Source organism: Taudactylus pleione, unplaced genomic scaffold (genome assembly GCF_031769625.1).
Source record: "Taudactylus pleione unplaced genomic scaffold, aTauple2 ptg000201l, whole genome shotgun sequence".
NCBI lineage: Eukaryota > Metazoa > Chordata > Amphibia > Anura > Myobatrachidae > Taudactylus > Taudactylus pleione.
The window spans coordinates 54,651,315-54,939,672 of NW_028284603.1; the positions used below are offsets into that span (position 1 = coordinate 54,651,315).

At 43.5% G+C, this 288,358-nt stretch overlaps 1 protein-coding gene and 1 pseudogene across 1 annotated transcript; one reads left to right on the forward strand and one right to left on the reverse strand.

Annotated features, from left to right (window-relative positions):
• Nucleotides 1–54,233: 54,233 nt before the first annotated feature.
• On the reverse strand, nucleotides 54,234–223,854 carry MRPS5 (mitochondrial ribosomal protein S5). The gene is made up of 11 exons (XM_088477395.1): nucleotides 223,568–223,854; nucleotides 174,876–175,013; nucleotides 144,124–144,249; nucleotides 143,768–144,001; nucleotides 122,933–122,967; nucleotides 73,185–73,275; nucleotides 69,626–69,672; nucleotides 69,129–69,186; nucleotides 68,082–68,144; nucleotides 61,393–61,529; nucleotides 54,234–54,821 (listed from the first exon to the last, which is right to left on the reverse strand). Exons 1-11 carry the CDS (start codon nucleotides 223,614–223,616, stop codon nucleotides 54,597–54,599), a joined length of 1,203 nt encoding a protein of 400 aa, XP_088333521.1. The 5' UTR covers nucleotides 223,617–223,854; the 3' UTR covers nucleotides 54,234–54,596.
• A 6,936-nt stretch (nucleotides 223,855–230,790) lies between these two features.
• On the forward strand, nucleotides 230,791–230,909 carry LOC148518417 (5S ribosomal RNA; annotated as a pseudogene).
• Nucleotides 230,910–288,358: the final 57,449 nt, after the last annotated feature.

Here is a 288,358-nt window from a genome sequence, read left to right on the forward strand (position 1 = left end):
AAAAGATTGAATGTACTACATACCTATTTGTAAGGCTTTGTATAAAATAACATAAAATAATTTAAACTTTAGTAATAATTTAAATTTAACTAGTATCACAATTGGTGAGCTGCATATATACTGTAGCCCCAGATATGGGGCCTTGGAGCAGCTGTCCCCGCATCGGAGCAATGATGAATTGCTCCGGTGTCAGGTTTCCCCCGCTGCGAGTTGGAGTCTTAAGTATCCCTCGCAGCGAGATTACTTAATCATCGGGGCCATACGGCCTCCGATGATGAATAGGCCCCTATATTAGGTGGGATTTGCAACATCTAAGAATAATCCATTGCTTCACAAAGGGCTTTGTATCTGTAAATGTTCTTTTTTCTTTTTAGCTTGGTAGAATATAAGATGAAGCATTGCCAAAATGAGGAGATAATGATGCACTCAATATACAAAGTTATATGCCGTTATACATTAATTCAGTCAACTGTGGGATTGTGCTTTATATTTATTTTATACCCAGACTATCCCTGAGTCAGTACATAACTCAGTCAAAATAAAAAAAAGGGAAAGAAAAACAGTTGTAATCATAAAAGTAAAACAAACAAGTATTGTACTGTGAGTGTCAGCACATACACTGTTGCACAGATACAGTATTGAGTTAATGGTTTGTGCTTTATCTGCACAGCTGCAGAAGACTGGTAATAAGTTAATGCCCAGCCTGGGGGCAAGCTAAATAGGTTCAAGCATAGTAATTAACAAATCCCATTAACCTTTTTTGCCCTCTTGACTCCTTAGTTAATAATATACAAACTTTCTATGGAATTTAGCAGTAGTGTTATATTTCTGCATACAGTGTAAATACTGTACATTTGTATACTCATGTTAAGTGATTGTGTCATATTGGTTAGGTATTATTATCTTTTATTTATGTAGCATGCAATATATTATGCAGTACTTTACAGAGAATGTTAAGTCATCCACATCAGTACCATCAATTAGAACTTAGAGGTATATTTATTAAGAGTCGTGTCTGTCTGAGATTTAAATACACTGTGCATCTATACAGTATAGCGCTACATGACTGACAGGGAGCCCTCAAGGTTTCCTGCACAATAGCCATGATTGGCTAAGAGTCTGGCTCCTCTTAGCCAATCAGCAGTCGGACTCTTAGGGCCCATCTTCCTTGTCAAAGTTACATGTGTTATATATATTTTTCATCATTAGGCAGTACATAGTGACCCCTACAAACTTTTGCTATGGGGCCTTCAAATGCTTAGTTACACTCCTGGTGGAGATAATATTTATTCATGCACTTGCAGTTTTAGAGCACCTAACTGAAGAAGTTAAGTTACAGTTAGTAGCATTGCTGTATGTAATAACATTGGACTTACTTTTGGAATTTAAGGGAAGTACTGGTGAAGGTACTTTCATTGATGATGCTACCATCTATACACTGAGAAGATAACACAAGCTAGAAAAAAAGTTAGTTTTCTATATACAGTAAGGTGAGCTCAGGGAGGACAGAAACCTCCTGTGGAGCTGCTAAGTCACCAAATATTTTTTACTTGGTTAGTATTCAATAGTTTTAGTTTATTTTAGAGTGCAACTATGTTTGTGTTTCATAACCAAATGCACATTACAAGCAACGCATCTGATGCATACAGTAGATACATTTGCTGAAATGGGATCAATTTATTTACAAATTAGCCTTAAAGGAACCAGGGCTGAATTGTGACGCAAAGGCATTTGTTTGTTTCCTCTTTGGAATGCTGAAGAAATGCGTATACTGTACTGCTAGTTCTTGCAGAAAGTTTCATTTTCTTAAAAATCATGTTTTTTCTTGGGAAAATGCACCTTTACTTTCTTTGTTATTCTTGCCAAGGCTGATCACATTAGTGCATAGTTTAGCATCTATATAAGGATCTTTGCAAAGGGGGGCAGCCAACGCCAGTCACGGACTTCTGTCTTAGTGCCTGATGCTTAGTCTGATACTTTAACTATCAATGTACTAGGATTGGCTAGTAGGATCTCTGCTTATTCTACTCACCAAAGCTAATTATATTGGTTTTTAATAAATTTGTGATACTTTTTTCAAACTTGTTTCTGGCATTTTTATTTATTCTGTAACTCAAACTAGCAAAGGGTGCGTAATACTACCGGTGTCCTACCCAACTCATAAATCCTAGGATAGAAAGGTGGAAGGGCCATTTACTGATAAGCGCTGTATACATTCACTGCTGGTACACATATATTCTTACTAGATGTGTGCTTGTGATGTACTGGAACACTGGACCGTACAGAAGGTGGTGTTTATATGAATATAAAGAATTCACAGTTTAAGATTATTGGGTAAATGTAATAGTCTGTCAATTGCAGGCAGACATGAAATTGTGTTGATTTAGCCACTACAGTATATACTATTTTGATGCCACAGACATATTGATAAAAGTAGGTTTTTTGGGAAAATTATAATAACACAGATTCATTTTGAATATATTTTGGAATGCACATATACTTGTAAAGAGCCCCCCCCCCATCCCCCCCATTTTTCAAATAGGGATATAAGTTGAGTGCACCAATAAAGGGGACATTGCCTTATGGGGGACGACCAGGGAAGAGATAGGGGAGTAGGGGAGGCCAGGAGATGCTGGGGATAAAAGGTGAGGAAGCTACAAGTGAGAATTATAAGAAATTATAATAAACAGGAAAATTTACAGGCCCAAACAGCGCCCCCTCCCCTGCAGAGTCAGTCTCTCTCTCTCTCTCTCTCTCTCTCTCTTTTTTATTTCCTTTTCTTTCTTTTTCTCCTCTTGCTCCAAGGAAGTACTAATAATAATGTAATATATAAAAGCTACTTTAAATAAAGAAGAAAAGTAAACTATGTACAAGAAGAGAGTTAGCATGAAAATGTCATCTATAATTTGCACAAATCTTTTATAGAGTCTGCTCCCCAGTGGATGGATACAGCTACTTTTATTAGAGATCCAGATACTACTGTATGTACTGTATAGACAAAAGAAAACTGGCTCCTTGCAGATCGTGGCAAAGAGTAACTCTCAGTACAGGAGACTCCCAACCCATGTCTTTTGTCTTTAATTACTTTGTCCAGGAAATTTACTTTAAATAACTCAATTCATACATGGCTAAAATGTCCTCTTAAGATAATTCCTAATACAATATATTTAAAATTCTTATAGCAACATTATATAAATATAAAAAAAATCTAACTACACACATTAAAAATGCAAAAACAAAGCTAAACAAATGTTATTCTTTTTACACTGGGTATACATTAGCTCAACGGCACTTTGGGAATTTAACGTGGCCTGGATACAAATTAGCACAACATTGTCCATAGCTACAATGGAGTTAGGTGAAGCCACTGCAACATACAGAGTCACAATAATACAAGTGTTTTATGGCTCTGTATGTTTAAAAAAACGCTAGATATCAATAGCTGGAAATGATAATCCTTATGTGTTATTCATCAGATGACAAAGGGGCCACAATGGTGCGTGACTGTTGAAGTGTGTGTTAGGGCTTGTTATTTCCACCCCTAACACCGAGGGACACAAAATACACTTTGGGACTGTAATAACTGTACTAATTAATTACTGTTCTCTTCATTCTGATATCCTTACATCTGATATTGCGACAGCTGTCACCTTTCCATACAGTCTTATTAGATTTTTGCCTTGTACCACTACAAACGAAGACAGAGGGTCCCAGCTGTTACGCAAAATGCATCCCAACTAGAGCTCAGTGTGAGCTACACATGTGATTTCCTTGTTTGACGTACGCCACCCAGGTACTATACCTGTATCACATACTGTAATGACAAATTATGTCAAGTAACCTTATTTACTTAACTAAAGTGTGTTATACTGTACAGTACAGTGTATGTACAATTTAACCATTCAAGAATATCAAAGATAGTATACATCTCTAATCTCTATACATAGTCCCTGGTAGGTGTCTGTCTGTTTTTCGGGCTAAAACCAAGAACCTACTGTATACGGATTTTGATGCAGTTTTCACTATTCTATAGAGAATTTGTCAAGGAAGGTTTAGGTGTATGAAACATTAATGTATGACAAAAGGGAGCTGAGCAGTGACAATATATTGAAGCAAGTCATTGACCAAATGGACGTCCGGGTGCTTTCTTGGCTTATGCTGCCTAAACCGTTGAAGATATATCACAACAATGGACTTTATTTTATACCATGTAGAGCAGGCATGTCAAACATGCAGCCCACGGGCCACATTCGGCCCAAATACACATTTTATGCGGCTCAACTGTGTGGGCCAAAATACATATATTACGCGGCCCAGCCGGTCCCTGAGTAGCCACTCCCCCGCCTGTTCTGATCAGCCTGTCCTGGCTGCCGCGATCGGAGCTCAGCTTCGATCAGGAGGTATTACTGTAGTTAAAAACATGGCCAACAGGGGAGCTGCTGCGCATGCCCACCTGCAACAGCTCCCCCTATAAGCCTTTACGGTTCCACCTCCCACCCATAAGCAGCGCAGCCTGGCCCTTCCCTGCACACACAGCAGCAGCCTGACCTGCAGCGTGCACACCGACAGAAGTCAAGAAGAGGAGCCAGTACCGGCCGCCAATTCTGACTGTGTCATTAGTGAGACAGTCAGTAAACAAATTTATACATTAATAAATCTGTCTGCCAGACTAGTGTAAGAGGAAGGGGCGGAGGGGGCGGGCTGGAGCTGAAGACACGGCTGGGGAATCTAGGGAATAGTGAGGCTTAGAGATGGGCTGGGGAATGGTTGAGGCTGAGACACGGGGGGGCATAGTCTTGTTCAGTGCGCATGTGTGCGGTAGGTGAGCTGGGGGGGCTGGAGCATATATATAATTTTGTTGGGAGGGGGTCTGGGAAATATTTTTGGGGAGAGGGGGCTGGAGCATATTATTACTGGGGGAGTGGGGTTGGTGTTTGTGGAGCATATTATTACAAGGGGGGTCTGTAGCATATTATAATGTCATGCGAATGGGGTATTATTGAGGGTGGGGTGTCTGGAGCATATTATTATATTATGTCATGTGGTGATGGGGTCTGGAGCATATTATTGAGGGGGAGATCAGTAGCATATTATTATATTATTATGTCATGTGGGGATGGGGTCTGGAGCATATTATTGAGAGGGAGATCAGTAGCATATTATTATATTATTATGTCATGTGGGGATGGGGTCTGGAGTATATTATTGAGGGGGGGATCAGGAGCATATTATTATATTATTATGTCATGTGGGGATGGGGTCTGGAGTATATTATTGAGGGGGTGATCAGGAGCATATTATTATATTATTATGTCATGTGATTGTTATATGCACTTACTTTGCAACCTAACTTTGCCTGCAATTTTTGTAATGTTATATTGATTGAACCTTTCAAAATTGCATATAAGACTTATTTTTCTTGTGGCCCGCACAATCTTAAGCCGCGTATCCACTAGCCGATATAATGAAGAATTTGAATTATAATGATATCAATATCGCTCAATCATTCATTATATCATCCAGCGAGCGGCTCTGAATCAGGCCCAGTGTTCTCATGGACAACTTTGTGTGGCCCATTTGCGTGTCAAGTCAAAACTAAATCTTTTCATGTTGACGTCAGGATGAAAAATGACTAATGTCATCTACAAGGCAATCTTAAAAGACCTCAGACAAAATAAGACTATTGCCCTAAATTCAAAGAAGCCGGGGCGGGTCCCTAGTAGTACATAAAATTCAGTCAACAGACAAACTACACACTATAGTATAACAGTGTAATTTGCTACCTTATTCTGTTGCCAATTTTTTTTAGATTCTATTACTCCTCTCTATTGTGTACTGTGTATACATTCATGGTATGCACACGTACAGGGGCACCGAGAGGGGGGGAAGGCGGGTACAGATTATCCGGGCCCGGACATGTCAGGGGGCTCGGGCCGCCTGCAGTAAACTGTTTTATTTATTTTTTTCCCCCAACCTACTTTTTTATTGTACTTTACTATTATACTCGGCGGGCGCCGGGCGGCAGTTCGCAGTGGGGGGGAAGGGGCGTGGGTGTTCGGTCGGCCGCACTGTCACACTCACAGGTCAGGTAGTCAGGTGCGTGATGCGACGGTGTGTCACTCACTTGAAGTTGCAGCAGCAGCCATGCCGCTGCGGAGCGAATGCTCTTGCGAGATGATGACATCATCTCACGAGGCTCTCAGTCTCACAGCAGGCACGCCCTGGGAACCAAGCACCACCAGGCTCCGGGCATTGGATGGGGATTGGGAGGGAGGATCCGGGATGAAAGGCAGTCTGGGTGCCGTGTTTGTATGTGGCGCAGCAGAGAACAGCAGACTGTGGTGAGAGATAAGTCTGTGAGGGAAGGGAAGAGCCGAGCACGCCACTGATTCTGCCACTGTTTTAAATCTATGAGTTGGATGTCTATGAGAATATGATGAGTTGATGATGACACTATGGTGCCATGCTGCAACTGAACTGATACTGGCTACTGAAAGTTCTAAAAAAATATATGAATTCTATATAATTTATAAAAATGCATCCATCACTGTATATATTCGATATAATATATATATATATATATATATATATATATATATATATATATATATATATATATGTGTGTGTGTATATATGTATATATATATATATATACACACAGTATATATATATATATATATATATATATATGTGTGTATATTATTTTGCCTAATAGAAGCCTATGGGCTTCTTACCACATAATTCCCTCAGAGGGATCCAATAGGATTCCTCCCAGTGTCAAATGCACATGTGCAGAAGCAGGGCCAGCTCCAGGGGTTGGTGCACTCTCTGCTGGCCATTAATAATGCGTAACAAAATTTGGGGATGTGGCCTAATTACCATAGGCCACGCCCCCATGTGACATTATTTGGGTAAAGCCCAGCACTCAGTCACTGGCTGGGCTTCCCCAGCCCTCTACCGTCAGTGAATGGATGCCGCCCGCATGCGCGCGGCATCCATTCACACTCCGGGGGTCCATCACCGCCGCACAGCTGCGGCAGTGGGGGTCCCCAACCTCCCGATTTGACCACCCGCGGGCCACTTCGGCCTGCGGGTGGAACAGAGGGAGAGTACTGTCCCGCTGAAATCGGGATGCTGGGGAGGGGTGCACCCTCTACGGGTGGCGCCCCTGTGCGACCGCACAGGTCGAACACCCCTAGAGCTGGCCCTGAGCAGAAGGACTCCTGGGTCATAAACCTGGAAGTCCGCACATCAAAAAGGATAGCTCTTATCGGAAGAGCTGTCCATTGCATTTTTAATCACAATTGTTGATGCATTTGGCATTAGTAAATGCTGCTGTGCATGGGATCAGTGGCGGGATGTATCGCATCCAAAATGTGATGCTTGATGCTTCCCGACAATAGTACTGGACATTTAATGCTTCATCACTTGTTGTGAGGTTTATGTTTTATACAGTGTACAGAATGTGTGTTTTTATAATAAGTGTTTTTTTTATTGAATTGTCACCTACTTTATCCAGGGCCAGATTAACAGTGGGGCAGATGGAGCCAGGTCTCCACATAAAAACAGTCCCATTATTATTAGAGATGAGTGGCTCGGCTTTTCTAAAAACCAAACACACCCTAACTTTGGGGTTCCAAGTAGAACTGAGTCCTGATTCGAATCTTCTCACCAAGTTCGGAACTTAGCTCTCAAAAATGGATCTTGCATGATATATATACATATTTGAATCTCTCCCCCCCTCCTCGGTCCCTGCTTCCATATCACCCCTTCTCTCATCACCCCCTGTCATTCTCACTAACTGATTCCCTCACCCCTGACACCACTAACTGCCTGCTTCCCTCTGTCTGTCCCTCTCTCTCTATTCCCTATCTTACACCCTCCCCTCTAATTCCTTCTGGCTTGTCTCTCTGAGTAAGAGCTGACATGGAGCTGCTGCGTGACCATTGGGTCCTAGCAGTAGCAGCTCCTGCCTCCTCCTGCACTGCAGTTTACAGTCAGGACCGGCCGCCAGCCAATCCTGGCTCACGGACCGGCTCAGGCGGCCAATCAAAAAAAGGGGAGGCCATTTAAATCGGGCGCTGGCCGGAGACCAATGAGAGGCTTCTCATTGGCTGGCTGGCTGCCTGCGAGCTGCGATTGGCTGGGGGCTAGTGCTTTAGTGCAGCCGGGACCCGATGCCTTGTCCTGGCTATGTGCCGCCGCGGATCGAGATGTGTCCCCAGTGTGACAAATCTCTACACAATGCCACTACTGTTCCAGCGCTGCGATCCCATACATTCTCTTCTGCGGCTAAAATTAAGTGGCGACAGGAAGTGGCGGTATGTCATACCGCCATTTACCACCCCACTTCGACTGCTGTATATACATAAGTGGTTGTCAAACTCGGTCCTCAGGATCCCCCACCGTTCACATTTTCCAGGCCACCCAGGTGTACTCATTACTCACTGGCACATTTTAAGTTAACACACTTTTAAAAAATCCATTGGTGGAGCTAATTATTTCACTTGTGATTCTGTGAGGAAACCTGGAAAACAGTCACTGTTTGGGGTCCTGAGGACCGAGTTTGAGAAACGGTGATATATATATATATATATATATATATATATGACAATGGGCTTAGCGCCTACTGGTGATATTGTGTATATATAGATCGTTGATTATCACATAAAGGGTAAAAGGTGTCTAGTGTTGAACTCATAGGGGTATATTCAATTGGCCGCGAGGTTTTGCGAGGAAAAAACCTTGCGCCCCTCGCGGCCAATTTCGAAATCCCGCGAGTATGCGCGCTCCCGATACCCGCGGGATTCAATTAAAAAACAGTGGGCGCTGGGTTTTCATCACTGAAAACCACGCGCCGCGTAAATTTAAAAAAAAAAAAAAGTCACTTACCTGTCCGGGTCTCCGCGGCTCCCGGCGGCCTCCCCTCTCTCTTCTTACTGGAGAGGGGGCTGCTGGGAGTCCCGGGGGCTGATGGGAGGAGCAAGGGCTGCTGGGAGATGTAGTTCTCCCAGCGCCCATTCCGGGGGGGCCACACACACCACATCGGGTGTCACACACACACACTCATGCACTCATACACACACACACACACACACACCACACAGTCACTCATACACACTTACATACACCACACACACTGACATACTCACCGCTGCTGCAGAAGAGCCGGCTCCCGACGCTGGATGCAGAAGAAGATGAGAAGACAGCGCTTCGGAAGGTGAGTAATTAAGGACTAATTAAGCTAATTGGATACTTCCAATTGCTTAATTAGTCCTTTGGGGAGGGGGGGGGTTGTCAGAGCAAGTACACGTGATTTTTCCTAAGAACATTGATTTCTGGAAAAATCACGCTTGCTCAGGAGGTGCGCAAAAAAAAAACCTCCCGGCGCGAGTTTTTATAAAAAACACGCACCTAATAGAATAGCAAAAAACCCGCACCTGCAGGAAATACCTTGCAAGTGCGGGTTTTTGGCTTTTCTCGCGGCCAATTGAATATACCCCATAGAGTGTAAAATACCATATATAAATATCAGCTATTAATTTTCTCAAAATGTTGTACAGTGTCCATTATTTAAAATGCAATATCTTAAATTTCATAAATAAATAATAATTAATAATAAAAACAATATATGTAAAGTGCTAAGTGTGCTTGTATAAAAGAAAAAATCTATATATGACTGATATCTTAAAACATACACATTTATTAGAACCACTTTATTTATATACTATATATTAAAAGGACATTAATATATATATATATATATATAAAATACAAAAATACCAGGGTGCGCAATAAATAACCACTAAAAGTCTTTTTAGCAGTTCATAAAAGATGATTCAAAATGTCTTATATGGCTTTGCAGTCCAGATGATTTTTAGTCTCAATAGACTGGTTGGAGCCTTTAGTTCTTTAAAAGATGTATTATTTCAACCAAATGGACTTGATAACTTCATAGGTAGTCCAAACTACAATCCAAGGGAATCTGGATGGAACCCTTCACCAAATGTACACCCAAAAAACGGCCATATAGGCCAAATATTAATAAAAGGCCAATCAATTAATCATAGAATGTATTTAAAATGATTAGCAAAAATATTGCTTACAGTAAAAAAACAGTTTGATTCAAGACAGGACCTCGCCAACACCTCTTGGTGTTCAATCAATGGCAGGTCAAGGCCTTTATAGTACCGCCCAACGCATTTCATCCGTTAGGACTTCTTCACGGGCAATCTTATAAATACAAATATATATCTATCATAACAATATAATTCATTTTAAAATTATATAATTCATAAAAATATAAATATGCAATAATCCAAGGTGTACAATAAACTATGGGTTCAAATTACCTACCTAAAAAAGGTCCTCTATGAAGTTAGAATATTCCCAACAGATGATTTTATAAACCGACCTATATATTACAAACAATATTAAATCGGTACTAAACTGATATTACATATAACTTAATTTCGCCATTAAGAAACAAATATTATTACATAAAAATAACATACCATAAAAAAGGGATGATTCAGGTCTTATTTATAATCCACAACCAAGGATATCCAATATCTTAAAATATAAAGTGTTTTAATTTACTAACTAAATTTCCATAAACAACATTAAGTTCAATCCATAAAAACAAATAGTTTACTTACTGAATTCAAACAAATATCACAGCCCCTTTCATAGAACCTTCTTCAATGCTACCAGAATGGAGAATGAATCACTCTCTCACTTTCCTAACCTTTATACCAACCAGTGGTGACATCACTTCCTCCCAATGTTACTGAATGGTCAATCCAAAAAAGCTATTTATGCTGTCACCAATACATCTAGACAACAATTTTTAAAGCTGAAAATGACAAACAGATAATACCACTAAGTCTACATACATCCCAAAGTTCTGTAAAAGCTTTAATTAGTGGGAGACCGATAACCGCAGTTCAAGTCACATGACTATCTCTCTGGAAATGGTGAAATATGCGTTCCAATTAGTGGAACGTACCACCATACACAATACCCTTATCGCTCCCTGGATCTTCAGTCCGCACAGTAGATTAGGAAAATTCCAGACAAAATCAAACAAAATTAGTGCTCTCTGAAACACGTCAGTGTTCCCACCTTAATACACCGCTAACCTATACTAATTTATCCCTCCATGGCTCTGCGTCACCCATTACCAGGTGATCTAACAGTCACGTGTATCCTCATACCCCCATTAGTCGGGTTACCATAGTAACCATATAGCAAATACCGAAACAGAGTCATAAAATATTCAAATGACCTATATCTCATCAAGTTTAAGATGCATATTCCAACTTTAATCTGCGCAAATAAATCTTAAATATATAACAATGGAATATTGCTCTCTACAATACCGCCAGTGTTCCTACCTTATATCCCCTTTTAATTGTACTAATCTATCCCTCCATGTCACTATTCTACCCGTAGTTGTGGATTACAGTGCTAACCTCCAATCCCTACATTACAAATGACCATGATAACAATGTGACAATATATATATACTAAATGTTATTATATATACCTAATGTTTAAGGTGGGTATGCCCACCACTACATCTCAATGTGTTCATTAACTTCATTTATAATCTACAACTACTAAAACACTTATATCTTATGTGCTTAATATATACTAATATTGTACTATACTGAAATATGAATATATATTTATGTGTGCCCTTAATAAATATGTGATAAAAAAATGTGATAAAAAAAACACAATATGCCATTGATAAATCTCTTCGACTAGTCTAACAATAGGAAACTAACTTATCGTTTGGAATAATGATATAGAATGATCATAAAAAAGAAACAATATCAATACTCTCATTAAGACCATTAGGGGTCAGAGAGTTAAGGGTAAAACTCCAAAATGTTTCTCTCTTAGAGAGGAATGTTTCTCTATTACCACCTCGTGGATCATTCTTAGCACATTCAATTATGGTAAAAGTTAGATCCTTAACATCAGAATTATGAACTGATGCAAAATGTCTTGGTAAGCTATGGAACTGCGCTTTAGTTTTAATATTTCGCAGGTGTTCCTGCACTCGTATTTTAATGCATGTCTTTGTTTTCCCAACGTATATTAGGTTACAACTGCAAGTAATCTAGTAAACCACAAAGTCTGTATTACAGTACATGTCACAATTTCTTTAAGATTGTAAATAGTATTATCTTCAATGTCCACTTAAAACTTTTTTTATCCATATGTTTACAGCAAATACATCTGTTACAAGGGTAACGACCCACCCTTTTGTTCAAAAAAGTAGAAGAGACTGTAGGCTCCCTGTTAGATTATTCTTTTATAGACTTAAGTTTACTAGGAGTCAAAACACTCTTAAGGTTGTTGGATCTTCTGAACACTAAATTGGGTTTACTGGGTAAATGTGGACCCAAAATTGGGACTTTTCAAAGTATTCCCCAATGGCGATCAAGAACTTTTTTAATAAGATGGCTTTGTCAATTAAACTGAGTGTCAAATGGTCTGTTCTTATTTTTTCCCTCTTTATGTACCACAACCTCTTTATCTGAAAGGAGTTCATCTCTATTTTTTTCTGCAGCCCTACATATAGCCTCTTCAATATCAGACAGTTTATATCCCCTATCCATAAATCTATCCTTCAGGATATCAGATTGCTTCCAATAATCTTCCAAAATGCTACAGTTTTTTCTTACTCTTAAGAACTGTGCAAATGGGATGTTATTGATCAAAGGGAAAAAATGACAACTATTATGAGGGATATAACTGTTGGCGTTGATATCTTTAAAATGAGTATAAGTGACGATTGCTTCTCCCGGTTTGCTTTCTAGTACTAAATCCAAATAGTAAATTTTTAGAGCATCCCATTTAAAGGTAAACTTCAAATTAAAATCATTAGTTTGGAGGGTTTCTACAAACGTGACAATACTAGAACAAACCCCCTTCCAGATTAAGATCAAATCGTCAATATAACGTTATATATTTTCAAGTTCAAATACAGTGTTATAAATAAATGACTCCTCCCATTCCCCTATCAAAAGGTTCGCGTACGATGGGGCAAACTTAGTCCCCATCGCAGTTCCCTGCCGCTGGAGGAAGAATGTATCTTCAAACCGGAAAAAAATTACATTCAAGTATAAATTTGATACTCTTAATTATAAAATTAATTTCAGACTGTGTTTTGTTAGGATCCCTCTCAAGGACTTTCCTTACTGACTCAATACCCTTAGAATGTGGTACAGATGAATACAGTGCTTGAACATCTATCGTTACCCAATTAAGATCAGGTGTCCATATTAAATCCTTAATTTTCTTCAACAAACTAGAAGAATCTTTAAATAATGATCTAAGATCTTTCACATATGGTTGGAGTTTAATGTTGATGAAATGCGAGAGGTTCACAGTCAGCGAATCTATCCCCGCTATTATTGGTCTACCCGGGGGATTATTTCTGTCCTTGTGGACCTTAGGGATATGGTAGAAAATGGAAATCTTTGGATGTTTAACAAACAAATAATCAAATTCTTCCTTACATATTATGTTTTCATGTTTAGCTTCATTGAGTAGACTATACAATTCTCCTATATAGGCTTCTGTAGGATTTTGGGTTAGTTTCTCATATGTGGATGTATCCTCAAGTATTTTGTATGCTTCCTTCAAGTAACATTCTCTATTTTGTACAACCACGGCCCTTCCTTTATCTGCCATTTTGATGACTAGATTATAGTCATTTTTAAGAGATTTAATTGCCTGTTTTTCTACCGGATTTAAATTTGCATTACATTTATTACTACTAATTTTAATTTTATTCAAATCATCTTTAACTGATTCATAAAATATATGTAAATTACTCCCTCTAGACTCAACTGGATAAAACTTAGATGGAGGTGCCACTATTGGTTTTCGGGGAGGATTGTAAGAAACTTTTTGGATGGGGTTTTTAAGGAAATGTTTCTGAATTGTGAGTGTACATATATATTTGTTCAAATCAACAAACAAATTAAATTTGTTTAAATGCTGATCAGGAGCAAACTTCAATCCCTTACTTAAAACCGCATTCTGTGTGGCAGATAATTTTGAGAGTTGTTGATGATCCCAGTTTTGTGTTGTCTTGAGCTAACAATAGTGGTCTTCTTTGTTTGGGGATCTTACGTCCACCTCTCTTTCCTCTTCTTCATCCATTGTGGGGAATCTTGTCTTATATACATCTCTTCTTTTCTTAATGCTAATGGGGGGGGGCTGCCTCTTTCCTTCTTCTAAAAAACCCGGTGAGGGTGATCTTAAAACATCAAATCTATTTCTAAACTATGGATATCTATCTCTTTGTTGATAATTTCTAATGGGAAATCTATTTCTATTTACATGTTGGAATTGGTCCCTAGCCGGGGATGGCCCTCTTTGTCTAAAGTGTGGAGAGTAATTAAATGATTTTCCCCTCCGTTTATAACTAATTTGTTGCCATTCAGATCATTGATTAGTTTGGTTGGCCTGATTACTCCAATTATCATATCTTTTGTTCAAAGGGTAATAACGCACCTGTGAAGGTCCTCTCTCTACCCCCATATCGTTAGATGACCAATTGTGGATCCTCCCACTAGTATAGTCTTTTTTATCCCTAATACATAATCTTTGTTTCCTATCAATAATTTCATCCTCAAGAGTGTCCAACTTAAATTGTAAATCATTTATGTCTCTCTTAAATTCTTCACTATCCTCAAATTTGGATACTATAGTCTGGAACTTATTAAGTTCTTCCTCTAACCTCACAAGTTCCTTCTTTTTCTCCGTAACAATCAACTCAATTAGTTTACCAGAACACTCATCAAGGACTGCATTCCAATTTGTTAGAAAGGACTCACTTAATGTATTACCAGTGGGATTTTTTTGTATCCTGAGACCTCTCGGAATAATAATAATAATAATAATAATAAGCGGGTTGCGATGTTTAAGCATGAGCATTTGCCATCTGAAGAACGAATGCTCCTGCAGTCAAGCTCCGAAAATATAATATTTTCAGAGATTGATTAATTCTGTCCCCATACTAGTTTATAGGGACAGTGAGCCATTCCGCAAGAGGAAGGTAAGTAGGATATATCTGCGATACTAGTGTATGGGGACAGCGGACCATTCCACAAGAGGAAGGTAAGTAGGATATATCTGTGATACTAGTGTATGGGGACAGCGGGCCGTTCCACAAGAGGAAGGTAAGTAGGAGATATCAGTGATATCTCCTGCTTTACCATCTTGATGAATGGCCCGATAACTTAATTTTTACAATTGCAGGTGCTTGTTCATTTTCACCTGCTGTTATGAAAATTAAGTGATGTTGAATATGCCCCAAAGGCAGATAGGGAAGGAGAGCGCCGGCAACCCAACAGCCGGGATAATGACTACATCCCATTTAAACTAATAATAATAATAATAATAATAATAACAACAACATCAAGAGAGCAGTTACATAACTATAGAGGGTGCAAGAGGAGTGCTTGCTATAGGGCCCGGCGGCTTAGGGGGCCCAGCAAGCAACCCCCAGCACCCAGGGCCGGATTAACAATGGGGCGGGAGCAGGGTGAGATATTCCTCTTCCAATCTTCTCTGAGTGACAGCTGCTCGCATCGAATAGTAAGCCGCAGCTAGTCTGGCTGTGGTGGTCATGGTGGTGGCTTTGTGGCTGCGAGCGTGTTACAGTATGTACAAGGACCTCTGTATGTTGCACGTACATCCGATCGGTCACGTGAGGGACAGCGTGTACTGGCCACGTGCACTACTGACGCATAGAGGATCACGCGTAGCCTAATAGCGGCGGACTGTGGTTCATCACTGCCAAATGCAGCATGACCCCACTCCCCTTCCCCCGCCATTGTTCGTCGCTGTTCGGCATCGGCAAGTGTGTAAGCAGCTTAAGACAGTAATCCAGCAATAAATTGTTTCCAAGGAACACACCAAAAGCAGTAATACTTCAGTATATTATTAAAAAGGACATTATTAGTTATCTACTGTCTTCAACACAATGGATACCATTCTTCACTTTGCTCAAAGGAAAGAGATATTTAGAGACTTAGAACAGCTATTTATAATAATAAAACTGATTTATATAGATACTGAAGCTTACCTTGCAATTCTTCTTCACCATCGACAAAATATTATAAAGTCAGAAATCCACTACACTCGCCACTCCCAGATTTGGGCTGCAGACCTGCACTCGCCATTCCCAGGAATGGGGTGCAAGCAGGGGCGGGCTGTGCCGGGGGGCAGGGTGCCATATGCCCCCCGGGCCGGTACACTTTTTCTTCAGTGAGGGCCGGCGTCACACTGCACATGTATGACTGACGGCCGGTTGACAGGCAGAAAGTGCTCTGCAGTCGCTCTGACTCCTCCAAAATATTTGCAGTCGCTCTGACACCTCCAAATATTTTTCTAATGTAATAACATAATACCATCCTTTTAAATCTTTAACCGATAATTTTTCCATTGTATTCAAATAACCACCATAATCATCATTATTCTCATCAACAACTAATAATACATCCTCCTCTAAAAATATAGTCTTACATTTCTGAGACCTTCTAGTTCTATCCTTAAATAGAGGCATAATGTAATAGCAGCAGTTCCAGGCAACTAACAGAAAATAAAATACAAACAAGAAAAATGCCCTTCTTTGTGCTAACAATGTGCAGCACCACAAGGTGGGTCCTCTGTTAGAACGAACCCCAAAATTAACCTAAAATACAAAAATACCAGGGTGCGCAATAAATAAGTCTTTTTAGCAGTTCATAAACGATGATTCAAAATGTCTTATATGGCTTTGCAGTCCAGACGATTTTTAGCCTCAATAGACTGGTTGGAGCCTTAGTTTTTTAAAAGATGTATTCTTTCAACCAAATGGACTTTATAACTTCAGAGGTAGTCCAAACTAAAATCCAAGCGAATCTGGATGGAACCCTTCACCAAATGTACACCCAAAAAATGGCCATATAGGCCAAATATTAATAAAAGGCCAATCAATTAATCAACCTCTATGAAGTTAGAATATTCCCAACAGATGATCTTATAAACCGACCTATATATTACAAATAATATTAAATCGGTACTAAACTGATATTACATATAACTTAATTTCTCCATTAAGAAACAATTATTATTACATAAAAATAACATACCATAAAAAAGGGATGATTCATATCATATTTATAATCCACAGCCAAAGATATCCAATATCTTAAAATATAAAGTATTTTAAATTACTAACTAAATTTCCATAAACAACATTAAGTTCAATCCATAAAAACAAAGAGATTACTTTCTGAATTCAAACAAATATCACAGCTCCTTTCATAGAAACTTCTTCAATGCTACCAGACTGGAGAATGAACCACTCTCTCACTTTCCTAACCAGTGGTGACATCACCTCGCAATGTTACTGAATGGTCATTACAAAAAAGCTATTTATGCTGTCACCAAAAAATCCAGACAGCAATTTTTAAAGCTGAAAATGACAAACAGATAATACCACTAAGTCTACATACATCCCAAAGTTATGTAAAAGCTTTAATTTATATATAAATATATATATATATTTTTTTTAAATAGACAAATTTAAAATAAAAAATATGAAAAGTAAGCATAACATTTTTTTACAGGAGAACCTTAGAGAATATATATATATATAAGTATTATCTTGACATTTTAAGATAATAAATATACAATATGTTTAAAAATATTATCTTACTCTCATAAAGTTCATCATAGGCAGGTAAAGTTAACTCCCAACGTGTTTCGTCAAACTCTGGACTTCATCAAGGGGATTATGTGCTTTGGGACAGTTCAGACTTTATACCAAGACATATCAGAGCTAATTAAGAACCAATCATGATGTCACTTCCGGTTTCAATCTCTGCGTTGCATACTCCTGTAGAGTATCCATTCTAGCCATACTCTATGTATTTCCCAGACTCGTGTTCTTGTTATTGTGTCCATCTTTTGATTATTATATAATGTACATGGCTCTAAACAAGATGCCAGGGACCGTAGTTCCGGCTGCCAGGCCGAAACGCCACATCCGCCCCGCTTCCTGTGTCCGCTTGCCTGTATCGTGCATGCGTGGATGCCATCTTTATGTTCCACTTGATTGCTTCTGCATATATATTTCCAACACGGCTTGTCGGTGGCTGATCCCAGAAGTATGTATGGCTGGAACGCACTTGGACAGCAGCAGGTGCTTCCGGTATTTGGAACACGGAAGTCTCACTCCGATGTCCACAATCATCCATCTTTACTCGGTTTTGTAAATTATTACTTGACACAGCTGCCACCTTAATATAGTCTTTTCTCACTTTTTTCTCTGACTTTATGTCCCAAACATCTATCAATTACAGATATATCAACAAGCTAGCGCAGCAACCCTCACTCTTTTCACATCATATATATATATATATATATATATATATATAAAATGAAATTAGGTTTCATGCTTTCAATTTTCTTACTTTTTAAAATAGCCAATAACATTAGAGTTCTAGAACAGTATGCAAGACCACATCCTACAAGGCAGCAAATACATATTTCAGACCACATTAACTATTATTTTTTTTACCATGTAACAGTTTTCCAAATAAGTCATTTTTTTTCTCTGGCAGATACACTTCTAAAATTATGTATTCTAATTTTTAGGTTGGAATTCTAGAAGTGAAGGGTCAAATGCAGCTGGCAGGAGCTCTAGAATACTTGCACAGTCATTCACTGGTTCACAGGGACCTCAAATCAGACAACATACTTCTAATGGACTAAAAATGCCACCACATAAAACTGATTGACTTTAAGTTAACTCAGGCTGCAGGTTCCCTGGTACCAGTTATGCCACCCATCACACCATACATGTCACCATTACTCCGTCACCTGAAATATATTTCTTAAGATTATTTCCTAGTGTGGATGTCTGGGATTTTGGCATTCTTCTCTTTGTCACACTTACTGGAGTGTTTCCATGGAGAAGAGCTGTGTATGAAGACCCACTATTCCAGCAATTCCTCTAGTGGCAAAGTGCTGTCCAGCACATTCCACCTCCATCATGCTGGCAGAGATTCAGTAGGGCGACTCAACAAATTTTCCATACTTTGCTCTTCATAGATACTACCATGAGGAATAAAGTAAGTTCAAATGTTGTCATTCAGTGGCTGGTTGAAGAGATTCCTCAGGTTGATGTTGGAGAAGATACAACAGACTGTGAGGCCCCAGTCATTGTAACAGAAGAAGATGATGACTGTATAATTGTGGTAGACAGCGGTGACATGGATACTGACATGAGTGAATACGAGGAGCAAGTCAGCAATATAGAGGAAGACGGTGAATTTATTATTGTGGAAAACAGCAGTGATGAGCAATATACTGTATAAACATTTAGTCCACTACAGAAGAATCATTAACTACATCAAGTACATCAACACTAATGTGTTGGACAAACAACACCAGCCTCAATTTTGGGGATGAAGTCGATATTGCCTACGCCAGACCTGGCTCTCCATGTGTTTTCCACTTGATAGGCCTCATGATCAACAGCAGCAGAGAGCATACTGTAGTTCAAAGAATCTAGGCCAGCATGTGGATGATCACCATCACTTAAGAAACATTTCTGCAGAGACAGATAGTAAAGAGACAAAGGCAGAGGCAGATAGAAAAGAGACAAAGGCAGAGGCAGATAGGAAATAGACAAAAGTAGAGGCAGATAGGAAAGAGACAAAAGCAGAGGCAGATAGGAAAGAGATAAAGGCAGAGACAGATAGGAAAGAGACAAAGGCAGAGGCAGATAGGAAAGACACAAAGGCAGAGACAGATAGAAAAGAGATAAAGGCAGAGACAGATAGGAAAGAGACAAAGGCAGAGACAGATAGGAAAGAGAAAGGCAGAGGCAGATAATAGGAAAGAGACAAAGGCAGAGGCAGATAGGAAAGAGACAAAGGCAGATAGGAAAGAGACAAAGGCAGAGACAGATAGGAAAGAGACAAAGGCAGATAGGAAAGAGACAAAGGCAGAGGCAGATAGGAAAGAGACAAAGGCAAAGACAGCTAATTTTCAGAGCTACAGGTCACGCATGTGCACAAGAGCCCCGACATCCAGTGGAAGGAGGTGGACAGGGGCTGAGGGATCCAAAAGGAGCGGGTTGCGATGTTTAAGCATGAGCATTTGCCATCTGAAGAACGAATGCTCCTGCAGTCAAGCTCTGAAAATATAATATTTTCAGAGATTGATTAATTCTGTCCCCATACTAGTTTATAGGGACAGTGAGCCATTCCGCAAGAGGAAGGTAAGTAGGATATATCTGCGATACTAGTGTATGGGGACAGCGGACCATTCCACAAGAGGAAGGTAAGTAGGATATATCTGTGATACTAGTGTATGGGGACAGCGGGCCGTTCCACAAGAGGAAGGTAAGTAGGAGATATCAGTGATATCTCCTGCTTTACCATCTTGATGAATGGCCCGATAACTTAATTTTTACAATTGCAGGTGCTTGTTCATTTTCACCTGCTGTTATGAAAATTAAGTGATGTTGAATATGCCCCAAAGGCAGATAGGGAAGGAGAGCGCCGGCAACCCAACAGCCGGGATAATGACTACATCCCATTTAAACTAATAATAATAATAATAATAATAATAATAATAATAACAACAACATCAAGAGAGCAGTTACATAACTATAGAGGGTGCAAGGGGAGTGCTTGCTATAGGGCCCGGCGGCTTAGGGGGCCCAGCAAGCAACCCCCAGCACCCAGGGCCGGATTAACAATGGGGCGGGAGCAGGGTGAGATATTCCTCTTCCAATCTTCTCTGATTGACAGCTGCTCGCATCGAATAGTAAGCCGCAGCTAGTCTGGCTGTGGTGGTCATGGTGGTGGCTTTGTGGCTGCGAGCGTGTTACAGTATGTACAAGGACCTCTGTATGTTGCACGTACATCCGATCGGTCACGTGAGGGACAGCGTGTACTGGCCACGTGCACTACTGACGCATAGAGGATCACGCGTAGCCTAATAGCGGCGGACTGTGGTTCATCACTGCCAAATGCAGCATGACCCCACTCCCCTTCCCCCGCCATTGTTCGTCGCTGTTCGGCATCGGCAAGTGTGTAAGCAGCTTAAGACAGTAATCCAGCAATAAATTGTTTCCAAGGAACACACCAAAAGCAGTAATACTTCAGTATATTATTAAAAAGGACATTATTAGTTATCTACTGTCTTCAACACAAGGGATACCATTCTTCACTTTGCTCAAAGGAAAGAGATATTTAGAGACTTAGAACAGCTATTTATAATAATAAAACTGACTTATATAGATACTGAAGCTTACCTTGCAATTCTTCTTCACCATCGACAAAATATTATAAAGTCAGAAATCCACTACACTCGCCACTCCCAGATTTGGGCTGCAGACCTGCACTCGCCATTCCCAGGAATGGGGTGCAAGCAGGGGCGGGCTGTGCCGGGGGGCAGGGTGCCATATGCCCCCCGGGCCGGTACACTTTTTCTTCAGTGAGGGCCGGCGTCACACTGCACATGTATGACTGACGGCCGGTTGGCAGGCAGAAAGTGCTCTGCAGTCGCTCTGACTCCTCCAAAATATTTGCAGTCGCTCTGACACCTCCAAATATTTTTCTAATGTAATAACATAATACCATCCTTTTAAATCTTTAACCGATAATTTTTCCATTGTATTCAAATAACCACCATAATCATCATTATTCTCATCAACAACTAATAATACATCCTCCTCTAAAAATATAGTCTTACATTTCTGAGACCTTCTAGTTCTATCCTTAAATAGAGGCATAATGTAATAGCAGCAGTTCCAGGCAACTAACAGAAAATAAAATACAAACAAGAAAAATGCCCTTCTTTGTGCTAACAATGTGCAGCACCACAAGGTGGGTCCTCTGTTAGAACGAACCCCAAAATTAACCTAAAATACAAAAATACCAGGGTGCGCAATAAATAAGTCTTTTTAGCAGTTCATAAACGATGATTCAAAATGTCTTATATGGCTTTGCAGTCCAGACGATTTTTAGCCTCAATAGACTGGTTGGAGCCTTAGTTTTTTAAAAGATGTATTCTTTCAACCAAATGGACTTTATAACTTCAGAGGTAGTCCAAACTAAAATCCAAGCGAATCTGGATGGAACCCTTCACCAAATGTACACCCAAAAAATGGCCATATAGGCCAAATATTAATAAAAGGCCAATCAATTAATCAACCTCTATGAAGTTAGAATATTCCCAACAGATGATCTTATAAACCGACCTATATATTACAAATAATATTAAATTGGTACTAAACTGATATTACATATAACTTAATTTCTCCATTAAGAAACAATTATTATTACATAAAAATAACATACCATAAAAAAGGGATGATTCATATCATATTTATAATCCACAGCCAAAGATATCCAATATCTTAAAATATAAAGTATTTTAAATTACTAACTAAATTTCCATAAACAACATTAAGTTCAATCCATAAAAACAAAGAGATTACTTTCTGAATTCAAACAAATATCACAGCTCCTTTCATAGAAACTTCTTCAATGCTACCAGACTGGAGAATGAACCACTCTCTCACTTTCCTAACCAGTGGTGACATCACCTCGCAATGTTACTGAATGGTCATTACAAAAAAGCTATTTATGCTGTCACCAAAAAATCCAGACAGCAATTTTTAAAGCTGAAAATGACAAACAGATAATACCACTAAGTCTACATACATCCCAAAGTTATGTAAAAGCTTTAATTTATATATAAATATATATATATATATATATATATTTTTTTAAATAGACAAATTTAAAATAAAAAATATGAAAAGTAAGCATAACATTTTGTTACAGGAGAACCTTAGAGAATATATATATAAGTATTATCTTGACATTTTAAGATAATAAATATACAATATGTTTAAAAATATTATCTTAATCTCATAAAGTTCATCATAGGCAGGTAAAGTTAACTCCCAACGTGTTTCGTCAAACTCTGGACTTCATCAAGGGGATTATGTGCTTTGGGACAGTTCAGACTTTATACCAAGACATATCAGAGCTAATTAAGAACCAATCATGATGTAACTTCCGGTTTCAATCTCTGCGTTGCATACTCCTGTAGAGTATCCATTCTAGCCATACTCTATGTATTTCCCAGACTCGTGTTCTTGTTATTGTGTCCATCTTTTGATTATTATATAATGTACATGGCTCTAAACAAGATGCCAGGGACCGTAGTTCCGGCTGCCAGGCCGAAACGCCACATCCGCCCCGCTTCCTGTGTCCGCTTGCCTGTATCGTGCAAGCGTGGATGCCATCTTTATGTTCCACTTGATTGCTTCTGCATATATATTTCCAACACGGCTTGTCGGTGGCTGATCCCAGAAGTATGTATGGCTGGAACGCACTTGGACAGCAGCAGGTGCTTCCGGTATTTGGAACACGGAAGTCTCACTCCGATGTCCACAATCATCCATCTTTACTCGGTTTTGTAAATTATTACTTGACACAGCTGCCACCTTAATATAGTCTTTTCTCACTTTTTTCTCTGACTTTATGTCCCAAACATCTATCAATTACAGATATATCAACAAGCTAGCGCAGCAACCCTCACTCTTTTCACATCATATATATATATATATATATATATATATAAAATGAAATTAGGTTTCATGCTTTCAATTTTCTTACTTTTTAAAATAGCCAATAACATTAGAGTTCTAGAACAGTATGCAAGACCACATCCTACAAGGCAGCAAATACATATTTCAGACCACATTAACTATTATTTTTTTTACCATGTAACAGTTTTCCAAATAAGTCATTTTTTTTCTCTGGCAGATACACTTCTAAAATTATGTATTCTAATTTTTAGGTTGGAATTCTAGAAGTGAAGGGTCAAATGCAGCTGGCAGGAGCTCTAGAATACTTGCACAGTCATTCACTGGTTCACAGGGACCTCAAATCAGACAACATACTTCTAATGGACTAAAAATGCCACCACATAAAACTGATTGACTTTAAGTTAACTCAGGCTGCAGGTTCCCTGGTACCAGTTATGCCACCCATCACACCATACATGTCACCATTACTCCGTCACCTGAAATATATTTCTTAAGATTATTTCCTAGTGTGGATGTCTGGGATTTTGGCATTCTTCTCTTTGTCACACTTACTGGAGTGTTTCCATGGAGAAGAGCTGTGTATGAAGACCCACTATTCCAGCAATTCCTCTAGTGGCAAAGTGCTGTCCAGCACATTCCACCTCCATCATGCTGGCAGAGATTCAGTAGGGCGACTCAACAAATTTTCCATACTTTGCTCTTCATAGATACTACCATGAGGAATAAAGTAAGTTCAAATGTTGTCATTCAGTGGCTGGTTGAAGAGATTCCTCAGGTTGATGTTGGAGAAGATACAACAGACTGTGAGGCCCCAGTCATTGTAACAGAAGAAGATGATGACTGTATAATTGTGGTAGACAGCGGTGACATGGATACTGACATGAGTGAATACGAGGAGCAAGTCAGCAATATAGAGGAAGACGGTGAATTTATTATTGTGGAAAACAGCAGTGATGAGCAATATACTGTATAAACATCTAGTCCACTACAGAAGAATCATTAACTACATCAAGTACATCAACACTAATGTGTTGGACAAACAACACCAGCCTCAATTTTGGGGATGAAGTCGATATTGCCTACGCCAGACCTGACTCTCCATGTGTTTTCCACTTGATAGGCCTCATGATCAACAGCAGCAGAGAGCATACTGTAGTTCAAAGAATCTAGGCCAGCATGTGGATGATCACCATCACTTAAGAAACATTTCTGCAGAGACAGATAGTAAAGAGACAAAGGCAGAGGCAGATAGAAAAGAGACAAAGGCAGAGGCAGATAGGAAATAGACAAAAGTAGAGGCAGATAGGAAAGAGACAAAAGCAGAGGCAGATAGGAAAGAGATAAAGGCAGAGACAGATAGGAAAGAGACAAAGGCAGAGGCAGATAGGAAAGACACAAAGGCAGAGACAGATAGAAAAGAGATAAAGGCAGAGACAGATAGGAAAGAGACAAAGGCAGAGACAGATAGGAAAGAGAAAGGCAGAGGCAGATAATAGGAAAGAGACAAAGGCAGAGGCAGATAGGAAAGAGACAAAGGCAGATAGGAAAGAGACAAAGGCAGAGACAGATAGGAAAGAGACAAAGGCAGATAGGAAAGAGACAAAGGCAGAGGCAGATAGGAAAGAGACAAAGGCAAAGACAGCTAATTTTCAGAGCTACAGGTCACGCATGTGCACAAGAGCCCCGACATCCAGTGGAAGGAGGTGGACAGGGGCTGAGGGATCCAAAAGGAGCGGGTTGCGATGTTTAAGCATGAGCATTTGCCATCTGAAGAACGAATGCTCCTGCAGTCAAGCTCTGAAAATATAATATTTTCAGAGATTGATTAATTCTGTCCCCATACTAGTTTATAGGGACAGTGAGCCATTCCGCAAGAGGAAGGTAAGTAGGATATATCTGCGATACTAGTGTATGGGGACAGCGGACCATTCCACAAGAGGAAGGTAAGTAGGATATATCTGTGATACTAGTGTATGGGGACAGCGGGCCGTTCCACAAGAGGAAGGTAAGTAGGAGATATCAGTGATATCTCCTGCTTTACCATCTTGATGAATGGCCCGATAACTTAATTTTTACAATTGCAGGTGCTTGTTCATTTTCACCTGCTGTTATGAAAATTAAGTGATGTTGAATATGCCCCAAAGGCAGATAGGGAAGGAGAGCGCCGGCAACCCAACAGCCGGGATAATGACTACATCCCATTTAAACTAATAATAATAATAATAATAATAATAACAACAACATCAAGAGAGCAGTTACATAACTATAGAGGGTGCAAGGGGAGTGCTTGCTATAGGGCCCGGCGGCTTAGGGGGCCCAGCAAGCAACCCCCAGCACCCAGGGCCGGATTAACAATGGGGCGGGAGCAGGGTGAGATATTCCTCTTCCAATCTTCTCTGATTGACAGCTGCTCGCATCGAATAGTAAGCCGCAGCTAGTCTGGCTGTGGTGGTCATGGTGGTGGCTTTGTGGCTGCGAGCGTGTTACAGTATGTACAAGGACCTCTGTATGTTGCACGTACATCCGATCGGTCACGTGAGGGACAGCGTGTACTGGCCACGTGCACTACTGACGCATAGAGGATCACGCGTAGCCTAATAGCGGCGGACTGTGGTTCATCACTGCCAAATGCAGCATGACCCCACTCCCCTTCCCCCGCCATTGTTCGTCGCTGTTCGGCATCGGCAAGTGTGTAAGCAGCTTAAGACAGTAATCCAGCAATAAATTGTTTCCAAGGAACACACCAAAAGCAGTAATACTTCAGTATATTATTAAAAAGGACATTATTAGTTATCTACTGTCTTCAACACAAGGGATACCATTCTTCACTTTGCTCAAAGGAAAGAGATATTTAGAGACTTAGAACAGCTATTTATAATAATAAAACTGACTTATATAGATACTGAAGCTTACCTTGCAATTCTTCTTCACCATCGACAAAATATTATAAAGTCAGAAATCCACTACACTCGCCACTCCCAGATTTGGGCTGCAGACCTGCACTCGCCATTCCCAGGAATGGGGTGCAAGCAGGGGCGGGCTGTGCCGGGGGGCAGGGTGCCATATGCCCCCCGGGCCGGTACACTTTTTCTTCAGTGAGGGCCGGCGTCACACTGCACATGTATGACTGACGGCCGGTTGACAGGCAGAAAGTGCTCTGCAGTCGCTCTGACTCCTCCAAAATATTTGCAGTCGCTCTGACACCTCCAAATATTTTTCTAATGTAATAACATAATACCATCCTTTTAAATCTTTAACCGATAATTTTTCCATTGTATTCAAATAACCACCATAATCATCATTATTCTCATCAACAACTAATAATACATCCTCCTCTAAAAATATAGTCTTACATTTCTGAGACCTTCTAGTTCTATCCTTAAATAGAGGCATAATGTAATAGCAGCAGTTCCAGGCAACTAACAGAAAATAAAATACAAACAAGAAAAATGCCCTTCTTTGTGCTAACAATGTGCAGCACCACAAGGTGGGTCCTCTGTTAGAACGAACCCCAAAATTAACCTAAAATACAAAAATACCAGGGTGCGCAATAAATAAGTCTTTTTAGCAGTTCATAAACGATGATTCAAAATGTCTTATATGGCTTTGCAGTCCAGACGATTTTTAGCCTCAATAGACTGGTTGGAGCCTTAGTCTTTTAAAAGATGTATTCTTTCAACCAAATGGACTTTATAACTTCAGAGGTAGTCCAAATTAAAATCCAAGCGAATCTGGATGGAACCCTTCACCAAATGTACACCCAAAAAATGGCCATATAGGCCAAATATTAATAAAAGGCCAATCAATTAATCAACCTCTATGAAGTTAGAATATTCCCAACAGATGATCTTATAAACCGACCTATATATTACAAATAATATTAAATCGGTACTAAACTGATATTACATATAACTTAATTTCTCCATTAAGAAACAATTATTATTACATAAAAATAACATACCATAAAAAAGGGATGATTCATATCATATTTATAATCCACAGCCAAAGATATCCAATATCTTAAAATATAAAGTATTTTAAATTACTAACTAAATTTCCATAAACAACATTAAGTTCAATCCATAAAAACAAAGAGATTACTTTCTGAATTCAAACAAATATCACAGCTCCTTTCATAGAAACTTCTTCAATGCTACCAGACTGGAGAATGAACCACTCTCTCACTTTCCTAACCAGTGGTGACATCACCTCGCAATGTTACTGAATGGTCATTACAAAAAAGCTATTTATGCTGTCACCAAAAAATCCAGACAGCAATTTTTAAAGCTGAAAATGACAAACAGATAATACCACTAAGTCTACATACATCCCAAAGTTATGTAAAAGCTTTAATTTATATATAAATATATATATATTTTTTTTTTAAATAGACAAATTTAAAATAAAAAATATGAAAAGTAAGCATAACATTTTTTTACAGGAGAACCTTAGAGAATATATATATAAGTATTATCTTGACATTTTAAGATAATAAATATACAATATGTTTAAAAATATTATCTTAATCTCATAAAGTTCATCATAGGCAGGTAAAGTTAACTCCCAACGTGTTTCGTCAAACTCTGGACTTCATCAAGGGGATTATGTGCTTTGGGACAGTTCAGACTTTATACCAAGACATATCAGAGCTAATTAAGAACCAATCATGATGTCACTTCCGGTTTCAATCTCTGCGTTGCATACTCCTGTAGAGTATCCATTCTAGCCATACTCTATGTATTTCCCAGACTCGTGTTCTTGTTATTGTGTCCATCTTTTGATTATTATATAATGTACATGGCTCTAAACAAGATGCCAGGGACCGTAGTTCCGGCTGCCAGGCCGAAACGCCACATCCGCCCCGCTTCCTGTGTCCGCTTGCCTGTATCGTGCATGCGTGGATGCCATCTTTATGTTCCACTTGATTGCTTCTGCATATATATTTCCAAAACGGCTTGTCGGTGGCTGATCCCAGAAGTATGTATGGCTGGAACGCACTTGGACAGCAGCAGGTGCTTCCGGTATTTGGAACACGGAAGTCTCACTCCGATGTCCACAATCATCCATCTTTACTCGGTTTTGTAAATTATTACTTGACACAGCTGCCACCTTAATATAGTCTTTTCTCACTTTTTTCTCTGACTTTATGTCCCAAACATCTATCAATTACAGATATATCAACAAGCTAGCGCAGCAACCCTCACTCTTTTCACATCATATATATATATATATATATATATAAAATGAAATTAGGTTTCATGCTTTCAATTTTCTTACTTTTTAAAATAGCCAATAACATTAGAGTTCTAGAACAGTATGCAAGACCACATCCTACAAGGCAGCAAATACATATTTCAGACCACATTAACTATTATTTTTTTTACCATGTAACAGTTTTCCAAATAAGTCATTTTTTTTCTCTGGCAGATACTTAAATGTGCTATGCATAGAAAAAAGCAACAATCTAAAAGAATTGTTGACTTTACCACACAACTAGAGCAGCTGGACCTCTTCCACAAACATTCTCACTCCCCATCAGTGCTCAGGCAACTTCAGAGTGTCTGAGGCGAACTTCAGTCCGTATTGGCTGAACAGACAGAGAAGTCACTAAGGTGGGCAAACCAAAAATTTTACAAAAACTCTGTTAGCATCACAGTTGAGGGCTAAAAGAGCTTCTCAAACTATAGCAGCCCTACAAGACCATCAAGATACTATTAACTATAATCCTGTAGCTATTAACCGCTCTTTCTACGATTACTATAGAACATTATATAATCTTGATAGTCCCCACCAAATTTTACTTCCTCCCTCTTCGGTCGCTCAGGAGAATCTTGAGTCATGTAGACTCCCCAAACTTTCTGACTCTGCTAGAGCAAAATTGAATATGCCTGTCACCGGGGAGCAGTTGGAATTAGCCCTGAAATCACAGAAACCAGCTAAGGCTCCTGATGGGTTACTACAAAACATTCTCAGCCCTGTTGTCTCCTCACCTGGTTTCTGTATATAATAGGATTGTGGAGGGGGAACATTTCCACCCTGACTCTCTTAAATCTGTTATTATAGTTCTTCCCAAACTACAAAAAGACCCCACTTGTCAAACTAACTACAGCCGATCTCCTTGTTAAACGCTGACATTAAGCTGTTCGCAAAGGTTCTAGCTAATAGACTGAACTTATTTTTATTGCAGCTGATTAATGCCAACCAAGTCGGTTTTGCCCCTATGAGACAGGACTTGGACAATACCAGGCGGACGATTAACCTAATCTCCTATATCAATAAATGTAAGATACAGTACCAGCAGTGTTGTTGTCATTCGATGCAGAAAAGGCCTTTGATAGGCTATCTTAGCTTTTCATGCTTCAAGCCTTACAGACTTATGGCTACTGTGGCAGCTTTATGTCGGCTATTAAGGCTCTATACCATAATCGGTCGGCCATGGATTCGACTAATAGCCTATCCTTGTTTACCTTGTTACCTATCCTTGTTTACCCTGAGTAACGGTACAAGACAAGGAGACAAGGATGTCCTCTTTCGCCTTTGCTTTATTCCTTAAGCATAGAACCCCTCACCGCCCAAATTCAGGACAATCCTGATATCAAGGGTGTGTCACTGCAAGGGTCTCAATACAAAATCTCTGACCTATGACTAACCATAACATCACCCATGACTTCACTGCCTAATTTACAGGCTGCATTACCCGCTTATGGTGACTGCTCGAGGCATAAAGTAAATAGCACTAAATCAGAGGCTTTAGCATTCAACCTCCCTCCTCCCACACAGAAGCTTTTAAAGATCAATTTTGATTACACCTGGCGACCTATATCTTTTAAGTATTTATGGATTATCATTACAAAGGCATATGAACAACTATTTCAGGCTAATTATACCCCTCTATTTCAATTGATCAAAAAGGTTATATCCAGATGGGCTCCCCTGGATACATTTCATGGACAGGTCATGTTAACGCAGTTAAGATGAATATTCTTCGCAGGTTATTATACCTTTTCCAAACAATCCCAATTGTGGTCCCGGCCTCTTATCTTCATGAGGTTCAATCATTATGTGGCTCCTTTGTGTGGTCTGATAAAAAAAAACGAGACATTGCAGAGCCTGCTTGGCCAAGTCACCGAGTGGTGCTCTTCCCATTTTTGATAGATATTTTTCTGCAACACAATTGAGTCACATAACATCATGGCACTCAGAAGAGGGGAGTAGGAAATGGGTATTACTTAAAAATGGTTTGGTGGGCACCACTTAACTAGTTTTCTTCCATGGCTGCCTCCTAATATGAGACCAGCCTCGGCTCGGGATGTTCCCTGTGTAAGGGCTGTCTTGCAAGTATGTGCAAACTAAATAAAAGTTTAAAAATGGCACCCTACCCATCCCCCCTGACCCCTTCATGGCGCCATCCTCTTCTCCCACTAGGGTGCATGCACTCTTATATGCATCCTTGGATATCGGCTAGGATAACTAGAATCATGCATATACAGAGAGACTTTGCCCACCAAAATTTTGCAGATTTGTGCGAAAAACATGGTATGTCTTCTAACTACCAGTTTGCATATTTGCAAATTTGTAGTTTTATTCGCTTGCTCAGTAAACCCCACAAAATACGTCAACTTATTGCATTTGAACGTAGATGTATTTACAACCCTGGTTGCAAGGGATCCATTTCAATCTTGTACTCATTGTTAACCCCCCCCCCATCCTCTGACTTTAGGGAACCCTTTGAGAAGACTTGGGAACAAGACCTTGGGATTAATTTGGAGGAAGATGATTGGGTAGACATTAGGCAATGGGTGGCTAAGTCCTCCATAAATACCAATATTAAAGGAAACTCCTTCAAAGTGTACTCTCGATGGTACACGATTCCTACAAAACTGCATCAGATTTTCCCGGGGTCTTCGGACCTTTGTTGGAGGCAGTGTGGCCAAGTTGGTTCCTATTTACATGTGTGGCGGTATTGCCCCCTGATAGCAAAATATTGGGATGAAATCACATCTTTGGTTTTTAAGGTGCTCGGCGTTTCCCCCTCAAAAGACCCTCTACATATGCTTTTATGTAAACCCACTAGATCCCTCTCTAAACCTCAAAACAAACTATGTGGCCATATTTATAATGCGGCCAAACTGTTGATTGCTACAAATTGGAAGCAAATAGAGGCTCCGGCAATGACAGTGTTGTTTAATAAAATCTGGTATATAGCCTCCATGGAATATATCACTGAGCTCCTCCATGATACTGTAATAAAGTTCCATGCTACCTGGGACACCTGGTATTCTGCATTCCATGGACAACTACCCGGAATGGAATGAAGGCGTTTTTTTCTGGGTGCTGTACTGTGCTGTAGGTTGCCTACCCTACCCCTCACCCTTTTTTTTTTTTTCTCTGTTCTTTCTTTGTACCCATTTTTTTCTTGTTAAAAATTCAAAATTATTAGTTGCATATTAATAGTGATGTATACACTATGTTTGGAAATAATATTTTGTTTGTAATTACTTGTACACAATATGTGTTGGATAATCATGTTGTATTTTGTATCAACTATTATAAATAAAGAGATTTAAAAAAAGACCCATACTGTAGGCCCCCACAGGAAAATATTTGAAATAAATTTACTTCAAAAAATGTTTTATATTTTTAATTGAGAGGCTGACGGTGACTCGCACTCAATCACTGCCTGTTTTGGACAGGACTGTCACATACTGAGCTGGTGTTCTGCATGTGGGCTGTGGGGTCCACACATTCTCCATGTGGCTTGGTGGCTAGTGCAGTCAGAGTATACACTCAGACAATCATACAGTGCCAAATAGCTCCTCGAGCTAGCAGTTGTCGGAGGCAGAATAGTGCCGCGCCTCCTCTCCTCTTGACAGCCGCACAGAGCAAGGAGTCCATGTCAGCAGTAGGCGGTGTTGTATGTTGGCTACAACGGCCCAGCTACAAGGCCCTAGTGTTGTATGTAGATTACAAGGCCCAGCATGCTCTAGCAGATCCAGGACTGTAACTAAATGGAAGGTAAGCGAGCAGTGCAGTCAGTCAGAGTCCTGGGGACAACACTGTCTCTACCCTACGGCACCCACATTTCGCTTGAAGGGTGCCTGGAATGGCAGCCAGTAGCACTGCCTGGACCATTCTTTAGATGCATGCATGCCCCCACTACAAAAAAAAAATGGTAGCCAGCCCTAAACCTTGAAGCCTAGGCTTGTATAGCTAAAAATCAGGGCATGAGAAGGAAAGGACGCACACAAAGGCAGTCTGTAAGCAGCAGCACAGGGGAGTAGGAGGAGGGAGAGGGCGAGGGGAGGAGGAGGTGGAGTTGCAGGCCAGGCCGGCTCTATCATTAGGCAGGGTATGAGTACAGTAGAGCACCGGTAAGTCATGTGTTACTACTGTCTCACTCACTTGGATCCCCCAACCCCTCTCCCTGCGCTATCAGAAGGCACCACTCGGTAATGTGATGTGACATCATAACTCTTATAGTGTCCCAAGTTATTATTATTACTAGGGGTGAGCGGGTTCGGATTTCTGAAATCCGAACCCCCCCGAGCCCCCCCGATCCGAGTCCGCTCCGAGTCAGGCTCGACTTTTCCCGCCTGACTCGGATCTGAAATCGAGGCAAAACGTCATCATCCCGCCTTCCGAGTCTCGCGGGTTTTGGATCCTATATAAGGTACCCGCGTCGGCGCCATTTTCTCACTCGGCTGTGGACAGTGAAGAGGGAGGGTGGGAGTTAGGGCTGTGTAGTGTAGTGTAGTGTAGTGTAGTGCTGCTGTTGTCCACTACTTCAAAGTCCATAGGGGCTGGCTGTGTTGTGCTGTGCTGCTGTTGTTAATAGGGGCTGTGTCCACTACTTCAAAGTCCATAGGGGCTGGCTGGACTGTGTTGTGCAGTCAGTTCTCCATAGGGGCTGTGTCCACTCCAAAGTCCTGTGCAGTGTCCCAGTCCTAAAGGAGTGCTGCAGTGTTGTCCGGGGGTGCTCTGTCCATCAGGGGTGCTCCCCCCAAGTGCTAAAAAAATAATATATTTTCTGTGTTTGTGAATTGTGTGCGCAGTAGCCGCACGTGCATCAACAAAGTAGTGCCAAGCGTGCGCCTGTGTCATAAGTAAAGGGCCGGCTGGCTTGACCGTTAAAGGGTGCTGTAACCCCCGAAAGTACACTCCAGTCCAAGCCAAAAAAAAATTATTTTCTGTGTTTGTGAATTGTGTGCGCGGTAGCCGCACGTGCATCAACAAAGTAGTGCCAAGCGTGCGCCTGTGTCATAAGTAAATGGCCGGCTGGCTTGACTGTTAAGGGTGCTGTAACCCCCGAAAGTACACTCCAGTCCAAACCAAAAAAAAAATTATTTTCTGTGTTTGTGAATTGTGTGCGCAGTAGCCGCACGTGCATCAACAAAGTAGTGCCAAGCGTGCGCCTGTGTCATAAGTAAAGGGCCGGCTGGCTTGACCGTTAAGGGTGCTGTAACCCCCGAAAGTACACTCCAGTCCAAACCAAAAAAAAAATTATTTTCTGTGTTTGTGAATTGTGTGCGCAGTAGCCGCACGTGCATCAACAAAGTAGTGCCAAGCGTGCGCCTGTGTCATAAGTAAAGGGCCGGCTGGCTTGACCGTTAAGGGTGCTGTAACCCCCGAAAGTACACTCCAGTCCAAACCAAAAAAAAAATTATTTTCTGTGTTTGTGAATTGTGTGCGCAGTAGCCGCACGTGCATCAACAAAGTAGTGCCAAGCGTGCGCCTGTGTCATAAGTAAAGGGCCGGCTGGCTTGACCGTTAAAGGTGCTGTAACCCCCGAAAGTACACTCCAGTCCAAACCAAAAAAAAAATTATTTTCTGTGTTTGTGAATTGTGTGCGCAGTAGCCGCACGTGCATCAACAAAGTAGTGCCAAGCGTGCGCCTGTGTCATAAGTAAAGGGCCGGCTGGCTTGACCGTTAAGGGTGCTGTAACCCCCGAAAGTACACTCCAGTCCAAACCAAAAAAAAAATTATTTTCTGTGTTTGTGAATTGTGTGCGCAGTAGCCGCACGTGCATCAACAAAGTAGTGCCAAGCGTGCGCCTGTGTCATAAGTAAAGGGCCGGCTGGCTTGACCGTTAAGGGTGCTGTAACCCCCGAAAGTACACTCCAGTCCAAACCAAAAAAAAAATTATTTTCTGTGTTTGTGAATTGTGTGCGCAGTAGCCGCACGTGCATCAACAAAGTAGTGCCAAGCGTGCGCCTGTGTCATAAGTAAAGGGCCGGCTGGCTTGACCGTTAAGGGTGCTGTAACCCCCGAAAGTACACTACAGTCCAAACCAAAAAAAAAATAATTTTCTGTGTTTGTGAATTGTGTGCGCAGTAGCCGCACGTGCATCAACAAAGTAGTGCCAAGCGTGCGCCTGTGTCATAAGTAAAGGGCCGGCTGGCTTGACCGTTAAGGGTGCTGTAACCCCCGAAAGTACACTCCAGTCCAAACGAAAAAAAAAATTATTTTCTGTGTTTGTGAATTGTGTGCGCAGTAGCCGCACGTGCATCAACAAAGTAGTGCCAAGCGTGCGCCTGTGTCATAAGTAAAGGGCCGGCTGGCTTGACCGTTAAGGGTGCTGTAACCCCCGAAAGTACACTCCAGTCCAAACCAAAAAAAAAAAAATTTTCTGTGTTTGTGAATTGTGTGCGCAGTAGCCGCACGTACATCAACAAAGTAGTGCCAAGCGTGCGCCTGTGTCATAAGTAAAGGGCCGGCTGGCTTGACCGTTAAGGGTGCTGTAACCCCCGAAAGTACACTCCAGTCCAAACCAAAAAAAAAATTATTTTCTGTGTTTGTGAATTGTGTGCGCAGTAGCCGCACATGCATCAACAAAGTAGTGCCAAGCGTGCGCCTGTGTCATAAGTAAAGGGCCGGCTGGCTTGACCGTTAAGGGTGCTGTAACCCCCGAAAGTACACTCCAGTCCAAACCAAAAAAAAAATTATTTTCTGTGTTTGTGAATTGTGTGCACTGTGGCTGCACGTGCATCAACAAAGGAGCAGCGCCAAGCGTGCGCCTGTGTCCCATAAGTAAAGAGCCGGCTGGCTCATTTCTTAAAGGGTGGTGTAACCCACAAAGTGCACTACTCTCCAGCAAAAATAAAATAATATTTTCTGTGTTTGTGTGCGCTTTAGCCGCACGTATATATATCAATATAACATAAATGGAGGACCAAACTTTCTCCGATAAAAATAAAATAGGGAAAGATCAAGAACCACTTCCTCCTAGTGCTGTTGCTGCTGCTGGGAGTTGTTCATCATCCCAGAGAGGAAGTAGGAACATCACTACTTTTACTAAACAATTGACCCTCCAACAGTCCCTAGCGATGAGGATGAAGTACGACAGCAGTCATCCTGAAGCAAAACGTATAACTGAGGCCTTGACTGCTATGTTGGTGTTAGACGTGCGTCCGGTATCCGACATTAGTGCAGTGGGATTTAGACAATTGATGGAGGTAGTGTGTCCTCGGTTCCAAATCCCGTCTAGATTCCACCTGCATCCTCAAAGCAGCAGCGACAAGCGTGCGTCTGTCTGTTAAAGGGTGGTGACACCCTCAAAGTGTGCTACACAAACAATTAAAATATTGTTCTTTTTTTTCTGTCTTTGTGAATTGTGTGGGCTGTAGCCGCACCTGCATCCTTAAAGCAGCAGCAACAAGCGTGCGTCTGTCTGTTAAAGGGTGGTGACACCCTCAAAGTGTGCTACACAAACAATTAAAATATTGTTCTTTTTTTTTTGGTCTTTGTGAAATGTGTGGGCTGTAGCCGCACCTGCATCCTTAAAGCAGCAGCGACAAGCGTGCGTCTGTCTGTTAAAGGGTGGTGACACCCTCAAAGTGTGCTACACAAATAATTAAAATATTGTTCTTTTTTTTTCTGTCTTTGTGAATTGTGTGAGCTGTAGCCGCACCTGCATCCTTAAAGCAGCAGCGACAAGCGTGCGTCTGTCTGTTAAAGGGTGGTGACACCCTCAAAGTGTGCTACACAAACAATTAAAATATTGTTCTTTTTTTTTTGGTCTTGTGAAATGTGTGGGCTGTAGCCGCACCTGCATCCTTAAAGCAGCAGCGACAAGCGTGCGTCTGTCTGTTAAAGGGTGGTGACACCCTCAAAGTGTTCTACACAAACAATTAAAATATTGTTCTTTTTTTTTCGGTCTTTGTGAAATGTGTGGGCTGTAGCCGCACCTGCATCCTTAAAGCAGCAGCGACAAGCGTGCGTCTGTCTGTTAAAGGGTGGTGTAACTCTCAAAGTGCTCCAAAAAATAAAAAACTATTTTTTTAATGTGTTTGTGACTTGTGTGCGATGTAGCCGCACCTGCATCCTTAAAGCAGCAGCGACAAGCGTGCGTCTGTCTGTTAAAGGGTGGTGACACCCTCAAAGTGTGCTACACAAACAATTAAAATATTGTTCTTTTTTTTTCTGTCTATGTGAATTGTGTGGGCTGTAGCCGCACCTGCATCCTTAAAGCAGCAGCGACAAGCGTGCGTCTGTCTGTTAAAGGGTGGTGACACCTCAAAGTGTTCTACACAAACAATTAAAATATTGTTCTTTTTTTTTTGGTCTTTGTGAAATGTGTGGGCTGTAGCCGCACCTGCATCCTTAAAGCAGCAGCGACAAGCGTGCGTCTGTCTGTTAAAGGGTGGTGACACCTCAAAGTGTTCTACACAAACAATTAAAATATTCTTCTTCTTTTTTCTGTCTTTGTGAATTGTGTGGGCTGTAGCCGCACTTGCATCCTCAAAGCAGCAGCGACAAGCGTGCGTCTGTCTGTTAAAGGGTGGTGTAACCCTCAAAGTGTGCTCCACAAACAATAAAAATATTCTTTTTTTTTTCTGTCTTTGTGAATTGTGTGGGCTGTAGCCGCACTTGAATCCTCAAAGCAGCAGCGACAAGCGTGCGTCTGTCTGTTAAAGGATTACATCGGTGACAGCATCCAAGTAGGCATGTCAGACAGTCCGTACCTGTACTGGCAGGAAAAAGAAGCAATTTGGAGGTCCCTGTACAAACTGGCTCTATTTTACCTGAGTTGCCCCCCCTCCAGTGTGTACTCCGAAAGAGTGTTTAGTGCAGCCGGGAACCTTGTCAGCGAAAGGCGTAGGAGGTTGCTTCCACAAAATGTGGAGAAGATGATGTTCATAAAATTAATTATCAACTCTTCCAGGGAGACCAGCCTCCAGAACGTACAGAGGGACCTGTGGTTCCAGCAGGGACGAATTAATACTCTGTGAGGATGAGGATGTACACACTGAAGAGGGTGAGGAATCGGTGGATGAGGAGGATGAGGATGACATCTTGCCTCCGTAGAGCCAGTTTGTGCAGGGACAGATAAATTGCCAGCTTGTTTTGTGGGGGCCCAAACGAACCAATCATTTCAGCCACAGTTGTGTGGCAGACCCTGGCGCTGAAATGATTGGTTTGTTAAAGTGTGCATGTCCTGTTTATACAACATAAGGGTGGGTGGGAGGGCCCAAGGACAATTCCATCTTGCACCTCTTTTTTTTCTTTGCATTATGTACAGTTTGGGGCCTAGTTTTTCAATGCCATCCTGTCTGCCACTGCAGTTTCACGCCTAGATGGGTCACGTGTTTGTGCCGCCCACTCGTGTCGCTTAGCATAGTCATCCAGCTACCTCGGTGCAACCTTTTGGACATAAAAACACTATTGTGAGGTGTGAGGTATTCAGAATAGACTGGAAATGAGTGGAAATTAAGGTTATTGAGGTTAATAATAGCATAGGAGCAGAAAAACCTACAAATTCTGTGATTTTAGCTGTTTTTATGCTTTTTTTCAAAAAAATACAGATCCAAAACACAAAACCCAGAACCCAAAACACGGAAGGGTGGTTTTGGCAAAACCAATCCAGATCCAAAACACGAAGAAAGATCCAGATCCAAAACCAAAACACAAAACACGAAAAGTGGCCGGTGCACACCCCTAATTATTACCAAAACTAACAGGTTTTGGTAATAATAATAACTTGGGACACTATAAGAGGTCTGGACTATTATTCTCTTTTTCACCCTTGTGGAGGAGCGCTTGATAAATGTATTGTCTCTGCTAATTTATGGACGCCCAGAAAACAGTGTTTAAATGGTGCCGACACGACTGAGGAGCGACAGGGGCGGTTGTCTTGGGGCCCCCACACACAGAGGGGCCCCCACACAGGCAGATTATCCACAGATCCTTTGGGCCCGCCAGACACCACCACATGCATAACTATTTTTTTTAAATGTTCGGGAACCTATTTCGATATAATGCTAGGGGGTTAGATGGAGATCAGACATGGTGGGCAGGAATGGTTGGAGCCGAAACACCAAGCCCTGTCTGTATGCCGTTTTTTGTCTATTTCCTGCAATGGCGGCTAAGTTGACCTCATGCAAGGTGCGGTGACTGCCTGACATCACACAAGGGGTGGGCAGGGGGAGGCGCGGGAGAAAATGACTACTGAGTGAGGGACCTGACCAGTCAGTGACAAGTAGCCAGGTGATATGTGATGGAGGTGGTAATGATGACAGGCCACGGGGTGATAGGAGGGGGGGGGTGATGTGAGGAGGGCAATGACGGAGGGATGATGTGAGATAGGTAATGATGAGTGTGTGTTTGGGGAGGGTGATATGAGGAGGGCAATAATGAGAGGGCAATGTGAGGAGGGTGATGTGAGGATGGTAATGATGAAGGTAATGTGAGGAGGATAACAATGAAGGGGGAAGAGCTGGGATAATGATAAGGGAGGAGGGTGATGTGAGGAGGGTAATAAATAATGAGGGCAATGTGAGAAGGGTAATGATAAGGGGGTGATGTGAGGAGGATAATGATGAGGGGGTACTGATGAGGGGGGTAATGTTGAGGAGGTGTTATGATCTGGGTAATGATAAGGGAGGAGGGTAATGTGAGGAGGATAATTATAAGTGGGTGATATGAGGAGGGGGTGATGTGAGCAAGGTAATGACGAGGAGGTGTTTTTCATTGGGGCACTTGAGGAAATAAAATTAAAATATTTTTTATTAACAATTCTAAATATTGCCATAATAAAAGATGCAACAATGTGTTGAAGATAAAGGTATTAGGTTACAGATAAAGGTATCAGGTTAGTAATGATTGTGTCCCATTGAGTGTTTTTACTGTACGCATCTTATTGCTAATGTGGTGGATGCCTGGGTGGGGGTGAGTGTAGGAAAGTACCCTGAACCTCATTCTGAGTCAGAAGCAAGTGAAAATGCAGATGGAGCTGACGGTTTCAACAGATCAGGCGTACGCACAGTGAAGGGAATTAGACGCCTGTTTGAGACTGATCTTTTTGCACATAATATGGGGTAGGTGAGAGTCCAGAAAGTAATGATTATAACTGCAGCTATGGATGTAAAAACGGGCAGGATGGGCTTCCATATGCAGATGCACAGATTTTAGGCATACTCAGAATGAATACACAGGCAGGCTGGATTACCAATGTTTCAATGCTTTAAATGTTCCATTTTCTCAGCGCAGAGTGGCTCCCGGGTCCCCTCATCAGCGTCACGTAACACAAGTCCGTTACACTGAGGAGAAGACTTAGGAGCAGCTCTGGCGGCCAGCACACCAGGCGAGTCGACAGTGGAGGGGGGGGGGGAGAGGCTCTGTATGGGGATTTCGGGGGGGAAGTAGGCGCCGTGTGGCTTGGAGGGGCCCCCACAAGCCTTAATCTGGCCCTGTTTGTTTATGTACTAGCATTGCTAATGAATGCTTATGTGTACAAGTCATAACAGTAACTTTCAAACACACATGCCTAAAGCCAAAACCCAAATTAATGTGAGATAAAGAATAAAAACATTATTTTAATCATCCATTTAAAATACTGTAGATAATACACAGGAGTGGCAAAAAATAGAGCATCATATAGCAATACAACTGCCAAAACTATGAAACAACTTCTGCGTATATATACATAGGAGTGTCCTTATTTACATCCCATGTGCACTGTTTTACTAAAGCAGCACATCTGCTACCCGCCCCACATATGATCCTTACAAATACTTAAAATGCCTACAAAAGTTTTCATGAGATGATAGATGTCAAAAGCACTTACTTTAATGGAGCAGGCTTACGCTAGAATAATTAGAGTAAAACATTGATCACTTATGCAATAAAATATACATGCTGATAAGGTAACTCATATAGCTTTAGAGGTTAGTGCATAGTTACTGATTAACCATAATAAGACGTGTGTATTTGTAGTTTAGGTTTCTGCAACAATCATGAAAGAGCCAATACTGCCACCTAGTGACCAACATATGTACCAGTGCCCAAGATGTGTATTTTCCATATTGTGAAGACAGAAAACACGCTGTACAGATTAAACTAAGGTTAAGGTTAGAAAGTTGTGATTTGGTCACATTAATAAAGCAATAAATTAAATTGTCTTAGTAAAAACCATAGTGCATAAAGGCAGATGCAAGCAACAGATGAACTTGTATTTCTACAGTGTACATCTAGTAGTCACATGTAGTTTATGGCTAGCAAAGGTCTAAAGGTGTGTATCCACTACGTGATTAAACAGGCCAATTGAACGATAACGACATCGTTATCGTTCAATCACTTGTTAGTCTTTTGCAAATCGGCCATGTAAATGTCGAAAAGGACCAGCAATGCGCACGCCTGCTGGTCGTTTTTGACATCTATCATCGCCCGAACATGCTGGTCAACCTGACACCGTCGTCAGGTTACCCATGTTCGGGGATGATGATGTTGCTACACTGAATGACTGAACGTTCAGTGTAGGCACATCACAGACTGTGAAACGACTGTACAATTACAATGTCGTAAACGTGCACTCGTTTCACAGTCGGCAAGTGGATGTGCACCTCTAGCTATAATGAACCTTTTTTTTTTTTAACAGTCCCCCATTTCCTTAGAGCAGTGATTCCCAAACTGGTTGCCATGGGTTGGAGGTCCATATCGAAGCGATAATAAAGGTGCACCACGCAAGAGATAAAATTATTTTCAGCAAAGCACTTTAAATCAGCAATGACTTCAGCAGCGGCAGCATGCTCGGGCTTCAAGATTGAATGCTTCATAATCTCATTACATTGTTCGCAATATAGAGCATAGCTCCTTACAATATTCATAAGTATACAGTGTCATCAGATAATCGCACACTCCTGATCTACAGCTCCGAGAATTTAAAGTGACATTCCTTAATTCTCATTGCTGCTATGCACATGCCCTGGGCAGCATCTCAATGTCCATAAGTAAAGAGTCCTACATCACACAGGGGCAGTCTTTTAGCCAACACTGTGCCAACTTCACCTGGACCCCTTCCATGGTATCAGAGACCGTCATCGGCTAGTGGCAGATGCATGTCATTATCTATAGCCCGCGATCTTCAGGAAGTACAGTATCTGGGTGTCTACAGATTACACTCAGCAAGAAATTAAAATCATGTCTTTATATATGGGAAACATCGAGGTCAGCCATATTTGGGAGAATAGGACAGTTCTCTTTATTTACTTAATGTGAGGTTTAAATACTTCATACTTCTTGGAATGAAGATGAGATCTTTTGTACAGGTGCCATTACTATTCTATCTTTTACCTTAATCAGTCACACAAGACTTGTATTACTTTATTAATTAATAAATGCTTTATACTGTAGATCAAACAATGTAACTCTGCTTCTAACATTATATAAACATATAATCTGGTAAACATGCGCCAAAGAAAGAAATCAGCTTCTGCATATGTGTCAGATCATGTACCTGCACACGGATGGAGATCCGTCTGTTTGCACAACACATTTTTATATGACAATTTTTTTAGTATAATAAAAGTAATGTGCTATTGGAAGTGTTATGTCTTTTTTATTATATGCTGAGGATACATTTGGCATGAATAGCTCTAGAGGGGAAAGACACCATTTAATACGTTCAATGTTGAATACTATCTACTATTGTATATGTATATGACAAAGTGGGGCATAATTCCCTGAAAGTGTCTGGTGTGGTACACTCTATATACACTATAGGCCTGACTCAGAGATGGACGGATTTGCAGAGATGCACACCAGCGGATGTGCAGATCCGTCCATCTCACATGCAAATGTAGAATGTGTCAGACACCTCCATGCTGCATTTGCGATCCCAGCACTGCCACAGTCATCGCAGGCTGGGATCACCATCACAACCAATGGTCGCTCTTTTGGTCAGGCTGCAGGAGATGCCTGGTCACACAAGAGGCCAGAAGTCTGTGTCCGCAGCTGCGGCTTTGGGAGTCTGCGTGTGAGATGTGGACTCTGCAACATCGGAGATGTGCGTTCATCGGATGAATGTACATCTCGTAACCAGGCCCTATATTAGTGTGGATATCTATTTTACACCCTTAGGGTTTTATTTGGTGTTCACCATAGGCGTATTTATAATAGGTGTATGGGTTGCTGTGCGCCCAGAGTATGCTTATCTTGTGCGGACAGGCGAGTCCCTCCTCCTCCATGGCACCATCTTCCCTCTGCGCAGTGAAAGCAAAGACTCTACACTGTGCCAGAGTTTTTGCTTTCTTGTGCCATCTTCCCCAAAACATCACTGGGAAGATGACGCCAGCGTTGGGGCTGGCATAAGTCACGATACTAATGATAACGGCTGCGGATGTAGGAACATTGGGCAGGACAGGCTTTCACATGCAGTACATTTATAATATACAAAGGCGGATACAGTTCAAGGATATTTCTCTATTTGTTCCAGATATGTCTGTATGTACATCTGTTTCTGCTTAAGCAGATGACAATTGCAATTTCTTCCCTGATAGTTTGGGCATTGTAGTTTTTTTTGTTTCTTTTTTTCTGTTTTTGTTTCAGATCTACAAAATCTTAACACAATTTAAATAAACAATTATCATTGTGGGTTTATTTAATTAAGATCTATTTGCAATTTATATGATTTTTGTATAAATACTGTTATATGTGCCTGCTGACCTTGATGAAATATTTTATGACATTGTAATGAGGATTTGGAGATATTTCCCTAAAACTATACTATTACTGATTTGATGGATATTTTTCCCATGCTATAAGAATAATTGTTTACTATTACCAATTATTAATTCACCAAGAATGTATATATATATATATATATGTTCTTGATGTTATGCTCCTAAGCTTCATGCTAATATAATTTTAATGTTTATCCAAAAATGTTTAGTTTTAAATATTTAGCACTATAGGATCAAGTGCCCCCAAAACAGAGTACTTTTCTGTTTTTTACTCTCCGGATAGCACCTCCACATTCACAATTGTACTACAGCCCTCTTGACCATCTATTTATATTAGAGTGGAGATATCCTGTATACATCATTCCTGATTCATCTCAGAGTTGATACCTGTGCTTGGGTTCTTCCCCCTCCCCAATGGATTACTTCATACTCCAAGCAAAATATTAAAACAATTTACAGAAATGTGAAATAAAAAAAATTAGTGAATTAAAATGGCTCCAAAGATGATAAGACTAGTATGAAAAAAAACATGAGGCAGTAAGGTAGGATTTAGAACATATATGCCATGTGTAATGTGTCTAAAATCGTAATAGTTCCCATATTAATCAATACTAAGCCAGAGACTTAAGCTGGCCACACACTAGACCAATTTACATCCAACCAGCCAACTAGTTGAATGGTTGGAATGGAAATTTGGTAAGGTATGAAAGCAAATGACAATCAGCAATTTCCTCCCAAACGCCAGAAAATGGACTAAAAATGTTGTTTGAACAAATTGTTTAGATCAAACATTTGACAAACTTGTCCGACGACCATTTTCATCTGTTTTCTGGCATTTATGAGCAAATTGCTTATCATCAGTTACTCCAATACGTTACCAGATTTTCATTCCAATCAATCAACAAGTTGGCTGGTTGGATGTAGGTTGGTCTAGTGTGTGGCCAGCTTTAAGGGTATATTTACTAAAGTGAGAGTTTTTAGAAGTGGAGATGTTGCCCATAGCAACCTTCTAGAACACAGGTTCTCAAACTCGGTCCTCATATTTTCCAGGTCTCCCCACATAATCACATGTGAATTAATTAGCTCCACCTGTGGACCTTTTTAAATGTGTCAGTGAGTAATGAATATAACTGTGCACCTGCTGGGTGACCTGCAAAATGTGACCTGTGTGGGGTCCTGAGGACCAAGCTTGATAAACCACTGTTCTAGAAGATAATAGCTAGAATCTGATTGGTTGCTCAAGGCAACAACTCCACTTCTACAAACCCACACTTTAGTAAATATACCCCTTACTCTGCTATATATGTATCAATTCTACAAAATGTTGTGTATTTATGTGGGACATCAATATTATATTACTGGTGCCCATTTGATACAATAAAACTTATTGTCAATAAACCTGTCAATTACTATATTATCAAACAGATATAGGTTGTATTAGTGAGTGTGGATGAATAATTATCCCAATACAATGCATGATGCTGACAATTTCATTCAACTACAATCAAGTTCTTCCTATTAGCACGAAAATTCTAATAAGGGGTATTGTATGTGTATCAATGTAAGTATATCACCCCAGTGTGGAGATGGTAGACAGAATTATATTGCACTTCTAAATCAAAGGTGCATAGTGTGTAGCATATTCATGAAATTATATATGGTCCAATATTAATTCCAGTTCCCATAAAAAAAAAGATGTAGTTCTGAGATGAGCCTGGCTGGGGTGTTGATGTGGCTAGCTGCAAGGTCAATGCGGCAGTGGTACATTTTGGTTTGGGCAATGGCAACGGGGTGGTGGATCGTAAGTTAATTAGTTCTAAGGATGGCTACCTTTATTGATCTGATGGGGTCCATCTCAGCATGGATGGGCTGGGTATTTTTGTTGAAGATTGTTTCATTTACAGCAGACATAGTTTAGGGTTATAGTTCTCGTTATGTTTGCAACACTTCAGTGGAGGCCTCGCTATGTCTGTAAAGAATGGTATGCGGATTGTTAAGTCTTACTTTAGGTTTAGTCGGTGTGCTCTCCTGCTTACGATGCAAGCTATATAGGCCAAGTGTCCTGGATGGGAAATGGCTACACCAGCTGGATGGGTGGGTTCTATTTTTTTTGGAGGGTGGAACACCAAGGTTTGGTTTGTGTGGTTGAATTTTTGTCATGTCCATTCTTTAAATGCAGCCACCAATTTATCTCCACAATTCACATCATCAATTGGTCAATAAAATGTGACTTTAATTTAAAAACGTCATCTCTGTTGTCTGTGTCATCATTTCATTAGTATAGGGTACGCGGGTTATTTAGTGATGCAGGTAACATTGGATAAATGCACAGGGTACATCATTAGTAAGTTTATAAGAAATGAATGCTATTGTTTTTATCATCAATAATATTTATTGAAAATGTATTGAATAAATATTGAACATTTTCAAGGGAGGGGTACAGAAAAAAAGAGAAAGGGAGGAGGGGGGGTGGTATAAATGCGGAGATACATGTTTGATGATTTTGTCATACACTCCAACATGATCAAGTTTTCCATCCAGCAGTCACTGTGAGGAGCGCTGATAAACAATACAATGAAGAGGTGAATGACAATGGCAGTGTAGAGAAGAAGTTTAATTTTAAAATTAAATTTGTATATTTTAGGCAGTTTTAAATTATGGGCAAGGCAAGTAAACCCTAAGTTACAACCGCCTAATGTGTTCAATGGAACACCACCTGATTATTTCCATTTAATCTTCATTTTATATATTTGCTTGAGCAATTATGTAGCATTTACAAGTTTATTTGGAGGTTTATGCAGGGAAGAGAAAGAGAAAACACATTAAACCATACTTGCCTACGTTTCCGGCCCCCCGCAATAGTAGGCAAGTCCAATGTTTACTGCCAGACTGAATAGTTAAATCAAATTTTAGGTATAAAGGGTGAAGAATTGTTAAAAAAAAAAAACCCACACCAATAATTACATACAGTATGTTATGGAGAAGATACGTGAAATATATTTGAATTAGAAATCAAAAATATGAAAGTGTTGCCTTGGTATGTCTAGTCACACTTATCTCAATACTTGAATACAGCCTTGTCATATCAGAAGAAATATGAGGCATGCAAGTTTTAATAATGAAAGAGTTAGGAACCACTATACACTACAGTTCAAAAGTTTGGGGTCACCCAGACAATTTCGTGTTTTACATGAAAACCCGACTTATTTATCAAATTAGTTGAAAAATGAATAGAACATATAGTCAAGACATTGGCAAGGTTAGAAATAATGATTTTGTCCTTCAAACTTTGCTTTCGTCAAAGAATGCTCCTTTTGCAGCAATTACAGCATTGCAGACCTTTGGCATTCTAGCTGTTAATTTGTTGAGGTAATCTGAAGAAATTTCACCCATTTCCTGAAGCACCAATTTTTATTGGCTTGATGGGCACTTCTTGCGTACCATACGGTCAAGCTGCTCCCACAACAGCTTAATGGGGTTGAGATCTGGTGACTACGCTGGCTACTCCATTACAGACAGAATACCAGCTACCTGCTTCTTCACTAAATAGTTCTTGCATAATTTGGAAGTGTGCTTTGGGTCATTGTCCTGTTGGGGGAGGAAATTGGCTCCAATCAAGCGCTGTCCATAGGGTATGGCATGGCGTTGCAAAATGGAGTGATAGCCTTCCTTATTCAAAATCCCTTTTACCTTGTACAAATCCCCCACTTTACCAGCACCAAAGCAGCCCTAGACCATCATATTATCTCCACCATGCATGACAGATGGCGTCAGGCACTCTTCCACCATCTTTTCACTTGTTCTGCATCTCACAAATGTTCTTCTGTGTGATTTAAACACCTCAAACTTCGACTTGTCTGTCCATAACACTTTTTTCCAATCTTCCTCTGTCCAATGTCTGTTTCTTTTGCCCATATTAATCTTTTCCTTTTATTGGCCAGTCTCCGATATGGGTTTTTCTTTGCCACTCTGCCTAGAAGGCCAGCATTGCAGAGTCGCCTCTTTACTGTAGACGTTTACACTGGCGTTTTGCGGGTATCATTTAATTAAGCTGCCAGTTGAGGACTTGTGAGGCGTCTATTTCTCAAACTAGAGACTCTAATGTACTTGTCTTCTTGCACAGTTGTGCACCGGGGCCTCCCACTTCTCTGTCTACTCTGGGTAGAGCCTGTTTGTGCTGTTCTCTGAAGGGAGTAGTACACACCATTGTCACCCACAGCTTAGTGAGCGGCCTGGAGGCTGGCAAAATAAAACAAAACAGGCCACCCTGAATCAGAGCGAGCGCTCACAAAGAGAGTCCGGCTCTGAATCAGGGCCTGTGTACTGTAGCTCAACAAGCAAAAACGGAGGAAAATATTTTATACTTAACTTTCGTAGCCATCATTCTGCCTCAACACCCCACACCAATGGTTCCCAAACTGGGTACCGTGGCAGCCTGGGGTGCCTTGGGTTGGTTGTTCAGTACCAAATAAAATGATTTTTAATCAGTATGATAAGCAAAACAAATGCTAATGGCAGCAAATCAAAAAAATATGTGGACAAAAAAGTGCAGCCCTGTCAACCACTACATAACTGACCCTAAGGGTGACATATAAGCAATTTCAATTGACTTCATTTCATTTATGCTGAATTTCCCAATAAGAAACCTTTGGCCCAGGGGTGCCGTGGGAAAAATGCTGATACTCTAGGGTGCGGTGATTGGAAAAGGTTTGGGAATCAAATGGAAAGCTCAGCAGAACAACAAGTGATCTGCATATCTACAAGTTATCATAAATTATAGAAATACATGGTATAATTTGTAAGTGAAACCACAAAAAAAATTATTAATTATTGTACAGTATATAAAAATGCTGCAACAAAACATACAGAAGCAGAGCAAAATAAATGAAAACTTATAACAAAAAAATATATAGTTAAATCACACATCTCGCTTTACTTGTGGTTGGTCCATTATTTTATAAGTCATTGGGGATGAGCAGCATACACATACAATATACATATAAAAAATAAATGCTGTGAATAGGGATACACTGGATGATATATATTTCCACCTAGAATTATAATTCTGAAATCAAGAATAAGGTAGCAAGTAGATGTATCAGTATTATAGGAAGAACAATTATACACTTGCTGATTTAATGAAAATGCCTTCCAGCTAAAAGGTGGAGGAACGCTATTAATCATAGTTACTGGCAGAGCTCAGTGCTTCCCTCTGAGTTTTGCTGCTAGTACTGCAAAGCAGATGTCATAATAGCCAATAAGCAGTAATTTCTCATCTGCACAACGCAGTCAGCACATCGCATCCAGAAAGTTTAATTTATGGCTGTGGATACATTATTTCCAGACTCATTAACTTTTATAATGCAACAATATTCATTCCGATATTGAAATTGCAGCAGAAGCAATTTAGAAGCCATAAATGTTCACGGTAGGTTATAATTTAAAAATGTGGGTTTATTTTTATTATTTCAAACTTTTGATTCGGTTCAGGGAGGAAGCGTGCAGTCTTCTGTTAGCAACTCACATGTAACCTTGGCTTTCCTGTAGAAGACAAATGATAGAAAGAGATCTAACACAATACAATTTAGATAGCAGCTTGTTTATGGCGGAGAGGGCACATTCTGTTTGCTGTTTGAAATGCAAATAATAAGCACTGAAAGGTAGAAAAGAAAATCACAAATCAATTCCATTTTAATGGCATCTAGAGACTCTGATGGTTGGGATATATGCATATACCAAGAGTGGTCGCATTATTCAGTATATCCATAAGGCCCTCTATGTACACTTAACAAATGGTTTTACCATCATGTTTGGTTATAATACAGACACGGTCCACATGCTTTAGATCACATTACTACCGCGTCTGGGAATTATACGGATGACATTACACTGCTGACACTTCATACAAACCCTGGAGGAACATGTGCAGTTATTCCATGTCTAATTGCTACATAATATATATTAGGGCAGGAATGCAGGAGCACTCTATAGACATTCATCACAATCATTAACATTTGTGTATTAAATTAATATGCCCCTCTACTGTGACAAGGTGACCTTATTCTGATGAATGATTACACTAATAACTTCTGTAACAGAGTACACAGCTCTCTATGTTGTATCTGCCTAGTGGTTATAGGGCCTGATTCAGAGCTGTACGCAATGCCAATATTTACGGACTTCAATGATTATCAACCATCTGTGCACGCATCTAAGTCACACTGCGTATGCGGGAAGGTACACTACCGCAGTCGCTTGCAGCGATTATTTCCATGCAGTGCGATTGTCGGGGAGCGTAACGGGGGGTAAAGGAGAGAGCGGCTAAAAATGCGTATCGCAAAAGTTTGGTGGCGTGTCACACACTGCGTCAGTGATCCCATACGCAAGAAATATGCCTCCGGAGTCTCAGATCCCGCGGCCATTCTGCAGAACCACAGACTCACTCTGGACTGCGATTATCGAATGATTTGCGACTGATACTGCGTCTTTGTCCTCAGATGCTGGGCTCAATACATCTCCCGGCATCTGCGTTATTTGCATATTTTTGCATAGTATCTGCCTACACAGACGAAGCAGCAGCAGCGCAGGCGGCATTTAGCGTACAGCTCAATCAGACCCATAGATAATACCAATAGGACCTAGCTAAAAGCTAGCCTAAGAAAAGCAGATTAATGAGGGCCTTGTTCCTCATCGGAGCCCTGGTTGCTCCACTTCGTCCATTACTGTTTGGAGTACCTTGGTTACCTTAGCAATGATCACTGTACGTTGATGGGGGCAGCAGAAGCACTAGTCACAAGTTATTTCATTGTTCTGTTCTTTTGTGTGTTATTTTCATTTCTATTTTCCTTCATGTGATCTTAGGGATCTCCATAAATGTCATCTCTTGTGTGGGCCTCCTCTTTAGATAGGAGCTAATTTACCGATGTGCTTCCTGATGCCTCATGTGATATCTTACTTGTGGGTAAATGAGAAATAGTCGCATAGTTGTTTGAACTTAGGGCCTGATTGTGACCCGCTCGCAAGCGGGTCGATGGTGACCTAGTGCGCATGCGCACGACGGAGGGAGCTCCGTCGTGCGCATGCGCGAGGCCCAAATAACGACGGGGTGGGTCTCGCACCAAAGGGGGCGTGCTTTCGATGGTGAGTGACAGCACGCCCCCTTTGGTGGGCGTGCCTGCCAGACAGAGGCGTTCCCATGGGAACGCCTACCGTCTGGGTCCGGCCCCATTGACATCACTAGTGATGCCAGTGGGAGTGATTTTGGCTCTGATGGAGCCAAAATCACTCCAGGACTTGCGGTCACCGAGACCCTACCGCAGGGTCTCGTCGCAAGCCCGATGCTCGCGATGGTCTTGACCATCGTGACCATCATCATGGACGCTCGCATAAGCTGTGGGTGGTAACCCACAGCTATGCGAGCGTCCAAGAGGCCGCTCCAATGTTAGGTAGGAGGGCCCTGATTCAGAGCGAGCGCTCTGGTCAGAGCGTCCGGCTCTGAATCAGGCCCTTAGTTTTTTATGCATTGTGTTTTACAGTAACCCACTATGTATGTTGGCTATGCCAATAAAGAATTGTGGTGTACTGTATGCAATAACTGTTGTGTTAGACTATAATATGCAAATTATAAAAGTATATTGCAAGAGATGTGCACCTAATCCAGATGCACCGGTTTTTATGAAGCAGTGAATGGAGTTGCAGACCAAGATGGTGCCATCTGTGTAGGTGCAAAATATTAAAACTTCTAATGGGGGAGTGCAGGGTGGATCAGGAGTGTTCCTTGCAGAGTTCCGCGTAGGTATGTAAATGAGCACACTTATGTACACGCATGCACAACTATGTAACATTTTGCTGGATGAGAGTATTTATCCAAGGTGCAATTAGGGGAATTCCTTGTCGTGCAAAGGGGCAGCACTGGGTATATTGCTTCTTGTAAGTGCATAGGCCTACTAATGTAATTCAGAAAGTCTCTATAGCTTCTCTCATTTCATTTTAGGGCATGTGCACAGGTTCTGACAACTAATGCTACTCAGACCAAGGACAAAACCTTATACGCTGACCTCACTTTTACTACATCTGAGCATTTGAAGTGTGTTCATTACCTATCATAACGCTCACAGCCCTATACTCATACAATACTTAGTGGGTTTCCCAAAGGCTCCATTGTATTTTACGGAACATTAACTCTTCTGGACACAGCAGGCTATGATGTAAAGCAGGGCACATAGCGTAGAGGTCACTTTGCTGACATTAAGTTGTGCACCATTAGCGTCAAAGCGCATTCAAAAGCCTTTATGGACACACCTTTTATGTGTAACATTAACATCAGTAAATACATAAATGAATACCAAGAGTAAAAAGATTAGATCAATAAGCGCCAATCCCATACAAGTGTTGTAAATAATGATCAGCTCTATGTACAGTGGTAGGCATGTAGCACTCCCAACCAGGAGGGGTCTGTGTCACCGCCAAATAAACCAATAGAACAAAAAGTCAGGTAGCGCACACCAGCCACTATAAGATTGATGGAGTCAAATGTACATCATTAAAAAATAAAAAAAAACATTTATTGCTTACATACATACTTCAACAATATTAAAATAACTAGCAAGCTTGTATAATTGTACAGAATCACCATCAGTACTAATCATACTGCATCTTCCGAATCAGTAAAAATTGTTATTCCTCCTGTGAGTTAATAGGATATAATTGTATAGTCCAGCTGGTCAGATACCAGTATTTCTATAGATTCTGGTTTAAAATAGGATCCAGACTTAAATATCACCTTTCATCCTCTGATTAACCGCTGCGCAGCTTCTGGAAACGCGTTAGAACTTGTGAGCTTTTTGGATTACTGACCTCTAGAAAATATCCCCTTAAAGCACTCTAACCGGCTACAGTTATTGGACCATTCAGCGGATATACCACTTAAGAGACCTGCTGACACTAAGGCTGGCTTACAGCAGGTGAGATCCGTGAATACTACACTTACACGGACTGCCACTGAATTTGGCTGACAGCAAAAGTGAATTACAGCCAGATAAAACGGAGATTCAGCAAACACAACTCAGCACATAGCGTGTGCTCCTGCTGGATGTAACATATATTGGATGTGGTGACCAAGATAATTGGCAGGTGAGAGCTGCATATGATTGCCATGAGACTATAACATATGTCTGCATTCAGTAAGTGGCAGCTATATAAGACCACTGAAAGCAGATTTGGCTATTAATGAGTGCAAGTCCACTGACGGATTTACAAACTGCCAGTCTGGTGTTTTTTCAGCCCGATAGGCCCAGTACAGATACATGGGAATTAGAGATTGTAAAATAGGCAGTAACTTAATCCTATCATGAAAGGTGATATTCACGTCTGGATCCTACAGAAATACTGGTATCTCACCAGCTGGACTATACAATTATATCCTATTAACTCACAGGTGGAATAATAATTTTACTGATTCAGAAGATGTAGTATGGTAAGTACTGATGGTGATTCTGTATAATTATGCAAGCTTGTATGTATGTAAGCAATAAATGTTTTTGTTATTTTTTAATTATGTACATTTGACTCCATCTTATAGTGGCTGGTTTGCGCTACCTGAATTTTTGATTTTGTGTTTTTTTTGTTGTTCTTCTTTAAATACATAAATAAAGTAGCAGCAGGTAATGTGATAATAATGATGCTACAGTAGTTATAAAGGTAGTAGGGATAAGCCATGTTTATGCTTTCCATAATACAAAGGCAGGGAGTGATCAACTTAATATGGACATATAGGCACTTAAAGTGCTTAGTGGAAGAGGTATCAAGCAGTCTAATGAGTGGAGAACTGGCCCATAGCAACCAATCAGGATACAGTATCCCGACACAGGGGATGCCGGCACTTAGAATACCGGCACCTGTCAGAATCCCGGCACCGTCCTCCTGAAGGTAAGTAGCAGGGTTGGGGGGAAGGTTAGGTACTAGGGGGTGGGTTTGGGTTAGGCACTTGGGCGGAGGGTTAGGTTTAGGGTGCGGGGACGTAAGGGTTAGGCACTAGGGGGGAGGTTAAGTCCAGGCACCGGTTAGGGAGGGTTAGGGTAGGGAGAGGGTTAGGATACCTACCGGCAGGTGTCGGTATCATAACCCTGTCGGGATGCCGGCATCAAGATTTTGACCGCCAGGAACCCGAGCACCGGCATCCCGTACCCATCCCCAACCAATCAACTTCTAAATATCATTTTATAGAATGTACTTGATTAATGCTACCTCGAAACTGATTGATTTCTATGGATAACTTCTCCATTTGCCCACTCTTAGCACTGCTTGATACATTAGTCTGCATGATGGGCTTAGAAGTAGCATTTTCATTGTTGTCAAGCTGGAATGGCAAATTGTATATTCCAGGGGCAGCTTAAAGTATCTGCGTGTGCACAAGCAATTACGTGGGCTTTAGCGCACAATAAGCTGTATTTGAAAAAAGTAATAAAACTCTCAGCCTTTACACTGTGCTAAAGGACCTTTTGTGTGTTTTATTTCTTGTATATAATATATTCATGATAGGAGGCAGTCATTTCCTCTAGGAAAGGAGAGTCCTTCTCTCACACGGAAGGATAAACCCCGTATCACAGAGATACAGTACCAAATCTAACTGAAACTGTTCTTTTATTCTTAGAATTGATATATCACAGGCAAATACATCTATATTTCAATGACAAGTTTGTGGATACAATACTCACAGAATGTGTTACAAACGCTGGTCATGTATCTTACACATCACCAGCATTATCTAACTCCTGTAAAGAACTAAAGCAGAACAGCGCTGACAAAGCATTGCCCTTGATCATATCTTATGGAACCTTGTTATCTCAAAGTTTTGCCAAGTGAGCTGTGAAATGAAATGACCACAAATATATCAGCTTTATTACATCTGGTAAAGTAAAGAACAATCTTGAAGATGGCTTGCATTGGGTATTGAGTTTTCCTAAGACTGACATTTGTATTTTTACTTTCACCAAATTGTCCTTTTCACATTGGCCCAGATGGAACGTTTTAATCCCTGGGTTAGTTTCACGTCATCCCAGTCCAGCTTAGTATCCGGGATCTCTCCTTCAGGCTCTGGGATAGTTGAAAGGGCACCTTGAGGTGATGCTACAATTTGAGGAAAAGGTCCACGATCCTCTCTAAACTCCACAACATGCAGGCGTTTCCTATTGGCTAGGGCTTGATGAGTTTCCTATTTTAAAAGAAACAAGACAAATTAGAAAAGTACTGAAATCAACTGTAATCACTAAGATGGTAGCAGCTGGGATAGCACTAATATGGCAATGCAGCAGTCACGCCTCCTGCATGCATTACCGATCAGAGTTGCTTTCTAGAACGCAACATCAGATCATCTGAAAAGCCAATAGTCGGCTAAGTGACCCATGGGGTCACGCAAACAGACTGCCGCAGATGCTAAAGAGGAGAGGAAATCTCCGTCAGCCGACAGAGATCCTGCCCTCGTCACTTCCCCACAACGCTGTCGCCTCCCCTCCACACCCCGAAACGACTGCAGGCTGTCACTTACTGACAGTCTGCTGCCGAACTGCGAGCAACATCGCAGACCCGCACTGCACATGCGAAGTACGGGTCCGGCGCAAGCGCAGGTTGCTGTACATTGGGTATCTGCAAAAAAGACTGAGCTGAATCAGGCTGCGTATCCCTGGCCTATTTTATTTATTAACATCTTCTATGGCAAAGGAACTTTTGTGCCATTCCAGCTGGTATTTATTATGTGTGTATGATCCCATTTCTGTGTATAAGTAATCAGCATGATGGATATGACAAAATGATATAGTCAATTGGCATGGCGTGTGGTGAATGCCACTCACCATGACATACGCCATGAAAAACTAACACTTATTTGTCACACTTATCTCATTGCATTCATAACCTCCCTTCAGCATGATATATTTGCACCAGCCAGAATGCTTATTGCCAATATTTAATCACTCGGACTATGAAATGGCCACAACACTAAACATTAATGCTCTGAATGCCTTAGTTAGGAAGACGTGCTGGTTATAAGATGGTGGCACTCCAAGGGCTTTTTAAAACTAAGTCACAGCCAATACTCAGCTCCCCATCTCTGAATTATACTTACAAAGACCTTGGAGTGCCACCATTTTCCGAACGGATTTGTAAATCAAAGAGGGCACCTATATTACATATACAGTATGTAGAGCGCCAGTTCATTTGAAAAAAAAAAAAAAATTATACATACATACACACACACACAGATGTGTCCTCATATACCTAGTGTCCTTACACCATACAAGAGTCGCCCAACGCAAATGAGACGCTCTGAGGAGTAACATACCAGAATTTTCTTTACATTTTACGTCTTGTATCTCAGATGCAGCAAATCACCTCTCACAGTGTACTAGAGGCTCTGGGCTGCCATTTTATGTGCACAGGAAATAATTTTAAACACATATATAGTCGCAAATGAAAAAGCAACTTGGCGTGACAAAAAGCACTTCTTACACGCATTCAGACTCATACACACACAGATTTTCTGATGTCGCAAAGAAGTTCTGCCACTACTAGTTTTTTTATTAATGCAAATAAGACGCACAGGACAAAAACGCTCAGCGCAGCCAAGTCGCACAGGACATAGCGTGCCAAGAGGCGACTTCAGCAAAAGTGACGGTGTGTGTATCTTATATACAGTATACACATACAGTACTGTGCAATAGTTTTAGGCAGGTGTGGAAATAATAAACAGGATTAAACTAGCGCCTGTGGCGACACCTGTAGTGACTGTACTGATGTTCCAGCAGCCAACACAAACAACTAGTGGGGATTACCAATCTCCACCCAAAAGGAATATAGCAGATTTTGTGTTGTGGCGCTTAGAATATCACACAATACACATTAAATACTCAATGTATAAATTTATAAAAATATCAATAATAGAACTTCGCTAATATCTCCCGGGAGTGTATAAAATATGACAATCATGCACAATCACAAAGTAATTGATATACTGTATTATAATTCTCAATCCAGACTCAAACAGGAGAATACAAAATTGCAATAATCTTTCTTCAATAGGAATGTAGCACACTATGTAGAAATGTAACAATATTCTCCAATGATGAATAAATAAAAGCATAAGTGCTTCCATAAATGGTCAGCCTTTAATCAGTCCTTCCAGAAAAAAGAGATATGTTGTTTAATACATACAAAATGCGTGAAAAGAGTAGTCCGACTTTATAGAACTCTGTATGGGATATCAGTTCATATACAATGGAATATAGCTGCAGAAAAGGTAATCCTCAATAGTACTCACTACTTTTTGATACCTCCGTTTTCAACCACAGCCGGTGTCAGGAGCTCCGGTGGTATACTGCCCAGTTTTAAGCCTCTTTCACAGTTGTTTCTGTTTCAGTTAATGACTGTTTCAACCTTCATATGAAAATGATGATCATTATCACCTGTTTGGTATGATTGGTTAATCATACACCTGACTATAATCCTACAAAATCCCTGACTTTGTGCAAGTGTACCTAGAAGAATTGATACTGTTTTGAAGGCAAAGTGTGGTCGCACTAAATTGATTTGATTTAGATTTTGCGTTTTGTTAATTGATAAAAATAGACTATTAACACTTCTATTTTTGAAAGCATTCTAACTTTGCAGCATTTTTTCCACACCTGCCTAAAACTTTTGCACAGTATTGTAGAATATATATAGGCTTACCATTCAACCCATTTAAACCGGGATGCTCATGAATTACACAGGTTATGTGGCTGAAACCAGGTGAAGTGCAGACTTGTAGTCAGCCAACAACAGCAGTATAGTCCGGGTGTATGACCGTTTATATGTAATTGACCAGACGACGGGGCCAACTGAGCCTTGAAACGTTGAAGTGTATTTGAAGTAAAAGCCTCTTGGAACTAAGCCCTGGGGTGATGCATTGTGTTTGCCACCTTGTGTAGTCATACACCTGGACTATAGCGAGGGGGCAAAATTAGCAGCTGGTGCTGTACTGAGGGACAAGGAGGGGGTTGGGGGATGGTAGTACTGGTTGTAGCTACCCCCTGGGGGTAGGGAGGAGGCAAGGGTAGATGGCAGCTGCGGCAGCCCTGGGGGGCAAGGAGGGGTTGGGAAAGGCAGTGCTGGGGGTAGGGAGGGGGCAAGGGTAGATAGTAGCTGGGGCAGTACTGGGGGCTAGGAGGAGTTTAGGGGCAGGCAGTGCTGGGGGTAAGGAGGGGGTGGTAGATAGCTTAAACTAGTAGCAGCAGCTGGCCCATCCCCACCTCCCACCACTATTGTTTGCCAAACAAGAGTGCCACTCTTCACTGTTATCAGCAGCCGCTGGAAACTAACCCCAGCACCAGCCAGCCACCTGGCCACCCACGCAGCACCAAGCCCTGGGCAAGGGCAAATGCAGGATTTCCTGGGGAAATGGGGGTCATTATATATATATATATATATATATATATATATATATATATATATACACACACACACATACACGCACAAGAGGCGGCACTCAGAGTACATGCAAGAGGTGAAAAAAGTGCTGTGATTTATTCAATAAAACACAGTCTCATCGACGTTTCGGGGCCACATGCCCCTTCATCAGGATGACAAAGATCTTTCCTGATGAGGGGACAGGTGGCCCCGTCTCTTATGCTTATGTGAAAACAAATATCACTCAAGCAATTGGTGAAAGTTTTGATGTATTCAAAGTTAAATGGATGAACAACATGAAGATGAAAACTAAGCAGCGTCCCGCTTTCAAAACAAAAAAATTCAGGAAAGGATTCTGTTGGTGCACATACAGCGGTACAATGGGTCAGACAGCACACTTATGCCGAGGGCTATCGATGTGGGTCTCTTCAGGGGCTCCGGACTTGGCTCAATCTCTGAGTGCCAGATCACTTAGGTCCGCCTCATTGCAGACGTCCCCCAGTGTTCGGCAGTTTCGGACTGACGCCGGCGTCTAGGTGGGGGTAAGTCAGGTTGGGCTTGCGAGGGCCGGCCGCCGGTTACCCTACCACTACGGAGACTCACCTGTTTGTTGCTCACGCCGACTGCTCCTATGAGCTGGTGCCCGATCTCCCTGCTGTCCGTACAGCTGCTTCCTTCTCTCCTCTCCTGCTGCCGGGCGCTCGATGGACCACGTGATCACTGCGGTGCTGGAGCTCCTGTCCGAATGTCCGTATAGCATTCCCCAGAGGAAGACCAACATCTGGTTGAAACGTGTTGGGAGTTAGACACACAAGTTCTCCACACCAAAGGAAAAGAAACGGACACTCGGACGGGAGCTCCAGCACTCGGAGATTGAGCCAAGTCCGGAGCCCCTGAAGTGTGCTGTCTGACCCCTTGTACCGCTGTATGTGCACCAACAGAATCCTTTCCTACATTTTTTCATTTTGAAAGCGGGACGCCGCTTAGTTTTCATCTTCATGTTATTCATCCATTTAACTTTGAATACATCAAAACTTGCACCAATTGCTTGAGTGATACAGTATTTGTTTTCACATGTGGATCATATTAATTCAATCGGATTAATAAGTGAGCCTGGACGTACTACTCCTAACTCACATGATAAGGACACCATATGCTATCTGTGTGCATAGCTGTCATCCAAGCAAATAGGGGGCTACTTTGAGGAATCTAAAATAGAAAACATATTTTGATTTGTTTTAACACTTTTTTGTTTACAACATAATACCATATGTGTTCTTTCATAGTTTTGATGTCTTCTGTATTAATCTACTATGCTGAAAATAATCAAAATAAACAAAAAACATTGAACGAGAGGGTGTGTCCAAACTTTTGACTGGTACTATATTATATATTATATAATTATATATATATATATTATATATATATATATCCACTCTAAATCTAAAAAGAATGGGCGGCTATCAGTCAGTATGTGGCCCAGAATTTGATTGACAGCATGCCAGGGCGAGTTGCAGAGGTCTTGAAAAAGAAGAGTCAACACTGCAAATATTGACTCTTTGCATAAACTTAATGTAATTATCAATAAAAGCCTTTGACACTTATGAAATGCTTGTAATTTTACCTCAGTATACCATAGTAACATCTGACAAAAAGGTCTACAAACACTGAAGCAGAAAACTTTGTGAAAACCAATAATTGTGTCATTCTCAAAACTTTTGGTCATGACTTTACATAAACACAGTGTGTGTGTGTGTATATATATATATATATATATATATATATATATATATTTTAGGGATTTGCAGGCTCGGATAGGTTCGAATTTGCACGCAGAGTTCGTATTTTCCCCTCCAAAAAACGGGACTCAGAAAGAGGCAAAACGTTATCTTGCATGGACAAACATCATCATTCCTGGGCAATAGTCCAGGAATTCAAACCTATCCGAGCCTGCACATCCCTAATAAATAGATATATATATATAGCTGTTAACATGAAAGTATGCCTACTTAGAGTACTCTGAAGTGAGTCCTAAGGCTCTTTATGAAGGGAAATGTAGACAAAAGATGCTTCAGAGGATGCACTAGCCATATATTGAAAAATAATATTAGTTACAAATTTTGTCACCAAGTGCTACTGTTGCAGTACAATTCCCTTGAATGGCTCAATTGTTTGCAGTCAACAACAGTTTCCATTCAAAGAATAACCTTCTCTTTAGCAAAATGTAACAAGTCAGGTAGAATAGCCAGCAAGTGACGTTTAATGCGGTCTTTCAGACCTGACCTGGTTCCTCAAAAAAGAAAAAAAAACAAAACCCAACAACCAAAAGTCGCATGGGGGTGGGGTCCACTGATGTTTGAAAGTGGCTCATCCGCTGCTACAATGCATGGAAGCTGTTGCTGACCACAACTGACACATTGAAAATTGTACTGCTATTCATGTGATCTGTATTGCAACAGCACCACTTGGGGACAAAATATAAAAGCTATTTTTTATAAATAAATGACTAGTACATCTGCTGAAATACCTGTTGTCCACATTTCTCTTCATTATGAACCTCATTACCCGCTCCAGAGTGCTCTAAGTAGGAATACAGATGTGCCCTTGCTCATCTAGCCTCAATACGTCATGAAGAGTGACATGCCTGGTGTGAGTGAGCGCCAGGTCCTATGCAATGCTGCTAGCGTCAGGGTGTCTTTTTGTTGTCTAAGTTGCAATGCGATTAGGATGCACCAGGAGACTGTGCTGGTTAATTTGATATGCGACACTTGTATATCTGTGTGCGACTGAGTCTGTAAAGTCCAACACCATGTGGAAAATGATAGGTGTTCTTCCTTTTACCTAGTGAGCTCCACACATGGAAGTGACAGCACCTCATATATGATCACTCTGAAGATCGAAGTGAATATCTGTAAAAACTATATAAACAAGCGCGCTTCCAAGGGAAATGACATCTCATGTCAGGGACATACCTTTTAGAGGATTAATAGAGACTTTCTAATAATTGAGTCTCATTTGTTACTAAAATGGTTGTAATTGTCCTAAACTTGCTATTTTGCATTGTGAGGCTTTAGTGTACAACATAATAAGTGCAAATGGTGGGCAATAATAAATCCTGATCCACTGGTACCTGTAAAGGAAAAGTGTTGCTAGCAATATAACTAATCAGACTGTCTAATACAATTTGCAATGGAAGGAAACATTTGATTAGTTGGTACAATTTTTTCACTTACCTGAATAACAGTTTCATAGGTGTCCCACATAATACTAAGAATCATAGTGATTTAGTACAGTGCTATAACACTGCTGGGTAAGAAAGAAAACATACAGTAGGGGTCACATACCTGCTGTGCCAGACCAAGAAACAACGCCGTCGTGAGGTTAAGCAGATTGTGGGAACCGCTTAACTTGGCATACATGTCTTTGATACCAATTAACTTGCAGATGGTAATTATTGCTCTATGACAGTGAAGACCATAACCTAGACCAAACAAAAACACACTGTAACCACAAATGTCTTTTAATGCTACAGTATTACCAAAACATGAAATTTGAATGTTGTATCCTACAAGGAAATGAAGTTAGCAATATGCATTGGAACGTCAATGGTACTACACCTAAATCACTGCTGGAATGTAATCTGCCAGGAAAAACACAATTTCTATATAATTGCAGGATACCTCCCATGTTGGCAGATTTTACATTATATTATTTTCTTTAAATCTTTTGTCAGCATTCTGAGTGGTCTTGTTTACCTGTGATTAGTTACCCGGTTTAGCAGGCAAATTACAATCTACAGCAAGGATAGGTGAAAAGAAGAGTGTGCCTCAGTCCGGTAGCACGCTGGCTAGCATTGCAGCACTGGGCAGCTTTCAAATGAAATCCAGCGCACAAGAACCAAAATAGAGAAACCTATATGGTGTATTGTTATCAATTATTGTGTCAAAAGTGTTAAGCCATCCATACACGGTATGATATGCACCTTGCAACGCGACCTGCGATCCGATGGCCGACATAACAGGCGGTCCCCACACACGGAGCGATCAGGTGGCCGACTGCCCGATATGCTGGAATCCCCTCGTACATCTCATCCCCAGATCAAGTGAACAAGCAGTAAGATTTGGAGGAACGATGTACGACCCCACGGGAGCGCGCACTGGCTGATATCATGCCCACACACTGTACGATATAGCAGCAATATCGTATCAATCAATCAGATCGGGTTTTATATCGCACCATGTATGGGCACCTTAAAAAATACAGTACTTCACCTATGCCAGGTGTGTTGACAATATATACACTAAATTGCTGCGTGCTCCCTCCGTGAGTTTCTACTGTTTTGTGGCATCATAAACGATCTAACTTTAGCTGATCTTTACATAATGCTCAAATTCCTGTTGTTATTGCTCTTTAAAACTCTGCTGTGAAATTAAATTGAGAGACGCACATATAGGAGTATATTTACTAAAGTGCGGGTTTATAGAAGTAGAGATGTTGCCCATAGCAACTAATCAGATCTAGCACCTTCTAGAAGCTAATAGCTAGAATATCAACAACTCCCCGACTCCCCGGGCAGCCCGACAAGAGCAGAGTTAGAAGCAGCGGAAGCCCGACAGCGCTGGAAATCCCGATCGTGGATAGGCAAGTATCTACTAACCTAACCTAACCCCCCTAACCCTCCTTAGGGGTGCCTAACCCTAACTTCCCCCCCAAGTGCCTAACCCTAATACCCCCTCTAAGTGCCTAACCCTAACCACCCCCTTCCCCGCTGCCTAAACCTAAGTCCCCCCGGGGGTGCCTAACCCTAAGTCCCCCCGGGGGTGCCTAACCCTAAGTCCCCCCGGGGGTGCCTAACCCTAAGTCCCCCCCCGGGGGTGCCTAACCCTAACCCTCCCTCCCCCTAGCCTAACCCTAACCCTCATGGGGGGTGCCTAACCCTAAGTCCCCCCCGGGAGCCCTAAACTTAACCCTTCCCCCCCCCGCAGCTGTCCGCTCGCGGCGCCTGGCATCACTACGATCGGGATGCCGGGCGCCGGTCTCCCAGCGTCGGGGAAATGCGGGCGTCTACATCTAGACGCCCGGCATTTCACCCTTGCCGGGATATGACAGTCGGGAAGCCGGCTGCCGGTATTTAGGCAGTCGGCTTCCCGATTGCTTCCCCTATAAACACATACTTGAGTAAATATAGCCCATAATATCCCATGTAATAATGATGTTACATTGGAAAGTGGATGCTGCTCCAAAAACCCCTTTGAGCCACCAATTTTCTTCTACACGTCTCATAAGATGGGATGTAGTTAGGAGACCGGCATCCCGACGCTGGAATCCTGACAAGGGACTTAAGATAGGAGTAGAAATAACGACGGCTATCTTAATGCTGACGCTGGAATCCAGGAGGACGCGTGCCCGAACGAAGGTAAGCCAGGGTGCAGCGTGTGTTAGCCGCGGGGAAAAGGGGGGGGGGCGGGGGGAGGGTCAGGTTTAGGTAAGTTAGCAGGGTTAGTGTTAGGTTTTTTTTTCTTTTTTTTTTGGGGGGGGGGGGGTTTAGGGTCAGGCACCACTGGGGGAAAGGTTAGATTTAGGCACTAACGGGGAACGTTAGGGTTAGGGTGCGGGGTGGGGAGGGTTAGGCTACATACATACAAACCCATTCTCATAAGATGTCTCTCCTTTCCTCTGGGTTTGACGCTGCATAAGAGTGGAATGTTATATGTGACCAGATATAAATTGGCCTCGCAATTTGTGCTGTGAACTCTTTATTTTTTTTATTTTAGTGAGCACTACATACAGATGTGTCCTGCTGCATCTTTGCTATGTAGGCAACTGATCGCACAAAGCATGGCGCGAGGCGTGTGCTCGCGAGCGTATACGGGCACTGCATTAGCGCCTCCTTAGGATTGCATTGTGCGATCGCAGTGGGCACCGTAGCGTATATGCTGCTGTGGGTAATCACATGGTGCACTGTGTGCACACGTTTGTAGATTGGCAAAGATGTAGCAGGACACATCTGTAGCACAACAGAGATCGATGACTGATTGCTGAAGCCTGACACAGATTCCCATTTCCATGGATGACACCCATATAAAAGGTAAGCACTCAGCAGTTTACTGCATATATTGTTATTCAACCCTCCACGGCAGTGTTGGGGCCTTATTGCAGCCTGGAGAAATATTGTGGACTCCGTTTCCTTTGGGTGCTGTAACGGAAAGGAACAAACATTGATGTTGTGTTTAGGCTTTCTAAATAACCTTTGTTTAATGGTGCATACACATGGTACGATCAGTCAGCGATAACGATATCGCTGACTGATCGTCCTGCACCTGCCCGGAGTGCTGGATGATCGAAATCGATTATCCAGCACCACACCAACCCACCCTATAGTAACCTGGTTGATATCGACCAGGTTGGCCTGCATGCACGGGCGATGGACGAAATCGTTATTGTACATACGTGCCCGCGCATCGCTGGTGGGTTGGAAGGGCCAAAAAAATGCACGATATGAATGAAAATGATATGATCGATATAGTTATCGTTCATATTGTGCGTTTTAATCATCCCGTGTGTACACACCATAACACAATAAATATATAGTTGTTTTTGCTCTAATCATTAAAGAGGTCTGGCATGTGAAATAAACACTCACATACTCAAATACTTTTATTTTTTATAGGAATATACACTGATATAATAGCAACCGGTTGCAACCTTTTTTTACTGTAACATTGTATATTAAATAACTTTATATAAGTATTTTAGAGTATCTGAGTGTTTAATTCACATGCCAGACCTCTTTAATGATTAGCACAAAAACTAATATGTCTATTGTTGTACTGTGTCTTTTGGGTACAGATTTGTGTGCAGTCACAAACACACAATAGTTTCTGCAGCTGTGAGACATAGAAAAAACTCTCAGTGATATCATATTTATACAATGGTTTGGTATCAGCGCCTGATTTCAGTTTGTTTTGTGTATTTATACATTTGTCTAACACAGCTGCAGGTCATGGTAGCACATTGCGATCCTCAAGTCTAGAAATGGAGTGGGCTCGCCAGATACTGCCGCAATATATTTGCCTTTTCCTTTTATTTTAATGGTTGGTAGGTAGGCAGGCAGGGGAATGTTTTATATTTATCTTAATATACAGAACGTGGAATCACAGGTAGATTAAAATAAATATTTTGTTTGAAGAGAAAATCACCAGCATAATAACCACCAGGTTAATACATGTATTTGTTGAAATGACCACCACTTCAAAGAATAAGTAATACCAGAAACAGTAATCATTAAAATTTCTTTAATTAGAGCACAAACACTAGAAAAGGTGAAAACAGCAACAAAACAAAACAAAAAGAGCCTATTGTTGCAGAACCTAGTCACTCTCTGGGAGGGCTTTCGCCCCACCTACAGTATATAAACAGTTCCAGTAAATAAATGTTCAGTAGATTCACACAGAGTTTCAAATCAGACAGTGCGCTCCAAATCCCCATTTCCCATCTCTATTTCCAGTGCAGTAGCAACAAGTGTAAAAGTGACTAATAACCATGGTGTCAAACTAGTGAGTAGTATAACTTCCATTTTTACATGGTCATCATTTAGCTTCCCAAAGCAATAATGTGCTATTACAAGTAGTAATAAAATAACACACAAAACACGAGCCGCTTGCTTTCCTTGTACAGCAGTTGATGCTCTGTCACCAGAACTGTAATAAAGGGAGGCCGTTCAGCACAAAGTATATGAAAGCAGCTGTCCCTTGGATTTTCAATGTGGCAGCCCAAATAGTCATACTGAATTTATATCTTGAAAAGCAATGTTGACATTAAAATTATAGTTCAATTTGCAAGAACTCCGAGTTCCCAACCGCACACCAAAAACCTGCAGGAACAATTTACAGAGAAAGGAAACTAGAATCCAGCGAGTGAAATTAAAGATTTCAGCCATCTAGTAATTTAAACTGTGATGAATAGCCTATTTAGGATCATTCAGATGAAAATGTGACTAGAGCGTGTTCCTCTCTTGCTGCAGAGGGGAAATCAATATATTCTTTGGGTAGTAACAAATGGCTTGTGGTACTTCTAGTTTGTTTTTTCAATTATAGTTTAAAAGGAAAAGAAGAATATTAGTTCAGCAAAGCATGCCTTGCTGTAATAGAATTTCTCCAGCAGCTCCGGACAGAATTGCTTTACAGACCAGAGCAATCCATCCAAGCTATTAACATTTTCGTGTATCAGGCCACTACGAGTCCAAAAGAGCCGCATTGGATATGGCAGTGGAAACAAAACAAAGCCGTACATACTGTATCTGAGCCAGCTGGGAATAACCTTCATATAACAACATTCGAATGTACCTTCTACTGTATGTCTTTATGATGGTTATGTTTTCTGTGTTTCATTTGTACTTGTTTATTGGTGCTTTCACAATCTGTATTTGTATTTTTACTCTCATGCTCTGCTTTCTGTTTATATGTTTAATCTTAACCACACGATTTGTATATTGAGATTCCGAAGCCGCGGAATTTGTGGGACCTTACAAATAAACACTGATGACGGAGGCCTGTCTGGCCAACACATGCATCTAATGCCAGAACCGTAGCTAGGGTAGTGCGGCCGGTCAGGGGGCGCTGTTTGGGCCTGTCAATTTTCTGTTTATTATCATTGTCACTTGTAGCTTCCTCTTATTTCATCCCCAGCATCTCCTGGCCTCTCCTATCTCTTCTCTGGCCCTTCCCCATGAGGACATTCCCCTTTTTTGGGTGCATTATGTCCTTTTGAAAAATGAGGGGGCGCCAATGCTCTTTCTGGCACAGGGCACCAAAAAGTCTAGTTACGGCTCTGTCTTATGCCTACTGTATTATAACGGTGACCTCGAAGCTCCATACGCAGCAGCCTCTTCTAAAATGAACAGTCAATCACAAGAAAGCACTGATTGTCTGAGTCAGTTACAAGGATGCATAGGATTCAGGGAGTGTTTATATAGTGCGCCACCTCACTCACTCACCTGTACTGGAGCGGCTGCTCTAAAGGGTAATTCATATACAATTTGCAACTTTCCGTTTTGAAATAGGATTCAGGGGAGACAGTAGTAAGAGGCAGGTTACAGTAGTAAGAGGTCCTCTTATTTTTATACATTTAAATGTAATCAATTTTTGTAAGCATTTCAAATAAACAGCACTAAAACAAAAAGATGGGAGCAAACTCTATTTTGAGTACACAGGCACATCAGGAGATAATATGTCATAAGATAACAGAGAGAATGGACAGCTGCTGAGGTGCTTGGGGAGGACATATATGGTGAACCCGAATTTTACTGGATATGGAAACCCAAAAGTTATTTTACTTGGAAGTGCATGGTTGGGGCATTCTTTGGATTTAAAAAGGTACGGGTAATAATGAATAGACACTGCTGCTGCAAATAAGTATCACAACTTGATTCAGCATGCAGGCAATAAAAAGCTATTTAATAAAGTAATGCCATGTTTATGTGTACAATCTTGTAAAATAACTATTACATTGCATCACATTTTTTTTTTTTACCACCAGCAGGTATTTTATATTATATATATATATATATATATATATATATATATATATATATATATATATATAATGTAGTTAGTAGGTTTTATGAACATTTTTACAGAACACTTGACGCACAAATGCTTGACCACCATGCCGTGTGCTTACATAGACCTTTGTACATTTCATCTTAGCAAGTCGGGATTACCGCGTATATGCTGTAGATGGCATGATCAGCACTTTTGGCGCACTGGACTGCCTCTGTCCTGCTCCCTTTCAACGTTGTGCACTCCTGTCATGCAGAGCAACACCGAGAAAAGGGACATAGCTCCCAACTTCCGGCCCAAACAGGATAAAGCTGCCCCGATAGGCCAGAGGCCCTAATTCATGATTAATCCTCATAAATCGGGACATTCTGGGGGTATGCTTACATTACTCTGGTCACCTATTACATGGTAATCTAATAACTTATTCAGAGAGGGTTTTAGCTGTAGTCATGAAATTAAGCCAATCCACTTACCAGCATTTTGTTTCTTCATTTTAATTGTTGTTCTCTTAAACTTTGTGGTAATGTCATGGTATACTAAAGAAAGCAGATATAAAAATTACAAACAACAGTCACACACACTGTATTCCAACAAATTTGTGTCTATCAAGAGCTAATTAGGGAAGGGGACGGGAGGACTACACCCTGGAGACCTAAGTTTTCCCTGAAGCAAAGAGCCAAGTGATAATACAGCTTTCAGTGCTGAACACCCACCAATAGCTGTACAGTAGAGCTCTAAGGAAGTTGTTCCATTGAGCTTCTCCAATGGTTGTTTCGTAACAAGACCTGACAAAAACAGGCATTCCAACAATTTTGCCCACCACATATTTCGATATTTCGTTTCCAGCCAAAGTAATGATTGAAAATGTTGGGATTAAATGAAGACAGATGTACAAACTGTCCATGATTTTTTAATTATACGTGCAATTAAAAGCCCCAGATAAAGAAAAATAAAAAAATCAACAGACAACTTCAATTGTTGCTATGGTGGGGGTCCTCTAACAAACCTTTAGCTATACAGGAAGTCAGCCACACACGGCCAGTGTCTGTCCAGTAAGAAGACACTAAGTAAGTCTGACAATCGCTGATCAAGACTGAATTAGATGCAACTTCTCTTCTTTCAGCATAAATTGTGCACATTCAGAATAATGTCCTGAATAATCAGATCGCTTATGATTGTGATCACCCTCTTCTTCCATGTATTAAAATATTGTATTAGCTTTTAATTCCACGTTACCTTTCCTTGTGCTTAGCTGCTCTATTTATTGCTAGGGTTTCTCCAACTCATTAATAGAATATAGCATAAGGAGAAATTCGGAGAAAAGTAAATTTGGCCTCAGTAAAAACAAGAGAATATGCAAAATTGATTTTGGAACATACAACTGGGTTGAAAAATAAAACAAATTGGGGAAAATCCTGGATTTTAGCAGCATAATATAAAATATTTTAGAACTATACAAACAAAAACATTTATATTACTTATGTAAAACAAAACAAATACCGGCAACCCTATAGTCTTACTTGTGTGATCGTTGTATCGCTCTATGTAATGTAGATACTGCGCAGCCCTGTTCTTTGCCTGTATGAGGAGAGTACATGATTACTGAAAACAAAAGAGCCATCACATTTTCTAAGAATTAAAGAGGATATTTTAATGACCGACGACTACCACTAAAAGCTATTATTTTAGCCAAATGCTCTAACAGAAAAATCACTAAAATACTAGCATGATTTGGATCACTGGGCTATTCTGACCTGTGTAAATAGAATTTGCTTTTGACAAACCAGACGTGCCCACAATTAATGTTCTTCACCTTATTTGTGTTCTCTAGGAATGCATAATATATTTTTTCATTTTCGATTATGTCATGCCGCAATGATCAAATCAATTTCACATCTTTATGTATTTTTTTATGAAAATTTCAGCAATTCTAATGCAATACCTAAATTGCCCTTTGTTAATTTTTTCCATAAAAAATAAGATGAATGACAGATGCCTTAACACATCAGAGACGTACTTTTCGGAGTGCTACTAGTCTGTCACTGGCTTTTCCAACAGCAAATCCTGCAAAACAGTTCAGCAAAAATTCCATTAGATGCAGAAATTGCAACATTTTTCAACTTCAACTTCTGGGCAAATAACATTTTTATTAGCCGCGCTATGTCCCCAACATTATCATATCGCCAATGTTTAATGTGCTTTGAATCCAGGCTCCCGACACTTCAAGACTGTAAAATAACAGTACAGTAAAGAAAAAAATATTCAGTGCGCAGTTCCAGTAAAGCTAAAGCTTACCAGCCTTGAGAGTGCAGTTCTCCCTATCCTGAAACAGTCCATTGCTGGTCCCCTGTACACTCACACACTTACCTGGTTCAAACTTCACATTCACATGTGTTTTGTTTATAAACCCAACTCCTCTTAGCATTATATATTACATATTTTCTGTACCTTCTAATATTTATGGGAATGTTAAAATTGTTCATGTGGATTGGAAGTTAAGGTACGATATCTATAAACGATATGAATGATAACGATATCGTTCAATGATATATAGTTCATATATATGTATGCTGACTTAACAGGACATTGGTCTCTGTTAACTTACTATTTTATATGTGACTAATCAGTACTTTTTGACATTATTAAAATTATTATTTATTTTCCACGATTCTATCAACATACTTTCATTTAGTCTAAAAGGTTGAGCGCAGCCCCTGGCTATCTTTTCATAGTTCATATAGTTCATTTTTATGCAGTGAACGACCAACGATGCGCGTTCCCGTGTGAACGATAACGATATCTATGGTCGTTCGTACATGCAGGCCAATCTGGACGATATCCTCAACTTTGCCTGTTCAGAAATGTGGCAGGATGATTTCACTGAAAGATATCTTTCAAGTCGTTGGTGGTACAGATCGTCCCATGTGTACCCAGCATTAGGCCATCAACAACACCACAGCCTGTTTACAACAGATAGTGTTGTTAATATAAAGAGGAGAACACTATACATAAGGTCAATGCTGGATCGGCATATGTTTCAAGGCCACTGACAGACTAGAAGTAAGACGCACACCATATAGATACAAACTTTAGGCTTTATCTTAATTTTGAATGTAAATAAATACAGCATTCTTCTAACCAGGCCAAAAGTCAATTTCTTGGAAAACTTGCAGATACAAATATTATAAAAGAAATATATAATTCCAAAATGACAAAAAATTAGAACTTCTATTACGTCACAGGCAGATCCTTGGCCATACATCATATTTCTGTGCCATCTTGTTTCATACAGAACACTGCATACAAATACTTGAACAGTGATGGATGTGAACAGTGTGGGCAATTCTCTTACAGACTAGCTCCACTATTATCTGTTCCATAAATGTGTTACATGTTGCGATTTGTGCAGTCACCTTCTATTCTCCCGACTATGAACAGGACTTTACAATGTAAAGTACTGTACAAGTTATACATTTCAAGGACAGCATATCATTTTTTCTTATATTCAAACTTTGTGCCAGTAACTTCAAACTTTTTAAAAGTCCATTTAATTTTTTTATTTATAACCTTGAAACAGTGTTTTGATTAAAAAAAAGTCAGGGAACAGCTAACCATATAAATTTTTAATAGAAACTAGTGTTTTAAACTCCAGTGTCAGCTGGAAAGAGTTCCATCATAAAAGGTTTAATGCAATTTACATGCTAACTGCATTCAGAGTAGGTTTTCGGTGTGGAATGAATATTTAAATGTGTGCAATTACTCAGCATTTCTGCAGGGGACGTTCAGGAACACACATTAAAGCATTCCCCCTCCATTAAGTTATCAGCATGGGTGACATTAGGAGATCAAGCACTCTACAGACACACAGTATACCCTTATCAGGAGAGAATGGTTATACAGAATCTACAAATATTGTCACGAATGCTACACTTCTAAGCGTTCCACATTCATCTGAGCCTTCTCAGTTGTTATTTTCAGTAGAATATGCAACTGTGAGAACGCAAGTCATGAGCAATTCTCTACAGACGCTTTCCACAGCAGCATAGAAAACAAAGCACAAACAAGCGATTACACTTATGCGTTATTTACACAAAAACGGCTCAGACTCAACAAAACGAAATAAAAATAAATTAAATCCCCACCCATCACTACCTTATAATTAAAAAGTGTGTGTTTCTATAATTCAACATAAATTCAACTTCGCTATGACCAAAAGCAAAATAAAATCTGATAATATTATGTTTTTTCCTGAATTCTTCAGAAATCAGTTAATCTTTATCACAGTATATATGAGTCATATGTAATTAACATGGTTGGCGTGGAAGCCTTATGATGAATGTTGCATACAGAGTATTGGGCAATAATATGACACTTCCATATCATAACAAAACCCTTTTATGTATGGCAGCAGCACATATAATAACAAAACAGCAGCTATTCCCAATGTATGTACCTGTATGTGTGATATATAAAACATGTACAATAAAAACAACTAGTTTAAAATCATATACTTTGTACTTTTTCTTCTGTAAATTAATTCCAATAAAACAATGTACTAGTAGTTCTAATAATTGTAATATTTTATTTTTATTATGGTTGACTAAATTTAACTAGATGTTCAAGTCAAGAACTTACTAACATCAGCATATTTAGGTAGAGACACTCCCAGAGGTGGGCTGAGCACCTGAAACACTTACCAGTGTGCACCACTAGAGGAGCTGTGAGACAGCAATAATCAGCACTGCAAAGCTGAGCACACACTTAACGATGCGTGTACGACATATTGGGCAGCCGGTACACATTACACGTTCCGTTGCACGACCGCCTGATATGTCGGCACCAGCCGCATCCCGTTGCATGGAGCCGTCAGTCGCATTGTCAGATTAAGCAGCATGTAGGGCTGACCTGACAATGCGACTAATGACCAAATGGGCTGATTTTGACGCTATGTCGGCCCGATCTGTCGTATCGGGCGAAATATCATCTAATGTGTACCCAGCTTGACATTATCTTTTTGCAGATAATAACCAACTATAAACAAACATTTCGTGTTTGATTTTGCAAATTAATGTGTTTTATCAAAGTCTGATGGGTTACAGAAATGAAGAAGTTATTAAACTCATCACTAGTAGCAATGAATTAAGAATTAGAGAGGCCATTTAGTATATGCAGAATTTCAAAACGATAATATGCTGGCTCTTCCATAGTAAATAAAATCTATGACTAAACTCCTTCCAAAAACAGTAACTTGATGGGGTCACTTCTCCCAGCACCTGCACAATTCCCTGTATGTAGAAGGGTTTTGCTTACAGCTGATCTTCAACTCCTACATCCAACATACACAGGCAGCTGGATTAGCAGGTGCACACTTGCTGGTTGAATACTGCTGGGTTTAACTGCTCCAGCGTAGCAAACATATCAAATGTATCTTTAAATTGTAACAATAGTCGTTATTTTAAATGACTAGGAAGGACTGAAAAAGAACAGAAAAAAACACACACACACACACTAAGAACAAAATTAAAGTAAAATAGAAAAAACAGAAAAAGAAAAAAAACAACTTAGTGCTTACTCACCAGCAGCCCCCTGGCCATTTCCAACAACCACTAAAGCACTCGTAGTTCTCTTTCTTCCTTCCTTGGCAGTCATATTGAAAACACCTTTCAGCTGTAATTTTAAAAAAAATTCAAACTATTATTATCATCACAAAAATAAAGTTTTAAAGCCCATGATTTGTATATGGTAATCACACCTGTATTTAAATCATACACTAACCAAACAGGTTTCATCAGCTTTTCACAAATTCTACCACACACCAATCAGCAACACTGCAGTAACTTACAATTTGTGCATTGGGAGGATTTAGGTCCATTTACAGTTGTGATCGTTCTGGACTTTTCCTAGGTGTTGCGTTTACAACATTCACTGGTGTACACATAATTATAGATCAGTAACTGCTGAAGACTACCATGCCAAATGCATAAAAATTGTGATGTATATCCTCAAAAACTGCAGCAGTACATACATGGCAATTATGGTCAGAACAGGACTAACACCACTAACTGCAGCAGTACATACATGGCAATTATGGTCAGAACAGGACTAACGTTATGAACTGCAGCAGTACATCCATGGCAGTGGCGTAAGTTCATCCCAGATGCCCGGAGGCAAGTTATAATTTGGTGCCCCCCTCCGTCACAGCCGCTGACACTGTCATTTAGCAATTCGCATGCAGACAGGCTATAGATAGACGAAGGCAGCAGCTGATGGGTCTGACATGGAGCTCTCCACTAGTGTATGGTGACTTCTCTGGGAAGGGGTGCCATGTATTGGGTGGCCGTGACGGTAAACTCCGGGTACATAGTTACAGCCCTAAGTGGGGTGAATATGTTGTGGACAATGGAGCCTTCAGAGCTGGAGCCCGGTGGCAGGCACCTCCGTTGTCTCCCATAGTTCTGCCCCTGATACATAGAAATTATGGTCAGAGGAGGACTAACGCTTCTAACTGCAGCAGTAAATACATGGCAATTATGGTCAGAGGAGGACTAACTACTAACTGCAGCAGTAAATGCATGGCAATTATGGTCAGAGGAGGACTAACTACAGCAGTAAATGCATGGCAATTATGGTCAGAGGAGGACTAACTACTAACTGCAGCAGTAAATCCATGGCAATTATGGTCAGAGGAGGACTAACTACTAACTGCAGCAGTAAATGCATGGCAATTATGGTCAGAGGAGGACTAATGCTACTAACTGCAGAATTCGATACATGGAAATTATGGTCAGAGGAGGACTAACGCCACTAACTGCAGCAGTACAAACATAGCAATTATGGTCAGAGGAGGACTAACACTACTAACTGCAGCAGTACATACATGGTAATTATGGTCAGAGAAGGACTAATGCTACTAACTGCAGCAGTACATACATGGCAATTATGGTCAGAAGAGGATTAATGCTACTAACTGCAGCGTATATATGGTCAGAGAAGGGACTAATGCTACTAACTGCAGCAGTACATACATGGTAATTATGGTCAGAGAAGGACTAATGCTACTAACTGCAGCAGTACATACATGGCAATTATGGTCAGAAGAGGATTAATGCTACTAACTGCAGCGTACATATGGTCAGAGAAGGGACTAATGCTACTAACTGCAGCAGTACATACATGGCAATTATGGTCAGAGGAGGACTAATGCTACTAACCGCAGCAGTACATACATGGCAATTATGGTCAGAGGAGGACTAATGCTACTAACTGCAGCAGTACATACATGGCAGTTATGGCTAGAGGAGGACTAAACCTACCATCAACCAGAGATAACCATTTCATCCTTTTTTTTTTTGTGTTTTAACACCAAATTTTAAGTAGAGCAACAGTAAACCTATGTTCTCGAGTGTAATTATCTAAAGCGCAAGTACTGAAATTAAAAGGATTGAAGGGGTTAACCACTAGTGAAAACCACCTAAGGCAGCGCAATACAGCTCTATTGCGTTCCTTGGGTGGTTTCACTAGTGTTAACCCCTTCAATCCCTTTTGTGTGAATAATACACATCTATTCATTTAGGAGCAGCATTGATTGACTGAGATTATTAGTGTCTTTATATATATATTCCTTAAATGTTGATTCATTGTGCCCAAATTGGTTCAAGTATTATTCAAGTATTATTATGTACTGAAATTATTTAGCAGAAAATTAGTTCTGCCCATAAGCACTGAAATATACAAAAAGTCCCTGACAATAGCCTGTGCTTGGTGTGATTTGTTACTATTCAGAATATTGACAGTATGTCGACAAGAGAATGCAGACATGATACTAATGTCATTTAAAGCAATTTAACCGTGCTGACATTATAGCTTTAAACGTGATGGTAAATGATCATGTTTAAAGATATAATGCCGACACAGTTAAAACGCTTGAAATATCAATTATTACAATGTTGGTATTACGGTGTCGGCAGTGTGGGCCTGACTCAGAGATGGATGCAAAAGTTGTTGCAACTGCGATTCCATATGCAGCGGCTGTGTGAAAATATGTAAAGGTCACAGCCACCTGGATTTGTATGGAGACACCACCGGCGGCTTTGCAAATCCAAGCGACAGCTTCAGTTGCAGATCACTTGATAATCGGTCTTCTAAGTAACCTTATGGTTGCACAAAATGGCCACAGGAACGAAGACGCCAGAGCCATTTTGGCTGTGTACAGGATCGCAGTCAGAGACATGCCTAGAAAACATTTGTGAAGCACCTGCATTTGAGTCCCTTCTCCCCGTTGCCTAACAAACATTTTGTGAGTAAATCCTCACTGTGAGCGACATGGGTGATGAAATGTGACGCATGCCCAGTGCAATTCAGACACGTGTAATCCTTCAACTGCATAAAAATCAGCATTGTGTCCATCTATATATCAGCTCTTGTGTCACTGTAATCGGCATGCCGAATGTCAGCTACCTGCCAATATCCTGCCCCTTACAGCAGCATGGAGTGCCAACCAAAACACCCCTTTTATAATCTACCACTGGTTATGGGGCGAATGCTTTCATTCTACAACTCAGTAAGAAGGAAGAAATTATTATGCAGGAAAAAGTCAGTATTAAAAGAAACAAAACAAAAACCCAATAAATAGTTGGGAAATGGGCACAGCTGAGAACAGAGAAGAGGGTGTGACTCAGAGTGTAGACTGGGACAGATGTAAGGGCATCACTAAGTAATATAGATGGGGTATTATCCAATAAAGATGGAGGATTTCAGAGAGGGTGTAAAGATGTGAAGGCTGGGGAAGAGTAAGATCGGTATGCAGTCATATGGTCCATTGGTTCTGAAGGTAAACTTTGCTCATGCTCATAAGGTGAACACTCAATGTGTCGACATTATGAACGTATTAGCATCAGGGTTAGGCTGCATTTAGGGTGAGACGGTATGCTCAACATTCTCACCGTTGACATGTATAATGTCAATATGTTGTATTTGTTGACATTAAGTCAGTGTTCACATAGTTCATTTCAATATGTTAAATGTCGACTTGTAGACCTTGTCCACACCCGCAAGATCAGATAGGATAAGAAATGCCAGATGTGGGTAACGCTCTGAGAGAAGTCTTACAATAGGTGAGAGCTGGAGGTTTATGACCTACTGAAGTGGAAATAGACTGGCGAGGGGGAAAGCACATAGAGAGTGGTAGTAGTAGTTGGGAAGTAGTTGTTTTATCTACACAGGTAAAATGTGGACAGCAATGTTGCTGACGCAGTACTAATGCTAACTTAAAGCATTTTAACTGTGTCGGCAGTATATCTTCAAAACCTATGCTTATCATCATGCTTAAAACTACTGTCAGCACTGTTAAAATGCTTTAATCTGCATTTACTACCGCATCACAATTATGTTGTACACATTCTAACTGGCGACATTCTAAGTGTCCACAAACATACCAAACCCACAATAGTTGAGGCGGGAGATAATGAAAGAATGGATAACAGCTTTGGGTACATCTTTGGCAAGAAAGGATCAAAGTTTAGGTGGAAGCGACTGTCGCAGTACCCACTGTGACACTCATACATGGACATATATTTTGTAAGTGAATATCTGTACTCTACAACATTGTTTGCAATAAAAAAAAAAAGAGAACCATAAATACCTGACTTTTGTACAAATAATATTGCAGTGGCAATGAATATTAACACAGAAGCGGAACTCAGATTTATTTTGTAATGAAACCAAGGCAAGTGACAGCCTAACTGAAAAGGACAAAATAATGCCATATGTTGCTGGAGGCATGAATAAAACTAGCTAATAGCAAATCCACTTTGATTTATGTGGAAGAAAACTAAATGACAAGCAAGTTGGGAGACACAATTACAAATAAAATATATATAAAAAATAGTAATAATAGGAGGTGCAGCTTGTATATTGCACACACTGATTCTGAGTTGGGAGCAAAGGAAAAAAGTAACTTGCATTGCAGGTGTGGCAGATATAACGTGTAGAGAGATTTAGATTTGGCAGGGGCGTGTCTAAACTGTAATCTAAAATGCAGTGTAAAAATAAATCTGCCCAGTATGCTACAACAGCAGCCAGTATTTAACCCACATTCAAATAAATCAACGTATTTGCACCCCTTGCATTACGACATGGTTTGCTCCAGATACAAAGTTATTTGATTTTTTATTTTTTTTTACTTTGCTCTCAACTCAGAATCAGCCCCTAATTGCAACAGGTAAAAGAAAATGTGCATATTATATGATTGAGGAACATATTAATATATATTTTGTAATGGAATGGATGCCTGCAGCTTGGAGAGCCACCCAGAGTGTCATAGGCAGTGGTGCAAGTAAGATGGTTAAAAATTAGCAGTCAGTGCGGCGAATACCCTACCACCTTACCGCCGCTGCCATTAGGTGAGCGAGTCATAGCCCTCGGCTGCGAGACAAACCCCCGGGCTGAGAGTGACCGGGGGCAGCGCAGCAGCTACCGGGGAGCTGGGTATGCCCAAAGAGCGAAGAGAAACAGTGCACTAACACACAGTATAGGGGGAAAATTAAACCCTCTTGCGCCACTGGTCAAAGGGCACACCCGGTGCCCAAAGCTAGCCCCAGGTCTACCAACACCCTGATTTAGGAGTGCCCCCCCCCAATTTCCCCATCTATGTAAAATAAATATTACAATGCTTCAAAGTAGTGCCCTAGTTAATATGCCTTCACAGTAATGCCCCTGTTAATAATCTGTCCCCACAGTAGTGCCCCCACTAATAATATGCCTTCACAGTAGTGCCCCAGTTAATAATATGCCTTCATAGCAGTGTCCCAGTTAATAATGTGTCCCCACAGTCGTGCCTCAGTTATTAATATGCGTTTATAGTAGTGCCCAGTTAATAATATGCCTTTACAGTAGTGTCCCAGTTATTAATATGCGTTTATAGTAGTGCCCAGTTAATAATATGCCTTTACAGAGTGTCCCAGTTAATAATATACCTCCATCGTGGTGTCCATACAGTAATGCCCCAGATAGTAATATCCCTTCACAGTAGTGCCCCAGTTAATATGTCCCCACAGTAGTGACCCAGTTAATAAAATAATAATATGCCTTCACAGTAGTGCCACAGTTAATGTCCCCAAAGTATTACCCTAGTTAATAATATGTCCCCAAAGTAATGCCTCAGCTAATATATCCCTAAAGTAGTGCCCCAGTTAATAATATGCCTTCATAGTAGTGCCCCAGTTAATAATATGCCTTTATAGTAGTGTCCCAGTTAATAATATGCCTTCACAGTAGTGCCCCAGTTAATAATATGCCTTCACAGTAGTGCCCCAGTTATTAATAGGCGTTTATAGTAGTGCCCAGTTAATAATATGCCTTTACAGTAGTGTCCCAGTTAATAATATACCTCCATCGTGGTGTCCATACAGTAATGCCCCAGATAGAAATATCCCTTCACAGTAGTGCCCCAGTTAATATGTCCCCACAGTAGTGACCCAGTTAATAAAATAATAATATGCCTTCACAGTAGTGCCACAGTTATTATGTCCACATAAGCAGTGCCCCAGTTAATATTATGTCCCCACAGCTATGCCCCAGTTAATGATATAGTAATATGCCTTCACAGTAGTGCCCCAGTTATAATATGCCTTTATAGTAGTGCCCCAGTTAATAATATGCCTTCACAATAGTGTCCCAGTTAATAATGTATCCCTACAGTAGTGCTCCAGTTAATAATATGTCCCCAAAGTAATGCCCCAGTTAAAATGTCCCTAAAGTAGTGCCCCAGTTAATAATATGCCTTTATAGTAGTGCCCCAGTTAATAATATGCCTTCATAGTAGTGCCCCAGTTAATAATATGCCTTTATAGTAGTGTCCCAGTTAATAATATGCCTTTATAGTAGTGCCCCAGTTAATAATATGCCTTCATAGTAGTGCCCCAGTTAATAATATGCCTTTATAGTAGTGTCCCAGTTAATAATATGCCTTTATAGTAGTGTCCCAGTTAATAATATGCCTTCACAGTAGTGCCTCAGTTAATAATATGCCTTCACAGTAGTGCCCCAGTTAATAATGCCTTCACAGTAGTGCCCCAGTTAATTTACCTTCATAGTAGTACCCCAGTTAATATTATGCCCCACTGTAACAGTGCATAATAAGTACAGTACTAAATCACAATTCAGATCCTGCTTCCCCAGCTCTCATAACACAGCACAAATACAGCCCCTCATCCTCGTACCATGGAATCTTCTGAAGTCAAAGTGGAAAGAGAACATATTTAAATCGGCTATAAATTATAAAATAGTATAATCAAGTCCATAAGTACTGTGCTGCCCATACTGACACTAGGGTATAAAGGGCCTAGTTATAATATGCCTTCTCTATGTCTGCCGCTTGATGCAGCAATCAGTATAGTCCTCATGCGGCTGCTCCTCTTGAATGTTCTTCTGGCCAGTCCTGCCGCTGCTCATCTTCCCAGTCCTGGCCTCAATCTTCAGTGACATCATGGCGACATATGTGCTGGGGTGCAGCCCAGGGCGCGTTAGTGATATGGTGTATTTTAAAGTATACTCTAGGCACATTTTAGGGCCTCAGCAAACATTTGGTAACAGGGGTGTCCTAGATTCATAACAAAATTCATTAAAAAAGCTTTATAACTCTAGTTACGCTCCACCACTGACTATGCTGACCTCCTTTTTCCTCCACAGTATCACTTCAAGTTCTAGTTCTTATCAGCAAAGCCATCACTAATGTTGCACATTGTCACAGCTCTTCTCCAATTTCTATACTGCTTTATTTCCCGTTACACTCTAACATCTGCCATCAGTCCCTTATCTGACTGTCCCTTTTACACTCCTAACACATTTTAAGTGCCCCCTGAAATCACAACATTTTAGAAAAAGTTAAAAAAGAAATCTGTCTTTATCACCCTTATTTATATCCTGTAATAATATGGCAAAGTGTGCAGAAAATAAAATAAATAACTGGAGGGCTGATCAACACAGCAAGTGCCTGATCCAATATTGATTTAGTACTTCTAAGGTACTTACTGTCATGGTATTATCATCATAGTGTAGTATTTAGGTTTCAGCAGGAATTCAATTGTGAGCTCCTATTTCCAGCAAGTCACAGAAGACTTATGATTGTCCAGAATATTTTTTTTTTCATGCTAGAATGCTCTTCCAGCCAATCATGATAGCCGTATCAATAATTAAGAGTTTTTGTAAATATTCCACTCAATCTATATTGTAGCCAGTGTCATAATGTTAATGCATTTGTATGTGGCCTTTAAAAAAATATTTTTTCACCAAGGAAAAATGTTTTCTGACCACTGAGAATAATGTAATATTCTGATTATTCCAGAGACAATGCCTGTTCACAGGGCTCATTCAGAGCAATGCCTCTCATCTTTAGCATGGAATGTGACTGGAGTATTGATAATATATAGCAGGCTATGGATCCATTGATGGAGGTGATTGCTGGGAAAAAAATGCACTGCAGAATATTGTTTACCAGAATAGAAATAAGCCATATATTACAGAAATGTAATCTAAAACAGATTACATGCAGTACTAGCTACTGTACCTTTTTGTAAAAGTGCAGTTTAGGTTGGCTCCAGTCTAGCCATGTATCACTTTATAGCAGAGATAATGCTAGCTGCTGGAATCTATACAATACACAAAGTGTTGCTTTGATGCCATTGTGAAGCCCCTGGTTCCTAGAGATGGAAAGGCTGCAACCTCGCAGATATTGATCCAGCACATACAATAGCTGTCTCTGCTGTATGTAGGAGAGGAGCTTCATTCATGTAACATCACTGGGTTCTTAAACGCCCATTGTGAATAACAGAAAATAATAAAACATCTGTACTACACTAATTTGATACCCTTCTCATCTTTTGCTAGACCATATCCTTATAGATTACATTCCTAATTACTGGTGGCACCGATTGTATAATTCATCACTTATATACCAATCATTTTTAATGCAAGTTATAATTCACCAATTCACCCAGCAGGTGGCGGCATCACCCCACACATTTCTCATTGATAAAAGTAAACTTTTAAATGGCTTTGCTAGCAATCTGGCCATCAACCATCACGGACACGACTGCTGCAGGTCTCCTTGGTGCTATAAACCAGTTACCATCCCCCTTCCCCCTTGTTATTGCAGTACATCTCTTCAAACACAGGCTATGGAAGATTTGCCAAGAACAGTATATATTTTATATCTTTAATGTTAGCCAGTTGTAACTGAAGTGCACCTCTGATTGTGCTTGCTGACAGCATTTGAAAAAGGTAAAAAGGTCAATACAGACGAACTTGCACCCAGCTGATTTGTCTATGACCTTTCTCCATCCTACACTTTAAGAGCTAGAAAACATATAATACGGGTAAAAAAAAAATTGCTACAGAACCCACAGCACTGCAAATACTGTAGATGGTCTGGAGAGCTAATATTAATTATGGTTATGAGTAAAGCAGTAACAAAATAAAACGCTTTGCTTCTCACTGGGTAGCACAGTCAATTTTGCAGCCCCTCTCATAATTACAGATTTATGCATACAGATACTGTGTGTATATATATATATATATATATATATATATATATATATATATATATATATATCTCTATATATCTATCTACACATACACACATATAGCGTTCCCGCTAGACTGTTTCTGTTTCTATTTCTGAAGGGCAGAAAGCACCCTGCCCTCCAGTGCGGCGCCCCGCTGAGACAGCCTGTGGGTTCTGTCTCCACCCGCGGGTAGCAGTGTCCCAAGGGTAGTCAAAACGGTGGCGCAGCGGTCACCGCCATTCACGGTGACCGCGCTCTTGGGCGCTGCCTGGCATGTCCGTAAGTGCCGGACACACCCCCAGGAGTGACGAAGAGGGGACGTGTCATAAAGACACTCCCCTTTTCTTTGGCCATGCCCCTTTTCAGCTGCGCATGCGTCTTCGGCACGCGCAGAAGTGCCGTATCTCTTGGTCTGGTGCCCTGCCTGCTGCCGGACCTAGAGTGAACACTACACACACACACACACACACACACACATATATTATATACACACACACATTATATATTTATATATATGCATAAAGAACATGTAACACTTTATATAAAGGTTTCCTGACAGTTTTAACAATTAAAAACACACTTATCAATAATTGGCACTTGCACTATTTTAGACGTGTAATCATTACTAACACTCGGGGCTATACATGTACATAATGAAAAACCAGATCTGACACATTTACTGCTGCTTACAACATCATGGAGAATAAAAGGTACATTATGATGCATTTCAAGAAAACAGAAAAATAAATAGCAATATGCAGCACCCCAGATGGCATTTCTTGGATGAACACAGTAAAACCCACCATTAGTGGAAATTATTCAATGAAACAAAAACAAAACTGTTTTTTTTTTTTAAACCCATAGTCTGCATTTGATACAGATTCTCTATTTTATACTTATCAGCTAATTAAATTCCTTAAGAAGATAAATGTATTTGCATGCATGCGATAAGATAGGGCAATCTATGTACAGACCTCTGATCAGAATGACTGCGTGTACACAAATGAGGCTGCGGTTCCCTGACAGAACAGAGAATGCTGCAAGGTCAAGTTATAGGGCGGCTGGGGTGTCACACAGTCAATTTCTACTTAATAGCTGAGAGAAATTAAATGAATCATTATAGCCAAGATTTATCAGAAGATGCTGAAGCTGAGCAGCTGTTTACATTTCATACTGCCATTACCTGTAGATAATCTGATCTTGGCTTGTTCAACATTTCTAAACTAAAATCTCATTTATACTTGGCAATTACAGATCGGTCACTCATACAAACACACGGTCACTCATACAAACACACGGTCACTCATACAAACACACGGTCACTCATACAAACACACGGTCACTCATACAAACACACGGTCACTCATACAAACACACGGTCACTCATACAAACACACGGTCACTCATACAAACACACGGTCACTCATACAAACACACTGTCACTCATACAAACACCCTGTCACTCATACAAACACACTGTCACTCATACAAACACACGGTCACTCATACAAACACACTGTCGCTCATACAAACACACTGTCACTCATACAAACACACTGTCACTCATACAAACACACTGTCACTCATACAAACACCCTGTCACTCATACAAACACACTGTCACTCATACAAACACACGGTCACTCATACAAACACACGGTCACTCATACAAACACACGGTCACTCATACAAACACACTGTCACTCATACAAACACCCTGTCACTCATACAAACACACGGTCACTCATACAAACACACGGTCACTCATACAAACACACGGTCACTCATACAAACACACGGTCACTCATACAAACACACTGTCACTCATACAAACACACTGTCACTCATACAAACACACTGTCACTCATACAAACACCCTGTCACTCATACAAACACACTGTCGCACATACAAACACACTGTCACTCATACAAACACATAGAAAGTTCTGCAGTAGTTTCCCAAAGTGCGTGACGCATAATGGAATAGTTTCAACCCTGTACGTTTTGCCATGATAGAGAGCTTATTAGGGTAACGGGGTATAGTAACGAGGACTGCCCTCATTATAACAAATCCTTTCGTTGGCAACACACAATCATCTCCAAATGACCACAATGCCAGAGAATAATCCCATCAAAATTGGCTAATTATCAGGCATGTTTGTATATGAAGCAAGAGAAGAATTGTTATGGAGGACAGCTCAGTGCTGGCTGCAATTGTGCACCGAAACGCAGGCACAACTTAAAAAGCCACAATAGTATATACATGCAAGGCTGTAACTGTAGTGAGATATGTGGCGGCCGGCACCAGAAGCATACGTGCACCATTACACTAGCCATTATGGCACATGTACTTAGGTGTTCTCATGCACTTAGCCTCAATACGCCACCAGATGAGCGTTGTACTGTAGCAACTCTTTCTTTAAATTTGCATCTTGTCCGCACCGCAGACGAACAGTGAAACACCATAGACGCTGAGCTGCGACTTAACCGCATAGGAATTACTGTTAAATATGTACTAAGTTGCAGGTGAAGAACAAAGGTATTTGGCGTGATAAAAAGCCGCAGCCTCTGCATCGTGTCACATCGTATACAGACACTTAGATGTACAAGTGTTGCATATCAAATTAATCTAAGCGGTTTTGTCACATCACATCGTGACTAAGACACATATTCGGGCGCAAAAAAGACAATGAAGGCAAGCTAAGCTGCATGTGACCGGCCACGCCGAGAAGGGCTGTTTGGCGCGACTACGGCAACAGTGTATGAGGACACATCTGTATACAAAATATGCATTCATTATTAGGCTTAAATAAAACTTCAAATTCTTCTCTAATAAATCAGAAACAGGTTACCTACAGAAATAACACAAAAAGCATAATATACAGTATGCCACAGAAAGGAAGAAAGCACCAGTGTCAGCTGTACATCCACAATCACAGCCAATCACTAGCGGTTCACTGGCATCTGCTATTTGCGCCTGCTCTTCGCTATCCACAAATAATAGGGCACTTTCCCAGCTTTCTGCAATTGGGTGAGCACGTGCTTACTCTAGATGGTCTAGGTTACAATTCTCCACCCTGCTTCTCCAGTAATGCAAAATAGAAAATATATATATATATATATATATATATATTGTATATTTTTTATTAGTTCCCAATTATGCCGGCACTCCCAAACTGGTCAACAAGCTCAGGTGCCCGTCCAAATGATAGAAACAACATATAAAGTGAAGAGACGGCACTCAGAGACTGTCATAAACGTAAAAAAAATAATTTTCAGGGTGACAAATAAGGCAACGTTTCGGGGTGCAACCCCCTTCCTGAAGCCCACACCACAGTGCAGGCTTGAGGAAGGGGGTTGCACCCCGAAACGTCGCCCGATATGTATTTGTCACCCTGTTACGTTTATGACAGTCTCCGAGTTCCGTCTCTTCACTTTGTAAGATATATACACACACAGCATATATATATATATAATTTTTTTTTCCATAAGCTCACTAATTAGAGATTCACTAGTAATCAGTCGCCTGGTTGGGGGAGGGGGGGGGGGGGAGAGGGTAGAGGAGAGGAGAGGAGAGGAGAGGAGAGGAGAGGAGAGGAGAGGAGAGAGAGAGAGAGAGAGAGAGAGAGAGAGAGAGAGAGAGAGAGAGAGAGAGAGAGACTTTGATGAATTCACTAGTGCTATTTTTGCTAGAACTAGTAGTGCAACCAGGCGGCTGGTTACTAATGAATCTCTAATTACTGAACTTCTAAATTCTACAGACATCTCCGCTAAACTGGCAGGATATTTAGATAAAAAAAGATGTATTATGGTGGAGCTCTGGATGAATGTGGAGCATCTGCTGATCAGGAGAATAAATAAAAAGATGCAAATCATGTAAGAATTGCTTTCTCTGCTGTCTCAGATTACTTTTGTAGTACAATCTTCATTCAGCTGCTTATGAGAACCTGTCAATGACATACTGTATGACTACCTACTATCTTTCACAGAAGTGGCATGTGATATAGCATTCAGAAAACTGAAACACAAAGACAAGACTGAGGATTACAATGGGACTGAAGCACTTATGACCATGTACATAGAGATAAATCTGTTGGAGCAAGTTCTATTTCAAGAGGTGTTGGAAACTGCTGTTGACCATTCACCACTTATGTGATCCTTGTTAACTGTGTGAATAATCTTCAATGTTTTAATTTAATTTGGCTGCAGTTTCCTCCTCATTCTTTTATTTTTTTCCTTATGTTAGAGCAGAAACAACAACAACAAAAAAAACACACTACAACTGTCTACTCGGACCCCAGAAAATACTTTACAGTTTGAAAATGTGTACAATATAAAACATAACTAGATATATGTAAAGGTTTTTAAGTATCTTCTAACTGAAGTACCCAGTGTTACCCAGGTTTAAATCTCCAAGTTATTAAGTTTTATTATGTGATGTCATCCAAATACATCCAGTGGAAGGTCCAGAACAGGCTCCCCGGGTCAAAGTTATGCCCAGTGTTCATCAACGGGAGGTCCAACCGGGACCTCAACCCCCTAGTATGTATTCTGGGATCCAATGTTACCACTGTGTGATGTTTTTGTCCAAATTATGTTATGTTGTCCAAATCCATCCAGTGGAAGGCCCAGAATAGGCTCTCTGGGTAACAGTTCTGCCCAGCGCCCCCGGGTCAAAGTTCTGCCCACCATACATCAATCAGAGGTCCGACTGGGACCTCAACCTGCTAGTATGTCTGCTGGGATCCAATGTTACTACTCGGTGAAATTTTCGTCCAAATCCATCCAGTGGAAGGCTCAGAACAGGCTCCCCAGGTCAACGTTCTGCCCAGCGTACACCAATGAGAGGTCCAACTGGGACCCTAACCCCTGTAAAACCTGGCCAGGATCCAACTGGACCACCCTGAGTTGGTTTCATCCTAATCGGTGCAAGGGTATCCGAATGCATAACCGGACAAATAAACAAACATAATGAATTTTATATATAAGATTTGATTTGTTTGTTGCTTCAAATATTTTCATAATTTAAGACTTATCATTTATAATAACAAAAGAACTGATGGGTTAAGCCAAATTAAAAAGCCTTTTTTCCTTTTGTTAAACGTTTATTGTACCTAAAACTACCTTTTAATGCCCATGGCTCCAGATGGCCTGTCATTTGGGAAACATGTTCATTCCATCCAGGATCACATGTATCCGAGGGGAGAATATGTACAGATTTCATGAAAAAATGCTCTGGGGTAAAGGTTTGGGGAATGACAGACTATTGCAGTCATCAGAGTTTGGGATATTCACAGATCATTTATATAAATTAAGAGTGCCCTCAATTCTGCATCTTCATTGGGTCTACCAGATTAAAACAAATGTTCTGTCATGTAAAGATTTGCCTCTGGAATTCTAACACAGACACAATGTGAAAGACATCTTCAGACTTTACCTAGTTGTCAGGGGATTACCTCTATGGGGAACAAGTGGTTATTACAGTCCCAAAGAAAAATAATTTGCTCTTTAAAAATGCAGCAATAGATGATTTCTGTATATATATATATATATGTATATATATATACATATATATATATACACACACACACACACACACACACACAGAGGTATACAATCGGGAAGCCGGCTGCCAGAATCCCGGCTGCTTTATCACGGCGTGGGATAAATGGCCGGCGTCTATATCTAGACGCCTGTCATTTCCCCGACGCCAGGCAGCAGCAGGGGGGAAGGGTTAGGTTTAGGGCACCTGGGGGGACTTAGGGTTAGGCACCCCCCCGGGGGTTTTAGGTTTAGGCAGCGGGGAAAGGGGGGGGGGGTTATGGTTAGGCACTTATAGGGGTTATTAGGGTTAGGCACCCCTAAGGAGCGTTAGGGGGTTAGGTTAGTGTATACTTACCTTAGCGACGATTGGGATTTCCAGCGCTGTCAGGAACTCTGCTTTTGTCGGCCAGGCGCTGCCGGGAATCGAGCCATGCGGCCGGCGGTATTTCATACCGATTCCCACATACACACATATATATATATATATATATATATATATATATGGAATGGGCACTCACCAGTCAGTATAGAAGATTTTTAATTACTCACATCACATAAACATAAGTCTGTTTGTTTGTATGGTTATGCATTCGGACACCCTTGCACCGATTGGGATGAAACCAATGCAAGGTGGTCCAGTTGGATCCTAGCCAGGTTTTACGGGGGTTAGGGTCCCAGTTGGACCTCTCATTGGTGTATGCTGGGCAGATCGGTGACCTGGGGAGCCTGTTCTGAGATTTCCAGTGGATGGATTAGGACGAAAATTTCACAGAGTAGTAACATTGGATCCCAGACATACTAGGTCCCAGTCGAACTCCAATTGAGATATTATATAATAAGGATGGAATGAGCACTCACCAGTCAGTATAGACAGTGTTCGCAAATACGCGCTATAGCGCATATTTTACCCGATATCGGGCACTGGGGACTCACTTTTTTAAAGTTGCCCGGGTTCCCGGGGACGCACTGTGCTGTGGCCAATCCCCGACAGCTGGCTGCAGCACAGCGTGTCCCCCTGCAGAGACAGACATAACACTGTCTGTTAGAGCAGCCAATGAGAGTCAGATAGACTCTCATTGGCTGCTGCTGTGGAAAGCCGTGCTGGGATCAAGTGTCTGATCCCAGCATCGGCACAGCGTCCGTGCCCGGCGCTGGGACAGTGTTTGTTCCCAGCGCCAGGTATGCCACCACGGCGGGTACCTGGTGAAGGGACCGCCTGGTCCCTTCCACCAGTGGCGGCGAGAGAAGCTTGGCTCCGGGCGCGAGCTGAACGAAGCTCGCTGCCCGGAAGCCAAGTAGCGGCGGCGGTGGTTTGGCACTGGCCGCGAGCTTTTGGCTCGCGGTCCAGCAGCCAATAGGAGGCAGACGCGACGAGCCAATTGCGGCTCGCCGCGTCATAGCCCCGCCCACTCGCGGCGTCTTGAATAGACGCCGCTGAGCGGGGACGTTCAGTCCATCGGCGGAGGGGAGGAGTGAAGACAAGAGAATTGCAGTGCGGCAACAGTTCCGGGGGCCGCGCAAGAGGCCAGAAGACGGCGTGATCAAGAAGGAAGAGGCGGCGCCGCTGGCCAGGATGGGCCAGCGGCAGAAGACTGAAGCTGAGGACCGAAGAGGACTGCGGGGAAGGAAAGCAAAACAGCTAACGAAGCTCCCCCCCCAGAGCCTCTTCCACCGTACCAGGGTTGTCGGGCACTAGGCCCATGGGATAAATTCAGGCAATAGGCCTGTGGGTGTATAGGCGGGCACAAGGCCCGGGCAACATAGGGGGCATTAGGCCCAATTGAAGGTATATGCCCCCCAAATAGGTGTGTGACTTGGGCATTAACGACAGGTCACTAGAGGGCCCATCTATTTGCCCTTTAGTGGCCTGGGCCTAATGCCCAGGTCACTCACACCTATTTGTACAAGGTAAAAGGGATTTTGAATAAGGAAGGCCATCACTCCATTTTGCAACGCCATGCCATATACTGTGGATAGCGCTTGATTGGAGCCAATTTCCACCTCCAACAGGACAATGACCCAAAGCACACCTCCAAATTATCCAAGAACTATTTAGGGAAGAAACAGACAGATGGTATTCTGTGTGTAATGGAGTGGCCAGCGCAGTAACCAGATCTCATCCCTATTGAGCTGTTGTGGGAGCAGCTTCACCGTATGGTATGCAAGAAGTGCCCATCAAGCCAATCTAACTTGTGGGAGGTGCTTCAGGAAGTGTGGGGTGAAATTTATTCAGATTACATCAACAAATTAACAGCTAGAATGCCAAAGGTCTGCAATGATGTAATTGCTGCAAAAGGAGCATTCTTTGACAAAAGCAAAGTTTGGCAAGGTTAGAAATAATAATTTTGTCCTTCAATGTCTTGACTATATGTTCTATTCATTTTGCAACTAATTTGATAAATAAAAGTGAGTTTTCATGAAACACTAAATTGACGGATGACCCCAAACTTTTGAACGGTAGCATATAGAATATATATATATATATATATATATATATATACATACACACACACACACACACACATATATATATATATATATATACATATATATATATATTTTTTTTTAAAGAAAAAAAATTATGCAAAGCAAACTTTACTTTTTTTATTTCTGAAGGTGCATACACACAACGATTTTTTGAAAGATCATCATTAAATTATATCGTTTAACGATAATCGTTTGTAAAAATCGTTCACTTTCTGAGTCAAACGATGAATGATTTTCGTTCATGCGCGTTCACATTTGTAGTTTGTAGTTCAGTCAGACTTGTCAACTCAACGATTTTCAGTAAGGGAATATGCAAAAATCGTTTGTAGTTCTAAAAAATCGTTCATTACATTTACATGAACATAGTAAATTAACAACTTTAGTAAACGATTTTAGTTCATTTTTTCAAGGGAGAAATAAGTTTACTAAAATCGTTCATTAACTAAATCGTTGTGTGTGTATGCAGCTAAACAAATAAAATGAAAAAATGTAAAACAAAAAAGAAAAAAAAAGTGTAATTTTGGGATCATTTTAGACCAGTTGGCAAAATAAATAAAATGGAAAAAAATATATATTGAGCAATTATTCTTTGTTTAAGTAATTGCTTTAATAAAACTTGGGGGTAAATAAATGAACAAAACATTTGATGTTGGGATAATTTGAAGTCATTATTGGTTTTAACAATCAATACTGACATGTAATTACTGAACTAATTAAGATAATTGGAAACTTCCAGTTGCTTAATTAGTCATTGGGGTGGGTATCCATGGGGTACAGACGCAAGTCCCGACAATTTTAGTGGGGACAATTTAGTATGAGAAAACAGCTGTAAAATGTGATCCTTTTTTGTTTTTTCAAGGGACTGTGAGGGAAGAAGTGAAGATGGGCAGAGAAGAAAGATGAATGTGGCAAAAGGAAAACGGGTTTATAAGATTAGGTGTATATTAGAGAGCTGGGGCGAGATGTAATAGGGTGTGAGTTTTTTGTATGATACAAACTCGGACTGTCTCGCACATGTAGAGATCAGAGTTTGTCTCAAAACTCACCAAATATAATAGCCTGCAAACTTGTGAAAATCTTTCGCATCCGCCTGCCCGACTTTTTGTCTACATCGTGTGTTTTGGACACGAAAACTTATCATGCGCGTCCCTGCTTTTCGCCACATTCAATTCCTAAACAGGCCAAAATGGCAAGCGGTGAATGCAGAACAGGCAGAAAGTACTGTCAGACTTGGGGAAATCATCCTTACCCCCCAAAAAAGATGCATTAACATTGGGGATCAATGTAGAAGTGTTCCAATAGCTCTAATAAAACTATTTGGGGTACAGAATTTGTTTAAAATTCTTGTTATTAGCGTCCTTGCAAAAGTGATGAAGAATGGCATTAAGCAGTATTTTTTGGTGAAAATAAGTAGTCCTGTCAAATTTGGGGTACCTGAAAATGGGTACTAGCATATTTTAATGCCTCTAAAGTGAAGTTTTAGAAAAGTGAAATTCCTTCGTCATACAAGCACCTGCAATCCCAAAAACACTTGGCCCCTTCTTAGAGCACCCCCAGAAGCTTATTTCACTAGTTTTTGAAGTTGTCCCCCTACTTTTGTCATTTTCACCCCAAATTGCAAAGGCATTTTTTGGGGTGTTCCTTGAATTTTTGTAAAAAATTTTTGGGGCGCAATTGTACATTTTGGGGGGGGGGGTGTACCAAGGGTTTTGAGTGGTTTTCTCAACATCTGCACCCCAAAATATAGATTTTACACTTTTTTTCCCCTGCTATTCTGTGGAGAAAAAGTATTGCCTATTTCAGTGCCCTGACTTTTCGCATAGACCAAAACGGAATTTTATTGAATACGGAGAGAAAGACACAGGTGAAAACGGCTTTTCGAACCTAATTGAATACAGCCCTTAGTCTGAATCTGTGTAAAAATGGCTCCAATGCCAGTGGTCACTGCTTTTTCTCATTCCAAGTTCCATTGTGCTTAATATGTGACTTTGTACATGTGTAAAACCAATGTCTGTGTGGTTAATATCGCAGCCTGGCCTCTCTAGTGCACTGAGTGGCTTTCTGCTGCGCCTGCGATGCATACAAGATGGAAAATTGAAAGTAAAGTATGATATGCTATTCCACTTGAAGTGTCTCACTCGCACCGGGAGTCTCCGCCGTAAGGCATAGAGAAGCTAGGTGTATGAAGACACATGCTACAAACACACCTGCAAGGAAAAAGTATGTATTTTGAAAAGGTGTGCTGCCGAACAGGGGTATGTTCACTTACATGTAACTCTGCATAATCCGCAGTTGCGTCAACGCAGCCTTATTCAACTTTGCCTATGTGAAATCCCCCTTTTACGACCCAGTTCCGCCTATTCAGTCAAAAGTGTTGATATGATTGGCATGTGCATGACTCTGCATCAGCTATAATTACGTGTGCTCAACACAGGCCCAAAATCTGCATACTCTGTAAACAGACGTACAATCAACTCAGAAACAGGCGGCGGCTGGAGCTGAAATTGTCGTGATGTTTTCTCAAATTGTTTTGAACATGTTGCTTGAAAATACAGTTCCCAGATATAGGGAAAACCCGTCAATATAAATCTGGTTTCATAAAGAAATTGGATTTATGCAAATTCATAAAAAAATGTATATGATAATCTTCTTATCAAATGGGGACACAAGAAAGAAAATGGGGTGCGCACACACACGCTGCAATGGCAAGGCACCCAGATCTGACCTACTGCGCATACTCTCTCAGATTGTCGGCAAATGAACTAACAGGTAGGAATGATGCTGCTTAGAAAAGTTCCTCATTGTTACTGCTGCAATGATTATCTTGAAGTCAAGAGAGAAAAGAACAGTACTCTCCTTTTTGGGGCACTAATCCACCATAAGTGATTCTAAAGTATGTATTAAAAATAAAACTTAACTTTTACTGTAGTATATTAAAAAGAAAAAACCCCACATAGATTCAACATAGTTACAACATCATAAAATAATAAAATGGCATGAATAAATAATTAATCATCTAGTTTGAAATATTTAGGGTCACACAGTTGCTGAAATAATACAACATCAGTCAGAATCTTCCGACGTAATACCAGATGTTAAAAAATAGTTCAATACTATCCCCTGGCGAACAAATATATAGGATATAATTCTATATAAATCAATTGGAGCAGTTCCCAGAGATAGATAGAGAATATATATCTCTACTGTATTTTTGATATTGCTGTGATGACCTCTGTTAATCAATGCAGCCGATCAATGGTATTGGCCTTAAATAAGCAAGGAATAGCTCCGCAGAGCAGTATTATATATAGTTAAGACCAGGTACTCTGCTGAAACTTAGACTTATGCACAAAGAAGAAATCTTGAAAGAGAATTATTCTTTTGTATCAGAATGTGCATAGAGACAATTGGAGATCAGCGTAACCTGTAGCTGGGTTATATACAGTAAATAAATTCAGATGTTGTTCAGTTACCATATCTCCACATTGCAGTATATCAATCACTTTGCACTGGTTAATAATTGTGTATGTTCTAGACAGACAGAGGTATAATCAGTGTGTATCAAACAATTTGCATTGGATAATACTCATATATGTCCTAGACAATCAGAGATATATAGTTAAATATTAGTGTGTATTTGATTACACCAGCTCATGAATAGAGATCAGTATGATCAGGTTCATGGTAAAAGGATAAAGAAATAGTTAACCCCTATTCATCCCACAATCACATCATGTGCCTGAGCATGGAATGATGTGTGATTGGACCAGCTGTTAGTATATGGGGGCAGAAAAAAGCAAGTGGCATCTTATCTACTTTTGTGTATTTTTCCACATGAGGTTTTCTGACCAGTGCTCAGGTCTTGTCCCTCTATTCCCTTCCCACCACATTTATCAATGATTATCTTGTAAGTGGTGATTTATTGTAAAGGCATATTACAGCATTTCCCTATATTTTTTATAGCACAACACAGTTCCCCCTTAGTAGCTGGCCCAATTTAAAACATACTGTATTTCGTTCCCTTCCTTATATTTATTACAATCTAGACAAGAGAAACTCACATTACCTTTTATACTGCACATCCCCATCCTAAGCAGGTCATTCCCAGAGTGAAGACATGTAGGACAAACACTGAGCATTCATTTATATTAAATTCACGTGGTAAACTTCTGAAAAGATGGCCTGTTGGGAGTACTTGAGGGATATGTTGTGAAGCTCTTTAATCTAAAGATAAAAGGTATTTGTGTTTAGATTAAAGAGCTTCATTCCCCCATTCCTTATCACTAATCAGTCATTGCGTTACACTCTGCCACCTATCATAAGGGCTGCCAACACAGAGAGGCACCAGAACACAGTGCTAGCACACGTACATGGGGCATATGTACAATAGGCAAATACTCTTCAAATGACTAGAAAATAAGAGGATTTCATTTCATCCAACTAGCTTGAAATTTAATGGAAACATATTTGGTAACTACCATTCTACACTGGCTGACCTATATTGTCTTCGGGGAACAAAATGTTCTTTAGTCTGTAGGTTTGATGTCAAATATGCTGTCAAAGCACATTGTACTGTATTTTATGGACAAATTACAGATAGCAAAGCGATTACGGATATGTGCACAGTTTCTGCAAGGCATGTAACATGATGTACATAAAGTAGGATGGTAACATATAATTCAAAATAATGATGGTAACACTACTTTTCCTTATTCAGCAAATTCCTTATTAAGCAAACTGATTTAACTCTTATAGCACTGTACCCACTGGTGTTTGTTTTCTACAACATACAATAGCAGGTGAAGCTGAATGTCCAACAAGAACATGACGGACATGCAACTGTCATTATTGTTTTTATGTGCATTCAGCAGGCCAAACAGGCTAAATGCACTAATCTGTAAAGCACAGCACCAGACCGTGGGGAAACCTGGACATACATAAAATAGGAACATACCAGGTAGACAAAATCAATACGGCCATGAAAACAAATATTAGAGAGTACTCATGAGAGAGCTTACTGTACAATATAATTGGAAGAGGGAAGTAACAAAATTAAATACCTGGAGTGTAGTGCAGTGTTCGGTCTCAACCTGACTTTTCACTATTCCCTTACAGACAGGGGCGTAACCAGATTATAGACCCCATAGCAACATTCTGAAGAGGCCCCAGCCCCAATGTTTCTAGGAGACACCTCTCTCTGCAGTGATTCATTTTATGCCCCATAGTAGTGCCCTAGTTAATGTTACGCCCCATAGTAGTGCCCTAGTTAATGTTACGCCCCTAGTAGTGCCCTAGTTAATGTTATGCCCCAGTAGTGCCCTAGTTAATGTTATGCCCCATAGTAGTGCCCTAGTTAATGTTATGCCTCATAGTAGTGCCCTAGTTAATGTTATGCCCCAAGTGCCCCATAGTAGTGCCCTAGTTAGTTATGCCCCATAGTAGTGCCTTAGTTAATGTTATGCCCCATAGTAGTGCCTTAGTTAATGTTATGCCCCATAGTAGTGCCCTAGTTAATGTTATGCCCCATAGTAGTGCCCTAGTTATTGTTATGCCCCATAGTAGTGCCTTAGTTAATGTTATGCCCCATAGTAGTGCCCTAGTTAATGTTATGCCCCATAGTAGTGCCCTAGTTAATGTTATGCCCCATAGTAGTGCCCTAGTTAATGTTATGCCCCATAGTAGTGCCTTAGTTAATGTTATGCCCCATAGTAGTGCCCTAGTTATTGTTATGCCCCATAGTAGTGCCCTAGTTAATGTTATGCCCCAAGTGCCCCATAGTAGTGCCCTAGTTAGTTATGCCCCATAGTAGTGCCTTAGTTAATGTTATGCCCCATAGTAGTGCCTTAGTTAATGTTATGCCCCATAGTAGTGCCTTAGTTAATGTTATGCCCCATAGTAGTGCCCTAGTTAATGTCATGCCCCATAGTAGTGCCTTAGTTAATGTTATGCCCCATAGTAGTGCCCTAGTTATTGTTATGCCCCATAGTAGTGCCCTAGTTAATGTTATGCCCCAAGTGCCCCATAGTAGTGCCCTAGTTAGTTATGCCCCATAGTAGTGCCTTAGTTAATGTTATGCCCCATAGTAGTGCCTTAGTTAATGTTATGCCCCATAGTAGTGCCCTAGTTAATGTTATGCCTCATAGTAGTGCCCTAGTTAATGTTATGCCCCAAGTGCCCCATAGTAGTGCCCTAGTTAGTTATGCCCCATAGTAGTGCCTTAGTTAATGTTATGCCCCATAGTAGTGCCTTAGTTAATGTTATGCCCCATAGTAGTGCCCTAGTTAATGTTATGCCCCATAGTAGTGCCCTAGTTAATGTTATGCCCCATAGTAGTGCCCTAGTTATTGTTATGCCCCATTGTAGTGCCTTAATGTTATGCCCCATAGTAGTGCCCTAGTTAATGTTATGCCCCATAGTAGTGCCCTAGTTAGTTATGCCCCATAGTAGTGCCTTAGTTAATGTTATGCCCCATAGTAGTGCCCTAGTTATTGTTATGCCCCATAGTAGTGCCTTAGTTAATGTTATGCCCCATAGTAGTGCCCTAGTTAATGTTATGCCCCAAGTGCCCCATAGTAGTGCCCTAGTTAGTTATGCCCCATAGTAGTGCCTTAGTTAATGTTATGCCCCATAGTAGTGCCCTAGTTATTGTTATGCCCCATAGTAGTGCCTTAGTTAATGTTATGCCTCATAGTAGAGCCCTAGTTAATGTTATGCCCCAAGTGCCCCATAGTAGTGCCCTAGTTAGTTATGCCCCATAGTAGTGCCTTAGTTAATGTTATGCCCCATAGTAGTGCCTTAGTTAATGTTATGCCCCATAGTAGTGCCCTAGTTAGTTATGCCCCATAGTAGTGCCTTAGTTAATGTTATGCCCCATAGTAGTGCCCTAGTTAATGTTATGCCCCATAGTAGTGCCCTAGTTATTGTTATGCCCCATAGTAGTGCCTTAGTTAATGTTATGCCTCATAGTAGAGCCCTAGTTAATGTTATGCCCCAAGTGCCCCATAGTAGTGCCCTAGTTAGTTATGCCCCATAGTAGTGCCTTAGTTAATGTTATGCCCCATAGTAGTGCCCTAGTTAGTTATGCCCCATAGTAGTGCCTTAGTTAATGTTATGCCCCATAGTAGTGCCCTAGTTATTGTTATGCCCCATAGTAGTGCCTTAGTTAATGTTATGCCCCATAGTAGTGCCCTAGTTAATGTTATGCCCCAAGTGCCCCATAGTAGTGCCCTAGTTAGTTATGCCGCATAGTAGTGCCTTAATGTTATGCCTCATAGTAGAGCCCTAGTTAATGTTATGCCCCAAGTGCCCCATAGTAGTGCCCTAGTTAGTTATGCCCCATAGTAGTGCCTTAGTTAATGTTATGCCCCATAGTAGTGCCTTAGTTAATGTTATGCCCCATAGTAGTGCCCTAGTTAGTTATGCCCCATAGTAGTGCCCTAGTTATTGTTATGCCCCATAGTAGTGCCTTAGTTAATGTTATGCCCCATAGTAGTGCCCTAGTTAATGTTATGCCCCATAGTAGTGCCCTAGTTATTGTTATGCCCCATAGTAGTGCCTTAGTTAATGTTATGCCCCATAGTAGTGCCCTAGTTAATTTATTGCCTTTCATATTTTCACGTTATTTGTAATGGCGTTGCTTCAAATATTCCATTCTCTATTGGCAGCTTTTGAATCTTTCACATCTGCCCCACGTCCACCTTCAGGGCTGAGAAAATGGCAATTTACATTGAGTGTAAAGACAGGGGTGGTGTGACCAGTCACCTTCTACTTTCCTATTGCAGGGAATTCCATTAGGAGTGGAGATCATCTTAATTTCAGCTCTAGGCCCCTTTTTGGGACAGTCCTAATTGCATAGCTCACTGCACAAAGGCTGTAATCAAGGAAAAGCCAACTCTCCATAGTGCTGGGCTCGCTGACTGTAGCACAGCTGTGTCTGTGGTGGGGAAACAGGAGCATGGGAGATGGATCATATCAGCACGGGGCATTACTGAGTGGCAGAGACAGGGACTTCTATCAACATGAGCGCTGATGAGTTCCTGTTTTCAGGCCGGGCAACAGGCTGGACTCAATTGCTTAGCAGCTAATTCCGGGAACTTGGTAGACGACACTATGACCTAGGCCCGGGGCCTCCAGAACCTCTGAGCTTAATAGCAATGGCATCCTGAGCATCCTCTATAGCTACCTCCATGCTTACAGGTTATGGATCATTTCCTCACAAAAAAACAAACAAACCAACAACACAATTTTCCATAGCTTGCTGAGAACATTGAAAACAATAAGAAAATGAAATCACAAAGCACAGTTGGTATTCCACTAACAACATGCAGTGACAACATTACAAATGTCTCAGGGCTTTATTCAGAGATGGACGCAATGGCGATTTGTACGCAAATCAATCGATTGTTTGCTAATTCACAAACATCACACCGGGCAAGTACTGTGATCACACCTACACAGAGGACCCACTCGCAAAGTGAGTGACATGGGCGTGCATAAATGAGTCATTGCGCTCTCCTATGAGACCTCTCTGTGTGTCAGGGGAGCTGCAGTGTTTGTGGTGTCCCTAGGCTCCTCTGTGCTTTGGAAAGCATTAGCATATATTTTAGCAACTATGATCCGCGAGAGAATGCAGTTGCGTATGTACTACCATCCGTCTCTGAATCAGGCCCTCAGTCTCACTAATCTAAAACATTTCTGTTACCTAGCAGATGACATAATTCCCTCATACAGCTACCATTGGGATTCTCCTCTGACTGCCCATGCTGAAGCTCTCCATGGCTTCCTTCTCAGCATTAAACAGTTCTTTCAGCAAAGGAATGGGAAAGATACTAAAGATATTTCAGTTACACGGAGCAGCCCGATAAAGCACAGAAAGATACTATAAAACACTGTATAGTCTCAGTAGATGAACATTGATGCCATTTGTGTCAAATTATCACATTTACCAATGTATAGCTGTCAGTAAGGACAAAATACACCTGGCTATGTGGATCATCGCATACAAGTAACGTGCTTTTGTTACTTTTTAAAAAGTATTATAAAAGGAATAACTCTTCCCTTATTGCAAACTAAAAAGGATGTTAGATGTCCCACTGTTTCATAACCTCTATAAAAGGCACATGGCAATATGGTCATGCACTTTTTATTATTTTTTATTTAAACCTCCATATGACGGTACTCCATTATGCATTTTATAAATATATATATAATCGTAATTTTTAAACCGGAAAATATATTAATGTAATAACAAATGTTTAACTTCAAACAGTTGAACAAACATTGACCAACATCTAAGGTAATTTCAGATTAAGATACCATTACTTTAAAATTTGTCTAAAAAAAAAAAACATACCTAAAACTCACCATGTACTACACATTTCTTTTTTGCAACTCCCTCCTTTGTATTTTCTCTAAGGATATAACATCCCTAACTCTCCCTGCATCTCACCTCTCTGGGCACACTGCCGCCCTGTTGAGTCACTCACCTCCTCTAAAAACTAATGAGATTTCTTTTCATCAAAAATTGACTATTACAGCCTCATTGTGTCATTATAAAAAATTTTTACACACCTACAACTATATCTACTTATCCATTCTTCTGCTTTTATCTGGTGACATATCACCAAATCCAGGCCACACACACGGACAGCGGGTATACTATGGAATAAATATCCTGCAAACCTCACATGTCTCCCATCACCCTCCAAATCAATAAATGTGCCTTATAGAATTCACACTTGATCACAACTTATTATTTTACTTCTGAACATCTCTTTACAATAACTACTTTTACCAATTTCTACATTTACCTGAGACTGCTGGTTTATACGTTAACCAAACTCTCTAAATAGCCATTCATAAAGTGGCTTCAGCTACCCGTCAGACTTCACGTAAACTGATATAACAGCCATTGCTTTCCACAGACACCTACAAAAACTGCCTCTTAAAGTAGAATGTCAGTGGCATAAATCTGAATTCAAATGACTTCCACACATACTGTAAAATAGGAATCCACCCATCTGTCATCCTAACCCTCTGTCCCATGCTCACTGTCTATACCCCATCCGTGTCACCCCTGTCTGTTTGCCCATCCCCTCTAGAATGTAAGCTCTCACGAGCAGGGCCCTCTTTCCTCTTGTGCTTATCCTTTCTTTACTTATATTATCTGCTCTATACTCAAAAGCACCTAACCCGTGACTTTTGCCATCCTGCTTCTGTTGCAGCAGTGTTTATATACCATGTACTTGTATTGCATTGTCTTAAACTGTATGACACTGTTTTCTTGTTCTGCTCAACTGTCTATGTACTACGTTTGTGCACTATGTTTATGTACTATGTAAGGCGCTGCGGAACCCTTGTGGCGCCATATAAATAAAGGATAATAATAATAATAATAACTTCACCTTGGAAATTTATAATCTAAAAATACAATATCAGATAAGAATCTGCATTCTTTCTGCTTCACTGAACTGGCTGTTCCCAACCAAGCACAGAGGCAAGGAGTATTGGCATCTCTTTTGAAGTCAAAATTCCAGTTAATTGAGATCTTAAATGCTTATAGTTCCATAGCTTTAATGTACAAAAGAATCACATAATTTTGTGAACAGATTGCAAAAGTGTATCACCCAGGAGAGAAAATGAGAACAAAAAGAGGTCATAGGCTTTAGAATAGTGACAACCTCCAAACCCCCTCCCCCAAACCTACATGGTGCATAATGTATGCACGCTTGGAGCGGTTTGCAGAGATTACTGACATTATTAGTATGAAAATATTCCATCTGTAACATACTATAAAGTATACTTTTCACACTGGCGTGCTTCGCTTATTTTAACAGAAGACACTGCTGATCAGCTGCACCTACAGTAAATCATGATACAGTAGCTTCTGTTCTATGTCATTATGAATCAGTCTTCAATTATGCAGGGGGAAACCAGGAGAATGGAGGCAAGTCCAGGATTTGTGGTTAAAGATACAGCATCAAGAGAAACAATATTTAGGTGGGATGTAGTTACCATCCCAGCGGTCAAGATGCTGGCACTCCGAATCCCGACGGCAAGTATTAGGGTTAGGTTTAGGCTTAGGCACTAGGGAGAGGGTTAAGGTTAGGCTGCAGGAGGGTGGAGGGGTTAGGGTTAGGCTGCAGGAAAGCTGGGTTAGGGTTAGGCTGCAGGAAAGCTGGGTTAGGGGTTAGGTTACTTACGTTCAGGCGTTGGGATTCTGTCGTGATGTCGCTGCCAGTATTCTGACCGCCGGGTTCCCGTTCCCAACCCAATTGGATAAATAAGTTTAATCTGGAAGTGTGTACTGATCATCAATTCTACAATTTTAGCACACTTATGAAAAACATATACTGTGTGTGGGCCATTGTGAAGCATGCACCTATATCAGATTGCTCCAATATATGACTGACCAACCCAGCCAAAGTCTATAAAAGACTCCTCTCCTAGGGGAAGAGCAATGAAGGACTGATAGATGTATAGAATAAGGCTTGCGGAGTACAATGGTTTATATGTTGTATTTAGGTCAGCATGCTGGGCCTGATATGCTTTGGAGGAGACTTACAAACCCATTCAATATGAAGCAATGTTTTTTTTTATTTACTCGTACCTTTACAAACTGGTACGACACTACTTCTTTCTGATATTATTGCACAACATCACAGCACAAGAACTGCAATCTCTATTATTCAGGAACTGCAGATCAAGCGCGGGGACAAAATAAAATTACTAGGTGAAAGGTTGTACAGTGGTACAGTGTGTAATGTGTCTAAAACACAATACTGCAAACATTCACTGAAATCCATAATCCTGCCAGGAAAATATCCCATGACCAACAAACATTGATAAAGGATAAATAGCATAAATTGTACATGACCTGTGTCATCTTTATTGTCTTTTCTCATGCGCTATATTGAGAACTTCTCCTTATCTACACTGTATATAAAATATAGCCATTTTGCCATACATGTTTTGGATTTTAATAGCAGATTTTTTAAGTTAATATGTTAAAGTATTGAAGACTTACATAAAATAAAAAAATTATTATTATTCAGTAACAAAAAAATTAATTTTTAGGTCTTAACTGAAACAGCCCCCAAAAACCAGAGGACTTTTGTGGAGATTTCAGCTAAAACCGGAGAAGCCAGAAATCTAATTCCTAAGTGAACCTTTATAGAGTCGGTGCGAGTTGAGCGTCTATAAAGTCACTGCACAGATTCCAAGTGAGTCGGCACAGAATCGGCACGGTGAAAACTAATGAGCAGATAGGTCCAGGAATGTCAGCAGTTCCTGGTTATGTTACCAAATGAATAATATCAGGACTGTGTGGGTCCTAAATTAAACTGCAAAGCACTTAATGATGACAGCTGGTAGAGGCATTAAAAGAGGAAGGTTACTGAGCAGATAGCTTGTTGTTTCTAGTTATAGTTTGTGCTAGATGTGGACCCAACTGTGTATTACATTAACTGCACTAGTTCCAGTATATGTCTGTCTATCATGCTGAGACTTCTATGAGAAAGCCTGGGCTTATTCCAAGAACACAGTAAATACTGCTACATCACAAAAAATAACTACCTTTATTTCTAAGGCTTATGGCTACATCACATATTTGGTAACTCTTAGGCAGGGGCATATCTATAATGGGTGCAGGGTGTGCAGTGCACACAGGCCCCTGGTTCCAAGGGGGCTACGCACCGCACACCCTGCACCCATATTATTTAAATCTTACCTCTCCAAGGTCCCGCATCGGGTCTCTCAGCGCTGCTCAAAACGCGGGAAAATGGGCATTTTTCCAGTAGTTTACCCATGCGCTGAGGAAAGCGCCAGATAAATGACGGCCATGCCATTTCCCCAGCGATCTGCGCATACACAGTAGTCTCTGGGCACACTCTAGTGCCCAGAGTCTACGGATGATGCGGTGGTTGGCCGTTTTATTGGCAATCATATTAGAGTGATTTTGGGGTAACTCTGTGGTGCTGATTCTAAACATGACGTCGGTTTTGCTAGATTGGTTTGCGTACATCTCCAATGGCGGGGGGACTCGAGATCACTCACAACATTGATGATGTCAGGGTTGATGTGCCCTCTCATGCCAGTTTGTCACAAAAATTCTAACTCTTAACATTTGGCTCTAGCTCCTAAATTCTAACTTTTAAAGGCATTTGAGGGAAAAGGACAATTACATCACATCTGACCCGTTCATTATTATAAGGACATGGTAAGCAAGGCTTCCAGTTTATTTAGCTTTACATGGCTAGCAAAGTAAAAGTTTAGTCAGGATGCCTTGCTGGCGCCAAAAAAATGTTGTAAGGGAACAGTAAAAAAAAAAAAAACACAAGCTGAATGCTACTAATATACAACTGTAATAACTAAGCACAATATAAAACATATCCAATAACTATTAAATAGGTCAAATACCACCTTAATGCCCCCAGTAGTAGTGCCCCTTATGCAATACTCCCAGCAGCAGTGCCCCTTATGCAGTGCCCCCGGTAGTAATGCCTCCTGTAGTAGTGCCTATAGTTGTAGTGCCCCTTATGCAGTGCCCCCTGTAGTAGTGCCCCTTATGCATTGTATCCAGTAGTAGTGTTCTTTATGCATGCAGTGTCCCAGTAGTAGTGCCCCTTATGCAGTGCCCCTGCTAGTAGTGCCCCTTATGCAGTGCCTCCTGTAGTAGTGCCCCTTATGCAGTGCCTCCTGTAGTAGTGCCCCTTATGCAGTGCCTCCTGTAGTAGTGCCCCTTATGCAGTGCCTCCTGTAGTAGTGCCCTTTATGCAGTGCCTCCTGTAGTAGTGCCCCTTATGCAGTGCCCTTTATGCAGTGCCCTTATGCAGTGCCCCCTGTAGTAGTGCCCATTATACATTGTACCCAGTAGTAGTGTTCTTTATGCAGTGCCCCCAGTAGTAGTGCCCCTTATGCAGTGCCCCTTATGCAGTACCCCCTGTAGTAGTGCCCCTTATGCAATGCCCCTTACACATAAACCACATGGAAAATAAACTACTTACCCGAATTCCAGTTCCAGCAACCGCCGACGTTCGCTCCTCCCGTCCCGCTCGACACTATGGGAGAGACGTCATGACGTCTTTCCTTTCACTCACTGCGGGAGCTGGAAGGCAGAGCTCATGAGTGCAGCAGCCAGAGTCTTTCTCACTCTTATTGGCTGCTAAAACAAATACAACGCCGGGTAGTACACTGTCAGTGAATGTACTACCCGGCGCCGGTGTGTTTGTTTTACTGTCCCTAGTGTGCTCTGTGCATCGCACAGAAGGAATCTAACTGCAGTGCACAGAGGTGCTTAAAATATTCCCATACGTGCGTCTGCCCTTTTCCCCTATACAGTCTTTCCCACTATCCCCTTTACTATTTGTTCCTCAAGCACCCTCCCATATGTGCCTATGCCCTTTACCATCTGTACTGCTGGCTCCTCTCACTATGTATTCATCTACTCCAAGCCAATGGCTGTTAAAGTATTTATTTAATATTTTTAAGGTTTTAAAATAGATTTTAAATATATATATATATATATATATATATATATTGTTCACCTACACAGACTTTATATTTTGTTGTGTGCGCAGGTGCTACTGTTCTTGTGAGATATGTCTGTCCTGTCATCCTAGCAGTGGGAGCTGTTCAGGCGCACACCCTGGCTTCCACAGCGCAAGTATGTTGGAGAGGACAGACCTTACACAATTATTATAGAGATATAACCATCAGCCATAACATTAAAACCACTGACAGGTATACCGGAATAACATGGATTGACTAGTTATAATGGCAACTGTAAGTGTTTGGTGTGATATATTATATTAGGCAGCGAGTGTACACTCAGTTCTTGAAGTTCATGTGTTGGAAGCAGAAACAACGGGCAAGCACAAGGATCTGAGTGACTTTGACAAGAACCAAATTGTGATGGCTAGATGACTGGGTCAGAGTATTTCCAAAATAGCAGGTCTTGTGGGGTGTTACCAGTATGCAGTGGCTAGTGTCTACCAAAAGTGATCCAAGGAAGGACGACCGGTGAAATGGCGACAGGGTAATATATGGCCAAGGCTCATTGATGCGTGTGGGAGGCGAAGACTAGCCTGCTTGGTCTGATCCCACAGAACACCACAAATTAATAAAAAAGTTAATGCTGGCTATGCCAGAACAGTCAGAGTGCCCATGGTGACCCCTGTCCACAGCTGAAACTGCCTACAATGGGCACTTGAGTATCAGAACTGGACAATTAAACAATGGAAGCAGGTAGCCTGGTCTGATGAATCAGGTTTTCTTCTACATCATGTGGAGGCTGGGTGTGTGTGCATCATATACCTGGGGAAGAGATGGCACCAGGATGCAGTGTGGGAGGAAGGCAAGCCAGTGAAGGCAGTGTGATGCTCTGGGAAATGTTCTGCTATGAATTTTTTGGTCCTGTCACTCATATGGATGTATTTTGACACGTACCAACTCCCTAAACATTGTTGCAGACAAAGTACATACCATCATGGCAACGGCAGCTTTCAACAGGATAATGGGCCCTGCCACACTGCAAAAATTGTTCAGAAATAGTTTGAGGAACATGACAGAGTTCAAGGTGTTGACTTGGCCTCCAAATTCCACAGATCTCAATCCAATTGAGCATCTGTGGGATGTTCTTGAAAAACAAGTCCGAGCCATTGAGGTCCCAACTCACAACATACAGGACTTAAAGGATCTGCTGCCAACGCCCTGGTGCCAGATACCACAGGACACCTTCAGAGGTCTTGTGGAGTACACGTCCCGAAAGGTGACAAGGGGGTCCTACAGAATATTAGGATGATTTTAATGCTATGGCTGATGAGTGTATATAAATACACAATACCCACATACATATATCATGTGGCCAGGTCTGATGGTAAGTGGGGAGGTCTGAGGGGCATTTGAAAGCACTAATGGCATGTGCAAAGATCTGGGGGACGTGAGTCACATAAGTACAATTGAAGGAGATTCATTATAAATGCATGCTACAGATACCATAGCTTAATAGCACACCTATGTGACCACTGGGCCTTGGGGGGAGGGGTTAGATGAGGTAGGGGGTCTGCTTTTTTTATGTGCACTGGATACAATGATTTCTGATGGTATCCCTGACTTATAAGACTATGCAGCATTCATCTGTTAGTTCAGTCCCTCTTCCAGTCTACAAACCTAGATGTAAGGCCAAATGTTATAGGGTCCATGTACTTGTGCGAGATCAAATTCGGACCTTCTCGCACATTTGGTATGTAATACCAAACTTGTGAAGTTGTAAGTTCGAGGCTATTACATTGTGCGAGCCTGTATGATTTTTTCGTATGAAAACTTGTAATACGACTTTCATTACAAGGTCCGAGTAACACAGAAGCCTTCACAGATAAGTGCGATCTGTGAAGGCTTCGGTGTTAAAAACAAAACAAAAAAAAAACACGCTATGGGATCCTCCCCTAGAAGCACAACCAGCATCGGGCTTTTCTGACTTCAATGGTGGGAACGGCGGAGGCTCGTCTCTCTCAGCCAATGAACGCTCAGCCAATGCATTTCTATGGGAAATGCAGCGGCTGAGCCCTCATTCGCATAGTACTGTTCTTAGAGGACGGTACATGTCCGTGGCTCAGGTATTGGCGGTTTGTTGTTTTCTGAAAATGGTGAATGCCTACATGGACTGAAGAGGAACGAAACTAGGGGTAGGCGAGTATTTTACAGGTGTCATGGATGCTACATGGAGAAGAGGATGTGAATAGCTACAGGGATTGTAGGCGAGTATGCGTGAGTGAGTGTATATAAAATAAAATAATAAAACCTTTCGGTGTCCATGTCCTGTGTTTAATTTAATATTAAGTAGTTTTGCAGGTGAACTAGAGTTACTAGCTGGCCCTTAATGCCCCGCATGCTGGTACTTGTGATTCTCCAAGTACCTGCATGCGGGGGAGGCTTGCTGGGACCTCTAGTTCTACTGTAAAACACAATATTATTTACTCTATATCTACACAATCAACTCGGCACCCACAGGTCAGCGGTGCCGGGGATAGCCCCGGGCTATCAGCCCAGGCCTGGGGTGCCCTGGAGAAGGGGAACCTCTCTATTGGAAGGGGGGTTCTCACCTCCCCAGGATCCCTGGCCTGGGCTGACTACTGGTCAGGTGATGAATGTTTTAGCCGGGGGGCTCGATGAAAGGGTCCCCCAGCTGTGCCATTACACCCTCACTAGAAAGAGTCTGGTGCTGGTTGTGGAAAATAGAGGGGAACCCTACTTATTTTGTCCCCTGTATTTCTACAACCAGGATTGGCTCACTGAGCCCGATGCTGGTTGATGAAAATACAGGGAAACCCTATATTTTTTCTTCCTGTATTTTCACAACCAGGACAGTCTCAGAAATGCCCGATGTTGGTTGTGCTATTAGTGGGGGGGACCTTACATTGTTTTTTTTTTTTTACATTTTACTATTTATTTTTATTTTTTTACATAGAAGCATGCACAGATCTCACGGATCTGTGCATGTTTCTGTGTAACTCGAACCTGCACAGGCTAGACTCTCTAGCCTGAAGCAGGTCTGTTATTTTACGAGTTTTAGGTCAGTAATAGTGTGCGAGTTAAAAACAACTTTTTTAAGACTCGGACCCTATTATATTTGACCCGTAGAGTCTTGCAATTGGTTCTAGGCCTGCATTGCAAATTTCTATAGTCATCAGGCTTTACTATTTGGGAAACGGCTGTGGACAGTTTAGTGTGGTGGCAGCAGCCAGAGGACATCCAGCTGTAAGAGGTAAGCACACTGAAAGCAGAGAGACTCTCTGGCCTGTTGCCTGCATTAACTTAAAAGGTAGAAAGGCAAGTTGGACAAAGAGATTTGCAGTAAGCAAAGAGCCACAGACTAATACCGGGTGCAAGAGCCCTCCTCAGCAGGAGTACAGAAACTCAGCAACTGGATCCCAGAATAGTGAGAACTGGGCAAAAGTGCATGCAATTAGCCAATTACCCTACCTGTATATATTTTTTGGATTGAGGGAAGAAACCGCAGTACCCGGAGGAAACCCTCACAAGCACGGGGAGAATATACAAACTCCACAGTTAGGGCTGTGGTGGGAATTTCATAAAAGACCTCACTTCTGTGAGGCAGCAATGCTAACCATTACACCAACCACGTTGCACATATAATACGTTTCATAACTTCATTATTAGCTTGCAAACCTATATTAAACACACTATTAAAAGTCTTTTTTAATAAATATTGATTACTTATAAGCTTACAGCAAAATATACAGACACACAATACTGACGGTAAAAAGTTACAGGTATAAGAGTAGAGTCCCAAGGCACTCAAGCATTATGTGCGACTTGTAGCGCAGGGAGGATAGATTTATGTGGACACATCTGTACATTCAGCATAAAGAAGAGCAAGGAGTCATGGAAGTGATGATATGGCCCCCACAGAGCCCTGATCTCAACATCATTGAGTCTGTCTGGGATTACATGAAGAGACAGAAGGATTTGAGCAAGCCTACATCCACAGAAGACCTGTGGTTAGTTCTCCAAGATGTTTGGAACAAACTTCCTGCCGAGTTCCTTCAAAAACTGTGTGCAAGTGTACCTAAAAGAATTGATGTGGTTTTGAAGGCAAAGGGTGGTCACACCAAATATTGATTTGATTTAGATTTCTCTTCTGTTCATTCACTTTGCATTTTGTTAATTGAGCATACACACTGTGCAAGCAAAGGAACGATTTAACATGCAGTTTTATTGTATACAACTGATTGTTGCTTCTGTACACATAAGAACAACCATCTTTAGATAACGGTCTTCAGAGGCAAAATCTGAACGACATACCACCTGGTCGTCCGGTTGACCATACACACTACACGATGTGCACCACATCGTTCATGATATCTTCTGATTGACCTGCAGTACGGCCAACCTGAAGATGTTGGATATGACACACGGAAGCGTGCAATTGAGCGCACACACTGCGCATTCCGCACAATATGTTGTTCCAATTTGCCTCAAAGCAACATATTGTGTCGATATTTCTTGTGTACCTGGCCTTAGACGTTACTATTTCATTTACAGTCTTATCTTTATTACAACACATCTTGGGGCTTATTTAGAGTCGAGAGCAAAGCAAGAAAAGTAAGTTTGCACCTTGGCAAAACCATGCTGCACTGCAGGTGGGGGATATTTAAAATCTTCAGAGAGATTTAAGGCCACCATACATCAGCAATCGATTGTGGCAATTCTGCAATTTGCAATCGATTGTGTATAAAAATCTGTAATGTATGAGCTGCACAGATCACAGATTGCAACCAAAAAGTGATTGGAATTGTTAATCAGACTGTCCAACATGTTGGATTTCACAGATGGATTGGGACTGTAGATTGCAAGTGTATGGACATGATCAGCAGATTTGCAGACAGTTACTAGTAAAATGATGGGTCTTTCAAGATTGGAATATCTGTGTTTGCTGCAATCGATCTGCAAATCACTGAAAAAGATCTGTAATGTATGGTGCAGATTGCTAGATTGGGAAATCCTAAAATCGGGCAACAAATCTTCAAATTGTTTAATTGTGGTTTTCAGATTGCTGGGGGGCCTTAAGATGTGAGAGAGGTGTGTCCAAACACAAATCTAAAGTCATAGGCAAATGCAGGGGGGTTTCCGTTTGCCTGGAAACCCCCCTCCCCAGCCCAAACCATGACCACAATAGAAATAGTAATATAATAGATTGTTATTAGTGCTGCATGTTCTTCTCAGTATCACAAATGAAATAATTAGCACCACCTGTGGATATTTTAAAATGTATCAGCCAGTAAAAAATAACCTGTGCACCAACTAGAAGATCTGGAAAACATGCACTGTTAGAGATGCACTGCTATAGTGCCCAATATGTACACATATGTCCAGGGCAGTGCTAGGTTCTTCTGCTGCTCCTCCAGGCTCCCAGACTTGCTCCAATAGTCTGGAATGGTGCCCACATCTAAAATAAATACATTCAGCTCAGGCAGGATGGCCCTACTGCTGCATCTAATGGCTTACTGTGATTGCTGGTCCTGCACATGCTGGAATTATTACACACAATACACTTTGTATGACGCTTATTAAAGCTGGTTAAGAACGAATTCTGCCCTCTTCATTGACAGGCCACACTCGCTCTAAAATTAAGCATTTGGAAACACCTCTCTGGAAATCCTGCGTTTGCCACTGAAAGTGCAGTGTAAAAATAAAGCAGCCCAGCATTTGGGGCCACAGCAACATGGTTTGTTCAGGTGCAAAGTTGCTTACTTGTTATGCTTTTCTCCCAACTCAGAATCAACTTCCAATACAACACTTTCCTTCTGACCCAATCATGTTCCAAATCTGCAAATAAGATTAATTGCACTTATGTGCAATTAATGTTATTTTTTTTTAATACTGTACTTGTAACATAATTGGGTCAGTAGGAAAAGTGTTGCATTGAAAGTAGAATACTTTTGTGCCCAATGGGCAATGATATAAAAAGGGTTTATTCTCTTATTGTGTTAGTTCCTAGTATTTAAAAGAGCAATGCTTTTACTAGCAAGACACGGCTAGTAAAAGCATTGCCCTTTCATATATCTGGCATAAACACAATCAGAAGTTCCGGGTTTTACAACTCAACGCTTCCAAAATAAAGTGTATTTTACTGTATATAGAAAATAGAATGACACAACAACGGTAATATTTCACCTACCACTATGGGAATGTAGTAATAAAACAAATTCAAATCATGTCTCTCCTGAAGATGAATGTAACAGGAGTGGGTTTATCAAGTGTAGATTTGAGAATTAGTTTTTTGGGAGAAGGCAACAGTAATATACTGCAGTATAGTGTCAATGGCAGCAGAAAATGCTCAAATATATCGATTATATTTCACAGGTTACCATGAATGCATGCATATATCAGAGGAGTAATGATCCAGATGGAGATCCAGTGGTGTGAGAAAGACCAGAAATAGGGAATGGACAGTTTGAAAAATGTGAATGTGGAGATGAGAAAATACATTATCAAGCAAATTCCCATTACAGTGAGCAGGGCACAGGGGAAGACTGAAGGCGCACAGCTTGTGGGCAGCAGGGAATTCGAATGGAAGAGAGTAGGAAGATATGTTATACTATAACCATTTATGATATAGATCTCTTACACATTATACTTTCTTTATAATATAAGAACTACATCTGCAGCAATTTCTACCTCTCCAAACCCCTCTAGCAGCCAAAAATACTGTAGTCTATAGAAATGATAACCAGTGTTGACCAAAATAAGTCCTATTATTTTAACCAAATGGTTTAATAGTCTAGCAACATTACACTAATCCTAAAGCATTAGTTGATTTGTACATAATAGCTGTTAGAAAGGTTTGTACTGAAAAATACAAATGCAGCCACTAAAATACAGGTATATGAGACAGCAATTTCATTGGTATTTCAGGGGGACTAAAAATAGGCCCTGGCATTTACAGCACACAGGCACACCTTATGTCGGCTCCTGGCATAGACTCCTCCCCTTACTATTCCCAACTCCTCCCACTTCTTAGTCTATACTCTTACAAATATAATTAATATCAGAACACCATTCAAGTGTACATCATTCTCTGTATTAGAATGCACACAACAGAGCTCATCCGCAGGGTGTTCAAACATGTTCCCCACAATTCACATTATGCCAAAGAGTAATGCCCACAATTCACATTATGCCAAAGAATAGTCCCCAAAATTCACATTATGACAATTAGTAGTGCTCTGAAACAAGAGATATGGTAAGAAATTACCTTTGTTATCTCTGTTTCTACGAGGTCCATAGGGTTGACCTTGGGGTATAGCTGGATCTGGATCCACTGGCACCACGCAGTTAAAGATTTGCTGCTCCCAGGATGCACTGGGTCCATCCTCCTATGTACCACGTCCCAGCCACAGGGACCTCAGTTGGTAAGTAGCCAAGGCCGGAGGAGATAAAAAACAGAGGGAAGGAAGACTGGAACACACAAGAACCATACTCACAGAAAGGGAGACGGAAAACCGGTGACCAGCCACATAGCCCATATGAAGCCAGGTGCGTAAGGGCGGGTGCCCTGTGGACCCTATGGACCTCGTAGAAACAGAGATAACAAAGGTAAGTTCTTACCATATCTCTTGTTTTCTACTTCAGGTTCCATAGGGGGTTCACAGGGTTGACCTTGGGGATGTCCCAAAGCAGTACAACTAAGAGCGGGGACGCCCCTGCGCTGAAAGGAGAATCCGGCGCCCGAAGGATGCATCCTGAGAGGCGAAGGTGTCAAACTTATAGAACCGTAGAAAAGTCTGTATGGAAGACCAGGTGGCCGCCTTACACCGCTGAACAGCTGAGGTGCCACAGCCAGCAGCCCACGAGGGACCCACAGACCGTGTGGAATGAGCCTTAACAGTGGCTGGAACAGGTAAACCCTCCTGTGAATAGGCCTCACAAATAACTACATGAAGCCAACGGGCCAAAGTTTGCTTGTTGGCAGGCCAACCCCCTCTTGTGAAAACCAAAGAGGACGAACAAAGAATCAGACATCCGAATGGAACTAGTCCGGTCCACATAAACTTTGAGAGCACGGACAACATCTAAGGAAGCCTCACCAGCCGAGAGATCAGGTGACTAAAATGCCAGCACAACAATTTCCTGATTAATGTGGAACGTTGAGACAACCTTAGGAAGAAAACCCGGACAGTTGCGAAGCACTGCCCTGACCTGGTGAAAAATCAGAAAAGGAGGACAGTAAGAAAGTGCGCCTAGTTCTGACATTCTTCTGGCCGAAGCAATTGCCAGGAGAAAAACAGTCTTAAGTGTCATCCACTTAAGTTCCACCGACTCCAGAGGTTCAAATGGAGGACCCTGCGAGGCCCGAAGCACCACTACCAAATCCCAAGGAGCCACTGGTGGAACAAAGGGAGGCTGAATCCTTAGGACACCCTGGAAAAAGGTACGGACATCAGGCAGCGTAGCGATTCTACGCTGGAACCACACAGAAAGTGCAGACACATGAACTTTCAATGAAGCGAGGTGTCCAATCCAGACTGAAGGAACGCCAAAATCCTAGGAACATGAAATGTTTGAGGATCGTAGTTTCTGGACTCAAACCATTGAAAATAAGTATGAAACACCCTGTGATAAACTCTGGCGGAAGCAGGCCTGTGCGCCTGTAGCATTGTGCTGATGACTGAGCTGGAAAAACCCCGGGCTCTCAAGACGGATGTCTCAAGAGCCACGCTGTCAAAGACAGATGACCCAGGTCCGGGTGAAGGCAGGGCCCCTGAGACAACAGGTCCCAATGTTGAGGCAGAAGAAACGGAACGTCTATGGATAGTCCCCGAAGATCGGAGTACCAGGGACGTCTGGGCCAAGCTGGTGCCACCAGCAGAAGCGTGCCGCAGTCCTGTTTGAATTTCCGAAGGACCCGAGGCAGCAAGGCTATCGGAGGGAAGCGATAAGCCAGTTGAAATGTCCATTTCACTGACAGCGTGTCCACCAGGCTTGAGCCTGCGTCTCTTGACCTGGACCCATACACTGGCAATTTGCGATTGTGACGGGAGGCCATGAGGTCCACCTCCGGCAGTCCCCACTTGTCCTCGTGCAATTGAAACACATCTGGATGAAGGGACCATCCCCCGGGATGCACATCGTGACAGCTGAGGAAGTCCGCTTCCCAGTTCAGAACTCCTTGAATGAAGACTGCCGGAAGGTGGAATTCTGCCCAAGACAGGATGCATGACACCTCCGACATTGCTGCTCGACTGCGAGACCCCCCTTGACGGTTGATGTACGCCACTGTGGTGTCGTTGTAAGACTGAACTTGCACTGCCCTTCCGTGAAGAGCATGACTGGACAACTGGAAGGCCCTGTACACGGCCCGAAGCTCCAGAATATTGATTAGAAGAACCGATTCTTCCGCCGTCCAATGACCCTGAAGTGAAATGGGACCCGATACCGCCCCCCAACCCCAGAGACTGGCATTCGTCGTGAGCAGGACCCAGTCCGGGATCCAAAAGGGGCGGCCCTCGGTGAGATGAGTTGTCTGAAGCCACCAAGCCATCGCAGGCGCACCTTTAGAGACAACACAAGCATCTGAGTCCTGATTCGGTGTGGTAACCCTTTCCATTTGATAGAATCAGCCCCTGAAGGGGCCTAGAATTAAATTGGGCATACTCCACCATGTCGAATGTCGACACCATGGACCCGAGAACTCTCATTGCCGAGTGAACCAACACCTGGGTACTTTTTAGACAACTGTTCACTCGCAGTTGTAGGGAGGCAACCTTTTCCGGAGTCAGGAAGATCCTTTGCTGACGGGTCTAGAAGGGCTCCCAAATGAACCATCCTCTGTGATGGAATGAGAGAGGACTTCTTCCACTTTATCAGCCATCCGTGCGCTTGAAGACAAGTGATCATCAGGTGTAGATGTTGCAAAAGGACCTCCGGAGAGCCGGTCACCAATAGGAGGTCGTTCAGATATGGCAGAAGCCGTATACCCTGGCTGCGCAGATGTGCAGCCATGACATCCATCACTTTGGTGAACTCCCTCAGAGCCGTGGAAAGACCAAAGGGTAGAGCCTGAAACTGGAAGTGAAGATGTTGTATAGCAAACCTCAGATACTGCTGGTGTGAAGGGGCTATAGGAACATGGAGGTAGAAGTTACAGTAGCACTATTACGGGAGTACGGTATGGATACTTCAGACATTCTTTTGAATTAAGGAAAAGATGTTTAATTTTAGTAGCCTAAAAAAGGATTTGCTTTGAACTACTACACCATTTTGTTTTCTTCTCCCTTCTTTTTTATTGTCGAAGAGGATCCCTGTAAGAAGAATTTTTAAATCCTTCACTACGTTGGACATTTTCCTATTCCATTGAGGACTTGTATTTGGTACTTCTTTGTAGTGCATAGAGGTTGGGTTTGTCCTTTTGTTTGTGCTTATTGTCTTGGGAAAGGCTCGTGCAAAAGAACTGCCCAGGGGGTCTGTACAGGAAGGACAGAGCGTACCCCTGAGAGACCACTTCTTGTGCCCAAGCATCCGTGGTGGTATTGCACCAGCATTGGGCGAATTGAAGAAGTTGGTCCCCCACTCTGGGATCCCCCAGCGAGAGGCCCGTCCCATCAGGCTGAAGGCTTATCTTCGGGCTTGGAAGCAGGATGTCTAGTGCTCCAGGCCTGCTTCTTTGGTTTAGGGGCAGTCTTGGTTGACGACTGTCTCGGGAAGGATTGACCCTTGGACTTACCCTGAGTCCGAAAGGACCGAAAGGCTGATGTCCGAGCTTTAGAAGGCGCAGCAGCTGATGGTAAAAACGCCGACTTAGACTTTGCCAAGGTATCCTCAATTTTGTCCAGGTCAGGACCGAACAAAATTTCCCCATTAAAGGGTAAGGCCTCCAGACCCTTCTTGGAATCCGCATCAGCTCTTCAAGAACAAAGCCACAAAGACTTGCGAGCAGAGACCGCTGCCGCAGACACTCTAGAAGTGAGAAGACTGGCATCTAAAGACACCTCCCCAATATAGGAAGCGGCATCCCTCATTTGACCAATCAAAGCTCTCTAAACTTCTGGAGCTTCCTCAGGAAGCGTATCCTCCAGCTTTCAATGGCTTTAGCTACCCAAGAGATGGCCATGGACGGACGGGCCACCCCCCCTTCCCGAGAGGGAATAAATGGACTTTAAACAAGTCTCCACTTTCCTGTCCGTGGGGTCCTTTAGGGATGAAATGGACGGCACTGGTAAGGTAGCACTCTTGATTAAGCAAGTGACGTGAGAATCCACCGCCGACGGAGTTTCCCACTTCTTGCAATGACTAGCAGGAAAGGGATAACTGCTGCTTAAAAGTTTCTGCGGCTGGAACCTCTTACTAGGTGACTGCCAGGCCTCCGCCATATGATCAGTCAGTTGGTCAGATAAAGGAAAAACAGCCAACATCACTTTCGCCTGTTTAAAATTGGGATATTTGGACTTAGGGGCCGGGGCCTCAGCCTCATCCTCTATATTCAGAATGGACCGCATCGCCCGCACCAATGCCGGTATATTAATGGTAGACTTCGTCTCCACTTCCGGAGCAGGGGAATCTGAATCCGAATCCTCATGCAATTCGCCCTCATCCAAGGAAGCATCTGAGTCTGATAACTGCGCAGACTGGGATGACGGAACAGTGCGTTTTGACGCCTTGTGAGGCTTGTCACTACGCAACATGGCTTGAAAAGCCAAAGAGGCCGCCAAACTCTGGACAGAATTGGAGAACACATATATCCATATATATTTGCTTGCGGGAGACCCTGGAAGGGGATGACGAACTGCTGCATCATCGGAGGAGGCTCAACATACATAGGGAACCCCGCATATGGATGAACTGTCTGAGGTCCAGGGGGAAACTGCAACAATTGCGGTATACTTAAATATTAGTGCCATACTTGCCGACTATCTGGCTGCTCCTTCCAGGAGGGAGCAGCCAGATCGGCAGAACAGGGGGCGTGGGCAAAAGGGCGCGTGGCCAGGTGGGCTGAGGGCAGTTTGCGGGTGTGGCAGGGGGTGGGGCCACGTGATCGCGTCATTTTGGCCCCGCCCCTGCTACACAATGCCGAAAAACAGGCATTGTGAAGCAGGGGGCAGGACCAAAATGACGCGAATCGCGTCAGCGGCCCCCCCACTGCGGGGGTTTAACAGGTACTGGCGGGGGGGAGACGGGGGATTGGTGGCAGGCGGGAGACTTGCCTGCTTTTCCGGGGGGTGGGAGCTGCACGCATTTATCGGGAGGCTCCTGCCCGAATCGGGAGGGTAGGCAACCCTGATTAGTGCCCCCAAATCATTCTACGGCAAGCAGGAGTGCTCACAGTTCGTATTATGCAAAAAAAGTACTTCCTCCATTTATATTATGCCAACCAGTAATACGGATATTTAATTTTATGCCACACCAAGTGCCTCCAGCTCATTTTATGCCAGCCACACAGAAGGAAGTGCGTCCTGCTCCCTCAGGGTAAAGCTGTGCATTACAAGCCTACAGGTCTAAAACAAAAGGGTGTTACATTATTATTTAAATGTCTACCTGCTGCAATCGAAGATATTTTACATTTTAAAGAGACAGATTTATTAACCAAGAAATCTATAAAAACATGTCATAATAAACAGAAGTTCACCATCCACATTGTTTTTGGATGTGGCATTCCCTAGAGTGCATCAGTATAAAATATATTGCGGTAGGACTAGGCCCCATTAGCCGTCTTATGCCAGATGAGGCCCTGGGATACAGATCAAGACTCTTTTCGTATCCAGTTTGATCTGACTGGATGAATGAACATATAACCATGACCAACGGGCACAGATCCAGCCTCGGCATTATATGATATTATGACATGGCACACACAGAAGAAAATGTCAGACTACAGCGCAACAGCCACAAGACATACCACACACACATTGTGGGCCTTATTTATCAACGGGTTTTATCATTCACAACGAGTATGATAATGCTGCTCCAACCAATCAGCTACCAACTGTCATCTGTTTGAAAAATGACAGCTGGGAGCTGATTGACTGGAGCACATTTATCATACACAATGAGTTTTATCACTCGTTGTGAATGATAAAACTCGTTGGTAAATAATGCCATCACGTTGCGCTCTTACATTGGTAGATTTCCCATTGCTCTGAAGGCATGGGAGGTGGAGCCTATAGGAAGGCTTGCCCTGCCTCCTCCCGGTCTGGGCCAGCGGTGCAGAGTACAGTGCTGCCTGGTCACAGAAGGTGCCTGGACTCCAACCTTCCCCCACCGCCGCACTTTTCATGCCTGACTGCAGCGGAATGATGCTGCCGTCTGACTGAGCAGCATAGTGCAGTGCTGCCCGGGAGGCAGTGCTGCCAGGAGGGCCTGCGGACATCCAGATCAGCCCATCTGGCCATCGGCCTTTCTGGCTTTTGCCAGAATTGCCAGTCCGACCCTGAACCCACCACTTCATAAACAACACCCCCATTTTTTAAGACTCTGATTAGCCCACCCATTTTGTTTGATACTAATCACTGAAAGTTTGGGCTCATAGATGCCTTTCTGGATTGGTGAAAAAGGCATGACTGCAATCTGACAGTGTGCTCAAAAGTCAATCAACTGCACTGTAAATGGGTTCCAGAGAGCATTTCACACAAGAGTGTAAGCTTGTGAGCAGGGCCCTCTTACCTCTTTATCTGTATGTTATTACCCAGTCTTGTTTTATTACCGTTTTGTTCCCAATTGTAAAGCACAACAGAATATAGTGGCGCTATATAAGTATTAATAAGTAAATATATACATACATATATTTTGGTTGCCATCAATTGCCTAACCCAGTGGTTCCCAAACTGTGTACCGTGGCACCCTGGGGTGCCTCAGGGCACTTTCAGAGGTGCCTCCGGTTGGTGGTCCAGTACCAAATAACTTTATTTTTAGTCAGTCTGTGAACCACCACATAAGTGAACCTAAGGGTGACATATAAGCACAATTTACTTCATACATTTTTGCTGAACTTTTAAAGAAGAAACTTTTGGCCCAGGGGTGCCATGGAAAAAAATGTTGTTACTCTAGGGCGCTGTGATCAGAAAAAGTTTGGGACTAACCAAAGTGTCCAGTTTAGTAATAGTACATATTATTAATATACCTACAGTATACCCTAAAAATGTATTTTTGTCTAAACAAATGGCCTACTTAGTTGTTTTGTTAGGAAAATATAACAGCTATTACAGCTCTCTGGCTGTCCCTTATTGCTTCCATCTCACCCACAGTGACTGTATATAACGGACACCCCCATCCAATGTAGGAAGCTATTTTATTCCAATGTTAACCAGTTAGATCATAAAAATCATTTAATTCCGAAGCATGTTAAATTGTCTAAAAAACATATTATAATGACTAAGGTGATGCACATTGTTTTGGCATAATATACAAACAGTATTTTTCCTTTTCTTCCATGATAATAAAACTTTCCAATGGAAATAAAAAAAGAAGAATTAGATTATTTTCCGAGACACATGATACAGCTTACACAAGAACAGCATGGTGGGAGCAGGGAGTGGGGGATAGGAGAAGAGAACAACAGGTGAGAATGGGGGTGGGAGGATTGGGGGAGTTGAAAGCATGACATTTACTGACTTTTTGATACAGTTTGCCCATGTTGAAATGCACAAATAAATGTACTGTACATTTTCCACTTTAAAATGGCAAACTATTTTCATCTGCAGTACTTGAAGACTGAATAAGTACTTAGTAACTCCTGCAGTGTTTCACATACTGAATACAGCAGTAACCTTCAATTTGACAATACAATTCACATGAAAGCTGAAAAAAAAATGATCTTAGTAGGAAAATATCTTGCTTTGCATTATCTGTATAGCTGTGAAAACCAGCACATCACGAGGGTAATTTATGAACTGCAAGCATGTAAAACTGCAGAGTACAGTAAATGTTCTTTTGTGGGGAAATGTATGACTAGAAGGGACAGAATGGCATTATCAGTGTAGTAGCAAAACTTTGCATTGACCAAAAAGGGAAGACACCTGGATGTTCCTTGCCAATTGCAAGACAATTTAGCTCCAGTATAGGTTAATGTTGCTACCCTAGGGTAGGGGTCTTCAACCTTGGCCCTCCAGCTGCTGTGAAATTACACATCCCAGCATGCACTTCCACCTTTTTGATATAACAGCATGCTAAAACTATGGCAGTGCATGCTGAGATGTGTATTTCCACAGCAGCTGGAGGGCCAAGGTTGAAGACCACTGCCCTAGGGAATCCAAAATTATTGCAAGTTTGTGGAAACTCTGGGGTAAATTGGAACGGTGATCGCGAGACAAGCCTTATTGCCCAACAACGGTAGTTAACGTCACTAATGCTCTTGTGGCTCAACTGATGCGAATCCAGGCAGCCATGTTCCAAATTCTAGTGGAAACCATTGTAGAAGAGTGGAGGCTGTTATAGAAGGAAAGGGGGGACCCATCCATAACAATGCCCGTGGTATTAGAATGAGATGCTCCAAAGCACATTTGGTCAATATTAAAGTGTCTAAACACTTACACACACAGACCTTGGTACCAGTATCCACAGCTAGTTTTGTTTGTGTAGCAAAACAAACAAAATCATAAAGTTAGAGCCATACACGCTAGGATTTAAATAAACAGCAGTTTCCCTCTCTAGGGGGTATATTTACTAAAGTGAGAGTTTTTAGAAATGAGATGTTGCCCTTAGCAACCAGATTCTAGTTATCATCTTCTAAAAGGTGCTAGTGTAATGTTAAGTAGAATCTGATTGGTTGCTATGGGCAACATCTCCAAATCTAAAAACTCTCACTTTAGTAAATATACTCTTAAGGGTGGGAGGACCTAGTCACACAAAACAGCATTTAAATACAGCCCTTGCATAAAGCCATGACAATGTATCTCAACAGGTCTGTCAGCCTGCACCCCAGGTAGTGAAACTGTCCACACACCTTTTATCACACTCTCTCTTGTGGTCTGACAATCAAGGCTGCTCATTACCTGGGTAATTACCACACAGAAGTTAAGAACCTGGGACACATATATACCTCCCATCATGACTTTCAGTGCTTTTTACTTTGGCGGACAAAAAGACAAAGACTTCCATTTAAGTAATGGATCCCTCAAGAGGAGATGACATAGTCACTTCGCAGGCACAACAAAAAGCCACCCACAATGTACCAGATGCTGGGCTGGGACTTTGGCTGCACAGGAATTAGTTTTAAACACATACAAAGTCACATATGAAGCACAATGGAACTTGTCATGAGAAAAAGCAGCACCCATTGCATCGTAGCGCTTCATAAATAGATTTAGACTTATTCACACACAGATATACAAATATCGCACATCAAACTGATATACAGAAAAATAGTACAGTATTGTCGCCAGGTTTCTTTTTAATTCGAGAGCACATTTTGAGCTTGGCACGGCCAAGTGAACCGGGACCTGGATAAGAGAAAAAGAGAGAGAGAGAGAGAAAAAGAGAGAGAGAGAAAAAGAGAAAAAGAGAGAGAGAAAGAGAAAGAGAAAGAGAAAGAGAAAGAGAGAGAGAGAGAGAGAGAGAGAGAGAGAGAGAGAGAGAGAGAGAGAGAGAGAGAGAGAGAGAGAGAGAGAGAGAGAGAGAGAGAATTTGGAGGCAAAGTCAACACCTTGAACTCTGTTATGTTCCTCAAACCACTCCTGAACAATTTTGGCAGTGTTGCAGGAATTCATCTGACAATGCCACCTTCTTCCATTGCTCCAGGGTTAAGTTCTGACACCCACGTGCCCATTGTAGGAGCTTTTGGCAGTGTGTGTTCTGATACATTTCTACCCTAGCCAGCATTAACTTTTCAGCAAGTTGTGCTACAGTAACTCTTCTGTTGGATAGGATCAGACAGGCTAGCCTTGGTTCCCCGATGAACCTTGGGTGCCAATGACCCTGTCACCGGTTCACTGGTTGTGCATCCTTGGACCAATTTTGGTAGATACTGTACTAACAACTGCATACCGGGAACACCCTACAGGACCTGTCATTTTTGAGATCCTCTGACCCAGTCATCTAGCCATCACAATTTGGCCCTTGTCAAAGTCTCGCTGCCTAATATATCGCCACCCCCCCTCCCGACAGGTGCCATTGCAATCAGATAATCAATATTATTCACTTTATGTGTCAGTAGTTTTAATCTTATGGCTGATTGTATGTATTTAAATATATACACCAAAACACAAGCGCACCCATATACTGTATATTTTATACAAAAAGACAAGAAATTGATGTTTAAAAGGTACAGTAAAAAAGTGTAAAGAGCACCAGAAGATGAGATAAGGTAAGTGACAGCAGCTTTGGCTGCCTGGATCCTAAGATTTTCCACCATGTCTTAAAACAGAACAACATAAAACTGCAATCACTTACAGATCCACATCTACTTATAGCTCTGGAAGAACCAGCAGCAGCTCCTACACTCTTGCCTGAGGGGGGCTGCTGCTGCTTCTGTTGGGGCCTGTACAATAAATGTCAGGCACCAGGATTTGCGCATGAGCGGCGGTAGAACTGCATATGCGCATAATACTAGACCAGCTTCTCTGGGCTGTATTGGCAGCCTGGACTGGCAGTACCAGGGGGAGGAGACACCTCCCCATGGGGCTGCCCTATTCTGTGCATGACTGGCAGGTGGCACTTCCAATATGAAGCCAGCTCCAGTCACAGTGTAGCCAGTGCAGTCATGGACTGCACTGGCTCACTGAAGTAGAGGATTTCACTGGGGGGGGCTGCAGCCTCGCAGCCCCTAGGTAAAATCCGCCACTGATGGAAACCGATACCAAGTATTACCATTTTCTCTGAAGACAATGATTATAGGTTATTCGACAAGCATGCTTCATGTAGAGGTCAGTAAAACAAGAGTACTGGAAAATGTTAATATTAAAAAGAGCTGCCAATGTCTGTTTAACACAAATGGCATTTTAACTAACTTTTATGTTGCAGACTACTACAAATAACTCAAAACTTTTTTCCCTTTGGAAAGTCACCAGCAGCTGTCTCGGTTGGGTATTATCTATGTAGCTCAGCTGATAAGTCATCCATTAGCAAAGAGAATGCTCTATCTTGCTGTGCATTCTTTCAGACCTCTCTCATACAGCACAGCTCAACCACCATAAACTTGATGTATGTAATGAATCGAATGTCACCGCTACATTTAATTTTCTCTCACATTAGTAGCATACTTGCAAAGAAATAATAGAAACTTACTTCAATCACTCTGCAGTCAAAATCTTCATAGGTCTCTGATGAGAGAAGAAAAAAATATATAGTTTGAATATTTCTAAAGTAATGACAACGATATTAAATTGAGAATATTTGAGAAGAGACTGAATTGCTGCTGTGTAAAATCTATATGCTGGCAAAGAGATGTGTACACGAAGGTCTAGTGCCATCACACTTGTTTATAATTGAGATATGTTGATATGTATTACTCAGAAGTTAATAAAGAATATTACAATAGACAAAACATGCATGAAACTTTCATGTTATATATTTAGAAAACACAAAAATGTACAGTATATATATATAAAAAAATTTCAATGACATTAGTCATTACTAATATAGCAACATTTAGTAATGAATAATCTAATGATGTAAAACCACATATGACTTCTTGTTTTGTGTCCTATCTATGATAACCAGATTATTTGTAGAGGTCACAGATGGACTAGAAGCTGATTAACCAGAACTATGCAGCTCGTACATTAAAGAAAAGCAGCCTGCACCCTCGGATGTAGGAGATTTATCCGCTCACTAGGACACTGCTCTTTGCCCCAACTCAAGGTATAAAAAGGCAAAACTTAAATATCACAGAACCACGGTAAATATTTTCTTATTTTGACCTTTTAGGAAGAAGGACAGTGAGCAACAACAGAAAGGCTAGAAGATCCAAGGGAAAAGCACTTGATGGATTGTTTTCTTATTATTTTAGACAGGTGAAAAGGAACTACATTAGAAAGGGATTCAAGTGTCTGGATGAAAGTCTTTGATTCCCATATGATTAATCCTAAATCACCTCTCCTTTCAGTGATCAGTAGTATAAAAAAAATCTCTATACATACAAAATATTTAATTTATATACATTTTCCCCCTAAAGCACCATCAATGTAGATGCTTTCAAAAAGTCAGCTCCCCTCCCCTTTACACACTTTAATCTCACAGCCTGGGAATAAAACAACGATAATGGTTAACTATAAAATAACGCAGGTGAAAAAGACCTGAAATATTATAATGATTATTTGTCCACTTTGACCATTACTCAGATGAACCACATCTAGCAACTATTACAGCCAGTAGTAGGAATGTTTTTTTTTTTGTTTTAGCTAAGCTTCTACAGTATTTACATTGAACATGAATGGAGCAAAATTTGCCTATAACTAAAGGACATCTATTATCTAAAGGTGAAGCCACTCCAGTGTTGCTCTTGCTGTCTGCATTGGATGATTGTCCTGTAGGAAGACAAACTTCCTGCTCCATCTGAGCTATTTGGCAGAGGGTAGCAGGATTTTGTCCACGATTTGACTGTAATGTGCACAATTTATCTTCCCACCAGTACTGACAAGACTGGCAGTCCCTGCTGTGGAAAAAAATCCTCAAAAGATGGTGCTACCATCGCCATCTGTCACAGCGGGGATGGGCTCAACTGACTGGTGTGTAGGTTTTGTTTGCACATAAATGACAAAACAAGCACAATCGAGTAATCTGAGCTGCATTTCAGCTTGAATGTGTTACTGTACAATACATACTGCTTAGCATTCAGGCAACACTTCCAGTCTCACCATACACCTCTGAGGTATCTTTTAGATGTCTCAGATATGGGGGGGTTTTTTTGCAGCCAGGTCATCTTTATTGTGACTCGTTACCATAGAGGCCTTTTTTTCTGTAATTCCTTGGAGATTGTTGACCTACAGTATAAACATTACCTTCCATTAAAGCCACGGACTTCTGAAGCTTGTTCACTGTTACAGTAGAACGTGCACAAGCTTCTTCAATAAGGGCCCTTCTTTTCTGGCAACCAAGTTTAGAGCGGCAGCCTGATCAAGGCAATGTGGCTGCAATTTTATAATACTTACACAACTGACTAACCACTTAACTGACGATTTTTCCAGCTAAACCAGTCAGAAATTGCCTGGTCCGCAGGAAAGTCAGAAAAGATGCGTTCTGCACATGTGTAGAACAAATTTTCTCTTCAAAAACACAGCCGGGGGGTGCGGTCGCACCTTGTCAGCTGAAGTACAGCTGGCTGCGTTCGCATCAAAACCGACAACGTCAGTTAAGTGGTTAAGGGGTAAATTTACTAAAGTGAGAGTTTTTAGAAGTGAGTTTTAGAAGAGATGTTGCCCATAGCAACCAATCAGATTCTACTTAACATTTAACTAGCACCTTCTAGAAGATAATAGCTAGAATCTGACTGGTTGCTATGGGCAACATCTCTGCTAAAACTCACTTCTAAAAACTCTCACTTTAGTAAATTTACCCCTAAGGGTCATGCAACAGGACTTCATGCTGCAAGGAGCATAGAAAGTTAAGGTGCCTACACACTAGGCGTTGTGGTCACGATGTATAGTGTTCGATTTCCCCTTGAGCTCTCCCCAGTAGCTCCCCGGCAGTCGTGGGCACGATTTGGTGTTAAAAACTGTCCAAATTGACCCACGATCTATCGTGCATCCTAAACTATTCCAGTGCATCGTGACTGAGATGGTCAGATCTGCCCTACAGCACGGCAAGATCTGAAGATGCGATGTACGACCAGCGGGTACGCGCATAGTCAGCGTGATCGCGAGTGGACACTCACGATTAGGACATATTTTACACAATCTCTCATTCCGATGAGTCGGAATCGAGCGGATCGTTTAATATATTGCCTAGTGTGTAGGCACCTTAAGTCTTTATCCTCACCCAGATTTGTACCACTCTATAATCATATCAGACTTGTTTAAAATGCTCTTTCCAAAACATAATCTACAACAATGTAGAATTGACAGAGGGGGATTATATTTACATAAATCAACAAACTCAAGTAGAGTCAACAAACAAAATTGTGTGACTTTGGAGGTAACATATTCAATCTGTGGTACTTTGACCTTGCATACAAGGCTATTCATACATGGCAGTACGCATACAAGGCTATTCATACATGGCAGTACGCATACAAGGCTATTCATACATGGCAGTAAGCATTCAAGGCTATTCATACATGGCAGTGACTTGCAGTACAATATACTGAATGGGGATGATGAAATTGAAGTGTGCACATTTTCATACAAGTCTTGGAGATAGCAACAAAGGCAGTGGCGTAACTATGGAGGGTGCAGGGGGTGCGGTTGCTATGGGGCCCGGCGGTTTAAGGGGCCCGGCGGCTTAAGGTGCCCGCCGGCCCAGCGATCGCACCCCCTGCACTTTCCATATGCCGGGCGCCCGCTGAGATTGTGTTACCAGCGGACGCCCGACTCCTACTCAAACCCCCGGCGGGCAGCCGGAGGACGGAGCTCACTCCGTCTTCCGGGTCCCGCAGTGCACTATGGGAGTGACGTCATGACGTCACTCTCATAGTGCCGAGGAGCGGACGCCGGGGACGGAGCTCAGGAATGAGCTCCGTCTTCCGGGTCCCGCAGTGCACTATGGGAGTGACGTCATGACGTCACTCTCATAGTGCCGAGGAGCGGGCGACGGGGCGGTCGGCGGCTTCACAGGAGCGGGGATAAGGTAAGTTTTTTTTTGTTTTGTGTGTGCGCACGCGCCCGCGCCCGTGGGGGGACGTTACTGGGATCTCACTACTGGGGGCATTACAGGGGGCTCACTATTGGGGGAAGCTACAGGGCTTCACTACTGGGGCAGCTACTGGGGTCTCACTACTGGGGGCAACTACTGGGGGTCGCTACTGGGGGCAGCTACTGGGGGCAGCTACTGGGGGCTCACTACAGGGGGCTCACTACTGGGGGAAGCTACAGGGGGTCACTACTGGGGGTCACTACAGGGGGGGTCACTACAGGGGCAGTTACTGGGGTCTCACTACTGGGGGCAGCTACAGGGGGTCACTACTGGGGGCAGCTACAGGGGGTCACTACTGGGGGCAGCTACAGGGGGTCACTACTGGGGGCAGCTACAGGGGGCTCACTACTGGGGGCAGCTACACAGGGCTCACTACTGGGGGCAGCTACAAGGGGCTCACTATTGGGGGCATTACAGGGGGCTCACTACTGGGGGCAATTACAAGGGGCTCTCTACTGGGGGCATTACAGGGGGCTCACTACTGGGGGCAACTACAGGGGGCTCACTACTGGGGGCACTGCGTAAGGGGCACCATTACAGTGGGCATTGCATAAGGGGCACCATTACAGTGGGCATTGCATAAGGGGCACCATTACAGTGGGCATTTAATGTTTTAGGGGAACTACTGTGGTTATTGTGTAAGACCTAAGTTAGGGGGGGCCCTTAAAAATGTTGCTATGGGGCCCAAAAAGTTCTAGTTACGCCCCTGAACAAAGGTATTTGTGAAATTAATGCAAAGCTAATTATTCTTCGAGGAATTTAAAGATTCTTAGCTGAAGTACATTTTTGAAGCTGGACTAATATTTTGTAGCATTATTTGGTAACCGGCTTCGAAATGGAAAAAAATTCTTAGGTTGGAGGTATTATAATTTCAACCAAATTAAATATGCATAAACTTGAAGACTGTAGTATTTGCTGGTACTGTTTTATTTTTTCTATTTGGACAGACATTTAATTTCTCAAGACAAGCTGTTTTCACTTCATCAGGTTGAGCGGCACTTATATACAGATTTTTTTTTAAACGTGCCAAACTGCTTGAAGCCAACAGGTTTTAAATGCATTTCTCACATGAAAATTTTCCAAGAACAACTTCTAGTTGGCTTAGTTTACCAATGACAATATCTGCCTATGCTATTTATTTATTTTTTTATGCATGGCTTTCATGATTCACTTTTGGATAACCAAAAATATATTTTCCTTTCCAAATTTCCATAATAATAAAACACATTTATTTAACTGCTGCCCTAAAAAAAATTAAGTTTTTTTTTAACCCTGGGTTCCAACAGGGCAATTTTGCCCTACTCAAATTATCCTTTATTATATGGCATGACAACTGATGTACACTGGAGAGTTACCCATTGCACCAAATGTTTTTATGTTATTGAAATGAAATATTAAAGTTTAGGACAACAAAAAATATAAATCATGGTCATTTGCTATGCAGTGCTTTATTAGTTTCATCTCTCAAACGGTCTCCTATTACCCATAGGGCCGGATTCAACTAGCCGCGAAAAGCCGGGATCGGTGAAAAGCACAATGTTTTCGCCTCATTTGCGTGTTATGAGGTGAAATTTTCACCTGCTCACTCAATGCGTGCGCACCTGCTTTTCACCCTAGTCAATTGTAAAACAGGCTAAAACGCATATTGGCGAAAGCAGCGAATAGCGGAACTGGCGAAAAGGTCAGATTTTTTGGGGGGAAATCAGTCTGTACCCCCAATAAAGCTTAACTCACCCGGGGAATCAATATTGAAGTGTATTAATAACCCTAATAAAAGTAATAAGGGTACTTAAATTGAGTCAAAGGGCTGTTATATGCATATTTGAATAAATGTGGAAAAATGATGGAAAGCATTTTTTTTTGGGGGGGGGGAATAATTGCTGTAGCTAAAATAGGGGTACATTAAAATGGATACTAGTAAGTTTGCTTTTTTATACCATTTGGTAAGAGGTTACTATGGTATACTGAAGTAAAATTATAAGCATTTCATAAGTGTCAAAGGCTTTTATTGACAATTACATTACGATTATGCAAAGAGTCAATATTTGCAGTGTTGACCCTTCTTTTTCAAGACCTCTGCATTTCGCTCTGGCATGCTGTCAATCAAATTCACGGCCACATACTGACTGATGGCCGCCCATTCTTGCTTAATCAATGCTTGGAGTTTGTCAGAATTTGTGCGTTTTTGTTTGTCCAACAAAGGATTGACCACAAGTTTTCAAAGGGATTAAGGTCTAGGGAGTTTCCTGGCCATGGACTCAAAATTTCAATGTTTTGTTCCCCGAGCCACTTAGTTATCACTTTTGCCTTATGGCAAGGTGCTCCATCATGCTGGAAAAGGCATTGTTCGTCACCAAACTGGTCATGGATGGTTGGGAGAAGTTGCTCTTGGAGGATGTTTTGGTACCATTCTTTATTCATGACTGTGTTCACAAAATTGTGAGTGAGCCCACTCCCTTGACTAAGAAGCAACACCACACATGAATGGTCTCAGGATGCTTTACTGTTGGCATGACACAGGACTGATGGTAGCGTACACCTTTCCTTCTTTGGACAAGCGTTTTTCCAGATGCCCCAAACAATCCGAAATGGGACTCATCAGAGAAAATAACTTTACCCCAGTTCTCAGCAGTCCAATCCCTGTACCTTTTGCACAATATCAGTCTGTCCCTGATGTTTTTCCTGGAGAGAAGTGGCTTCTTTGCTGCCCTTCTGGACACCAGGCCATCCTCTAAAAGTCTTCGCCTCACTGTGCATGAAGATGCACTCACACCTGCCTGCTTCCAATCCTGAGCAAGCGCTACACTGTTGGTGCACTGATCCCGCAGCTGAATCAACTTTAGGAGACGATCCTGGCACTTGCTGGACGTTCTTCTGGGGCATCCTGAAGCCTTCTTCACAACTTTTGAACCTCTCTCCTTGAAGTTCTTGATGATCTGATAAATGGTTGATTTAGGTGCATACTTACATGCAGCAATATCCTTGCCTGTGAAGCCCTTTTTGTGCAAAGCAATGCTGACTGCATGTGTTTACTTGCAGGTAACCATGGTTAACAGAGGAAGAACAATGAGTTCAAGCTCCACCTTCCTTTTAAAGCTTCCAGTCTGTTATTCGAACTCAATCAGCATGACAGAGTGATATCCAGCCTTGTTCTGGTCAACACTCTCACCTTTGTTAATGAGAGAATCACTGATATGATGTCAGCTGGTCCTTTTGTGGCAGAGCTGAAATGCAGTGGAAATGTTGTTTTTGGGATTAAGTTCATTGTCATGGCAAAGAGGGACTTTGCAAATAATTGCAATTCATCTTATCACTCTTCATGACATTCTGGAGTATATGCAAATTGCAATCATAAAAACTGAAGCAGCAGACTTTGTGAAAACCAATAATACCCCTTTCAGACATACGACCCGGGAAATTTCCTGCTCAGACCCAGGAATTTCCCCTGTGTAAAATCCAAGGTATTTGGTGGAGACCCCCCTTTCACACTACATAGTCTACCCGGGAAATTCCCGGGTAGACCCCTTTCAGACACAAGCCGGGTATTTCTGTTTTATACACACTGGATGTATTCCCCACCTCTCACTTCCTTCTCGGACACGTCAGCGACACAGCCTAATCCGGACATGTCCCCCGAGATGTGCTAGGGGAGAGCGGAGGACTAGCCAGGCTGGAGCCAGTACTGCCATTCTGTAATGGGTCCCCAGGCTGCAGTGACAGGGGAGGCCCACTCTTGGAGCCAGGTTGATGGCGCTGTACTAGAGCCGCTGCGCATTGCCCCTCGCAATAGGGGCAGTAGTGGTGGTCCAGCGGGAGTGTGGACGGGTGGTGAGCGGCAGCGCTGAGCGTCCTATAGCGTCCTATACCCAGACTGAGGCAGGGTAATTTCCCGGGACTTAAGTCCCGGGAAAAACCCTGGCCGATTGCAGGGGCGGCTACCCGGGAACGGGTTCCCGGGTAGGTACCTTTCAGACAGACTTGGCTTCCCGGGAATTTGGCTGAGGCAGGCCAAATTCCCGGGAATCTCGAGATGTCTGAAAGGGGTATAATTGTATCATTCTCAAAACTTTTTTCCCATGGCTGTAGGTTTAAAAATGTTAAAAATATACCTACAGCAGCCATCTGCAATCATAAAAACACCTGGCCCATCCATACAGCACCCCAAAATACTTGTCCTAGTACTTTAGACCTATTTTCCAACACTTTTTACATTTTTGCTCCAAAAATGATATTTCTTTCTTCTTTGCAGTCCAATAGGGTCCACAGAGTGATCCAGGCACCAAACAGTTAACAAGTTTCAGCTCCCAGGATGCCCTGGGTCCCCCTCCATACATACCCCACCCCTGGCTACAGGCAGTTCGTTTTTTGTTGTTTGGTGCAGGAGCACCATGCGGACAGTGGGACTTTTTATAGGAGTAGTGGCGCGTGCTGACGGAGGGGAGAACCTGAAGCAGCTAAGCTTCCAGATAGACGCCCGTGTCGCCGCTCCGTCTTCCCTCGTCGGGCCGCAACACTGGTGTGGGTATTGGTGATTTCGGCGGGCATAACCAGCCCAGGACTGCACCGGGAACATCGGGGATGCAGGTAAGGGGTTTCCCGCGGCCGCTGACGCGGGGAATCATGTGGCAGTCCGTGCCTCCGGCGGTGGAGACTCGCTGGAGGACGCTGTAGTGCAGAGCCATGTGTAAACTGTCTCCGGCACTAGACCACCGGAACATGAGGGATCCTGACACCCAGGGGCTTGATGGCAGCGGCCATGTCAGTGTTCCAGGTGGATCCATACAGCATAGGGGAGGTACGCTTTTACCTGGCTACCCCTCCCCTGACCCTGGTTTCAGATACGAGTTTCCCGCGTCCTGGTTGCTCCTCCCAGCCTCCCTCTATATGAGTCGGCTAGAGACCACCTCTCGGTGGCTAGGTTCTCTGGAGGTTGGGTCAGTCTCCCTGTATGCCTCTCCTGAGGTGATCAGGTCATACAGAGCTCCATATACTACCTGGGATGTCGGTAGATGCCTAAAGAGCTTAGTTTAATATATATTATAAATTTATGCACTATGTATCCATGTGCATTGTTTGTGACTTGAAATCTGCTGTGTGTTATGCTGCCTTTTCTAAATAACTGTCAGTCATAATCTATCAATCACTGCTGTTTCTCCTCATTGACCCTCTGCTACAGGTGTGGGATATATTGGGTGTTAAACATTGTCAGATTTGTACTCAGACTTTGCATAGCACTAGAGATATTGTTATGTGGCTCCTGTGCTGGTGTCATGTGTGGCCTGTAAAGTGGGGTTAACCCCACAGGATTTCATACAGGATTATGTGGCCACTGTTTTAAGGAGTCGCCACATCAGTCAAACCTACCAGCCTATCAACGGTCTCAGTTAACTGAGAGACTGGAAAGCAGATGCAGGGTCTAAGAGAGCCCTGGAATCCCTTCCGTTCACAGGGGGGGGCATTTTGCACAAGACAAGATTGTTGCTACGGTGGCAGCCTCTAAAACGGCTGGTCTACCTTCGGCATCTACTACTAGACCTAAGCAATCAGCCTTTCGGGACTTTCGGCTGCAAGGAAAAGCAAGAGGTCAGTCTTCCTCTAGAGCCAGTTCTCACAGAAAACCACAGTCTAAGAAATCCTGGACAAACAAACGTCCGGCTGTCAGGTCTGAGGTTAAGCCTGCAGTGGGACAGGCCTCCCCCTGGGGGATCCCAGGGTAGGAGGTTGAGTTCTGCAGTATTCAGATACCTGGCATCTTACAACAACAGATGCCTGGGTTCGGGAGGTGGTCTCCCAGGGGTACGCCCTTACTTTCTGGGGAAGTCCCCCGCAAAGGTTTTTTGGCTCGATTCCGGCAGCGGATTCGGTAAAAGCATTGACCCTCCAACAGGCTATACACTCACTGTTGGTGTCAGGGGTAATAATCCCGGTTCCAGTGAATCAACTAGGAAAGGGATATTATTCCAACCTCTTCTTGATTCAAAAACCAAATGGTTCTTATCGACCTATTCTAAACCTAAAAGGACTCAACACATTTATCCACGTGCCCAGGTTTCGTATGGAAACTCTGAGGTCGATTGTCTTGGCAATGGAACAAGGGGATTTCATGGTGTGCTTGGATATTCAGGATGCATATCTTCATGTACCAATTACACCGTCCCACCAATGTTTCCTGAGGTTCACAGTGCTGCAGGAACATTTCCAATTTCAGGCACTGCCTCTTGGTTTATCAACATCCCCTCGGGTGTTTACCAAAATCATGGCAATAATGACGGCCTGCCTCAGGTTGGATTATAACTTGGAAGAAGACATGGTTGGATTATAAATTGGAAGAAGTCATCGCTTCTGCCAGTGCAGCAGATGGTGCACTTAGGGGCTCGCTTGGATTACTTGGCACAGAGAATATATCTGCCAGAGGACAAGATTGCGGCCCTTCAGCTTCGGATAAGGAGGTTTCTGCACAGCCGGGCAGTATCTGTTCATGTGGCAATGCATATTCTGGGATCCATAGTGTCAACCTTAGACATGGTGGAATATGCCCAGTTCCATTCCAGACCATTGCAGCGGTTAATCCTCTCGCACTGGAATGGGGAGTACCACTCAATAAGGGCACAGCTGATCAGTCTCGGGCCAGAAGTGAGACTGTCCCTGTCATGGTGGTTGCAGATGTACCATCTCAACAAGGGTCGCTCATTTTGGATTGCAGATTGGGTACTCCTCACAACCGATACCAGCCTCCGTGGTTGGGGCGCAGTGACAGGTCGACACACATTTCAAGGAAAATGAATGACAAGAGAAAGTCTTCTGTCCATAAATGTCCTGGAACTAAGGGCAGTATTCAGTTCGTTGGTTCAGGCTCAAGAAATACTGAAGGGCAGGCCTGTCCAGGTTCAATTCGACAACGCCACCGCAGTAGCCTACCTCAACAATCAGGGAGGCATGCGGAGCCAGGCTGCCATGACTGAAGTTTCAAACGTTCTGGTCTGGGCAGGATGTCATCTCCCAGCGATATCGGTGATGTTCATTCCAGGAGTCCTCAATTGGGAAGTGGACTTCCTAAGCCGGCAGGATATACATGTCGGAGAGTGGGCTCTTCATCCACAGGTATTTCAGAACCTTGTGGACAGATGGGGTCTGCCAGAAGTAGACCTCATGGCCTCAGGTCACAATCACAATGTCCCCAGGTACGGGTCCAGAACCAGGGATCCTGCAGCCGAATTTGTGGATGCTCTGGCAGTAAAGTGGAACTTCACATTGGAGTATCTATTTCCTCCATTTTCCCTTTTTCCAGGGGTCATCAGGAACTTCAAGCAGGAAAGCGGGACAGTAATACTGATAGCTCCTGCTTGGGCCAGATGACATTGGTTCACAGATCTACAGAGTCTCTCCATAGACACTTCATGGCCTCTTCCTCTAAGGCCAAACCTGTTAATACAGGGTCCCTGCCTATACACGTATCTTCTTAGTTTGTCTTTGACGGCACGGCTCTTGAGACCTCCGTCTTAAAGGCAAAAGGTTTTTCCAATTCTATAATTCAGACAATGTTGAGGGCACGGAAACCTTCCTCTGCTCGCATTTACTACAGAATTTGGTACTCATATTGAACGTTGAACTGAGGGAATGTGACCCTAAGGTGTTTAAGGTCTCTTGAGTGCTTTCGTTTCTTCAAGTTGGTTTAGACCGGGGTCTCCGTCAGGCCACCATGAGGTCTCAGGCTTCTGCACTTTGTTTGGTTTCAACGAAGGATCGCCCCATTGCCTGATGTTAGAATATTTTTTCAGGGTGTTCTGAGGGTTCAGCCTCCCTTTGTCCCCCGGGTAGCCCCATGGAATTTGACATTAGTTCTCAAGACTTTGCAGGCTCCTCCATTCGAACCCCTGAAATCAGTAGACCTGAAATGGTTGACAGCCAAGACAGTTTTTCTTCTGACTATCGCTTCTGCCCGTATGGTCTCTGATCTGGCAGCCCTGTCTTTTCGATCTCCTTTTTTGATATTCCATCAGGAAAGACCTGTTCTTCGTACTAGGGCCGGCTACCTTCCTAAGGTGCTATCCCGGTTTCATGTGAATGAAGAAATTCTGGTTCCGGCTTTACAAGCTTCATGCCTTTCGGCTGGTGAAGCATCACTGGATGTTGTCCGTGCACTACGTATCTATGTAGATCACACCAACTCCATTCAAAAGTCAGATTCTTTATTTGTGTTGTATGGCTGTTATAAGCGAAGCTGGCCAGCTAACAAACAGACCTTGGCCAGGTGGTTGCGCATGACAATTTCTCAAGCATACACACAAGCTGATCTTGTTGTTCCAAACACGATCACAGAACATTCTACTCGATCTGTGGGGCCATTGTGTGCGGTTCGTCGTGAACAAAAATGCAAGGCGGCCACGTGGTCTTCCGTCCACACCTGTGTCAAATGCATAAAATTTGACAAAATTTGCCTCTCAGGATGCTTCCTTTGAGCGTAGGATTCTCCTTGCGGCTGATACACAGGAGCGTCCCCACCCCTAAAGGCAACTGCTTTGGGCCATCCCAAGGTAATTTCTGTGGACCATATGGACCCCGAAGAAGAAAATAAGAGTTATGGTATAACATATCTTTGTTAACTCTTTCTTCGAGGTCCATAGGGTCCACAGGATACCCACCCTAACGCATCTGTTCTTGTTGGGAAATTCTTTTCTGTTTTATTTTCTATGAATCCCTCTTCTTACAGAGAGAGTGTGTCTAGAGTACAAGGGTCCTTCCCTCCTGCAAAGTCTGAGTACAAATGTGACAATGTTTCACACCCAATATATCCCACACCTGTAGCAGAGGGTCAATGAGGAGAAACAGCAGTGATTGATAGATTATGACAAAGTCATTTAGAAAAGGCAGCATAACACACAGATTTCAAAAATCACATACAATGTACATAGATACATAGTTTAATATATATATTATAAATATATGTACTAAGCTCTTTAGGCATCTACCAACAGTCCAGGTAGTATATGGAGCTCTGTATGACCTGATCACCGCAGGAGAGGCATACAGGAAGACTGACCCAACCTCCTGAGAACCTAGCCACCGAGAGCACCTGAGAGTGGTCTCTAGTCGACTCATATAGAGGGAGGCTGAGAGGAGCAACCAGGACGCGGGAAACTCGTATCTGAAACCAGGGTCGGGGGAGGGGTCGCCAGGGGAAAGTGTACTTCCCCTATGCTGAATGGATCCACCTGGCACACTGACATGGCCGCTGCCATCAAGCCCCTGGCTGTCAGAAACCCTCATGTGCCAGTGGTCTAGTGCCGGAGACAGTTTACACATGGCTCTGCACTACAGCGTCCTCCAGCGAGTCTACACCGCCGGAGGCACGGACTGCCACATGATTCCCCGCGTGAGCGGGAAACCCCTTACCTGTTGCGGCCAGACGGGGGAAGACGGAGCAGCAACACGGGCGTCTATCTGGACGCTTAGCTGCTTCGGGTTCTCCCCTCCGTCAGCACGCGCCACTACTCCATAAAAAAGTCCCACTGTCCGCATGGTGCTCCTGCACCAAACAACAAAAAACTAACTGGCTGTAGCCAGGGGCAGGGTATGTATGGAGGGGGACCCAGAGCATCCTGGGAGCTGAAGCTTGTTAACTGTTTGGTGCCTGGATCACTCCAGCTACAATGTAATTTCTATGGACCCTATGGACTTCGAAGAAAAAGAATTAACAAATACCATAACATAGTCATTAGAGGGGGTGTCCAAAGGGTTCTGAACCAAGTCCCAACATTGTACCCCAAAATATGGATTTTGCACTTCTTTTCTCCTGACTTTTGGTGGAGAAACTTTTTCACCTGGTTTTGCCTGTGGAGTTTTCGCTTAGGCGAAAACGTCCTGGAATTGAATATGGCGATACGTTGGAAACAGTCAAAAACAACTCCTCGGCGAAAACTTCACACGGATCCCGGCTTTTCGCCTCTATTGAATACGGCCCTTAGTGTGATATTCATTAGCCAAGTGTTATCTAATTGTTCAGATTTATCCTATTGGGCAAAGTGGAACACATATTTTGCAATATATAAAGGCTTCATATGATTTGCTATAGATTACGGATACTGCTTAACATTTATCCATATAATTATTCAGCAAACATTTTCACAGAAGTATGCCATATGACTTTTCCCACTTATTATTTGAATTGAACACTTAACTATACCTTTACATAAACTTAAAATAAGGCAAGATTTTTTTTTTTTACTGTAAAAATACTAATAATGTATAAAATGATTGAGGACCCATTTGTTTTTTTTGCCAGTGAGACTAACCCTTCCATCTTCTAAGGACAGACATAAAAGCTTGATGCATCTACTTGCACTTGCCCTTCGCATCTTCTTTTAACATTAGTGCACCAACGCTAGAAAAAGGTATTCGTGCTGCAGATCTGTGTGGATGGGTCTTAATGTGGGAAAAAAAAAATATGACCCTTTCAATCCATTATAGTACTTTTTTTTTAACAAAACAAGTTGAGGCTTATCTGCACTGAAAAAAAGTGCATGTTGTTGAGAGCTCTATTCAGTAAGTTGGAAAAAAAATCATTAAATTGAAAAAAAAAAAAAAAAAAGACAATTTTATCTCCAGAAAACCCAATACAAATGTGACTACTACCGCAGCCATTACTCTCTTAAGAGGAACAACAGTATCGCAAATCTGATTTACCAATTTTTCACCTTAATCACAGCCAGAATGTACCTTTCAACAAAAACAAACTGTACCCAGTGCTGAAAACCTCTGAAATAGTGGGTTCCAGAACAGAATCAAGTTATAGGATTGGGGTCTAATTCTCTCATTTAGGATCAGAGGGATCAAGTTAATATCTACATTTTTTAGACAAACTTTATAATAAAAAGTGTTGATAATAACATTTATATGGTAATCACACTCATTCCTATATTCTTGCTTTCCCTGATGCAAACATGGCTAACATAGTTTACTGCTGCAACCCTTCATAAATGCTGTACAGATATCTGCCTTGAACTTGGTTAGTGACCACACCATGTCCAGCCAGGGAGACCAGCTTCCAGTGCACCTCTTACACTACAGGGAACGTCTCCTACATGGACTCATAACCAACTGTTACCCAACGTACTGTTCTAGCCTTTACTTGAGCTGTGATGGGTTTTAGTGCGACCTGGCCTAATCCTACTCTCTACCCTAATATTTTTTTCCCTTAGCCACGAGTTAGCATTATGCACATTTTGTATGATATGTTTATGAAGTCCTCTACTGATTCCCTTGCAATTCAATATGAAATGCCAAGCTAAGGAAGTCGCACGATAACTCAACAGTGTGTGATCTACGTGAGGTACATGAAGCAGTTCATCCTGAACCCCCCCAAAAAAGTGACAGCAGATTAGTGTAGAAAGCGGTTAGTGGCCATAAAGAAAGCATTGTAGGCAGTTAAATGGTGACAAATGGGTGATATTCGCTTTTATAAATTATGCAAAGCTGATAGCCAGCAAGTGTATTTCAACAAATAAAAATATCTAGAGTATTTTGGGGCGTATTAAAAGGTCTCTGTATTGATTTTAAGTGTGTATAAAGTTTTAAAATTTGAAGAAAAAACTAAAAACTTACAGCTCCCATCTGCAACTTGTAAAACCCCTTTGCCACTAACATACATGTCCCAGAATATTTAATACATTTTTCTGCTTTTTAGAGAAAATCATGTAAAAAGTTACATGTCTTTATTACCCATATTTTCCTATTTAGAAAACCTTTAAATACATTATTATTCATTGGAACGCGTGTCAGAGGGATACTGCACTGTTTCCCCAACACTTTTACCTTAAAATAAAGATTTTTTCCTACTCTTCACCTAGTCTGGAATTGCAAACTAAAACCTGTGTTAAGTCTCACTGAGATCTGCATAAACTTAACATGGATTTCTAATAGCAATTTCTGAATAGCAAAAGTCGTGACCGTGGGGTCTTTACCTTGCATTATGCAATTTTTAATTGAAAAAGCCACCTACAATCTTGCACTTAAACTCCATAGGACAACTTGGAAATTTAATGAGTCACTGGTGTAAAATCCCAAATCCAGCCGATCCTCGCTGAATATCTGCCACTGATCCATACCAGATATCTCCGCTGCGGCACTTTGGGTATCCCATAATAAGATCTTTAGAAGACATCTTATCTCCTTGGTATCCAGATCAAAAAGAGAACAATCTACAGTACCAAAATAACTCCACTAAATAACACCAAAAGTAAAAGTACTAAAAAAAAACTTGAATATCCTGCAAAATTAAATGGTAAGTTGCGCGCTGATCTTTCTTTTTTCCAACTAAATAGTCAATGAACTTAAGAGGCTGTGACAATGCTAATAGGCTATTATGAAAATGGATATACAGCAGATGGACTTGTTGCCTCAAAACTTCCAGCTAAAGACTCAAAAAATAAAATTTACTTGGCAATCAAGACTTCAAAAGGTTCTCTAATTTATTATACCAGACTATTATGAGTAGAACCCCCAAAAAATCTACCTAAACCAATACAAACTAACACCACTCACTGAGGGTGTTCAGTCCATGGGCTAGATAAATGCACAAAATTGAAATAAAGTTTATAAATACTGTACATTGGTTTCGACGTGCCAGGTGGACAGAGTTTGTCACATGGTGATGGCACATAAAAAGGTGAGTTTGTTTTGTAAATTTATAATCTCTGATGAAAGACTACGAGAGTACTTATTTATAAATATTGTCCATTGGTCATCCCCTCTTTTCAAAGACCGTTATAATAGGGGTATTTTTACATCCTGATTTCTCCAAGTTTTTAGCAGCCGCAGAGGATGTATACCCTCATGTATTAACATACTGCTTTTATTCTGATAACGCCAGGTGTCCAGCAGCCACAGATATATCGCAAATCTGCATTAATTAATTTTCTCTAAAGCATCCAATAAGATGGCATCTTTCAAATATCCTCCATGAAATGGCACAGTACATTTTGCAGCAATTCCTCGGTGTCTGATGAGGACATTACTCAGTATAGTAAAATACCCCTGATGAAGTCAAAATATTGATGAGAAGCGTTGGGTATTTTGTAAATAGATGCGATATTCAGCAGAAAGCTGTGTTATGGTGCATACACACGGTCAGATTTTTCCTTCAGATATGAACGATAACGATTTAAAAGTCGTTCATATCTGAAGGAAAATCTGACATATCTGACATACCTGAACGATGGACGATCAACGATGCGCGTTCCCGATGGTCAGATAACGATTTCTGACATCTGATGTGTTTGCAGTCAGACTTGGACGATTCCATTCATTTTAATGCAGTCAAAAATCGTTCAATCGTTCAAAACTTTGGTAAAATCGTTCAAATCGTTTAATTGTTCATCTGACAAGTCTGACAAATCTCACCGTGTGTATGCTCCATTACTATTAACCACTTAACTGACGAATTTTGTTTCCAGAAACTGCTCTAAAATTTTTGTGGGTTTTTTTATGATTGAATTAGGTCAAGAACATCTTTTTTGAAACTTATCCAACAGGATTTTATTTATTTATTGAATGTTTTTTTAAACACAGTATACCATAAAAATAGCAAAATGTTTCCTTAACATCGGTGACTGTGGTTCTAAACAATCTATGATTATTTATCGATGGGTCAACCACCTATAAAAATCATCACTTATTTTAGATCGCAGCCACCGATGTTTCTTTAACATCGATTTGGCTGCCATCGATGGTACAGTATCGGTGACCATCAACAATGGCACAACAACTTATCGGTCATAGACCATCGATAGTTTGCAAACCATCAATGGTCAGTGGCCATCCTTACTATACCATCCCTAATCGGAGGCCCTGTATCGAGTCTTGATATGTATACATATACACAGACACACACATATATATGTAGAAATTAGAACTGTGTTAGAGCGCTCAATGTGCTAATATAACTAATGTATATATAAATATAAATTATTGTAACAAATATTTCTGAAGTATTAAAAATTAATATTCAAAGTGCTGTGCTTCAAGATGTGAGGAGGCTCCTCTTACCTCTCATGACCATTTCTTTATAAATTTGCTTTTGGACATTTGGGTTCTTTCGACCAACAAAGGACCACCGCTAGGGAAGCTACTAATCTGTATGTTATGTATTAATTTCTTGTGTAAATATTGTCAAATATAGCACAAACATAGGAGATATATATATATATATATACATACACACACATACATATACATACATACACACACACACACACACACATACATACACACAGTGGTGGCCAAAGTTGCGGACACTTTTTGAAATTTGAATGTTTTTCAACTTTGAATGCTTATAAAAACTGTTACACTTCATGCAACAAAATAAATAGAGGTCAAATATTTGCATTACAAGGGAAGTTATGCCGTGAAAACAACACTTAGGGTGAAAATCTCTGTGTACTTATGATGTTACTGTCCTATCAGTATTTTGTTGGGTATCCTTTATTTTTCAAGACAGCAGCACAGCGATGTGGCATTGAGCCAACCAATGTTTGGAGCTCTTCCTTCTTTATTATGTGGTGCCATGAGACAATTATATCTTCAAATTAATTGTCATTTATTGGATGGATGCCTCAGATGTACCAGTTTTTTCAAACAGAACCACAAATGTTCTATGGGGTTCAGGTCTGGGCTGTTTCCTGGCCATCCCAGCACCTGTATGTCATTCTCCATGAACCACTGTTTGCATATCCGTGCAGTGTGGCAGGGAGTCGAATCCTGCTGGAAAAAAAATGGGGTATTATCTGGAAAACGATCCCTGACAAAAGGTAGAAGTTTTGGTTGTAGGATGGTGTCAATGTACTTTCTGCTGTTCAGTGTGCCATCTATGGCATAAAGGTGGCCTACAGCATCTGCTGTCATACATGCCCAGATCATAACACTTGTAGGATTCTTTGTTGTCGCTTGAATTAAATCTGGATGTACCTCTTCCCCGATGCGACGTCTCACATATTTTCTCCCATCACTACCAAATATCGATATCTTAGTTTCGTCACTCCTTATCACTAGTTTCCACTGACCTTCTGTCCATGCAATGTGTTCTTTTGCCCACTGTATTCTTTTCAGACGCTGCTTTTTTTTCAGCAATGGCTTTTTTCGGGGAATCCTACCAATTAGGCCAACCTCGGTTAGTCTTCTCCGTACCGTTCTTGCACTGACAAAAACACCAGATGCACTCAGTTCACTGCTAATGGCTGCAGATGACATCCATCTGTCCCTGACGCAAATTTGTTTTATTCTCCTATCAACAGCTGTTGTGCACTTTTTCCATCCTTTTCCTTCTTTGTTTTGTAGATTAGTGTTTCCTGATAGCGTAAACAAAACTTTCATACTCCTGATGTTGTCACATTCCCACCAACTTCTCTCGCAATTGCTGCATACGAAAGACCATTTTCACGTAACACCACAATCCTGGATTGTTTCCTGGGTGACCATTCTGGGTGACCAGTCACCACTTTGCCTGGACGACATTGTTGAACATGACCTTGCACCTGCTCATAAACGACAGCTGATTGGTCCTCAGAACGACGATTCCGATTAGCTGGTAGTAGTCAATCCGCTTCTTGAATCTCAGGCATCTGTGCTTCTTTCTGACTGAACTTAGCATAACTTCCCTTGTAATGCAAATATTTGACCTATGTGTATTGTGTTGAAACCAGCATTAAATTTAATTTCATTTGATATATGAATCATTGCACTGCATGAAGTGAAACAGTTCTTTTATAAGCATTCAAAGTTGAAAAACATTAAAATTCAAAAATTTGCCCGCAATTTTGGCCACCGTGTGTGTGTGTGTGTGTGTGTATTATATATATATACATATATACACATACACACCACACATATACGTACACATACACACACATATACATACTGTGTATATGTGTATATATATATATATATATATATATATATATATATATTATACATACATACATACATTTACACATACATACACACACACGTTTGAGATTATATATACATGCACACGCACATATACGAGGGCTGATTGAAAAGTAATGATCCTGTTTTTCTTTCCCATAGGTAGACATGGCAACGCTATGCTGGTTATTGTGAAGCTCACACACCGATGTGTCTGAACCTTGCGGTTCTACTGCCATAGTCTTCTTTGTATGATCACAGCAAGTGGAAGATCTTTGTATGTTTCTTCATGGCAGATGAGGAAGATGCGTCTGTGAGATTACGTCAGAGATGTGTGATTGAGTTTTGTGTTAAGCTTGTAAAAAACAGAAATTAAACCCATGAAATGTTACAGTAAGCATATGGTGGAGAAACAATTTGCCATGCTGCAGTATTTTGGTGGCGGAAGGACTTCAAAGAGGGTAATACGTGAGTGACTGACGAAGCGCATTCTGGGAGACCATCCACCGCGCTTACAGATGTGAACATTGCCAAAGCTGCAGAGATGTTGCAAAATGACATGTTAACTTTATGTGAACTTTCGGCTTCACTTTGCATCTCATTAGAATGGGTTCAACATATTGTGACAAAGGAACTGAAAATGCATTGCGTGTGGGCCAGGTTCGTGCCTAGAAATCTCACAGAAGAGCAGATTTGACGATGAGTTGAATCACGCAAGAACACCATTCAAATGGCAGAGAGGATACCTGATTTCCTGACATCGATTGTGACATGTGCAGAATTATGGATTCGTCATTATGAACCCGGAATCCAAACAACAGTCCAGTGTATGGAAACACGCGAATTGTGATTCCTTCGTCATGTAAAGTCATGCTTCTGCTGTTCTTTGATGCGCACGGTATGATTCTACAGCACTGGGTTCCCCGTGGACAGACAATTAATGGTGACTACTATGCAAACGTCCATAAAACCCATTTGCGTGGAGTCATGAGGAAAAAAAGACCACATTTGATGGAGAAACAGTGGTTTTTGCTCCAAAACAATGCCATGTTGATGCTATTGCATTGGTAGCACTGAATCCATATAGCCCGGACTTAGTGCCCTGTGATTTCTGGGTATTCCCAACCCTGGAAAGAAGTTCTCAATAGATGATGAAGTGAAAACTGCCACAGCTGCAACACTAAAAGTGATGTCACAAAACAGTCTACTGCACATCTTTGAATCGCTGCAAAAAATGTATAGAATGTGAAGGATGCTACTTGAAAAAGAAAAATGTTCAGATCATCTGATTGTGAATCAGCTCTCATACATACATATACACACACACAAATATACAGTGCATGGCTTTCTTACCTCCATTGGGACCCGGGTCCGGATGTCCAATGCTAATGCCTCCCCAGCTTCTACCAGTCCAACCTCTCTCTCTTTTAATTCTGGTCTTTCTTTTCTTGTCCATAAAGTCTCTATCCTCAATTATTTTGGCTTGTATTTCTTCCACCTGTTGCTTGTCCCTCTTCGCTATAGTCATTGCTTTCCCGCTTGTCATTAAAGGGGCATTCAAACCTGGCCACAGAAATCCAGATTTCCCTAAAGGAAGGAGTAACAAGATATTGAAATGCTGGTGAGGAAATTCGTAAACCTCATCAATGAGCAGGAAATAAAAAAATAAAGTGTAACCACAAATAAAGACACCATGAAGAGCAACTTGCCTTCTCCAATGTGCTGGCCAAAGTTGAGATTTTTTTTAGTCCTCTTCTTGGTTCTTTTACCTCTTCCCTTTCGAGAGCCAACACCAGTCTCAGCCAACATTCCTTTCCATAGTTCATTTGCCGTCACTGAAGTTATAGAAAGTGGAAGTTAATAGTGACAAAGCACAGAATACTGTACAATAGCCACAGGACAGATGACAACTGTATATATTACTTCAGAAAAAAAAAAACCTCATCTGTATTACAATTGATTCTTACACAGACTGTTCCATGCAATATTTGAAAAGAGAAGACTTCATTCCAAAATACCTCTACAACATTAAGCATGGTCATGTTATACCAACAAAGTCTGCACACTAGTAATAGTGTTACCCCACAACTCTGAGGTAGTGTTTTTAATTCCATCCAATAGATTTATTTATGTGGAGTTTGTACTTCCCTCCTGCTACCTCTGGTAGTGATATAGATTTTGAGCTCCACTGTGGCAGAACCGATGTGTCTAAATAATTTTTCTTATTTGACCGAGCAGCAGAATATGGTGTTTTTATTAAAATCAAACAGTAGATGCTGAAATTGTTTGATAATTATTTATCTTTATTTGCGTAGCTCATTAGTTCTATGATTATATTGCACACAATTTATTTTGAAGTACAGGGTGGTCTATAAGTGTGGAAACACCCTTATAAAAAAAAAAAAAAAAGAAATGAGTAAGGAAATATTAATCCAGCATCTACACATATGATATGGAAGTGGGGGAAAACATTTTAGGGTATGTCACCATTATGGCGTCCATCTTGAAGTCAGCCATTTTGGATGCAACTTTTTTTTTTTATTGGGAAGGTAGTCATGAGATATCATGAATTTCATAAAAAAAACAATGATTTACTTCGTTTTAACGTATCTTTATTCATTCTCATGTTTTAACGAAGTTTTCTTTTTCAGGTAGTGACATTAATGACAATGGCACTAATACAAACAGAATGTGTTGAGAATGTCATCTGGAGAACGAAGCCCACGAGCTATTGCAAATTATTTCAACCAACGTAACCCAAATAGGCCACCCATTACTCACAGTGCAGTTGCCAAACGCCTTGTCAAATTTAAAGAAACCGGATCATTTGCAAATAGACCAAAAAGTGGATGACCAAAAACTGTTACAGATAAAGCAAACAACAACTGCTGTGCTGGCATCATTTTCAAAGAGCCCACAATGTAGGACTCATTGTCTCTCTTGTGAATGTAGGGTTAGTTGTACGGCCATTTTGAGAATTTTGTCTACACATAAATGGCATCCCTACAAGATTTAGATGTTGCAACACCTGACTGAGGATGACCCAGACCGTCGGGTGGCGTTTGCACACTGAGTACAGCAACTTCAACTGGACCCTCATTTTCCACATCAGGCATTGTTTAGTGATGAGGCAAATATTTTTGTCAATGGTGAGGTAAACAAACAGAACCACAGGTACTGGTCAAAGACAAACCCTCACTGGATGGATGCTTGTGGGGTTGTAGCCTCAGCAAAACAGTTGGTTTTGTGTGGTTTGTGGTGTACCCATATTGGGGGACCATTCTTCATTGATGGAACAGTAACAGCAGCACATTACAGGAGGTTGTTAGATGAAGAGATTTTTCCCTTATTGTTATCAGAGGATGGGTCATATCCTAATTTCTTCCAGCAAGATGGTGCCCCACCTCAATTCCAGGGAATATTTTGATGTGCAGTTTCCCCAAAAGTGGATTGGCCGGAGAGGTCCAGTCCAGTGGCCACCAAGATCCAAAGATTTAACTCAGTTGGATTTGGTTCTGTGGGGTTACCTGAAGGAACGTGTTTATGCTGTGAAGATACAATATCGTTATCATCTGCAAAAACAAATGATTGATGCTTGGTGCTCAGATTCAGCCAGACATGTTGGTCAAGGTTCATCAGGAATGGGAAAAGAGAATAGCCATAATACTGCAACATGGCGGACAGAACTTTGAACGTGTCCTATAAACTCAATAATGAATAAAGATACATTAAAATGAAGAACACCATTGTTTTTCTTATGAAATTTTGCATCTGTTTGATATGTCACATGACTCCCTTCCCAATTAAAAAATTAGAGTTGCATCCAAGGGCGGAATACAATTGTGTGCAGAAACAGACTTTATTTCGCCAAGTATAAAACATATACATGGAATTTGACTCCGGAACCACTGACCAAGTACTCAGTTTACACACCAAGGACAAAATGCCATACATATTCAATATGACTAAACTAAAAGTGTTATAATACATTAAAAATACATATAAAACAACCTAAACAAGCAATTATTAATCAATGATTTAACTGCATTATTGCCTGGGGGAAAAAACTATTTGCATGTCTCGAGGTCCTAACCGTGCAAGATCTATATCGTCTACCAGACGGAAGTAATTGAAACAGGTCATGGCCGGGATGGGTAACATCTGCCACAATATTTATGGACCGTTTCCCAACTCTCGCCATATAGAGGTCAAGGATCAAAAGGTAGGGCCACGCCAATAATCTTTTCCGCAGATCTGGCTACCCTCTGTAACCTATTTACTATTACGTGCACTGGCTGCATCAAACCATACAAAAATCGTGGAACACAAAACAGACTCAATTATCGCAGAGTAAAAGAGCAGCATCAGTTCCCTAGGGACATCAAATTTCCTTAGTTGTCTAAGGAAATACAACCTTTGATGAGCCCTCTATAACATTGGCACTGGTGTTCTTCTCCCACTTCAAATCTCGGGAGATTGTAGTACCCAAGAATTTGAATGAGCCCACCACCGATACAGCAACATCGGCTAGGAACAAAGGAGAAGCAATAGGAGGCCGTTTCCTAAAATCGATAATCATCTCTACCGTCTTAATAGGATTTAACTCCAGGTTATTCCTGCCACACGATTTTGCAAGCCACCTCCCTCCTATAGGTGGACTCATCAGCAAACTTTAAAAGTTTAACCGAAGAATCCCCAGAAATACAGTCGTTCGTATACAAGGAAAACAACAAGGGGGAAAGAACACAGCCCTGGGGAGCCCCAAAACTAGTCTTCCACGTACTTGAGATAAACTTCCCCGCTTCAACATACTGGTTCCTGCCCACTAGAAAATCAACAATCCAGCGACACATGGATGTAGAAACCCCCATATGAGCCATTTTAGATGATAGAATTTCAGGAATAATGGTGTTGAAAAAGGAAATAAAATCCACAAACAGCACCCTAGCATAGGTGCCTGGTAGGTCAAGGTGCTGTAAAATGTAATGTAACCCCACATTTACAGCATCTTCAACTAATCTATTCGCTCTATAGGCAAACTGCATAGGGTCCAGCAGGGAACCTATCGACCTCTTCAAATAGTTCAGCACCAACCGTTCACGCCCGATGGAGCTATTCGTGTCAGCACTTACCCTTCGAAGGGTGCGTGCTGAAATGCGTGAAAAGTTACCCTTTTTGGACGCCCAAACGGCACTTTTCACGATTGCGTCCGGCCCTTTGGTCGGGTGTAGTTGAATTACACGGCTAAACGCGACCTCATCGGGTGCGATATTCTAACCAATTGAATCTCGCCCCGCGATCTCCTGTCACTTTAGACAGGAGATTGGGCGCGAGAAAACAACTGAATCCCGCACACGCACGCACACACATACCTGTGCGTGACTGAGAAAGGACAGTCTGCGTTGAAATCACTTCTGCTGACATTTAATTTTTTTAAACTGTGGGTATGCCCAAAAAAAGACTGTTATATTTCTACTGTTGTAATATTAGGGAACAGGTGCCAACCCTGGCAACTTGGATTCTTCAAATATATCCATAGAGAGTGGTTACTAGCTATAAGCAAAACGGGCTGTAGGCACTTATCTGCACAATGACAGCTTTATTCAAAACACTTTTTACTAATACAGTTGTTATGACCATTTATTGTGTTTTATAAATAAATATTATATTGTTAATTTTAACCAAACTGAAGTGATATTTCCTTTCCACTCTAAACTTATTCCTGGTTTCTTTACTATTAACCCTTTCAGCGCTGGTAGTAATGTACTTATACATGCATCTTGGGAGTTTGGGAGATCCCAACCCAGTTACCTAGCAGCCTCTCTTCTATTTTCCACATTTTTTTCTATATTTTTCTATTTACTTGATCTTGCACTTTTTTTTATACATAATTTTAAGATTTTTTCATTTCATTTGACCAGCTGACTTACACAGACTGGTGGCCGCTGCACTTTCATCCAGCACTCGCCCTGAAGTAACGTGGCCCTACGCACACAGAATACCACCAGCCACGCTTTCCCCCACCACTCGCCCTGAGACCACGTGACCCTGCGCATAATAAAGGTTTTTCACTACTTCCCCTCCTTGAGGACGGGCAGGGGCGTAAGTTCATACCAGGCGCCTGGAGGCGAAATACATGGAGGTGTACCTTTTATGAAAATTTCTTCAGCAGTTGTTGAGCTAATCCGGAACAAACAAACAAATAGACAGACAAAAAGTCGAAAAATTACTAATTCAGTCTAGGTGCTGTTAAGCCACAGATGTGACTCTTTAGAGTTATTTGTCCTGCAAAAGCCTTGAGGGCTGGTATGGTCTTGGCTTTATGCGGCCATGGAGCAGCTTCGAGAGCGGAGATGACTTGCTCGATGGATCCGTGGCCCATAGGATGAGACGCGGCCTTAGGCAGTGTAGCAGCCTTGAGGGCTGGAAGTGCCTTGGACGACTGTGGCCTGTGGGCTTTGAGATGAGATGCGGCCTTTGAAAGTGCTTGGCTAGCTGCTGAAGACTGCTGGTGGTACGCAGCTTGCATACTGAGGACACTGGAGTGTGGACTGTCCCGCCGGGTTAACACAAGTGTGATTACACTGGCTTGCATACTGTGGACGCTGGAGTGCGACTTGTGCTGCAGGGTTGACACAAGCAGGCGATGCTGAAGTACGGACCGTGCTGGCCAGATGACACAAATGGCAGGTAAATAGTACGCGAACCGTGCCACCCAGATGACACAAAATGGCAGGAATAGAGGACAGGCAGGAGGACTGGGTACTTGACTGGATAACAGGAGACAATGCCAGAACCGGAAACACGTGAAACGCTATTACCAGCATCGGAGCAGCGTTCACACCAGAAGGACATAGACGCAGGAGCCAATCCGGATTGATCCTGGAATGATGGACAGGAGGTAGGTGGAGTTGGTTGATGGTTTCTTCTGAGGCCCTTGGAGGATGAGTGACAGAGAAGCTTCAAGAAAGGGCGTCTGCTTTAATATTCTTAAGACTCAGGTCGGAACGAGATCACATAATTAATGCAGATAAAAGAACAGGGCCCAGCACGCCTGCCTCGCATTCAACCTTTTCACTGTTTCGATGTAGGCCAGATTTTTGGGATCGGTAAGAACAGTCACTACATGGTTAGTCCCCTCTAACCAATGCCTCCAGTCCCCAAAGGCTCATTTAATCGGTAACAGCTCTCGGTTGCCAACATCATAGTTCTTCCCCGCCGAACTGAATTTCCTGGAAAAGAAAGCACACGGGTGCAGCTCGTCATCCTTGATATCCTTCTGAGAAAGGGTAGCACCCACTCTAATCTCTGATGCGTCGACCTCGACGATGAACGGAAGCTCTGTGACCAATTAGCAACTTCAGCTCCTTTTTTGGTTAGTTCCACGATGGGCGAGGCTATGGAAGAAAAGGATTTGATGAATCTGCGATAATAATTCGCAAACCCCAGAAACCGCTGGAAGGCCTTCAACGTAGTGGGTTGCTCCTAGTCCAAGATGGCCTTCATCTTGCCAGGATCCATAGAAAAACCTTGCAAAGAAATAGTGTAGCCCAAGAAGGACACCTCCTTAACATCAAACTCGTATTTCTCCAGTTTGGCATAAATGTTGTTATCCAGTAATCTTCGCAAGATCTGCCTGACATGTCTCCGATGTTCCTCCACAGATTTGGAATAGATGTCATCTAAATAAACCACTGCAAAGACTCCCAAGAAATCCCACAACACTTCATTAATAAAATCTTGAAAAATGGCTGGGGCGTTGGAGAGGCCAAACAGCAAACCAGGTATTCAGAATGTCCCGAATGAGTGTTAAATGCAGTCTACCACTCATCCCCTTCTCTGATGCGAATGAGGTTATATGCGCGTCTGAGATCTATTTTCGAGAAGATGGAAGCCTCACGCAGTTGGTCAAAGAGAACAGAGATGAGCGGAAAGGGATACGTATTCTTGACTCTGATTTTATTCAGTCCACGGAAGTCAATGCAGGGTCGGAGGGATCCATCCTTCTTCTGGACAAAGAAAAAACCCGCTCCTACTGAGGGTTTAGAAGGACGAATGAACCCCTTATCCAGAGCCTCTTGAACATATTCCTGCATGTCTTTATCCTCAGGAATGGACAATGTATATAATCTGCCCTTAGGAAGCCTAGTATCTGGTAACAGATCGATGGCGCAGTCGAAAGAATGGTGAGGCAGCAGGAAGTCAGCAATTTTCTTGGAGAAGACCTCGGCTAGGTCACCATATGGAGCCGGAACAGATGAGGAGATGGCAGCATCCAGATGAAATGGTCGGGACAGACATTGGGAGAAGCAAGTCGATCCCCATTCAAGAATTTCACCAGTTTGCCACTGGATCCCGGGGTTGTGTTTTTTCAGCCATGGTAACCCCAAAACAACTGGAGCCAGCGGACACTGTAGAAGAAGAAACGACAATTCTTCCCGATATAGAGCTCCTATCAACAGCTGCAAAGGAGGAGTCTGGAAGAGCACTGGGAGTTCAGAAAGACTGGTCCCGTCCAGACCAATCACCGACACAGGAGTGGACAAGGGCACCGGACTCAGGCACAAAGTTTTAAAAAAGGACATGTCCATGAAATTATCCGCTGCTCCATTATCGACAAATGCAGGAACGGAGACTTGCTTGTTGGATTGATGGATGACTGCGGTTAAAAAGGACAGAATTTTCTGGGGAGATGGATGCAAGGCCTAGATGTACCTCCCCTAGCTCATCTAGACCTTGCCTTTTCCCAACTTTAGCGGACAGAGCTGGACAACATGACCTCTACCGCCATAGTAAAAGCACAAACCCAATGAGCGTCTCCTACGTTTCTCTTTGGCTGGAAGACGAAATGCTCCCAGCTGCATTGGTTCTTCAGACTCGGATGGAGCCATCTATAACTGAGATCGTGGGGGCTGAGAAGGCAATTTATTTTCTACTCAGCATTCCCAGAGCCGTCGGTCGACACGAATAGTCAAGTTCATTAGGTTGTCCAAGGAATTCGGAGCATGATTCTGGACTAGGATATCCTTTATTTCGTCTGACAAACCCCAACGAAACTGGCTACGTAAGGCTGGGTAATTCCAGCCAGCATCAACTGCCCAAATACGGAAATCCGTACAATAATCCTTTGCAGCTCTGTTCACCTGTTTCAGGGGCCTGAGGCTCGCCTCCGCCATAGTCGCTTTATCCGGGTCATCGTAGAGCAGCCCCAATGCAGCAAAAATAATGACTCAACTGTCAGTAATGCCGGACTGGTTGAGGGCAGACCAAAGGCCCAGGTTTGTGGGTCGCCCTGTAGTAAAGAGATCAGGCAGATTTAATTTAAGTTCTACTACAGCGGTAGCTGTAGCGCCACAAGTCTTCTCAATCCGGAGGGAAAGTTCTTGCACTTTCTGCGTGAGAACCTGGATCTGCGCAGCCAGAATCTGAGCTGGATTTTGACCAGGCTCCATGATAGAGGACCACAAAAATACCCTAATAACTTTTTTGGTTCGGTGATAATGTTAAGCCACAGCTGTGACTCTTTAGTGTAATTGTCCTGCAACAGCCTTGAGGGCTGGTATGGTCTTGGCTTGATGCGGCCGTGGAGCAGCTTCGAGAGCAGAGATGACTTGCTCGATGGACCCGTGGGCCATAGGATGAGATGCGGCCTTAGGGCCGTGTAGCAGCCTTGAGGGTTGGACGTGCCTTGGCTGGCTGTGGCCTGTGGGCCTTGAGATGAGATGTGGCCTTGATGGCTGAAAGTGCTTGGCTGGCTGCTGAAGACTACAGGTGGTACGCGGCTTGCGTACTGAGGACGCTGGAGTGCGGCCTGTGCCGCCAGGTTGACACAAGTGTGAGTACGCTGGCTTGTGTACTGTGGACGCTGGAGTGAGAGACTTGTGCCGCCGGGTTGACACAAGCAGCTGATGCTGAAGTGCGGACCGTGCCGCCTGGATGACACAAATGGCAGGAATACAGGACAGGTAGGAGGACTGGATACTCGACTGGATAACAGGAGACAATGCCAGAACCGGAAACACATGAAATGCTATCACCGGCATTGTAGCAGCGTTCACATGAGAAAATGGAGACGCAGGAGTCAATCCGGATTGATCCTGGAATGATGGACAGAAGGTAGGCGGAGTTTCAACGAACCCTCGCCCGGCGTTCGCTTTGCATAGCATTCACAGTGTGGCGGCTTGTGACAGGTGGCCTGTAAACTAAACCGGCTATATTTACTTCACTCCACTTCTAAAAACCCACACTTTAATGAATATATCCCTACATCTAAGTTGAAAATCGCCTAATAATTTTACAAATACAAAGTTACATACACACACACACATATATATATATATATATATATATACATGCATACATACACACACACACATACATATATATATATATATATTACTCACACATACACTAATATATAAGTATATAATGATTAATAAATATTAATCAAACCAATAAACAGACAATGTATATTTTTAAATTATAGAAAATATCTAATAAATTAGGATTAAAGAGTTGGCAGCAGCCGGCAAGAACAATACAGCGACTGGACTTATTGGTACTTTTTGCTATCTGGTGCTGAATAAATAAAAATTGCTCCTTTAACTATAAAATAGTAAGTTATAACGTTCTTTAAACTAATACTAAGGCCTAAATTTAAATCTGGAACATATAGAAGTGGGAATTAAATTAGCCGTGGTAAATTACAGTGGGATAAATGAAGCAGCAGGGGTATTCAATTAGACCTGAAGGATTTTTTTTCGAGCCTGAGAAGGCTTGAAAAAAAAAATCTGCATTAATAACCAGTTTGCGGGAGCGACTGTGTTAACCCATAGGTACAGGAACTTATCCCAGATTCTGTGTGTTGACGCGCGATAACACAGTAATATATAATCAGGTGAAAAAAAGTGGCTCTAATTAAATTTATAGCTCTTGGCGTTAAAGCCTGAGGCTACCATACTTTTTCACCCCCGGTAAATTATCGCTGCTAATTGAATTTACCCCCATAGTGGTCCTAGCTGGCAATTCTTCTGTACCTTCAATGTGCCATTTAAAACTGATCCGTGTGTTACATCTACCACACATGTCACAGCTTGCTGACCCCTTGCATAGACTTCTTATAAAAAATGATTCCCCCCCCCTCCCCTCCACACTATTGTCATTCACAATGTATGACACGGATCATTTAACGCTATAAAGACACAATACTGGTATTCTATGAGATGAAATAGCGTAAAAGCTTGTAATAATATTAAATATTCTAAAAGAAAGGTATTAATTCCATTACAATTAGCAGACATTTGACAAGTGATACATTTAGACAAACAAATGCAAAATATGAAACGGTTTGTGGATAAGTGGAGCGTGGTTAATGACTACCGTTCAGGCTGTTCTTTATGCGAGATGCAATCATGTGAGATCCTGTCATAAAATGTTCATCGGGATGGCAAAAAGAAACCAATCTTCTCAAGGTTAAAGAAGACAAAGGGTGACATTTCAGCGATACATTAAAATTGGTTACATACTGTAGAAATCAAGAGTGACAGGAAGCAATAATAAGAAAGATGCAGGGACCTGTGCCAGAACAAACACCTAAGGAATCCATTCGTTTTTCCTGTGTACACTAATATATGAGAATGAGACAGTGCTGTTATGACACAATGAGGAGTCATGAAAATGTGGCAGGATGCATCATTTACATAGAATTCTACTTGCAAATTTGTTTTGTTTCCTACTCCATACAGACTGACACACTGTTACATACACACTGCGCATAGCGCGTTTATAATGATAGTTCATATTTACCGAGTTCTAAATGAAGACCAGCTACCAAGTCTTTACTTAAAACTTGCAGGAAATATACAACATAAACCCTGCAGAATTTATGTTGGCATTTTCATATTTCTGTCATAGTAGACCTATTAAAGCATCTTAATAGAAGCCAGTCATTTAGAGTTCTCTTAACTGTTCTGCCAGACTATACCAGATGTTGTCAATGTTTTTTCTTATATCTGTTATTGGGGAGGAGAATGGGAAAATTGCATAGCACATGGTAACGTGCATACATGTACTCCGTGCACTTCCATACTAGTAGTATATGTACACCATGTTGTACTGAGGAAGGGGCTATTGTTTTCCCCGAAACGTTTGCCTTCTTTGTGATGTGTCCTGTAAATCTTGTTGCATTAATAAAAATGCTCATATGAGGGGTTTTTTTTGTAGTTTAAATTGTTGGCATTTAGCCTTGTCCTTCACTTATTTTGTACAATACTTAGGCTTGAGTAGACCTGGATAAACAAGAGTATAGCCTCTCCACAAAGGAGACTCAAGCAATGTTCAGAACTACAGCACACCTTCTTTTCATATTCATGCTTCTTATACACTCTGTGCTAGCTCACCCAGTACAAATGGGGCAACAGTCATACTGTGGGACAACTATTGAGATAGGTATGACTATCCCTCTTTTCCAACTGTTTGTCCAGGTTCTGTTTAGTAAATAAGATTTTTTATTATTATTATTTCCTGCTTTTACGCCACCTCCTGGAAAATTTTGTGCATTCCAGCATTTAGTTAAAAAAGGTAATTGACCCCTCAATTGATGCAATAGGTTGTACAGTTTAACAAAAAATTGTATAACTTATTCAGCGGTTTTGTTTGATAATTGTGTGTCTGTCATCTTTACAATGTACTTATGTGATATTTGAAAATAATTACAGATTTACACAAAAATTGGTTTGTGATATTTGCACTCCTGGAACCCCTATCCTAAATCATTTCATACAAATGAGTTACCTTTCTTGTTGTTAGGCTCTGCAGTCAAGTCTTAAACCAGTGGTTCCCAAACTTTCTCAGTTCAAGGAACCCTTAGGGTCGCTATAATTTTTTCAAGTGCCCCTAAGCCAAAATACTTACAGAGCAGTCACTTTTTTAAGTAGTTGGGTCAAAATAATGTAATAAGTATTTCAAAAAGAAAGAAAAACTTTGCTATTCTTACCCATTGACTCCCCAGTCTCTCTCCCTTTGCCACCTCCATGGTTCTCCATTTGCCCCCTCCATGTCTCTCCCTTTAACCCCTCCATGTCTCCCCATTAGCCCCCCTTACTTACCTTTAATTGTGATAGTCAGCATCGCTGACACTTCCTGTCTGATCCCTCGTCGTCGCCAACCCCTCTCCCACTGGTGAAAAAAAAAATGAACACAAGAAAAAAAAAAACACCACACTGGCCGGCCTCTTTAGGCCACCGATTGCCGTCGCAACCCGGTGATAGTGCAGCGGCACACAGTTTGGGAACCACTGTTTTAAGTTACAAATTTAAGTGACCCCCTCCCTCCATTAGAGGTTATCTGAGTTTCCAAAAAGTATGCATTGCTGGGCTACCCATATTACTCCTCATATTGAAACATTTCTGTGAAGACCATGCAAACTTGCTATAAAAAAAAAGAAAAAAAGCAGAAACTATCATAAATTTTCAGGTGCTGATTTTATTATGAAAACTTATGTGTATAATCTTGATTATTGCGTTTTTGGAAAAGCAAATTTATACCAAATGTAGAAACAGAAAGTGTTTAATTGTATTACTTAGCAGAAACAAACCCTCTCACACATTTGCATGCATTTAGCTGTTCTAAATTTTAAGGAAAAAGAATAATTATTTTTAGGCCGTTTCGGGTGCATTTGTTATACAAAACAAATGGTAATTTCCCAACATGCAAATAGGTCTTATCTGTGTGGGTATTGCTAAAAACAGATGACTCTTACGGCGCCCATACACGGTGCGATAAAGCAGCCAATCCAACGGATTGGTACGATTTTGCTGCTCTATCGTATCGTGTATAGGCATGATATCAGACAGAGCGTGGTTGTACATTGCACCCCCAGATCTTACTGCAGGTTCAGTCGATCTGGGGATGCGATGTGTGGTCCCATGCAGCGCTATGCGGGTGGGGGAACCAGCATATCACGTGGACGGCCACCTGATCGCACCGTGTGTGGGGACCGCCCAATAAGTCGGACCCCCCATCGCGTCGCACGGTGCATATCTCACGGTGTATGGCCAGCATTAATGATATTGGAATTTGATCAGCCGCAAAGTCCCCAAAAAAGTGTCAGAACAGGGGTGAAAGGGTTACACACAAAAATAATCAAAAGTGATACATCCTCATGTCTGAGCTGTTGGGAAGAAAAATGTGTGCATTTTTTTTTTTTAGATGGAATTGCCAACTTCTGGAAAACATTGCTAACTTAGATAAAGAAGATAAAAAAAATGTAACTCATTTCTTTACTCTCTTTCTTTGAAACCCCTATCTTGGTGGTAGAAGACGTATTACATGGCGATTTCAAAAAGATATCCTATGTTTAATGTCTTACCTTGAAATATGCTTCCTGGGGTTCACAAAGACATGCTTACAAGACACTGCTTTCTTTTCAGTATCCACAAATACCTATTCAGTGTTTTCTACTGAGAATTGAGAATGTTTCTCCATAGGGGGCTATACATTCTTTTTATTGAAAAGAATGTTTAAAGGAATTGCAAAATAAAATACAAAAAATCTCAGCCGTAACAGAGAGGACACCAACCTTTTCTATAGACACCTCTGCACTGTGACAGAGCACTATTCCAGGCAGGAGTGTGCAAAATATGAAACGTCTGTGGCGCAATTTCCCAATCTATCAAGTGTGGAGAAAAAAAAAAAAAGGGCAATAGGATCTCACCGAAAAGATTACTGATGTGGACATCTTTCTTAATAAGCAAGTTAATGTTTGATTATTTGGTTAAAAGCGTGAAGTGGTATTAAAATGGTGCAGCACAATGTAGAAGAATTAGTGGTGGGGGTGTCTTCAGGATTTTCAGAGATCTAAATCGAAGTTGATACTATGCAAAAAAACATTAGATTAGGAATTTTAGAAGGTGAGGCCTTCGGTGCTACATCTCCCCATAAAAATGGAGTTTTCACCATTAGTGGGACATAGATGAGAGAGATGGGGGGAGGGGAAGAGAGATGAAAGATAGGCAGGGGAGGAGGGAGCAAAGATAAAAGAGAGATGGAAAGGGGGACAGATTATAGAGACAGAAAAGGGGAGGGAGATAGAAGGGACAGATATGAGAAAGACAGATGAGGAAGGGGGCAGAAATGGGAATATGGGGGAATACACCCTCTAGCTCTCGGAGCTGTCACCCCCCCCCTCCCATGCCCGTGCAATCCTACCACAGCCCCACCCAGAAATCCTGCAAAACCCAACAGGAGGGGTGGGTGGGGGTCAGGAAACAGAAAAATATATGGGAGGAGGGGCAGAGAGATGATATGGGGGTGGGTGGAATTGGATAAAAGAGGCACAGGGCAGCTACATTAGCTAGTAACCAGGCAAACGATGGGTCAAAAATACATGTAGATTATTTTAGCATTGTGCACTTCTTTGCTGCAAATCCTCTAGGAATTTTCAGGTACAAATATTCTGAGCCAGACAAGAGCAAAAATAAGTATGGCAAAGAAACACTGTCATACTAAATTATTATTATATATTGCATTTATTACAAATTACATGTTGAGAAAAATAAAATTAAATAAAATATGTATGCATTAGAAGAGCTGGTTACACATAGGCAGGTAGGTTTCGTGACCCCAGGTTAAAAATATTGTGGTCATTGCAATTAAGGTGCAGCTGGACAAAACCAAGCCACCTTGTTTGAAGTAAAAAAAATAAACATATGCCCTGGTGACTGGAGAATACCCTCATCCTGCACCAAGTGACGTCAGGCAATGGATGAAAGCAATCTCCAGTGTACTCCCCAGGAACTACGGTATTACAATCAATGCCCAGCATTTAGCCCTTATGGACACAACATTCAGCATTATGCACCTTTATTACTACTTGAAGCTGCTTGCACCGGAAACATCTGCAAAATCCATGGGTTCCAGTCAACATGTCGACAGATAAGTCAACATGCTGAAAGTGTAATATTGTCAACATAATGTAGTAAGGGATAGGCAACAATTAGGCTTAAGGCCCCCATACTTGGGGCGATAAAGCAGGCGATCCGACTGGTGCGATTTGCCTGCTATATCGCACCGTGTATGGCCCTGATGTTGGGCCGAGCACACTCCCGTGGGGTCGTACATCGCACCCACTGATCTTTCTGCAGAATCATAAGAACAAGGGATGCGATGTGCGATCCCATGGATTGCTATGCGAGTGAGAGGGGGGGGGGGCCGCCATATCAAGCGGTCGGTCACCCGATCGCACCATGTGTGTGCGGACCGACCGATATGTCGGACAACGGATCCCCTGTCGCCTCTCACGGTGCCATTGCACCGTGTATGGGGGCCTTTAGGCTGCAATTAGGGATAGTTTTAAATGAAAATAGTACTGTTGATAGTCACAATGTTGCCATTATGTCAGTGTTGACATTGTGGATGTCAACTCCTCTGTCTACATTTTGAACATGTAGACCTGCTGAATGTCGACATTCTGTACATGAACATTATGGGTTGACATATTGATATTTGATATTCTGTATGCTAACAATCATACCCAACCCACATAACCACTTTCCAGGTGTTTAATGCTTTTATTGGTTGGGGAAAAAAACGGTATGCAAGGCTTTTTGTGGAATAGAAGTCAGCGTGCAAGCTTTTTTTGGAGGGGCACATGTATGTGGACATGGCTTTACATTGTTGGATGGGTGGCCACAGGCTGGCATGCAATGCTTTTCATGGGAGATGGTGTGCAAATATTTCCCAGTAGAAGGGCATGGTATGATGTGCAAGGCTTTTTCCAATGACCGGGGCGCAGGGTAGTGTGCAAGGCATTTTCCAAGGGAGGGGCACAGCATGGTGTCTGTATTATACTGTATATCCAGTCCCATTCCAACCTGCTGTCCTATCTTCGCCTTCGTGAATAGTTATTAATGTTATAAATAGCTTTTTCTTACTTTATAGTACAGTTTAATGTATTTTTTAGTACAGGACTAATAGGTCATATGAAGGTAAATGTTCTTAAACATGAATGTTACAAAACAGTAAGGGAGAAATTCACTAAACGATGTGCGAACAGTCATTTTGACTGGTTAGTATCCAATATAGGTAGGTTAAAACTAAGCAATCGGAATGTTTGTTCTTCATTTCTAACCGATCAGAGCGCATCCATTCATTTCAACAGGAATAACCGGCCGTATAGGACAGGACAAGTTCAGCATCGTTTATATTGTTTTTTTATTTTGTCAAGCCAGGACATGAATGCTACCTGGCATGAAGAGGACCTTCCAATGAATTAGAATGCATATTAAACTAGTAAAAGAGAGAAAGACCTCGGGAGTAATGGTTGTTTTTGTTTTTTAAAAGGACTTTTTCTACGGTGGGTGTGTGTCTATTTGTAACACTTCGAATTTTACAGGAACATTGCAGATGCCAGGATAGTCGTCATGTGTGTTGATTGCTTTCTCCTAGGGGAGCATTTATTTTTCTTTGTGGACCCAATCCCACTAGTGAATACAGCCTATGCCAACCGGCCTAAGGCTGGATGGCACAAAGGCAGGATGACATCAACCTGGTAACAATTTCAAGAGGACCACACACTTTCTGTCCCCTAGAAATTGCTACTGCTAGTCTAGTCTAATCCTACACACTTTAAAAAATACAAAAAGAATAGAGCTGCAGAGATCCACGCAGAATTCGATGGGTATTGATGACGTGTTCAGTTAGGAGATCAAAACTGCCCTTTCTAAATTTAATGGTTTAGAGTAAACTCGCTGTCGATCCCATCAAGTTGAAAGCACCGGCAAACCCAATTTTTAGTAACTTTTCTTCCAAGTATCTATAGGTTGTGACTTTGAATGTATGAAAGTGATAAAAAGACTGAACTGTATCCATGTACCGCCGATCAAACACTATATTAATATTTTAGCATAGGTTAATAAGCGTACAGCTGCCTGCTTGTTCAGTTGTCATGCCTCCTCTGACATTGCATCTGTTTGATCAGCTGGTTTTTGGCTGGCAAACTTAATACATCTTTACGCACAAAGTCTTGTACAAGGTTGCAATGGATAAAAGTGCTATCCTTCAAGCTTTAATGTGGGTGCAGAGTTTTCAAAGCTTTGGTTTGTTAAAATACAAAACTAAAAAAAGAAAAAAAAAAAAAAAGAAAAAGAAACCATCAAACAAAATGACCAGTGAAATAATAATTCATTGCTGCAACCTAAAAAAAAATCAAATCTATGCTTCGTACTTGAAAAACTAATTTAGTCTAATATCTCCAGATGCTAAACTCTACAAGTAACAGATTGTAACAGCGGGGTGTCCAAGAGACTAATGCTGTTTACAAATAAAATATGTGTTTGCAAGAAAGCCATTAACAGCTTTATTATGCATATGTTATAAAATTATACGGTGTATGTATGTATGTATTGTCGTAAAATAGGGATAAGGGGTGCGCCTCCTGGGGTAAATGGCAGCACTTCTCATGCAGCAGCCAATAAATAGCACACCAGTCCAGTGCCTTTGTACAAGTATCCGTAGCTAGTTTTATTTAGCAGCATAAAATAAACAAAACATAAAAAATAAATTCTAGCCTGTCCAGCTTCAACTAACAAAGTTTCATCTCTATGGGTGGCAGGACCTAGTATCCAACTCAAAAACAAAACAATTGGGAACATCAAGCAGAAACAGTCTCCTAGCAGGCCTCTGGCAGTGAGAGACCAACTACAGAGACTGATACCCCTTTCAGACATAAGCAAAAACCTGGGAATTTGTGTGGGCACAGCAAGTCGACCTGGGTCCTGTTTATGTTTGAAAGTATCTGACCAGGGTTAACAGTCCTGGGTCTGCGACCTTGCAATCAACCAGGATTATTCCTGGGACTTGCAACCCGTGTCAGCGCCCCGGCTTATGTCTGAAAGTATCTGACCTGGGTTGACATTCTTGGGTCTGCAACCTTGCAATCGACCTGAAAGACATAACCCGGGTTGAGAGTCCCGGGACATGCCTAAAAGGACTTGATTAGCGAGAAAAGCAGTGCTTATAGAAGACATCATCTCCAAGCGTCCACTGTTAGATGGAAGACCCGGGTCAGTGGAAGTCCAGGGTCCGGTGTGCAGGTTGACAACACGGGAATAACCTGGGTGTGAAAGGGGTCAAGTACTGAAACCCCGGCTTCAATCGGTGTTCAGTGTCCAGTGTTCGACCAGGGTTAAAGCTGGGGTTTATGTTCGAAAGGGGTATGATAAACCCTTTATCAGCCTCTCACAGGTGGACTGGCAATCAAGGCTGCTAATAAGCTTCTGTCTACCAGGCAGAAGCTAAAAACCCAGGGCATATAGTTCTTCCTTTGATAACCTTTCCAGTGTCCAGTATGTATACACATATAGCTATACTCTACATATAGCGTTCCCGCTAGGCTGTTTTAGCGGGGTGCGGCGCCCTGCCCTCCATCTGGAGGGCAAAAAGCACCCTGCCCTCACAGCCTGCGGGTGCCGTCTTCACCCGTGGCACACAGTGTCCCGCGGGTGGAGAAATGTGCGGTGACCCAGTCACCGCCGGAGAACAGACGCCGGGCGCATGCGCCCGGCATCTATTCTCCCTGTCTGCAGCGCTTGGGGGCTGCCCGGCGTGTCCGTAAGTGCCGGGCACGCCAAGTATGACGAAAAAGGGGACGCGTCTTATAGACACGCCACCTTTTCGGGCGCGCGCACAAAGTTGCCCTCTCTAGCTCCGGCGCCCTGCCTGCCGCCGGAGCTAGAGTGAACACTATACATATATCTATGTATATATCTATAAACACACATTCTTGCTGAATTGTTCTCACTCTTACCCTTTTTACACATACAAACAGTATTTTACACTCACTGTCTTCCCCCCTCTGCTCACTGACTTAAGGCTCTTCCAGTAAATCCTCCTTAGAAATGTGTGTCTCTTTAAAATCTGCTTTTTTTTTTTTTCTATTCCAGTGCGTTATCTTCAGATTTGCTAGTGATAGCGCAGGCACCAAATGCCTTTCTGCTTTGTATACATATATGGCATTAATATTGCCACTAGCTGGTACCATGTACAACACGGAATATAGTCAGCATCCCGGGATGCTGATGGGTGAAATACAGGCACCGAAAACCTGACAGCGTCGGTATCCTGGCACTAGAATCCTGATCGCCGGCATCCCAAAGGTAAGTATAGGGGGTTAAGGGGTGGGTTAGGATGCAGGGAAAGGGGGGGGGGTTAGGTTTAGGCACTGGGGAAGGAGGGTTAGGGGTAAGGGTTAGTCATACCTTAGTTCCCTTATGGGTGTCGGGATGCCGCTGTCGGTATTCTGACCAGCGCCATCCCCACTGCTGGGATCTCATATCCAACTGATACAACACTGGTAAAACCAAGAGCAGGCATATTCCTTTCCTGTTTTTCTTTCAATTTGTTAGCTGCTTCCATCATGGCTATATAAGGCCTATTTGGGGGAGACTCACAAACTAGTCTTTATCTGTATTTTATCCTCTGGATCTGAGATGAGAGTCCATTAACTTGCAATGTAATGCTATGTTAAGTATATATGCTAGTGTAGGAACTTGCAGAGATTGGTTGTCCCTACAAGTCAGGCTGCAGGCCTAAATGTTTTTTTTTTAATCAAAATATGAACAAAATCCCCATGCTAATATTTGCTAGATGCACACAGGTTTGCAATGATGGTGGTAAGTGACGACAACAACTGTCTTTGTGTTTTGTATTCATATATGGCATTAATATTGTCTGTACTAGATACAATATGGGTAAAATAAAGCGCAGGGTTTTTTTTTCCAGTTTGTGTCTCTTTAAATTGTTTTTTGGTTTTGTTGGTCTTTCAAAAGCTCAGACATTGACAGTGGTGGGCATGCTGTGAGTGGGATAGGGGCAGGGTTGCCAAGACTGTCAGCGGACATGGCTGCTGGGGGGAGAGCGTGGAAACAAGCGTAGGTTACGGCATCACAGGGGGGGTAGTTATGCTTCCCTTGCACTCACTGAGCTCTAAAGAAGCCCAGGCTCAGATAATCCGGTGCCCACCCTTCCCCTCTTAGCACCCCCTGGGTAGGGAAAGTGTACATCTGTGTGAATGGTGGAGGTGGTTGGGGCAGGGGAGGGGAGACTATGAGTGAAGGTTTGCAGCTTCAAATGCCTTTCATCGGTTTTATTTTTTGAAACTTCACAGTGACATTGGTGGCAGCGCTGTGCACATTAGGACTCCTGTGCACACCAAGGTGATGATGTTAATCATACCGCCTAAGAGAAATATAGCATAGATATGTATACATACATAAATAAGTAGACAGACTGATACTGAAAATATTAAACTGGTAAGCTACACAAGATTTGTTTTCTGTAAGACAAAGAAATACAATGTAATTAAAGAAAGCCCTGAAAATGGGCTCGATCCCATTAGCCGCGATGATCTCGCCGGCGCAAGTCATCGCAGCAATGGCTGCACTTTACGGCAGAGCGGATTCGTTCAATTTTGCTCGCAGCCCCATAGGGCTCCGAGCAAAATTCAGCAAATTCAGGCTTGGAGCGGGCCGCAAAGGGTGCGTGGCGCCGGTCTGTTGCCGGAGTTTTAACATCGTTGCAACGGCAACTTGCACCCTTCACACTTGATAGGATTGGCACCGAAGAATAAACGGAGTAACCTTGATAAGAAATGGTCAACATGATGACAAAGACAGTAATAGGAACCGTAACAAAAAAAAAAATAAGCACTGAAATGAGAATACCAGAATGACTGACTCACATGCTGTGTTATCTATTGCTACAAGCAAGCCTCGCTGTAAGATGACAATAAACCTGTTAGGTTAAGAACAGAAAAGAAAGCCATTTTTATGCAGTAATCCTGCTACAGAAAGTGCTATTTACAATGCCAGTTTTCCGCACTTACACTCAGAGATCTTCATAACTCACATCTGCAATATCTGCAGAACAATATTAACATGTCATTTGTGCAAAGAGCTACTACACCATAGCCCACTAGGAGGCAGCAATGTGCCACAAGACAGCATTCTGCATAATAAGATTCACATAGTCTTGGTTAGCATACACTCAGTAAGAAGGCTATAAAAGGCAAACTAATCTATCAAACAGGTTGAAATAGTAATCATAGAAAAAGCTGAATAACTGCAATAAAAATGATTATTGTGTCTCTGTTTTTCATTTACAAGAATAAAAATGCCAGTATATGTTTCACCAGGGAAATCACACCAAACCAGTGTTGTGATTTCTTGCAAAGAAGCACATTTTATATGTAAACTGATGCTACATGTTTTACTAGTCGCTGTGTCATTTTCTTTTAAGAGCCCCAGCAATTGTTACAATGCGATTTCTTATGTGAACTGGCTTCAAAGAAAACTGAACTGCAGCAAATATTAGCCCTGATTCAGGCAAACACCTGAAATATGCACATTGTTTAATATTTAAAAGTCCACTATTGCCAAATTATTCCTCATTATCATTTCCAAATCACTTAGCCCTGTACATTAGTATTATTCACATTTTGGCGTTAAAATTTACAAGATCAAACCATTCCACAAGGTGGCATTACAATGGTCAGAATACTTTATGGAAAACAGACCTTTATCCTGAACAGTTCACCTTACAGTTGCAACTCATCTCATCTGATCCCGTTTCTGGTTATTGCTTTTCTGCTGTGGTCTAAATTTCATTTATTGTAAACAAGCAATTAAACCAGTGGTAGACAACTAAAGTTTTTGAGGGGATTCACTCTCTGCTTTTGTCTACCTTAGAGAAAAATAGCTATAATATATATATATATATATATATATATATATATATATATATATATATATGTATTGTATTGTAATTCAGTTGAATCCCAGATTATCAGAAACTTCCTCCACCCTAGCTGTAAAATTATGGATTGTGAGAGTCGAATCATGAAGATCACAGAACTCAAAGCGTTATTTGTGAGTAGGAGTAAGGCTGGTTGTTAAAGGTCTGCAAAGAGAAGGACATTCCCATGCATACAATGTGATCGGTATTCAAAAGCTTGCATCCCAAAGAAAACATACTGTCATTTGCCCCTTTTTTTTTTCCAAGTAAGATCCAAAAATCAGACTGTACAACTATGAACGGAAAATGTTTCTTTGACCAGTTAACATTACGTAAAAGGTATGGAGTTGTCCTGAACCGATATTCATTGGTTTTTATATTGTAATAAATTCTAATTTAATTGACCCAATTTTTCTTTCTAGTTTAGTTTAAATATCCACAAGATCAGAGTTTACTATTTTTTTGATATTTTACAAATTATATAAGGTTTCTTCTGTGGCTATGATGCTACTCACTTCATTGTCATGTCATGATAGTGACAATAATAGGGGTGCTACCAAACGCATATTTTAAGATTACCAAAAAAGAAAGAAAAAAAATAAAATATGGGTGGGGAGACCAGATGATTGTATATGGTGCACTAAAGGAGTAACCACAAATTGATTTCTATAAAAGTATTTCTTCTGACATTTAGGCGATTCAATTGTTTTGTGGGCCATCGGAGCAATTCAGTTGTTCTCCACATAGGGCGTGAGTGCCACGTGTGAGCACCCAGAAGTTCCAGATTTAGCTGTACAAAGTGGCTAAAATACTGCTTCGGGCACCCAAACTCCAGACTTATCGCACAGTTCTGCTCGCCACCTTGGGAGACGGTGAGCAGAAATGTGTGCTCCCACGGCTATTCAATTGAATTGCAACATCGAGTGCCTAATAAAAAATAGCCACGGTTGCCTAAAACAAATAGCCGTGGGCGCAAACAATTGAATCGCCCCCTTAAAAAGGAATATCACCCATTAAAAAATTTTGCTTGGCGAAATAACAAAATAAGATGCTCCCCGTATTTATGTTGCAATAGTATGTTCTTATGGGGAAGATGGCTAGATGAGACAAACTGAATTACAAAGCAGATCTTCCATAATATATCATGGGAATTTCTCAAGTTTTAGCTTTTTGGGGGGGATACTCCTTGCATAACACAACTTAGAGACTCCATAGGATTCACGCTCCTTTATAAGAGCTATTGCTAATAACTTATAAATAAAAATCAACAGTAGAAATAAATACACAGATACTAATGCAGCGAACAGTATTTTAATCATACATATTCCTTTAACTTGTTACTTTACTAAGCTAAAAATTGTAATGGCTGATATACCCTTTTAAATGTCATTAATAAATGCTATTTCATTTCAATTTTGGTTACGCCTTTAGTGCACCATATACACTCATACTGTCCAGTAAACATGTAACAAATATTTTCTTTAAAATATTTGGTACACATTAGAAAATTTAATTTGGTCACAACAAACAACTACAATGTACAATATGCATAAGGAATGGGATTGAAATGGGCTGTTTAGCCGCCGGTTCAAATCCCGAACCCTAACTAAATGTTTTTAATTTTTTTTTTTTTAAAGTGTAAACAAGACAAACATGCTTTATATATAAATTTTATCATGGCCTAAAGCACAGACCCACATTCAGTAAAGGCACATTTTTTGTATCTTTAGGAGCATTACAAGTTGCAGAATTAGACTGATAAGACAGGTACTTAAAAATGAGAGTTATGGCAAGAACTTACCTTTGTTAACTCACTATCTTCGAAGTCCATAGGGTCCACAATGAGACCTTGGGGTGTAGGTGATGGGAACCAATCCGGGCACCACGCAGTTAAAGCTTTCAGCTCCCAGGATGCATTGTGTCCACTCTCCCTATACCCACCCGAGCCAGAGGCACCTCAGTTGGTAAAAAGCCCAAAGTCCGGAGGAGGATAAGAGATAAGGAAGACTGGAACACTCAAGAATCACACTTGAGTGTGTCAGACTGATATAGAAAACAAATCTTGACGCGAAACCGGTGACCAGCATGACAGCCCATATGAAGCCAGGTGTGTCAGGGCGGGTCCCCTGTGGACCCTATGGACTTCGAAGAAAGAGTTAACAAAAGGTAAGCTCTTACCATAACTCTCATTTTCTTCTTCTTCAGGGCCCATAGGCTTCACAGGGAGACCTTGGGGATGTCCCAAAGCAGTCCTTTTAAGGGTGGGGACGCTCCTGCGCTGAGTGATTCCGGCACCCAAAGGAAGCATCCTGAGAGGCAAAGGTGTCAAATGCATAGAACCTTAGAAAGGTCTGGACAGAAGTTGGCAGCAGAAACGGAGTGTTGATGGAGAGACTCCAGAGATCTGAGTACCAATGACGTCTGGGCCAAGCTGGAGCCACCAGCAGGACAGTGCCTCCGTCTTGCTTGAACTTCCGAAGAACTCGAGAAAGAAGAGAGGCTGAAGGAAATAGTTACGCAAACCAGAAGGTCCAATTCACTGACAGAGCATCCACCAGGCTTGCTTCGGCATCTCTTGTTCAGGACCCATAAACTGGTAACTTGTGATTGTGTCAGGAGGCCATGAAGTCCACCTCTGGGAGACCCCATTTGTCCACTAGGAGTTGAAACACCTCTTGGTGAAGAGACCATTCCCTTGGATGCATGTCGTGACGGCTGAGGAAGTCTGCTTCCCAATTGAGAACTCCCGGAATGAACACTGCCGAAATGGCCGGGAGATGAGATTCTGCCCATGTCAGAATGCGTGACACTTCTGTCATTGATGCCCGACTTAGAGTGCATCCCTATTGGTTGATGTAAGCCACTGTGGTAGCGTTGTCAGACTGAACTTGCACAGGCTCTCTGTGTAGAATGTGCTTTCCCATCATGAAGGCCCTGTACACAGCCTAAAGTTCCAATATGTTGATGGGCAGGTGGGCTGCCATGACAGCAATAATTTTGGTAAATACCTTTGGAGCCGTGGAGAGGCCAAAGGGCAGCGCCCGAAACTGAAAGTGTTGTTGCAGTATAGCAAACCGCAGATAACGCTGGTGAGAAAGTTATTGGAACATGTAGGTATGCATCCTGAATGTCCAGTGATACCATGTAATCCCCAGGTTCTATAGCCAGTATAATGATTCGTAAGGCTTCCATCCAGAACTTGGGCACCCTGAGGAACTTGTTCAGAGATTTGAGGTTGAGGATAGGCCGATGAGACCCATGCAGTTTCTGAACCAGAAAGAGAGTAGAATAATAACCAGTCCCTCGTTGAGATAGTGGAACTGGTACAATTACCCCTGCTTGCAGAAAGAACTGTATGGCTTCCTGGATCTGCAAGGCCTTGGTTTTGTCTGAAGGAGGTCCTGTGCAGAAAAACTGGTGGGGACGCCATAGAAGGAATGAAAGGGCGTACCCCTGAGAGACCACTTCTCTTACCCAAGAATCCTTGGTGGTTGGATACCAGCACTGGGCGAACTGAAGAAGTCGGCCTCCCACTCTGGGGTCCCCGCCCAGTCAGGCTGCGGGTTTATCCTCCTGTTTGGAGGGAGGGCGTCTTCTGCTCCAGGCCTGTTTCCTAGGCTTGGCAGTTTTCTTGGCAGCGGACTGCCTAGGATAGGACTGCCCTTTGGCTTTTCCCTTGAGGACGAAAGGACCTGAAAGAGGAGCTACGAGACTTTGCAGGAGCAGATGCTGAGGGCACAAATGCAGATTTTGATTTGGCTAACGTGTCAACAATCTTGTCCAGGTCTGGACCAAACCAAATCTCCCCATTATAGGGTAAGGCATCCAGACCTTTCTTAGAATCTCCATTTGCTCCAATAGCGTAACCACAGGGATTGGCGAGCAGACACGGCCGCGGCAGAGATCCTGGATGTCAGTAAACTAGCATCCAGAGCGGTCTCACCGATATATGCAGCCGCATCCCTAATATGGCTGACCAATGACTACTGATCCTCTGGAACTTCCAAGGAGTCCTCGAGTGTATCGGCCCAACTCTCTATAGTCTTAGCTACCCAGGAAATAGTCATGGACGGACGGGCAACAGCTCCTGAAAGAAAGAGAATATGGACTTTAGGCAAGTTTCCACCTTCCTATCCATAGGATCCTTTAAGGAAGAAATGGAAGGAATAGGTAACGTTCTACTTTTAATTAACTGTGTAACATGTGAATCCACTGCAGGGGGTGATTCCCACTTCTTACAATGAGCCTCAGGAAATGGGTAACATGAGGTCAAACATTTCTGAGGTTGATACCTCTTACCAGGCGATTGCCAGGCCTCAGCTATGTGATCCACCAGCTGATCTGACAGAGGGAATACTGCCGAAGTCACTTTCAACTGTTTAAACAGAGGGTGTTTGGATTTAGGGGCTGGATTGTCATCCTCTATAACCAATGCGGATCTGACCGCACGCATCAAGGCAGGAATATTAATCCTTGACTTAGGCTCCGCCACTTGCCGAGGGGAGTTGAGGTTAGAGGCATCAGCCACCTTTCCGTCATCAGATGAAATCTCAGATTCTGACAGCTGTGTGGATTGAGATGACAGCACAGGACGCTTAGCTGGTCTAACGGGCTTCTCACTCTGCAACATGGTCTGCAGAGCAGCAGAGGTCGCTGCCAGACTCTGTACTGAGTTAGAGAAAACATCCACCCATGGTGGAGGTACACCCTGTGGTAATCCCATTGAGGGAATGACCGCCTGCTGTGGTACAGGAGGGTTCTGCATAACCAGTGGTAGTCCCTGTGAGGGAGTGACGAGCTGATGTGTTACCCCCATAAAAGGAAAAACAGCCTGGACTGGCAGGCGGTCCACAATAGAGGACAGCATGTGCGAAAAAGTTGCGGAAGGTGGCTCCTGTAAAGATGTCGGTAGGTTCGAGGAACCTTGCGGGTTACAACACATCACACAAAACCCATCCCAAACCACATTCTCCTCACTGAAAACTGTAGTACATAATCTACAAGATTGCGGCATGGGTACATGAATGTGTTAATTACCCTTGTCAGACATGTCTGCAGGGTAAAATGACGCACAATATGGTACTGAGGGCCAGATTCAGACCCGTTCGCTAGGCTGCATTTGCACGAAGCCAGCCGATTTTTTCAATCTGCGCATGCATCGCAGTGCGCAAACTAGTACAGGTTTCTCACTCTTCAACATGGTGTGAATGGCCATAGAGGTCGTAGCCAGACTCTGTACTGAGTTAGAAAAAACATCCAACCATGGTGGAGGTCCACCCTGTAGTAATCCCACTGTGGGAATGACTGCCTGCTGTGGTACGGGAGGAGTCTGTATAATCAGTGGTAGTCCCTGTGAGTGAGGGACGGGCTGCTGTAGTACCCCCATAGGAGGAACAACAGCCAGGACCACCAGGCGGTCCACAATGGAGGCCAGAATTTGAGAAAAAACGCCCAAGGAGGCTCCTGTACTGATGTCGGGTGGTTTGAGGCAACTGGCGGGTTATAACACCTTATACTTAACCCATTTTGAACCATATCCTCCTCACTGAAAATTGCAGTACATAATCTGCAAGATTGCGGCATAAGTACAGGAAGACATGTCTGCAGGGTAAATGACGGACAATAGCGCACTGTGTACAAAGCAACCACGAGTATGTATAAATACTAACAGGGAGCAATATACTGGCCCTGTCTTATGCTTATGTAAGCTGCAGGAAATAGAAAAAAAAAAAGACACAGATAGATAGCGCTAGCACAAGTCACATACAATGCAGGAAAGACGCTGCAAAGCAGCAATATAGTCAACTACACAGACGCAGTGTCTGGTCGGAAATAGCGCTACATACGCTGACCCTGGGGAGGGTAAGCTGACCCTGGGGAGAGGTATGCAGGGGGACCGGACCACGCGCTGTTCTGGGAGAACTGCGACTGAACACTTAGAAAATGGCAGCCAGAGACCTCAGGAGGGGGCGTGTCTGGAGGAGGAGAGCAGCTCAGGGAAGCCAGACCGCAATGGAAAGGCACGCTGAGCTGAGGGGAGGAGCCGCTTAAACAGGGAAGCTGTCTCCCCTGGCCAGTTATTAACACCCGAGACAATGGTTTCCCGCACCAATGTCCCTGGTGGTCAAGTGGAGCGCGATGGCTGAAGCCTGCGTCCAAACCCAGCACCTCCGGTCAGTCCCCTGAGACCAGAGGTTTCGACTGCCATTACGCACAGGTCACCACGAGCAGCGATCCGCCTTACCTGTCTCCTGATGTCTGGGTGCAGTCTGGGTCCTCTCCGGGGTGCCAGGCTAGCGCTGACCCCCGGAACGCCCGCTGAGATCCCCAGATCAGCACTGGTGTTGCGGCACCGGAGGGGTGACGGAGAGACAGCGCAGACGTCCCACGGACAGTCTGCTGCTGCGCGCTCTAGTCGCTTGAAAAAGTAAAAAATAAAATACAGGAATAAGCTGGAGGAGCTGATGAACAGCCCCCCTGCAAAATGGTGACCCTACTCCGGCCGGGCACCAACGAAACTGAGGTGCCTCTGGCTAGGGGGGCAGGGTGTAGGGAGAGTGGACTCAATGAATCCTGGGAGCTGAAAGCTTTAACTGCATGGTGCCTGGATTGGTTCCTGTCACCTACACTCCAAGGTCTCCCTGTGGAGCCTATGGACCCTGAGGAAGAAATTAAGTTTTTATTTTTAGATGACATTCAGAAACTAATGAAACAAACATGATGGCGCAGCTCTGACCTCTCCACTGCTATGAAGGCTACAGATGTGTTTGCATAGCATATAGAGGCTAGATGCATGAGATGTGAGAGGTCTTAGTTGCAATCTGTGTGTGGCTGCATTTATAAAGCCCAATGGAACTTGGCGTAGAAAAAACCTGCGGCCGCTGCATCGTAGCACTTCGTATACAAATACAGACTCAGTTGAACACAGATATACAAGTGTCGCATATCAAATTAATCAGTGAAGTTTACTGGTGCGTCCTAGTTAAGTTGCGACTAAGAAGGAATTTCGGGCAAAAAATATGCCCGGTGAAAGCAGAGTCATACGGTAAGTGGGGGCTGCTTGGCATGCAAGCAACAATGTCTGAGGACACGTCTGTAGCTTGTTTAAAACAAACAGCTGTGATTTCTGTGCGCTTTCAAACTGCCTGAATGGGAAATTCATTTGACAAAGCCGACAGACACCAATGCTAATCTGAACAAGTAATACGTAGAAGAGACAACAAAACAGCACTAGACTGTGAGCTTCAGGGGGGGTCACAACAACACTTATTATATTAAAGCTTACTAAAATTATCAAAATTATACATTTGGGTGGAGTATTTCTTTAACAGTACAATCTGGACAAAGAAATGTAAGCCTATGCAGTTCTGGTCAATATTATTGGCACCCTTGAATCTTAAGTACATCATGTACAATTTAACGTGTAAGATCTCCTGAAAAAAAAGGATTGTAGTAAAACAGATTTGGTCTATAGACACTCATGTTTGGCACAGAACAGCTAAGAATAAATCAAAAACAATTTAAAGAAGCAATCGGAGCAAAAACTGTAAAAATTGAAAGATTGCCAAGACACAATTATTGGCATCCTTTTGAGCAATCAAATCAATTAACAAATTAGATTAGATTCAAGTGTGATAAATTAGAAATTAAGAGTCCCTGTGATAAATAGTCAGTATTGACATGACTTGAATTAGCCAATGAATGATAACTTCAATGTGGCATTTTCATTCCCTTTTACTTTGTCATAATGGCGAAGACGAGAGAGATGTCTGAGAGCATCAGAAGTGCTATTATCACAAGAGGTCTAAACGGTACAGGACCAGCTCCAAAGACCTTAGCATCCCTGTTTCAACAGTGTGTAATGTTATTAAGAAGTTTGCTACTCATGGAACTGTGAAGAAACTTCCTGGATGAGGGAGAAAGAGGAAAATACATAAGAGAAGTTTTCAAAGGTTGGTACGAACTGTGGAAAAAACATCACGTAAAACATCCAAAGATTTGAAAGCTGACCTGGAACTAATCTGTAGTGATGGTTATAACCCGTTCCATAGGGAGAACACTAAACCAAGATCAAGGAGGATCAAAATGCAGGAAAAAAAAAAAAAAAGACATAATAATGGACGACTGATTTTTGCCAAAATATACCTAGACAATCCACAATCCTTCTGGCACATATTTTATGGACAGACAAAGCCAAAATAGAACTCTTTGGCAATGCAGACAAGCAATTTATTTATAGGCGACAAAATGAAACTTTAAAAGGAGAAAAATACCTTACTGATGGTTAAACATGGTGGTGGATTCATAATGTTGTAGGGCTTCTATGCTGCCCCTGCTACCGGAGACCTTCATCGTATTGAAGGAATCATGAAATCAGAGAATTATCAAGGCATTTTGGAGTGAAATGTGCTACCCAGTGTAAGAAAACTAGTTTTTGGTCAAATATCATGGGTCATCCAGCACAATAAAGACCAAAAATACACATCCAAAAGCACAATGGGTTGAAAATTACTGTTTTAAACTGGTCAGCAACAGTGGCGTAACTAGGGTATTTGGAGCCCAAGGCAAATTTGAAAATTACGTCTCTCCCATTACCCACTGCATTAGCCGGAAGGCGGAGCTCATGAGTGAGCTCCAGCCCAGCTCTTGCAGTGGGCGCTGCAGCCAATGAGAGTCTGTCTGACTCTCATTGGCTGCTGATTCACACACACATCGCTGCCGCTTCAACAAATTGCAATGGAAGAATGGCAGAAACTACCAGCAAATACAGTAGGAGCAAGAAGCTTATACAGTATATGGCTACAAGAAGGGTGCCTTTCAACCAAATATTAAGGAAGGGTGCCTTTAATATTGTCCAGGTCATATTTTTTATTTAGTCTTACACATTACTACATGCAAGTTAAAAAGGATTTTTTTTTTTGTTTATAACTTTGGCCATCCTATTAAAATATTCTGATAATACAAAGCTGGTACATTTCCATATATTTCTGAAGGTATAGATATGTATTCACTCATCTTTGCTGCAGTTGTGCCACACAGCCCCTCCTGGCACACCTTGTCCCATGAGACTCTGATACCGGAAATGCGTCTAAGTGGCAATGCCATGTGACAAGGACGCACCAGGAGCCTGTGCTGATTAATTTGATATGTGACACTTTGTATATCAGTGTGCAACTTAGTCTCTCAATCAGCATACGTAGTGTTACAGTGCAGCGGCCGCAGCTTTTTCCGTTGTAACATATCAAATAAATCAGCACAGTCTCCTGGTGCGTCCTAGTCACATCGCAGTGCAACTTCGATGCATTGTTGGCAAACAAAAGGCGTCTAACGCAAGCAGAGTTGAACGGGACCTGGCAGCTCACTCATGCCAAGAATATCGTGCTGCATGGCGCATTGAGGCTAGATGAGAAAGGACATGTGTACTGTACAGGTTGTACTTAAAACTCAAGGGTGCCAATAATGTTGACAAGAACTGCACATTTTTATCAGTGTGGTGGTGAACAGACAGATGTGAAAAATACCTTGATGCATCCAGAATGTAGGAAAAATATTCACATACAATTTTTATTGCAATATACACATACTGTATTAATATTCAGGTACATGACTTGCTATTCATACTAGCAAATTATTATGATCCAAGCAGTTTTCAATAATGAAAAGAAAAACTCACATTTGTTGAAGAAACTGCTGGTGAGCCTTACTTGCTGAATCGTGACATTGTGAATTACAGGCCGATAACATGGCTCTTGGACAAGTTTAAGTCTGTTGTATTGACAGCTGCTCCTCACCTCTAGTATAGAGATCCCACCTGTGGAGTTATAAACATAGCTGTCATTAATATGGCCTTTCATTCAAAAACGCATTTAGAAAAATATAGGGTTTAAAAATAGGACTGATGATATGGATACAACTGTATTTAACGGCAATCAAACAAAATTAAATTGATAAAGGAAAAATGTGACTGATTTCTCTAACACGTTTTATGCACACAGGATAGAAATCTTTTTTTTTTTTATACCCCTAAATTCCAAATAAATCCCATCTTGTACTATAACATGCCCACATACAGACAAAAGGATAATGTATTCTAACAGTAGATTATATGGATTTAACAATTCCCCCAAGCAACTCTAGGACCACAAACTAAGTGTTTTCAGTGCCAGTTAACATCTCAGGCTTTCCCGTAGAGCGGGCAAGATAAATGTAATTGAAAAGAAGAATATCAGTGGACAGACATTTGGACAAATTGCATTTTTAACTCAACCTCTGCAGTGTACAAAACATATCTATGCACAATTATTAATAGAATAAAAAAATGAATGAGACATATTTTGGAGCACCCTTCTCGTTCATTAATACTTTTTAATTTTTAAATTAAGCCAGATGGAGGCAAAAGTTGAATTAATGCTCTGTGTCATAGGCAACTAGTTTTCGTTAGCCTCTTTTCTAATGTAGGACCCCAGTGGCAAGGACACTTAGCATAAGTGGCAATATATGGTGAGCAGCCACAATGATATGTGTCTAAAGCTGGGTACACACTGACAGATACATTGGCCGATCAACTGATCGGCCAATGTATCTGCTGCCCGTCGGGAAGTGTGTACCAGCGATATGTCGGTGAACGTCGGCATTCACGACATATCACATTGGCTGTGCTGCATAGTCGACAGACCGCCCGTATACACACAGCGCCAGCTGCGAGGAGAGGGCGGGACATGCCCCCCACCCACCGGGACACGCCCCCAACACACACCCTGGACGCCGGGACCTGCGGACAGACACTGATGATGGTTGTTCAGTGTGTACGAACAACCATCATCTGCAGATATATCTATTGTGTACCCACCATAAGTGTTGCTCAACTGTCTTGTAGTATCAGGTTACCTATACTTGTAGTCAGACAGTCAAATACTGATACAAAGCTCAGCACAGATCAACAGGTAATTAGTCAGGTGCACGGGAAGGCAATGATAACAAGCAGAGTACCTCAATAATGGGTTGATTTATGACAGTTATGTGGAGGTGTAAATGATGTGGGACAGGTATGTGGAGGTGTAAATGACGTGGGGCAAGTATGTGGAGGTGTAAATGGTGTGTGACAGGTATGTAGAGGTGCTGTATTGATGGGAGAGGGGATTTTGAACTTGCAGATGAGAGGTAAAAAAGTGTTTATTCTAACTTTTTACAAAACTTGTTTACAAAAACAGTGAATGACTACATTTTTCTGTACCCCTAAATGCTGGAAAGACTTTCAATTGCTGAAATCACTTGCTCGCTATCATTTTTCAACTATTAATAAAAAGTGCAAAAATCCATTTGATACCTCCAGTACTTTCCTTATGGCCACTCACAGCCTTCTATAGGGTCCTGCTATCTATTACGATCAGTAAGGTACCCCTAGAGTTAGACTGGTGAGGTCTTCTGCCAATAACAGCCACCCACTGTTCCCTTAGAGCTGGATATTCTCATCGGTACTTAGGTGGCCGCCTGGTATAAAAACTCGGAACAGTAACAGCTTACACAGCAATCATACTGATCAGAGAATTTATGCGACTAGTGGTGTTTAATAGAGCCGAGATGTGGCTTTGGTGGCAAGTTGCGACCTTGAGGGTTGAGACGCAGCCTTAAGGGCCGAAGTGCGGCTTTGGAAGCACAATGCATGTTTGAGGGCTGAGCAGTGGCCTTGATGGCCGAAGTACGGCACTGGTGCCAATGAATGACCTTGAGGGCCGAGGTACAGCACTGGTGCCGAGGTGTGACTGTTGGCAGTGGTGCGGCACTGGTGCAGAGTTGCCACCTAGGTAGAGAAGGTAGCTAGACCACAAACAGCGCTGCAGAGGAAGGTAACGTGAGTGGCAGGCGTAGATGACTGTAAAAGGTGCCTACACATAGCGATGTTTTACACGATATGGCCGATTCCGACACATCGGAAAGACAGATAGTGTAAAATATGCCCAAATCGTGACTCCCCACTCATGATCACGATGCACGTCCCCGCTGTTCATACATCGCATTGTCAGATCTGCCGTGCCATATGGCAGATACGACATTCTGGGACCCAATGCACTGGAGAAAAGTCTGGAAACACGATAGATTGTTTGACGATTGGACACTGCAAACACCAAATCGAGTGCAGAGCTGCCCAGGAGAGTTTTCAAAGGAAATCGTGCACGATGTCGGATCGTGAGCACATCGCTATGTGTGTAGGCACCATTAGACAGAGGAGGTAGTCGTCACCAAGAGGTGAATACCGCGGATGTAGCGAGGCCGCAGACTGAGCCTGGATACAAAACAACAAAGATGTTCAGGAACACGAACATGGCAAACCAAGACACCAACTGGCAGGATACCGGCAGACAGAGACACCGACAGACTGACAGGAACCAGGATTCACAGACGAGGTGTAAACTATCACCGGCGACATGGTGCCGGTACAGACAGACTAATGAAATATCCTCTACTAATGAGCTGTGGGTGCACAGATTGGCAACTGACAGTCTGCCGGATAGACGTGCAGTGTCCAAGCTCAGAAGGACCCATGGCCATCCGGCGTCTTGGTCTCCCAGCAACTATGGGCACCATCCCAGTTCTGCGACCACATTGCCTGGTGACAGAGGAGGTTGTCAGACTCTGTGGCCGGTGGATAAGGCATGATGGTGACAAGCCGCGACGGCGGCTTGTGACACTATCTCAGTTGTCACTTTTTGGGGGCCCAGGATGGATTCCCAACTTTTTCATGCACTTCTCCCAGATTGCATTTTGTAGAAATGTCACACACCCACGCCGCGACTAAGACAAAATGAAAGTCATTGTAAGAACTTACCTTTGTTAACGTTTTTTCTTCGAAGTCCATAGGGTCCACAGGGAGACCTTGGGGTGTAGGTGATGGGAACCAATCCGGGCACCACACAGTTAAAGCTTTCAGCTCCCAGGATGCATTGGGTCCACTCTCCCTATACCCCGCCCCCGAGCCAGAGGCACCTCAGTTGGTAAAAAGCCGGAGGAGGATGAGAGAGAATGAAGACTGGTACACTCAAGCATAACACTCACAGAGGAGACAGGAAACTGGTGACCAGTCCGTTAGCCCATATAAAGCCAGGTTTGTCAGGGCAGGTGCCCTGTGGACCCTATGGACTTCGATAAAGAGTGTTAACAAAAGGTAAGTTCGTACCATAACTCATTTTCTTCTTCAGGGTCCATAGGCTCCACAGGGAGACCTAGGGGATGTCCCAAAGCAGTCCTTTTAAAGGTGGGGATGCTCCTGCGCTGAGAGGAGAATCCGGTGCCCAAAGGAAGCATCCTGAGAGGCGAAGGTATCAAATGCATAGAACCTTAGAAAGGTCTGGACAGAAGACCACGTGGCCGCCTTACAAAGCTGAACAGCCGAGGCGCCACGGCGAGCTGCCCACAAGGAACCCACAGACCAAGTAGAGTCAGCCTTAACAGAAGCCGGAACAGGCAGGCCTGCCTGCATGTAAGCTTCTGAGATAGTCATACAAAGCCATCTAGCCAATCTTTGTTTATTGGCTGGCCATCTCTTCTTGTAAAATCCATACTACACAAACAAGGACTCTGATTTCCGGAGAGAACTGGTACGGTCCACATAAATCCTGAGGGCGCAGACCACATCCAATGAGGCCTCACTTGCCGAGAGGTCTTGTGATAGAAAGGCCAATACTAGAATTTCCTGATTAATATGTAAACTAGAAACAACCATAGGAAGGAACTCAGGGAGAGTACGAAGCACCGCCCTGTCCTGGTGAAATATCAGAAAAGGAGGACGACAGGAGAACGCTCCCAATTCTGACACCCTCCTGGCAGATGCAATAGCCGGAAGAAAAAAAGTTTTAGCTGTTAACCACTTAAGTTCCACTGAATCTAGTTGTTCAAATGGAGGACCCTGGAGGGCCCGAATAATTACTACCAAATCCCAAGGAGCTACTGGTGGGACAAAGGGAGGTTGAATCCAGAGGACACCCTAGACGAAGGTGTGGATATCCAGAAGCGGACCAATTCTACGTTGGAACCACACTGACAGTGCAGAGGCCAGGTGTAGAAAGAGGTCAAATCCAGCTTGAAGAAATGACAGTATTCTGGAAATTCGAAACACCGGATGGTCGTAATCTCTTGTACGGCACCACTGGAAATATGTATGCCACACTCTGTGGTAGATCCTGGCTGAGGCAGGTTTACACGCTCTAAGCATCGTGTTGATGACCGAATTAGAGGATCCCTTGGACCTTAGGAGGGATGTCTCAAGAGCCACACCGTCAAAGACAGATGATCCAGGTAAAGACAAGGACCCGGAGACAACAGGTTCGGCCGTTGAGGCAGCAGAAATGGAGTGTCGATGGAGAGACTCCGAAGATCTGAGCACCAATGAAATCTGGGCCAAGCTGGAGTCACCAACAGGACAGTACCTACGTCTTGCTCAGTCTTCCGAAGAACTCAAGGAAGCAAGGAGACCGGAGGAAAATTATTTACGCAAACCGGAAAGGACCATTTCACTGACAGAGCATCCACCAGGCTTGCTTCGGCATCTCTTGTCCTGGACCCATACACTGGTAACTTGTGATTGTGTCGGGAGGCCATGAAGTCCAGACTTCTGTCATTGCTGCCCGACTTAGAGTGCCTCCCTGTTGGTTGATGTAAGCCACTGTGGTAGCGTTGTCAGACTGAACTTGCACAGGCTTTCCATGAAGAATGTGCTTTGCCATCATGATGGTCCTCTGTACACAGCCCGAAGTTCCAATATGTTGATGGGCAGGGATCCCTCTACCGTTGTCCACCGGCCCTGAAAGGAGTGCGGACTGGTCACTGTGCCCCAACCCCGGAGTCTGGCGTCCATTGTTAGGAGTATCCAGTCCGGGATCCAAAAGGGGTGACCCCTGGTTAGATGAGACATCAATAGCCACCAAGTCAGAAACAAGTGCACCTCTAGAAGGAGTACCATCGTCTGAGCCCTGATCCGGTGGGGTAATCAGTTCCACCTGGAGAGCATCAGCCCCTGCAGGGGCCTGGAATAGAACTGAGCATATTCCACCATGTCGGATCCCAGAACCTGCATCGCCGAGTGGACTGACACCCGGCGATTGCGTAGACATCTGCGTACTCACAGCTGCAGCGTGGAGATCTTCTCTGAAAGATTCTCTGCTGGTGATCTTCCAGAAGGCTCCCAAATTAACCATCCTCTGTGAGGGAATTTGGGAGGACTTTTTCCAATTGATTAACCACATGTGCGCTTGTATACAAGCAACTGTCAGTTGCAGGTGGTGGTGAAGCACTTCTGGAGAACTCGCCAACAAGAGGAGGTCGTCCAGATATGGTAGGAGCCGAATACCCTGACTCCGCAGGTGGGCTGCCATGACAGCCATAATATTGGTAAATACCCTTGGAGCCATGGATAGGCCAAAGGGCAGCGCCCGAAACTGGAAGTGTCGTTGCAGTGTAGCAAACCACAGATAACGCTGGTGAGAAGGAGTTATGGGAACATGTAGGTATGCATCCTGAATGTCCAGTTACACCATATAATCCCCAGGTTCCATAGCCAGTATGATGGACCGTAAGGTCTCCATCCTGCACCTGGGTAGCCTGAGGAACTTGCTCAGAGATTTGAGGTGGAGGATGGGCCATTCGGTATCTGTACTAGATAGAGTAGATTAATATAGCCAGTCCCTCGTTGAGATAGTGGAACTGTACAATTACCCCTGCTTGCAGCAAGGACCATATGGCTTTCTGAATCTGCAAGGCCTTGGTTTTGTCTGAAGGAGGTGCTGTGCAGAAAAACTGGCCTTCGAAAGAATGAGAGGGCGTACCCCTGAGAGACAACTTCTCTTACCCTAGCATCCTTGGTGGTTTGACACCAGCACTGGGCGAACTCAAAAAGTCGGCCTCCCACTTTGGGGACCCCCAGAGGGAGGCCCGCCCTGTAAGGCTGCGGGTTTGTCCTCCTGTTTCCAGGCCAGGCGTCTTGTGCTCCAGGCCTGTTTCTTAGGCTTGGCAGCAGACTGCCTAGGAAAGGACTGCCCTTTTGCTTTTCCTTGAGGACGAAAGGACCTAAAGGAAGAGCTTCGAGACTTTGCAGGGCAGAAATGCAGATTTTGATTTGGCCAACGTGTCAACAATCTTGTCCAGGTCTGGACCAAACAAAACCTCCCCATTATAGGGTAAGGCCTTCAGGCCTTTCTTAGAATCGGCATCTGCGCTCCAATAGCATAACCACAGGGAACGGCGAGCAGACGCGGCAGAGACCCTGGACGTCAGTAAACTAGCATCCAGAGCAGCTTCACCGATATATGCAGCTGTATCCCTAATATGGCGGACCAGTGACACCTGATCCTCTGGAACTTCCAAGGAGTCCTCAAGTGTATCGGCCCAACTCTCTATAGCCTTAGCTACCCAGGAGATAGCCATGGACGGGCAGACAACAGCTCCTGAAAGAGAGTATATAGACTTCAGGCAAGTTTCCACCTTCCTATCCGTAGGATCCTTTAAGGAAGAAATGGAAGGCATAGGTAACTTTGCACTTTTAATTAACCGTGTAACGTGTGAATCCACTGCAAGGGGAGATTCCTACTCCTTACAATGAGCCTCAGGAAACGGGTAACAGGAGTTCGAACGTTTCTGAGGTTGATACCCCCTTACCAGGCATCAGCCATGTGATCCACCAGCTGATTTGCCACAGGGAATACTGCCGAAGTCCCCTTCAACTGTTTAAACAGGGGGTGTTTGGATTTAATAGCTGGCTTGTCATCCTCTATAACCAATACGGATCTGACCGCTCGCACCAAGGTAGGAATAGTAATACTTGACTTAGGCTCCGCCTCTTGCCGAGGGGAGTCAGGGTTAGAGGCATCAGCCACCTCTCCATCATCAGAAGACATCTCAGACTCTGATAGCTGTGTGGACTGAGATGACAACACAGGACGCTTAGCTGGTCTAACGGGCTTCTCACTCTGCAACAGTAGTGGTCGCTGCCAGACTCTGTACTGAGTTAGAGAAAACATCCACCCATGGTGGAGGTACACCCTGTGGTAATCCCATTGAGGGAATGACCGCCTGCTGTGGTACAGGAGGGGTCTGCATAACCAGTGGTAGTCCCTGAGGGAGTGACGAGCTGATGTGGTAGCCCCATAAAAGGAAAAACAGCCGGGACCGCCAAGCGGTCCACAATGGGGGCCAGCATGTGCGAAAAAGTCGCCCAAGGTGGCTCCTGTACTGATGTCGGTGGGTTTGAGGAACCTTGCGGGTTATAACACTTCTCACAAAACCCATCCCAAACCACATCCTCCTCACTGAAAACTGTAGTATGTAATCTACAAGACTGCGGCATGGGTACAGGAATGTGTTTATTACCCTTGTCAGACATGTCTGCAGGGTAAAATGATGCACAATATGGTACTGAGGGCCCGATTCAGACCTGCTCGCTAGGCTGCGTTCGCACACAGCCAGCCGATTTTTGCAATCTGCGCATGCATCGCAGTGCGCAAACTAGTCCATGCAATCGGGAAGTGTTCGCTTGCTGCGCATAGATAGCTCGCTAGTTAGAGTGACAGGACAAGCTGTTAGTGGGTGGTGACAAGGGATGGTCCATGAAAAAGGGGGAGTGGTGGTGCGAACGCAGGCGTGCCTGAGCATCTCAACACCGTTTCAGAGGCGTGCATAATTAAGACGCAGCGTCATACTACACGTCACATGGCTGAATTTTACACTGAAGCACTCACAGGCTGGTGGGCATCTGCATACACTGAGCGATCGCATGCTAAGACATAGTGGGCGTGCAAATGCCTTGCTGTGCAATCGTCTGCCTTTGCCAGATTTGCATACGCTGGGTGTGTGCGAACGCATCTTGCGATCGGGTCTGAATCGAGCCCTGAGTACAAAGCAACCACGAGTATGTATAAATAGTAACAGGGAGCAATATACTGGACCTGTTTTATGCTTATGTAAGCTGCAGGAACCTGTTGCCTAAATATGGCACAGTGCAGTACACAACAGTATGTGACAGACCTCACAAATATTGTGTATATATTATATAGATATAATAATATATGAGTCAGGTATGAACAACCCTAACAACACCTGTATTAGGGCAGACTGAGAGAAAAGGGTATAGCCATAAGCTGACAGATAGAAAAAGACACAGATAGATAGCGCTAGCACAAGTCACATACAATGTGGGAAAGACGCTGCAAAGCGGCAATATAATCAACTACACAGGCGCAGTGTCTGGTAGGAAATAGCGGTGATCCGCCTTACCTGTCCCCCGATGTCTGGGTGCAGTGAGGGTCCTCTCCGGGGGGCCCTGGCTAGCGCTGACCCCCGGAATGCCCGCCGGATTCACAGATCAGTACTGGCGTCGTGGCACCGGAGGGGTGACGGAGCAGCAGCGCAGACGTCCCACGGACAGTCTGCTGCTGCGCGCTGTAGTCTTTTTAAAAGTAAAGTAAAAAAAATAAGTTTTAGGGGCTGTTGAACAGTCCCCCCTGCAAAATGGTGACCCGACTCCGGCCAGGCACCAACGAAACTGAGGTGCCTCTGGCTCGGGGGCATAGGGAGTGGACCCTATGCATCCTGGGAGCACAAAGCTTTAACTGCGTGGTGCCCGGACTGGTTCCCATCACCTACACCCAAAGGTCTCCCTGTGGAGCCTATGGACTCTGAAGAAGAAATTGCCTTTTCTAATTGGATCTTCCATTTCTCAGGTGCGCACGTTCGTACGTTGTTTGATGATTTACGGGCAATACAACGTAAATCATCTGAAAGCCATAATGCTTTGCTAAATTGTCAAAGTAAGTGGCATGAATTCTGAATGAGGGCTTAGATAGTGCAATACATATCGATCATTGTGTGTGACACTCTTTGACTTAAGAACCTGTAAGGCTGATGTGCCTATTAACAACAACTAGGGGTTTTTTCTAAGCAGCTCATAGTCATGTATTGTCTTTATAGCCTTCTCCTGCCTTGAAATAGGAGAATAAAGAGAGAGCTAAAAAGTTTCAGCTGAACATTTCTACTGTCAAAAACATTATTAGGAAATGGAAGTTTACAGACCAGTCGAAATCTGTGATAGAGCTGGTCATAAAGATACACAAAGCAGAACAACCTACAGTATTTCTAACTATTATCTGCATTTCCCAGCAATGTCTCTCTATGACCAGGTCATTTTTTACTTTTTTTGTTCTAGGCCAGAGGTTCCCAAACTCGGTCCCATGCTTGACCACAGCTGACCTAATTAATACCTCAGTCAATTTGATTTAACCACCTGTGTTTAACCATGGATATTTCTAAAATCTGGACTGTTGGGGTGCCTTGAGGTATGCGTTTGAGAACCTCTGCTCTAGGATGCGACACGGCATTGACGTGCTCAATGTTTTGGCTAGTTGCATAGAGAGAGCAGATTTGTAACAACAAAAATAAACAACTTTACCTGATAATATAAATGATAGAAAGCACAAAAAAAGTTAGTTTAAACTAAACAGCAATTTATTTGATAAACATTTAAAAAAAGAGCACATACAATCGAATTAAAGCGATCTGGCCATGGAATACCCCTTTATGACACCCGAAGGTGAGATTTTCCCTTTGGATAAAGGTTTAGCATGTACTCTCAATCTATATACTGTAATACACTGAAGTGCCAAAAGTCATGGGATAGCAGTATGTAAAGGCAATGGTAGGTGGCGTCACCGTACTGTGATATCTTGGAAATCCCTAGACTTGCCTCACTTGTAATCTGACATCTTGTGAGTCAGTTTGAAAACCGGCTAAGCTGCTCGTGGCAAGGGACGTGAATATAGCATGATAGTAGTGCCATGGACCCCAGTTGTCAATAAGGCGATGTGCAGGCTGGTGGTTCCATAATGATGTGGGGTGTGTTCACATGGTATGGGTTGGGTCGGTTTGATGACCATTTACAGCCCTTCATGGACTCATGAACCCACACGATGATGGAATATTACAGCAGGATAATGCACCATGTCAATGGTCCCAAGTTGTCCAGAATTGGTTCAAGGAGCATTCTGGAAAGTTCAGACTAATGGTTTGGTCACAACGTTTGTCTGACATGAACCCAATCTAGCATTTATGGGACATAGTGGAGAGGTCCATTCGCACCCAAGATCCTGCACCTACAAATATCAGGGAGCTGTGTGAAACTATCTAGACGGCATGGGTCAATCTCTCTCCAGAGTTTGCTGCACTCCGGGCTAGAGAGGGTTCTACACGATACTAGGCATCTATCCCATGACTTTTGGCACTTCATAGTATACCTTTTTTACTAAACAGTGGTATTACCAAATTGTATCAAGGTAGCAAGCTACAACTGTAAAGGTTTATCAATCCCCACATTGTTTAACGTTATTTATTAATAATGGAATTCAATTTTAATTGAAAGAGTGCATCATCTATAGAACAATGGGACCAGTCCATTATGAACATTTGGCCCACAAATTTACCCATCTGCCATAGAGCTTGAGAAATCCTGATCTAGAGCTCATGTTACTAACTTGGCCCCTCTACTGCAGTTTTCTATAGTTCTGTTAAGCAATTGAGTAGATAGCAATCCTGTATAATGCACACAATAACAAATAGGGGTTTATGGAAAGGAGTATTTAGATTAAAAATTGCTCATGCACACTCTATGAGACTCAGTAAAATTACATTGGCATGGATTCATCATAAGATAGGTTTGGTGGCGCATTCTTCAGAGAGGTTTATTTTGCAATGCATCATTTAAATTAATGAAAAAGTACCCAATCAATATATTCAAATAGTGTTAGGCAAAATGTGGATATTGGGACACTGGTTCTGGCACTAGCTAGAATATTTTATAGACCCAACATAAATCTACAAATTCAGCGCTAAAGAAGTCAGAGTGATGAGTAATTTAAAATGATGGCACATTGGTTTTATTTCTTTTTAATTCCAGATAGCTGTTCATTGATATGCTTCAATATAGAGGATTGGGAATTACAGATGTAACCACATACAGATTTCCTCCGTGCGCTACAAGTCGCGCTACACATAACACTGGAACTATGCGCGTTCTTTTCATGCGACTTTTTACCGTCAATGCGTCTTATTCGCACAGTGATGCGAATAGGATGCACAAGCAGCTTCTGCTGATTAAAATGATATGCGGCATGCCTATATTCTGTGTACGACTGCGGATGTATCTGCATGCAAAATGCTACATTACAGTATCAGCGGCCGTGACACTAACGTAATATTTCACATGCAACAACATGAACAAAGAGGACCCTTTCCATATGGTTTTGAATAAGTAATAAAATGTGGGGGAGTGTTTATTTAATAAATTACTTTTTTCATGGTGTGTATGTATTCTGTCATTTTGTTCTTATTGTCCTTACAGGACCACTGCAGGTCCAAGCGGGCCCTGTATGCCAGCACTTGTGGTTTTCTGAGTCCTAGCATGCCATGACAGACATTTTTAATTGGGCACGACAAGACTAGTGTGCCGCCCCCCACCGCTTTAACAACAGTCGCCCTGGCTGGTAAAGCCTAGTGCTGGTTAGTGGAAATACGGGAGACCCCACACTCCCCGCATACACACCCTGATTTTTCCCACTCTGTGCAATGCTTTACACAAAATGGCTCTCAGAGGCAACAATTTTTTCAAACCTGCCCCTTGGTAAATCTGGTGGTTTGCATCCTTCAAATTTGGGAGAAAAAATAAAATAAAAACTCAGGATGGCGATTTAGGTTGTAAACTGTGGTTTCTCTACGTTATTGCAGGCGTTCTGAGGTTAGTAAATCTACTGGACGCAATCCCCCGTGAAAACTCCACAATCACGCCGGGTTTTCATACCCACCATTTAATACATTTTCACCCTAAGTGAATCAGATGTGTGCCTGATACATTGTGAGGTCTGTGAAAATTGGATTAAATGCATCAGGAATGTCACAATCCTGGCTAGTTTTTACCTTTTGTGACTTACCTCTGCCAGCTGCTCCATGGATCTGTGTTTGTAATTCTCCTGGGACATCTGCTCTGGCTGAATCATGCTGGCTGTGACATCTCTGTGTGTGCAGACTGCTCTCCTACCCAAACTGATTAATCACACTGGACCCTGCTCTGTCTGTGAGCATTGCTAGTCTTAATTGGAATCACAGGTGTGGTCCTGATTCTCAAGGGCTGCAGAGATGAATACTCCCTCTGCATGCTGTGCCTTGCTCCACTCTGAATGCCACTGCCAGACCACCTGTCTGTATCCACCAATCGTTGCCAGACTCTAGGTATATAGATCCTCCTCTAACAGCACTCAGTGCTTGAACATCTTGTTACGTTCCGTGGTGTACTGCTTGTGCTATAGCTGTACCTCTGTGTGCCAGTATGTCCCAAGCTCCTGCTGGTTCCTAGACCAGTGCTATCCGTAAGCCTGCTGCGTTCAGCTATCCACGCTACCAGCCTCTCACCTACGGCTCCCAGGCCGCTCCAAGTAGCTTCCACGCTACCAGCTTCTCCACACGGCTCCCAGGCCACACCAAGTAGCTTCCACGCTACCATCTCTCACCCACGGCTCCCAGGCCGCACCAAGTAGCTTCCACGCTACCATCTCTCACCCATGGCTCCCAGGCCGCACCAAGTAGCTTCCACGCTGCCAGCGTCTATCCACGGCTATCCAGCCGCTCCACGTAGCTACCCAGCTACCAGCATCTACCCACGTCTATCCAGCCGCTCCACGTAGCCACCCAGCTACCAGCGTCTACCCACGGCTATCCAGCCGCTCCACGTAGCCACCCAGCTACCAGCGTCTACCCACAGCTATCCAGCCGCTCCACGAAGCCACCCAGCTACCAGCGTCTACCCACGGCTATCCAGCCACTCCACGTAGCTACCCAGCTACCAGCGTCTACCCACGGCTAACCGGTCGCTCCACGTAGCCACCCAGATACCAGCGTCCACCCGCGGCTATCCTGCCACTCCACGTAGCTACCCAGATACCAGCGTCTACCCAGCTGCTCCACGTAGCCACCTAGCTACCAACGTCTACCCACGGCTTCCCAAGCCACAGCAAGTAGCTTCCACGCTACCATCCGTCTGCAAGCCCATCTACTAGTAACCCGACCAGCTCAGTCAGCCTTCCTGCCGGTCCCAGTCCGGTTCCTCCAAGTCCACTCACCTCACGGCTCATTAGCTGCAGCAAGTAACTTCCGTGCTACCATCCATCTGCAAGCTCATCTACTGGTACCCCGACCAGCTCAGTCAGCCTACCTGCCGGTCCCAGTCCGGTCCCTCCAAGTTCCTTCTGGTCTCATTCCAACGTCTCCAGTTTGCAGTTCCAGTCACTCATCACCAAAGGCAGTTCTCACTGCTACCCACTTCTTATAATAAAAGAGCTATTCATGTTAACCATGGTTCCAGTCCAGCCGGCCTCCAGTGATTCCAGTTAATCACCTGATACAGGTAACTCACTAGCACCAACTGTGACAAGGAAGCTCTGAAGTGGCAATTTATCAGTACTTGTTTTGAAAGAAACTTATTGTAACAACAAACTAATGAATTAAATAATGTTGTAAGGCAAATTGGGTAAGAAATATACCTAAACAAAATTTGTTTCAAACACATTTCAAAAACAAAACAAAAAAACGCTGATCACATAAAACAAAACTGCAACGTACACTACTGTCAAATTCACAGCTAATTCCTGAAACAAAGAGGAAAAAAGAATTTAAACACAATCCATATTATGAATTATTGAAACACCTATGTGTGACAAAATGACAGTGGCAGCTTTTCTACACGGTGTACAAAGTCACATCGAAGACGGCTCAACTCAGTCTCCAAGCTTAAAGGGGCCTATCCATTAGACGACTTTTGGAATGATCAGACCAAAACCAGGAGGTTTTGGTCGCATTGTTCACAAAGTCATGTAATGGGTAGCCGGCAAGGACCAGTGATGCGTGTGCACGCTGGGTCCTTGCCGACCCCGACTATCTACGGAACATACTGGTCAACCTGACGATGATCGTCAGGTTCCCCAAGTTCCGAGATAGAAGGTCAGTTCAGTGAACGCTGTTCAGTGTGGGCACCGCACCCGGCGACCTGAAGGACTGAACGCTAGACGCTCAGTTTTTCAGATCGCCTAATGGATAGGCCCCTTAAATGTTGCTGCAGGTAATAAGAGACCAAATTACCATACATGGACAAGTCTCGGAGAGGAAAGAAAAAAAAGCATAAAACTTGCTGAGCATGCCTATTTCTACATACAGTGAGTGAATTCTCCAGGTGTTAACAGTCTATTCTGATCAGCTGATTCTGTAAAAACCATCTATGTCTACAACAGGGCTTGACAAATGTTTCTAAAATCTAGGAGCCTGGATGAAAGTGTAGGAGCCAGACCACTGTCCCCCCAAAAAAATTACAGGAGTGAGTGAGGAGCATAGCTCTGTGTGTTATGCAACTGTTATACTCACTATACTAGTCCACAAAATGGTCACAGTTGAATGGATACAGTAAAATGGAGGCCCCCTCGCTGCTCTGCACAGCTCCCTTGCTCCACCCCCCACCAATAACGGACCACATTACACATTTATTTATTATTTATTTATTAACAGTTTCTTATATAGCGCAGCATATTCCGTTGCGCTTTACAATTGGAACATTAATAGAACAAAACTGGGTAATAAACAGACATATATAGGTAGGAAGGCCCTGCTCGCAAGCTTACAATCTATAGACAAACTAATGGTGCCAGAAAGTACAACAAAACCCCCCTCCCCTCATGGTCTTACCACTATCCTTCTGAAGCTGCTCCGAAATCCCTGGCCATGCATAGACCCTACTACCGGAGAGCTCTATGCAGCCGGAGATGGGAGACAGTAGACAGCCGAGACGTACAGGAGGATCAGCGCAGACTGTGACAAACAGCAGGGATCAGAGTAGGCCAGGATGGAGAGGAGTCATCAGTGCAGGCCGGGACAGACAGAGGGACAGCAGTCATCGCAAGGGACACTCAGACATGCACTCCTGTGCATGATATGAACACCACATTATAGGCACGAATCTCCACCAGAGCTGATGAGGATCTGCTTCCTCCCTCACTGCAAAATCTAGTAGCCAGGCAGCAAAATCTGGTAGCCATGGCGACCTGGCCCACCGGGATTTGTCGAGCCCTGGTCTACAATAATTGATGTACAAATGCAGCTATTCTTGAAAGCCTTTGTTCTCCAGAGTTGGAACTCTTAATGATGAAGTGCAGGCCTTTCTATCTGCCCTGTGAGATTTCTGCTATATTTGTGACTGCAGTTTATAGCCCACGTCAGGCTGACTCTAAAGCTGGGAACACACTAAACGATATTTTGGACGATTTCCGCCAGATCGGAAAGTCAAATCGTTCAGTGGTTAAGCACTACCGTGCACTCCCATGAGCTGTTTGTTGCATCTTTTGGTCAGCCCTACATGTCGCTCAATCTGAGGATGTCATTTTTTACCACATCGTGCAGTGTGTACGCTGTACCAAACGACCAGCCGATATGTTAACATTATATAGTGATATATGGTTTTGTCGTTTGTAAGATTGCACAGTGTGTTTGCACTTTATCGTTTGCCTGGGAGTTCAAGGGAAATCGTTGACGATATCGCATCGTTTGCACATCGTCTAATGTGTACCCAGCTTTAGGTTTCATTAGAATATATTATTATATTTCAAGGAGGCAGGTGGATTATGCGGAAAACTCTTTTCTTGTTGTCGGGGATTTTAACATCTGTTTTACCAAAATCTTATCAGAATGTATTTGAATCAACTCGTGGGGACAATAATTTAGATCAGGTTTACAGCAGTGTTAAAATGCTTTTAAAGTTATTATGTGTCCTCATGTTGGCCATTCAGATCATTTATTATTGAGTCTTGTAGCGTCATATAGGACCCTTTTTAAAAGAGCGAAAGGGGAGAGTAGAACAGTTTGTGTTTGGCCTAGGGAAGCTATGTCTAGGTTACAGGATTGCTTTGAGACTACTGATTGGGGAATATTTGTTTCACAATCTGCAGAGAATCCAGATGTTAACGTTGATTATTTAGCATCCTCTGCTTTGTCTTATATTCATTGGTGCATTGGGAATGTTGCAGAAATGAAGCGTTTTAAGCAGTTTTCAAATGAGAAGCCATGGATGAACAGAGAGGTTTGCTCGCTGCTTTATGCTAGAAATTGGGCTTTAAAAGACAAAAGGGTCTTGTTGCCTATAATGTAGCCAGACTTAACTTGAAAAAAAATGGAACAATAAAGGCAAAATTGAGCTTAAATTCAATAATGATTTTGACCCTCAGTATGTGGAAAGATAATCCAGAGTTTAAATGAATATAAAATTCTCCTATTATAGGTCCCACAGATGTTGCTTTGGTGGAGGAGTTAAGTAACTTCTACGCTCGTTTCGATAGGGGAAATAGTTCTACCGGAATTAAATTACCTCATTCATGTGAAGACCCCATATTCGTTCTCTCCGAGTTTGCGGTTAGAAAGAGCCCATTGAGTGTTAGGAAAGCGCCTGGCCCTGATGGAATTTCCGGGAAAAGCGTTAAAGGGTTGCGCTGGTGAATTATCACAGTTATTACATATATTTGGAATTTCTCCCTAGCATATGGCATTGTCCCTGAATGCTTTAAAAATACTGTAGTTATCCCTGTCCCAAAAAATTCTAAAGTTATGGGCCTTAATTATTTTCGCCATTTTGCTCTGACTCCACTTATCATGAAATGTTTTCAGAGGATTGTATTGCCACATATGAAATGTTATCTGCCTGCTGGCTTTTAGAATTATCAATTTGCCTACAGGCATAACAGGTGGACTGAGGATGCTTTGATTTCTGTGGTTCATTCCTCCCTCAGTTACTTGGGAGAGCCAAATACTAATGGTGCATACACACGGTCAGAATTGCTAGATCAACGATGAACGATCTGACCAACGATTTCATGAACGATGAACGATTTCTGACAGTGTTAATATGAATGAAATCGTCCAAATCTGTCTGCAAACACAGTCTATGTCAGATATCGTTATCTGACATGCGGGAACGCGCATCGTTGGTCGATGCATGCCCTACATGTCAAAGATATGAACGATTTTTACAATAGTTAACGTTCACATCTGATAAGAAATCTGACCGTGTGTATGCACCATTACAGTATGTTAGAGTACTTTTTGTTGATTTAACACCATCCTCCCTACTACATTGATAGGTAAATTACGGAATTTAGGATTTTCTGTTACTCTATGTAATTGGATTTTAGATTATTTAATCAATAGACAGCAAAGAGTTAAATTGGGAAATGTGGAGTCCTCTGTTATTAGGATTAGCACTGGTACCCCTCAGGGGTTTGTTCTAAGCACACTTTTATTCCCTCTTTTTACATATGACTGTGTTCCCTTATTTGTATCGAATTCTATTGTGAAGTTCCCAGACGATACTACAATAATGGGTCTAATCTCTGATGGAGAGGAGAAGGCGTACCGTGACGAGGTAGCGCACTTGGTCAAATGGACCGGAGTAATTGTTTGGTTTCAAACTCAAAAAAAACTAGGAGCTAATTATTAATATTAGGAAAAAGAATTGGTCAAGTTTGCAGCCATTAACTATTGACAACTTGGAGGTTGAGAGGGTAAAAGATTTTAAATGACTATGCACCATAATATCTGTCACGGAATACCAATATTGAAGTTATAGTAAAACAGACACAGCAGCGCTTAAATTGAATGCCACAAATGTATCTAAGAAAAATGTGTTGAATTTTTACCATTGCATTACTGAAAGTGTGTTAACTTACTGTGTACCAGTTTGGTATGGGAATAGCACCAAAGGGGATCGTAGGCTTTTAGAGCAGGTTATTAAAACAGCAGTAAATATTACAGGTAGTGATTTGTCCTCCATTGATGACATCTACATTAGAAGCAGCCAGAATAAAGGAAATTGCATTTTAAACAGACTGTCATCATCTAAATCTAATGCTGTGGCTAATACACTGCCAGATAAAATGCCTGTCAGACCGACAGTTTTATCTGGCAGCCTGTCACCCTGCAGATATCACAGGCATACACTGTGAGATATCTCAGTGTATTGCACTCCGCCCTCAGGAAACGAACAGGGGAAATGTTTGTCTGTTGGCAGGGGCTGGACATACACTGCCCGATGCGGCCGACATTTAACATATAAAATATCGCATCGGAAGGGCATGCTGGACAATTCGGCATGCCCGACCAATCGATATTTTACCCTCTGCAGCTTGCACACAGTGCAATTATCGGGGAGATCCGCTGATATCCGGCGGATCGCTCCAATAATTGTATAGTGTATGCCCAGCAATAGTGTATTTTCCTTCCATTGGAAAAAAAGGCATAATAAGTTTATCAAATCCAAAACATCACGATATAGAAATTGCTTTTTTCCATCGATTATTGTTAGAATGAACCTGAATGGTGATTTTTAACTAATATGTTGTACCTGGCTACATTGTGTATATGAATGACCTGGTTTGTGATTTTACAAGGACAATAAAAAGTATTTATCTTATCCTGCAAAAAATGCAATGTAAGCCAAGAAGCTGAATTATTTAGGATTTGTCTGCAAGAAGGACAATGTTCATGGAAAGTTGACAAACAGTAGCACAATTTTCAGTGCAAACCTACATAGGAGAATATAGGACAAAACTGTAAACTATATATCTCTAAATCTTAGACTCCAAAAAATGCGCTCCTGAGCTGCTGCTTCCTTCACACACAAAGAGTAATTCAACCTGATGCTCCAAATAACAATCTGTAAAAAACTTTTTAGTGTGCAATATGGTAGCGCTACATAGCAACGCTATCATATTGCACACCAGTGGTTCCCAAACTGTGCGCCTTGACACCCTGGGGTGCCTTGGGACACTTGCAGGGGTGCCTAAGGTTGGTTGTTCACATATTTACATTACATTGACCATAAATAATTTGATTTGGTGTTGGACCAACAGAAGTGTAAACCCGTCCACCACTATATAACTGAGCCTAGGAATGGGTAAGCACAATTTACTTCACTTTACTACTTAATTTAATCTTTTTCTATATTTCTTAATAACAAATTGAAATTTATGGTTGCCGTGAAAACAATGCTGAGCGCCGAGATTCAAAATAGTTTGGGAAGCCCCGTTGCACACTAAAGTTTTTTTAAAAAATTGTAAACTAAATCATCCAATGCAGTAAATGGTTACATAAATATCAACCATTAGCCTTTCAAGGTGGGTACACAGTACGATGTAATTAACGATCCAATCTCGTTAACTATCTGCCTTGAACTCTCACCGGCAGCTCCAGAGCATGATGTGCAGCAAAAGCTGCACGGTGTACACCAGATCTATCGTGCACGATCTAATGATTTGCATATTCATTAATCGTGTGCGATAGCAGACAGATGCATGCACGGATCAGGGAGAAACGTGATATATGCACCTGTGTGGAAAAAAAAAAATTAATGAGGTGATCAGTGAGATCCGTCTGTGCTTCTGTGTTAAAAAAAAAAAAGTGTAAAACAGGGGAAAAAAATAGAAACGGGTTCCCCCCCCCCCCCCCCCAAAGCACAACCAGCCCCGGGCTTTTGAGACCCAGTTCTGGCTGTGCTAAATACAGGGGCCAAATGGCGTAGGGGTCCCCTGTATTAAGCACAACCAGCACCGGGCTATTCGGAATAGCCATGGTTGTTAAAATACAGGGGACAAACGACGTAGGGCTCACCTGTATTTAGTGCAACCAGCACTGGGCTCTGAGCCGGTCCTGGTTATGGAAATACAGAGGACAAAGAGCGTAGGGGGCCCCTGTATTTTCCATAACAAGCACTGTACTCTTTCTAGTGGGGGGAAAATGCCAAAGCCAGGGGAACCCTTTCACCAGGTCCCCCGGCCAAAGAATTACCCCTGACCGCTAGTCAGCCCAGGAGGGGACCCCCCCAATTAAAGGGGTCACCCTCTCCAGGGCACTCCAGGCCTAGGCTGATAGCCCGAGGATATCCCCGGCACTCCTGGAGCGGTGGGTGCTGGATTGATTATGTAAAGTGTGCATGCATCTGTGTCGGCCATCACATCGTTTCACCGTGCATATATACAGAACAATGGGCCTGATTCAGATCCGCTCGCAAAAAGCGAGCGCTCGCTCACTCTGAATCAGGGCGGGCACTTGTTTTTTAAGTTGCTGCCTCCTGGCCGCTCACATAGCTGTGGGTGACCACCCACAGCTTATGCGAGCGGCCAGGTGATGGTCGCGATGGTCAAGACCATCGCGGCCATCGGGCTTGCGACAGGGTCTCGTGGCCGCAAGCCCCAGTGGACTTCCTGCAGGAAGTCCACCTACTGACATCACGAGTGATGTCAGTAGGGCCGCCCACAAACGGCAGGCGTTCCTGCAGGAACGCCTCCATTTGCCCAACCACCCCCCTCCCCGCCTTCCAAACGGGGCGAGCTATCGATCAACATCGACAGACGCCCTTTTGGATGCGAGCGCCACTCAAGGACATTCAGAGTTGTCCTGTAGCCACTCCTTTGATATCTTGGCTGTGTGCTTAGGGTCGTTGTCCTGCTGAAAGATGAACAGTCGCCTCAGTCTGAGGTCAAGAGCGCTCTGGAGCAGGTTTTCATCCAGGACGTCTCTGTACATTGCTGCATTCATCTTTCCCTCTATCCTGACTAGTCTCCCAGTTCCTGCCGCTGAAATACATCCCCACAGTATGAAGCTGCCACCACCATGCTTCACTGTAGGGATGGTATTGGCCTGGTGTTGAGCGTTGCCTGGTTTCCTCCAAACATAATGCCTAGCAGTCATGCCAAAGAGTTCAATCTTTGTCTCTCATGGCCTGACAGTCCTTCAGGTGCATTTTGGCAAACTCCAGGTGGGCTGCCATGTGCCTTTTACTAAGGAGTGGCTTCTGTCTGGCCACTCTACCATACAGGCCTGATTGGTGGATTGCTGCAGAGATGGTTGTCCTTCTGGAAGGTTCTCCTCTCTCCACAGAGGAATGCTGTAACTCTGACAGAGTGACCATCGGGTTCTTGGTCACCTCCCTGACTAGGGCCCTTCTCCTACAATCGCTCAGTTTAGACGGGTGGCCAACTCTAGGAATAGTCCTGGTGGTTCCGAACTTCCTCCATTTACGGATGATGGAGGCCACTGTGCTCATTGGGACCTTCAAATCAGCAGATGTTTTTCTGTACCCTTCCCCAGATTTGTGCCTCGAGACAATCCTGTCTCGGAGGTCTGCAGACAATTCCTTGGACTTCATGCTTGGTTTGTGCTCTGACATGCACTGTCAAGTGTGGGACCTTATATAGACAGGTGTAGGCTTTTCAAAATCATGTCCAATCAACTGAATTTACCACAGGTGGACTTCAATTAAGCTGTAGGAACATCTCAAGGATGATCTGTGGAAACAGGATGCACCAATTTTGAGCTTCATGGCAAAGGCTGCGAATACATATGTACTTGTGATTTCTCAGTGTGTTTTTTTATTAAATTTGCAAAAATCAGAGAGTCCAAATGGTTTTTACACTATATTCTCACATATTTTATTTATTTATTACCAGTTATTTATTTCTATAACTTACATTTTCTGCAGCTCTTTAGAGAGAATATTTGGCCATTCACATCAGTCCCTGCCCCCAGTGGAGTTTATAATCTATATTCCCTACCACATGATCACACACACACTAGGATTAATTCTTGTTTGGAGCCAAATAACCTACCAGTATATTTTTGGAGTGTAGGAGGAAACCCACAAAACTTCAGGGAGAATATACAAACTCCACACAGGGCCGTAGTGGGAATCAAACCCACGACCTCAGTGCTGTGAGGCAGTAATGCTAACCATTACACCATCTGTGCTTATTTTTAGTCTCTGTCAAGACACATGGCGTCATCATTATCACCATGTGTGTTTATACCATTCTTAGGAACACAAGAATAAAAAAAATACGCCTCCATGCTGTATATATGTATGCTTTACTTGTGTGTGCATTCCCTCACTGTACTGACCTTGCTCATGCACACTTCTGATCCACCTCTAAAAAGAACAACAAGAGTCAGCAACTGCAAGAGTAACTCTGAATGGGTACAGTGTAGTGTGACAAAGTGCATTTTATGCCTCACAGAGATTCCTTGCATCTCTCTTGCAAAAGAACCCGTTGGTGTAACATGTATAGTATTGTATTGGTACTATTGTACAACCACCACATAGTTTTAAAATCGTTTACTTTTAAATTTAGATATCTATTTAATTTTTCAAGTGTGTTTACATATATTCACTTACTGTATATTGAAACCACTATAAAGTCTACATCCACAGCACTCATCTTTCACATAACACACATTTATCCTTAACATTTTAATGTAATATCACTGTAGCCTACTTATATCTACGGAGTATAACTATGATGTAATAATAACACCTTGTCCTTTTTCATCTGTCTCCCCATGTCCCTGCCCTCTCTCTATTTCCATCATTCTACAAACTGTACTACTTACCTATTTGACCACTTTCTTTCTTTTGTTCGTCCTTGAATAACTTTACTAAATTTCACTAACATTCGCCCTGCTCCCCACCACTTTACCCACCTGCTCTCCCTCTACAACCCACTTCCCCTTTTCCTCTTTCATCCACACTATAGATATGATCTCATACACCTATACCAGGGATTCGCAACCAAGATCCTCAAAGCACACTGACAGTTCAGGTTTTAAGGATAGCCATTCTTGAGCACAGGTGAGTAAATTAGTACCTCGTCATTTTGATTTAACCGGCTGTGCTCAAGCATGGATATCACTAAAACCAGGACTGTTATACCTCTTTCACATCGCAAACCCAGCTCCGACCCAGGATTTTGAACACGGGTCTAACCCGGTTGCGACCCGGGTCAGACCCCTTTCACACTGCACCTTTGAACCGGGTTGGCCCCGTTCACATTGAACCCAGGTCAACCCTGTAAAACCCTATGGATGTCATTAAAAATTAACTTTTTCAGACTCACATAAGGTAAGGTCACAAAAGGGAGGGGTGGGGACTGCTCACAGCATTGCAGGAATGATTGCTGATGGATTACCACTGTGTATCCCTGAGTTCATGAGTGTTTGTGCTTTACTGTTATTTGATTTAGCCAGTGAGAGCATGATGCAGCTTCTGACAGCATAATGTACAGTTCACTTCTTCATTACTCCAATTAGCCATGACTGTAGTGACAGTAGTGATATTTACCCTTTTCAGACTGCCAGAATGCTGCCTAAGGGGACTTAATAAAGGCTGCAGGCTATTTGTTTTTACCCTAAACCCCAATTCTGCACTTTTTTTCGCCGGCGAAAAGTCAATTTAATTGAATACGGGGATATTTCAAACAATATTTTGCCTCAAATTGAATACGGCATTAGTTTGCAAATAGTGTACTAGGTACTTAGGGTTAGGGGGTTTTTGATGCAAGGAATTGGTTTAAAGTCGCAGATTAAGCATAATGATGCATGGTGAGGGTCACTCGTATCGGACCTGTGCTTTGTTTGCTTAACCTGGAATATGTAGGTTTTTCTCAGCCTTGCTTCTTTGTCCTGTTACTTTATCGGGATGTAGTCAGGAAGCCGACGGTCTAAATGCCGACCGCGGGCTTCCCGACTCTCTAATTCCGGCGTGGCACGAATGACGCCTGTCATTATCCATAAGACCGACGCCCGGCATACCGAACGAAGGTAGGCCGGGTGCGGACAGCCGCAAGGGGGGGGGGGGTATAGGGTTAGGTTTTAGGGCTCCCGTGGGGACTTAGGGTTAGGCACCCCCCCGGGAGGGTTAGGTTTAGGCTAGGGGAATGGGGGGTTAGGGTTAGGCACCCCCCCCCCCCAGAAGACTTAGGTTTAAGCTGCGGGGAAGGGGGGTTTAGGTACCTAGGGGGGGGTTTAGGGTTAGGCACTTGGGGGGGAGGTTAGGGTTAGGCACCCCTAAGGGATGGTTAGGGGGTAGAATTAGGTTAGTGATACTTACCTTTTGACGATCGGGATTTTCACCCTTGTCGGGCTGCCGCTGTCGGGATTTGAACCTACTACACCCACATCATATAATGTGCTACTTTTTTCCTCAATTTTGTGTCTCAGTACCTAATTCACAGATGGATGGATTTACACAGCCGCACACAAGCGTGTCAGACACCTCCTTGCTGCAATTGCGATCCCAGCACTGCGACCGACGTCACAAGTTGGGATCACCATCAGAACCATCGTTGCTCCATCAGTCAGGCTGCGGGAGCTGAAGCTTCCCGCAGCCTGACCGATGCCTAGTCACGCAAGAGGCTGACGCAGACCCTGGCCTCGTCCCTCCTGAAAAAACGGAGGAGACGCGCCTCCATTTCCAGGAACAGCGACCAGACACACCCCCCAAATGCGCAGCATGTCAATCATGCTGCGGCTTGGGGGGGGTCTGCGAGCGAGACTGTAGGACCTATTATGCACATGTGCACTGCGCAGGCCCCGAAAACATTGGAGATGTGTGTTCTTCCTCGGATGAATGTACATCTCTGAATCAGGCACTTACTTTGCTTCAAGGGGAAAATGTAATAGGGCGAATCTCTGTGTGAAGCACAGGACATTTACATACATTTCTATGCCACAATTTTTCCTGGTGTCCAAGTCTTAAATACTCTGTTAGTAGAAGATATACACCAGAACAAATGTCACTGCAGTACACATTTCCTTCTGGAATTTATAAAAACTCTACGTGATGTGATGTGCCGGACTCTACGTGCAAAGCTGCTAAGCCCATCTAAAGTACTGCTTTGGGCGCCAAAAGTGCCGGCTTTTCACACATTTCTCCTTGTCACCTCAAAAGGGCGAGAGCAGAAATCCCGGCGCCTATTTGCGCCTGAACGGAGCAACAACTGAATTGCTTTTTCAGGCACCCATTAGTCAAAGCAGTCGGGAAAACGACTGCATCGCCCCCTTTGTCAGCAAACTTTCTTTGAAAATAAAACAGGAAGTCAGTTATGCTTGTCAAATTGTCTTGATTACTTGTTTATTATTTAGTTTTTTAATTAAGCAACTCAAAAGAAAACAAAAAAATAAAGCAGCAAATAAACAACTTGATAGATGTAAACATTGTATCAAAGCCCAATGGGACCTAAAGGCTAATATGATTTATGTGTATATACAGAATGAGCATGGGCAAAACACCGCAAACATTCACAGTCTGAGCTTTTTACAATTAAAAACTCCTTACATCAGGTGTTTAATTTATTTTTATATTTTCATAGAACCGATGAGATATGAACTAGCTATACATTTTCTGCTTGGTATAACTCATCAGTGGCTACAGTTCATCATTTTGGGTATCAAGAATATGTATGCCACAAAAAGACACAACACAAACTTACGCAGATGGAGCATAATTATTGGTGATAAACACACGATGCACCATGTCCTGTCTTTAGCATTAGCTGTCATCTAGAGACAGCGCAGACAGCCATCCGTGGGCTTAACCGATAATCATGATAATACCACTAATATCTAAGAAATCATTGAGGCATCTCCTGAATAGTATTTGCAAGGCACCGAATGCCAGCCTACAAGATGTCTACCTCCAAATGGAGTGTAAGTGACAGGTGACCTTTAAGTCATGTTATAAAAAACATCTGTGTCTCCTAATTGTTCAGCCTATTCTACAGATATAAGGGCAGTGGGTAAAGTTACTTTGCTCTAACTCCAGAACCTGCTATTCACATTCTATAGTAGTTGAGATCATATGATCCTTCACATAATTGCAATAAGTCTCATACACCGTGAATAACCTTTTTTTATTTTACACTAGCCAAGCAAATGTCATTTTATTTCCAGGTCAAATGGAGCGCTCTATACAGTACGTAGTGAGTTGGAGAAAAAAAATATTAAATAATGTCAAACATTAATAAGTATCTTTACACATTCCTTCAGTGGGGGTGATTCAATTGTTTATAAGGCGGCTATTGTTTTAGGGTGCCTGACGGAGCCATTCAATTGGTGCTCCATTCGCAGGATAGCCAGCGGCGCCGGCATTTCTGTTTGCGCCCTCAAGGGGGTGTGCGAGCAAGAATGTGCGATAAACCTGTTGTTAGGGCGCCCAAACAGCATATGCGTGTTTAGTATAAATGAAAATAGGTATCAATTTATTATTTTAAAATCCAGGATTATCCTTCAGAAACCACTCCAGTTGGATTGGACCCCAGGCTATCACTGGCTGTGTCAGTCAAACAACACCTTGTTTCTTACTGAAGGGACTAATTGTACAGGCGATACTTAAAAGGTGGGTACACACTGGAAAGATATCTGCAGATTGACAGATCTGCAGATATATCAGCAGATGATGGTTGATCATAGACACTGAACAACCATCACTGCCTCTCACCGCTGGTCACGTAGCGAGCCCCCCCCCCCCCACCAGCTTCTGCAGCAAGTGTACGGGCAGGCGGCTGACCGTCCGTACACACAGCAAAGCCCATCTGCAGTACAGGTGCGACAGAGCGGGAGTCCTGTGGAACCCTATGGACTTCGTAGAAATAGAGATAACCATATCTCATATTTTCTACTTCAGGGTCCATAGGGTATCCACAGGATACCTTGGGGATGTCCCAAAGCAGTATCCTTTAAGGGTGGGGACGCTCCTGTGCTGAGAATCCGCCGCCCGAAGGAAGCATCCTGAGAGGCGTAGGTATCAAAAGCATAATACCGTACGAAAGCTGAACCGCTGAAGCGCCACGTCGAGCCGCCCACGAAGGACCCACAGATCTAGTGTTTAGTGGCAGGCCAACCTCTCTTATGGAAGCCATAAAGGACAAACAAAACGTCTGACTTCCTAAAAGCAGAAGTGCGGTCCACATAAATACTTGGGCCCGCACCACATCAAAGGTGGCCTCATCAACCGAAAGGTCAGAGAATGAAATGATGGTACAATAATTTCCTTGTTGATATGGAAACTGGATACCACTTTCGGAAGAAACCCAGGACAAGTGCGCAGCACAGCCCTGTTTCTATGAAAAATTAGAAATGGAGGCCTCCATGAGAGAGCCCCCAATTCCGAGACCCTTCCGGCCGAAGCAACAGCCAGAAGGAATACAGTCTCAATGGTTAGCCATTTCAAATCCACTGAGTCCAGTGGTTCAAATGCCGGGCCTTGAAGAGCCTTCAAGACCACAGTAAGATCCCATGGTGTCACAGGTGGGACAAAGGGAGGCTGAATATGAAGCACCCCTTGCATAAAGGTTCGGACACCAGGAAGCATAGCAATCCTACGATGAAACCACACTGAAAGTGCAGACACCTGCGCCTTCAGAGGAGCAAGGCAAAGACCCTGATCTAAGCCCGCCTCTAGAAAGGTCAGAACCCTGGATAATCTGAACACCCGAGGAGCAGAACGTCTAGGACGACACCACTGGAAGAAAGCCCGCCATACTCTATGGTAGATGCTGGCAGATGAAGGTTTCCGAGCTCTCAGCATGGTGTTGACCACAGAGCTGGATAAACCCCTGGACCTCAATAGGGCAGTCTCAATAGCCACACCGTCAAAGACAGCCGACTTAGGTCCGGATGAAGGCAAGGGCCCTGAGATAGCAGGTCCTGACGTTGAGGCAAAAACATTGGGGTGTCCATTGAAAGACTCTGAAGATCCGCGTACCAGTGCCGCCTGGGCCACGCTGGAGCAATCAGCAAGAGCATGCCGCCTTCTTGCTTGAATTTGCGTATCACTCGAGGAAGAAGGGAAAACGGAGGGAAGAGGTACGCATACTGGAAGGTCCACCTCACCGCCAGAGCGTCCACTAGACAAGCCTTTGCATCTCTTGTTCTTGACCCGAACAATCGGCAGTTTGTTGTTGTGTCGTGAGGCCATGAGATCTGGAAGGCCCCACCTGTTCACCAGTAACTGAAACACCTCCTGTTGAAGAGACCACTCTCCTGATGCACGTCTTGACGGCTGAGAAAGTCTGCTTCCCAGTTGAGGACTCCTGGTATGAACACTGCTGATATTCTTTTCCGGCCAAACTAGAATGCGGGACACCTCTGTCAGAGCCACCTGGCTTCGGGTCCCTTCCCGGCGGTTTATGTAAGCCACCGTGGTGGCGATGTCTGACTGTACCTGCACGGGCCTTCCCTGCAGGACCTGTCTTGCTTGCTGGAGAGCCTTGAACACTGCCCGCAGTTCCAATATGTTTATTGGAAGTGCAGTCTCTAGTGGAGTCCACCTGCCCTGGAACAAGTGTGGACCCATCACCACTCCCCAGCCTCTGAGACTGGCGTCCGTCATCAGAAGGACCCAGTCTGCAATCCAAAAGGGGCGCCCCTTGTTCAGGTGAGCCGTTTATAGCCACCAGGCCAGAGACATTCTCACCTCCGGGGGAAGCACCCTAGTCTGTGTATTTATCCATTGGGGCAACCCATTCCATCTGGAGAGGATCAGCTTCTGCAGAGGTCTCGAGTGAAAGTGGCCCAACTGCACCAATGTCGAACATGGATACCATGGACCCCAGTAACCTCAGTGCCGAGTGAATAGAAACCCGGCGACTCTACAGGCAAAGATGAACCTTTGCCTGTAACGCAGAGATCTTTTCTCCAGTCACAAAGATCCTCTGATGTTGGGAATCCAACAGAGCTCCTAGATGAAGCATCCTCTGTGATGGTACCCGGGAGGATTTTTTCCAATTTATCAGCCAGCCGTGAGTCTGCAATAGAGAGACTGTTAGTTGCAGATGGTGCTGAAGTTTCTCTGGAGACTCCGCCAACAACAGGAGACCGTCCAGATAAGGTAACAGGTGAACTCCCTGCATCCGCAGGTGGGCTGCCATGACGGCCATAACCTTAGCGAACACCCGAGGTGCTGTAGCCAGACCGAAAGGCAGAGCCTGAAATTAGAAGTTGTCCTCAACCACTGCAAACCTGAGGAAGCACTGGTGCGCTGAGACAATAGGGATATGCAGGTAAGCATCCTGAATATCCAGCGACACTATGAAATTCCCAGGTTCCATCGCTAAAATTATGGAGCACAGGGTCTCCATCCTGACCCGAGGAACCCTCAAAAATTTGTTGAGAGATTTGAGGTTGAGTATTGCCCAGTAAGACCCATTGGGTTTCAGTACCTGAAAAAGATTGGAGTAATACCCCAATCCCCTCTGAGACAAAGGAACTGGCACTATAACTCCATCCTGGAGCATCGAGTGCAATACCTTCTTGAATTCCCGGCCCTGTCCTAATTGGACAGAAGACCCGTGGAGAAAAACCGGCTGGGAGGTCTCCTGTGGAAGGAGAGGGCATACCCCTGAGAGACCACTTGTCTGACCCACGTGTCTGAAGTGGTCAGACACCAGCTCCGGGCGAATTTCAGAAGTCGGCCTCCCACTTTGAGGGCCCCCAAAGAGAGGCCCGTCCAGTCAGGCTGAAGGTTTGTAATCGGACTTGGGAGGAGGACGTCTGGTACTACAAGCCTGCTTCTTAGGCTTTGCAGGTTTCTTAGCGGCAGTCCTTCTTGGGATGGACCGTACCCTGGACTTATTCTGCGTTCTGTAGGGCCGAAAGGACGAAGAACCCGACCCTAATGGGACTGTAGCTGATGGCAAGCATGCAGACTTAGCTGCTGCTAGAGTGGCCACAATTTTGTCCAGGTCAGGGCCAAATAGGACTTCTCCATTGAAGGGTAAACCCTCCAAACCCTTTTTGGGATCAGCATCCGCCTTCCAAGACCGTAGCCACAGGATACGACGAGCCTGCCGAGGAGATCTTAGACGGAAGCAAGCCCATATCTAACGCTGCCGCATTAATGTAGGTAGCTGAGTCCCTTAAATTACCCACCAACTTCACCTGCTCAGGTGACAAGTCTGGGTCCAGGGATGCCTCCAGGGTATCAGCCCACTGTTCCATGGCTCTAGCCACCCAGCACACGGCCATAGCCGGTCTGGACACACCTCCTGCAAGGGAATACATAGATTTTAGACATATTTCACCTTGCGATCTGTGGGATCCTTTAAGGAGGACATGGAGGATATTTGCAATGTAGCACTTCTTACTAGACGTGTGACGTGGGAATCCACTCGGGGCGGGGTCTCCCATTTTGAAAAATACATTTTCTGCAAAAAGGGTATGCCACCGCCATACATCTGGTAACGTTTACCGGGTGTTTTCCACGCCTCCTCTAAATGATCCACTAGCTGACCAGATAGGGGAAACACCGTAGCATCACCTTTAATATCCCTGAAAAAGGTATATTTTGATTCTCCTACAGGAGGTACGTCATCCGAAAATAATCAAGGCCGTGCACACCGCACGTATGAGGCCTGGTATATAGACCTTAGACTCCGTCTCTTTATTACGGGAAGTGTCTGGGTCCGACAGGTCCAACATCTCACTGTCACATCATCCTGACCACCCTGATCATGCTGAGGTTGCAGCTGAAGCTTCTGCGGCCGCAATGACGACTCCTCTTGTAAAACATCCGACAGATGTTGCACAGAGGTAGACAATGATCTAACACACGCAGGTTCATGGTTGACCTGAAGGGGCGATATCGGGAAACTCTGAGGTACCAACTGTCTGGGGAACCCCTGAATAGGGGACGACACCATAGACTGCTGTGAGACCCCCATCTGGGGAAACGCAGGGGGTGTCGCCAGCTGGCCCACTAGGGTTGTAAGTGCCTAGCAAAACAAGCCCACGGTAGCTCCTGCACAGGTGCAGTGACAGAAATTGGCCGTGCCTGTCGAAGACATGCCGTAAATGACCCATCAGAGTTACCATCACCCTCTGCCAGTGGTACGAAGCATGCAGTACACTTAGGCTGAGTGGAGAACTCAAGCTCACTGTCAGACATCCTGTGTGACCCGGAGCTGTATGTGACAACTGCACTCACAATAAACTGTATAGTGAGGTAATAACCCCCTTGCAACACCGCACCGCAAGGGCTTTAGACGAGAAGAAAGGGATAGTTAAAAAAAAATGACTGACAGTTGTGAAAGTGAAAGTAACAGGCAGCAGCTAGCATTAAGTCACATACAATGCAGAATACAAAAACCCTGCACTATCTGCGCTTTATCAACTACACAGACCTGAGTCTGGTAGGAAACAGCGCTGCATACACTGACTGTGCACCAGAGGAGAGATATGCGGGGGGACCCAGACCACGATGCCGCCGTTATCAGCGTCTAGCAGCGCTTGCCAAGTTGTTCATAAAATGGCCATCGAGGAACGGAAATGAGGCTGGTCCGGGGGAGGAGCCTGTACTCTACGGGCTCAATTCAAATGAACAAGAATTAAATAGCGCCAGGAGGGAGCTCCCGGAAATATTCAATTCAGCGCGCAAAGGATTTGCAGACAGAGGTAAGTGGCAAGTCCCTGAGCGAACCCCCAAAAGAGCTGGCCACTAACTTGGGGTTCTCCTTGACGAGGAAAGTAAAAGATGGTGGGGGGAGGTGTCAATTCGGGAGAAAGAACAGGGGTTCCGGACACCACCCTGTTCCAGACACACAGGCTTAGATAAAGGTAGTAGGTACTACTACTATCCACTACCTATATCCAAGCCTGTCCGGAACCCCTGTTCTTTCACCCGGAATGACACTCACCACCATTTTATGGTATGGACTATTGGCTTTTTGTTCTTTATGACCTAATGGAGCTATTCCAATTGCTCTACTACATTTGAACTTACTGCACTTTTTATTTATTCATCCATGGTATTGTATATTGCATGGTAACTATTTGCAGCTATACTTTATGCACTTTGAAATCTGCTATTTTTTGCACTCTGAAATGGAGCTAATCTGACTGCTCCATTACACTTGTACTCAGTGCTATTTTCATGGTTATTGTGTTTGCTGCTATACTGTATGCACTTTGCAAGCTGCTATTTTACCATACTTGTCGTGTTTAACTGTGATAAAAATTAAATCAAATTAGTTTTTGCCATCGATAATCAGAGATAGCTTTGATTCTTTTCACCATCAGCGCTAGCTATGTTAAACTATGTTATTATGCAACCTGAATAGTGGATTTAAAGGTACCTCTTTCGGGTCCATATACTATGGGGGGGGTGGTATTCAATTAGGTGCGAAAAGTCAATGCATTGGAATAGGCGAAAAAGATTTGCCTATGAAACCGGTCGAAAAATAGTGCAGAACTGGGGTTTTGGGGTGCAAGCTTGCGAGAGCCACCCAGCACCCTTGGGACAGTTCCCCAAAGGTAAACTGTGCCAAAAAAAAAAGTGTAAAAAAAAAATTGAACACCCAAAAAAGTGCTTTCATTTTGGGGGCAAAAAAAAAAAACAAAGTTGGGGGACAAACTTAAAAACTAGAGAAATAGACTCCAGGGGGGTCCCCAAGTATGCCCAAGGTTTTTTTTTTTTTTTAAGATTACAGGTGTTTGCGGCAGGTGGATTTTGAAAGTTTAAAACTTCACTTTAGCAACTTCAAAGTGCTAGCACCCATTTTCATGTACCCCAAATTTGCTGGGACTACTTATTTTCTGCAAAAAATAACCCCTGCTAAATGCAATTCTTCTCCACTTCTGCAAAGATGCTAATTAGCAGTTATTGAGAGCATTTAAGTACCCCAAATACCTTGAGCAGGCTAGTCAGGGTGGGGGGGGAATCTATAGTGATCCCCAATGTTAGTGCATCTTTTGGGGGTGTCAGGCTGTTTTTCCCAAACCTGACAGGACTTTTCGCTGGTTTCGAATTCACCAGGTTCAGTTTTCACTGATTTGGAATTGAATACAGGGATAAGCGCGATAGTTTTCCACATGCAAAACCAGCGATGATAGGTGGAAACTCCGGCATGCGAAAAGTCTGGGACTTTTTGCACCTGATTAAATACCCCCCTATGTGTGTGTAAATCTGGCTCAGATACTAGCCAGTGCCTCACCAGCAACTGACCACACCGCATGTCACTGGTACCCAGCATGAGCCTGCAACTTAAACACTCTTTTAAATCCTCCTAATCTAACATGTAGTAATTAGTGGGACTTTGCGACAACGGTTAAAACACTCTAATAGGGGTATTCAATATGGGTGCGATAACATCGTTTTTTGCATCAATATCGCACTTTTTAACGTTTTTGCGTTAATATCATTTGTTTTAGTTTTACACCGTATTCAATTTCAAAGACTTATCGCAGTTTTGAAAAGTCTTTGATAAAAAATGGTGATAACTTTTCACCATTAAATAGGCGTTGAAAAAAAGTGCAGAATTGGGGTTTAGGGGTGCAGGCTTAAAAAAAATAGCCTGCACCCCTGAGATTGACATTTAAAAAAGAACTGTGTCAAAAAAAGTTTAAAAAAAAATAGGGACACCCCAAAAAAATTTAAAAATTGGGGTGCAAAAAAAAAAAAAAAAAAAAAAAAGGAAAAAAATGGTATAACAATAGGCAAATAGGTTCAGGGATATTCTGCATGTATGCGGCAGGTGTTTTCTAGAATAGAATTATAGCGGCAGGTGCACAAATGCAGAATTTTAAAAAAATTACTTTAGGGACACCACAATATGCTAGTACCCATTTTCATGTACCCCAAATTTGATGGGACCACTTAAAAAAAACTAAAAAAATAACCTAAGTGCTCTTCTGCATCACTTCTTCAATGTCGGAAAAAAAACACCTGCTGCGGCTATTTAAATCCCCGACTTTCAATTAAAGGCTAAAACGGGGGTACCCATAGTGTACCCCCATGTTTTTACAACTTTAGGGGGGTCTTACAATTATTTTAAGGAAAAATTCGTAACTTTACGCAAATCCAACTTTGGAGTTTCCCGTTTTCGTTAATTTTATTTTGAATACGGGGATAAGCGGGAGCGCGCACCATACCTTTACGCAGAAAAGAACTCCGATATGAAACGTTAACTTCGCCAGGGAAGTTAACCTTTCATATTGAATACCCCTATAAGTGTACTATTCAGCAAGATAAAAGGTAACAAGAATAAATGGTGACCATAGGAATCATTGGCAACCTGTTCTTGATTTATACATGGTTTTAAAACCTGTTTTTTAAAGTAGTAAACCAACAAAACAAAACAAAAAAAAGCAAAAGCAAAATAATCCACCAGCAAAGAAACAGAGGTACATAATATCTGCATTCAGTGTACAATAACATCAAGCACTGTTAAGACCAGAGGAGAGATTTGAGAACCACTTCTTCCATACCACAAATGTAAACTACAATCCTAAAATGATTCCTTTAGCACTTATCGCTGACTTGTAACAGAAGTCACGATTCCCAAATGTGACTTGAACAGGTCTTACTACTGTATATTTATTATATCCTGTACAACTGTTTGTTTCAGCTCTCACTGGATATGGTACAGTATGTCCGAGAAAACAATTACTGAAAATATTTAAATATATTCTTAGGGTCCCCGAGGTCTATTCCGTACTAATGGGGCAGTCTTATATTAAGAAAATGCTAAAAATTTAAAATAAAATAGAAATATGATAAAAAGACCTAGCCCCTACTTCTTTCCCTACACCAGTGGTTCCCAAACTGTGTGCTGTGGCACCCTGGGGTGCCTCAGGACACTTGCAGGGGTGCCTCTGGTTGGTGGTCCAGTACCAAATCAAATTATTTATGGTCAATGCAATGTAAATATGTGGACAAACAGAAGCGCAAACCTGTCCCCCACTACATAACTGACCCTAAGGATGAGAGGTCAGCACAATTTACGTCACTTTACTACTTCACTACATTTTTTTCTGAATTTCTTAATAACAAATTTTTGGCTTAGGGGTGCCGTGAAAACAATTCTGATACACATACTCTATGGCCCCGCGATTCAAAAGTTTGGGAACTTACATACACTGAAGTAAAATAATTGAACCAATAAAACTAGAGAAAAGAAAGTAATTTAACCAAGACAGAATTGCCAAATGAGGTCTGGTCATACAGTACCCCATTCATTAAGGGGTTAATTAGTAACGCAGATCATCCCTATGCAGGATTTAGGCTTAGCGGCGTGTTAAGAGAATAATGAAGTAATTTTTCTCAGTAAAACCACTGCACAAATCCAGCAGAACATCTGGAAGTGCTAAGGACAAGTTTGCTGCACACAGCCGGAGCTCCACATAACCACACGTGTGAAAAACATGTGCTAGATGCAGATTCTCCAGGCAAGCAATTAAAGAAATAACGTATGTAGCTCCAAAATAAGGTCATTCTATTGTAACTGGATTTGAAGAATAATACTGTAATTCAGTACATTTTAGTTATTTTAGCAAGGAAAGTATGGAAAAGAAAAAGCTACTGTAAGTAACTGGGAAGGAGTCAATTCCCCATTCCTCCCCTGTAAAGGAACAGGTAAAATGTCGGGCCGGGGCCATGGCAGAGAATACACTGCCAAATGCGGCCAACCAATGATCGGATCAGTCGGGCATGTTGGAAGATTTTGTATTCCCAACCATCCGATCATCGGTTGCAGCCATACACTATGCAATTATTGGTAATTTGCAGATCGAGCGATAATTGCATAATGTATGCCCAGCTTAAGTAAATACTTGTGTAGAGGAGAGTTACAAAGTATAAAGAATTAATGTGCTACAATGAAAGTGTGATTCCAGAATTAATGACAAAGGGACAAATCAAACTTAACATTTGCAATCAAAATAAGTCAGTGCCAGAACATCGAACGCAAACAGGGCCAAATGTAATAGGGTGAGAGTTTAGAAAATTTGAGAGTTTAGCAGTAACCTCTAACACTTTTTAAACTCTGCCAATATACCGTATATACTCGAGTACAAGTCGACCCGAATATAAGCCGAGGTACCTACTTTTACCCAAAAAAACTGGGAAAACTTACTGACTCGAGTATAAGCCTAGTGTGGGAAATGGCAGCAGCTGGTAGTGCCCCCAGTAGTAATTCCCCCTAGTTGTGCCCCCAGTAGTAATCCCTCCTGGTAGTTCCCCCAGTGGTAATCCCCCCTTTCAGTGCCTCCAGTAGTAATCCCCCCCTGGTAGTACCCCCAGTAGTAATCCCCCCTTTTAGTGCCCCCTGTAGTAATCCCCCCTTTTAGTGCCCCCTGTAGTAATCCCCCCCTGTAGTAATCCCCCCCCTGGTAGTGCCCCCTGTAGTAATCCCCTTGTAGCTCCCCCAGTGGTAATCCCCTTTTAGTGCCCCCTGTAGTAATCGCCCCCTGATAATGCCCCTTGGTAGTGCCCCCTGTAGTAATCGCCCCCTGTAGTCCCCCCCCCCTAGTAGAGAGAGACGTGAAAAGAATAAAAAAATAAATAAACACTTACCTTAAACTCCCGCTCCAGCCGCTGTCCGCTCCTCCGGCCGCTTTGCATGGGAGAGACATCGTCATGACGACGTGTCTCCCATCACCCACTGCGGGAGCCGGAAGATGGCTCCCGCAGTGGGAGCAGCAGCAGCTGCTGAGAGTCTGACAGACTCTCAGCGGCTGCTGATTACACCAAACACGCAGCTGCCGGCTCCGGCGGCTGTGTGTTTGGCAGTGTGTAGCGCTGACCGAACTCCGTCCGGTCAGCGCTACACTTGACTCGAGTATAAGCCGAGGGGGTACTTTTTCAGCACATTTTTTGTGCTGAAAAACTCGGCTTATACTCGAGTATATACGGTAATAGATCTGAGAACATACAAACTCCCATGTTTTTAGATTAAAAAACTCTCACGATTTAAACTCTCATCCCGATGTTTTCCTATTTTGAAGATAAAACTCCACCAATGTGAGAGGTTACTGCTAAACTCCCACATTCTCTAAACTCTCACCCTATTACATTTAGCCCACAGTTTCTATAAGTCAGTGTAGAAGCGATCTATACTGGCCCTTATTTCAGAAGTCCCTCAGAGCTGCAGACCAGTCAGCTGTAGTTACATCACTATGCATGGAACTACATGCAGATATTCACCAGTGTACAGAGTAGAATTTATCTATGCGATGGCACTGCCCCTATAAATACGCTTGGATAAACAGAAGTCCTCATTATTAATGAGCAGTCGCACCAGCCCTATACAGGTTGAGTCTCCCATATCCAAAATGCTTGGGACCAGGGGTATTTTGGATAATGGAATATTCCATATATTGGAATATTTGCATATCATAATGAAATATCTTGGGAATGGGACCCAAATATACACACACAATGCATTTATGTGTTATATACACCTTATACACACAGTCTACAGGTCATTTTATACAATATTTTCAATCATTTTGTTTCTCAAACAAAGTTTGTGTACATACATAAAATTCAGTTATGTTTCATATACACCTTATACACAGAGCCTGAAGGTCATTTTATACAATATTTTTAATAATTTGTGCCTTAGACAAAGTTTGTGTACATTGAACCATCAAAAATCAAAGGTTTCATTATCTCAGTCATGCCAAAATTATTCCGTATTTCGGAATATTTGGATATGGGAGACTCAACCTGTACTTCTTTTAGATTTGTGCATACCCACAACTCAGCATAGCCTACAATTCAGTCTACATCCCCTTACTAAACTTAATCTATGCTCAAACGGCCCATTGCCACGCAGTTACATCCATCCAGGTGAAAGAGAGGATGTAGCAGGAGCTCATGCTACAGGGCATCCGCAGTGCTAAAAACTGCAAAATTCTACCTTCTAAACGGACTTACGTACAACTCTGCATCCACCCGATAATTAACCAGAAACAATGATTGAAAGTGATGTGATATAGTCAGACTATGGTTGGATTTTGCTTGATGCTGCGTATATATGATTATCTAATGCATATTGGGAATGGAGGTTTCTACATTCTGTGCCCTAGCATTTAAGTGTTAATGCTCTAATGTGATATATATTTTATATTCTGTACTAGATGATTTTGATACTTTTCTGCACTGAGTCTATTATTCTCCTTTTCATATATTTATATAAATATGTTTATATATGCTGTAGTTTTTTCTTTTATATGCTCTGTAGTTTGCGAACGTGCTATTTATATTAGCTGTTCTATATAATTGTGATGGATATGTTTTATGATTTTGATGGGTGATAATTATTGTGTGTGATTTTTTTTTATTTATTGTTATATTGTATTGTTTAATTGCAAAAACATTTTCAATAAAAAATACTCAATTTAAAAGAAAGTGATGTGATATAATAGATAGACATTGTTTAGATCGGTAATCAATAGGTCGACATGGTAAAAAAAAAAACACGGGAAAAAAGGTTGACTGACAAATGGTCGACATGGTTAAAAAGGTTGACATACATACATAGTCAACATATTTTTCTTTGTAATTTAACCCTAGCCCTTGCTGCCTAACCCTAACCCTCTCCGAATTGCCTAACCCTAAAAATGTTAAGCATGTGTCGACCTTTTGAACCTGTAACATTCTGCACTGTCGACCATTAACCAGTCGACCATATGGTGTCAACCTATTGACTGTCTATCTTCAACCAGACACCGATTAAAAGATATTGGAGCAATAACTGTTATAGCATGGCATGTTCAAAACCTTCTCATAAAAACAAATGGAGTTCCAGATACTTGTTGACTATATACAAAAAAAGACACCGTAGATATCCTGGTCAACCAACTACCTAGAAAATTGTTTGAATCAGTGTTCTTTATTTTGGTAAACATACCAGATTGAATATACAGTACAGGTTGAGTCTCCCATATCCAACTATTCCGAAATACGGAATATTTTTTAGCATGACTGAGATAATGAAACCTTTGATTTTTGATGGTTCAATGTACACAAACTTTGTCTAAGGCACAAATTATTAAAAAATATTGTATAAAATTACCTTCAGGCTGTGTGTATAGGGTGTATATGAAACAAATGAATTTAATTTCTGTACACAAAATTTGTTTGAGCCACAAAATTATTGAAAATATTGTTTAAAATTACCTGCAGGCTGTGTGTATAAGGTGTATATAACACATAAATGCATTCTGTGTGTATATTTGGGTCCTATTCCCAAGATATTTAATTATGGTATGCAAATATTCCAAAATACAGGATATTCCGTTATCCAAAATACCCCATGTCCCAAAAAATTTGGATATTGTATTTGCTATATAATCCTGTGGTTTACAAGTTGGGCGACATAAGATTTTCTGTTCACCAACACAGGAAGTCTTATTGTATGTATTAATATATGCACTATAAGTTCAAACAATATAGACAATTAATTATGGGGATTCAAAACATTTTGAGAAGTTTTGTCTTTTTGGAATAACAAACAGCCCATTAATGTAAAAGTGACAGTACAAAAAAAAAAAGAAGAGATTGAGTACCAGCAGTAAAAGACCATCTTTCATCTAGAGATATATCCAGGTCTGACTGAGTTATGTATTTACTACCTCTCCCAGAAACAAAAAAAATATATTATAATTAAAAGTTGAATCAAACTGAAAAATATTAAAACAAAAATAAATATAGATTAAATTTTAAAATATTGAACACTCATTCCAATTAAATATTTCTAAACCAGCATAACACGAGTGGATGGCTTATCAGTCATGGCTTTATTGCAGAAATTGCCATTAATGTACTAGATCACAACTTTTGGGGGCCTATTTATCAACAAGTATTTGCAGAACATCCCCGGAAAACACAGGTACCCGCAAATATCAAGTACCACCCAGATGTATGTAGGGGATACCACATCAGATATCGGAGGTTTCTATGGGGGCTGCATAATTGCCGAATTTACCTAACTCTGGAAAGCATTAGGCATTACAGCCTATAGGTAACACTTTGCAATAGTTACCGGGAGAGGGAGCTGTGGGATCCCTTCCATGGCAATGGCTGTTCGCATATGCGTGGTCAGCAGACAGTGCATGCGCAGTAGCACAGACGGATCCCAAACGAGAAGTGAAGAGATTAAATTTGCGTGTGTATATTGTTATATTTGAGCGTAACAACTTCTTATTGCACCAATAAAGAAATTATATTTATTGGGTCTGAAATAATAAATATGCCCCTGGGTGAGATATTGACTATGGCCCTCATTCAGACCCACTCGCGAGCGGCTGTACGCTCGCAAGTGGGTCGATGGTCTGCACTGCGCATGCGCACGACGGAGGGAGCTGAATCAGGGCCCACCTCCAGTAATATGGAGCGTCCTCCTGGACGCTCGTATAGCTGTGGGTCACCACCCACAGCATATACGAGCGTGCAGGATGATGGTCGCGATGGTCTTGACCATCGCGACCATTGAAACTGCAAGCAACAGCCTGCGGTTGAGGTTTTCAACCGCAAGCCCTGGAGTGATTTTGGCTCTATCTCACACCCACAGCTTTGCGAGCGTCCAAGAGGCCGCTCCATTTTCATGTAGGAGGGCCCTGATTCAGAGCGAGCGCTCTGGTCAGAGCGTCCGGCTCTGAATCAGGCCCTCTGTACACAAGGCAGCCATTAGATGTGGTCACACCTCCTCTTTCTTCCCTCCAGTCCCATACAGAATCCATGGCTCACTATCTCCCTCCATGCTGATACTGCCGCAATAACACAAAGTACACTGTAAATATCCACATCAAAATGTGGAAGTTAAATCAAAGCCAAAATCTGGCTTTGTTTTATTAAGCACTAAATTTAATTGGAATTTTAGGGGCAGCTAAAATAAAAATAGTTTATTTATGGTCATTTAATAGTTTATTTATTTAAAAAGTTGATTTACATAAAAAAATAAAAACTGATAATATTCACAAATATACAGTACAGGTTGAGTCTCCCATATCCAAAATGCTTGGGACCGGGGGTATTTTGGATATCGGAATATTTCGTATTTTGGAATATTTGCATAAAATAATGAAATATTTTGGGAATGGGCTCCAAATCTGATCACAGGATGCATTTATGTGTTATATACACATTATACACACAGCCTGCAGGTCATTTTATACAATATTTTCAATAATTTTGTGGCTCAAACAAAGTATGTGTACATACATGAAATTTATTTATGTTTCATATAAACCCTATACACACAGCCTGTAGGTAATTTTATACAATATTTTCAACAATGTTTTGCTTTAAACAAAGTTTGTGCACATTGAACCATCAAAAAACAAAGTTTTTACTATTTCAGTCATGCTCAAAAAATTCCGTATTTCGGAATATTTGGATATGGGAGACTCAACCTGTATATGTAATTCTTTCAAATGTTTGTCAAAACGGAAGATGTCTGAGATCAAGTATTAATCCAGGAGGAAGTTATTTTATCACACACCGCAGATTTCCTTGGTGAGTGCGACATGCCAGTGTCACCAAATGTAAGCTTAGACACAGAAATTTGCTGAATTTTTGACCTGTTAGTTCTTTATTTGACTGCATTGTTTGAAGCAGTAGTAGCCATGGTGGACCAAGTACACATCGCTGCTGCTAAAGTATGCTAATGTCACAGTAGGTGTCTTGTGTAAATAGAAGCCTCCTGCGCTCCGCCCGAGGACACAGCAAGGGATCACTGTGTGGCCATCTGAGCAACCTTCAGGTTACGGAGGATGGTCGGTGTTTTCATGCAGCTGAAGCCAAGGAAGCTGATTACAAGGACACAACCATTGGCTTCAGCACGCCCAGAAAACGGGGCCAACATCGTTTTCTGGGACGTTGCCTGATGCCGCCTGCGCTCAGCCCTCCTCTCAGCCGCAGACTGTCAATCGAGCTCTCACAAGGAGATCTGCACATGCGTATTACAAGTCCTGCGCATGAGCATATTTTCAAACATCGGAGTTATACGTAAACCATGGGGTTTGCGTACAACTCGGAATCAGCTCTAAAGATTTAAGTAGTGCTGGACAAACAGGTTTTGTTTAGGGGAAAAAAGACGCAAAGGGCCTTATGTGATCTGACAGGCTAATACATGAGGCTCAAAGACTGGGTGGAATCAGTAGAGGCGAGGTGGATAAGGTGATTGTGAACTCTGGCCCACTATGGTTTAAAGGAATATTCCCCTGTCACTGAATTAGGCGGTCAGTAAAAATCCAAAGATTTTATTTCTAGGATGTAATTTATTTTGTAATTTTGAATATAAAGCCATTTATTATAGATACATTAAGATCTATGAATTGTTTTATGATAAGTGGACAAATATTCGTCCGACTCATTGTGAGTATCATGTGCAACCGTGGTTAGCTTTGCTGCTCTGGGACTTTGAATTCAATTAAGACCAGGGTGCATGTTTTGTTATGCTGGGTACAAACTAGACCAGTGGTCGCCAACCTTAAGTGGGGTGTGAGCTATTCAAGACAAATTAATCCTATTTAAGAGCTACTAAAATTATAGATAAAAAAAATCTAGCTAATAACCGAACTATTGAATGTCATTTACTGAAAATGAGAAATAGGTTTCATAGAAAATAACAATGCTTTTAATTAATAGCGATATTGTTGCAATTTGTAAATAAAGTTTAAGAACAGGAGTCACTGGCGGTGTTTGTCACGTACTGTGCCACTCAAATGTGGGTGGAACCTCGGGGAAGCACATCAGGTGATCGTAGCAGCTATGGCAATCACTTGACTCGCTTCCCCATGGCTCCATCCACAGCGTCGATGCCACAGGGGAGCATGCATCAGAGGTCACTTCCACCTAGTGGGCTCCTAGTTGACACGGCAGTACTGTAGCTAAGCAAGGTACCCTCCTAGTTGACACGGCAGTTCTGTAGCTAAGGAAGCTACCCTCCTAGTTGACACGGCAGTTCTGTAGCTAAGCAAGGTACCCTCCTAGTTGACACGGCAGTTCTGTAGCTAAGGAAGCTACCCTACTAGTTGACACGGCAGTTCTGTAGCTAAGGAAGCTACCCTACTAGTTGACACGGCAGTACTGCAGCTAAGCAAGCTACCAAAACTAAGACTGCGAGCTACAGGTTGGAGACCACTGCACTAGACGATATAAAGACGATAATTTGTCCGATGTAGCGGATCGGACGACATATCGACCACATCGTCCATTGTGTACAGACTATGAGGGGAATTCAATTAGAGGCGAAAAGCCATATTCGCCTGTTTTTTTGTGAAAAATTCGCCTAAAAAAAAAAATTCGCCAAATTCAATTCCAGGACAATTTTGCCTAAGTGGAAACAATTCTCCAAAAATGATTCTCCAATCAATAGCTGGTGAAAAGAAATGCAAAAGCTTTATTTTGGGGTGCAAACGTGGGGAAACAACTCAGACCCCTTGGGACAGCCCCCCAAAGGACAAATATGCAAAAAAAAACAGAAACTAAAACCTAAGAACACCCCAAAAGAGACATGTCATTTTTGGGGTGAAAATTTAAAAAGTGGGGGCATAAAAATTAAAAGTAGCGAAAAAGACTTCTTGGGGGTCCACAAGTATGGGTCAGGTGTTTTTGGGATTGCAGGTGCATGCAGCAGGTGGATTTTTCAAGTTTTTTAAAAGTTCACTTTAGAGACATAAAAACATGCTTGCACCCATTTTCTAGCACCCCAAATTTGACAGGACTACTTATTTTCACCAAAATATACAGCTTTTCGCCATTCTTCAGCACTTTTACAAAGACGCTAATAGCAAGCAATTTACACAACTTAAGTACGCAAAATAGTCTTATTAGGGCTATTAGTACACATCTATATTGATTCCCTATGTTAATGTATCTTTTTTTCTGGGGTACAGACTGATTTCCCCAATTCTCTTAGTACTTTTCACCTGTTCATTCGCCTATTTCCGTTTTCGCCTGTTTTGCAACTGAATTAGGCGAAAAGCGGGGACGAGCACGGAATAAATTCGCCTCTGAAACAGGCGAATAAAGCGGACAGGCGAAAACTTCGCCTCTAATTAAATATGGCTCTATGTCACTGATGAAGCGCACTCCCGTGCATCATCAGCGACAACGCCCGTCCGACTGCGACATTGTCAGCAAGGGCCATGCTGCAGAATGGCCTCCGACGTCACAAGATCGCTCCCCACGACCCTCGCCGGGTCCTGCCACACAGTAGGTCAGCAGGGTACACATCGTTAAATGTGTACCCAGCTTAAGTTTTCATGTGGATTACTCCCAGGCATTCAGTTTTCCTACCACAGACCAAATTCTGATATTTTATTAGCTGCAGTCTAAAGTAAACCTAATGTGTGTGCAAAACAAGATTGTAAGGACAGCATAAAACAGGGACTGGTAATAAATATGCACAAACCAGATTTTAAGGGACCATCTGGTCGTCCTGCAGTCAATGTTTGTGTCCGGACATGAGGTTAGAGGCATGTCTGTAGTGACTGGGTTAAAAATGCGGTGGAGGCAGGCGCCTCTGTTCTATGCGGCAGTTTAAAGATGCTTTAGAAGGAGGGAGGGAGGTTGAGGATGATGATGATTTAGCAGTATAGAAGTGGTAACTGCGCACAATAAGATGTGGCCACACTCTGATTCCTATTTTATAATGTTGGGATTTATGACCCAATAGGAAGAATGGCATGGTGACAACTTGCAGCGAATCATGACCTGCCAACTTCTCAGGAAATAGAATTGGGATCTGGTAGGGTGCTGATGTTATCGCATAATAAAACCAAATGGAAAATGGTGTTTTAACCATCACCATATCCAGGAACAGTGCCGTAACTAACGGTCAGTATGGCACTCATAAGTGGCACCAACCGGCTCAGCCACACACAAATTTTGAACCCTGGGGGAGCAGCGGCCGACTAATCAGCGTCGGGGCAAGCTCTCCGGGAATTACCCCAGATTTGCCTTTTGCTCCTAATTCTGTCATGGGGCCTCCATTATGTTGCGGCCTGGAAGTACAGCAAGCGCCACATCATGATTTTGCAACGCAGCTGGGAAATTTTAGTCAAATCCTTCACCCTGCCCAGGAACACTTTAATACATCTCTGGGCTACTGAAGAAAGCACTACAACCACTCAGCATAGTGTCCCTTCTATCACTGATCACTGGATTATTGTCACTTATTCTATTACTTCCATCGTACTTTATAGTGGTTTTCATACTAATAGCCCAAACTTGTATAATTAAAGGTCAATACCACGACTCAGACAAATAGAATTTAATAGCAATTTTTCCAGCACAATTAGGCACAAGAATAATGTCATTACTTCGGCAGAAGTTACACCACCTGTGCTACATCGCATAAGCAGGGTATTACTGGCGCTGCATGCCCTATACCTGTGCTACAACACCCTATAAGCAGGGTATTACTGGCGCTGCATGCCCTATACCTATGCTACATCCCATAAGCAGGGTATTACTGGCGCTGCATGCCCTATACCTATGCTACATCCCATAAGCAGGGTATTACTGGCGCTGCATGCCCTATACCTATGCTACACCCTATAAGCAGGGTATTACTGCGCTGCATGCACTATACACAAGTGCTACAACCCATAAGCAGGGTATTACTGGTGCTGCATGCCCTACACCTGTGCTACAACATCCTATAAGCAGGGTATTACTGCGCTGCATGCCCTATATCTGTGCTACACCCTATAAGCAGGGTATTACTGGTGCTGCATGCCCTATACCTATGCTACATCCCATAAGCAGGGTATTACTGCACTGCATGCACTATACACCTGTGCTACATCCCATAAGCAGGGTATTACTGCACTGCATGCCCTATACCTGTGCTACAACATCCTATAAGCAGGGTATTACTGCACTGCATGCCCTATACCTGTGCTACAACATCTTATAAGCAGGGTATTACTGCACTGCATGCCCTATACCTATGCTACACCCTATAAGCAGGGTATTACTGGTGCAGCATGCCCTATACCTGTGCTACATCCCATTAGGAGGGTATTACTGCGCTGCATGCACTATACACCTGTGCTACATCCCATAAGCAGGGTATTACTGCGCTGCATGCACTATACACCTGTGCTACATCCCATAAGCAGGGTATTACTGCGCTGCATGCACTATACACCTGTGCTACATCCCATAAGCAGGGTATTACTGGCGCTGCATGCCCTATACACCTGTGCTACATCCCATAAGCAGGGTATTACTGCGCTGCATGCACTATACACCTGTGCTACATCCCATAAGCAGGGTATTACTGCGCTGCATGCACTATACACCTGTGCTACATCCCATAAGCAGGGTATTACTGGCGCTGCATGCCCTATACACCTGTGCTACATCCCATAAGCAGGGTATTACTGGCGCTGCATGCCCTATACCTAATGCTACACCCTATAAGCAGGGTATTACTGGTGCTGCATGCCCTATACCTATGCTACTTCCCATAAGCAGGGTATTACTGCGCTGCATGCCCTATACCTGTGCTACAACATCCTAAAAGCAGGGTATTACTGCACTGCACGCCCTAAACCTGTGCTACATCCCATAAACAGGGTATTACTGCGCTGCATGCCCTATACCTATGCTACACCCTATAAGCAGGGTATTACTGCACTGCACGCCCTATACCTATGCTACACCCTATAAGCAGGGTATTACTGCACTGCATGCCCTATACCTGTGCTACAACATCCTATAAGCAGGGTATTACTGCGCTTCATGCCCTATACCTATGCTACACCCTATAAGCAGGGTATTACTGGCGCTGCATGCCCTATACCTGTGCTACATCCCATAAGCAGGGTATTACTGCGCTGCATGCCCTATACCTGTGCTACTACATCCCATAAACAGGGTATTACTGGCGCTGCATGCCCTATACCTGTGCTACATCCCATAAGCAGGGTATTACTGGCGCTGCATGCCCTATACCTGTGCTACAACATCCTATAAGCAGGGTATTACTGCGCTGATTGCCCTATACCTATGCTACACCCTATAAGCAGGGTATTACTGGCGCTGCATGCCCTATACCTGTGCTACAACATCCTATAAGCAGGGTATTACTGCGCTGCACGCCCTAAACCTGTGCTACATCCCATAAGCAGGGTATTACTGCGCTGCATGCCCTATACCTATGTTACACCCTATAAGCAGGGTATTACTGCACTGCATGCCCTATACCTGTGCTACAACATCCTATAAGCAGGGTATTACTGCGCTTCATGCCCTATACCTATGCTACACCCTATAAGCAGGGTATTACTGGCGCTGCATGCCCTATACCTGTGCTACATCCCATAAGCAGGGTATTACTGCGCTGCATGCCCTATACCTGTGCTACTACATCCCATAAGCAGGGTATTACTGGCGCTGCATGCCCTATACCTGTGCTACATCCCATAAGCAGGGTATTACTGGCGCTGCATGCCCTATACCTGTGCTACAACATCCTATAAGCAGGGTATTACTGCGCTGATTGCCCTATACCTATGCTACACCCTATAAGCAGGGTATTACTGGCGCTGCATGCACTATACCTGTGCTACAACATCCTATAAGCAGGGTATTACTGGCGCTGCATGCCCTATACCTGTGCTACATCCCATAAGCAGGGTATTACTGCACTGCATGCCCTAAACCTGTGCTACATCCCATAAGCAGGGTATTACTGCGCTGCATGCCCTATACCTGTGCTACACCCTATAAGCAGGGTATTACTGCACTGCACGCCCTAAACCTGTCCTACATCCCATAAGCAGGGTATTACTGCGCTGCGTGCCCTATACCTATGCTACATCCCATAAGCAGGGTATTACTGCGCTGCATGCCCTATACCTATGCTACACCCTATAAGCAGGGTATCACTGCGCTGCATGCCCTATACCTATGCTACATCCCATAAGCAGGGTATTACTGCGCTGTACGCCCTATACCTATGCTACATCCCATAAGCAGGGTATTACTGCGCTGCACGCCCTATACCTGTGCTACATCCCATAAGCAGGGTATTACTGCGCTGCACGCCCTATACCTGTGCTACATCCCATAAGCAGGGTATTACTGCGCTGCATGCCCTATACCTATGCTACAACATCCTATAAGCAGGGTATTACTGCGCTGCATGCCCTATACCTATGCTACATCCCATAAGCAGGGTATTACTGCGCTGCATGCCCTATACCTGTGCTACACCCTATAAGCAGGGTATTACTGCGCTGCATGCCCTATACCTATGCTACACCCTATAAGCAGGGTATCACTGCGCTGCATGCCCTATACCTATGCTACATCCCATAAGCAGGGTATTACTGCGCTGCACACCCTATACCTATGCTACATCCCATAAGCAGGGTATTACTGCGCTGCACGCCCTATACCTGTGCTACATCCCATAAGCAGGGTATTACTGCGCTGCATGCCCTATACCTATGCTACAACATCCTATAAGCAGGGTATTACTGCGCTGCATGCCCTATACCTATGCTACACCCTATAGGCAGGGTATTACTGGCGCTGCATGCACTATACACCTGTGCTACATCCCATAAGCAGGGTATTACTGCGCTGCCCTATAAGGAAGCCACAGACACAATGAAGTACACACAGCACAGCAGGAATAGGTACAGGTGTAAATACCATGATATGTGACAGGAGACTCTCACCTCTATACACAGAGCGGAGGACACCACTACACCATCTCAACGCCGCCATCTTCCTCTATAGGTGCCAGATATTCTGCCTTTCAACGTTCCCTTATAACCACCCGTCTTACTATCCTCATAGAGATTTTAAATTAATCAGCGATTGAGCAACATATTTTGTTACAAAAATACCCGTATAAAACCGGGGGGGGGGAACAGGATTGAGGTTTGTATGCTGCAGTTTTAATAAAGGCACATGGAAGGCCAGCCGGGAACGGGGTCCTCTCATTGTCAGGACCTATTCATTTTGACAGCGAGATTCAAGCATGGAGCTGCTGTAGTTGTCGGTATCACGTGATGCCTTCCGGAATCATCATAGTGATGTGTAAAGAGCCGCCATATTTGATATGGGTACATGCCCATATACTACATTAATCCACTACAATGAAGTCAAATGTACAGGCATTTTTGCAATAATCAGAATCCATTTCATAACGCCTGTCCAAGGTTTATATATTCTGGACCTACAAGCACTTTCGTTTTTTTGTTGTTGCTATAGAATACAGATGTACTAAGCTCTGAAAAGTGATAAAGTGGAGAGTGACAAACGACCAGCCAATCAGCTCCCAACTGTCATGTTACAGGTTGTGTTTGCAAAATGACAGTTGGGAGCTGATTGGCTGGTGGTTTATCACTCCACTTTATCAATTTTCAGAGCTTAGTACATCTGGCCCATTTGTCTCATCAGGTTTTCTGGGTTTCTTTTCAATTTGTTTAATAAATGCTTTTCTGAAATTGTGATTTTTTTTTTTATTTTTTTTTTGTTGCTGTTTTGCTTTTATTTAATCACGTTCACATGACTAGGAAAAAAGGACAGGCTGCTATTGAAAGACATCAAAGCAAAAAAACATGCATGTACTGTACATGTAGGTAAACGTGAGTATACATTGGACAACATGGGTGGCAGCTTAGTTATCGGTAGGTCCTGCCCTGTCAGCCAACTGAATGGCAAAACCTTTTATTATTATTATTAGGACAAAGGGCCTGATACTAAGTTGCACTCAATGCTGATCTTAATGGAGTTGATTGATTTCTTGCTACTACACGTACGTGAATATCCCAAAAATGATACTTGCTGACTTTTTGGCAGCCTACTTCAGGAGGGGGCAATCAGGTAGGCACTGCAGAGGGCTGGACTTGACAGAGGTTTGCAGATCTGTAGGCGTGATGACAAAAACGCACCCCCGCTTTACAATGCCATGACTGTAAAACAGTGGACGGAGCCAAATTGACGCGATTCTACATGAATTCTGTAATTGAGAGACTTGTCCACCTTTCCGGGCAGCTGGGAGCATCTCGCCGTTCCAGGAGGGTAGACAAACATGTACTGTACATGCGTTTCACTGTGCACGACAGAGTCGAAATTGAGATTGATGCATGGTATGAGAAATGTGCTGGCCTTTTCCTAGGAGGTGGCGTCAGATGCATGGTGATGGTCCATTTTTATAGGAATGTTATGGGAGTGTCACGGGCATGTTACTGAAATGGTTGTGGTCATAGATGCTTAATCACAGTTACCTAATCTCCTGGAAGGTGCAGGACAATCTAAATTTTTCGGGTAGTTACTAGCACCTGGAACAGAGGGTGGATCTCCGCATCCTGCCCACTTCCTAGTAAAGCAGGCAGGATGGGGAGATAATACCCAAAATAAAAGTCAGTAGGGAGGGGTTAAAATGCAGGGAACGCGTCGGAGTCTAATGCCGTGAGAGCCTACCCCAACCCTGCCCCCTGTAATGGTCGGCTGCATCTCCTCTCTGGGCTTCTCCAGGAGAGGAGAATTTAAAAGTAGGTAAGTGATTATTTCATCGCTCACATTGGAGGCCATACTCAGACAGAAAATCTGTACCTGCCATAGGTTTGATGGTGCATATAAAGATGCACCCACTAGTATTACAGCGTGTATAGAACGCTCAAAACGGGCATGCCAATCCTTGCACATTCAGACACACGCTTGAACACCATGGGAAATGCTGGTACTAGCATTAGTATATATTTGCAGATGAGGTTATGGCAAAAGATGCTTAAGCTAAACCTTAAAACCATTGGGTAATGGAGATCGGGACGTGTTTACGCGCCAGAGGTGCACTCACCCGGAAAGGGGGCGAAAAGGTAAGTGGACACGCGGGAAATTCCATTCCTGCAAGCCATGCCTCCCATTTTCATCATGCTGGGACATGCCCAGTACTCCCAGGGGCACTGAGAGGGGGGGGGAAGCGGGTACTAACTACTGGAGGGGCCCGGTGGGGCCCCAGGTCCGGCACCGCACCCCCCTCTTACATCATAGCAGCCCAGAACACGCTGCTGTGTGCTGGGCTGCACTGGGAGACTGCTCGCGGCTGCTAAGAAGCAGCCACAGCAGTCTCCTATGCCTGTGGGGGGGGCAATCAAGCTGATCGCGTCCCCCACTGGTTATGTGCCGGGCTGAGAAGGCTCATTGCGCCCCCCTCGCCAGCGGAAAGCGCCTCAAACCTTTTTTTTTTTTACCTAAGGGGACGTGGCCACGCCTCCCGTGAATAGGCCACGCCGGGTGCTGCTGGCCATGCCCCGAGTCCCTCTCTCCTGTGAATAGATGCTACACGCATGCACCGATACTCTGATAACCTTCAATCCACCGCAGGACACTGCGGCCTACGAGTGGGACGGCGGGACAGTGTCCTAAAAAAGCAGGGTTGTTGGAAGGTATGTTAATGCAGTTGCAACAGCGTGCTACACTGAATCAGGGCCACAGATTCCAGGGGCGGACTGTAAAGGATCCTGGGCCCACTCTCCTGTGATCCCATGCCACTCAGCATTATTGGATTAAGGCTGAGAGAATAGTGATGAAGCTTTATAGGGACCCCCGCCCCTATTACACAGTAACCCTAGAAACTCAACGCATCATACTTGCCTACTCCCCCAAAATGTCTGGTTGACTCTGGAATTTCGAGAGGCTCTTTCGAAGTCTAGGTAGAGTAGGCCAACCTCTCGACCTGGATACTTAATGCTCGATGTAGCGATTTGTGTCATACTTGCCTACTCTCCCGGGACTGCCGGGAGCCTCTCGATAATCGGCACCTTGCAAGACTAGGCAAGACCCCCAGAATGGCCGCCGGCACCCCTCAACCCCTGCACCCACCACAAAAGTGGGCAGTCCGGGGGTGCGATGCCGCGATAAGCGCTGAATTGCATCATCGTAGCCCCACCCCCGGCCTTATAATACCAGTAATGTTGGCATTATAAAGCGGGAGGGTGGGGCCACTATGACACAATCACGTCGGCATGCCCCTGCTCCGCCTACCTGAACCACCCCCACCCTCCCTGCTGGACGGACATGGAAGCCCCCTACCGGAGCCCCCTGCAGAAATGTCGGTAAGTATGATTTGTGTTGAATCACGTCATTGTGTCCCCACTCTAGTGTACAATGTGTTTGTAAACTGATGGATGAGGCCATAATCGCAGCACAATGCCACCTGCCTCTTCCAGAGCCATCTCTCTAAAAGTCTGAGAGTATGGAACACATTATTTGACCATATTTCCAATAAAGAAACAAAAAGAAAAGATGTTATTTATTTACTAACAGTTATTTATATAGTGCACCAGGGGCGGATTGGGCCGCCGGGAAAGCGGAAAAGTTCCCGCTGGGCCGGTCCCTTGAACCCTTCTGCTGGGCTGGCCGACACTGGCTTCAGCGCTGCCAGGAACGCAAACCGGAGGCTCCCGGCTACATCACTGTGCTGTGCAGTGTCCTCCTCTCCCTCAAGATAAATCCCCTTTTTGCTAGCCACCCGCCGTCAGCCCCCTCAGCCTCAGCCACCCGCCGTAAGCCCCCTCAGCCTTAGCTGTCCGCCGCCCATCCCCTTAGCCATCCGCCATCAGCTCCCCTGCCTTAATGAAATGATCAGGGTCTGGCCATCCACCGGGGCTGCGGGAGCAGAGGTGAACCATGTAGGGTAGAAAGGGCAAGGGATGAGTGCAGGGCTGCAGGCTGCTGCTGACTGTGTACAGGAGGAGCAGGACGTCACACGGGTGGCAGGAGCTATCCACTCATGTGCACACTGGGCCTGATTCTGACCCGCTTGCGAGCGCTCGCAAGCGGGTCGATGGTGCTCAAGTGCGCATGCGCACGACGGAGGCGGCTCCATCGCGCGCATGCGCGAGACCCGAATAACGACGGCCAAGCCGTCGTTATGGATCTCGCACAAAAGGGGGCGTGCTGTCGATGTTGATTGACAGCACGCCCCCTTTGGTGGGCGTGTCGGGGGCGTGGCTGCCCAGACGGAGGCGTTCCCATGGGAACGCCTGCCGAATGGGGCCGGCCCACTGACATCACTAGTGATGTCAGTGGGAGTGCTTTTGGCTCTGATAGAGCCAAAAGCATTCCTGGGTTTGCGGCAGCGAGACCCTACCCATCATTTTGGCCGCTCACTATAGCTGTGGGTGGTCACCCACAGCTATGTGAGCGGCCAGGAGGCCGCTCCAAAAAGGAGCAGGGACGGCCCTGATTCAGAGCGAGCGCTCTGTCAGAGCGTCCGGCTCTGAATCAGGGCCACTGTCTGCTGTCAGCATGAGAGGTAGGACCCATGCGGATAGAAGGCACTACTACTATTCCAAGCCTGCCCCGCATTACTACTACTCCCATGCTGCCCCCACTTCTCACTACTATTCCCATTCTTCCTCTGATCTGCACTACTACTGCTCCCATCCAACCCCCTGCTCCCCACTATCACTACTCCCATCCAGCCATTGCAACCCGCTACTACTGCATTCTGACCCCAGCAGTGGCAGAGTGTATGGAGCTCATGCTCCTGGAGCTGGCTTCGGTAGTGGCGATTGACTAACCAGACTACCCCATGGCCTCACAATACAGTACCCACCCTAACTACCATCCCTGCCTCTGGAACATACCAGTAACCCACCCTACCCCCAGGCCTCCGGATCTTACCCTACTCTCTGGCCCCTTAGACATACAATATCCCCCCAGGCCAGGGACATACACTACCCCCCATACCTCCTGGCCACAGGGACGTACACTGCTCACCCTATTTTTTCTTGTGGAGGCCAATTTGTTTAAATTTTTTCCTGCGGGGGCTCTTTGAGAGCGCTCGCTCTGAATCAGGGCGTCCCTTTGTTTTTTAAAGATGGCCTCCTGGCCGCTTGCATAGCTTTGGGTGATCACCCACAGCTTATGCAAGCGGCCAGGTGATGGTTGCGATGGTCTTGCGACGAGACCCTTGTGGTAGGGTCTCATGGCCGCAAGCCCCAGTGGACTTCCTGCTCTAATAGAGCAGGAAGTCCACCTACTGACATCACGAGTGATGTCAGTAGGGCCGCCCACAAACGGCAGGCGTTCCTGCAGGAACGCCTCCATTAGCCCAGCCAACCCCCCTGCCTACCTCCAAAACGGGGCAAGCTGTCAATCACCATCGACAGCTGCCCCGCTTTGGTGCGAGACCCGTAGCAACGGATCGCCTGTCGCTGGCCGGGTCTCGCGGATTGCATGCCGGAGCCGGCCTGCGCATGCACAGTGGAGGACCATCGACCCGCTTGCGAGCGCTGCGCGCTCGCGAGCGGGTCTGAATCAAGCCCTCAGATCTGTCCGAAGTCATGAAATTCAGGTGGATTCAATATCTGTAGAACCAAACCGCAGATCTCTAATATGTACAGAGCCAGTGTGCTTACCCCACTGCATGTAGAGACACAGGTGTGTGCTCCCACCTGTGGGCACACCACCTGCGCTCTCCTATACGTTCCTGGCTGGAACTGGTGCATACATTATATACAGCACTGTAAACCTGTTATAAATACCTGCTGCATTAACCCTGTGTCATCCTGTAAACCTGGTCTGCCTGGTTAATAAACCTTAGACCTGGTTAAATGATCTACAGTACCATGTGGATTAACCACCATTACACTCTGATGCCACCTATATCAACTATAGGATCTGCCAATAGAGCCGTTGTGCTACCTAGCTCCGCCCCCTTAGCTGTTTAACTGTCAATCTGTCCTTTGCTGTGAATGATGCGGCATTTCTGCTGTTTTGCGCTGTGGTTATTTTAAGAAGGGAGGGATGAGCAAAATTTGGGATTTGCCTCGGATGGAAAGGGAAATATGTTGCATTTGCGCGTTTGTTAATTTCTACAGAGCTATTTGCTAATTATTTTCACACCATAAATGCTTACTATTGTATGCATACTTACCAACAATCATCAGTTCCCTCCTTCCGGAAGGGAACTGATTGTCAGCTAACAGCGGGAGGTGTGCCCGGTCATGACATCACATTTTGGGGGTGGAGCCGCATGATCGCGTCATCGTGGCCCCGCCCCCTCTTCACAATGCGTTATTTTCGGCATTGTGAAGCAGGGGGCGTGGTCACGATGACGCGATTCAGCGCGAATCGAGTCACCGGGCCACCCGCTGCGGGGGTTTTGATATTAACTCTGCAGGGGGTAGGGAGGGATGCCGGCTTCCGGGGGGCTTGCCTGCCTTTCCGGGGGGACGGGAGCGGCACCCGAAAATCGGGAGGCTCCCGGCCAAATCGGGAGGGTAGGCAAGCCTGCCTGAATGTGGTACACGTAATTTCAGATCTACTGTATAGCGGATCACCATAGTGATATTTGGATCAGAAACATTCCTTTTGGAATAACTTGTGTCACCATTGTTGTCTTTCCATATCTGTACTATCTACTGCCATACCAGCATGAGTGTTGGAATTGCTTTAGCAGTTTTCTTACAGCTGATGTAATTATTGCTGTCATCAAAAGTTCTTATTAATTTGGTGGTATCCACAATGACTAGCTGACTATTAGTGAGACTGTGACACAGGATACATAAATACTATTTATTGCTATACTAGCTGTTCTCCTTTTCAATTTGATGTACTTAAACATCATTAGGATTTTGAATGTTATTTGATATTATTTGCAGTTAGGAGAGACATGCATACAACTATTAATTTTGGAGCTGTCAGTACATATGGGTATATTTACATGTCTGAGAACACATAAAACTAACTTTGATTTATGTGATATTATTTGACCTAATAACTTTTATGATGTATATTCAGTGGATCACATAAAGTATGCTTATGCTAATAATTATTTTGGAATTGTGTTAATTTTAACAAAGTGAACTCCTCCAACGAGACAGTCCTACAATCACCTCATTTGTGTTTTCCTGGGCATTCACCTTTGCTCAAGTACTTACATACCTACAACTATACTATACTGGATGTGCCCAATCTCGTCCGATCTTGGAAGCTATATAGCACTGGGCTTGGTTAGTACTTGGATGGGAGACCACCAGGGAATACAAGGTATTGTAGTTTTACCAAAAAGGTGTATTGGGACTAGGGGTGAGCGGGTTCGGATTTCTGAAATCCGAACCCCCCCGAGCCCCCCCCATCCGAGTCCGATCCGAGTCAGGCTCGACTTTTCCCGCCTGACTCGGATCTGACATCGAGGCAAAACGTCATCATCCCGCCTTCCGAGTCTCGCGGGTTTTGGATCCTATATAAGGTACCCGCGTCGGCGCCATTTTCTCACTCGGCTGTGGACAGTGAAGAGGGAGGGTGGGAGTTAGTGCTGTGTAGTGTAGTGTAGTGTATTGCTGCTGTTGTCCACTACTTCAAAGTCCATAGGGGCTGGCTGTGTTGTGCTGTGCTGCTGTTGTTAATAGGGGCTGTGTCCACTACTTCAAAGTCCATAGGGGCTGGCTGGACTGTGTTGTGCAGTCAGTTCCAAAGTCCTGTGCAGTGTCCCAGTCCTAAAGGGGTGCTGTAGTGTTGTCCAGGGGGTGCTCTGTCCATCAGGGGTGCTCCCCCCAAGTGCTAAAAAAATAATATATTTTCTGTGTTTGTGAATTGTGTGCGCAGTAGCCGCACGTGCATCAACAAAGTAGTGCCAAGCGTGCGCCTGTGTCATAAGTAAAGGGCCGGCTGGCTTGACCGTTAAGGGTGCTGTAACCCCCGAAAGTACACTCCAGTCCAAACCAAAAAAAAAATTATTTTCTGTGTTTGTGAATTGTGTGCGCAGTAGCCGCACGTGCATCAACAAAGTAGTGCCAAGCGTGCGCCTGTGTCATAAGTAAAGGGCCGGCTGGCTTGACCGTTAAGGGTGCTGTAACCCCCGAAAGTACACTCCAGTCCAAACCTAAAAAAAAATTATTTTCTGTGTTTGTGAATTGTGTGCGCAGTAGCCGCACGTGCATCAACAAAGTAGTGCCAAGCGTGCGCCTGTGTCATAAGTAAAGGGCCGGCTGGCTTGACCGTTAAAGGGTGCTGTAACCCCCGAAAGTACACTCCAGTCCAAACCAAAAAAAAATTATTTTCTGTGTTTGTTAATTGTGTGCGCAGTAGCCGCACGTGCATCAACAAAGTAGTGCCAAGCGTGCGCCTGTGTCATAAGTAAAGGGCCGGCTGGCTTGACCGTTAAGGGTGCTGTAACCCCCGAAAGTACACTCCAGTCCAAACCTAAAAAAAAATTATTTTCTGTGTTTGTGAATTGTGTGCGCAGTAGCCGCACGTGCATCAACAAAGTAGTGCCAAGAGTGCCCCTGTGTCATAAGTAAAGGGCCGGCTGGCTTGACCGTTAAAGGGTGCTGTAACCCCCGAAAGTACACTCCAGTCCAAACCAAAAAAAAATTATTTTCTGTGTTTGTGAATTGTGTGCGCAGTAGCCGCACGTGCATCAACAAAGTAGTGCCAAGCGTGCGCCTGTGTCATAAGTAAAGGGCCGGCTGGCTTGACCGTTAAAGGGTGCTGTAACCCCTGAAAGTACACTCCAGTCCAAACCAAAAAAAAATTATTTTCTGTGTTTGTGAATTGTGTGCGCAGTAGCCGCACGTGCATCAACAAAGTAGTGTCAAGCGTTCGCCTGTGTCATAAGTAAAGGGCCGGCTGGCTTGACCGTTAAGGGTGCTGTAACCCCCGAAAGTACACTCCAGTCCAAACCAAAAAAAAAATTATTTTCTGTGTTTGTGAATTGTGTGCGCAGTAGCCGCACGTGCATCAACAAAGTAGTGCCAAGCGTGCGCCTGTGTCATAAGTAAAGGGCCGGCTGGCTTGACCGTTAAGGGTGCTGTAACCCCCGAAAGTACACTCCAGTCCAAACCAAAAAAAAAATTATTTTCTGTGTTTGTGAATTGTGTGCGCAGTAGCCGCACGTGCATCAACAAAGTAGTGCCAAGCGTGCGCCTGTGTCATAAGTAAAGGGCCGGCTGGCTTGACCGTTAAAGGGTGCTGTAACCCCCAAAGTACACTCCAGTCCAAACCAAAAAAAAATTATTTTCTGTGTTTGTGAATTGTGTGCGCAGTAGCCGCACGTGCATCAACAAAGTAGTGCCAAGAGTGCGCCTGTGTCATAAGTAAAGGGCCGGCTGGCTTGACCGTTAAAGGGTGCTGTAACCCACAAAGTACACTCCAGTCTGTGTTTAGCCGCACGTATATATCAAATCGATATAACATAAATGGAGGACCAAACTTTCTCCGATAAAAATAAAATAGAGAAAGATCAAGAACCACTTCCTCCTAGTGCTGAAGCTGCTGCCACTAGTCATGACATAGACGATAACATGCCATCAACGTCGTCTGCCAAGGCCGATGCCCAATGTCATAGTAGAGGGCACATACAATCCCAAATGGCAAAGTTCAGGAAAATGACCTTGAAAAAGACATTTAAATCAGCTGAAGAGAAACGTAAACTTGCCAATATGCCATTTACGACACGGAGTGGCAAGGAACGGCTAAGGTCGATCCCTAGTATGTTCATGACTAGTGGTTCAGCTTCACATGACGATGGAAGCACTCCTCCCACTAAAAAAATCAAAAGAGTTAAGCTGGCAAAAGCACAGCGAAGAACTGTGCTTTCTAAGAAGATATCACAAATCCCCAAAGAGAGTCCAAGTGTGGTGGTGGTTGCGATGCCTGACCTTCCCAGCACTGGACGGGAAGAGGTGGCTCTTTCCACCATTTGCACGCCCCCTGCAAGTGCTGAAAGGAGCACCCACAGTCCACTTGCTGATATGCAAATTGAAGATGTCACTGTTGAAGTACAACAGGATGAGGATACTGGTGTAGCTGGCGCTGAGGAGGAAGTTGGCGAGGAGGATTCTGATGGTGATGTGGTTTGTTTAAATCAGGCTCCGGGGGAGACAGTTGTTGTCCGTGGGATGAAAAAGCCCATCACGGTCATGCCTGGGCAGAAGACCAAACATTCCACCTCTTTGGTCTGGCAATATTTCTATCCAAATCCGGACAACAACTGTCTTGCCATATGTACCATATGTAAAGGTGAAATAAGTAGGGGTAGGGACGTCAACCACCTAGGAACATCCTCCCTTATACGGCACCTGCAGCGCGTTCATAAAAAGTTACTGTCAAGTTCAGAAACTTTGGCTCAGACCGTAAGCAGTCCAGGGACACCTAAATCCCGTTGTCCTGTTGTATCCAAGCGCCTGCAAACCACACCGTCAACTCCCTCCTCGTCAATTTCCTCCTTAGTCAGGATCGGAAGTAGTCCTGCAGGCCATATCACTGGCATGACTGACTCTCCTATCCGGGATTCCTCCGGAGGATCCTGCATTGCTACGCCTACTGCTGCCGCTGCTGCTGTTGCTGCTGCTGCTGGGAGTCGTTCATCATCCCAGAGAGGAAGTAGGAACACCACTACTTTTACTAAACAATTGACCCTCCAACAGTCCTTAGCGAGGAGGATGAAGTACGACAGCAGTCATCCTGAAGCAAAACGTATAACTGAGGCCTTGACTGCTATGTTGGTGTTAGACGTGCGTCCGGTATCCGCCATTAGTGCAGTGGGATTTAGACAATTGATGGAGGTAGTGTGTCCCCGGTTCCAAATCCCGTCTAGATTCCACTTCACTAGGCAGGCGATACCGAGACTGTACAGAAACGTCAGAAAAAGTGTCCTCAGTGTCCTGAAAAATGCCGTTGTACACAATGTCCACTTAACCACGGACATGTGGACAAGTGGAACAGGGCAGACTAAGGACTATATGACTGTGACAGCCCACTGGGTAGATGTATCACCTTACGCAGCAACAGCAGCAGCGTCACCAGTAGCAGCATCTCAGAAACGCCAGCTCGTTACAAGGCAGGCTACGCTGTGTATCACCGGTTTCAGTAAGAGGCACACCGCCGACAACCTCTTAGAGAAACTGAGGGAAATCATCGCCCAGTGGCTTACCCCACTTAGACTCTCCTGGGGATTTGTGATATCTGACAACGCCACCAATATTGTGCGGGCATTACATCTGGGCAAATTCCAGCACGTCCCATGTTTTGCTCACACAATAAACTTGGTGGTGCAGAATTTTCTGAAAAGCGACAGGGGCGTGCAGGAGACGCTTTGGGTGGCCCGAAAAATTTCTGGCCACTTTCGCCATTCAGCGACTGCGTGCCGAAGACTGGAGCGCCAGCAAACACTCTTGAACCTGCCCCGCCATCACCTGAAGCAAGAGGTTGTGACGCGGTGGAACTCAACCCTCTATATGCTTCAGAGGATGGAGGAGCAGCAAAAGGCCCTACAAGCCTATACATCCACCTATGACATAGGCAAAGGAGGGGGTATGCACCTGACTCAAGCGCAGTGGAGAATGATTTCCGTGTTGTGCAAGGTTCTTCAGCCCTTCGAACTTGCCACACGTGAAGTCAGTTCAGACACTGCCAGCTTGAGTCAGGTCATTCCCCTCATCAGGCTTTTGCAGAAGCAGCTGGAGAAAGTGAAGGAGGAGCTAAGACGGAGCGATTCCGCTCGGCATGTGGGACTTGTGGATGAAGCCCTTCATTCGCTTTGCCAGGATTCCAGGGTGGTCAATCTGTTGAAATCAGACCACTACATTTTGGCCACCGTGCTCGATCCTAGGTTTAAAGCCTATGTGGTGTCTCTCTTTCCGGCCGACACAAGCCTGCAGAGGTGCAAAGACCTGCTGGTGAACACACTGTCAGCTGAAGCGGAACATGACACGTCAACGGCTCCTTCTTCATTTTCTCCCGCAACTGGGGCTGCCAGGAAAAAACTTAGGTATCCTAAGCAACCCGCTGGCGGTGATGCAGGGCAGGCAGGACCAAGTTTGGACATCTGGTCCGGACTGAAGGACCTGGCAACAATTTCTGACATGTCTACTGTCACTGCATATGATACTGTCACCATTGACAGAATGGTGGAGGATTACATCGGTGACAGCATCCAAGTAGGCATGTCAGACAGTCCATACCTGTACTGGCAGGAAAAAGAGGCAATTTGGAGGCCCCTGTACAAACTGGCTCTATTTTACCTGAGTTGCCCCCCCTCCAGTGTGTACTCCGAAAGAGTGTTTAGTGCAGCCGGGAACCTTGTCAGCGAAAGGCGTAGGAGGTTGCTTCCACAGAATGTGGAGAAGATGATGTTCATCAAAATGAATTATCAGCTCTTCCAGGGAGACCAGCCTCCAGAAGGTACAGAGGGACCTGTGGTGGTGGATTCAAGTGGGGACGAGTTAATACTTTGTGAGGATGAGGATGTACACACTGAAGAGGGTGAGGAATCGGTGGATGAGGAGGATGAGGATGACATCTTGCCTCCGTAGAGCCAGTTTGTGCAGGGACACATTAATTGCCAGCTTGTTTTGTGGGGGCCCAAACGAACCAATCATTTCAGCCACAGTTGTGTGGCAGACCCTGGCGCTGAAATGATTGATTTGTTAAAGTGTGCATGTCCTGTTTATACAACATAAGGGTGGGTGGGAGGGCCCAAGGACAATTCCATCTTGCACCTCTTTTTTTCTTTGCATTATGTACAGTTTGGGGCCTAGTTTTTCTAACTGCCATCCTGCCTGCCACTGCAGTGTCACTCCTAGATGGGTCACGTGTTTGTGCCGCCCACTCGTGTCGCTTAGCATAGTCATCCAGCTACCTCGGTGCAACCTTTTGGACATAAAAACACTATTGTGAGGTGTGAGGTGTTCAGAATAGACTGGAAATGAGTGGAAATTAAGGTTATTGAGGTTAATAATAGCATAGGAGCAGAAAAACCTACAAATTCTGTGATTTTAGCTGTTTTTATGCTTTTTTTCAAAAAAATACAGATCCAAAACACAAAACCCAGAACCCAAAACACGGAAGGGTGGTTTTGGCAAAACCAATCCAGATCCAAAACACGAAGAAAGATCCAGATCCAAAACCAAAACACAAAACACGAAAAGTGGCCGGTGCACACCCCTAATTGGGACATAACGGCGACACCATTGAGTGACTACTTACCTTTGTTTTTCAAACATTTATTCCATTTGATTTACAACAATTCATGGTGCTTACATACATCTAGATTGTAAAGGGTACTTATCTACCTGTACTTAACTTACATTATACCGTCCCAATTCACAGAGGGCTGTATTTGTTACAGGAAGATCTGATACCCTTATTTAAATATTTCGCCACTGTATAGATTTAATACTAATTTTAATATGAATTATATATCTTTTTGGTGATATAAAATTTTCTGTGCAGTACGGGTCCAGTTTTAATTTTAAACAGTACCTAATAAAAGCTATATTTTATCTTCTATTACACTAAAGTATCTTACACAAGAGTGCCCCAGCAATTAGCCCTTCTCTTTTTTTTTCTCTCTTTGTTGACGTTGTCAGGTTGACCAGCATGTTCGGGCGATGATAGATGTCAAACACGACCAGCGAGCGCATGCATCGCAGGTTGTTTTTTACATTAAAATGCCTGATTTGTGCCCGATTTTCAAGCGATTGAACGATAACGACATCGTGTGGATACACACCTTTAGGATGTGCACTGAACCTTTATGCAAATTATTCACTGCAATGCCATACGCAGCATAAGGGCTCATAGGGCCTGGTTTAGGCCCGCTCGCGAGCGCACAACGCTCCCAAGCGGGTCGATGGTCCCCCACTGCGCATGGGCACGCTGGAATCGGCTCCGGCATGCACATGCGCGAGACCCGGCCAGCGACGTGCTCTCCATCGCTACAGGTCTTGCACCAAAGCGGGGCAGCTGTCGATTGTGATTGACAGCTTGCCCCGTTTTGGAGGCGGGAAGGGGGGGTGGCTGGCCAAACGGAGGCGTTCCTAAAGGAACGCCTGCTGTTTGGGGGTGGCCCCACTGACATCACGAGTGATGTCAGTGGGTGAGCCTCCGGCTCTTTTAGAGCCGGAAGCTCACTGGGGCTTGCGGGAACGAGACCCTACCACAAGGGTCTCGTTGCAAGCCCCGATGCTCGCGATGGTCGTGACCATCGTGACCATCACCTGGCCGCTCGCTAAAGCTGTGGGTGGTCACCCACAGCTTGGTGAGCGGCCAGGAGGCCGTCTTTAAAAAAAAAACAGGGACGCCCTGATTCAGAGCGAGCGCATTCAAAGAGCGTCCGGCTCTGAATCAGGCCCATAGTGTGATCTGAAATTAGCAATTTCTGAGTGAGGTCTGACCTGCCTTAACTGTGCATATGGGTCCGATGTTACTCAATGTTACCGATTATTTCGCTATGTTGCCCAAATATACGGATGTGTGTAAGGGTAAGTGGGCGTCCTTATGGTAAGCTGTGATCGCAATGCGATTGCAAACATTTGCATTTCACCGCTAATATTAGAAACTGCGGTGCGTGCGTTCTAGCAGAATACCTATCCTTGCTGAATCAGGCCTTAATACAGACTTTTCCTCTCAGCTCATGAGGCTGCAAGGAAAATTCTGTGTTAAGTGCACCCTCTAGGACTTAACACGCAGAGAAACTCATAATGTAGCTAAATTGGCTAATAATTGAATAGCTTTGGGCATTAAACTGGGAACTTTCCCCACGTGGTAAACATTGCAGGTACTTAAATTAGGGGTGAGCGGGTTCAGATTTCTGAAATCCGAACCCCCACGAGCCCCTCCGATCCGAGGCTGATCCGAGTCACGCTCGACTTTTCCCGCCTGACTCGGATCTGAAATCGAGGCAAAACGTCATCATCCCGCCTTCCGGGTCTCACGGGTTTTGGATCCTATATAAGGTACCCGCGTCGGCGCCATTTTTTCACTCGGCTGTGGACAGTGAAGAGGGAGGGTGGGAGTTAGGGCTGGCTGGGCTGTGTAGTGTAGTGTAGTGTAGTGCAGAGCAGTGTAGTGTTGTGCTGTGCTGTGCTGCGCTGTGCTGCTGTTGTCCATAGGGGCTGTGTCCACTACTTCAAAGTCCATAGGGGCTGGCTGGACTGTGTTGTGCAGTCAGTTGTCCATAGGGGCTGTGTCCACTCCAAAGTCCTGTGCAGTGTCCCAGTCCTAAAGGGGTGCTGTAGTGTTGTCCAGGGGGTGCTCTGTCCATCAGGGGTGCTCCCCCCAAGTGCAAAAAAAAAATATTTTTTCTGTGTTTGTGAATTGTGTGCACTGTGGCTGCACGTGCATCAACAAAGTAGTGCCAAGTGTGCGCCTGTGTCCCATAAATAAAGGGCCGGCTGGATTGACCGCTAAAGAGTGCTGTAACCCCCAAAAGGGCACTCCAAACAAAATAAAAAAATATTTTTTTGTGTGTTTGTGAATTGTGTGCGCAGTAGCCGCACGTGCATCAACAAAGTAGTGCCAAGCGTGCGCCTGTGTCCCATAAATAAAGGGCCGGGTGGATTGACCGCTAAAGGGTGCTGTAAACCCCAAAGGGCACTCCAAACAAAATAAAAAAATATATTTTTTTGTGTTTGTGAATTGTATGCGCAGTAGCCGCACGTGCATCAACAAAGTAGTGCCAAGCGTGCGCCTGTGTCCCATAAATAAAGGGCTGGCTGGATTGACCGCTAAAGGGTGCTGTAACCCCCAAAGGGCACTCCAAACAAAATAAAGAAATATATTTTTTTGTGTTTGTGAATTGTGTGCGCAGTAGCCGCACGTGCATCAACAAAGTAGTGCCAAGCGTGCGCCTGTGTCCCATAAATAAAGGGCCGGCTGGATTGACCGCTAAAGAGTGCTGTAACCCCCAAAAGGGCACTCCAAACAAAATAAAAAAATATTTTTTTTGTGTTTGTGAATTGTGTGCGCAGTAGCCGCACGTGCATCAACAAAGTAGTGCCAAGCGTGCGCCTGTGTCCCATAAATAAAGGGCCGGGTGGATTGACCGCTAAAGGGTGCTGTAAACCCCAAAGGGCACTCCAAACAAAATAAAAAAATATATTTTTTTGTGTTTGTGAATTGTATGCGCAGTAGCCGCACGTGCATCAACAAAGTAGTGCCAAGCGTGCGCCTGTGTCCCATAAATAAAGGGCTGGCTGGATTGACCGCTAAAGGGTGCTGTAACCCCCAAAGGGCACTCCAAACAAAATTAAAAAATATATTTTTTTGTGTTTGTGAATTGTGTGCGCAGTAGCCGCACGTGCATCAACAAAGTAGTGCCAAGCGTGCGCCTGTGTCCCATAAATAAAGGGCCGGCTGGATTGACCGCTAAAGGGTGCTGTAACCCCCAAAGGGCACTCCAAACAAAATAAAAAAATATATTTTTTTGTGTTTGTGAATTGTGTGCGCTGTAGCGGCACGTGCATCAACAAAGTAGTGCCAAGCATGCGCCTGTGTCCCATAAATAAAGGGCCAGCTGGATTGACCGCTAAAGGGTGCTGTAACCCCCAAAGGGCACTCCAAACAAAATAAAAAAATATATTTTTTTGTGTTTGTGAATTGTGTGCGCAGTAGCCGCACGTGCATCAACAAAGTAGTGCCAAGCGTGCGCCTGTGTCCCATAAATAAAGGGCCGGCTGGATTGACCGCTAAAGGGTGCTGTAACCCCCAAAGGGCACTCCAAACAAAATAAAAAAATATATTTTTTTGTGTTTGTGAATTGTGTGCGCAGTAGCCGCACGTGCATCAACAAAGTAGTGCCAAGCGAGCGCCTGTGTCCCATAAATAAAGGGCCGGCTGGATTGACCGCTAAAGGGTGCTGTAACCCCCAAAGGGCACTGCAAACAAAATAAAAAAATATTTTCTGTGTTTGTGAATTGTGTGGGCTGTAGCTACACGTGCATCAACAAAGGAGCAGCGCCAAGCGTGCGCCTGTGTCCCATAAGTAAAGGGCCGGCTGGCTCATTTCTTAAAGGGTGGTGTAACCCACAAAGTGTACTAGTCTCCAACAAAAATAAAAAGTAATTTTCTGTGTTTGTGTGCGCCTTAGCCGCACTTATATATCAATATAACATAAATGGAGGACCAAACTTTCTCCGATAAAAATAAAATAGGGAAACATCAAGAACCACTTTCTCCTAGTGCTGAAGCTGCTGCCACTAGTCATGACATAGACGATAACATGCCATCAACGTCGTCTGCCAAGGCCGATGCCCAATGTCATAGTAGAGGGCACATACAATCCCAAATGACAAAGTTCAGGAAAATGACCTTGAAAAAAACATTTAAATCATCTGAAGAGAAACGTAAACTTGCCAATATGCCATTTGCGACACGGAGTGGCAAGGAATGCCTAAGGTCTTTCCCTATGTTCATGACTAGTGGTTCAGCTTCACATGACGATGGAAGCCCTCCTCCCACTAAAAAAATCAAACGAGTTAAGCTGGCAAAAGCACTGCAAAGAACTGTGCGTTCTAAGAAGATATCACAAATCCCCAAGGAGAGTCCAAGTGTGGTGGTGGTTGCGATGCCTGACCTTCCCAGCACTGGATGGGAAGAGGTGGCTCTTTCCACCATTTGCACGCCCCCTGCAAGTGCTGAAAGGAGCACCCACAGTCCACTTGCTGATATGCAAATTGACGATGTCACTGTTGAAGTACAACAGGATGAGGATACTGGTGTAGCTGGCGCTGAGGAGGAAGTTGGCGAGGAGGATTCTGATGGTGATGTGGTTTGTTTAAATCAGGCTCCGGGGGAGACAGTTTTTGTCCGTGGGATGAAAAAGCCCATCACGGTCATGCCTGGGCAGAAGACCAAACATTCCACCTCTTTGGTCTGGCAATATTTCTATCCAAATCCGGACAACAACTGTCTTGCCATATGTACCATATGTAAAGGTGAAATAAGTAGGGGTAGGGACGTTAACCACCTAAGAACATCCTCCCTTATATGGCACCTGCAGTGCGTTCATAAAAAGTTACTGTCAAGTTCAGAAACTTTGGCTAAGACCGTAAGCAGTCCAGGGACACCTAAATCCCGTTGTCCTGATGTATCCAAGCGCCTGCAAACCACACCGTCAACTCCCTCCTCGTCAATTTCCTCCTTAGTCAGGATCGGAAGTAGTCCTGCAGGCCATGTCACTGGCATGACTGACTCTCCTATCCGGGATTCCTCCGGAGGATTCTGCATTGCTACGCCTCCTGCTGCCGCTGCTGCTGCTGCTGCTGCTGGGAGCCGTTCATCATCCCAGAGAGGAAGTAGGAACACCACTACTTTTACTAAACAATTGACCCTCCAACAGTCCTTAGCGAGGAGGATGAAGTACGACAGCAGTCATCCTGAAGCAAAACGTATAACTGAGGCCTTGACTGCTATGTTGGTGTTAGACGTCCGTCCGGTATCCGCCATTAGTGCAGTGGGATTTAGACAATTGATGGAGGTAGTGTGTCCCCGGTTCCAAATCCCGTCAAGATTCCACTTCACTAGGCAGGCGATACTGAGACTTTACAGAAACGTCAGAAAAAGTGTCCTCAGTGTCCTGAAAAATGCCGTTGTACCCAATGTCCACTTAACCATGGATATGTGGACAAGTGGAACAGGGCAGACTAAGGACTATATGACTGTGACAGCCCACTGGGTAGATGTATCACCTTACGCAGCAACAGCAGCAGCGTCACCAGTAGCAGCATCTCAGAAACGCCAGCTCGTTCCAAGGCAGGCTACGCTGTGTATCACCGGTTTCAGTAAGAGGCACACCGCGGACAACCTCTTAGAGAAACTGAGGGAAATCATCGCCCAGTGGCTTACCCCACTTAATCTCCTGGGGATTTGTGATATCTGACAACGCCACCAATATTGTGCAGGCATTACATCTGGGCAAATTCCAGCACGTCCCATGTTTTGCTCACACAATAAACTTGGTGGTGCAGAATTTTCTGAAAAGCGACAGGGGCGTGCAGGAGACGCTTTGGGTGGCCCGAAAAATTTCTGGCCACTTTCGCCATTCAGTGACTGCGTGCCGAAGACTGGAGCGCCAGAAAACACTCTTGAACCTGCCCCGCCATCACCTGAAGCAAGAGGTTGTGACGTGGTGGAACTCAACCCTCTATATGCTTCAGAGGATGGAGGAGCAGCAAAAGGCCATTCAAGCCTATACAGGCAAAGGAGGGGGTATGCACCTGACTCAAGCACAGTGGAGAATGATTTCCGTGTTGTGCAAGGTTCTCCAGCCCTTCGAACTTGCCACACGTGAAGTCAGTTCAGACACTGCCAGCTTGAGTCAGGTCATTCCCCTCATCAGGCTTTTGCAGAAGCAGCTGGAGAAAGTGAAGGAGGAGCTAAGATGGAGCGATTCCGCTCGGCATGTGGGACTTGTGGATGAAGCCCTTCATTCGCTTTGCCAGGATTCCAGGGTGGTCAATCTGTTGAAATCAGACCACTACATTTTGGCCACCGTGCTCAATCGTAGGTTTAAAGCCTATGTGGTGTCTCTCTTTTTGGCCGACACAAGCCTGCAGAGGTGCAAAGACCTGCTAGTGAAAACACTGTCAGCTGAAGCGGAACATGACACGTCAACAGCTCCTTCTTCATTTTCTCCCGAAACTGGGGCTGCCAGGAAAAAACTTAGGTATCCTAAGCAACCCGCTGGCGTTGATGCAGGGCAGGCAGGACCAAGTTTGGACATCTGGTCCAGACTGAAGGACCTGGCAACAATTTCTGACATGTCTACTGTCACTGCATATGATACTGTCACCATTGACAGAATGGTGGAGGATTACATCGGTGACAGCATCCAAGTAGGCATGTCAGACAGTCCGTACCTATACTGGCAGGAAAAAGAGGCAATTTGGAGGCCCCTGTACAAACTGGCTCTATTTTACCTGAGTTGCCCCCCCTCCAGTGTGTACTCCGAAAGAGTGTTTAGTGCAGCCGGGAACCTTGTCAGCGAAAGGTTGCTTCCACAAAATGTGGAGAAGATGATGGTCATAAAAAAGTTATCAACTCTTCCAGGGAGACCAGCCTCCAGAAAGTACAGAGAGACCTGTGGTGGTGGATTCCAGCGGGGACGAGTTAATACTCTGTGAGGATGAGGATGTACACAACACTGAAGAGGGTGAGGAATCGGTGGATGAGGAGGATGAGGACGACATCTTGCCTCCGTAGAGCCAGTTTGAGCAGGGACAGATTAATTGCCAGCTTGTTTTGTGGGGGCCCAAACGAACCAATCATTTCAGCCACAGTCGTGTGGCAGACCCTGGCGCTGAAATGATTGGTTTGTTAAAGTGTGCATGTCCTGTTTATACAACATAAGGGTGGGAGGGGGTGGGAGGGCCCATGGACAATTCCATCTTGCACCTCTTTTTTTCTTTGCATTTGCATTATGTACAGTTTGGGGCCTAGTTTTTCAAACTGCCATCCTGTCTGCCACGGCAGTGCCACTCCTAGATGGGCCACGTGTTTGTGCCGCCCACTCGTATCGCTTAGCATAGTCATCCAGCTACCTCGGTGCAACCTTTTGGACATAAAAACACTATTGTGAGGTGTGAGGTGTTCAGAATAGACTGGAAATGAGTGGAAATTAATGCTATTGAGGTTAATAATAGCATAGGAGCAGAAAAACCCACAAATTCTGTGATTTTAGCTGTTTTTATGCTTTTTTAAAAAAAAAATACAGATCCAAAACACAAAACCCAGAACCCAAAACACGGAAGGGTGGTTTTGGCAAAACCAATCCAGATCCAAAACACGAAGAAAGATCCAGATCCAAAACACAAAACACGAAAAGTGGCCGGTGCACACCCCTAACTTAAATATGCCCCCAAGTGTGTGATATTGGTGCGACCTACATATAGTGATCAGTGTGTATCAGGTGTATGATATTGGTGTGACCTACTTATAGTGATCAGTGTGTATCAAGTGTATGATATTGGTGTGTCTAGGCCCGCTAAGAGCCGCGCCGGGGCCTGGTAAAAAAGGGGTCATGGCCTAACCGTGGGAGACGTGGCCAAGTTTTGCTGCGCGCTGGCGAGAGGGCAGTGAGCCCCCTCAGCCCGGAGCTTAACCAGTGGGGGGCACGATTAGCTTGATCGCTCCCCTCACAAGCATAGGAGACTGCTTAGCAGCCACGAGCAGTCTCCCAGTGCAACCCAGCACATAGCAGCGTGTGCTGGGCTGCTGTGATGTAAGAGGGGGGGGGAGCGGTGCCGGGCCCCTCCAGCAAGCCCGGGCCCGGGTAATTAGTACCCGCTCCCTCCCCCTCTCGGCACCCCTAGGTGTGACCTACATATAGAGATCAGTGTGTATCAGGTGTATGATATTGGTGGGACCTACATATAGTGATCACTTGTATGATATTGGTGTGACCTACAAATAGTTATCAGTGTGTATGATATTGGTGTGACCTACATATAGTGATCAGTGTGTATGAGGTGTATGATATTGGTGGGACCTACTTATGGTGCATAGACAAGGTTAGATAAAAAGTATGATTTAAACGATAACGATATCATTTTATCATTTAAATTGTCCTTTTTTTTAACCCCTTCTAACGACCAAACGATTGTCGATGCACGGGCAGGGATGGTCGATATCGACCATCACCCCGTGCATGCAGGCCAACCTGGTCGATATCGACCAGGATAACCTGGTTACTATAGGGACTCTCGATCAAAGATTGAGGGTCATTATAGTAGTTGGGGGAATGGTGCATGTGCTGGATATTCGATAAGGATCATCCAGCACATGTAGGATGATCAGACAACCATATCTGAACGTTGTCTGATCTGACCATGTGTACGGTCCATTATAGTGATCAGTGGACCTGATTCAGACCCGCTCGCAAGCACTTGAGCGCTCACAAGCGGGTCGATGGTGGGCTCTGGGCACGCGCAGCGGCTGCACTGCCCATTCGCAAGCTCCGGAGCGAGAGAGAAATTCTCTCGCTCCATGGCTCACTACAAAAGGGGCGGCTGTCGATGTTGATCAACAGCTCGCCCATTTTGTAGGCGTGGCAGGGGGGTGGCTTCACAAACGGAGGCATTCCCAAGCGAATGCCTTCCATTTGTGGGCGGCCCCACTGACATCACCAGTGATGTCAGTGGGAGATTAGAGCCGGAAGCTTTCTGGGGCTTGCGGCCACGAGACCCAACCACAATGGTCTCATCGCAAGCCCCGATGGTCGCGATGGTCTTGACCATCGCGACCATCATCCTGACCGTTCGCAATAGCTGTGGGTGGTCACTCACAGCTAAACGAGCAGCCAAGAGGCCGCACAAAAAAACTAAAAAGAAACGCCCTGATTCAGAGCGAACACTCTTTCAGAGTGTCCGTCTCTGAATCAGGCCCAGTGTGTATCAGTTGTATGATATTGGTGGGACCTACATATAGTGATCAGTGTATATCAGGTGTATGATATTGGTGTGACCTACTTATAGTGATCAGTGTGTATCAGGTGTATGATATTGGTGTGACCTACTTATAGTGATCAGTGTGTATCAGGTGTATGATATTGGTGTGACCTTCTTATAGTGATCAGTGTGTATCAGGTGTATGATATTGGTGGGAGCTACATATAGTAATCAGTGTGTATCAGGTGTATGATATTGGTGTGACCTACTTATAGTGATCAGTGTGTATCAGGTGTATGATATTGGTGGGACCTACATATAGTGATCAGTGTGTATCAGGTGTATGATATCGGTGTGACCTACTTATGGTGCATACACACAGTCAGATAAAAAGGACGATTTAAACTATAACAATATCGTTTATTGTTTCATCATTTAAATCATCCTTTTCTTAACCCCCTCTAACGACCAAACGATAGTCGATGCACGGGCACGGATGGTCGATATCGACCATCGCCCGTGCATGCAGGCCAACCTGGTTGATATCGACCAGGTTAGCCTGGTTACTATAGGGACCCTCGATCTTTGATCGAGGGTCGTTATAGTAGTTGAGGGAATGGTGCATGTGCTGGATGTTTGATAACGATCATCCAGCACATGTAAGATGATCAGACAATGATATCTGATCGTTGTCTGATCTGACCATGTGTACGGTCCATTATTGTGATCAGTGTGTATCAGGTGTATGATATTGGTGTGACCTACTTATAGCGATCAGTGTGTATCAGGTGTATGATATTGGCGTGACCTGTGTATAGTGATTAGTGTGTTTTATGTGTGTGTATGTATGTACACAGGCTTTTGTGTTGCCGGTGCTGGATTAAGGCTCAGACTCCATCATTACTACAACTTTGCTCCCAGGAATATTGCCAGGATCGATATCTGCTGTTTCCCGGCGCTTAGTTACATCCTACCTACAGGGCGAGTTTTGGCTGTCTATGGGGTATATAGTGATCAGTGTGTTTCCATTGTTTGATTTCAGTGTGACCTGTGTATAGTGATCAGTGGTGTAGATGTATTATAGCGGCACTGATCTTGGTGTTATAACTCTCATTGTTAGTGCTTCCTGCTTCGCCGTGGTAAAGAGGCGAAGCAGGAAGTACTAACAATGAGATGTAAGAATATCTCATTGTTAGGATCTGCGGTTAGCAGATCATCTTGGTTGCAGTTACCACTCTTAGCTGCTACTAGAACTTTGCATTAAATCATGTCTGTCTGTGTGCTGATCACATGTGGTTCAGTAATTTACTGTCTGCCTGTGTGCAGTATCAGCTGCTCACTAATTGTCTTGTCAGTGTGCACAGGCCAGCTGCATATTGGTCTGTCATTAGGGAGGCTTGCAGGCCTTCCTCTGATTGGACCTTGTTTCTGTTAAATTACAGCCAGCCCTTCACTCCATGCCGTTGATAGAGTTCTCGTGTTTCCGGTTCTGGCTTTGGGCCTGATTCAGAGTTGGGAATAAGAGAGAGATATCTCTCTCAACTGTGAACTTGAACAAACCATATTGCAATGCAAGGGGTGTAAATACATATTTTTTTTTAGATGTGGGGTAAATACTGGCTGCTTTTGCATGTAACCCACAAATACTGCACAGCTTTATTATTACTCTACAATTTAGATGCCAGTTTGGAAACACTCCTCCCAAATCTAAATCTCTCTGCACATTTTAAATCTTCCCCACCTGCAGTGCAGCATGGTTTCACCAAGATGATCAGTTGAGAGAGATCTCTCTCTCTCTCTATTCCCAAGTCTGAATCAGGACCTTTGTCTCCTGTCTTCCAGTTGAGCTCCAGCATTCCTGCCTCCTATAGTATATTGTTGTTCTGCTGTTTGTGTCATCCAGGCTGCACAGTCCTGCATACTATCTACCTGCCGTTTGTGTCATCCAGGGGCACAGTCCTGCATACTATCTACCTGCCGTTTGTGTCATCCAGGCGGCACAGGCTGCACCACAGCATCAGCTGCTTGTGTCAACCCAGTGGCACAGGCCGCACTCCAGCAACATCAGTGCGCAGTCTCACGCTCCTACACCAGTGACCTCAAGGCTGTGGCTGGACTATACTCCAAAGAGTCACGCACATGCCCTAACACTCATTCCCCCTATTCCGATCCCTGCCTGAGTACACAGCACATCAGCGTAGTGTCTCACTCTTGGCCGGCTCCACTGGGCATGCATGAGATCCCGCAAACATTGCAAGATTCCGCGTGCAGCCCCTGGAGCCGACAGCCGCCGCAGCAGGGACAGTGCTGTCCCTGCTGTTGTGACAGCACTGCGCCCCTGTCATTTACCTCCCAGTCCCTCAATTACACATGGGGAAGAAGCGGTATCAACGCACATAACATGTGCTGATACCACTCTTCCCCCATATCGCCCCTTCATAGATCTCACCCACTGTGTTTCAGTTGTGCAAGTTCAGTCTATATACCACTCAAGGATGTGAACAAAAACAACAAATTTGTGAGTACATTATATATATAAAATACAAGTGGAACTGATCTACTGGGTTTCAGAGAGGGGCAGCAGAAAAATAGAATGATGAAATGAGTTTAATAATGCATGGGATATTACCTGAGGTGGAAAAATGTTAATTTAACTGTGTAGGGAGAAATTGAAATAAGGAACAGAATGTCTATGGAGGACATATACTGAGTGTGGCAGAGGAAATGGGTATGGGAAAAAGTTTGTTCACGTCACATCAAACGGTCAAATAGAAATAACATTATAATTGAAATTGGAGGATCTGTCAACAACACCCTGGTCTCATACCCTAATATGGAATGAAAGCAATTTTTAAGTTTTTGTTTAACATGTATTTGTAAGGTATTAATAAAGGATACCTAAAAAAAAGCAACTTACAACAACCAGGGATTGTATTGTCAAAACTCCACACACTGCCCATTCAAGAGTTAACGGTAAATAACTAATTAATGCTGGGAACACACTAGACGATGTGTGTACCCAGCGACGCCAGATGCGATTGGAGTACATATCAGACGGTGCATACACACTGCATGATCTGGTGTACGACCGCCCGATATGTCGTTCCAACGCTGTCATTCCGAACCATTGTGTCGGCCATCAGATCTTCAAATTGGCCTGAACTGCAGGCAGATCTGAGGACGGGGCGAACAACACACAGGAGCGCGCGATAGTGCATACACACTGGATGATGTAGAAGATTTAACATTCCGATTCGTCCCAAAATTACAAATTATCCAATACATCGTCTAGTGTGTACCCAGCTTTAGGCCCAGATTTATCAACTAGTAATATTTTTGCTATCACTCGCTACTAATCTTAAGTAGTGCTACACCCAATCATCTCCTAACTGTTATGTGATTGAAAAATGACAGGAGCTGATTGGTTGGAGCACCATTTAAGATTAGTAACAAGAGATAAGAATATCACTCGTTTATAAATCTGGGCCTAATTCCGAAAGAGCAAATTGGCAGAGGGTGGGGGGTGGATTACAACTTTATTAGGATTAACATACGGTCGTGGTAGGGAGTGCCTTAGTGATGGTCTATGGACACTTGTGGCAGGTGGGTCTATTACAACTAGGGGGGCAATGCCACTGGGGACAGAGTGCCATTGGGGGCTCTATTGCTACTCAGAATTGGGAGGTATTATTACAATGGAAGCCAATGGAGAAGAGAGTTGTAAGACATTTTTTTTTCAGTAAAATATTTAAATCCTTTTACAAATATTTACAGTATACTAGAGTTAAATGGAAAAAAAGACAAATCCACAGTGGTTTTGGGGAAAATAATGAGTCAATTAAGGTGGTTAATTTAAACCCAAATTTCCTTAATATAAGACATACCTTAGGGCATTCTGAAGAGGAAGAAATGCCATTTAGGTAGTGGAAGAAATGACAATTATGTGGCAATGAAAGGGGATAGATAGAATCTATAAAATATTCTATAAAACATTGCTTTGTAAGTGGTAGCTGGGAGGACGTAAATAGAAATAAGAACAGCTTGTAGAAGGGGTGATTCACTTAAGGTCAGAAAATGTTTTTGCCATTGAGTTATGCCAGTTACGTAATGGCCATCGTAGTGTGTGGTTCTAATTAACTTATAAATAAAAGAAATGGTCCTTTCCACCATCAGCTGAGGACAAAAAACCTGGCTCTAACTGATTTATCCAATCCATAGGTGAGAGACAAGTTATTATTTTGGACACATATGGCAAAATTTACTAAGCGGCGAGTTCTAAACCCCGGCGGTTTGGTGGTGGTTTGGTGGTGGTTTCTAAATTACACTAAAATTGCTGCCTAGTCATTTTAGCCACAGCCCTGTTCTATTCTATTCTAAAATGTGATTTGCAGTGGTTTTGGCCTTAATAAATCTGTGGACAGCAAAACCACCGTCAAACCGCCAAGTTTTAGAACCCGCCGCTTAGAAAATTTTGCCCATAATGTTGGGCTTGCAGAAAGGCTAAATTATGAGACAACAAATAGAAGAACTGGTTGTCAGATAATAATATTTAATAAATCAAATAGATTGAATACACGACACATGGACGGTGTAAGCAAAATCAATTTAAATATTAGCTAAGAACAATTCATAATTACCGCAGTTTCAAATTATCAGACAATTGTCCATGTACAGGAACTTTCCGGAGAATTGAACTAAGGTGTAACTTTGTAACACTGCTCAACTGGTTAATTCCACATGCTGTTATTCTCCATGTTTGTAACATTGTTGTTAAACGCTCGCATCCACCATCTCAATGTCTACTCCTGGCCAGATTATTTGCAGAGGATAATGGGTAATAAACCAGCAACAAATGTTAGTCCCTTGGGGTATCTTGCAATACTACGTAGCAGAAGTGTGATTTACCTCCTGACTGTTGGTGCATATCTGTATTTCAGCCTTTCATTTCTACTTAATGCTCTAAACAGACCAGGAACACAAGAAGAAACCAGCAGGTGATTGTGTGGTCTCCTCAGGGCCGGATTAAGGTCTGTGGGGGCCCCTGGGCAACAAACTTGTGGTTCACCTTATGCAGTGCCCACTGTAGTAATGCCCCTTATGCAGTGCCCCCAGTAGTGGTCCCCCATGCAGTGCTTATATAATGCCCTCTGTAGTGGTCCCCCTATACAGGGCCCCCAGTAGTGCCCCCAGACCCAGTAGTGGTCCCCCCTATGCAGTGCCCCTTATATAGTGCCCCCAGTAGTAGTGCCCCCCCTATACAGTGGGGCCAGTAGTTGTCCCCCCTATGCATTGACCCTAGTAGTGCCCCCCCAGTGCCCCCATGAAGCACCCCCCCTATACAGTGACCTCTGTAGCAGTCCCCCTATGCGGTGTCCCCTGTAGCGGTCCCCCCTATGCAGTGTCCCCTGTAGCGGCCCCCCTATGCAGTGCCCCCTGTAGTGCCCCCCCTATGCAGTGCCCTTTACTCACACACACACACACACACACACAAATAAATAAATCACAACTTACCTGAATCCCCGCTCTTGACGCCACTGCCCGCTCCGAGTCCCGGCTCTTCCACTGCACTATGGGAGAGACGTCAGCGTCATGACGTCTCTCCCATCATCACACGCTGCGGGGGGAGCTGGAAGGCGGAGCTTATGAATGAGCTCCAGCCGGCTCCCTCCGTTGATGTAGCAGCCAATGAGAGTCTGTCTGACTCTCATTGGCTGCTCTAACAAACACACAGCTGCAGCCGGCGGCTGTATGTTTGGAACGGTGTAGTGTGGCCGCGCTCACTGCGGTCTACACTACACTAGCGGCGGGGAAACTAGCGGCGGGTGCAGGCTGCACCACTGCTAGTGTGGGTCCCTCCGTGTGTGGGGGCCCAGGGACGACCGCCCGTCGCCCCCCCTTAATCCGGCCCTGGGTCTCCTTAACACGTTTCTCCGCCTTTCAAAGCGATAATACAAGAAATTTAAAGCGTGATTGACGTTGAGAAAAGTGTGAAGGGAGCTGTGAAGCTAACCCAGTGAGTTGACGTACAATGGCAAGGCCCAAAGGAGCCCAAAATGTGAATGGGGAGGAAGCTAAGCCATGTTGAAAATTGATATTACAAAGCAGAGGGAAAAACAATGAATTAAAAGCCTTAAGTTTCCACTTATTGAGGACTGTATGCCATTTGGACCAGGTCAACATTAGAGGATTATCTAGTACACTCAGAGGCAAATTGAAAATAGCAGACTAGGTGTTTTTTTTGGTCTATTTTGCAAATCGGAGATTTGCTCAAGTCAAAACAGTCTAAAATCGACCCCCCCCCCAAGAAAAAAAATGTCTTCCAACCAAAATTGAACATCGGTAAAACATGGATACTTTTACATAGCGACTATAAAACACCAGATTTACTGTACTAAGAGTCATTTTGAAAACTGACCAAAAATCCAGAAAACTGACAGGCAAACCACCCAAACAGCAGACCTGCCTGAGGCAGGCGTATGGGAGAAGCACTGCACGGATCACTATGATCTTGTGCAGGCTTTTTAGGGTTAAAACTAACATGTTAACAAGTTAAAAAAAGAACAGCATGGGATCCCACCCCAAAATCCATAACCAGCCCTGGACCTTTCAGCCTGAGCTGGTACAGGAAAATAGGGAGAAAAAAATCGGCATGGGTTTCCCCCGATAACCAGCACCAGCTGAACCAGGTGGGGTGGTAATGCCATAGCAGTGAGACACACAGCAAGGGGTGCCCCTGCCATCCCATTAACCAGCCCCAAACTGCTCAGATAGCTTATTAACACTCTCACTTAATTTTAACCCTAACAAGCCTGCACAGATTATAGTGATCTGTGCAGCGTTTCTTTTATGGAGGGGTTCGCCGACGTGTTTTAGGTTGTAATCTGCAATTTAGACACTGAAACACAGCATCAGTGTCTGTTGATTTAGAAAATGTTAAATCTATCACAAAATGATATTTAGTAAATATACCCCTAGATCTAGAGCAATGTTCCCAAACTCATTCCTCAGGGACCACTAACAGTGCATGGTTTCCATTTTTCCCAGTTGGTGCACAGGTGTATTCATTACTGTCTGATACATTTTTAAAGATCCACAGGCGGAGCTAATTATTTCACTTGTGATTTTGTCAGGAGACCTGGAAAACATGCAGTGTTAGTGGCCCCTGAGGAATGAGTTTGGGAAACTGATCTAGAGGCTCAAGAAAATGTTTCTCAATAAAATAATTTGCATGAAGTTAGAGTGGGCAATCCAGTCTTGAATGCATCAGCATATGGCTGCATAGTTCATGATTAAAAAGAACATTTGGAAAGTTAATACTACCTTCCGGTTTAGGGCCTGATTCAGAGATGGACGTTTAAATGGTAAGACACACCTGCGTTTTTCTGACCACCCCCATTTACTACACCCAAACGCTGACTACTTGTCACTCAGTTTGTGAATGGGTTCTATGGGCCTGATTCAGACCCGCTCACAAGCGTATTGCGCTCGCAAGTGGGTTGATGGTGGCCCAATGCGCACACGCGGCATGCGCTCGCTCTGGGACTCACTACAAAAGGGACGGCTGTCGATGTTGATCGACAGTTCGCCCCATTTTGTAGGCGTGGCCGGGGGTGGCTTCACAAACGGAGGCGTTCCCAGGTGAACGTTTGTGGGCGGCCCCACTGACATCACCAGTGATGTCAGTGAGAGAGCTTCTGGCTCTATTTGACCCAGAAGCTCTCTGGGGCTTGCGGCCACGAGACCCTACCACAAGGGTCTCGTCGCAAGCCCGATGGTCATGATGGTCTTGACCATCGCGACCATCATCATGGCCGCTCGCAATAGCTATGGGTGGTAACCCACAGCTATGCGAGCGGCCAAGAGGCGGCAACTAAAAAAACATGCGCCCGCCCTGATTCAGAGCAAGCGCTCGCTTTTTGCGTGCGCCTCTGAATCAGGCCCTATGTGCGTGCGGAATCACAAGATAATCGTTGCACATGCGCAGTACGACTTTGATGCATGTGCAATAGCAAAAATAATAAATTGCTCATTCTGCGTGAAAAACGCGATTCAGTAAATCTCTGAATCAGGCCCTTAGTCCATTTGCAAAGGTTTCAGACTAGGGCCGTATTCAATTTGAGGCGTTAAGTCCAGATTCGCGGTAATTTACCGCCGATGACATCATTATCGCCTGTTTTAGTTTTTCTCCGTATTCAATTTGAAAGGCTTTCCGCCTAGGCGTTAAGTCAATGCCTATGAATGGCAGGCGTTAAAAAGTGCAGAATTGGGGTTTTGGGGTGCAACATTTTGGGAACCCCCGTGCAGCCTTCAGACAGTCCCCCAAAGGTAATCTGTGTCAAAAAAATAAAATTAAGGGCACCCCAAATATTGACTTTGAAAAAGGGGGCCAAAAAAAAAGTTGGGGTACAAACTTAAAAAATAGCGAACTTTACTCTGGGGGGGGTCCCCAAGTATGCCCCAAGTGTTTTTTTGATTGCAGGTGTTTGCGGCAGGAGGGTTTTTCATGATTTTTTAAAGTCAGTTTAGCAACTTTAAAATATGCTGAACCCCATTTTCAAGTACTCCAAATTTGATGCCCATAGTTGTTTTGCCCCCAAAAAACTTCTAAATGCTCTTCTGCATCACCTTATTCAAAGCCGCATTTATGCACCTGCAGCGGCTATTAGAAACCCCAACTTCCTTCAGTAGTTAAAAATGGGGGTACCCATAGTGAACCCCATGTCTAGACATCTTTAGGGGGGTCCCTAGAATATTTCCCGAAAATTCCCATTTTATTCAACCTGTAAAAAAAAGTAGTAAAATTTTACAAAAAAAATGACATAAGGTCCCCGCCCAAAAGCCAAACCAGCCCCAGGCTTGCCAGCCAGTGGTGGTTTCTAAAAATACGGGGAACAAAATATGTAGGGTTCCACCGTATTTTAGAAACCAACACCAGGCTGCAGGGACTAGTGCTGGTTTTAAATATAGGGGGAAAAAAAGATGTGGGGTACCCCCTATATTTAAGACCAGCACCAGACCCAACCGACTGGGGTGTAATGCCACAGCCCGGAGACCCAATCACCGGGGCTCCAGGTCCAAAGCATTACACCCCAAGTCGGTCAGCGCAAGCCGGTGATCTCGGGGGAGTCGGGGACCCCCCAAAAAAGGGTCCCCCCTCTCCTGAGCACCACAGGCTTACGCTGAAGCCTGGGGCTCATCCCCATATCCCTGGAGCGGTGGGTATGGGGTAATAGGGGGGCTAAATAATGTAACACTATTGTACGTTACAGTGGAACTACAAGTGCCAGCATGCCTGCCATTTTCCCACTTGTGGAACTACAAGTGCCAGCAGACATGCGGCATCTGTAATTTCACTGTAAAATAAATAGTTAAAAAAAGACAAAACACACACACCGTGACAGTATAACTTTATTACTAACACCTACCCATTCACACATACTTACCTATACCAGATGAATCTGTCCCCTTCTCCACGTAGAATATCCCAAAAACATGGCCATGCAAATAAAAAATCATACTCTCCTACAGTCAGGTCCATAAATATTGGGACATTGACAGAATTTTCAGATTTTGGCCTCTATTCACCACCACAATGGTTTTGAAATGAAACAAACAAGATGTGCTTTAACTGCAGACTTTCAGATTTAATTTGAGGGTAATTACATCCAAATCGGGTGAACGGTGTAGGAATTACAACAGTTTCAACTTTGTACCCCAACTTTTTTTTTTTTCGCCCCCTTCGTCAATTTTTGGGGTGCCCTTAATTTTTTTTTTTTTTGACACAGATTACCTTTGGGGTACTGTCTGAAGGCTGCATAGGCTTTTTCCGAAATGTTTCACCCCAAAACCCCAATTCTGCACTTTTTAACGCCTGCCATTCATAGGCGATACTTTACCGCCTATTACATTGCATTGACTTAACGCCTAGGCGGAAAGTCTTTCAAATTGAATATGGAGGAAAACTAAAACAGGCGATAATGACGTCATCGGCGGTAAATTACCGCGAATACAGACTTAACGCCTCAAATTGAATACGGGCCTAAGTTTTGGTTTCTTGTTTTTTCAGATAAACCTCTAAAATGCTGTTTCAATCCTATTTTCATCTGATTTGGTCAATACTATAGGTACAATTTGTAAAGGTTACAGTATTTTAGGAGGGTAATCATCTTAATAAGGTTTGCCCTGCCTAAGAAAGACAGTTCTAAATGTTTCAAAGCTTTACCATCTGTTTATTAATACATTTTAGAGAAGCAGAAATGGCAAACACAGAAAAGGGGGCTACTGTTAGATACTGTATATTTGCCCCATAGTCCTGTAAGTGTGATGCTAGTTCTACATTTCAGGTTGCAGCTTACAAATCAAAATAATTTCCAATATCTCTCTGGCTCTAACTCCTGCCTAGCCACACAAAATAAACAACAGCAACCGTCAAATTCACATCTCAGCAGTCTCTCTCAGGGGTATATCACTAGGAATCGTTTTTGGTGTCGAATTGAAATCGCTGGTCATTGCCAGAAAGTTTAATGATTCAAATCTCAAATTTACTAAGAATCATGTTTGCCTGTCGGTTTTGATTTGATGGTGATGCTCTGCGAATTGTGGCCAGTTCGGTTTCAGGTGGATTGTTGGATTTTCGGGAGCCTCCCGGCCGTTGCAGGAGAGTCAGCAAATATGCATAAGAGTCCTTAGGATATCCCCAACTATTTTATTTTATAAAAAGGCACACACCTGCAACCTGACAACTAGGCTGTTACCTGACTGGGCAGCACTAGCTGCAAAACTAGGACCATCCTAATTGAATGGAGGAGTCACTGACCTTTCTCCATTTTCTCCAGCAACTCTGTAAACAATTTCTACTGCAGCCTAAGTGGAAAGATGCCTCTTCATTGTCATACTAAATTCCCCAGAGTTTAAAATACATCAGGAAAGTACATGGGAGAAGCATGAAAACTTCTACCTTTTTAACAGAACTTTACTTAGTGGTAATAAATGAAAATACATGGCACTTGTATTAGGAACTCAGGGTATTAGAAACTCAGGTAAATCTGCATTAATGTATAGGGAAATGTATTGATAATATAAATGTAATATTTAATTAACCTTAAGGAAAGATGCCTAGAAAATGTTTATGGTTATTTGGATGCTATTGCTGCTTTAAAACATTCCTCTGAGACATGAAATATCTCTTACACATTCCATTTAATTAAGCTTGTTATCAACTAAAACAAATGAAAACTTATCATGTTTGATGCCATTGTGGAGATTGAAATAAGAAATTTGTGAGCCAGCAGTAATTCATGCAGACGTAGCCTTCCATCCCTGGTGTGTTTGTTTATTCTATTTATTACATGTAATGAGATGCAGTTCACTTTCAAGAAGCGATAAAACATTGCTGCCTTGATGATCTATACCAAGGTCCCACAGCAAAGGCCAACGTACCATGGGAAATCATTCTATCTTTGACATTGTGATATAGGCTATTTAAAGTTCTCTGCTCATAGACTTCATGTAAAAAAAAAAAGATAATTAATACATTCATTTATAAACTCTGATCATAACATCTTGTTTTTAGAACCACTCCCAAGATTTAGATCATATTTTAGGGCTGGTTAACACATTAAACTTCTGTAGCAAATCTTTAACTGGCCAAGCATTGCTTGGTGTATGGCCTAAAATGATTGGCATTCCTGAGAATTACACTGCAATCCCCATGTTCCTTATCGGTAATAAAATTTCCCTTTAGGTTTTGATGAATAGACCTGGATGTATCCCACATCAGCTGGCTAAATAAAGCACCCATTTGGATCTTAATGCTGGGCAGTGGCTGATATTACCTAGGAGCTGCATTTCCCCCAGTAAAATCCTCCACTTCAGTGAGTCAGTGCAGTCCGTGACTGCACTGGCTACACTGTGACTGGAGGTGGCTTCTCATTGGAAGTGCCACCTGCCAGTCACACACAGGACAGGCAGCCCCAGGGGGAGGTGTCTCCTCCCCCTGGGACTGCCAGTCCAGGTTGCGATTAGCAGAGAGCGGCTTCCAGTGGAAGGCACTGCTCTGCTTTTCGGGCAGCCCTACCCGGCTCGAGGCTGCAATCAATGCAGCCCCCACAAGCCAGTGCTATGCACATGCACAGGTGCGCGGGTGTGGGATACCTGGCCGGCCAGGCGCAGACCAGCCAGCTCAGCATTGCAGCAGCCCCCCTCAGGTAAGAGGGCAGGAGCTGCTTCTGATACTGGGCATGCACTGTTAGCTAAAATGTCTGTCAGACTGACAGGCTTTTTATCTGACAAGCTGAAACCCATCAGATATCGTGACCATACTGTACACTGTGAGATATCTGCATTTCTCCCCTGGGGTGAAAACATTTCCCGGTACAACCTCTGTGAAGGCACAGGGGAAATGTCAGGCAGTCAGATGCAGCAGTGCATACACTCCAGATTAGGCTGACCAATTTGGATGTTTCGGACATGCTAGACGATTTTGCATGTCCAACAGACAGATAGTTACTGATCGGCCATGGCAATACAGGTTGAGTCTCCCATATCCGAAATGCTCGGGACCGGGAGCATTTCGGATTTTGGATAATTTTGGTTAATAGAATACTTAGCAGGGGGGTCCTGGAGATGTCATAGGAGGCCTGGCGTGTGCAGCGGAGGGGTCCGGCATGTGTCACAGGAGGCCTGGTGTGTGCTGCTGGGGTGTCCGGTGGATGTCGTGAGTGATGCGGCGGGTGTCGGGTGAAGTCCGGCAGGTGTCACGTGAGGCCCGGCATGTGCGGCGGCTGTAGGTCCTGCAATAGGGTACATCAGGTGCTGCGGGGGAGTCCAGCGGCTGTCACGAAATGCCTGGCTTGCGCTGCAGTGGGGGGAGCGCGGCATATAGACCATGCCCACGCCGCTAATGATTGGTCATTGATCTGTGACGTCATGACGCCAGGTCACGTCATGACGTCACGGCTACACAAAAAAACTTCGGTTTTTGGAATATTTCGGTTAATAGAATTACGGATATGGGAGACTCAACCTGTACACTCTTCCATTATCGACCCATCAGCTAATTATCGGCTGATCAGGACGATAATTTTAACAGTGTATGCCCAATATAAGTTTGTGAATATTGGTATGCTGAATGATGGTATTTACAACAATGGAGGAAAGGACAGCCTGGAATTCAGAAGATCTGTCCGGAGGGCTGTTAATTTCAAGTGAGCAGAATCTGGAAATCTCACATGGGTTGTGGCATTGGCAACAACACTGATGCTGTCAGTGCGGCCATCCCTCCTAGGACCATGACTGACCCTTCATTCTCCTCTACGATGCTGCCTCCATCTGATCTACTCCAGAGCTCCATCGATACCAAAGAGATCCTCCTTCAATGTAAGTGTAAAGAGGACAGGGGAACGGGGGATACAGAGTAACCACAGTAATATTGGTGTCCGAAAATACTTTAAAAGGTATTTGTTTATTGGTAGACTGTTTAATTGTATAGATAAATGAATGAGTGACATTAATATTATGTCACCATGAACTCCTACCAAGCCAAGTGCTCTATGTGTTTGCTGAGATAATGTTGGCTGCTCACAGTAATTCTGTTTAACGCTTTGTAGAAATGCATATAGTCAGACTGATTGGATAATGAGAGACTGGGACTGATTCTGAGTTGGGACCAAAGCTAAAAAAAGCACGTGTTGGCCTAAGCAAAAACTCCATAGGCAAAAAGTATCTCCAGCAAAAGGCAGGAGAAAAGAAGTGCAAAATCCATATTTTGGGGTGCAAATGTGGGGGCTTGGCTCAGAACCCTTTGAACCCCCCCCCCCCCCCCAATGACTAATTAGGCAAAAAAATTATCTTAACTCAACCTAAAAAAGACATTTCATTCTTGGGATGAAAATGTAAAAAGTGTGGGAAAATTGGTAAAAAAGTAGGGGGCTAGGTATTTTCGGGGGCTATAAGGTTGAGACACGTGTTTTTGAGATTGCAGGAGGCTGCAGAAGGTGTATTTTTGAGATTTTTTAAATCTTCACTAGAGACACCAAAATATACTAGTACTCATTTACATGTACCCCAAATTTGACTGTGGTACTTATTTTTCTCAAAAAACATTACATTACAGTATATATTTTTTAACACTTATTCAAACATGCATATAACAGCCATTTGACTCAATATAAGATCACTAAATACTTTTATTAGGGCTATTAATACTCTTCTATATTGATTTCCAGGGTCAGTGAGGCTTTTTTAGGGGTACATTTCCCAAAAATATGCTGTCCTTTTCGCTAGTTTTGTTATTAAAAACATTCGCCTATCTGCATTATCGACTGTCTTGGAATTGAATACGGAGATAAGCGGGGACGCGCCTGGCGAAAACATTGCATCAAAACAGTTGCACGAGGCAAAATCATTGCGCTTTTCGACGACCTCTGCTTTTCGTGGCTAATTGAATTCGCCCCTTAAAGACAGAAGAAATTGGAGAGGCAAACAAAAGCAGCTGTGCAAATCCATCCATCTCTGATGCAAATGCAGGAGGAGGTGTCAGGCACCTCCTTGCTGCATTTGTGATCCCAACACTGCGATCGATGGCTGGGATCACCATCGCAACCGTGATGGTTGCTCTGAAGGTCAGGCTGAGGGAGCTGAAGCATCCCGCAGCCTGACTGGGTGATTGTCACGTAAGAGGCCAGAAATCTGCATCCGCCAACGTGGACCCTGGCCTCCCTCCAGGAAAACAGGGGTGACAGGCTGGTTTCCAAGAATGGTGAGTAGCCATGCCCTTGCTCCTCCCCCCAAATGCTGCAGCTGCGGCTTACGGGAAATCCTCCTCAAAATCAGAGATGTACATTTATCATGGGATGAACGTACATCTCTGAATGAGACCCTTTGCATCTGGAGCAAACCATGTTGCAATGCAAGGGGTGCAAATACATTTAATACATATACTTTGTTTTGCATGCAGGGTAAATACTGGCTGCTGTTTTTTCATACAGCTCACAAATGCTGGACAGCATTTTTTTTACACTGCAATTTAGATGTCAGTTTTGACACACTTCTCTCACATTGAAATCTCTCTGCACATGTTACATCGGGTAGGGTATGAAATGCCGACAGCCGGAAAGCCATCTGACTAAATATCGACACCGCAAGCCTGAACGCTGAAGATCCCGACTGGGGATGATAAGTACCCTAACCCTCTACTCTTCCCCCCTTCCCCCCCTAACCCTCACTTAGTGGTGCCTAAACCTAACCTCCCCCTGGGGGTGCTTAATTATAACCTCCCCTCCCCGCACCCTAAACCTAACCCTCCTGAGGTGGTACCTAACCCTAACCTCCTTTCCCCGCACTCTAAACCTAACCCTTCCGGGGTGGTGCCAAACCCTAAGTCCCCCAGGGGGTGCCTAAACCTAACCCTCCCCCCCAGCGGCTATGCACTATCGGTGCCCGGCTTACCTTCGTTCAGGAAGCCGTGATTCTGGTATCGGGATCTAGATGGGTGTCAGGATTTCGACGCCTGTCTTTAGTCCCGCGTCGGGATTTAGATGCTGGGATTTAGTCAGACGTCGGTATTTTGACCGCATCCTGTTACATCTGCCCCACCTGCAGTGCAGCATAGTTTTACCAAGATGCACAGTTACTGGCTTTTTTTATTTGCTCCCAACTCAGAATCGGCCCTCGGTGCCTCCGCCCTAGCAGGGAATAGTGTTATACTAACCTCACAAACTTTTGCTACTTTTATTTACATTACATTTCACTAACTCTTGCATCATTGCATGCATTTGTTACATTAGTTACTATCAACCTTCAAAACAACAACAAGTGGCTGGAAAGCTGTTTGCAGGAGCAGATTTTCATAATTAATTAGTAAAAATAAAATCATGAATAATCTAACAACCAAAAAATCTTGCAAATAATTTTTATTAGCTTACTTTATCATATTTGCATATTTCATTACATTTCTCAATTAAAAAAAAAATCCCTTTCCCATTAAAGTACATCCTGCTAAATATTTGACAAGTGATATTGTGTTTGTTCTTCTCTGAAAGGGGCACATGCCTGAGACTTATGATAAATGATAATAATACTGGGCAGTAGTATAATGTACAGAATGCTGGGTATCAGAGCCGTAACTAGATTTTTTGGTGCCCTGTGCCAGAAAGAGCATTGGCGCCCCCCTAATTTTTCAATGGGACATAATGCACCCAAAAAAGGGCCAGGGCCTCGTGAGGAAGGGCCAGGGAAGAGATAGGGGAGGCCAGTAGATGCTGGGGATGATATAAGAGGAAGCTACAAGTGAGAATGTGATAACAAACAGAAATTTGACAGGACCAAACAGTGCCCCCTGACCTGTGGTGCCCTGTGCGATGGCACCGGCCGCACTACCCTAGCTACGGCCCTGCTGGGTATTAAAGGGTCTGTGATTTGGGGCAAGCTATAGAGTGCCCAGAGGTGTGGGACAGTGTAGTGAAGGGTAGAGAGGGATTCGTAAAGAAGTACCAGGTGTAGGGGTATCAGTGTGGTGGGGGTAAATTTACTAAGGTGAGAGTTTTTAGAAGTGGATATGTTGCCCATAGCAACCAATCAGATTCTAGCTATTATCTTCTAGAAGGTGCTAGTTAAATGTTAAGTAGAATCTGATTGGTTGATACAGGCAGCATCTCATTTCTATAAACTCTCCCCTTAGTAAATTTACCCCTGAGGCTTATCAGTGGCGTCACTGTGGTCGGTGGCATCCAGTGCGCCAAATAGTCTTATGGCCAAAAAGGGGGAGTGACCTTGCTGAGAGGAGCTTGTCCTTACAACCCCCGTCCCCAATTTTATAACTCTGGGAGCATTCCCGGCACTTCCGGAGATGGTTTACGGACAACTGCGATGTTTTACTATCAGCACATGCGCAGGACTTTACAGTCCTGCAAGAAGAGAAGCCAGTAGCAGGGGGTGGGCATTCTCATCGCCCATGAGTGTTGCCTGGAAGAGCGGGAGAGACTGGGGGGGAGGGGAGCTGCAGCAAGCCCTGACTATTAGTATTGCAAATCACAGCCAGTGACTGTGTCCTGGAGAGGAGTGTATGCAGCAGCAGCCAACACTGCTCTGTTCCCTTGAGCTGTTATGATCACACTTTACTATGGCTGAGCTGGAGGAGGAGTCTGGGGGCAGAGCTGCAGGAGTAGAGACTGGCAGAGCACTAAGAGCAGGTGGGCGATCAGACACGGATGCATCAGATGGTCGCATCAGACTCATTAGGGTAGGGATTCGAAAGATACCATATTTAAATTGTAAGCCATCTTCCCTACAGATTATTTATGGGGTACTCAGATTCTCATAATTTGCCAATTGATACAGGTGTTGTAAAACTGGTGTGAGGATTGAATATTGTGATTAAGTTGCAGACAGTACATGTACAGTGTATACAGTAAGATACTGTCAGTACAAGTGTATTACAGAAATGACGTTTCTGTAGCTATAGTATTTTGTTTGATTGCCAATGGCAAAAAAAGAAATATGTAGTTAAATAAACTACTGCAAGTTTGTGCAGTGAGACGATTGTCTCAATACGTTTCAATCATTTGTAGCAGCCTGTCTTTATTTTTAGGCATATTTTCAAATATGTTTTCTTTTAGTAATGCCAAATTCAATCCCATTAAAATCATTTATAAATTAACAAAAATATAAACAGTTATTCAGCATAATAATAACATATGCATAGAAAGCGTGTTACCTTCCGCTGTAGTACAATCATCATCATTGTTTGTTTATAATGCCCCACACACTCTGCTGCATTACAGGTAATACAAAATACAGATTAAACATAAAACCTAATGAGAGCAGTTTAGAGGGAGGAAGCAAAGTATAGATAAAAGGAGCTCATAGGACAAGAGTGTATGAGGTAATTAGGACACATTGAAGGAGTAGTCACAGGGCGTTAGGCCAGAGGTTCCCAAAGTCCGCCATTACAGTCCACGTTTTAGGGATATCAAAACTTGAGTCCAGATGGTTAAATCAAATGGATTGAGGTACTAATTAAGTCACCTGTGCTCAAACATGGATATCCCTAAAACGTGGACTGTAATGGTGGACTTTGGGAACCTCTGGGTTAGGCTATAGTGAAAGGAGTGATATGTTTGAAGAAGTGCCTGAAAGATTAGATTTTGGAAGAGAGGGGCTGATTCAGCAGTGCATGCAAGTGCACTGCAGATTTCCGATTATCGGGAAATGTTTCGTACGCAGGACCCATTGTGCGAATGTGCAAAGTGGGTCCAGATTGGTTGCACGTAGACCCCTCTGTGCCTATGCCTGATTGACAGGCAGAGGCATTTAAGGGGCAGTGTGGGGCGGGGGTGGCCAGCGTTCCTAGAAACGCCTCGTTTTTCAGGAGTGGCCAGCCCAGGGACTACGTCGACTGATGCAGTGTCCTAGCCTCGCAAGCTGGCCAGCCTGAGTAAGCTGAGGCTTACTCAGCTGGCTGGCTGCCCGGCACCGTCCACCATTGCGACCATAGACCACTGATGGAAGGGATGGTGATCCCAGGCTGCGACCTCCGTCACAGTGCTGGGATCACAAATGCAGCAGGGGGTGTCATACACTTCCTGTTGCATTTGCATATTAGCAAGGACGGAATTGCATAGCTGCCTGCTTGCAGCTTTGCAATTGCGATCCTTGCTGAATCACCGCCAGTATCTTATAATAAGTGGTGAGCAGCGTGGGAGAAGTCTTTGAAGCGGGAGAGGTGGTGATTATTAGCCAGACACAGAAACCATAATGACATGCTAAAAACAATTTGCTCAGGATATGTGTGAATTGATAGCATTCTCCATCAAGAAAGTTACAGAGGTGATGAGCTTTGAGTTATGCCATGGAAAGATTTCCCCGCACACAATATGTTCTTGCTTATTCTTTATGCCTATAGTACAGTACATGAACAATACTGTACATACACTCAATACTGTAAGTAGGTTAAAGTCATCACTTTCCTGTAGCTACACTATTATTGCTTGACTGCAAACGGCAAGACTCTAAATAGCCTGGGTGATTTATTACATTATTGCGATTTTCTGTTGTCATTGTTGTGATCACCCCAAACTCTTTTAATCACAGACATCAGCTTCTCTTTGTTTTTATCTCTCAAATATATTAATTAAATCTTGTTAAAATCAGGTTACCTATAACAGTAATAAAAAATATTAACAGATATTTGTTATATGACACAAGAATAACGTGTGTTACCCTACACTGAAAATAGGCTTATCAGATGTGGATTGATGCCATTCTCCAAAGCAGCTGCATTGTGCTGTGCTTTGTGTCATTGCCTTGGAAAAATTGTATTATTATTATTATTAGGCCTGATTCTAATCCTAATGCGTTGGTGCTTGCGCTAAAACTCTTTGTCGTAGCATCTCCAAGCCGTACCCCTGGTAGAACGGAAGAGACTATGAATCGAATAAAGAGATCTAACTATGCTCATGAACTCCTCCAGACAGGACTCCAAATAACAAGCTGCAGATGAGCCCCAGTTTTCTGGCACACTGCCTGATGCCACTCATAAATGAGGCACTGCGAGCGGCTTACAGATCTGCACATGCGCAGTACAGAGCTGCACACAAACAAACCCCATTATCCATTATTTATATGATGCCACAAAGGGTTCGGAGCACCTTGCAATGTACATAAACAGTATAAACACACACAAAACAAGAAAAAAACATGACTTACCGTATACAACATTGCAAGACAATTAAAAGGTTTATAAACATTGCTGCCGCATTCTGAGTTGTATGCATGTCTGTATTCTGAATATGAATGAATTGTAATAGGAATGTTAATGCGATTAGACACTTGTCCTAATGCTGGCATGTAGTGATAATCCCAACAGTCGGAAATGCTGGTGCTTAGCATGCCGGTGCCCGAATCCCAACACCTCAGAGTCCCGGCGCCAGAAACCCGACGATAAGTACTGGGGTTAGGGGAAGGGTTAGGCACTAGGGGGAGGGTTAGGTTTAGGGTGCGGGGGAGGTTAGGTTTAGGCACTAGGGGGGAGGGTTAGATTTAGGCAGCGAGGAGGAAAGGCTAGGAAGAGGGGTTAGGATACTGACTGACAAGTGTAGGTATCCTAACCCTGTCGGGGTGCCGGAATCAGGATTCTGGCTGCCAGGATCTTGGGCGCCAGCATCCCGTACCCACAATTCCCAATTTTTACCATACGCCTGGGTAGTGCACAAGACTATGGAAACATCGAGAACCATCGGAACCATAGGCACAATAGAGGTTGCAGGATTTTGTCCACTTCCTGCGTGCATCGAGTCGTCTGGCTGCATATGCCGCCACAGTGCCTTAATTATGCACGCCCCTATAACGGCGGCCCAACGCACAGGCACGCCTGCATTCGCCAACCACCCCCCGTCACCACCCACAAAGAGCACTTCCTGTCAATCAATAGCGAAAAGGTCTGTGTACATACTGCATGTAGTCTGCGTACCCTTGCCCATTCACAGTTGCTAGTACGCGCACGCGATGTGCGAAAACATCGGCCAAGTGCGTGCGTTCTTTCACTTGTGTTCCTTGCTGAATCAGACCATAATGAGTAACTCTGCTTATACACCCATGACACACCCCATCACACCCACAAAAGGGTTCTCTTGTGTGCGTTCGCATTGCTGCCACCTAATTGTCAGCCATAAGTGCCAATTTAGCGGTCGCAGTGAAACGGCTGATATATGTACCAGTGTGAATCATTTATATGTTCGTAAAGATACGTATGCAGCCTTTGACACACGCGCAATGTGCAATAAATCAGTCGAAGCGGCCGCAGTTGCAGCTACAAGCGACTCCGAATCAGACCCAGTATGATCATGGCAAATATGTTTGACCATCATGCTTACAGAAGACAGACCCACACAAATGTAAAAATATTTTCATTACAAACAATCTGATACACACATTTGGCAGTGGAGAATATATTCTGCCAAAAATCACTATAAAGCAGTTATATTTTGTTATTTCTGACACCTATGGTACTATGCAGTGCTACTGTACGTTAGGAGATCCATCTCTACAAAGTCCACATTTTTTACAGTTGGGAGTTTAATGGACAAACTTTCTGCACATACTGAAGGTGTATCTACTGTATTGTACACTACAGGGTATATTTACTAAAGTGCGTGTTTTTAGAAGTGGAGTTGTTGCCCATAGCAAACAACCAGATTCTAGCTATTATCTTCTAGTAGGTGCTAGATAAATGATAAATAGAATTGGATTGGTTGCTATGGGCAGCAAAGCCACTTCTAAAAACCAGCACTTAAATAAAGTAAATATAGCCCTACAAATGAATCTAATTAAAAAGCTGATTCTCTAGACTACAGAAATAAAACTAACTAATGTTAAATCAGTGAAAATCCTTTACATATAGTATGAGTGTCTTAGCAAATAGTAATATTGTAATAGAGAATATTAATAGACAGTATATCTATATAATAAAATCGACTGCTGATAATGTCATCATCTTGGATTATTGGTATGACCTCTGACCTCTCCTGTGTCAGAGATGCACATTATTTGGTCTTGACCAGGCCCTGAAATTGATGTTTGGTCTTGTTTTAATTGGTCTCAGACAGTTTTATCTGTTAACATCATATAATTGTTCAACTCTACTGAATCTAATCCTGTACCTAAGCTATCCTTTTCTCTTTTAGTTGTGTAATGATGACAGGGCTGTCACCAAAAATTGTGGGGTCCGGTACTGGCAAAATAGGCTGGGGTTCCTGGAGGGGGAAAAAGGGGGGGCACAGGGTAGGGAAGGCTAGAGAAGGGGGGAGGCACAGGGCAGGGAAGGCTGGCTGGAGTAGGGGGGAGGCACAGGACAGGGAAGGCTGGCTGGAGTAGGGGGGTGTAGGGAAGTCAGGCTGCACTAGGTGGAGGGGCACAGGGCAGGACTATGTACTTATCAGGCTACCTGGTTTCTTCAGCTTGTCCAGAGAGATCGGGGCCGGGTGGCAGTCAGCTAGAAACTGCACCGGCGGCATCTCAAACATGTTGCTGGCAGCAAGACATTCACAGCTGTGGTTGGTTCGCAGTTAGCGACATATTTGAAGTGCCGGCGGCAGCGCTGTTTCTTCCTGGCTGCAGATGCATATCTGCACTGCTGCCACCTGGGCCCCCACTCTCTCTGGGCCCGGGACTACGGGCCAGGCAGTCACCCCCATATGGCGGCCTAGAATGGTGACATATCTAGGCGATAAAACATACAGGAGGGATGCACTATTAGCTTCGGAAAGCAACATAATTTTCAGGTGGCGCTGCCCAATAGAAGAATATGGGATTATTTTGTAGTGCTGGGAGAGGGATCCAATCTGATCCCTCCAAGAAACCCCTGTGGCGCACGCATCATACAACACATGCACAGAGGGACTTCTGGGACATAAACCCGGAAGTCCGTCTATCACAAAGAACAGCTCTTATTGGGAGAGCCATCCTTTGCGAGTTTACTCGCAAATCTTCATGGATACCTTCATAATTAATGCCGGCATGCATGTGATGAGTGGTGGGATGCATTGCATGCAAAATGCCATGTTTGATGCTTTTCTGCCCACAGTACATTATGGCATGGTTAAATAACATGAACTTATGTTATTTAACCATTGTAGGCTGCAATGTACACTGTATCTTGTGGGACCAAAAGCTTCCATATTCTGCATTCCGAGATTACTTTTAAGCTAGAGATGAGCAGTTCGGTTTTGGCTCGGATCTTCTTGCCAGGTTTGTCATCTTTCTCGGTCAAAAAATCACCATTATCCGTGAAAAATAACGTTTTGCCTTGTTCTGAGATCTGAACTTGGCGGGAAGATCCGAGTTAAAAAAGAACCGCTCATCTCTATTCTAAACGTTCTTTTAATTTGACCCGCAGAGACAGGTACATTACTTCTCACAAAAGACAAACTATTAGATTTGTGCAGAACCATACTGTAGTTGCTATTTTTAATACATCATATACTATGGCACCCATGACCTCTTTCAAAATGATCAAGAGCCTATGTGTGTTATTGGATGAAGCGAAAGAGAGGGAGGGAGAAAATATATATAGATAATTGTATAGATTGCAGGGAATGTGATATCATATTACAGGGTTAACTAAGGTTATTAAAATAGATTGTAGGATTCAGGGATAGTATTGCAAGCATGATAATATAGAAATAACTGCAATGAGTCAGGTTAGATTGCTGGGTTAAATAGCAGATATTTGCATTTTCTGGGGAAAATTAAATTTATCAGCATCAACGTGTTGTTCTGAAAGGCACATTATGTCCACCAGCAAAGCAAGTTTTCCCTTGCACTCCATAGAGGTGCACAGGGATAACTGCATTGTTGGCACTAACATAAATAGCCAATATCTGCACAGCTGGGTATTGCGGCACACTGCATGATATTAAATTCCCCCCTTATAAAACAGTACGACAGATATTGCAGGTTTAAGTGTTGCAGAAGTTAGTGATACTGTAAATATTAGAGATGCTTGTTACGGTTTCCCTGGAGCACCTGAACTTAGTGGTTACGAGTGAGTCCGAGTCCTGGCTCAGGTCTTATCGCCAAGTTCAGACCCCAAAACTAGGCAAAACATCATCTTACCGGAGTCGGATCATGCGTATTTTGTATTGCATATAAAAGTCCTTCCCTTGTGATCGCCATAATTTCATACAGGAGAGCAGAAGGGGGGGTGTGGGGCAGTGGGCTAGAGCACTACCTGAGGGGGCGGCACTGACGCTGCCAGCACAGTAATACAGATCTCTCTTAAAGAGACATCCTGATTTTACTTTATACCGGCGGCGGCCATGGTTTGCATAAGCCACGGCAGCGTGCCCCGCACTTTCCAATTTCTGCCTGGTTGAGACTGCAAACGTGTCACAGTCTGACAGCAGGAGAACCCGACGCCTGCCCCCTTCTCTCTCTGCATGGTGGCTGTTCCCTCCCATGGGACCAGCCCAGGGCTGGATTGAGGGCCACATGGGCCTGGAGCTGAAAATGACCAAGGGCCTATTATGAGAAGAGAGGAGGTGTGACCAGTGCTGTGTGGGTGTGGCCAGTGCCATGTGGGCGTGTACACCCTTATACTCTCAGACCCAATGTCTCCATAAATATGTAAAAGAAAAAAAATGCTTAATTTTGTGAGGTAAATAGAAATAAAATTTTTATACTTATGATTTATGGCTGACTGTGTGGAGAGCAGATGGTCAGTCAACATCAAGTTGTCATGACAATGGGCCTATTATGTGGAGGCCTGGAACTGTAGCTCCATCCGCCCCATTGTTAATCTGGCCCTGGACCAGCCAACAATGTGCTGATGTCTAGAAGTCCTCTCCTGAGGCTCCGCCTCCTCCTCACCAAGGCCCTACCCCTTCCTATGCCTCTGGTCCTGACAGTCTGTGTTCCTACCCTCCCCTGCATCTCTGTGGGTCATAACTATGAGGAGACTGCAGAACCAGCTTCAAGCAGAGGTAAGTATATGGATGTGTTTAGTTTTATCTGGGGGTTCGGGTGGATACTAATTTTATCTGGGTTTAAATTAATATAATCTGGGGAGGTGGGTATTGTAGTGATGTTATGTGGTGGGGTGTAGAACCATTACGGGACTGTGTACTAATGTTTTTTGGTATATTGAAGTTATTTGTGGGTGGTGTAAAGTTATGTGTGTGTGTGTGTGTGTGTATGTGTGTGAGCAGCTGTGGTAATGTTTTGTGGAAGCTCATTAAGGGGATGTATTGATGTTTAACACGTAGATACTCAGGACTGTATATATTAAGACTCTTTGACAGACACTTATAATGTATACATAAATAAAAAATAGTGAAACATATACAACCAGATCAGCTGCACTCACAAGACTTGTACACTCTAATAAATTCATTCTATCAGCAGTAATTACATTCTTTTGTTATTGTCATCACTAATTACACAGCACAGTTCATCTCCTAGGCATCCTGCCTGTGTTTGTGCTAACAACGGGGGCAGGCACGGACTGATGATGTCATTGCAGTAGGACGGTATGCTGTGGGGTGGGGTGCACTGATGACGCCATTGGAATGGGACAGTATGCTATGGGGAGATTCGCATCTGTGCACTGGTCGTGTACCTACTTTAAAGTAAGGCTATGTTTTATTGTTTTCTTCTAACCAGAAGGGACGCCTCTGGAGACTTCTTGCATGAATTGAATTGACAATTTTAAGTGCAATATCCATGACATTTGTCATACTGTGTATATAGCATTTTACCACACAAAGGGCTCTATTTACTACAATCCGTATTAGAATGCAGATTGTAGTATGTTATTACTGACTGAGGCCCCAATTCAGAGCCGGACGCTCTGACAGAGCGCTTGCTCTGAATCAGGGCCGTCCCTGCTCCTTTTTGGAGCGGCCTCCTGGCCACTCGCATAGCTGTGGGTGACCACCCACAGCTATAGCGAACGGCCAAAATGATGGTCGCGATGGTCAAGACCATCGCGACCATCGGGCTTGCGACAAGACCCTGCGGTAAGGTCTCTCTGCCGCAAGCCCTGGAGTGCTTTTGGCTCTATCAGAGCCAAAAGCACTCCCACTGACATCATTAGTGATGTCAGTGGGGCCAGCCCCAGACGGTAAGTGTTCCCATGGGAACGCCTCCGTCTGGGCAGCCACGCCCCCGGCACGCCCACCAAAGGGGGCATGCTGTCAATCACCATCGACAGCACGCCCCCTTTGGTGCGAGACCCATAACAACGGCTTGGCCGTCGTTATTCGGGTCTCGCGCATGTGCACGACGGAGCCGGCTCACTTGGGCAACATCGACCCGCTTGCGAGCGCTCAGCGCTCGCGAGCGGGTCTGAATCAGGCCCTGAATTCGCATTGGGATTCAGGCAATATCACAGGGATTTACTAAAAATCCCTTGCAGGGACAAAGCTTGCGATAAAGCTCTGTGTTTGCGAATCCCCTCCGCACACTTACCACGGTATTTTCGCTAAAAAATATCGTAACAAGTGCCCGCGCATGCGCCGAACGGCCGCTGCTAAGCCCTGCTCCCACGCTAAGCCCCGCCCCCCATGATCGCGACCCCCTTTGACCCTCCTCCCATGACCCCCCTCCCTTAATTACACTTACCTCCGGTGATCGGGTCTCCGGTGATGTCCTCCGTGGCTCCAGTAAGCTGATCTCCCATCCTGCACTGGTGCCCGGTCAGGTGATGACCGGGCCCCAGTGCAGGATGGGAGACCAGCTGACCAGAGGGAGGACATCACCAGAGCCCCGATATCCGGTCCATGGGCTCAGGTAAGTTATTTATTTTTTATTTTTTTTAGCAGTGATCAGAGTGTGGTCTGGGGCCTGCTCTGCCTGTTAGAGCGGAGCAGGAGTCTGGTAACCGGAGGAGACCCTGGATAACGCCACCTCCAGATGGCGTTATTATCACAGGGCTTCCCCCGGTATTTTTTCACAATTAATTTTTAGTAGATCCCAGGCAGATCACATTTCCTGTTACAATTATGGGAAATGTGATCTGATTACTAAAAATATGTGATAATTAGGGCTTGGCGTAGAATTTTACGAATTCTACTCCAATTGCCCTTTAGTAACTTTAGGTGATACTAAATGTGAAAAGGGTGTGAAAACACCCCTTTTCACTTTATTTTAATAAAAATAATGATAATAAATAGAGCCGAAAGCCTGTTGATAAAGTATGCAGTGATAATTCAGGAAATGTATCCTCACAGTTGCACATTGTCCGGCTGGTCTTAGCTGGTGCTCCATCAGTGGTTATGGAAACAAGTTTGTAAATTGGTAGCTGTGTGTCATTTATACAATCTTTGAATGCCTGAAAAACGTCTTTCACTTAGTTTTCCCCTTCAGTTGTAAGATTTTGAGCATCTCCTCTTTAGCAGACATATCTTCTAATACCATTCTAGAGAAGATGCAAAGTTGTGCTGTGTCTGTCAGGTCTGTTGACTCATCAAATTGTAGAGAAAAGAACACACACTCTTTTTGGTCTCTTTGTAGCTGCTCCAAAAAAGAGCCATGATTCACAGCGCCGCATCACAGTGTTTCTGCATAGCTGAATATCCTTAATAGCCAAAATAATATTAGATTTGTTTTTAAAATCTTGAAACAATATATCTGTTGCATATTTGACCATTTCTTCATCTTGAAAACCTTTTTTGTGCTTTGCAAGTACAGCATGTGTCTTTACCCCAATGATGTAATAGTAGCTGCCTTTGATTTAATGATGGGCCTTGTAAAGACTGATTGCTGGGCATTAAGGTGCAATTTCAATTGCTGAAAATTCTTCCTCCATAATTCACTTTTAGCAGGAAAATCCATTATTGCAGACTTTTAAAATGCCATTCCAGGTTCCCTCTCTTTGCAATAGCTACTTTTGAATGACAGATCAGACGCACACATTTTAAATTGGACATTGTGAAAAAAAATCCTTCTCCTACTCCGTGTGAAAGTAGTACGGTTCGTCTTTGTGGTAATTTGTGCAGGACTCACAGACCTGATTCAGCAGCGGACACAATGCCGATATTTACACAGAACGAGCAATTGTTTGCCATTGCGCCTGCCTGTAAGCCGCAATGCGCACACGCAGTGATTGCACTGTAATTACGATCGCTCAGAGGATCCATTTGCAGAGTGAGTGACAGGTAGTCAGCATTTGGGGGTGTTAACAGGGGGCTGGTCAGAAAAACGCAGGCATGTCTGACCGTTTGAACGCCGTTTCTTGGGCGTGCATAAATTAGCCATTGTGACTACATTCGCAGCATCAGAGCTCTCTGCTTGTCAGGGGAGGTGCAGTGTTTGTGGCTGCTTAGACTGCCTTACATGCCAAGTGACGGCTGATGTTAGTCGATGTTACCGATGTTTACGCAGGAGAGCGACTTTAGACAGATATGAGAAAGTAGCAGTGGGCGTCCTTATGCTCGGGTAAGCTTTGGAAGCATTAGCATATTTTCGCAGTTGCGTTCTGTGCGGAATTGCATGAACATCTTCTGCTGTATCAGTAGGCACTTAACAGACAAAAACAGCAGGACACATATTAGCTTCCACAGTCATGTCCACATCACATATTAGTGCACAAGGAGTACACTGACCAATTGTTTGAATGTTCTTCTCTGAAGAATGGTATTTCTCAAGGAAGCACTCCTGCACTCAGTGGCATAACTATAAATTTTGCTCCCCCATGCCAAAAAAGTTTCAGACGCCCCCCCCACCCAAAGATCAAACACACCCAAAGACTACGTTTAAGGTGTGTGGTTACATGATACAGCAACGTGCCTTACACATTATGACACACTAAGTAATGCCACTTATAACACAGTGTGCCACACCGGAATGCCCCTTACAACACATTATGCCACACCGGAGTGCCCCTTACAACACATTATGCCACACAGCAATGCCCCTTACACATCCCACACAATAATGCCACATATAACACATAATGACATACAGTAAAGCGCTTATAACAATTTATGCCATGCTGTAATGCCCCTATTTCACATTATGCCACACTGTAATGCCACATACAACACATTATGCCACACAGTAATGCCCCTTACACATTATGCCACACAGTAATGCCCCTAATAGCACATTGTGCACACAGTAATGCCAAATACACATTATGCCCATTACATCCCACCCTGACAGATCTACTTCACCAACCCTCCTTTCTGTTCCTGCCAGTCCATCACCTCAGCTCAAGACAGGTTGCACAGTTTTTATGTCCATGTAGAACCAGATTATTGGGAACATAGTTTATAACCTGTAAACTGTGTATCAAATTAGTGCCCCTTATACAGTGCCCCCTGTAGTTGTGCCCCAAAATGCAATGCCCCCTATACTAGTGCCCCTTATGAATGCCCCCTGTAGTAGTGCCTCTTATGCAATGCCTCCTGTAGTAGTGCCCCTTTTGCAATGTCCCCTGTAGTAGTGCCCATTATGCAATGCCCCCTGTAGTAGTGCCCCTTATGCAATGCCCCCTGTAGTAGTGCCTCTTATGCAATGCCCCCTGTAGTAGTGCCCATTATGCAATGCCCCCTGTAGTAGTGCCCCTTATGCAATGCCCCCTGTAGTAGTGCCCCTTATGCAATGCCCCCTGTAGTAGTGCCCATTATGCAGGGCCCCCTGTAGTAGTGCCCATTATGCAGGGCCCCCTGTAGTAGTGCCCATTAAAGTAGTGCCCCCTGTAGTTGTGCCCATTATGCAGGGCCCCCTGTAGTGCCCCTTCTGGTAGTTAGCCCCCTGTAGTGCCCCTTCTAGTAGTTAGCCGCCTGTAGTTAGCCCCCTGTAGTTAGCCTCCTGTAGTTAGCCCCCTGTAGTTAGCCCCCTGTAGTGCCCCTTCTAGTAGTTAGCCCCCTGTAGTTAGCCCCCTGTAGTTAGCCTCCTGTAGTTAGCCTCCTGTAGTTAGCCCCCTGTAGTTAGCCCCCTGTAGTTGCTCCCACCCTCCGCGCGCACACAAACAAACACACACACACAAAAGAAAAAAACACAAACACTTACCTTTATCCCCGCTCCAGTGCTGCTGCCGTCCATACCCCGGCGTCCGCTCCTCAGCACTATGGGAGTGACGTCATTACGTCACTCCCATAGTGCTCTGCGGGACCCGGAAGACGGAGCTCACTCCTGAGCTCCGTCCCCGGCATCCGCTCCTCGGCACTATGGGAGTGACGTCATTACGTCACTCCCATAGTGCCCTGCGGGACCCGGAAGACGGAGGGAGCTCCGTCCTCCGGCTGCCGCCGGGGATTTGTATAGGAGCTGGGCGCCCGCTGGTAACACACTCAGCGGGTGCCCGGCAGATGGAGGGTGCAGGGGGTGCGACCGCACCCCCTGCACCCTCCGTAGTAACTACTACTGCCCCCGTCGCCCCCAAGCTACCCAGCGCCTCCAAGCCACCGCGGGGGCTGCGGGGGCAGTAGTTACGCCACTGCCTGCACTGTGACCACTCAGGCTGACTCAGAATGGTTCTTAATTGCTCCTACCGCTTTGCCAAGCTTCTGAGACCTATGTCCCATAGAAAAGTGCAGAGCAGCACATACTGTAGTAGCCCAATACAAAACACACACATTACAAAATAGCCTTAGTAATAATGATGACATCAAAAAATAATGCTTACATTAAAATATAACCTTACTAATATTGCCCACAATGTAGGTATTATTTTTAAGATTATTTTTTAATGTGTGCATTATTATCGGGACTATTATTTGATGTGGACCCTACATCAAATAGCACCAATAGTAACGCACACATTAAAAAGTAGCCTAATAATGACATCATATAATATTTATTTATTTATTAAGAGTTTCTTATATAGCGCAGAAAATTCCTTTGCGCTTTACAATTGTAAACATCAATAGAACAAAACTGGGTAATAACAGACAGATATATAGGTAGGAAGGCCCTGCTCGTAAGCTTACAATCTAATAGCACCAATAATAGAGCACACATTAAAAAATAGCCTTAATAATAATAATTCCCACAATGTAGGCATTATTATTAAGGCTATTTTTTAATGTATGCATTATTATTGCCACTATTATTTGATGTGGGCCTCACATCAGAGGAGTAGCATGGAACCATGGTGCCCGGAGAAAGTGCATGTCATAGTGCCCCCCCTCCATGTACTGAACATCGCCAGTGGGGTATGGCCAGCATGTAGGGGAATACTGAAGTGAAGAGAAAAACAGCAAACAGTGGCAGTATCACGCTGGGTGTAGAGGTCCAATTGGGGGAATAGAATGCTTTGGTGATCTGATATTAAGGAGTATTTGGTACTGCTTTATTTATGTATAGCACCTAGGATCTGACTTTTGTCTCCCTTGAAACATTGTTATTAGTCAAAAGAGGAGATTGTATTATATATTCTGATCATTTAACTTAAATTGACACCGCACATGTGCTAGAGTGAGATTCCACAGGGTGCAGGGCCGGTATACAATCAGGAAGCCGGCTGCCTTAATACCGGCAGCCGGCTTCCCGACTGTCATATCCCGGCGAGGGATGAAATGCCGGGCGTCTAGATGTAGACGCCTGACATTTCCCCGATGCCGGGAGATCGGCGCCTGGCATCCCGATCGAAGTGCGCCACGCCGGGCACCGCGAGCGGACAGCCGCGGGGGGGGGGGGGTTAGGTTTAGGGCACCCGGGGGGGACTTAGGTTTAGGCCCCCCCCCGGGAGGGTTGGGGTTAGGCTAGGGGGAGGGAGGGTTAGGGTTAGGCTAGAGGGAGGGTTGGGCACCCCCGGGGGGGACTTAGGGTTAGGCACCCCCCGGGGGACTTAGGTTTAGGCGGCGGGGAAGGGTTGGGTTAGGGTTAGGTACTTAGAGGGGGGATTAGGGTTAGGCACTTGGGGGGAGGTTAGGGTTAGGCACCCCTAAGGAGGGTTAGGGGGTTAGGTTAGAGAATACTTACCTAGGGACGATCGTGATTTCCAGCGCTGTCGGGCTTCCGCTGCCGGGAACTCTGCATCTGTCGGCCAGGCGCTGCCGGGAGTCGAACTGCCGCCGGTATTTCATACCGATTCCGCAGGGCCTATTACTGCAATTACTGCCCCAAGTAGCTTTCACTGGACTGGGAACACCTATGGGAAGCTCCCTCTTAGCTATGCTACTACTTTACAAATTTACATTGCACTTATATTAGTGTGAGTACTACTAACCATGTTCTGTCTACCACCATTATTATTATTTCAGGTCTCCTAATATTTTTTAAAAGACCTTTAAAATAACACTGTGTGGTCAGGCCTGGGAACACCTCCATTAATTTAAATAGCAAAGCAGTAACTTTTCTTTTAACCTCATACCTTATAATTGAAGTTTAGGATTTTACCTCAGATGTGTAACTATTAAGTCCATTGAAGCACAATGAATGAAAGAATGAGGAGAGAAGGAGGGGGGGGGAGTCAAGCAGAGAGGGCCAGTGACAGAAGCCAATAAGAAACAGGGGCAAAGAGTCTATCATCACAGGGTAGAGAGAGGAGCTAATTAAAGAGGTGAGAAGTGAATGTAATCAATCTGACAGGAAAGGGGAGGTGAGAGAAGATGAACACAGAGGAGGGAAGGCCGGAGGGGAGGCAATCTGGGCAGCTTGAGGGAGCATGAAATGTAGAAACGGATCTCAGATTCATAATTTATTTAGGATATAGAGCAAACCGAGATAAAACTAACAGGCAGCCATCACACTGTGCAGCGCCCCATGAATTCCGGAACTCTTTTAGCGCCCAGAGCACAAGCTCCACTGGAACCACCCTGCTACACCCCTGCCTCACATCAAATAATAGCACCAGGGGCAGAACTATGGGAGACAATGGAGGCGACTTTGCCGGGCTCCAGCTCTGAAGGGGGCAACTCCTCCATTGTCCACAACATATTCACCCCACTTAGGGCTGTAACTATGTACCCAGAGTGTACAGTCATGGCACCTGAGAAACCACCATACACTAGGGGAGAGCTCCGTGTCAGACCATAAGCTGCTGCCTTCGTCTATCTATAGCCCGTCTGCATGCGAATTGCTACATTACAGTGTCAGTGGCTGTGACGGGGGGGGGACGACACAAAATTATAACTTGCCTCCGGGCATCTGGGATGAACTTACGCCACTGAATAGCACCACTAATAATGTGATCTATTTTATGTTGGATATACTGTTTTTTTTGTTAAATGGCCATTCCATTGACATTAAAAATGTATTGTAAAACAAGACTGGAGAGAAAACCGCTTCACTGCATGATGAATAAGCACAAATCCAATAAGTATTTACACATAAACTGATAGTAGAGATAAATCTAATTCACGGTCTTTGTAGGTACCTCGTATTGGGCTCTCATTCTCACAAACTTCTAAAATAAGTGGTTACTATTCTGTTGTCTTGGAAAGCTGCTGAACTTGCCAGGTTGGACTGATAGGGTAGGATGTTCTGCACAGAAATAGGCGCAACTGCAGTTTGTTTGGCGACAGTTTCTATATATACACCCACCTCAAAATTAACCCCAATAATTATGCCTATAGAACTGACCTGTCGAGTCTTCTATCCCACACTGTGACCTCTGGGCTGACCACTGGGCTGAACGCTGACTAGATCAGACTGGATCTGCACACTGCACTACAGGGAGCTGGGCTTTGCGATCAACGTTTTGGCCGGGTCTGCCAGAAAACAGAATGTGGAGCTGAGGTGGGAGGTAGTTTTCTGGAAGCTGAGGCCTGAGGCAGTGGGAGGAAACGGAGGCGAGGGGCCTGAATGTACGACCTCCGCATCCAGGGGTCTTGGTCGTTGGCGAGACCTAGTCAAAGGTGCGGAATCTAACCCACGAGATGGTGTTCACCAGTGACCCCACCAATCGGGATATGGGCTTGAGCTGCACCTCGTAAGCAGGTCGCGGTCCTTTGACTAGGTGACCAAAGCCTGCGGGAAAAAGGAGAGACGAACACTCGTGGCCCAAAGGGTCGGTGCCAGTAAGGGGCACGTAAGGACAGTGTACTTGAGGTACAAGGAAGTGTGCACTGCGGACACACTCTACCGGGTTGCCGGTCAGAAAGAGTGCACCACGGTGCAATACTGTAACATGTAGGTAGGGACCACAGAGTCCAGTAACGAGGTGGGTAGTTGTACTGGAGCCAGCCAGAGATTATAACGCTGGAGATTTTGGTACGTATAACTACACTCAGGCTGTGATGGTAAAGCACTGGTGAAATGGATAGTATACTGTACACAGGCGGCGGTGGTAACACACTGGTGGAATGGAGGTATACTGCACACAGGCGAGGTGGTAACGCACTGATGAGATGAATGATATAGCTGCACACAGGCTGGGGTGGTAAAGCACTGGTGAGATGAATGATATAGCTGCACACAGGCTGAGGTGGTAAAGCACTGATGATATAGCTGCACACAGGCAGAGGTGGTTAAGCACTGATGATATAGCTGCACACAGGCTGAGGTGGTTAAGCACTGGTGAAATGGACGATATAGCTGCACACAGGCAGAGGTGGTAAAGTACTGGTGAGATGGACGATATAGCTGCACACAGACTGAGGTGGTAAAGCACTGGTGAGATAAACGATATAGCTGCACACAGGAATAGATCACTGGAAGCAAGGGAACCTGGAACGAGAGACCACTAGTAACACTAGCAGCGACAATGGTTGTTCAGGAGCCGGATATATACCCCTGGAAGCCCACTGATTGGTCCACAGCGTCAGCTGACCGGCCAGACTGTCAGGGAAGGAAGGACAGTCATAAAAGGATGTGTCATTGTGGAGCCCATGACAGGGACTCCGATCCCCGCGCACCAGGCCGCCCGAGACACCAGCATCAGGGAGAATGCTCAGCACCTCCCACGTCACCGCACCAGCCGCCCGACTGCCCGGGAAGTCTGAGGAAGCCGGCGGGATGGTAAGGGACGGCCAATCTCCAGCTGAACTCTGACACAGTGTAACCCCAAATCTGCATATGTAAAATGCGTTGACTAAAAAAATGCAATTGCCCACATAGACAAAGTGACCATAATTGCAAGATGCTTGAATGCCCACACTGCTAGTATGTGCACCAGATCTAAAGGTGCCCACACTGCTAGTATGTGCACCAGATCTAAAGGTGCCGACACTGCTAATATGTGCGCCAGGTCTAAAGGTGCCCACACACTAGATGATTAACTGCACAATTTGTACGATTTTGATGCGTCATAACGATAAATCATTCAAATATGTGCAAATTGTTCAGTTTCAACTGAGCGATAACGTTCCAAATTCGCGATCCCGTGGATCGTTAATCGTATCTTCAGATCTTACCTACTGCAGGTAAGATCTGGCAATCTCTTTAAAGATGCACTGGAAATCGTTAAGGACGCACGATAGGTCAGTAGTAGATCGTTTGTCAAAATGAACACTTTATGCACGATATCGTTTGTCTAGGACTGCCAGTGAGTTCAAGGGAAATCGTTAACAACATTGCATCGTTTGCGAGTCGTTTAGTGTGTGGCCAGCTTAAGTCCGGGATACATCTGATATACTCACACATTTTATTTATTTATTTTTACATTTTCATACTAAAATATGGATCTGACAGGTGTATTTGTCTCTCTGTGCAATTCTGCATCTGTTCACATTTATGTAAACATGCCCTAACTGTACTCAGTTTATGTTGGCCATCCTTACCCTCTTCCATCCTGCCTCTACAGTTGCAAATGGGCACAAATGTCAGATTCAATAAAATCCCTATTTGTGTATATGTCTGCAGCCTATTTTCTGGGCACAGGCAGAAACTATTTATTATATTTTTTACTATGCAGCATCAGGGCATCAGGGTATACGTTCAGGAAGCCGGCTGGCGCCATGCTGACAGCCAGCTTCCCGACTACTGAATCCCTGTGAGGGTTAAATGTAATTTTACCGGCGCCCGGCATCCTGATTGAAGTGATGCCGGGCGCCCGCCGCGGACAGCCGCGGGGGGAGGGTTAAGTTGCATCTGTCGGCCAGGCGCTGCCGGGAATCGAACCGCCGGCGGTATTTCATACCGATTCCGCAGGGCCTATTACTGCAATTACTGCCCCAAGTAGCTTTCACTGGACTGGGAACACCTATGGGAAGCTCCCTCTTAGAAGGGGGGGTTAGGTTTAGGTACTTAGAGGAGGGATTAGCGTTAGGCACATAAGGGGGGGTTAGGGTTAGGCACCCTAAAGGAGGGTTAGGGTTAGGGGGTAGAATAAGATTAGTTTATAGTTACCTTTAGGACAATCAGGATTTCCTCGACGATCAGGTTTTTATGCTCCTATTCAATTATTAACCTCAATAACCTTCATTTCCACTCATTTCCAGTCTATTCTGAACACCTAACACCTCACAATATTGTTTTTATGGCCAAAAGGTTGCACCGAGGTAGCTGGATGACTATGCTAAGCGACACGAGTGGGCGGCACAAACACATGGCCCATCTAGGAGTGACACTGCAGTGGCAGACAGGATGGCAGTTTGAAAAACTAGGCCCCAAACAGTACATACTGCAAAGAAAAAAAAGAGGTGCAAGATGGAATTGTCCTTGGAAATGGTTGTATAAATAGGACATGCACACTTTAACAAACCAATCATTTCAGCGCCAGGGTCTGCCACATGACTGTGGCTGAAATGATTGGTTCGTTTGGGCCCCCACAAAACAAGCTGGCAATTAATGTGTCCCTGCACAAACTGGCTCTACGGAGGCAAGATGTCGTCTTCATCCTCCTCATCCACCGATTCCTTTGATAAAACAGGAAAAAGGGATTTAGGTGTCCCTGGACTGCTTACAGTCTTAGCCAAAGTTTCTGAACTTGACAGTAACTTTTTATGAACGCGCTGCAGGTGCCGTATAAGGGAGGATGTTCCTAGGTGGTTAACGTCCCTACCCCTACTTATTTCACCTTTACAAATGGTACATATGGCAAGACAGTTGTTGTCCGGATCTGGATAGAAATATTGCCAGACCAAAGAGGTGGAATGTTTGGTCTTCTGCCCAGGCATGACTGTGATGGGCTTTTTCATCCCACGGACAACAACTGTCTCCCCCGGAGCCTGATTTAAACAAACCACATCACCATCAGAATCCTCCTCGCCAACTTCCTCCTCAGCGCCAGCTACACCAGTATCCTCATCCTGTTGTGCTTCAACAGTGACATCTTCAATTTGCATATCAGCAAGTGGACTGTGGGTGCTCCTTTCAGCACTTGCAGGGGGCGTGCAAATGGTGGAAAGAGCCACCTCTTCCCGTCCAGTGCTGGGAAGGTCAGGCATCGCAACCGCCACCACACTTGGACTCTCCTTGGGGATTTGTGATATCTTCTTAGAACGCACAGTTCTTCACTGTGCTTTTGCCAGCTTAACTTGTTTGATTTTTTTAGCGGGAGGAGGGCTTCCATCGTCATGTGAAGCTGAACCACTAGTCATGAACATAGGGAAAGACCTTAGCCGTTCTTTGCCACTCCGTGTCATAAATGGCATATTGGCAAGTTTACGTTTCTCTTCAGATGATTTAAATGTTTTTTTTAAGGTCATTTTCCTGAACTTTGTCATTTGGGATTGTATGTGCCCTCTACTATGACATTGGGCATCGGCCTTGGCAGACGACGTTGATGGCATGTTATCGTCTATGTCATGACAAGTGGCAGCAGCTTCAGCACTAGGAGGAAGTGGTTCTTGATCTTTCCCTATGTTATTTTTATCGGAGAAAGTTTTTTCCTCCATTTATGTTATATTGATTTGATATATACGTGTGGCTAAGGCGCACACAAACACAGAAAATATTTTTTTATTTTTGCTGGAGAGTAGTGCACTTTGGTTACACCACCCTTTAAGAAATGAGCCAGCCGGCTCTTTACTTATGGGACACAGGCGCACGCTTGGCGCTGCTCCTTTGTTGATGCACGTGCAGCCACAGTGCACACAATTCACAAACACAGAAATATATATTTTTTTGTTTGGAGTGTACTTTTGGGGTTACAGCATCCTTTAACGGACAAGCCAGCCGGCCCTTTACTAATGGGACACAGGCGCACGCTTGGCGCTGCTCCTTTGTTGATGCACGTACAGCCACAGTGCACACAATTCACAAAAACAGAATTTTTTTTTCATTTTGTTTGGAGTGCCCTTTGGGGGTTACAGCACCCTTTAGCGGTCAATCCAGCCGGCCCTTTATTTATGGGACACAGGCGCACGCTTGCCACTACTTTGTTGATGCACATGCGGCTGCTGCGCACACAATTCACAAACACAAAAAAATATATTTTTTTATTTTGTTTGGAGTGCCCTTTGGTGGTTACAGCACCCTTTAGCGGTCAATCCAGCCGGCCCTTTATTTATGGGACACAGGCGCACACTTGCCACTACTTTGTTGATGCACGTGCGGCTGCTGCGCACACAATTCACAAACACAAAATAATATTTTTTTTAATTTTGTTTGGAGTGCCCTTTGGGGGTTACAGCACCCTTTAGCGGTCAATCCAGCCGGCCCTTTATTTATGGGATACAGGCGCACGCTTGGCACTACTTTGTTGATGCACGTGCGGCTACTGCGCACACAATTCACAAACACAAAAAAATATATTTTTTTATTTTATTTGGAGTGCCCTTTGGGGGATACAGCACCCTTTAGCGGTCAATCCAGCCGGCCCTTTATTTATGGGACACAGGCGCACGCTTGGCACTACTTTGTTGATGCACGTGCGGCTACTGCGCCTACAATTCACAAACACAAAAAAATATATATTTTTATTTTGTTTGGAGTACCCTTTGGGGGTTACAGCACCCTTTAGCAGTCAATCCAGCCAGCCCTTTATTTATGGGACACAGGCGCACGCTTGCCACTACTTTGTTGATGCACGTGCGGCTACTGCGCACACAATTCACAAACACAAAAAAATATATTATTTTATTTTGTTTGGAGTGCCCTTTGGGGGTTACAGCACCCTTTAACGGACAAGCCAGCCGGTCTTTTACTTATGGGACACAGGCGCAAGCTTGGCGCTGCTCCTTTGTTGATGCACATGCAGCCACAGTGCACACAATTCACAAACACAGAAAAAAAATATATTTTTTTTGCACTTGGGGGGAGCACCCCTGACGGACAGAGCACCTCCTGGACAACACTACAGGACTGGGACACTGCACAGGACTTTGGAGTGGACACAGCCCCTATGGAAAACTGACTGCACAACACAGTCCAGCCAGCCCCTATGGACTTTGAAGTAGTGGACACAGCCCCTATGGACAACAGCAGCACAGCACAGCACAACACTACACTGCACTACACTACACTACACAGCCCAGCCAGCCCTAACTCCCACCCTCCCTCTTCACTGTCCACAGCCGAGTGAGAAAATGGCGCCGACGCGGGCACCTTATATAGGATCCAAAACCAGCGAGACCCGGAAGGCGGGATGATGATGTTTTGCCTCGATTTCAGATCCGAGTCAGGCGGGAAAAGTCGAGCCTGACTCGGATCGGCCTCGGATCGAGGGGGGCTCGGGGGGTTTCGGATTTCAGAAATCCGAACCCGCTCACCCCTAGTATTTTCCAATATTTTCTTACAGTTTCTATTCTCAGTGTAATAAATGCATAATAGTAAAGACCCTATTATTTTGTGCTTTGTCATTTCAGTTAGACCTAATGTGCAGAAACTATTAAAACCAGAGGAACATTTCTTAAAATCTATTATAAACTAAGGAGAGATATGATTCAAATACTCTGTACTTACTTCCTTTTTTGTCAGTGGAGAAAATTACTATATGTCATAAAATTGAGTTTCCATGGTTACACAATGTTTAGTGCCAAAATGAAGAGCCCTGCAGACTAAAGCAGAGAAGATGTTTTATTTCTATATAGAGAACATGCATCCTACCACTTTCCAGAAGATCATAACAGATTCAAAATAGTTTATTGGACTAGAAAATGCTTGGGGATGAGAACTCTGAAAGATTGCATTCATACACAAGCTTTCCAAAATTCATAAATAAACTTGCATAATATACAGCATCCCCAACCTTAAGGATTCTTTACAAATAATAATCACCACATAGCAAGAAGAGACAACCGAAAGCAAATTAAAAACGAGACAATTTCCATAGATAAACATAATTTGCAATTACTGTATATGAGAATCACTCTTTTGCTACAATAAGTAAAATATGTCAGGTTAATTAGAGTCAATGACACCACACTTATGATGTAAATCTGTAAGATGTATAGAATTGATGTTCTCTTACTAAAGAGCACTATGGGATTGGGATTGTATTGCAACTCACTAAGGGGTCTATGTACTAAGCGGTGATAAGAGAGAGTGATAAGTGATAAGGTGCCAGCCAATCAGCTCCCAACTGCCATCTCACAGGCTGTGTTTGAAAAATGACAGTTGGGAGCTGACTGGCTGTCACCTTATCACTTACTTATCACTTTTCACTCTGTCTCTTATCACAGCTTAGTACATAGACCCCTATATGTTGCTGTGGTACTTTTCTAACCAGTCTATGGATTCTAATTATGGATCCACTGATGCAGTGGTGGCACAGGAGGATTGCTTATAGTCTAGGTTGGAGCCTTATCTTGAATGTCCTACCTTGTCCCACTTTATGCAATGTGGGGCCGGGCATGGCCAAATAAACAGTTCTACATAGAAATGTATTGGGTAAAATAGCAACATGCCTGGTAGGATATTGATCTGGTGCAGAGTGGGGGGAGGCAGGCAGTGATTATAACATTGGGCTAGATGACCTGTGTCCAGTGTAAATTTGAAGAAAACAAAAAAACATACAAATCCCCAAACCAGCACCACACCTAAAAAAAAGTTATTTATTAATCACTGACCCTGTGATAAAATGATGCCACGGTCCTCAATCTTGATCAGAAGATAGCTCAAAATTAACACATATTCCGAAAACACTTTATATACTAGCACAACCGGTGTCACAACCCTGGTTGGTTTTTACCTTTTGTCTTGAGACTTACCTCTGCCAGCTTCTCCATGGATCTGTCTTTGCGGTTCGCCTGGGAGATCTGCTCTGAATCGTGCTGGCTGTGACACTTCTGTGTTGTGTATGCGTTTGAACTGTGTTCTCCTTTCCACAGTGATTATTCACCTGGGCTCTCTTCTGTCTGTGAGAACTACTAAGCCTTGATTGGAATCGCAGGTGTAGTTCTGACTCTCAGTACTGCAAGATGATTGCTCCCTCTGCATGTTGTGCCCTCCACCACTACTACCAGACCACCTGACCTTATCCACCAATTACTGCCAGACCCAGGTGTAGAGAAAAAGCGGATTTTGCATCTGCATGGGCATAATTGCACATGATTGCGTCAGCAGAATCCGTAACTTTCCCTTGTAAATGTATATGTACTGTTTTGTGTAAAGGAAATGACAAACCTTTGAAGATGGACAGAAAGGTTTAACCAGAGGTTATAGGAAGATTGTTTCCCTGCCAGCCATAATTATGTCAACTTGTATATAGCCCATAAGAAGGATGTCCAGGGAAATTACCTGACAGCTGGTTAGATCCTTGATAACCAGTCTGTAAGAGATCTGTGTTCTGTGTATGGTCAGAGATCAAAGAATTGTTGGTTATACTCACAGACAGTCAGGCTACAGAGGTGTATGTTTACTCACTTACTCTGTGTGCACGTTTGTTGACCTAAGCCCACTTCTCAACCCTTAGGAAGGTCTGAAAGGTAATTAAGAACCCCTGCCCAAATGATAGAGAAACCCCATAGTCCAGATAAGAGGGACAATACACTCTGGGCTGAGAAGGGTTAACACCCCCCCAGGGGGGGTGAGGGGGGAAGGAGCTGGGCACACATGGATAAAATACAGGCTCACTGGTAAGAGTGGGTGATTCTCTGCTTGAGGTTGTCTACAAGACACAGGGCACCAGACGTCGTCACAGGGAAAGGCCTCATTCCCAAAGATTATTCTATCCATCGTGATCTGAATGGTCTGTTCTCTCCCATTTTATTATTTTCTTTGGTTTACTTGAAATTGCGAATTAACTGTGTTTGTGACTTTTTGTAACATCCTTATATCCTTTGTAATTTTTGTACATAAGCTTTGAAGTTATTTCTTGAATTAAACTAAACTAATTCTAGTACTGGAACTGTGTTTTTATGACCCCAAACGCCCATGTTTGGCATGTTACCCATATTTAAATATTGATAAGTTGTGTGTACAGGTGAGAGCAGAAGCTTGCCTTACGTTTTAACGTTAAATTGGCCTTTTGCTGGTGGCAGTTACTGGAATTAATAACCACAAGCGCTGAGATAACTGGTATAAGTCACGGGCGGCGATTCTCAGATTGGCGTACCTGGAGAGATCGGCCTGAGGTCCGTGACAATTGGTGGCAGCAGTGGGATATAAAGTGTTTTATTTTTATAAAAACTTAAGTGAGAAAGGGAGTACTCGGAGCGAGGAACCCAATTTCACCAGATTCCAGAACTCAAAGCTTATATTAGTAAAAAGTCACACAGTGAATGCAATTTCTGTTCCCCTATCCTGTTATTTTTATTTTGACGAACAATGGCCCTCATTCAGAGCCGCACGTTAACAACAGTACGCTCGTTGCGTTCCGATGTTGACTAACCGCGCATGCGTCGGTGTTACACCGCGCATGTGCGTACGGCAGATTGCGAGCTTTTTTTCTCTCGTTCCTAAAATAGCGTACAGGAAGTGACATGTCAAATGTGATTGACAGAACAGGGCGTTTTTGGGTGTTGACGGGGGTGGAGATGACAAAACGCAGGCGTGGCGAAGCGTTTTTGGGGCGTACATACATTAGCAGATGCGAACGTCAAATGTGTTCGGACCGTCTCATACGTCACTGAAACA

Coding starts and splice junctions, on each gene's coding strand:
- MRPS5 (XM_088477395.1), bottom strand. CDS start 223,616: ATGGCGGCGTTGAGATGGTGTAGTGGTGTCCTCCGCTCTGTGTATAGA. Junction 122,968..143,767: donor GGACCCGGGTCCCAATGGAG/GTAAGAAAGCCA, acceptor TTCTCTCATCAG/AGACCTATGAAGATTTTGAC. Junction 54,822..61,392: donor TTCTTGGTCTGGCACAGCAG/GTATGTGACCCC, acceptor CTTTTAAAATAG/GAAACTCATCAAGCCCTAGC.